A 288,358-nucleotide genomic window follows, 5' to 3' on the forward strand; every position below is an offset into this window, starting at 1 on the left:
TCAACAGTCATAAGTGACTTAGGTTGCTTTACCACTTCGCGACGGAATTATTCGAATGGAAAAATGTAATGAAAATTTTGAGATGACTCACACATCGATATTATTTTTTCTGTAACATTCATTTTATCTATTTGACAAACAAAACCACTAATAAATAATTTTTTTTATGATTAATCTGTCATCAGATGTTGAGGTGCGGTAAAAAGCTTGTGAACAGAGCGAATCGAATGTACAATCATGACTCACCTGCCGACAATGCTGACGCTTCACCATCACCGCTGTTTGGCTTGATATAAATGTCTCTCCCAGATTCTGCATTTTGGATGATTAATCGGGACATTTGTAAAGAGAGTAAAAAATGCGTAGTACTGCGATTTCAAGGTAATTCCGGAAAAAGGTTTTTCAGGCGTAACATTTACACACCTGTTAATGCGCTCACACGAATATTATCATTTTATATTTCATGATAGAATGAGATATTTATGTCTGCAATTTTAATGATCACGTGAATATCATAAAACACAAATTTTAGTTATGGGAATATCCAAATTACAAACAGAAGATACTGTGGACACTTCCAACAATTAAAAATATTGTTCCTAAAAAAGTATAAAAAATTCGAGAAAAAGCTCGCAATCTTTCAGAAATTTCTGAAAATTTTCTTGATTCTTGTCTCCCCCCGCCCCACAAAATCTCTCAGATATTCGAGAAAATGTAGAAAATATGAAAAAAAATTTCGAAAATAAACCAGAATATTATTTTAAATTTTAAAAAATCACGAGAATGTTCTTAAATTTGGGAAAACCTGTTTCTCGGAATCGTGCGATATTTTTATTATGAAGAACAATATAATAACAACAATACACTATAACAATACAAGTATAATTTGAAAAAACCACATAAATATAATTTTAAAAAATAAATAAAAAAATACTACAAAGAAATACTTTAATGTCCTCTTCAACATTTGCAACAAAAGAAAACTGAAAATGAGTTAAAAACCTATTTCTGCTACCGTTCCACTTCGCCCCGATCTCCCCTATATATATTTTTCAACACAAACTCGGAAAATTTTGAAAACAATGAAACCGTTGCAAATTCAAATCGACAAGAAGAAGTTTTGAGGAGCAATAACTCCTCAGCTCTCAGTTATTCATGAGAAAAAAAAATGTAGATTTCGAATTGGACGAATAAAGTGGTTCCATTCAACGGCAAAATTAAAATATCCGGATATCGCTGTTGAAGCCCGTGAAATTGATTTTCCGACTCTTTCCAGGAAGCAGGATAAATTTTACGATGCTGGGAGTTTGCCGACCAAATTCCCATTCGATCGTTGGACTGGGAGTAGCGGTGTTGGCTAGTGACTCAAAAGTGTCCTCTTAGCGGGACCAGGAAACTTGAATAAACAGCATCCAGATATCTGGAGGTGGTTGAGAGCCCAGTGCCATCAGTTCTTGAATGATGTTGGAGCACCAGTCGGCGACTCTACTGCCCCCGGCTCTGAACAACAGTAGCTGTTGGCCGGATGGTGCATCAAAAATAATGTGGCCGACGCCGGGACCGGGGGAGCTCATTCGTGCTGCTCTGATACTGGTGCTAAGTCTGGGAATACTATTTGCTAATCTTCTCGTCATTTGTGTCATCAACAGCCGTCGTTATAGTAAATACATTCATGCTCAGGTGAGAATGGGAAAAACATCACAATAATATTAATATTAATCTAATTAAATATTAATTAATTAGATGAGGGATTAATTAATTGCGGGGATGGTTAAGTGGAGATGTTCGGTAGTGGATGGGCCAAGAAAACGTTTTGGGTCTGAAGGCCCATCGGTAACCGACGACGGCCGAGAGTTACCGAGAAAATTTATTAATTCGCACGCGATCATAAAGATCCGATAACAATAATGGAATGTTTCATTAACAATATGGTCCGTTCTGTAAATAATCCCCAGTGAACTAGATAATTTTTACGGAGCGTTCCGTAGTTTCCAGTCATCCCTCTGTAATATTTATTGGGCCTTCGTTGATACTAGGAAATTCCGAAATTTTATCAAATCTGACTCTTTCAGATTATTCTACCTCCCCCCACGACAATTTAGTTGTAACACCTGTTCTTTAATCGAAAAATATAAAAACTGTGGAACGAGTGAATTTTGTCTTCGGGGAAAAAAATTCAACATAGTCTGAAGAACATTAGCCGAAGTAACAGATGAATATTTATGGAGATCATCGTGTGATTAGCTGTAATATCATACTGATGTATCTTAAAACGCGACGAAGTTGTAATACTTTTTATTGAAGTGGTTGGTAGTGGGTCTGCAGTCAAACTAGTCGCCAATCGGAGGCGAGACACTCATGGAACGCTCTAGAAACGAATTTGATTTTCTCCTCTCCCTCTCCAGGTGGCTCTCGATTCTCGAGAGCGTTGTTCCTCGGGATAGTCTGGCGTAGAACGACGTGGTATAGAGTCAAGCTAAGTTTTTTCGATTTTTGCAATACCCGTTAACCCACCAAATATACGAGTCGCACTCTATTAATAATAAAGTGACATTAGAAGTATTAATTACGTGTTCACTGATTATTGACTTTCGTCTCACAGAGTTTTCCTTCTCCTCACTGGTCAAACTGGATCGAAAATCCACGAGATCAATTGAATATATTAACACTTTTATTATATATAATATTATATAAAATATATTGTGCAATATATTTTTAATATTATATATTTTTAATATATTATGTAATATATTGGAATCCAACACTTCTCTGCTTCTATTCATTAAAACTATTCTAAACATTTTCTTACTCAGAAAATCTCTAAAATACTAACATGAACTAAAAACAGTTATCAACACCTGATTAATTTTTATCCACACATACCAAGCGCCCTCATTCCCTCTGACCTACAGTAATAATTTTTTTTTTCAGCCAAAATATCTGTTGACAAGTCTCGCGAGTAATGATCTCGCCATTGGAATATTGGTAACGCCTTTCGGATTCCTCCCAGCTATCTACGGCTGCTGGCCGTACGGTGAAGTCGTCTGTCAAATTCAGGTAACGTAAATTTCCACTAATAACACTCACAATGATCCTCTTGATAATGATGATGGAGACGAATTAATTAATATGGTGCATGCGAAACCCTTCCTTGAATATTTTCGCCGCCTGGGGTGGGATATTGCATATACATTATACATATCCTCTGCTGCTATGAAATTACCGACGTCTTGTCGTTTCTATGCTTCATTCATGCAATGTACATATCTCAATGTTTCTTATTAAGGGAATTTTCACGGGCGACGTTATTAATAATGAATTTAGATTTCGTCTATCCTCGTTATTATTATTATTATTATTATTATTATTATTATTATTATTATTATTATTATTATTATTATTATTATTATTATTATTATTATTATTATTATTATTATTATTATTATTATTATTATTATTATTATTATTATTATTATTATTATTATTATTATTATTATTATTATTATTATTATTATTATTATTATTATTATTATTATTATTATTATTATTATTATTATTATTATTATTATTATTATTATTATTATTATTAATGTTGTGCACTGTGAGGCCAGCGCACGGCCATGATGGACCGACTCAGCTACAGAGAGAGAGAGAGAGAGAGAGAGAGAAAGAGAGAAATGTTCAGTAAAAATTACGTATCTTTTCCATTATAGCGAAGTGCAATTATAGGAAATTTTACTGAGCTATCAGAGAATTATTTCCGTCATTTTTCTCGGAATTATCTGTAAAAAATCACGATACGGTAAGGTAAAATGTCCAAGTTGATTATGTACTTGGTAAACGAACTGCGGATTTCGTATTTTTCGCTGAATATTTCTCTCCGTCCAGGGAAGGAAATTTTGGATAAATATGAAAACTCTGGAGGAGAAACTGTGGGACGAAATGGCAATCAACCAGTTTGTAGGCCAAGTTTTCGTGGAAAAATTAGACTTGGGATGATTTTTGTGATAAAACTAACCTTCGTCCCTGGTTTGGACTCCGGAATGGGGGGAAATATTTTGTAAAAATTACCGAACTCACAGTTCGCTCATCGATTAGGGAATCCATTGGGGAATTTTACACGACAGAAAACCCTATGAGGCCTATGAAGTTATTATGAGATCTGGGCATCGAAGAGATAGAGTTTTTGAGTCTTGAAAAGACCTGGAAATAGTTTAGTCAATTTTATGAAGCCCCATTTCATTAATTACCACATTCATTCCAAAATTTATGATATTAATAGAAATTTTTAAATTATTTTTATGAATTTTCCATTCAACCTCAAATAAAAAATGAGAGACCTTCAAATTTTATAGTACTGTTTAGTCAATTTTACTAAACCCCATATAATTAATTACCATATTCATTCCCAAATTTACGGTATCAACAGGAATTTTTATGTGTCTGTAAAACCCATTCCAGTATTCTAGCATTTGCCCCTCTAATTCTAATACCCGACACACAAATTTTTCACAGACTTTTCTCCCCGGCTATATATTTACTAAATACGTATCTGATCAGGTGCATCAGTAATTTTTGATAAGGCATTTAAGCCTTATATTACTGTGAAATCAGTTTAATAATTATTATATACCAGCGTATGGCTTCATTCTGAGTTCTACTGATTATACCTTCGGCACTTCCATAATACATGTTCCGAATACTGAGCTTCTGCTCCACAAGAACAACTCGAATCGTTAGTTATTCCAACTCTCGCGGGGGAGGCTGCAAGCTGGTAATGATTGGCTCTAATCCGGTTCACTGTTACTGTTGCTTCTCTCTAGAGCTTACATTCTTTATAACATGGCTTTGCAGTACCACTGAAATATGAGTTGAAATTCCCCGCTCCTTGTTTTTTTAGAAGTCTACGATGCTACTCACAGTGCTGTTATGTATTTCTATTTTAGTAGGAGTCCAACTGTGGTTTACGATTTTTATCATTTCCATATTTTGTTTCACTAACTGAAGCTCCATTTTTTGCTATTTTTAGCCGTCAGTAATAAGAAATTTTGAGAAAAAAACAAAAACACTTACATTTTGCTAATTATTAGACCATTGATTTTAATAAATAAATAAGTTTTATTCAACATGTTATTGATCTTGAATTATCATAATTTTTTTCTCTCTGAAATTGTGCCAATAGAATTGTCGTATGTGGTAATTTTCTAGTGCATCTGCGGAGCTTTGAAGTCGTCATTTTTCGGAAATTTTATATTCTGAGCTCCGACGAGAGATTCTCTTAATCTCCCACTTCCACTTGAGTTTAAAAATTATATGTGCATTTCCTTCAAAATTCTCTACATAGAACTGGAGAAGTTGAGCTTCTCAAGTAGAAGCTGTTCCCTGATGAAATTGACATTTTTTCATTATTTTTTCATTACTGGCCAACAAATAAATAAAATTGATCATCTTACTCAATGGTATTCCATCAGGATTCTGAGAATCAAGAGGTTCGATATAAATTTAAAAAGTAATTTAACGGCAGTAAATTGTTAGCTGATGATTCACTTGAAATTGAAATCAAGTTCGAGATTTTAACTTTGACATTATAAACTAAGAAAGATAACTAGCCAAGAAAATTATATGGAAAAATTATTCTGGAAAGTCCCATAGAATAAGATAAACAGAAAAATCAAGTTCATAACACTTTTAAAAGTGTCATGAATCGTAATTACGATGAACTCTATATTATAAATTTCAGTAAAATCTGCCAAAAAGTTTTATAAAATTCAATAAAAATGTAAAGGAATTTTTCGATCTATTCGCAAAGTATTTCATCCATAAAATCATTAGTCTGATCGGCTTTCCCGACATTATATTGACTTTATGATTTCCCCTTTCTGACATCCAACGTACAAAATCACTTTGTTTAGACACTTCTAAACATAGGCATATGACACGATACCTTCACACATTCGTTGACATCGTCGATACATATACTGCGCACGCGACATTAGACGGATTCACCTTGAAATAATAAAGGGAACGTTGCACTTGTGAGATATAAAGTTTATTGTACCAAGTTCGTATTATGAACAGTAGATTAGAAGAGACTACTTCTTCCTTCGAATGTTCGAATGTAACTAACTCAAAACTCATTTTACAAACCTATTCACGGTCTCGCCTACTTCTTCTGGCAGGAGAGCCCCATATTAAATTTAAATTTTCTTATTATTTGGTTGTATAAATCGATCCAAACTAAAGTAGTGTAGTATCGGAGATTTTTGGACCTAGTTTTATTATTTTATTAAAGTAGAACCCGCGCACTCTCACTAATAGCGCCTAGGCCATTAGCAGCTGGCCCACTCCGCCACGTTTGGGGAATTTCCCAGAGACGGAAAATGGCGAACAGGGCTCTATAACGGTGGTGGGGGAAGAGGCCCAGTTGGAGGAATCGGTGGTGCCAAGGGTAATTTCTTAAGATGAGTAGTCAGTGAGTAGTAAGTAGTTGCTAGAGAGAGTTGTTAGAGTAGAACCTAGAGCAGAGTATAGAGTTTATACATAGAGTAGTTAGAGTAGAGTTAAAGAGTTGAGTGTGACCTTCGAGAGAACGGGGTCATAGTTTGATTGAGAGATCCTCTAGAGTTGAGGATCGGTCAAACGCGAGTTGTAAAGTCTACAGTTTTCTATATATTATTAAATACATCTAGTTAGAAAGTGTTTCGTCAGTTTTTCACTACCAATCCTTTTCCCCTTAAAATAAATCCTACAGTAGTGAATAATTAGGTTATGGTATTACCTGATCCTTGGTTTTAAATGGGACTTTATACCATGGCCTGAGTGAAGGACATATGCAGCCAACATTTCTTTTAAAATATGTCCTAGGAGATGAGCTTTGGAGTTTTATACAATTTAATAACTATTGCTTCAAGTGCCACGATACTGAATATATAAAATAATCGCATACACACATACAGGGTCCCAACACACCTCTTCACACTCACTTCAACATAAATGTTGGACTAATGATGTGTTCTTTAGCCAGCCACGAGCGACTTATCTCCATAAAATATTCATTTGCTAAAAAAATCACGTATTAAGAAGACTTGAGAGAGAACAAAAGCTATGGAAATACAGAGAAACCGTTGCGAAAAATTTCATAAGGAAATTATTTATTTAACATAACCCGGATAGAATGAATTTTATAAATTCATTTGTTAACGAATTTATAAATTAATTAAACTTTTGCAAACTTCACAGCTCACATGTAGTTTTTTTCCATATCTAGTTCCCTGCCCTACGTTAAATTTTGCCGACCTACGCTGGTACTACCAACTAGACTCAATTAGCCTATTACTCGTTAATTGATCGAGTCACATACATCTATAGCCGCGCTTGTATATAAAGTGAAGTCTCCCGATAAGTGACTTCGGTACACGAAATCTGGCCAAATGTGTTCAGGACCAACCCATTAATTTCCGTGAATCTCCATAGCAAAAAAATGTGCAAATTTTTCAATATCGTTTGGTACGTGGAAAAAAATTAAATTGACCCTTTTGATTTTTGTAGGTTGACGAGAGGAAAAAGGTCGTATGAACCTAATCTGGAGGAAATAAAAACTGAACGAATTGGACTCTCGAGAATCGATTGAACCCAACTTTTATCGATATTTTCCGTCGATATCTTCTTATTTTTCGAGCTTTTTACAGATTTGTAGAACGACAGTTGACAAAATCGACGTGAAAAAATATATTATTCGATTATAGGGACCGAAATAATCAAACACTTTTGCGTATCTCAAATATTGATCATAATTAAAAATGATTTGGCTCTGGAAAGTCAAGAGGAACTGTTCTGAACGAAGACTTATGACGAACTAACTTAACATTACTTCTGATGTCCAGGTTAAACTCCTCGTCAGAGGGCAATATAATTTCTCCTCATACCCTTAACGCTTGATCTTTCCTTTCTTGACCCTTCCTAGTGACCTCATATATTTTGGGGAAAATCTGCAACGAGAAAGTCCCATCGGGACTTTTCCCCTCTCTTTAACATAACTTATAACAGAATGAAAATGACCCACAGTAATGAAGAAATAAAAATTTCCTAAATTAGAAAACATAAAAACATTGGAGGAGTGAATATTGAATTAGGGGAAACTGTTTTTAATATTATTTATTTATATATTTTTTCACAGCGAAATGATATCGCTGTAATGCACAAAATGAAGCGGACTCGATGAGGTCAGATGGGAGGTTTTCGGGTCTGCATGCACAGATATACATGTCGACAGGGGCGGTGTCAAGGGACTCTACAATTAGTGAAATAAATCGTACGGTTTGAATGCATTAAATAAATTTAAAAAAAAGGACTCTACAAATTTGCGCGTAGGGCACAGATACTCGAGACCATCGATTAGACGGCAGCCTAAAACAGAGTGTAAAATGACCGAAAGGCTGATTACACTTCTGGACTAATCAGGACCGTCTAACGTCAATAAAAGTCGATAAAAGTCAAGGCATCGCTGTGAAAAACGTCAACAAATTCAAAAAACTTTACCATAAATTAAATAATGACAAAACCTAAAAACGATGTGTTTTGTCATATTTGTCTGATTCATAGTTTCCCAGAAATCAACAAAAGCTATAAAGAATAAGAAGAAATCGGCAATAACTTCTTAATAGGGAGCCCACCGACGTCGGTGGCCGAAGCGATTAGGCGCCAGCCTAGTGTCCGAAAGGTTGTGAGTTCAAATCCCGGCGGATGCGAATTTTTCAGGACCTAACGCTCCGACGAGCGGAACACTGTCGATAAGGCCGTCGCCTGTGCCGGTATGTGTTTTTCCTGTGGTTTCCGATACCAACACCTATCACCATACATAAAAACACGGGTCACTAATCGAACATGCCGGATTTCATGGAGATAATCGATTATGTCATAGTCATAACCGATCATTTGACAATCGATAATCGATTAGTGAAGAAGCAAAACCGGTAGCAACGCCGCGACCGCAAGCGAGTGTTCTATAGGCGTGTGAATGCAGTACAGTGTAGAATTCACAGTAGTACACATAGGATTTGATGGGGTCAATTTTCCGAAAGAGGGCAGAAAGGGCCGGAGTTATAAACAAAAAGAAAACGGGGAGCGCAGAATTTAGAAAATTGAGGTTGTGAGACATGTTATATCGTGGGCACGAAAGTAATGTACCGTCAAAGTTAAATTTAAATGTTGGAAATTACATTAAAAAAAAATTAATAAAAATTAAATTAATGTTCTGTTGGTTTGAATAAGTCTGAACGATCCTGTATTCGTATATCTACTTTCGATCGATATTTTTATGGATGAAAATTCTGAAAAGTTTACGGTATGACGTGTATTCTGTTTGATTGGGTCGAAACAAAGTCCCATAAGTGAGTTAACCAATCACAATGAGTTACCAAAAAATTGCTATACGTTACAGTAAAAAATTAAGGAGGGACAATAAAATAAACTGATCTAGATAATAATTTTTAAGAGATTTCTATCCATTTTTCATTTAAACAAATAAAAAATGATAGACCTTGAAATTTTATAATGCGATTTAGTAAATTTTACGAAGCTACATATCACCAATTACAAAACATATTACAAAATTTATGGTATCAATGGGAATTTTTATGTGTCAATAAACCGTAGCATTTTGCACCTCGATTCTAGTGCCGGACACCGTAATTTTTCTAGGACTTTTCTCTACACCCACACGAGCTCTTTATCACAAACGGAAGACAGATTACATCAGAGTATCTAAATGTGAAAATAGTACGATCAGGGAAACCATATTTCAAATGTATTTCAAGGCCGTGTTCCATTTACCGTTTTCCAGCGGATATCGGTTTAAAGGTCTCTTCCACTGTCCTCTCCAAACACGGATACGTTGGTGTGTGTCTGTGGAGAATTTATCCTGTGGATTATCAGAGATTTTTATTGGACAATCGCCAGAGTCTCCAGGGCCATGGTCGTTCCTCGGGCGCGGTTTATCGCATGTATATGAGAATTAATTTCAGGGATGGATGGGAAAAATAATGTGTTTCAGCGGTGCTGATGGAAGGGGTTGGATTAAACTCCTGTGAGGAAATTGATTTTTTTTTCACGTCGACAAACTGAGACTTTTGTCATTTACGATGTTAAAAAGAAATTTAAATTTTGCGAGGTGGAGACTAGCATTAGTCATTTTCAGGATAACGATGGCGATCGCAGGTAGAAACGAGTCGGAAATTGCTTTCGTCATGACATAGTCAATATCTTGTCACTAATAAATTGGCAATGTGCTTGTCAGTGGACTTTGTATGGTAATGTATTTTTAATCCAATTCAATTATTTCTAGTTCCAACATCGCCTCAACGGTAGCAGCCACCAACAGTAGAATGTTGCAAGCCAACATCTCTGAGGGGGAATTTTTCTTAATTTTTTCATGACATTTTGATTTTTTTTTAGGATATTATCAATTTTAATTAACGAAATACTTCGAGGAATCGTCCATTTGTAAAATCATTGCGTTAATTAGAACTGAAATCGTATGTAATTGCTGAAAATCTAAGGAAATCGGTTAAATCACGAGATTTCATTGATTTCAATTGCAATCATTTGCATCGATTTTGATTGCAATCGATGACGTCACATGGAATCGTAAAATCGAAAACTTACAAACTTAATTTAAATATTATTTTAAGAAGTTATTTTTTCGAATTATTCGTGGTATGTTATGAAATGATAATTACAACATCGTTCTTAATCAATTCCCCTCTTTTCCATGGAATAAGTATTGGATTTTTTATGAAATAAATAGAGAACAAAAATGAATCTTATTCTTTTCTGAGTGTTTACATTTAAATTGAAAAACATTTTTATGGGTTGGAATTCTGAGAAGTGTGAGGTATGATGTTTAGGTTTGATTTTAAGTATGTAGACAAAGTGGAATGAATAAGACTCTGTGAGAGCACGTGACTAGAAGGTCCAGGGTGAGTGGACGTGTCTTCCGAGCATAATCATTTGAGTCCAATAATAAAGAAAGACAATAGTTTAAATTACTTACAGAATTATTATTTCTAATAACCCAATACCAATAATGGCTCTAATCACAAATTGGAAGTCAGTTGAAATCAGTTGCTTTATACTGGTGGCCCTATGTTGGGCCTCACCCTTGGATCAAGCTGAACTTCCCAACTCGGTCCAATGTTTCACTCCCAGCATATCCCACGCTAGGCCCAAGCTATAACGTCAGAAACCAATGGTTTTCACCTGCGATTGTCTTTTAACTCGAATAAATAATGTTGAATGACTTCACTCTCACCTCTACAATTAATCATTAAAATCCTCCTGTGGACCAATACCTCAACCTAAAATGAAACATAAATAAAAAATTATTCTGAAACTTTTAACCCATTTCTTCTCCAAAATTTAACAACAATATTGCACCCAAAAAATGGAAAAAATATTTTAACGGACCATTTTGCCTCCTCCACAGGTTAACATTAATTCACCTCGTGACAGGTTAAAAATTGATGGTCTTTTCGGCCACTTTCATGCTGCTATATTTTTTCTACTGACTTTTATGTTGCAGGCGCTATTGCGTGGTGCTCTCACTCAACAAAGTGCCGTCATCCTCGTCTGCATGGCGATCGATCGTTACGTGTGTATGCTCCATCCACACCGTTACTACCGTCACTCTTCGAAAAAGGTCAGTTGTAGTAACACTACCCTGTGCATCCCAGTGACTGCCACTCCCCAGTAGGAGATGAGGAATGGGCGAGGGTTGGCCCAGTGCTGCCAATGTTGCCCCGACACTCAGCCAGTCGTCAGCCAACACTTGCCCGTTTCTCATATCCAGGGAATCCTACCCGGGTCTGTTGCCCTTTTTCAGATCCTCGTTTTTCGATGCCATTTTTCGACTCTGAAAATTCAAAATTTATTAAGGAGCAGTGGACCAATCACTTAGTGCAAAGGGAATTATTAATTTGCAGAGAGAGCATTATTTTAATCGCACAGTGGCAAACGCCGAAAATTATGCGAAGGCATATTTTTTAGGAAGATTGTTCTACCGTTCCATTAAAGGGTATCATGGGTCATCGTTACTTCGTTCGTACTCGAAACCTTTGTAAAAATTAATGTATGATGTGCAAATTTTATTTTAGTTGAAGACACTTTATTTTGTATAATAAACGACACGGGTCACTAATCGAACACTGTGATATAATCGATTCATAGTCATAATCGATGGTTTGACAATCGATAATCGACTAGTGAAATCCTATATAAAACACTAATCGAACATAGTGCATTTCATGCGGATAAGCGATTCTGACTATGACATAATCGATTCACACCATAATCGATTCCTAGTCATAATCGATCATTTGACAATCGATAATCGATTAGTGAAATCCTATAACAAACACTAATCGAACATAGTGCATTTCATGCGGGTAAGCCATTCTGATGATGGCATAATCGATTCATAACATGATCGATTCCTAGTCATAATCGATTATTCGATAATCGAGGATTGACTAGTAAATTCCAATATAAAACACTAATCGAACATGGTGGATTTCACGGGGTAAGCGATTCTGATTATGACATAATCGATTCATAACATGATCGATCATTTGATAATCGATAATCGATTAGTAGAATCCTAAATAAAACACTAATCAAACATGGTGGATTTCATGCGGGTAAGCGATTCTAACTATGACATAATCGATTCACAACATAATCAATTCACAACATAATCGATTCCTAGTCATAATCGATCACTTCACAATCGATAATCGATTAGTAGAATCCCATATAAAACACCAATCGAACATGTCGGCATGCAAATAATTGATTATAACTATGACATAATCGATTTCTAGTCATAATCGATCATCTGACAATCGATAACCCATCAACCGAATCCTATGTAAAAATCGACACAAGTCGCCAGTCGAACATCGTAGATTTCATGAGAATAATCGCACGTCGTAATCAATCGATCATTTGACAATCGATAATCGATTAGTAGAAAAGCACCGACAAAACCGACATCAACGCCGCGGCCGCGGTAGCACTAGCCCCGATAGAAATAAAAATTGCTGTTTCGATCCCTAAAAACTCTGATAAATTAGAAATTATTTTATCAAAATCGATAACAACAGCAGATCATTGACAGTTGATCAGATGATATTCGATCACTATTACTGATACTATCACTCATCCACACAACTTTTGCTGGTACTCAGTGGAACACTGAGAGTCCCATTCATTTCATGCATATGATCTCGCGATTGATTACAATATGAATATTCCGACTGTTTATTTATCTCCATTTACATTTAGTTATTGTTATTTTCCGGGGATCGTTAAATGAAGAGGCTGCGATCTTTCATTTCCACAGCAGTGATCCTGCCCCACCTTCCCCACCCCCATCCAGGATCTATGCATTTGCCTACCTATAATACGCTGTGTGTTTTGGGAAAGAGGAGGCAGCCGACTGGCAACGACGTTAAAATATGTTTCGGAGGTTCCGCAGCTGAAATTCACCCGGCTCCCTGTGTTTTATAGGTATAACGCTCGTGGTGTCTATGTGGTGATGATGGTTGAGGGTATGGAAGCAGCGGGATGCTGCAGTCATATATGATATTACTACATGTCAAAAGTTTGCTTGATTTTTACGATTAAATCGTGAACGTGCTCTGCTCAGTGCATAATGAAAATGGGTTAACAAACTAAACTTTAAATGCAATGAATCAATTTTTCTTTTCTCAGGTAGAAATATGAATCAGAATAGCAAATGACAGCTTGTTGCAAATTATTAGATTTAATAAAATACACATACACTTGAATGTAGGGGTACAGATGCCCCTTTCTGTTGACTTTGAGTGTGTGGGTGACCCTGGATATGGTTCGGCTAATGAGTCGCGGTGTGAAGTGGTAGGACAACGGGTCTTACGTATGAAGGAGCGTGAGATTTAAGGCAGTCGGTGTGTTGTATTCCACGATTTAAATAATTCACTTTCTAAAACTTCTTTTATTTTAATGAAAATATTACAATTTTTCAAACAATTGCGGGTGGCACCCTGCCTCTTTTGGGGTGAGGCACTACGATGCCGCTGGGGTCACTCAAACCCCCAGAACTGAGCCTCTACTTCAGTCAATCCTCTCTCCCTCCCTAATAACGAAATTAAATCACTAAAATTCAAATCAATTGAAATATGATTATTATTATTAATCATTATTATTGTTATTATTAATGTTAATTAAAATATTCTTACTATCGGTTTTAGAATTACGCTAACTCAGGAAATATGTTGGAAAACTTGAGGAAGCCGGAAGTCGCTGATAAAACTCCAAATGCTAGCGTAGCTTCGACCAGCCGAAACTAACAGCCCTATCGTATTAGTTTTTCTGATGTTTTTCAGTGCAATCGGAACTCAACTGTAAACCGTTCAAATCATAAAGCCGTTTCCCGGAGATAGTTTATTTTTTTCCGAGGTGTAATCCAAGTAGTTTCCTCGCTTAGTCAGTACCACATGTTGGACCTATTGTTCGAATCACGTGAGCCCAGAAGCTTCAGAGCTGCGACAGGACGATCTACTGTGGGGGTGCAAGACCGACTCCGTTGATCAAGTGAGAATTAGGATTGGTCCTCCACCTGCTGTTAGTCGGATGAGATTAGAATTCAGCGAGACTTGGAATAATTTTAAGGATATTTATAAGGGCAGAACGACCCTCTAGGTAGACAGGATCGATTGTAACGTAACAATCACAACAATGACAATTGAAAAGTTATAGTAAGAATTTTTTTAAGTTGTTACTGGAAAATAATTAATTTAAACAAGGTACATTGAATATTACGTGTCTGTGTAAAGTCAGTCTTTCGTGTTAATTATTTAAATATTCTCGCACTTGTGGAGCACAGCGGTTTAGGACTCCACGAGTACGGACCTGCCATCCGATAGAGCCAACCACCAGGTCAGGACGTAACAATGTAATTCTATCCTTGCTACCTCGTGCCTAGTTTGACTCGCAAAAGTTGATCTCGCCTCAAGCTTTATTCAAGTTTTCCACCTGTGTCGTACACTGAGGGAAACATTCCAGATAAATTACGTACCTTTACCGTAATTCTCGAGCAAAATGCGACTATCGGAAATTTTACGCAACTGTCACCGGATTTTTCCTGATACTTCCGTCATTTTTGCCTGAATAGACAGTGAAAAATTACGATACTGTCACGTCAAATTTCCCAGTCGATTCCGCAATCGACGACCGAACTGCGAGTTCCGTAATTTTTGCGAAATATTTCTCGTCGTGTAGTTATTGAAGTGGTTCGTCGCGGGTCTGCAGTCAATCTAGCCGCCAATCGGAGGCGAGACACTCATGGAACGCTCTAGAAACGAATTTGATTTTCTCCTCTCCCTCTCCAGGTGGCGCTCGATTCTCGAGAGCGTTGTTCCTCGGGATAGTCTGGCGTAGAACGACGTGGTATAGAGTCAAGCTAAGTTTTTTCGATTTTTGCAATAGCCGTTAACCCACCAAATATGCGAGTCGCACTCTATTAATAATAAAGTGACATTAGAAGCATTAATAACGTGTCCACTGATTATTGACTTTCGTCTCACAGAGTTTTCCTTCTCCTCACTGGTCCAACTGAATCGAAAATCCACGAGATCAATTAAATACATCAACAGTATTAATGACTTTTATCGCGTTAGATATCTTTTATCTGCCAATAGTGGCCTAATGGCCGCTGTAATATCATAGTGATGTTTCTTGACACGCGACGAAGTTGTAAAATTTATTTTTTAGATTAAAAAAATGGTTAATTGCGTCTGTTGGAGTTTTTTTTGCAAGTTATTACGGATAAAAATATCTCCGCGGTTTGGTAACCGCAATATCATGTCTGTCTCCTGTATAAAATATTCTGAAACTGTGAATGATTGATGGCAAAGATCTCCGACACATGTGACACATGCGAAAATGTATCTGCACGCGTTGTACCCGTCAATTCGACTGGCTCGGGGTTATCGGATGTCCCTCCGGTGGTGAACCAGCCAGTTGTGACGCCTGTATTCGGTGGACCTCACAGCCCCTTTTGTGGCCATCAATATCAAGTGCATATAATTCTTGAACAATGAACCTTAACGAGAACGTGTTGATTACGAGGAAAGAATTTTTTATTGGAATAACGGAACTTGATGCGAAGGGCATTGTTCGATTTTTCATGGAATAAATAAAGAACAAAAGTCAATCTTATTCTCTTCTGAAAAATGGCCGAGAGGCTGATTGCACCTCTGGTTAGGACCGTCTAACAATAATAAAGTCAAAGTCAAAGTCATTATCTTCTGAGTGTTTATATTTAAATTAAAAAACATTTTTATGGGTTGGAATTCTGAGAAGTGTGAGCTATGATGTTTAGGTTTGATTTGAAGTATGTAGACAAAGTGGAATGAATAGGACTCTTTGAGAGCATGTGACTGGAAGGTCCAGGGTGTTGTTTCCCGTAGAGCGGATGTGTCTTCCGAGAACAATTATTTGAGTTCCATAATACAGAAAGAAAATAGTTTAAATTACTTGAAGAATTGTTATTTCTTATAACCCATTTCCAAAGGCATTAAGGCAAAACAAGTAACACTTTAAAGTAATTCAACTTCTTTAGTAAATTCAGAGATTATCGAAAACTACACAAAATTTTGACGAAAGTTGATCACATTGAGAATTGAAATTATTTCCGCAATTTAATTATCGTTCCTGTTTTTCAAAATCTGTTTTTCGAAAAATAATTCACTGCAGTGTCTTATGGGAAAATCAATATTTTTGTTGTAATCAGAGATCGAATATTGAACTTTTGAATATTAGACGGGAAAAACTCAAAGAATTTTTTGACCCCTCGTCAAAAATAATCCACTGTTTGGGAAACCAGTTCTGTTATTTGTTTATAAGGAAAAAATGTTTACAAAAATCTCAATACTTTCCGAAATATAATTTGGATAATAGTGACAATATGCGATTTTTTTCTAATTTTACTCTATTATATATTACATTAGAAATACGATTGAATTTTTTTATTTATGAAAATTGAGTTTCCCTTCTCTTTTGAATTTTCTCGTACGCTAGTAAATATGAAAAAATTACTGGTCGCCTTCCTGTTGCTATACTTTAAACGTCTATTACTTTTTGTTGATTGATTGACAATTCTAAGTGCTGTTGATAAAGTATTCCATTAACTAAATTCCGCAAAGAATTTTTTTTTATTTAATCTTGCTGAAACCTGTAGCTTTATAAAGCTACAAACATGTATTTACACAAGTAATTTGGAGTCAGCGAATTTAGTTTTTCGTTATCATATGTTCAGGAGTCGAGCAGTTCTACATTTATATTACATTTTCTTAGAAAATTGTCGATAGTTAATAAACATTCCTTATTCAGATCTTTCAAAAATGATTGAGTTTAGTATGGTAGTAAATGTCCGACCAATAGAAGACCATAGACAAATTCCGTGAAAAGATTGATAAACTCTAGTGACCCTCATCCGTTAACTTTTCATTTAATACTTTGAGTTTCGCTAAGTAACAGTGACATATCCTATACTTCATCCCTTTACTTTCCATTACGAAAATGTACTACTGAGATTCTGAAGATTCGGTGAAGCTCCTCGGTGGTCTAACCATTGGCCCGACGGGTGTTGAGGATTTTGGGAAATGGGGGAGGTGATTGACCGCTGACTGCAGTCAGAGAAATGTACCAAAGACACTCATGACTTTGTAGGTTTTTTCTAAAGTGGCATCGTCTGTTCAAAGGCTTCACTTTAACTCAAGGGTTTCGTCTTGAAATCGACGGACCGAAACAATCTACGATATAGATGAGTGCGTTAAAAGGCAACAATCATTGAGACAGAGTCACCTACATCAGCTGATTTAAGGATTTTTTTTGTTTTTTCTTGTTTTTTTTTTTTTTATATTAAACAGTTTTAAACCTGGTGGGTTTAATTTGCATACAAATGGTAGGATACAAGAAGGTTATATTGCTTAAATTCTTATCGAACATTTTTCTAGAAATTCACTAATGATCACAATAGATTTTTTCTCTAGTCTGGTCAAAAATTCTCCAGAATAGTACGGTGGAAGGAACTTTTGGTCGCATAATTTTTTAATCATTATTTGTCTAGCACTATTATACAATGAACACTCCCTCAGGACGTGCTCAATATTCTCCTCCTCGTGTCCACATTTACAGCTTGGCGAGATGATGATCCCAACCCGCGCTAGTGATTCTGCTAGACTATGATGGCTGGCCCTGGCTCTATGTACCCCCGATATGGTCTTACGACTCAACTTTTTACCCTTAAACCAAGGGACTTAAAGAGTTATTTTATTATTGTTTTACGTGTCTAATTTTATTTATCAATTCGCTGTGCTTTCTTAAATAGGACTTTAAATATATTTTCTATCCAACTGAAGTATATTTTTAGTTGATCTTGATATAGTCGATTTTCGATGACAATATTGAAGGAAAATTTATTTCTTCACTCGTTTATTATCTACTGTAAACAGATTAAATAGTTCAAAAACGTTTATCTTCGATTATTTACCTCCAATGGTTTAAAAACAACTGTAAAACTGCTGTACTACGGTTGTATTTGCGTTTGATATGATCAGGGGGACCCTAACCCTTCGTCACATCGTACGCCCCTGACGTTGTTTTGAATGTCTTCATTCCACAATAACATCGTTCCTCTTTACTTTCGCAGCAGTATTTTAGATATGCAAAAGGTAAAGTGAGTTGAAGTGACAATAAGTGAACAAATCAAAAGACTACAAATCTAACGAATTTTTAAAATATGATTGATGGAGCCACTTTCGAAAATCGTACACAGCAAACCCTTTTAATCATATTTTCTTCGAAAAATTTGCGCCATTTATCAAAAAGTGACTGCACATTTTCCTGATAACCGTTTTTGTGTCATCTGATCTATTGACAGTAGATGATATAGTCGTAAAAATAGAAATTTCGTATCAGTTTTCTCATCGATAATCGAATACAGTTCATCTGAAAAGGATTAAGTCATAAATGAGTCGAGATTTTACTTTCTTTCAAAATAGTGATCGCAATCCTGAGGAAAACAAATATTCGAGTATGAAATTGTGAAATGAATGAGGACCTTCCATAACAGTCAGGGTAATTTTATCCCTTTCCTTCGAGACAATTACAAAATATCGCTGGTGGTGTCTCAATAATTGGAAACTTGGTCTGCGACTGTTGAATCGCTAATGACTCGAAATAATTGAGAAACCCCCAAATTTAACGCTAATTAATTCAACAGGAATTTGACACAGATAATTTACAGGTACAATATTTTATTATAGAAAAATAATAATAATTCGAAAGAGTCATTCAGTTGACTAAAATTCGCTGAAATTTCATTCAATATTTTTCGAAAAATTTTGTGAGCATGAGAAAGTAAATAATTATGCAGATATTTTGGTTATTATTCCCGTAAAAAACTTGAGTCCGACTCGTCATCGAAAACGAAAAAAATCACGACGAATTGCAATCTAAAAATTGCATTGTTCCCGTAATTTTGATCGAGAATAAAAATGCACAATTTGTGGCATGAGCACGATAGGAATGAGCTGAGAAAATCGTATTTTGTGGTTTGGCATCGATCAGCCTGTGATAATGGAACAATTTACCATCGAGTCTGTGATTGTGTTGTGAATTACAGGTATTAATGATGGAAGCACCACAGATATCTGTCAAATTCTCGCACTCAAATGCATTATTAAGGTCGATGTACGTCTATTGTTACGCTGTCTATTGATTAATGTTACAATTCCCCGGAAGCTAGTTTTAACAGTTGATTTCAAATTAACGAAACTAAATTCTAATTAAATAGTGAATCGATTAGCACTACAAAGAGTTCCATTATTCCGCTAATAGAAAAATTTAACGATAAATAAATAGAAAAACAATTCCAATACGACAGTTGAAACCGGAATGAACCAATTGAGGTGAGATAGGAAACATTACTTAAAGCATCCAATTAACAGAAAATTTTTAATTAACAGAATATTCCGATTGGTGGTTTATAATTCACTCCGAACTTAGTTTATTAATTACAATAACAACTTGAGATTACTTGAGATACTTGTCTACCTTACCTCAAATCCATCACCAAATTTTCCCCATGCTATATTCTTAATCTCCACAATTTGGGCATACTTATAGGGATTTCCTCCTCTTGACATCCCACTAATCCGTCATCATTTTACTATCCGTTCTTCCCGTTTATTGCTTGCTATTTTCCGTCTCTTCCTAAAGTTACCGATATAAAATCACTTTACTCTACCGACCTTGCAAATTTACTTCTTTTTACCACCCGCTGAGACAGGCCCAAACCTTCCCTCAGTTATTTTACCTCCTCCTTCTTTCTTTTACCCAATTACATTCTTTTTTTTCATCTCCCATCCTCGAAATCTCCTCCCTCTCCCCTTTCTCTTAGATATGTTGCATTTATCAGAATTTTAGTCTCTAAGTTCGTTAAGGGGTTATTCTCATGTGAGCACTTCAAAAAATCGAATTTTTTTTTTGAAATTTTGACAGTAAAACCTATTGAAAACATGCTGTGAAAAATTCAGACCGAAATTCATAGTATTTGATAAGTTACAGCTCATAGTCGCCGACGTGTCGTAAGCGATTGTCTACCAGGCTTTCAACTTTAAACGCGTTTTTCTCGAATCACCATTTTCTGAAACGGTCAAGGTCCTACAAGAAAAAGTATTCAACCGATTGCTTTAAAATTTACATATGTTGTTCTACTCATTTATAGTTATCGTCCCTACCACAATTGTTTATTTTCGACAATATTTTCATATTTTTTTTAAACGATTTGTAACGAAAAAGAAGGAGATTTTCGTGATTTTTTTTTTTGAAGTTCGATATTTTTTTTTGTTTTTAATGAAATTGATCATATTTGGTAGGGACGATAGCCACAGATCTACTGAATAATAATCCATTCGATTTTTTTATCTCAGACAACATGAACAGCCGCTATCACCTTGACCAGTGAACTACCTTTTTTTGTTGGGGACTACTTTGACTTTAAAAAAATATATGTTAAAAATGTAAAAAACGGAAAAAAAAATTTTTTTCGTATATTTCAAAATACAAATAAGAATATATTGAAAAATCAACATGATTGAAGTTTGTTGTCGCATAAAAAAAAAATTCCGAAAAAGTGGTAAAATATAGGCGTTCACATGAGAATAACCCCTTAAGACTCAACCCCCGAAATATCGTCACTTTTTGCCACTATTTAAGTGTATCTTTGTCGAAATAAATAGTCACATTTAATTCTTCTTCTCGATCAATATTACGTTTTATTATTCTTCGTGTCCCCCTTACTATTAATTCACATGTGATACAAAGATTGATTCGGCGTATCACGTTTCCCACGAATAATTATGTGTAGACAAATACTCGAATTTACAACTCGATTAAAATCATTTAGATTATTACTCGTGGCGAAACAGGAACACTCACTTTCTTTCGAAAATCTCTAAGTGTCACGGTATTTATAAGTTCAATACGATTTTATTGAGAGTCCAACAACTTACTACCTTCATGGAAGAAAATGAATGAAATATCCCGGTGGAAAGTTGATTGAGACGCAGGAAGGAAATGATGAAAATTACGAAGTTGATCGATGGACAGGAAGAAAATATTGAAAACTACCCGGAATACGAATTCATCATTCTCCTTTCATATTCTCATGTCCCAGAACGTGAGACACAGACCCAGGCCATCAATCTTAGAGTTTCATGGCCTATCGAACCTATTGAACCCTGAAAGATGAGGTTTTCACAGGAAGAAAAAGTATTTTCACCGTTTATTGAAATATGATATTTTCTTTCAGTACTACATGCGTCAGGGTTGCATGGCTGTGATGTCTACTACTTGGATAGCCAGCGTTGCGATATTTGGAAGTCTTGTCTTACCCAGCGGCGGTTATTACTTCAATAGCTCGGGTCTTCTCGCTTGCGATCCTTTCTTCGCAAAAGCATCTTTCAGGTTTGATATATTGATTTTATTTATAAAAGCCGGGAAGTTCCTGAGGATTTATTAAATTCCGAATTATCTCGGACGAGTGGGGCTGACAGAGAGAAATATCCGGTGAAGGTTACGGAATGATTCACGTCATTCGCGATTGTGAATCGGTTTCCGGAAATTTTTACAGGAATTTAAGTGGGGAAACATGGAACGTTCGGGGAATTTGAAGGTGTATCACTATATGAAGTGCGGGGTGGAATTTTTTTTATGAAGAATTGAAATCAGGCAGGAACTTCGTGACTTGAGGGGAGAGAAATATTCAGTAAAAATTACGGAAGTTGATTTGGTTTACGAATTACGAAAGTGAATAGGGAAATTTATGTGTTGAGATCGCAATTTTTACAGAAGATTTGGATGACAATTACGGAACGGTCTGAAGAGATTTTGGAACAGTTCCGGAAAATTTTACTACATTAGATGTCGCGTCATAATTACGGAAAAGTTACGTCATTTTTATTTAATATTTCTCTCTGTGTAGATCGTAAAAATCGATCTACGGGAAATGACATTTTAGGTAAAATTTAGACCTTCAGGGGGTGAAATGAGGGACGAAAGTTGGTTTTATCACAAAAATTAGCTTCTCAAGTCTAATTTTTCTAACAGAAGTTGATCTAAAAAGTGGTTTATTATCATTTCGTCTAATCTAATCTAATTACAAAATCAACTCAACTGATCCCCCATCAAATTTCCAAAATTATTCCTTATAAAATTACCAAAAAAGATCGGAACATTTTTTTATAAAAATCGAATCGATAATCTATAGACAAACCTCTGACTCTCTTGGTACCCCACCATGCAAAAATAATTTGTAAACAATATTCAAATAATTTCAGAGATAAAATCAGACCAAATGATATAAAAATTATTTGTAAAAATTCATCTCTCTTACGGGAAAGAAATTGGAACGCAAAAATTATTATTATTATTGTGAATGATATTTTGTAACGTCATTAATATATTTTTTATCGCAATTTTTATCGAATTTTCATGGAGAACGAGAGTGTGAGAATTGAATCATTAAAGGTTCATTAACGATTTCACGTTGCTCATGCAAAAATTTACTAAAACCTTGCACCACCTGAAATAATGCTGGCGAAATAAATTGAATTACGTTAACCCGATTATTCTATGGATTTACAGGATATTGGCCTGTTGTTGCTTTTATTTCCCAACAACTATGGTACTGATGTACTGCTATGGGTCCGCGTTCCATGTTAACAAATTGAGGATTAAACGAGTCGTGTGTGTTAATGCACCGGAGATTGTCAGCGGTGGAAATATCGAGAGGGTAAGTTTTTTAATCCATTAATATATTTCGACTTTACATTATGAAAAATAGAATTAGCGATTGCGTCCATAATTATTGCCCTTCATGGATCAAATGATCTAGTGGACAGATACGTGACTTCGGTTTGTTTGAAATAAAAACATTTGAGCCGGCGAAAAAATGAGGGAAAATGTTTTTTCTCTGATTATAATTTTCTTCGAGTTATTTGATGCCTAAAGAAGGTTAGGCGGTGTTTCTTGTTAATTTGAGAGTGATTTTTGGTGGTATCCGGTAGCTCAGTTGGTAAGAGTAGCCATTTTTGGGCTCACTCTCACAGACAATATAAATAGTTTTGAAACTAGCGTTTCCATAATTTTCATTACTAATTAACAAAGCAAGGTTTGTGAATTAGAAGATGATCTAATCATCAGTATGGCGACTCCAAATGTCATAGTACGAGGAATCCTTCCAAATGATAAAGAAATAAGTTTTTGAGTGCGTGATCTTATTCAATGTATTTTCCATATGTATTTTTGTCGGTCAATAAACGTACTTTTATAAAAAAAAAAAAAAAAAAAAAAAAAGTTGGTAAGAGTAGCCGGCGCGATACTGGGAGACTCGGGTTCGATTCCCGACTCGGTTAAAACGGAAATTGTTTCTCTCTGATTATAATTGTCTTCGAATTTTTGTTTTTTTTAACCCGGGTAAAAAAATTAGCGTCTGCCGAAGGTCACCAGGGAATTTCCGGATTCGTCTCAAGAATCTCCGGAAGATTTCCCTGGTGACTCAAAAAGAATCTCTGAAAGATTTTCCGAAGACATTTTTGTCTGAAGATATTCTGAATCTGAGTTTAGATAACATTGTTAATGAACTCTCACTTTTCTAATCACAAATTTAAATCAGTTAAAATCGTCTGAAATTGAAAAATCACTAAAAAACGTTCATGAAAGCGCATAAAATCATCCAAATCATCTAGTTGCAATTAAAATTAGTAAAAATAAAAAAAAATAGCAATTGCATAGAAAATAACGGCAATATGGCTTTGATCAATTAGGATTTGGCGCCGATTACTCCCCCCTAAATCCCATTCAGGGTCACTAGTCTCCGAATTCAAAAATATACCTACCAGAATTTCCGAATTTTCTGTTCACTTTCAGGAAAAAATTGAATCAAAATTAATAATTCTGTTTGATTTTCCCATGAAGTTGTAAATATTCATTACCAGGATATTCTGAAATTTCAGTGCAACTGTGATACGATAAAATTTCCAGAATGATAACGAAATGTGTTAACAGTGAAATCACCGAAATCCCTTGGAAATCCCATAAAATTGGCAATCATGATGTCACCCGTTTTCAGTTTTCCACCCGAAAGGCCCCTCGGTTTAGAAACCAAAATTAAGTAACACTTAAGGCGGCACTCTTTCCACACTTCGTCCACACTCTAAACCTTCCGTCTAAACTCTATCGCTCTCGTCTGAACTCTGACTACCGTTCCCTCCCTGGAGTAGGCCCTAGCGGCGTCACGTGATCCCAGCGTCTCTGGACCTCGCTCGCTGGAAACGATTTTCCCCTGACATCTCTGGGCCTCTCATAAACCCCCAAAATATGACCCTCCAGCTACTTCTACTGTACAGTCTTGCATCCCCGTACCATCCATGTCCATTTGCGTGGTCAACCCATCAATAGCACTTATTGCTACGCCTACAATATAACCTGATAGCTACACTTGTGAGAACTTTATCCCTCGCTTCTTACTCCTACTCTAAAATAAAACCATTAAGTTCCAAGAATCTATTTCCCCAAAACTAATCTTTCTTCTAATATATAAAATTCTCGTGTCACAGTTTTTGTTCCCATACTCAGCCGAAACGGCTTGACCGATTTTGATGAAATTTTTTGTGCTTACCCGGTATCTATGAAAATCGGCCAACATCTATTTTTCATCCCCCTAAATGTTAGGGGTAGTCCACCCCTAAAGTTTTATTTTTTATTTTTTATTTTTTAGACAAAATTTTTAATTTCTATTTTTTTATGATACAACATACAAAAATACATACAATCGTCAATTTTCACCCTTCTACGATCAACCCTTATTTTTTAATAGCCATTTTAGTAATTTAATCACTACAGGTGTCACTTCTGACCCAGTAAACAGCACGGAGTAGGGATTTTTTGTCTACACTAGAAATTACTAGGAAATTATTTATTTGGCAAAACAACGTTTGCCGGGTCAGCTAGTACCTACACAAAAATTCCCAATACTACATTTAATCGACATTAATCCTAGAACGTTGCACTGGGGTACAAATATACCCCACGCCATATTTAGGGCTGTGTGGAAACGAGAATCCTGCATTTATCGACCGGATATCAAGTTAAATTCTGTATGATTTTTTAAATAAATTCCGCAATTCCACTTACACAGTCGTATTCGTTATTAAAAAACGAAGAAAATCATGTATAACAACATTTTCCAATTTTAATTTTTACCTGCGAAAATTGCGGTCTAACACGTGGGGTACGTTTGTACCCCAGTGCAACGTTCTAGGGTTAAGTCACAGTTTCTCTCTAAGACCCCACCGACGACCTCTCCTGGATCTCCCCTCATATTGTTTTTGCTCATTTCAATTCCTCCACTTCAGTACCACCGAGCACTGGAATCCAGACACTCTGTTACTGTAAACCCTAAAGTTTTTTCCTGTGAACCACCTCCCCCGTACTCATTCCCTCAATTTCCATGAAGAAGCATTGCCGAGAAGTTACCCATTCAAAATTATTCGATGATAAATCGAGGCCAAACTACGACTGTCTCATCAAACAAAGGTGCTACCTCTCCCCCGCCCCTCCCCCACCAAACTTAGACTTTCTCAAACAAAACTTGATAGACGAGACTGAGACACGAGATCGTCGAAAGCATCCACTCCATCGAACTCACCCCGAAGTCTTTATCATTTCCGGTAAATTTATGGGTACAAGTACCAAAAAGAGGGCAGAATGAAGAAAAATGGCGGAGCAAGAGTGGCTTTCAGCAAAGGTCACGTTTATATCCAATGGAACGAGAGGGTGTGAAATGAGAACGCTAACGGGTGGGGAGGGAGGGGGGAGGTTAAGAGGGGGGCGAACTTTTCGGCGCTAGGCCAGGAATCCTTGCCAAATTCACTTTGAATGCCTCGATCGAAACTTCACCAGGATCCGACGTCTCTGGATCCCCTGAAGTTGGTGACGGTGGTGATACTTGTCGCTGGAATTTTTTCGTCCCTTCACGCGCATACTGATACGTTTAATTAGGGAAACGGTTAATTGAGGTAAGATTGATTAGATTGACGATGAAGTGGGAAGAGGAGGGGAGGGGAGGTAATGCGACACAGATTGTGAGGAAAGTTCAGAGACACGTGGGAGGCGAGGGATTTGGAAACATTGGAGGTAACGTGTGACAGGCTTCAACGGAGCGGGTGGAAAGGGAGTGTGTGACAAGATGGATCAAAGTTGTGACGTGTAAAAAGTGGATTTACTGATGATGTATGTGAACTGAGAGAATAATATAAATTTGCCAATTAAATATTCTTCTGAGAAGAATTTAAAGCGGATTTTCTAATGGAAATTTTGGACATTTGTTTGGGTAAAAAAAATTAATTGGCAAATTTTGTTTTGCCATCGGTGTGGGAAATGGACGATGGGGGAAGTTTAAAGAATTATATGGGTGGATAATTAAATTGTAAATATTCAGATTATTGTAAAATTTTGAAAAGTTAATGGGCGATTTTTTTTATAAATGAAATTGGTAGGGTTTGTAGATAGGAAGAAGTGGAGATGGAGAGAAAAATCTGACAATTTTTATGGTGTGATTCGGATAAAAATTACTGTGCTGTTTTACAATCTCGATGCAAACTGCAATTAATTAATTATTTTAGTGGGAATAAAATTCATCTGTTACTTGTTCATTATAATCGGGTATTTCTCAGGTTCTGATCATTCGAAAAATTTTGTCGTAGACAAATTTTTATGGTTCTTAATCCTTCGAATGATTTTATTGTAGACAAATTTTTATGGTTCCTAATCCTTCGAGTGATATATTCCATACAGTCTACGATATTTGTCTATCATTCCAATATTATAAGCGAAAATTCATCGATAATTTAAATCACAAACTAATATTATAAAAATCAATAATCAAAGAAACGAAATGAAGCGCTTGGCGTATTTAATTCGTCAATAAAAATGGAAAATTAAATCACATAAAACTCAGCAACAGCGAGGTGGGTAGATTTGCCGTTAACCGAGGAAGAGGAAAATGATGAGGAACCCAATCGTAAATCAAATAATCGATCGTCACTGCAAGTTAGTATATACTGAGCGACACTACCGTTGGAGGACGAAGCCTTGGACTCATCGTTCTACCTCTTGGGTTGAGGTAATTACCGCCCAAGCATTTAGCCCCCTTTCCAGAAGGATTGCCACCAACCCCCTTTCCTACTCCTCCTCCCTCCCCACCTCCCTGACCCCTTCGCCGCATTTTCTCACTCCCCTTCGTGGAACTCTCGGTGCTCTTCCGGCACGACTTTTACAGAATGATGACTGCCCTATCTCCAGGGAGATTCTTCTTTTCTTCTAACATCGGTCTTTTAACACTTCAACAATCTTATTACAAGTCACCAATATAGTTGGAACATTCATCACGTGGTGATGATAAATCGTAGGAGAAAGGAACGTATCAAAAACGAGATCGTGATTTTGTTTTAGATGGAGAGATATCTGGAGGGGAGTTTTCTTGGAAACAAATTGGTTTTCTTTTATTCCAAATCAAATTGTGTCAACATCCCAACACTGAGAAAATAGTCAATGTCATAAGACTGAAATGTGAGGACTGTGGACTTCGCCCCCCCCCCCGCATCCTACATTAAACAAAAAGTCAACAATATTTTTGGAGTAAATACTTTTACTAAAAAGCGTAATATTCGAATAAGTTTGTGGAACACTTGTCTTGGATGAATATCATTGTTCTTGGAATGTAGTGTGGGAAATATTTTGACATTAGCTCGAACAAGCGACCCATTGTAGACGTCACCGAGAAATATGGCAAACACTTCGATCGTTTATGACCTAAAAAACTCAACACGTGAACAGCCCAATAGACAAAAAGGCCTTGTCTTTGGGTCAGACCTCTCATCCTGGATGAAGCGAGGGGTAAGGACACTCTCGAACGGTCTCTCGAGTGAACCACATCGGATTATCAGTTCAGCTATAATTATATGGAGTCTTTCACTAAAACGCATATGTTAAAAACTGAATGAAGATCGTGTCGTGTAATTAAATAGTGGGAGATATTTATTTCCTACAGTAGTGAGGTGTTTTGATAATAATTATAGTAAATCTTGAACAGGTATTGTACGACGTTGACCGTAGTGCACTCGAGCTATCACTTTAATATCAGTCGAGATGTTGATCTGTCACTGTCTAGATTTTGACAAATATTCGATGTCAGTGTTTGAATTTGAGAAGGCACTTAAATATTTAAAAGGGGTGAACTGATTGGTGGAATGTAAAATGACTGAATTATTTGATAAATGCCAAGAACACATCACACTTAAATTTGATCAGAGTCAATTAATTTTGATTTATTGTACACCAATCACTGATAAGTAAACAAAGTCTGTTTAATCTATTTTGTTTATACCAACTGACAAGTAGGCAAAAATCTCCACTAACACTTTGTAATTTCAAAGAATGGAGATATTTGTATCATCTTTTAACTCAGATGAGGATCACGAAAAAATAATAATAATAAAATTAAAAATTTATATATCAACAATGTGGTGCGAACGCAATAGATTAATTTCTGCATATTATTTCCGTAACGTCTCGAATATTCCAAACACAAGAATTTGAGACAAGTACTATCTATCCTTATCCCCCACCAAATTCTAGGGCAATTCTCGAACCTTCGATCAGCGAAGGTATTTAAACTGGTGCGCTACACGAGACTACAAAGAGTCTAATACATTCGTGTTATGTAAACACATCTCACCCATTAATCTATATCTCTATTTCAATAATATGACACCGGATTATAATTCATTACCCTCACCGAAATCGCCAAAAAAATTGTTTTGTAATTTAAAGAGGAAATAATTTTTAGTGGAGTCAAAAGAAACAAAATTTTAAGTGTAATGAGTGGTATATTTTTAGCTTATGGTTCATTATAAATTTAAATTAAATTTGAGGTTTTAACTTTCAAATCGTAAACTAAGACAACTGAAGAATCACATAGCAATTAGCGATTTTTTAAATTATTGATATGTTAAAATAGATTGAACTATTCGTATTTCTATTTTTTTTTTTTCAAACTTCACTAAATTACATTTTTTAATATTTTCATTTTCAATTTACGATGAATCACATAAAATATTCAAACTAGTCTTTTATGACTTGACTCACTTCACGTTGTCCTGTAAACAGCTGATCGCCATCGAAACCCAAAAAACGTTATTTTACCTCCCAAAAAAGTCTCAAAATGTGCATCAGCGAGGAAAATCTTGTTTCCACGATTACTTGAAAAATAATGTAGATAACGACCCGAAATATCTGGCAACAACTATAACAATTATTCCACTTCTTCTAGATACACCCAATTGTTTATATAAATTAACATCTCCAAATATCTCATTGCAATTTCTTCTCAAAATACTCATCTCAGTCGCCACTATATGAGACAATCAAAGTATATCATCTCCCTCTGTCCCTCCAAAAATCTTCACCGCATTTCCGTTATTCAGTTTGTTCCCCTTTTGATTCCGATTAATGTTAACAATTATGATTTTCAATAGACACTATCCATCGAGTACTTTTCGAGACAGCGTAATTGCAACATTTCTACCCGCGCAATGCACAGAAATTAAAATGATCGGATTTTATTGAAACCAACTGCTGCTACTTGACGGTGGCCCAAAATAGTGAGGTTGTTAAATCTCCATATTCAGAAGTGTAAGACCAAGTCCTCGGGTGCACTCATGAAAATTCACATAACATCTACCTTTCATGGCTTGATTGTATTATTATCACTGTTGTAAAGTAGATATGTTGGTTTCCGCCACAAAGCTTCTCCCTTTATATCTATGTGTAATCACTTCTCGATTTTCACTGGAGTCCTCCCTCTGCTTTTCACTCCACCATCACCCCAGTTTTCACGACTTCTCCATGAAGTGTACTTACCAGTTTCTTCGATCCCGGACGGCATCCGGGAGAGTTGGATTCATGTATTAAACATAGTGAAAACGACAAAGGAATTCCCGACATTTTACAGCCCCGAGAGCTACATTATCTCGGATTATCCGTCTTATTCGATAAGTGCTGTGTTCCTCTTATATTTCCCCGATCTATTGATATATCGGTGAATTTTCAATGGAGTCGAATACCTGTGGCATTCCATGAACGTCCAATTCAGTGTATTGTGTGGATGCAATGAACGTATTACGTTAACCCTGATGGATATTTTGGGATTTTCTGTCATGAAATTCAGGAGTTTTATTTCCCTTATTCAGCAGTTCTATTCGATATGTTTGAAATAACAATTCCACTGAATTATTTGAGGAGTAAAATAATTTTTTCAGTGCGCCTGGGAAGGAAAGTTTGTAGGGAGGAAAGTAGTACTTTCCGCCCTAGGGCGGAAGTCACGAATTCCTAGTGACTTTCCTGAGGAGAACGAGAAGTGCTACTTTTCTCCCGCTTATCAGAAAGCAAAGTACGAATTTTTTTTGGAGATGTCGGGAAATACACATTTTTTTATAGAGCAGGATTTTTTGGCGCGCAGGCTTTTTGGCGCCCATATATATTTTGGCGATTCCAAATTTATTTTTTTTAACACCATTAACAATTTGACATCACGAAATCAGTTATTAACGACAGAAAACATTCACAAAAAAAAAAATGCACACACACATTGCACACGCACATTGCATTTGGCGCATCTTCATGACTTTTATTTTTCAGCGCCGAAATTTCAATGGGCGCCCAAAAAATCAGCGCCAAAAAAACCGGCGCCAAAAAGTCGCGTACCGATTTTTTAAATATGTATTGGATTATGGGATTCAAATAAGCAACACTTTTGTTCTATTTTATACACTTTATATTTAATCATCATACTTGGCTCTACTTATGTCAGGAGGTACGTTCCTCTAGCGATTCTCACGATAGACTAAACTCAAAGATAGTATTTTGGGCCTCATGGACCAGAACACTTCCATCCCCGAAAAGGTTTTTATTTTATAGTCCCATGGCCACTTCTGGTCAAGTTCAGCCCGCAAAGGACATTCCTTCGTTAATTTTGACCAATCAAAGGTGTTGGGCCTTTCCCCTTCCAGTTCCACCGACCCTCCGACTTACTGACTGAGTACTTTGCAAAATGCAGTTCTCGAGATAGAAGACACAACAGTTGTAACCCTCGAATGGAAGTGGTCAGCTACAGCTGAAGTTTGTAGTTAGACTCGAGGTTTGGTGAGGTTTGTAGCTAGAGTTGTAGTTAGACTCGAAATAAAGATTTTGCAAAGAGAAATTACCTTTACATTTTGGAATCCAACAGTAAATTAAAGTGGATTCTGTTTGGAAAAAATTTAGTTACCTCTTTGAAATAAATAAATCCTATGATTTTATGATCTTGATCCTACACTCAAGTATCAAATATACTTGTGTGGGATCAATGTGGTGGGCAAGAAATAAATGTAAAAAAGTCTATTTCAAAAAGAACTATAATAATCATAAAATATTAACTTGGTACAAAGATGTTGATTAAAAGTAAAAATATGCCGCGATTAAAGTAAGTGTTCTCTCCGAAAACCCAAAACGAACTAAGTGTCCACTCTTCCAAATTTCACTCATTCTCATCCATAGTTCCCCTCTCTTCACTGCACTAGAACAAATCATCCATTGTTTAGCGGTCCGCACACTGTCTCCACTGGACCTCACACAAATGCCCCAAAAAAGGAATGCATGCCGAGGGGCCATTCATTCGTGAAATCACTGTGTCACTTCGGGCTGAAATCATATTTGAAATCACATGAAATCTCATGAAATCGGTCGAAGTTAATTGCAATCAGAGAAATTCTGGAATTTCATCGATTTCAGGTGACTGCAAATGAAATTACATGAAATCAGTGAAATGCCATGCAATCAGTGAAATCGCATGAACTATAACACCAAAAAATAAATAGAAAATCGTCCGCAGATAAGACAAAAAAAATTCGAATGTATTAAATAGGTGAAATATACACGGAATATTTTCGATGAATTCAACGTGTTTTGCATCGAGGTGTTAACCTCCTTTTGTTTTCAACTTCGGACGCTTTTTTTACGGGAAAAAAAACAAATACACAACGCGAGAGGATCGACTCATAAAGTTCTCAGAGAAAATCGATCGACGTATTTTCTCAGAATCCCCCAAATCGACGTTGGACGCGTTTGAACTGGCAATTTCGACCACACGCGAAGTAATACAGTTATTAACGAAACGTCGTCAAATCATTTGAAATCGTGAAATCGTGAAATCACCGGAAAAAAATCCCTGGCAATCACATGAAATCAACGATTTCAAGAAATCATTGAAATCATCTCGAAATCAGATGAAATCAGCAATCACTGTGTCATCGAATTTTTGAATGAATGGCCCCTCGATGCATGCCATAAAACTATCACTCAGTTAAACTAAACACTCCACGCTAAATTATTATCGCTAGGAAAAACTATAAAAGATACAAAATAAACATATAGGCTAAACTCTACGTTTCACAATGAACTTATTCAAGCAACAGAAAATCTTTGTCTTCATTTCTAAGAGTCTTTTGTTAATATTAAAAGTTATTGTCCTACTTGTCAAAAAATCTTAAAACCCACACTTGATTCAAATATATCTTTTTTCGTGATCCCTCCGAGTTGAGCAGATGATGCAGCTTTCATGCCACCTCAATTTAATGTTTTTATTCGCTCAAGGACACGTGATCAGAAAATATACCCAGATATGATATTCCACTAGACAGCAATATTAATAAGATGGTTATTATTTATTCATCGCGCATTCCTCTACAGATAGAGAGCTCAGTTTCTTTCGGATTATGAAATAAAAAACCTAATTATACAAGAGTGATGCCACACACGTTTTCGCTGTTAAGCCACTGGTTTAACGTCTAAAACGCAGCGTCGGAGCTCTGTGTGGCGTCAAAGGATTACCGAAAACTCCCTTCAACATGTTACATCTACTGTAATGCTCTCCAAGCCGCCCGAAAAGTTACTGTCGAACAGGACCGATCGGCTCTCTAATCTCCTGTAAAACTTTTTTCGTATATTTTTTCCGGCTGTTCTTCACACACTCTAATGGACGTCCTCAACTGTAATGATCGCCTGAGGTGTGCCAAACTTCGATCGTTGCATGAAAAAAGGGGTAACCTGGTAGGTTTCGTATCTCCTGGCACTCAATGCAATTTTAAATCTGATGAAAAATTGTTAGAAAATTACTCTTGAAATTTAGAAAATGTTACAAAGTTACTCTTTAAATTTTCTAACAATTTGGAAAAATTGGGGACTTTCGACTGAAGAAATTTGAGAAAAGGAAATAATTTTCGTACAAAGTAATTTCTACATGACGTCCCAAACGAGATAAATTATGATCTCTTATGACTCCTACGTGCAAAAATTGAACCCAAAGGAATTTTAATTATTTACAGTATATCAGGGAAAACCTGAGAAACATAAAAGGTCATCATTTTTTTTTTATATATAATGTTCACGACTGAACAGATACTTTTTGGGTTTGGTTCAGATGAATTACTTTTTAAAAATATTTCTTCAAGCTTGCTGACGCCTATAAGTTTATAAAAAAAATTTGTGTATAATATTTTCAGGAGTTAATCAGTTATACATTTATACTACATTTAAACAAAAAATTATCGATTGAGGATGAATTAGTTCACGGAAAGAAGAGTCAGTGGAAAATTACTGTGCCGGTCACTAGAAGCAAGGTGAATGCTAGAATACTGGAATGTCTTTTAATTCAATTCTTTGTAATTCATTATATTAATCTTTGTAATTAATTATATATAACTTCGTAAAATTGACTAAACAGCACTATAAAATTTCAAGGTCGATAATTTTTAATGAACGATTCATAGAAATCTTTGGAAAATTCCTATCTAGGTCAGTTTAGTTAATTAGACCTTCCTTCATTATTTACTATGCCACAAAGCAGTTTCTCAGTAACTCGTTGTGATTGGTCAACGATGAGCGCCGAACGTGGCCGATTATTGCCGACGTTGGACTTCGTCCCAGGAAATGTTGCATCGGACTTTGAATTTTTACGAGGCCCATACAGAAATTTTCTTAAAGAAAAATTCACAAAGAAATTTTACTATGCAGCATAGTAATTATTCTCAGCACTGCAGTGTGCGCCGAGATTGTAAGACAGCATAATAATTTATACCGGAATCACACTATAAAAATTCTCATATTTTTCTCTCCGTGTGGTCATATTTTCCACTTCTTCCCCCGATCCGCCTCCCCGAGTGTTAATTTTTAATTAAATTTTCTCATACTATCAAAATAACTATCACAAACTAAACCTGACATCAACAAATGTATTTTCTTTTCGTTGATGTCTATCATTAGAACAAAAAATGCGAAATGAATTTTACGATAAACCACGACATTTTTTTTTTTGTCAAATTGTTTTATTAAGAATCTAAACACAATTTATTTTCAGTTCGTTGCCCACGAGAGACGATTATCAACATCGGTATCCCGGACAATGGCAGCTATGAGCCTGGGATTTATCGTTATGGTAACACCATGGACAATTCAAGAAGTCGTTGTTGCCTGCACCGGAAGTAAACCACCGCCTTTCCTTGATTTTCTCGCAACGTGGCTCGCACTGTCGAACAGCTTCTGGAATCCATTTCTCTACTGGCTGCTCAACAACCACTTCCGGCGAATTTCACGAGACATATTTTATACGAAGGTACACTTGTTCCTCCAACTCTTCATTTGAATTATTCAATTTCACGGATTTCAGTATAATTTTATCATTAATTATTGAGGATGAACAAAAGAACAATCTGTCAGTGGGTGGCAACGTCGGGGACACCATTGAAAATTCTTTTTCGTTTTCGAGTTTCAATTCGTGACCGCCAACAGTTTCTCTGACTCTCTACAGCGGTTTTCCCTGATTTACGAGGTAGTGGGAAAAAGAAGAAGTTGACTTGCGGTGTTCCTCGAGACACGAATACGTTAGATATATCTTAGTCGGTGGATCTGTCCACCGACGAAGTTCCTCGGTCTTCAGGCGATTTTTCAGCCGCCGGATGGAATTATTGGGAAAGTTCAATTTTTCAAATTTAAAATTTTGATGGGGAATTACTCACAACGTCATGAAAAATGAAGATGAAAAATATAAATTTGGGTAAATAAGGCGCCAAGAAGAGGTTTTGGGTAGTGCTTTCCGCGGAATATTTTTGAAAAATAAATAGAAATAGAAAAGAGCGCCAAAACGAGAAACAAACTTGTCTCGTTTGCAAACGAGACAAGTGACTTTTGACTATTGAGTCATTTTTTATGAATATCTCGAAATCTAGGGAAGATGGCAAAATTTTTATTCCTAGCTTTTTTGTGAAGTTAATTGAGCCCTACGATAATTGTTTGTTTGGGGATTGTCTGAATTTAGGGTGGAAGTGGGGTGGAAAATTCGAGGAAGGGTAGATTAGGTCTAGCCGGTGGAAATAGTTATTAACATTGGTTGAGTATCTTTTTATAAAACTTTATTGGGGCGACGTACTACCAAAGTCTAGGATTAACAGCGGGTTTACTGGCACTATTTCCCGATGAGTGTCAATTTAACATCGCTAACTGTCCGGTGATGTACTGATTGACAGTAAATTGTTATAGAATATAAGGAGAACTCGTCTTTATACTCGACGGAGATGTACTTGGTGATGCACTTGGTGATGTACTCGGTGAGGTTCTACTCATAGAGAATTTCTGACAATTAAATAGACGTTACTACGTCCTCTGACTGACAAAGACTGACTGACCTGAGATTTGAGCTTCCGGAGTCAGCTCGTTGATCTACTGACCCGAGGTATCGCTCGGAAATTTTGGGCATTGGTCGCCTGTCATCCTTTACCGACTGTAGTTATTTCTCTGCGTTTCAAACATTATTATAACAAAATTCCGCTATCTCCCTTCGATTCGGAGTTATTGTTCAAAAACTAGGCTCACAGATCAGTCAACTTATCTCGTTTTACCACTTCGCTACGAACCCGGTTGTAGGGCTTGGACTGACGCCTTCCTAATCTCCTTAATTTTAAATGAAGCATCCTCATATCTTCCTTTCTGCTCATCCTAGTGTTATCTAATTTCAATGGAAAAAAACCTTTCGCTGACGCAGAGGACCACACCTCGATTTTTAACTGGTCCCTCTGACGGGGGGACTGCTACTGGGAATTGTTGAGTCGGCTGACGGGCAGACACCCCAGCACTGCGTGTGGCGCCCTTCCTCTTATGGGGTGAGGTACTACGCTGCCATTGGCGTCGCTCAAACCCTCAGAACTGAGCCTCTACTTTAGTCAATCCTCTTTGAACGTGCCATTGCAAAGAGCACAGACGTTTTATATAGTGTAACTAAGGGCAATATTCTAATTCATTATCCCCTGCTTAAGATAATTATTAAAAATCTTTTAGGGGTGGTGGAGGGGGTAGTTGTGTCGTGTATAGATATTCGGTAGCACTCGGCTAGAGTTGGTAAGGGGTCGACATTCAGACTCGAAACGTTTTCTTGGCCGACGCTCTACCGCTTTTTTTTATCTCACTACTAATTATTTCCTGAGAAATCATCAGTCAATAAATCATTAATTAATTAATAATAAATTATTCAATATTATAAACTGCATATCTCGATAACCGACAATGATTCTAAACTATAAAAACCCCCACAAAACAGGAAAATCAACACTGAGAAAAAAATATAATTTTGTTAATTAAATATTCTTCTAACAACAATTTGAAGCGAATTTTGCAATAGAAATTTCGGATGTTTGTTGATCCAAAACAAATATGATATGGTTGTTCATCTTCTCTGCAATAAATGAATCAATAAAATTAAACAGTTTCTTGTTCTCAAATTCTAAATAATAACCTTGAATTGCAGATTTTGTGCAGAAAAAAATTCATGGAAACGAAGCAACATTGTTGTGCCACCAGCACCGGTGGCCTGGACATAAACAGCATCGGGGGCTTTGATTTATCAGGTAAATTTGTTGAATCAGTATTTAAATCCCTCCACCTGGTATTTCACCCTAACGACACTTTCTCCTCAAGGTATGGATCGTTGCTCCTTGGACCAGTGCTCAATAGCCCGATGCTCAACACCATCATTGATTCACACACCACCGCCACTTCCCTGGGAATCGAATAACAGTTTATGCAATAGTGAATTGTCAAATACGTGAGGTAGAGACGTCGCCACGCAGACGGAGGACGTTTTGTCACCCGATGAAACTAGTTAGTATTGCGTGGCGACGGTATTATTAGTGTCTTATGAACAACTTTATCAGCGTGTGGATGTTAGTACTGAAGTTGATAGCTATTCCCGAGTTATTGAAATTTCGAGAGTCCGGGGTGTGGAATACACCTGGCATCACGAGCCTGATGCTCGTGGAGATAGATTGACTAACGGTAGTGAGAGTTATTAGAGTGATTATGAGCCCAGAGTATTCAACGAAAGCCATTTTATAAGTGAATAGTAATCGAGGGGCTGCACATTCTTAAATCGCGGACGGAGAGAAAAGTCGGTAAAAATTACTGTGCCGCACAGAGAGAAAATTTCCGTTCAGTAAAAATTACGTAGCTTTTTCGTTATTCGGGAATGAAGTAGTGCGGATATAGGAAATTTTACCGAATGATCCTGGAAATATTTCCGAAATTTCCGTCATTTTTCTCTGAATTATCTGGTAAAATCACGATACGGTCAGGAAAAATTTCCAAGTTCATTACCTAAGCAGTTAGTGAACTGCGAGTTTCGTATTTTTTTCCGAATATTTCTGTCCACATAAAGTGTCCTATCAATACCGTAAATTAGATAATTAATGATATGTGACTTCGTAAAATTTACTAAACAGCACTATAAAATTTGAAAATTATTTTTCATTTGAAGTTGAATGAAAAATCGATAGAAATCTCGTAAAATTCTTATCTGAATCAGTTTATTTTATTGTGCCTTCTTTAATTTTTTACTGAACGCCGAATGTAGCCGAGTATTGCCGACGTTGGACTTCGTCACAGGAAATATTATTATTGCACGAGACTTTGAATTTTCACGAGGCCCATATAGAGGTTATCCCAAGTCGATAAAGAAATTTTACAGATCGTCCTAGTAATTTTTCTCACTCCTGCAATTTATACCGAAATTATAACGCAGCAAAAAAAATTCGAAGATAATTATAATCAGAGAGAAAAAAACCCGGTGCAGCACAGTAATTTTTATCGGAATCACATGATAAAAAGTCTCAGATATTTCTCTCCGTGCACCGCACAGCAATTGTTCGATAACTCATTGTGATTGGTTAACGATGAGCCCCGAATATATCCGATTATTGCCGACGTTGGGCACCGTCATGGGACCTATTGCATCAGCCGTTTAACGTCGCCCACTAGACTTTGAATTTTTACGAGGCCGATATAGAAGTTTTCCCTAGTCGATAAAGAAATTTTACTGGGCCGCATAGTAATTATTCTCAGGCTTGCAGTTCGCGTCGAGATTGTAAGACAGCCCAGTAATTTATATCGGAATCACATTGTCGAAGGTCACACGTAATCTAGGATATGCGAAATTAAATTTCATGATAAGTGCGAGTTTAAAGTGAAAGTGTACATAACTTGTAATATTTTTTTGGTAAAAATTACCCCCTCGCATTAACACTCATTATTGGGGACAGGTTGTTTTATCATTTGCCCCCAACCGTTGACAATTTGTACGTCGTATTTTGTCGTTTCCTCGCGAAGGTCACATCGTCGAGTCACGGAAAGAGACGAATCGAGGGTTAATGCGACCCGACAGCTCAGCTATTTTGTTATCGATTGTGTTATCGATTATCGATAAATTTTCTTTCTCATTGTTATTTTACATCGCTTCGATCGGTTTAGCATATGCTGCGATGGACTTCGACTTTGAATTGTTAGATCGCACCACTTTACCCGGCCGGGTCTTCGACCCGAAACCTTTCGCACGTCAGGTCACGTACTTACCGACCGAGCGAAGCCTCAGGGCTAACCCATGGGTTTGTACAGTATAAATGAACATTACCAATGTGTTGATAACTAGAATTCTCATTTTGACAATGTGAATACACTGCCTTTTGATAATATTGAACCAACATTATTGGTGTTGATGAATTATGGAAGTAATTGTCTAGTTGTCTGAGAATATTTATCTGTATTCTCTGTATCGAATAGAGAAATTGTGCAGCTCCACTGGAATCCGTGAGCTCCTCTGGATTCATCGAAAGTATTCGAAGGAAAAATTCGGAATTTAAGTAGTCGCGGGCACGAGTCTGATCACCTTTAGGGGGCGTGCGACTTACCATCAGAGTAAAAGTTTCAGTCTCATTATTTTTTAGGGTGAATTTTTTTTTTGGAAAAATGAATTCTCATGCCATCGAGAACGATGTTACACAGAACCTAACACTTTGTGTTTTCCAAAATAAATATTTTATCCCATAAAATAATCGGATTGGAATTTTTACTCTGATGGTAAGTTAGATGACGACTTGAGAATTTCTGCGTAATTTGGGTACGTTATTAATTTGTTTGGAAGCAAAATTCCGGTTCATCCAGAATTTTGCTATTTTCATATTTTTAAGGATTTTTCATGACTAAAAAAAATTATTTCAGTAAATGCTATGAAAAATATCTTACTTCATATGGTTTATATGGTATATGGTATATGGTATTTGTATGGTTTGAAATGTTTGTTTACAAAAAAATGGATAAAAGGACCTAACGAATTCGCTCGATAGTTCATCTCAATTTTTGTGAACCTTTCCATGAACCTTTGGCGGCGTCTAGTGATATGTTCACTAGAAAATAGTATTCAGAAGTCAATGAAGTGGGGACTTAATATATTGACTGTATGTTTTCGTTTGAATTTTTTCGATTCGATCCTCCGAGTTTTTTCATTTCATTTTTGGGTCATTTTTCATCGGTAAAATAAACCAAAAATCTTCCAAAATTAGCGCAGAGAAAATCAAATGAAGGAAAAAATAATTTTGTTATGGAAAATTGTTCAAACAAACAAAATTGATTGCAGTTATTTAAATATTGGGTAAATATATTCTATTTGAGTAATTTGAAGATAATTACTAGTCAATTACAGATCATCCGATAATTACGACTTGATCTCATATTTAGCTGTCAATTCAACACGAGATCGTGACACGAAATAATCGATATCTCGAAAGTTTAACGTACTTATTCCTGGTTGGTTCAGCCATTGGTTCTGAGGCGGCTAATTTGAATTTAGAATTCATTTAATTTTGAAGTTTTTAATCAAAATTTTTATCATCACAACCCGTTTTCAGTATCGTCCTATTCTAAAAAGGGCAAACATTGAAATTATCGATATCTCGAAAGTCTCTCACGGTTTTTTCTCATTGGTTTAGTCTGAATAGACTAATGTGAATTCAGAACTTAATTAAATTTCGTAATTATCGATCATGATTGTTACAATTACAGCGCACGTTCTCTCTCGTCCCATTACAAAGAGGACATTATAAAGAGGATATCGAAACTATCGATATTTCAATAATCTGTCTCGCTGATTCCTTATTGGTTCAGTCGTCTGAAGCGGGTAATTTGAATTCAGAATAAATTTAATTTCGAAATTTTTAATCAAAATTTTTATTATCATAATGCGTGTTCAGTCTCGTCCTATTCTAAAAAGGGCAAATATCGAGACTATCGATATCTCGAAGGTCGTCTGTGCAATACGGTATTTTCAATAGACGAGACATAGCCGCGCGCCACCGCGCGCGATTTGGTTAATCTTAATTGTTGTGATATTTTTTATTTAAGTCACATTTGCGGTGAGCGCACCTTATTTTAACTACTGTATGAGTAGAGCAGTTGAATTATAGGGATATAAAAAGTCAATGTAATATTTAAATTCAAAATAATTATACCAAAATGATCCTGAAGTAATGGCGTATGACGTTGAACACGTCATCATTTGGTAAACATGGATCTTTAAAAATTGCTGATATATTCACAGCTGATCTATTTCCCACTTGTAGGCAACATGCAAAATTTTAAATGTCTTGAAGCTGTAAGACGACTTGGAAAATACAGGAGTTTCGATAACATATAGATATTTACATTTGATGAGTAACTTGTTTCATTTCCATTTTCTAACAAAGTTTTTATTTTCTACTAATTAACTCATCCTTTGACTTGATTTACTTGATACTTGTGTACTTGTGAAATTCAAATTTTGCCACTGTGAATGTATCTACCAATCACGAATAAGTGTTACGGAATTTCGATATGTTCGATTCGATTCGAGATTTGAGGTGTATGTCCTTTTTACAAAAGGAATAACGTCTCATATTCAACGAAATACACAGATTAGATTCCCCGTTCACGGAAATAAATTTTAGGTAAAAATTAGCTCTGAAGGGTGAAACAAGGGACGAGGGATGAAGATTAGTTTTATCGCAAAAATCACCCTCCCAAGTCCATTTTTCCCCACAAAACTTAACCTAAAAACCGGTTGATCGTCATTCCCTCCCACGTTTCGCCCTCTAGAGGTCTAATTTTTATCCAAAATTTCTTCTCGTGTACAGAACTCATTTTTACCATCAACAGCGAATTCGTCAGGTTCCACCAAATATTCACTAATTTTCCGAAATTGATGAAATATGAAACTTGAAGAAACCACCAAAACTCTACAAAAACATCTGGAAAATTTTGTTGTGAAGTCTTCTTTGACATTCCAAAATGTCAAATGCAAGTTCTTCAGAGCGATGATACCCCGCCCCTGAAAACAGAAATTTCATGATAAAATAACTTGTGCCAGAACGAACAATTATGAAATTTATAGACTGAACAGTGATGGTGCTAAGGCGACACTGTAATAACGACCCACCACAATTGTGGAGAATGTTCTTATCCGCTGAGTTCCATTTAGAAATGGATCATTATCAGCGACACCAGCTGTATCTACGCACACTGAGGAAAATGAACCTCCTGTTCCTCTCCTCCTCCCCGCCCCTCTAGTAGAATAAGTGCCGATAGTGTCAGCCGCTGATGAGGGAGAATTATTGCTATTCAGTAAAGAGTTTTATCACTTTATCACACGACATATAAAATATTATGAAGTGAGAGAACACACGGAGAGAAAAGTCCCATAAAAATTACTGTTTCGGGCCCTGAATGGAGATGTAAAATGTTAGAAAATTGTAATATGTTTTATTCACAAATAAAAATTCTTATTAATAATATAATTTTTGTAGTACATGATGTGATTAATGGTATGTGGTTTCGTAAAAGTGAAGGAATAGCACTAAGGGAACGATATTTTGGAGGGAAATTGGGCCCGTAGAGGGTCAACCGTGGAGTGAAATGATGATTAACCAGTTTTTAAGTGAAGTTTTGTTGGAAAAATTGGACTTCAGACCCGAATTTTTGGGATAAAACTAATCTTCGTCCCCCGTTTTGCCCCCTGGAAGTCCAATTTTTACCTAAAATTTGTTTTCGTGTATAAAATTTGAAAGGCTATCACGAGGGGCGCTCATTTGAAAATCTGATGACACAGATATTGACGATTTCATATGATTTCACGGAAGTTTTTCAAGAATTTCACGACTTCAATTGATTTTAAATTTTCGATTGCACGAATTCCATAAAAGGGAGGGAATTAATTTAGAGATCTCTTGCCATTTTTACTTCGTGACATACCACAGATGAGTTAAAAATAGTATATCGTGGTTCTGGGGAAAAAGTAATTGTGACACGTGAATGATAATCATATTAATTAGTAAATATTTAACTCTCATGTGGCTCATTATATTTTACTATTTTAGGGACTGAAAAGTGCGATTCGAACTTCGCTTCGCTCGACTAGATCGCACTTTTCAGTCCTTAAAGGATCAAAATGACTTCCTTATTAGTATAATATTCAAATAAAATTCGTTAGTTGCCCATTACACAATTTCCTTGATAACAATCTCAATCATCCGAAATCGACGAAATCCCTTCACTAGATAGTTTCACTAGATTTCTAGGTATTTCATTTTTAAGTGACGCAGTGATTTCAGAAATGACTGGCCCCTCAGTCTACCATTTTTTATTTGATTAAAAAAGAAAAGTTGACAAAAATGTTTTAAATATTGTTGTCCAGATCAGTTCATTTTATTATACTTTCCTTCATTTTTTACTTTAATAACTCATTGTGATTGGTTAACGCTGTGCGCCGAATATACCCGATTATTGCCGATGTTGGGCCCAAGGACGATTGACTGAAGTAGAGGTTCAGTTCTGGGGATTTGAGTGACTTCTTGAGCTCGACTTCTCCACAGCCGTCAGCGCCATAAAAAAAAAAATAATAATAATAATAGTAATAACAGCTTCGCATCCTGGTCTCTATTCTTCATGGAGGCCGAAATAAAAATTATCCCAAGTCGATAAAGAAATTTTACTGTAGAATAGTAATTTTTCTCAGGTCTGCATTTTACGTCGATATTACAAGGCGACACAGTAATTTTTATCAGAATCACACAATAAAAAATCACAAATTTTTCTCTCCGTGCACTCACTAAGAGATGTTATTGCGCTGTGGTGAATGATTTAAAAAAATGTACATGAATGTGGATGTGGCATGTCATAAGAATTATCGAGATTAATTTTTGAATAGAAAAAATTGTGTTATGGTAAATCGCATGGATCAGCTTCGGAGAGGTCATAGTTGTAATTGGAGAATTTATGGATTTGAAAGATTGATGATTACGATAATATTAGTGTATATTTAGATAGAAAATAAAGTCCATTCGTTTTATGAAAACTGTATTGAATGTAATCCTTGAAAATCCCAATTGAAACTCAAAATATTTTTCTTATTTTGTTTTTTTTTTAAACTTGACGTAAATGCAGCGAATATTATTAATCATAATCTGAAGTTTAATTTAAGTACAAGAAGGGAAATAGTTTAATAAGAATTGAACGAAAGTTCTGTAATTTTTGAGTGAGAAAAAAGGTCCGATGAACAATACGAAGGGTTCAATAAAAAATAACGATCCGTCAAAATGACGTAACGCGCTGCGTACTATTTACGGTGTGTTCTCCACTTTCTACTGGATCTTCCGTAATTATAATCGAATATTCATTCTCGCTTACGAATTACTGAACTTATTACGTAATTTTTACTGAATATTTTTTTTTCAAGCCCGACATGTAAAGCGACAGGGTTCACTAATCGAAACTGCCGAATTTCATGGAGATAATCGATCATTGGACAATCGATAATCGGATTAGGACAAAACGACACGGAAAGAGAAGTCTGAAAAATTACTGTACCGGACACTAGAACCGAAGTGCAAATTACTAGAATATTTTAATGTGTTTTCGTAAGTAATTGGGGATGAAAAATTTCAAAGAAATTAAAAATTACTGTGGGTTAGACGCCGCTGGCATAATGTCATTGGATGCGATGTTACCATCGACCGGAAAAGGCAGCTGCAAAAAAAAATAGTTTTAAGACGGTAAAGAAAAATTATTGGTATATTACCGACGAAATCTACCGGTAAAAATGATTTCTAAGGTAGAGCTATGGTCCCTGTAATCGATAAGACAGATCTAGTCAAGAGGGTTTTTTCGACTCCTTTAATTTGTTCCACTTGTTCTTACATTTGGTTTCATTAATTGTGTCTCTTAAACCCTTTACTAAACGTTCATAGTGGCCCCTATGCGCCAGAGGTAGAGACCTGCACAACTTTCAAAGCCGATTGCCGTCAGTTGATGAATTACCTACGAAGAGGGTAAGTGACCATCACCGCATGTCGATAACTGATATTGAAATCTTCTTTATCTGCCCTCTAAAAACCAGCTCAGTCAGCGGATCCGGTCGGTATCCTACCGATCGGAGGGTAGAGCTATTTTACTATCAATATTTTCGATTAATTTCGGATTTGAGCACAGAGGATTGACTGAAGTAGAGGCTCAGTTCCAGGGGCTTGAGTGACGCCAGCGGCACCGTAGTATCTCACCCCAGAAGAGGGAGGGCACCAGCTACAATGCTGGCGTGTCTGCCCTTCAGTCGACTCAATAATTCCTCAGTGGCAGTCCCGCTGTCAGAGGGACTAATTAAAAATGGAGGTGTAGTCCTCTGCCTCACCGAAATACTTTTTTTCCATTGAAATTAGATAACATTAGGATGAGCAGGAAGGAGGATATGAAGATGCTTCATTGGAAATTAAGGAGATTGGGAAGGCGTCATTCCAAACCTAACTACCATTTTTTTTTCAACTTTTTGGCAGAACAATTCAATGGTTTCTTGATTCGGGGTTTCAAAGAAACTCTGAAAATTAGAATTTCGTGTAGTAAGATAGGGATCAAGAATTATTTGCAATTAAAAAAGGAGAGACACTCCAGCATTGCGTGTGGCGCCCTGCCTCCCTTGGGGTGAGGTACTACGATGCCGCTGGCGTTACTCAATCTCCCAAAACTAAGCCTCTACTTCAGTCAATCCTCTTTGGACCTTTGGATGTGAAGATGCAAATGAAATTGTTTAGATAATTACTTCAGGTTCAAATTTTTAGGAAAATCTCCACAGAACATTGTGACCTGCCTAGGGACCCTAATTGTTACTAGACCTCTATACAACAGTAAATACAGAAAACTTCGCCGGCCGTAGTTTTACGCACTTCCTACCGAGCACTCTATTCCCCCAGTGTTTTCAGTGTTATTTTCCGAATTGCGCATCAACTAAATCTTGAACATATTCGTCCAATAACAAAGTGTTAATAATCAGAACCTCCTACAAATACTGATGGGCTTCCATGGCCATGTGAGTTGTCACACTTGACAAACGAAAAATCGGCATTTCGTTCACCCCCTTTGGAGTTCATAAACAAAATTACTAAATTTTTTATCGATTATGGAATTAATGCGCATATTTTTAAATCGTAAATTAAAACGTAGTCTACTAGATGTTACGAATAAAGTGTTGAGTATTCAGAGTGCGAAATACATAAGGTAAATGACATTACGTAAAATCACCGAATATAACCTACAAAATTATGTTTTTCTTACTAGAGAATTAAATTATTAGTTGTGATGACTGTCCAGGACTGGACCATTGGTGTTAATTCTTGTTTGTTGAAGGGAAAGGGGAGTTGATTGAGAGGAATGATTTTATTCCAGATTGGCAGAAGTTGGAAAATTAGAGACTCCGAAATTGCAAGGGAAATATGAGACCGGACAGCTAATACTCCATCGTGTGTTTGGGTATCGTGGGGTTATTCTGTTTCCATGGCTTGCAAGGGTCTACGACAGGGATCTACCCAACAGGAAAGATGGGTGAGATTTTGACGTTAATTCTTTCGCGTCTTTCCATCTTGAAAAAACCTGATTTTTGTCAAGGACCAGGTAACTGCTGCAGTTTGTGATCAGTCGAACCCAGGGGTAGGAGTGAATAAGAATAAGAAGAGTGGACAATGCACCCCTAGTTTTAATTTTAATTTCAATCTGCTTGTTATTTAATTATATTCTAATCAAATCCTACAAACTTAATCTTAACGATAATTTATCTCAATCGAACTGTTTTCATTAGTCCATTTCACGACAGTTTCAGTTGTCTTTTTTCAATGTTTTTTAGTCTTTAAGGGAATTTATTGACTGCGGTATCTTTCAGAGACGATGAGAATAATTACAACAGTGTTGGAAAGGAGGTAAAGGGGCGAACACACACATTTTATCAGGTTTTGATTGATCAGAGGGATTGTCCATTTATTGTGAGTATTCATCATCATTATATCACTATTACGTGACATTATTGTTTCATAATAATAATGCGATAAAACTTTTAGTCTCCAATTTTCAATTTTTTCTATTTTCACTTCTGAGGGGGAGCATTGCTATAGCCCAATCCGCACCTAAATAAAAATCCATCTTTGCTTTTATAAATTTAAAAATACAAAAATTTTTCAAAATATCTATGCGTACCCCCCCTGACTGGGGGGGGGGTCACGCATAGATATTTAGTTAAGAAAAAATATAGGTGGGTTACAAATTTTAAAAGATTTGAAATTTTGTCAAATAGTTGGTAAGAGTTGAAGCTAAATCTGAACTCAGATTAAGCTCGATCGGTGCGGCTGTTTTTGAAAACTTGCGATTTGTTTATAAATCGTTTTTCCGAAATATCTTCAAACCTAATCAAGGTATTCAACTTTTTCTTCTTCCGTTTTTTTCATCGTCATTAGGTCTATCGGAGTCAATCAAAAATTGGGAAGTGAACCCTGGAAGAAATCACAGTTATCGTCATTTTTCTGTTTTTGAAAAAAAATTGTTCGCCTTCTCAACGGCGAAAAAATCGAACTATTAACTTGAAATGCGTACGAGATCTTACTGTTAACACTACAACGAATGGTATTAACAATCAACTCCGTTGACGTAGTAGTTCCGGAGATACTCAATTTTTAGTGTAAAATGATTATGGGAAATATCTCAAAATTGACTGGATTGAATTCGTTTTTTACATAAAAACTTTGTCTTGTGTTATTCATCATCTCTCCTCCTCAGTAGTTCCGTTAAAGATCAATCGAATGCAAAAAATAATAGAATAATAAAACAGGCGGATAAAATTAACATAAAATATTTATAAAAAAATATTAAATATTCTAATAGTGATTGTGTTTACTACAGTATAATGTCGAAAATGCCAAGAAAAGACAATTAAATAAAACAGTATTTCTTAATACAGTAATTAAATTGGCACCATTGACAGGCATTCCCACATAATAATCTCATTAACGCAAAAGTCTCCCTAATTTATCATTTCAGAGAGCTCAGACCGAGGCAGTGACTTTTCTAGGGAACAATGAAAGCAGCAGAAGCCTATATGCAATACCAGGTCTAGATTACGTAGCCCATGAAGATATATTGCCCTATTCAACAAATGATAAGACCGCTCTTCAGCATGAATTATTCGATAAATTTTTGACCTTTCATCCCGGGAGAGAACCACCTTTTGTGGCGCAGGAAACGCTCAGAGCATGGCAGGAGAAGAATCATCCCTGGTTGGAGCTGTCAGACGTTCACAAGGAGACGACAGATAGCATTAGGGTCACTGTCATCCCCTTCTACATGGGGTGCAGGGAGACACAAACTACATCAGTTTACTGGGTTCGTAAAAAAAAACCTGCAATATTTGTTTCTGTTAATTTTTCATTTTGTTAGAAAAGATCACGCGCGTCTGACTCGCTCTTATCCCTCACGTGGAAGCTATAAATAAAAGTCGAAAATCAAAAAAATATAGTAATCCAATAATCGATTATTCACTGTCATAATCGATTTTCTCTTTCTGAAAAAAATTATAATACAGAAACATATTGCAAAATGTTTTCGTCTGAAAATAAAACATTAGATATGTGAATCCTTTTGTTAATAAACAGAAACAAAAATATTTACTTTTCATTTTTATGTAGTTTAAATAATTATGTAAAATATGTTACTATTATTTTATACATATGTATATCTGTATATAGGTAGATAGATAATATAATCAGATCAAAACGAATATAAAGATCTAACAGCCACCACAGGAACCGCCACATAAATCTCGACTACATATATTTATTTATTTTTTTTATTAAACGTTGAAAGAAATGTTTTGTTTAATCTTTTAGAGAAATGGAAATAAGATGCTTTTGTTAGGTACAAGTAATAGATTAAATGAAAAATTCCACAGAGACCTCCAAATGTGGCAAATGTTCAGGAAGATTACGTACCGAGAAAATTTTGGGCAAAAGTTCCTTTTATGAATCGGATTAAAACTCCTTTAACAATTATTTACTTATTTATCTATTTATCTATTTATTTATTTATTTATTTATTACATTATACTAGTGGCGCTACTGCATTCGCCTTGAAAATCTCGGCCCCCTCAGTGTACAACTTCGAGAAAGACATTGGCGGATATTCAGTCTGTCTGGTACCTTGGAGACAGTCCGGGGTAGAGGTGTCGTGGGTCAGGAACCAGTTCTTTCAAAAACCCTCCCAGCCTTTCAATACAGCAGTCACGTCAGTCTTCAAGCCCCCAGTGGTCACATGTGGTATGTTAATCTCTCCAAACTCATAATTTGTAAGATTACAAGTATGATACGCAGGAAAAAATCACACAACTCTGCTAAATTCTCTCTAATTGTTACAAAAAACGAGGAGAATTACCTATAAACAATTTTATTATGAACCCTGGAAAAACCTTAAATATTTATTTTGCATATAATATACAATAAAAAAGTTCTATGGCCCAGTTTTCAAATACTTTTATCTTGTATTGAATATTTACGGTCATTGAACGAAAAGTGACACTTTTATAAAAATCATCATTTTGAGAATTAAAAATTGAAGAAAAAACCATTTCCAGGGGAACTTTCAGGATGGAAAGGGAAGATGGCTACACATTCGACTGCAGAATCCCTCCGTTTTCCCTTGAATCCAAAGTGGAAGAACCCACGACGCCTAATGCTGAGTCTTAACTACCCGACCCGAAGTCAAAGAAATCGATGAACGGAAAAACAATTTATGTTAAATCTCATGTGACGCAATCCCTGTGCCTGTAAATAAAAATATTTATCATTAAAATAATATTGTTACTGTGTAGCCATTTAGTACTGAATGAATAAACTAGTGATATTGATTACGTTTGAGTTGTTAATACTGGCAAATGTTGATTAATAAATACAATTAAATGTTAAGGTATTTACGGAGTGGTGAGCGAAAATTGGAAGAAACTGTACCACGAAGTTATTCGACAAGAGCCTTCATCATTTCGTTAGACGTTGGTGTTGTCTTTACCTTTAAATAGAAAGCAACGACTTTTGACAAGAGAATCAACTATAGCCAAATTAAATAGTCCTGTCCTCCCCCCCCCCCCTCGCCATTCGCCTTCATGTCTCCCACCTCTTAAATCAAGGACATGGACTCATCAGTTCCCTTTTAGATCGGAATTGTAGAAGTTTACGAAGGTGAGTACTGCGAAAATTTCCACAGTATCGTAAAAGTGCTGATAACTCACGTTCTGTTAAATATAAATTCTCACAGTTCCATATTTTCGTTACCCTTCAGAGTCACTGACTGGCTTCTAAATGACTCAGGAAGAAAAAAATACATGACTATTAAAAGTGAGTACGTTGAAAATTTAGAGTGGTATCCACTAGTCCTGAGACCAAACAGATTTCATTAAAAAATTCGGATGGGCTGTCAAAAAATTCGAAAATGAGATACTCTAATTTTTGAAGAATTTACGAGACTTTATTATGGAATTCTCTTAAAGATTAAAACGCCCCATCCGAATTTTTAAGGCCCACAATTTGGTCACATGTTGGGGGCACATTATTTTGGGTAAAATTCGCTGTCCGTATTCTGATGAGAGAAAATTTGTATTTTGATTTATTAGAAATAGAAAAGCCCTGATGTATTTTAATGTGTGTATCGACGAGCTGAGGAGTTTACCTGTGGGAATTTCTAAGGAATTGAGTAATGGCAGTTCAGACAATAATCAGTATAATCAAGACTTTTGGAATTTCTGTTTTGTGTCTGAGTATCGGCGTGATATCTGCATCAATACCCTCAGCCGGATTACAGGATAACAAAACCGGTAAGACTCTCATTTCCATATACATCTACCTATATGCAGTACATACGCTTTGCACATAATATTTAAGATTCATCTAAAATTTCATATTCTCCTATTTTCATTTGCATTCAAATAAATTTTGTAAATGTTCAAATTTGAGGTTTTACAGATTAATCACTTCTTAATGAATATTCTGAGATCTACCAAAAGTAGTGAAATTATATAATTTTAAATTATATTATATATATATAGCCTATTAAATTATATATCTAGCGAAGTAGTAAAACGAGATAATTAAGTGACTTTTGACGATTCCTTCGTTTTTAATGAATATCTCGAAATGTAGGAAAGATACAAAAATTTTTATTATAACATTTTTTGTGGAGTGAATCAACCGCTACAATAAATGTTATTACAAAAATTCCGCTATCTCCCTCAGATTCAGAGTTAATTCAGTTTTACCACTTCGCTACTGATGTTATTTTAACAAAACTCATCACCAAGCGAATACCAGAATTGGCACCTAAAAATTGAAAAAAAAATTCTGTGGAACATGTTCGTCCTTGAATCGTCACAGAACTAATCACTATTTCCTTTCTCAGAGTTCGCAGCCCTTTTTGGTGGCCGATATGCTAGACTCGGGCAATTCCCATGGATGGCTGTGATACATCAGTTGATAACGAAACGCGATATTGCGATGTGCAGTGGAAGTGTTATATCAGAGAGATGGATTCTCACTGCTGGTCATTGTATAGCTAACAATCCACAAAGGTTCCTGGTCGTCCTTGGAGACGTTGACAAGAGGAATATCGTTGGTACCAGGTACGAAGGCCCAGGGGTTGCGATGATAACGAAGAAATCAGTGCTTCATCCACAGTATGAAGAATTTGTATGTGACATTGGATTGCTTTACATGCCACGAGATATTAAATTTGGGGGTAGGTTTCATATATATTAAATATCGGAGATTATTTACACTTTCAATATAATTTTCTGCGGCGTTATTTGTAGATTACAGGGGAGGGGAGGTAATAATGAGTTGAGAAGGGGCAAAAAGGGACCGGTAATTTTTTTTATTTTCATATAACTCGACACCAAAATCATGGAGATGTTCATATTTCATTTGTTATTAAACTATGGAGTTATTTTATCCGTGAGTTATTGTATATGAGAACAAAAAGGTGACTGTTCTCCTGATTTTATTTTGATTTATTTATTTAAACTTGTTAAAACCTATAGTTTATAACGTCACAAACATGCATGTGCAGGTATGTTTAGAGTAAATTTTATAAACAATTGCAAAAACATTTTCTGGTGGGCTTTTTACTGTATATTACATTGGCACCCTCGGGAGGGGTTGACCAGCACGGAAAGGAATATTCAATAAAAGTTATGTATTTTTCCGGTAATTTTGGAGTCAAGTGCAGGTGTAGGAATTTTTACGGTACTTTTGCAGAATTTTTCAAAGTTGTTTTCAAATTATTTAATTTTTGAGGTGTATTCTATTGAGGCGAAGGAGGTGTTCATGAATTAGGTGTAAATGTTGTTGACATGAAGTCCTCTCAGAAAAAATATTTTTGTTTAATATTCACCCACTTGAAACTATTTATTTTTTCAAAGTCGAACGCCCCCGATTGAGGCGTAAACGTAAGAAAAATATATATATTTTTTTATTTATTTAAGCTTGATGGAACCTATAGGTTCATAAGGCTACAAACATGTATGTACATATATATTTAGAGTTGAAGAATTTAGTTTTTCTTTATAATATGTTGAGGGATTAATGAGTTATACATTTGTCTGACATTTTTAAAGAAATTTATCGATGATTACCATACATTCTTTATTCAGGTCTTTTAACAGTGATTGATTATGGCATGATGGGGAGGTCCGAGCGATAGATCATGAAATCTCTGTACTATTCGTGAAGAGGACTGTCCCAGAGAACATGATCAAGGTCCTCGCTCGAATGGTCACATCTACAAATGGCAGAATGAATAAGTCCTTTGCGTTTCAGGGAAGAGGCCCGAGGGGCCATTCATTCGTGAAATCACTGTGTCACTTCGGGCTGAAATCATGTTTGAAATCACATGAAATCTCATGAAATCGGTCGAAGTTAATTGCAATCAGAGAAATTCTGGAATTTCATCGATTTCAGGTGACTGCAAATGAAATCACATGAAATCAGTGAAATGCCATGCAATCAGTGAAATCGCATGAACTATAACACCAAAAAATAAATAGAAAATCGTCCGCAGATAAGACAAAAAAAATTCGAATGTATTAAATAGGTGAAATATACACGGAATATTTTCGATGAATTCAACGTGTTTTGCATCGAGGTGTTAACCACCTTTTGTTTTCAACTTCGGACGCTTTTTTTACGGAAAAAAAAACAAATACACAACGCGAGAGGATCGACTCATAAAGTTCTCAGAGAAAATCGATCGACGTATTTTCTCAGAATCCCCCAAATCGACGTTGGACGCGTTTGAACTGGCAATTTCGACCACACGCGAAGTACTACAGTTATTAACGAAACGTCGTCAAATCATTTGAAATCGTGAAATCGTGAAATCACCGGAAAAAAATCCCTGGCAATCACATGAAATCAACGATTTCAAGAAACCATTGAAGTCATCTCGAAATCAGATGAAATCAGCAATCACTGTGTCATCGAATTTTTGAATGAATGGCCCCTCGAAGAGGCCAGATGATAGTGGAATTGTTGAACCAGGATTTCCGTTTGTTGGTGTAATACTCGATTAAATAAATTCGACCTCTGCTACGAGCATCTCCAGTACAAGTTTCAAGCAACTGACTGACCTCCTGTGCACTAAAAGAAAAATATACTTTCCCCAATCATTTTTTTTGACAAACAAATGCCCAAAATTTCTATTCGAAAATCCGCTTAAAATCCTTCTCAGAAGAATATTTAATTGCATTTGTCAAAATTATATTTGTCTCTCAGTGCATGTCCTTTGTGACTGATCTACGTATCACTCATTTGGCTACTGAACTTTTAATTAGTTCCTCAACTGTTCTCCAAGAAGAAAGACCTCAAACAAATAATCTGATGGCTCTGAAACAGATTTATTGCTTCCTAATTCCATATCCCATATTCCAGCATGTGGGTCCCCATGTAACCACCAGAGAACTCTGTAATTGCAAATTTTATTGTAAAACAAATTATCAAAGTTCCTAATAATTTTCTAAACTTATTATTTCAGGTAATATCCAACAAATCGCATTAGCAGGGAGCAGTTATCTGTATAAATCAGTTGTGGGAAGGAAAGCATTAATCGCTGGCTGGGGCCAAACTGGATCACACAAGTCATTACCAAAATTGAAATGGGGTGAATTACAAATAATGAGCAATGAGGATTGCTCCGCCTTCTGGGATGTGGATGACGAACATTTTTGCACAGAGGCGATGATGAAGACTGATACCTGCAGTGGAGACAGTGGAAGTCCTCTGATGCTGGGAACTAATGACGATCCAATTGTCATTGGCGTTGTCAGTTATGGAGATAGATTTTGTCCGAGTTCAGCTCCCGGTGTTTTCACGCGAGTGTCGTCATATATAGGATGGATAAGAAAGGTTACAAGGAAAAGACTTTAAGCACCTGGACCACCTTTTATTCCTTATATTCCTCAGAAATTGACTCATTAAGAGATTGACTGACATTTACTGTACGAAGTACAAAAAAAAATAGACAAATCTAGTACATTCGCTAGATCATTTTATTGAATTGTTGTCAGTTTTTGAATGAGATTATTCTATTGAAATATTTTATGGAAAAAGTAAATGAAATTTGACGGTGTCATACCAATTATGCTTTTTCTGTAAATTCTGTAGAATTTTCACAGCTCAAATTGGATTAGTTGTTTGACAGATTTTTTTGATGACAAAATAAAAATACCACAGTGAGTGAAAAAATTAGTAAATCAAAATAATATGTTTTTGGAACAGTGGCAAAATATATTTTTTAGAAAAAAGTGAATTATCTTTCATTTTAATGGCAATTGGGGTATTGTAAGGCAATAAATTTTGCACAACTTCTCATTGAAAGTTTTAACATGAATATTTAACAATATTCACATAAAAAAGAAGATGAAAATCCGGGGATTTTTGGAATGACCTCTTTCCTCTTAAACCGCTTATGCAAATAGTCGATAAAGCTTGCGATTCTCAGAAGGCCACATCGAATTTTCCTCCTCACACATTTCTGCATTCTGTCTTTGTCTCCTCCTACGATAATACGATACAGTCGTATAGTCCGGTGTTTAGTCCCTCTCGTATCAGTTGTACCGGCGACTGCTACCAAACACGTTCCCCACAACGATCTTCGTAAACAAGACGACAATTGTATTATCTGCATTGATTAGTCACTCTTCATCACCATGAAGTGCCTGTTAATGTGCCTCTGTTTCATCTTCACTGTGTACATTGCCAATGGTGATGATGAATTGCTGGAGATAGTATTACCACTGGGTAAGATCAAGGGATCATTGATGAAATCACGATTGGAGAAGACCATTCATTCGTTTCGTGGCGTCAGATATGCGGAACCACCGGTTGGTCAGCAGCGTTTTAAGGTAATGCAGATGAAAAAAGAACTTACGAAAAATGTAACGAAGTTAGAGGAAAATTCGCGGGTAGAAGATAAATTATTATTGTCCAATATTGGATTATGGACAGGGATTATCTAAATAATATCAGAACAATTTGACTATGAACTTTAATTATTTATTTATCGCACGCAGAAGGTAAATCGTTCTCCTACGATGTCTTCAGAACAACCGACTGTTAGTGACCAAAGTTTTCCACTCTGGACCCATTTCACAAAAGGCCCTTGCTTATCCATTCCTTTGTGTTCCTTCTCTGATTCAGTTTATTGAAACTATTCTAGACATTTTGGTACTGGTGTGAGTCTTCAGAAGAATCATTGAAAGATCTTCAGAAGATTTCCCTGGTGACTCCCAAAAGATTTTTTGGAAGATCTTTAAAAGATAATTCTTCTTTGAAGATATCCCCCGAAGAAATGTTTTTCTCCCTCGAAGATCTTCCATGTATCTTCAGATAAATCATCGAAAGATCTCCCTGAAGCCCCCAAAATATTCTTTGGAAGATTTACTTGGGTAGGAAATACATATCTGCCACTATTTAATTATACGACACGATCTTCATTCAGTTTTTAACATATGCATTTTAGCGAAAGACTCGATGTAATTATAGCTGGGTTGATAATCCGATGTGGTTTACTCGAGAGACGGTTCGAGAGTGTCCCTAGCCCTCGATGCGTCCAGGGTGAGAGGTCTGGCCCAAAGGCCCTTTTGTCTATTGGGTTGTCCACGTGTTGAAGTTTTTAAGTCATAAACAGCCGAAGTGTTTGGGTCGCTTGTTCGAGCTAATGTCAAAATATTCCCCACACAGTTCTGAGAAAAACCATAAAATACTGACATGAACTGAAGACAGCTATGGGCATACGATTAATTTTCGTTCATACATACCAAGCGCTCTAAATACATACATTCCACATATATTTCGCCAGTGCCCTTTGGCCGTTTTATATAGCATATGATCCAGATATATGCAAAATATATTTCCACATGTATTTTTCTTCTGTGTGAGACACCCTGAGCCGGACTCAGGTCCCCGTCTCACGGGTCGTGTCGTTCGGCCGAATGATTGAAAAAATTCGGCTATTGTCGCCAATTAATTATTCAATTGTCGAATACTATAGTATGAGGAGGAAAATTTTTTCCTGGTCGTCATGAGAGGCCTTTTCGTAGAAGGCTTTTGTTAGAAACAAAGACAGGTCTCTATGCCCGGACCACCCGAGTTATTCCATAAACAAGCGAAAGGTGTCGGATACCTTCGGCATCGCAGCGTCCGATTTTCGTATAAAGAAATGACGAATGCAGCGTTGACGATCTTCATGAGGGGTTAGAGATCGAGTCAGGTCGCCTCATGAGAGCGAGTGCACATCGGAACACATCCATATATTATTCAAATTATACCTGTTCTTAATTTATCATAATTATTGTTAAAGCACCTCAAGACGTGACAAGAAGTGTTCAACGAATTTATTTCGAATATTAACTTTTTTAGTGAAAATTTTTACTAAAAGTATCGTAATATTTCGTCGTCCCATTTCGTTTTGTCGTCGAAACGGTTCAATTAATTCGTGATTTAGAAAATGTAATGAGCAAAAAAATGATGATGCAGTGAGACCCATTGACAACTAATAGGGACGATGTGAAGTAGTCGAGTAATTGAGCTAATCTTCTCAGAAATAAAACAAGAAACACCCAATACACCGGTTGTTTGCATAAATTATCCAATAGCACTGCCGTTGGCCGGAAGCAATTTCGTAACAGATCATTATTTGCACACATTGTCGTATTGCACCACCACCGAGGTCGCGTTCTAGTACGTTGGCTTTGTTGAAGTGAATCATCGGAAATTGTCGCAAATTACCGTCTGATTCGTCTTAGCGCAATTGAGTCCTCACGAGGCTTATAAAAAAAAACAAAGGAGTGAATCGTAAGGAGATCCGACAGTTCACACGGTACATCACGAGCATTGTTTATTGTACATTAATCTGTGGAAGAGTGGGGTAAAACGGATCTTCGGCGGAAACTTTTGTTATTTTAGTTGGAGGTGTGTAATGAATTTTCATCGATGGAACGGTCCGTTGATTTGACTGAATAAATTAGGACTCAACTGGATGGCTCATTAGAAAAATTTTAGTTTGATGAGAATCTTCGAGAGATCTTCAGAAGAATCGTTTAAAGATCCTTGATAATTTTTTTAGTGACCCGAAAATATTCGGGGTGGAGTTTAGGAAGACAATTTTTATTTGCAAATATTTTCCAAAGTAAAATTCAAAAAAATATTGAAAAAAAATATTTTTGTCTTGAAATTTTTGTAAGAGACTGTTGGATTCCCAGAAACATCTTGGGATTTTTCTGAAGATTTTTGGAAAATTTAGGCCACAAAAATTTTGTTACGCGGGTAAACTATAAGTAAACGAAATCGTTCAGGTTTTCTAAATAAGAAATTTTATTTATAAACTCTTTCAAATTATAAAATTTTGTTGAAGTTATTGAATGAATTAATTAGGTGACAAATATATAAATGAAATTGATAAGATTTTTTTTATCTTAGTGTGCGTTTGAATTAGGAATACAAGAAATAACAAATGATCATGACTCAACCCAGTCGTAGTGGGAGTTCATAAATTCGTGAATCATCTTACTTAGCGTCACATCGTGTAAAAAAATTTTTGTCTGCTGAAGATCTTTCCGGAATGTTCAGAAGAAGTAATGAAAAATCTTTGGAAGATCCCATTGATGAACCTGCCATTATTTTTTGGAAGATCATTAGGAGACGATCTTACATTTTATTTACATTATTTCAGTTTACAATATTTCACATTTTTAGTTTTTTAAAAACAAGGTTTTAGATGTTTTCATATCTTCGAGACCAATACGTGGACAACCCAATAGACAAAAGGGCCTTTGGGTCAGATCTCTCACCCTGGACGAACCGAGGGCTAGGGACCACCTCGAACGGTCTCTTGAGTAAGCCACATCGGATTATCAACCCAGCTATAATTACATCGAGTCTTTCGCTAAAACGCATATGTTAAAAACTGAATAAAGATCGTGTCGTATAATTAAATAGTGGGAGATATTTATTTCCTACAATAATTAATCATTAATTTTGAACGTTCGCCCTGGTGGACCGGTCCCTGGCTAATCGATTGGGCATCAACTTCAGCACTTGGTCAATGGCTGGTTGATCGTTAATCGATGATTAGGTGGTGAGCAATCGATCTATGGTCGAGTGCTGGTCGATAGGCAGTCGACTGCCACTCGATTCGTCGATCACTAGTCAATGGTCGATAGCTATTCGATTACTAGTGGTTCCATAGATAGGATCTACAAACTAAAAAAATTGAAAAAAATTATATTCTTAGGAAAAATTATATTCTTAAGATGCAAATAATTGGAGTTTACATTTCTATGCGAGAAAATAAAACATTAGGAGTGTGAATAAGTCTTTCCCGTTTTTTTTCAAATTTTGAGCCTTTATTGTGAAAAAATGGTTACAAATGAATTATTGAAAGTATTGGCCATCGTCTTCTTGCGTTTGACACGAATCTTCATCAAACAAAGTCGCCAATTCTTGATCTTCAAAGATTTGCGGCCGCCCGGAACGCTCCTTGTCTTCCACGTCGAAATCACCACTTTTGAAGCGTCGAAACCATCCGCGAACACTTGAATCATCGACACAACCTTCTCCATAAGGTTCCTGAAGCAATCGATGCGCCTCGGCAGCAGATTTCTTCAAATTGAACCAATAAAGTGAAACTTCCCGCAAATGACGTCGACTCGGCTCAAATTTCGATATTTTCACGATATCAAAAATTTATGATGCGAAAAACTTTCAACTAATGTGTTAGTGTGGAATTGTTGACAGATGAATAAGCTTTGATTATGACATATGTAACCATTGAATACTCGCACAGTATTGGTGGCGGCATCTCTTACAAAAAACGGGAAAGACTTATTCACACACCTAATAATAAAACGACGTTCACACGCCTAATCATTTACAATTATCCCATTTCCAATACAAACTGCAATAAAATGACACGCGGAATCTACCCGGTAGCCAGAAAGAATATAATTCATGACCGCAAAAGCCTCAAAAATAAAATTTTTTAAAAATTCTATGAATTCTAGCAAGCCATCCCCGTGAAGCCTTGGAATGACACTTTAGACGCCAGTCAAGAGGGTCCCGCCTGTCCCCAACCCTTCGACGAACATCAGTCTGAGGATTGTTTACGTCTGAACGTTTATACAACGCAGGTGACTAAATACCAGTGGAATTTTTACTCGATAATGACCTTGTAAAATGACCCGTCTATAAAAACATTTCAGTTGCCGACCACAGATGCTGCAGTTAAACGGCCGGTAATCGTGTATTTCCATCCCGGTGGATATTACGGATCATCAGCGCAAAGTTTGATCGACGGTCCTGCGTACTTTATGGATCAGGATATTGTACTCGTGACGGCTAATTATCGTCTCGCATCATTGGGTACGCTCATCTAAATTTTTTCTAGAAAATATTCGAAAATAATTAAATCACTTGATTTAGAAATACCGACCTCTTCAACATGGAATCGATTTCTCCTTTTGTAAAAAGGACATACACCTCAAATCTCGAATCGAATCGAACATATCGAAATTCCGTAACACTTATTTGTGATTGGTAGATACATTCACAGCGGCAAACTTTGAATTTCACAAGTACACAAGTATCAAGTAAATCAAGTCAAAGGATGAGTTAATTAGTAGAAAATAAAAACTTTGTTAGAAAATGGAAATGAAACAAGTTACTCATCAAATGTAAATATCTATATCTTATCGAAACTCCTGTATTTTCCAAGTCGTCTTACAGCTTCAAGACATTTAAAATTTTGCATGTTGCCTACAAGTGGGAAATAGATCAGCTGTGAATATATCAGCAATTTTTGAAGATCCATGTTTACGAAATGATGACGTGTTCAACGTCATACGCGATTACTTCAGGATCATTTTGGTATAATTATTTTGAATTTAAATATTACATTGACTTTTTATATCCCTATAATTCAACTGCTCTACCCATACAGTAGTTAAAATAAGGTGCACTCACCGCAAATGTGACTTAAATAAAAAATATCACAACAATTAAGATTAACCAAATCGCGCGCGGTGGCGCGCGACTATGTCTCGTTTCATATTATTCGTAAGGGAAGGAAATATAACAAATTAAATTAAACTTCAATTTAATTAATTCATCAAATTTTCTAATGATTTTTTTACACATGTTTGCGATTGCAAATATTGAATTAGGATTATCAATGAAATTATTACAGGTTTCTTCAGCACAGGAGATTCACTAGCACCTGGCAACCTTGGCCTGAAAGATCAAGTGGAAGCGCTCCGCTGGGTTCAGAAGAATATCGCAAGTTTCGGGGGTGATCCCGACTCCGTGACAATAATGGGCTACAGTGCTGGGGGATGGAGTGTCACTCTCCACATGGTTTCACCGATGAGCAGGGGATTGTTTCATCGAGCCATCGCCATGAGTGGCTCCGCAACTTATCAGAATCTGCTGCCGACGGATCAGAAACATCTGGCGATTAAGCAGGCGGAAATCCTTGGATGTCCCACAGACACTACCGGAAATATGCTCATTTGTCTCAATACTAAAACGGCCGAGGAAATTGGAAATTCTTCTCAACAATTTTTTGTAAATTCTTGACTACTTTTAGACATTAGAATTCGTTATGAATTCGTGACTCAAAGAATTCGGAATCCTGTGAATTCATGACTTGAGGAATTCAGAATTCTATGAGTTCATGGCTCGGGGAATTTGGAATTCTATGAATTCGTGGCCTAAGGAATTCTATGAATTCGTGACTTGAGGAGATCTATGGATTCGTGACTTGAGGAATTCAGAATACTACGGATTTGTGACCTGAGGAATTCTATGAATTCGAGACCTGAGGAATTCTATGAATTCGTGACTTGAGGAATTCAGAATTCTATGAATCCGTGATTTCAAGAAGTCAGAACTCTATGAATCTGTGACTTGAGAAATTCAAAATTCTATGAATTCGTGACTTAAAGAATTTAGAATACTATGAATTCGTGAATCAGTGATTCGTAATTGTATGATTCTTGACTTGTTCACGAGCTCCTAATACATCAATTTCTGCATTCACGAATTCTGAATAGCAGAAATTCGTGATGATGTCACTCATTCATAATACTAAATTCCAGAATTTTCCTGAAAATTCCTAGTCGTGGAAATTCTTGAATTATTCGTGAATTCGTACATCATTCAATTGTCGTGTTCCTTGGATTCGTGGCAGAACCATTTCCAATATTAGGAATTCCTAATCTGTTCACGAATTCGTCATTTCTCGAATCCCTCACGTGTTCAAAGATTTATGACTTCATGAATCACTGAATTGTTCGTCATCTCACCCTCTAACATCGTAATTATTTCGTAACGATAGAAATTTTTAAGTCACGATTTCATCACTTATTAATCTAATCAGTCTCCGGATTTTTTATCTACTCACAAATTCGTGAATCCGTGAATTTCCAACATATTCACGATTTCTTCGCCCGATAAATTCGTGATACAGTGCTGAGATGTTTATCTTATAAATTCGTAACTGATTTAAAAACACGTAATTTCATGGATTCTTGGTATAAATATTTGTAATACAATTCACTTTTTACTGATTCACGAATTCGTGATTTCATAAATTATCATATCATGATTTTATAAATTCCTCAGCCATTCAGAACGTGGTGATTCCGTAGATTAAAATTTTGAAACTACTCTCTTCGTGACACTGTGACACATTAATTACTTCACGCAATATCGTTTTCCAGGAATGGCATCACGATCCAATATTGGTTTGGCTTCCCGTTGTGGAACCGGAAGTTCCGGGCGTCGAGAGATTTCTCCCTGATCAACCGATAAATCTCATTAGACAGGGAAAGTTTAATGAAGTACCGTTGATAACTGGAGTCACTAAAGACGAATTCGGTGGAAGAGTTATCCGTAAGTAATAATAATTTAAATTCTCTCCATTTTTTAATCCATAAAAAAATGTAACAACACTATCTAACGAATTCATTAGTAAGTTTTCTTGAACGACTATTTACTTTGATCTTTCTATTATTTTTTGGCTGATCCTATAGAAATTTCCCATAGATAATATTTATTTTAAAAAGTTCGATTTTCAATCCATAAAACGAGATTTTTCTATCTAAAAATTACTTCACCTCAATTTTTTTCAGGAGTTTTCATTCTATTTTTTCTTTGCATTAGAAAAGGAATAAAAATGAAAATAATTAGGAAATTTGAGGGAACGAAAGTTTAGACAAAATATCTGGAAAGATAAGTTAAATTGAAAAATCGAATGATTGTTACTTTCGGCGATATGAAATCGACTAAACACTAAATTCAACTAAAATAAGAATAAATTCTAAATTTTTTTATTTAAATTGCTTATCCGTGTGCAGCCGCTGTGGAGGCGGCAAGAGCTGGGAACAACTCCATCTTCGATGACATCAACGTGAACTGGACGAAAATTGCTCCGATTGTTGCTCTCTACGAACGCGATACAGCTAAGTCTGCATCTGTGAGTGAGGAGCTGAGGCAATTTTACTTGAAGGGAAAACCTGCAGGTTTGGACAACTACCAGGGCCTCGCTGAGGTGCGAAATGATTATTAATAAATATTACGTATGAACACATTTTCCAGAAAACTGTAACGAGTTTCCAACACTATAGACTTTCCATCAAAATTATTATCAGTTGATCAATTCTGTTTAAATAATGAACACAAAATATTCTGCACAAAAAGTCAAGGGAACTCAATTGTTCTGTTTAACTTATTAATTGAATCACTATCTTTTAACCTATTCAGATATTTTTTATTTACAAAATTTGTTGGAATGTCATATGCTCACAGCACATTGTCACATTATCTAGATCTGGGCTGACGGTGTCATCGGTTTCTCTGTCCACCGTCTCGCCAAATTGATGGCCGAATTCTCCAGTCAACCGGTGTATTACTACAAATTTTCTTATCAGGGACGATACAGTCACGCAATATGGACTGATAACACCACTTACGGTAAGTCCAGAAATCAAAAGCTAAATTTTCCCTTTAACTTACAATGGCCATCAACTAGACGACGTTCCAACGGAAATCTTCAAGTGCGACATTTCAGCAACTAAACTGTTCCGTCGCGGAATTATTTTTGCAATGTTAAATAATTTTTTCCCAGTATTTTCCTAATCTAGCATTTTTAAATTATCCCGAATGTACATTCATTATCGACAATTCCAAATGTCTCTCATTTACAATTCCACAATTGCACCTTTATTTAGTTCCCCAATGACTAAACTTATTGTCTTTCCAGTCGTATACCTAGTTCCCTATCGTGTTAAATGAAATTGAAATACATCACAACCATTGTTTTTATATTAGTTTTTACGGTTTTGCAAATATTGTAAATATTTACTGTTTTTTCTTCTTCTGATCATAAAAGTTAATTTAAAAAAAAAATACTGGCAGACCCACCTTCGATTCTCGGCTGAATTAAACCAGAAATTGGTTTTCTCTCTAATTCTAATTCTCTTCTAATTTTATTATTATTATTATTATTATTATTATTATTATTATAGAATTTATTTGTATTGTAAAGCAAGATGCACCTAATGGAGGGACTGTATATCCATGAAATTATATATTTTTTCTAACATTATAAATCTTCTTTGTTCCATGTGTCCTGCAGGTGTTGTTCATCACGATGATTTATTGTACTTCTTCAACGTCAGTTTCTTTCCGCACTTAGAGGAAAATGCACCGGAAATTCCCACTGTCGAGCGAGAAACCGCTATGTGGGCACACTTTGCAAAAACCGGTCAACCGATACCCAAGGACAACAAACTGTTTGGAAATACAACGTGGACTGAATTTACGTTGAACAATAATGCGTATCTGGATATTGGTGATGAACTCATAATGAAGACTGGCTTATACAGTGAGAGAATGAATTTATGGGAGAAGTTATTTCCCTTGAACGCACTGCCCTGAAAAAATTATTTTTCTGGTTATTAATATTGTTACCGCTGAGCTTTTATTTTCTTTTTACAATGCTGCAGTACGCTGTTATGAACTATATATTTATTTTTAAAATAACTTCTTGTAATGACGAGCTTGTAATGTTGTGAGGCCAGTCATTAGGGGAAGTAGTTTATTAGAATTATTATTACACTTTCTGGTTGAATTTGTTAATGAAATTGTGTGGGAAAAATTTGCGAAAAGAAATCATGAATATACAACGTTGTTAAAATTTAATTTTGTCCAGAATTGTTATTGTTTAAGCATTCTTTATTTATATATAATTAAATAAAGTTCTTTAGCCTTTTGAAAATATTTTTTGGGTATTACAATTTAACTGAATCTTCCTTAAGGCCCAGGTTGAAGGTGGAATGAAGATGACCGTGTTGATATCTATAATTTTTATTTGGCTTTTGACCGTATGGTATCGAGAAGATGAAAAAGTCGAAGAAGGTGAGAACGAAGATTCGATGATGAAATAAAACGGACAAAAAGAGACTCGCTCATAAACATCTGGAGGCGATACATTTTTTGTTGTCGTATTTCTGTGTTGCTATCTGCAGATTGAATTTTGTTCAAAAATTTTTTTGACACTGAATTGCGTTTCAACACTTTCTCTTTTCAATAAACAATTTTTTCTGTGCAAAACCGGGGATTATATCACTGAAATGAAAAATTCAATAGTATTCGCCATGAAATTTTAATTTTGGAATATTATTGTTTTCATGGATTAGAACTTCATTAATGTAAAGACATTTCTGAGAAGTCACATCATTATGGAACATTATTATTGCTTATTTTCCTAACGAATCCCTCAACTCGGTGCATCAGTCTGACCAGAAAAAACGAAATGACATGATTTACGTCTTAAATCATGACGTTGATACATTATTAATCCTCAATGTCACTCCGCAATTTACGATAATGTTTCTGTTCAGACGCAATGCAAATTCGAAAGATCAATTATTACGCTGTTCCTCATCAAAAAGAGATTATCTAGCAACCGCAAATTATGTTCTGGAAATAAACTTGAATTGCACAACTTTTTGCGTTTTTATCTTTTTGCATTTCTGCGTTTTTATCGAAACTGTATTTGCAATTGTTTATTAAATTTTAATGTAAGAAAATGTGCCGGTCAAATCGGTGCGAGGAAAACACTCGCTTTTAGGGAAAAATAATTTGAAAACTCCATTTTTCGAAAATTCTAATAAATGTATTTTTTCCGTACATTATCGATTTTTTTTCCAACTTTTTATAAAAATTTACTCACATTAATTGACGCTCATAATTTACTTTTAAAAATATAAACACTCATCGATTTCTTGATTGCGCGTTTGAAAATGTAAGCAATCACCGTATGAATCTCTTCTAAAACCAAAAAGAACGAAAAATAGTTTTAAAAAATTTAGTTTTACATAAAATATCAAATGAAAGAATTGAAAAATCCATAAAATATCACATTTTGCTCGCAATGATCTCAAAAACCATCACTACGCAGCCGATAAACTCAAAAATCACTCATAACAGCTACAAGGAACAAGTATTTTTTCAAAAACAAGAACAATCCCAAATTCTTCATATTTTGGGGTCTGACGGTTGCAATTTGACGATATTTTCGCTGAGTTCCCAGAATTTTTTTCCCTTCGCCGGGTCCTTGACGGCATCAATCAACTGGGCTTCACAACAGTCTGAGAAGTACTTGCCAGTGACTCCATTGACGTCATCGGAAGCAGCAAGATGTATAGAAGTTTGGGCCCCCTGCTCTGGGGACTTGAAGAACCCCTTGATGATCAGCTGCATTCCCCAGGAGAATGGCGCTGGCACATTCTTCCAGATCCCACTGTCGATGAGACCAGGATGGAGGCAGTTGACGGTGACCCCTGTACCTTCTAATCTCTTGGCGAGCTCGAGACTCCAGACGATGTTTGCGTACTTCGATACGTAGTAGAGGTACGCGGGGAACGAGCCCGTTGGATTGAGATTTTCAAGATTCAGTGAAGCCAAGCGGTACAGAGATGAGGCAACGATGACGATTCTGCTGGGAGCTGAACGCTTCATTAAATCTGAAACACAGAGATATTTCCTGATTTTAAGGGTTTGTTGACAAATTTTCAATAAAAATAAATGTATTGACTATGGAGATGCCCGGGAGGGCATTGGGTCAATGATCACCGGTCAATGATCACAGCCTTTTGATATCAATCAAAATAATCTCGACAAAAATATCATAAACCAAAATATAATGAACCAAAAATATCAGAAACAAAAAGATCACATCCACATGATGATGACAATTTGTGGCGCGGATTGGAAAATTGAAAATTAAATTGATGCTATGGAGGGTGACAGAGGCATCTGTGAGGTTCAAAAATCCGCAACATAAAACATTTTGTTGGTGTCTTTATTACAAAAATTTATTTTTATTTTTTTTCTGTAGATTTTACTGAGAAAAATACTCTTCCCAACTTTAAACAAAATCGAAAGTGCTAGAATGACACTATTTACTTCCCTTATCCAACTTTACCCAAAAACAAACCGCTCCAATATAAAAAATCGTCCTGATATTTTATGGCACATGTGCCACAAATTTTTTTTCACATCTCTGTACTTCAAAATTAAATTACCTTTTCGTAGTATACAATGAGCAGAATCAGTCCCACAGTAACAAACAAGAATTAAATTAAACCGATTAAAATTGAATGATTTAATAAAAATCAGAAAACGATTAAATGAACAAATGATGAAATTAAATGAAATTAAATTAAATTTTGAATGCAGAAGTCACTGACATTCAGACTAAGGACTTTCAGGGATAATCAACCTGGAGATTCCTCGATCTCCTGAAAATCCCATCGCGTACTTTCAAAATAATTACCTATAAGCAGATGGGTCAGCAGAAATGGTCCGTACTGATTAGTAGCCATCGTCGCTTCCAATCCATCCTCCGTTAATTTCTTTCTGAATACCTCAGCGGTACCAGCATTATGAATTAACACGTCCAATCGTCTCTCCTCACGATTAATAACTCCAGCAAATTCCCGTACTGACTTCAAGGATGACAGATCCAGTTTCCGTACGATAATATTGTTGTTACCAGTCTCACTGGCGAATTCATCTGCATTAATTAAAAATGTGACTGATGAATTTACCGTTTGTGCATTACCAGTTATGAAGTGCATCGCACTCTACGTGATATCCAGGGAACGCTACATGTTCTCACAACTGAATATTATTAACACATTTTAATGAGTCGATGTTACTCTCATTCATCGATTATTTTAATTAATGATTGCATCGATGACATAACGATGCATCGAGCATCATCTAACTTGAGTCTTCACTAAACCTAATCATACTTATAATAATTTAATTATGAAGTTAAATTTAATTAATTATGAATATTTAATTTATTTTCTAAATATATCAATTTTATTGAATGATAAATTTAATGGGTAATATATTTTTTATATATTTTTTTTTAAAGAAGTGTTTTTATCAGCATTTTTGAGCCGATAGATAAACTACTCATATCAAAGTATATATTACATATATTATATATATGTATTATGTACTATTTTTGAAATAATGAAAACACATTGACTCAATGATATATTTCCATCTCATTATACCCAAAAATAATTTGTAATTAAGATCGTTGTAGATTATGAAAATAAGAAAATTAACATCACCGATTGAGCTATAAACTTTAATTATTTATGATCGCACGCAGAAGGTATACATATAAGGTGTATATTTCTCGTATGATGTCTAAAGATCAACTGACTCTTTTAGTGACCAAGATTTGACACTCTAGACCCATTTGACAAAAGGCCCTTTTTTTACTCATTTCTTTCTTTTCCTTCTCTGTCTCTGATTTTTAAAACTATTCTAAACATTTCGGTACTGTTTGAATAAAAAATATAAAATACTGACATGGACTAAACAGAGCTATAGACAGACAATTAATTTTAGTCCACGTGCACTCTCCATACCATGCACTCTCAATAGTTATTTATCAAGTGTTGGAATATAGCCTCAGTCTTCTGAGAATTGATTTTATGAGTCTATGGTTTCAAAAATCTATCAACATAGAGAGACATCTTGGGACTAGACATAAACATAAGCCATGACGTCATGTGGCAAAGGAACTGGGGATCCTTTGTCACATTATGACGATTTTTCCTTTGTTCTCGTTGACCACTTCTAGTCTGCTGTGGCAGGTCGTAGTGAACAGACATTTCTTCCTCGTGTAATTGTCAATAAACTTAAATTAAAATATTAAATCCACTGCGTACAAAGTTATTTCTCTGTCCCCCATATTCCATTATCAAGAGAACTATTAGGCGTGTGAATAAGTCTTTCCCGTTTTTTGTAAGAGATGCCGCCACCAATACTGTGCGAGTATTCAATGGTTACATATGTCATAATCAAAGCTTATTCATCTGTCAACAATTCCACACTAACACATTAGTTGAAATTTTTTCGCATCATAAATTTTTGATATCGTGAAAATGTCGAAATTTGAGCCGAGTCGACGTCATTTGCGGGAAGTTTCACTTTATTGGTTCAATTTAAAGAAATCTGCTGCCGAGGCGCATCGATTGCTTCAGGAAGCTTATGGAGAAGGTTGTGTCGATGATTCAAGTGTTCGCGGATGGTTTCGACGCTTCAAAAGTGGTGATTTCGACGTGGAAGACAAGGAGCGTTCCGGGCGGCCGCAAATCTTTGAAGATCAAGAATTGGCGACTTTGCTTGATGAAGATTCGTGTCAAACGCAAGAAGACGATGGCCAATACTTTCAATAATTCATTTGTAACCATTTTTTCACAATAAAGGCTCAAAATTTGAAAAAAACGGGAAAGACTTATTCACACTCCTAATATAATCCATCAGTAAAATGAAAGTGAAAATTACCCTTCAATTTTGATGCCGCTTCGACGTTTCTGCATGCCATAATAACTCTAGCTCCTCTCTTCACCAGGTCCTTAGCTGTTTCTAGGCCGATACCCGAGGTGCATCCGGTTACGATTACAGTTTTACCGTTCATTTTTTTCGTGCTCCTACAGACACCTGTTGTCAGGTAGATATAGAGTTGGAGAACAATGAGAAGAACAAACGCTCCAGTGATAGTGGCACCTACTGCCAGGTAGCACAGCGTCGATGTTATTTCAATTCCAAAAATCATGCTTTGTACCATGAAGAATTAGGAATGATTGGGAAATGAAAATTATTTACATTTCACGCGTGAAAAAATTGCATTGGAACACGGGATATATCGAAAAAGAGCTCCATAGAATGAGTTATAGAAAAATTTGGTTCTATAGAGGTAATTTCATATTGTGAAAATTTACAAAATCGCCATCACGTTGACTAGAATGGATAGATTCTATAGCTAGGTAGATTCTATAGAATCTATATCTGTAGAACCTGCAGAAGGTAGAATGTATACATTCTATAGAAGCGAAGGCGATGGTGATTTTTTAAATCTATATATTCTTTTTATAGATTCTATAGAATCTATAGGTGCTATTGAGATAATTTTAAATTATGAAAATTTACAAAATCGCCACCACATTCACTAGAATCGACAGATTCTATAGATATATAGATTCTATAGAATTACACATCACACATTCTATAGATATATAGAATCTATAGAATGTGTAGAATCTAGCTATAACATTTATGGATTATGGCAAAGATGGTGGTGATTTTTTAATTACACAGATTCTGTTTATAGATTCTATAGAATCTATAGGTTCCATTGAGATAATTTCACATTATGAAAATTTAGAAAATCGCCATCACCTTCAGTACAATCTAGAGATATATCTTATGCACAGATTACGCAGATCTGTAGAATCTATAGATTCTATAGACCTATAGAATTTACATTTAATTCATGAAAAAAAATACATAGAAACACGGGAGAAAATGTAGAATATTGAAAAATAGCTTCATGGAATGAATTACATAGAAAAAACTGATTCCACATAATCTATCAGAAAATCTCTGTCGCCAGCCGAAGGCGAGGACCCACTTGCCACGCGAGTCAAAATCTCTAGGGGACTCGTCCTTAAATAAAAGAAACTTTTCAGTCGTAGAAACGCTTCGTTCGCACCACGTGACTGAAAATTACTTTTCCGACACGTGAAAAATTTTTTTTCGCAACTCGTAAAAATAATATACTTCGATGGAAGGGCGGCGGGGTGGCAACGAGTGCGAAGTCGGCGGCCCGAGGCGAAGCCGAGGCACTGCCGCGACGTTAAGCCCGTGCGGAAAAGTGTCTTTTCGTTTACTTCTAACTAACTACAATTTACCACTTCACTAAAAATATGATTAATTTAATTTTTTTATTTTATTCACTTTTAAATAATCTCTACATTTCCCATTTTCAAAACTATATTTTATTTAACATTTTAATTTTTTATTGTAATTTCCGAGCTGTTCAGCCATAGAAACGTTTCAACAATTTCGAAACTCCTTATTTCCGCTCCTGTGCACTTATAATAAATAAAAAAAACTTTTTAAATATTTCGAATGTCGTTCCTGTCCCATCGTGCCCCAGGTACAGTGTCCTGGCCGGGCCTCCTCTATCTGAATTCGCCAGTCAACTTCCTAGATTTAACTAGCAAACTTTTTCATCCACTGACGCTCTTGATCATCATTGTTTATGATATGACAATATCCCACTTCTCACTGTCGCGCGCTAATTTCCCAACAATTAAAATTTCTTTTGTATTCATGCAAACCCCCACGTCAATAAAACTTTGCTAATTATCTATTTCCAATGTCTTAACTCTGTTCCACGACGCAAATTGATCATAACAAAAAAGATCATTGAAACTCGTGCCTTCGAAGAAGTCATTTCTATTTAATTTTCCGGGGAATAACGCACTTCCTTTGCGTACGCAGCATAAAATATAAATTTCCATAGAATAGTGATCCCTTTTTTTTGAATCCCCATCAGCATAAAATAAAAATTAATCATCATGCAAATCAACATCAAGGCAAACAGGAATTATATATCTTCAGGCCCGAACATGATCGTGACAATTCGATTAAATAAAAATAAAAAAAATTGTGTATAAAAATGATGTCAAGAGACAAGTTACATATTTCCATAATTATCCACTAAAAACTAAATTATGCGGATAAATCAATAACACGGATTTTGTGATTATTGGATAAGGGCATTGAGGGTGAGAAAAAACGTACCTTGAATTCGAAGGAAAATTGATATTCTACATGTGTTGAAACCACCACATACACTGATAACCACGATGTGACTCTAGGTAGCTTTCCTCACTGGGCATTGCGGGACTCATTCGGTACATGAAATCCCCACCCCTTTCCTGATTCTTCATGGGCTCCTTCTCCTTCTCCTTCTCTCGTACCAGAGAAATTCCTGGTGTGTAACATTGACCCTGACTGCCTGGCAACGAAACGGTTCTTCCTGGTTGGATATCTCGAACTGTCGGACAATTTCATCTCCAGAAAAAACTTTCACGTTTGGGAAGTTGAAGAGGTCCAGAGGCTCATGGAGTACCCAGTTGGAAAATATTCGAAATTTTAAAAAATCAATTTTCTGTCATAAGAGAGCAGTATCTGAAATGTGGAAAGTAAAGAAACGAGAAAATGAAAAATGAAAAAATTGTGGATAATGCAATTTAACAAATGGGAAAGTCCGATTTGTTTAAACATTCACATGGTCATATGGTGATGGTGATAATTATGTGATGGATCATGTACTCATTTCGCAGTCAGAGATGACGTTTTTATTTTATGAATTAGGTTTCGCTGTTTGGATTGACTTTGAAGAAGGTTTTAATTGCTGATGGGAATTAAATTCTAATTTATATGAAAACATTCGTTTTTACTTCCAGAATTACTTCCATTTACTTGATTGGGGGCTTTATTTTAATTACGAAGGAATGAAAATCTTCGTATGAATTTATCTTCACCTGAATTAGAATTAAATTCTGAAAAACAATTAGAAGCTACGGAGAACAACAGCTCTGATTTAAAAAAGATGAGGACTTTATACAATTCAACATTAAATTCTAATAATGATTTGAAATGACGAGAAAGTGCGGTGATAAACAATCCTTTAAAACAGCTTCTTAATCATTCAAAGAGAAATGTTTGACGACTCTTACATTTACTGTCTTCCGGCAAATCAACTGAATATCCTAATGAGAATTTAAAGTCTTCAGTTGATAGAAGACCACCGAGTGAGTTAAATTTACTCAAAATCAGTGGTGCACCACCAGGTGCAACTCAAGTGCATTCTTCTTCCTCACATTACAAATTACGATCGCATAACAAGAATAATACCATACCTCCGTGTTTCTATGATATTTTTATTCCATAACAAGATTGATTTTTAGCGCAGAGCTGATTGTTCGTAAACGCGAGTATTATTGTAGCTTTATTTATATTAAAAGGAAAATCATGGAATGGAAAATCGAAATAAATGCAAAACCTTTTGTTCTTTTAATCACATGAAGAATTGATTAGTACGAATTTTTATCTAAATGAAAATTGAATAAAATGGCGAACCTCGTGCTCTTTTAACAATAAATTGATCTCTCCATCGAACCAGGTTGCATTGTGGATTATAATTTTTAAGTCAGTCAGAGGTTTATGGGTTCATTATGTGCTATTTTAGATCACTTTAATTTTTTCATGGTCCCACCTTTATGTTAATTATTGCCGATGTGTATTATATTCTCCGGAAGAAATAAAATCGCAATATTACAGTAAAAAAAAATTTTTAAATGAATTAATAAACAGTATTTCTATGATATTACAAATAATTATTATTTCCACAATTATTATTATGTAATATATTATTGTTATGATTCATCGTCTTATCGCCGGTATTATTGTCTCCGGAAAGTCTTCGTCCGGTCGAATATAACTTATAAACATATCGTAAATCGACGACCAAACCATTGCAAAAATCCAGTTTTTTTTTCAATTCGTAATTATGGATTTACCAGGGCACCAGGTGCCCTATCGCACGCGCTAAAGTTGTGATAAGCGTACCCAGAGCCACTCCACAGGAATATCTTGTGTATTAGACTAATTTTTTTTGCATCACTTAATTAAAGTAATCGAAGAACTGGAATTAAAAATTTTTCACGTCATCATTTTTCAGTATTAATGACTTCACTGTCAATTATGTTTTCACGTTTAATTTGTCGGTAGGATTGAAAATCCTCAAACACAGAATTTTGAGTGAAAGAATAATTGTTACTAATCATAACTGAATTAATTATCACTCAATCGATTTCTAGGCTGATGTCCAAATCGACTCGAATCGAAGAAAATCTTAATTAATACAAACAAATGATTTCCATGTCGTCGTGGTCCTGAAAATTGTGTTAAAAATCTTCGATCAATACGAAGACAAATAAAACAACCAAAATAACAATCAAAATAATCATAAATAGAATTTTGAGTGACAATAAAATTAACAATCAAAATAATCATTAATAGAATTTTGAGTGACAATAAAATTAGCAATCAAAATAATCATTAATTGTCGATCAAGTAATTTTGTGCGTCGATCTTCTGATTAGCACTCGATGATTTTGAATTAAAAATATAAATTAGTTAAAGGCTTATCAGGCTAAAATACCGATAAACTCGTGGATGTTGGTAACGTTATAAAATCAGCATTCAACGTTCTCATTAGTAGGCAGGGTTTTACCTAATTATAACTAATTAAGGTAATGCGCATGAATTACAACAATTGCGCTCGTGAATTATTCGTAAGTTCAAAATTGAAAAAATATCAAGCTTTTATATGTTAATTAAATAATTATATTTCTTTTTTCTCTTTAAGAGGTACAATGATGATGACATCGAGATTAATATAGATTTTTTATGATACATACAACCCTTGGGAGTGTTGTACATACAATTTCCCCATCTCCACTCCTTCAATCCTCGCGGAACTTGGAAGTCACAAAACAAAGAGCGATTACCCTGTTTTGACGGAATTGTTCGATTCCAGCAAATTAACAACTTCTCATATTTTATAAAAAAAAGACTTTTTCTATATCTGTCTCGGTAGTGGATGAATGGAACGAGAGTTCTCTTGATAATAAATAAGTTTTTGTTGGGCATTTTTGAACTGAAGCAAAATAGAAAAATATTGACACTTACAATTTTGGAATCTTGAACTTTCCATTACAAAAAAGGTGAAAAAACGCTGTCTTCATTATATTCAGAGACATTTCTATTTATATGACTTTCACATGGACAAATGGGACAAACGTAAAAGAGAATGAAACAGAAAAATTATTGGATTTTTAATGAATTTTAGTAGTTTTTCACCAATTTTATGGAAATGTTCAATAACAAATATTTTTCTATAAACAGAGTCAATAGAAGAGAATTTATTTACGTCTGCAATTGAGATATTGTTTATAGATTCACTCAATCAAAATTTTTTTTTAATTAATTTCATGAAATAAGTAATGCAGAAATTTCCCTAGGGTTGCAATTGTTACGAATGTAATGTGTAACAATGGGCTACTTATTATGTTAAATCATTTCGTAGAAGAATAGTTTATTTAGTGAATTATTTTGGTTTATTTTTAGTATTATATTTAAATTCTCTGGTTCGACTGTTATATTCACATTCAATTAATTTATTTAATTTATTTGGAACTATATAATTACTTAAAAAAAAATATTGTAATTACTTTTTGACGGTAAAAAACGACGTTTTGTTTTGCTTTTTCAGAAAAAAATTCTGCCATGTTATTTGATTTTTGAGAAGCACCAGATTTTCTGCGAAGGAAATTTCTCGAATATAAATTAAAGGAGAATATAACAAAAATACTATTTTTCACAAATTTATGTGACACATGTTGCATTCTCTGAGTTCTCCCGTTCCTCCTTCACTACCAAATTTCACTCCCAGTCATCAACTAAATTGGTTGTTGAACGTGGAAATTAATCCAAGAAACGTAAATTAAGGAAGAATCACCTGGAAAACTCTGACTCTGATTAAATTAACAAAATCGATAAAAAACCTAGAGAATTTTTTAGAATATTCTGCTGAATTTCTATTCAAGTTTCCATTGGTTCACCAATTCTCATTAAATCATTAACCGACAATATTCAGTAACATTCAGATTTCCAAAATTTTCGTATTCTCCTTTTCTTATTTTTGGAGTAAAAAATACCGAAAGGTCAAACATTTGAGGCCAAGAAATTCGATGGACAGTAGGTCAATAGAATAATTCATGTACAAAAAGCGAATTCTATTGACTTCTTTATCGAATATTGTTTATCAAAAATTTTGAGAGGATCAGCCACAGATATATGAAATTCTAATAGAACACCAACAGAATTTTCTAACGGACTCACTAGATTTTTCTATCAATTTTTTTATCAGTAATGCGCCGGCAAATGTATGAAAGTCATTTTTTTAATGTTATTTAATCTACATGGGAAGTGATGTGAAACTGCTCTTAAGGTTTTTTTCTATAAAAGCTCCTCAGCTCGAATTTTTTCGAGTAAAAAAAACATTGAAAATTGATAGAGAGGAATTTGTACAGAAAAAGTCTTACAAAAATGTTAGCATACAACAATGAAATTCTACGGGTAGTTGTTCTCCAATAATGTCTACGATCTTAACTATTAAAAAATTTCACAATAAATTGTTGACTGAAAATTTCTGCAGAATTACTCAATAGAACATAACAAACAAATTACAGAATTTCCAATAGATGGAAATTTGACAGGATCCACCAAAATGATCAATCGAATTCAACGCAATTTGTTCGTTAATTTCTCTCATTGTGCAAAATTATTCGGGAGACAATGTTACAAATCCTTTTGCTGTCCTTTAACAAAATTGCCAAGTGACAACGGCAATTTTTAAAAATCATAGTTCCATAGAAACACCGAGTGTATTCATTGGACAGTTCTATCGAATTTTTTAACAGAAAATATTCCACAGAAAAAATTAATATACATCGAGTTTTTTAACAAATTCTTTTCATTCCAGTTTCGTATTTTATCAACAAAGAAATAACAAAAAAATATAACCGATGAAATTCCATAGCCAATGCTTTAATAGAATAAGTGGTTCAGAAAAATCAAATTCTTTTAACTTTCGTATAGAATATTGTTCATTGACTATATCCATAGAATCGACGGAAGATTAATAGAAATTTGAGATCCGGATAAACTACTTTCCGATCGTTCATTGGACTGTTTTTCATTTGATTTTTTATCCCGACAGCTGTAGCTTTTTGACCTGATTTTTTGTCACTACGAAATTCCCGAAGATTATAAATATACATTTGGAAAAACTCGAAGAAATCGAATATTGTAATTAGAAATAGATATAGTTATTACTCTATCATGTTATAAACTTCGCCTATATGTCATTAATAAAAGAAGATTTTGAAAAAACTTTAGGTATTTTTTAAGCCAATGTTATGATTAATTCATGAAAACTGGAGACGAAAAACTTGATTGATAATTATACAGAATTGCCAGATGAGCGTTTTTCTGAAAACATCATATTGATTTATTCAGTCTTGATCAATCGAATGAAGTCACTCAATTAATGTCAATTAATATCCCATCAAGACTTCGCCATGATATACCTTATTTAAAAAAAATCAAAGAGATATTTTGGAAAAAACACCCATCAGCTCACTCTGTAATCGACCATCAATCAATTATCAACCGACAAACTGAATTAACCGATGTCACAATCGATGAGACCATCAAGACATTCATTTATTTTCCAACTTTCATTAAAAAGGCTCTTTAAAAATGCTCCCTATTTTTCCTAGTTCGTAAGAAATTTTCTAGTTTGTATTTATAATTTTTTGGAATTCCATCACCTCAAAAAATTCTTTTAAAATAACTGGGCCCTGTAAACGAAAAATCAAATGAAAATGAATATTGATACCGTTCCGAAAGGACTCTATCCAGACCTTGAATACCATCTCCACAGAATTATCAACTACATTTGCCAGATTTTCCAACAAAATTTATCCATCCATCCCTTTCCCCGATAAAAAACTGAAAATTGACTTAATAATTATCACAATGTGCTCCCCAACAAGAGTCAGACAGTAGAAATCCTGGATTCGGGTGATCGAGCCGCCTGTGTATCCTCCCCCCCGTCATCCTCCCTCGCCTCATTCCCCTCCTGACCAAGATCATCAGGCTGATGAGCGAGCCCTTCCTCATTCTGTGGAACGACAGGCTGACTCTTCCCTTCCTGCGAGCTCTCGACCTTATAAAGAATATCATGACACAATGGGCAGCGATCCTGCACATACAGCCACTTTCTCAAGCAAACCCCATGGAAGTAGTGATTGCACCTCGTGACCTTGGCACTCTTCATTTCCTGATAGCAAATAGCGCAGACATCATCAAGCATCCTGAGCTGCTCAATCTTGGCTTCGGGAAGTGAATTAATTTTGTTGACAGCTGTTCTGCGTTTCATGAAGACACTCCAGCCAGCCTTGGCTTCATTCCAAATATTGAAGTAGGCATGAATGCCCATCATGATGGCGCGTACAGCTCCACCAGATTCAAAAATGAGGATCCAAAATCCATTGAAGAAGAGGACAATTCCAAAAGCAAATTCAATCGTGTTTCCAACAGCTTTAATTATGTAAACACAGTCGTCGAGCTGCTCCCAGAAGGTGCTTCGATAAGCATCAATGAGGAAAAGAGAGTATATGGAGAGCGACACCAGCACTTTGACGATTACCTCGATGCTGAAGACGGTGACAGCTAGCAGCCAAGTGCTGATGGAGAAGTGCGACCAAAGGAAGACGAGAAGTGAGACTGGAAATATTATGAGGAAGGCGCAGACAGCTAGAGCCCGAAGGTGTCTGTGAAGAGCTGGATTGTGAGAGGCACTCAAGGACATCAGGAGTGGATTGACAATATTGTGAACGAAATGGAGAACAGCTGTGAAGAGGAGGCAGAAATTTCGGCAGAGCTTGACGAGACGTTTGTCACGATCGAGACTGGTGAGACCAGTCTGAAGGGCCAGTATGTAGAACAATATGGCGGATACTGTGCCAATGCTCTTCTCGTCGTTGTGCTCGGTGAGGAGAACCCACTGGAAGAAGCCACCGATGTGGTGGCAGATGTAGGAAATGATACTGGTCATGCCCAGGACAGCTGTCAATGTTTCGCAGCCATTCACCAGGAGGGTCTTGATCATTGTGCAGAGGGTGAGGGTCTCGTCACCGTAGTTGTTACCCAGTATCTGGATTATTTGCTCGCTGACCCTCAGCATCCAAAAGGTGCGAAGAACGTTTGGAACGTTCAGACGGATCCACTCGATCTCGGCTAGGGCGGAGAGACCGTAATTGCTGATGAAGGTGCGGGCGTGCTTGTAGCCAGCGTGAATTATCTTCAGCATTGCTAGGCTATTGTACCAGAGGATGAATTTGGTGACCGCCAGGGGAAGGAGCGTACTGAATACTGGCGCATGGTGGAGAACATTTGTTGGTAACGGAGTGATCGCCAGTACAGAAGGTGTCAAAAAACTGGCGGCCAGTAATTTTTGGAGTATCGGATGACGTGGGGCCAGATGAATGTAGCAGAATATACACGCAAATAGACTCTGCAGCAGATAATTCTGGATGACCATTATTCCAGGGCCATAACTCATAAGTTGACTGATGTTCAAACACAGTATATCGTCCAATATGCTCGTCGATGTGTCAAATGAATTTACATAGGCAATAACGGCTTTCATCGTACTAACGTTGGACCAGTAGGATAAAAATATCGTGCCAACTGATATCAGGTACAGGTAGACAACAATCAGATGCTTTGTCCACAGCATGAATATATACAATGACGCGAGGATACCCGAGCAACACGCGAAGAATTTCATGGGTGTGATTACATTTGTCTGATAGAGGTAGTCGTCAATATTAAATTGTTTCATAAAAAATGGTTCTGCTGAGACCAAGGAACCGACAATTGTATTTTGCACACTGCTGACCTTCAGATTATCTACAACTGTTTCGTTAGATAGTACGATTACATTCTCCTCAGGTACCCCCAGGCTGATCCTTAATAGTTCATCGATGATGAACAGAGGGGGGACTCTCATGACCACATTGGCGAACCCCATTATCCTGTCCCGCATTATCGTCTCCATGACTGTTCACGTTGTCCTTCTAAAGTCTTCGAGATCAAATGCTCATGAAGAGTTTCTGGAGAAATGTGGCTTCTGGAATTGCTCGGTAATGATAATACATTACAATTCGCTGGATGGTGGCACCAGGAAGAGGTCAACCTGTTGAGGATGAAAAATCATTAGATGTAAGTAGACAAAAAATCCAGCAAAAAGATCTAGCGATTTCACTACTAAATATTTCAATTGCGAACTGGTGAGGACAGCAGATCGTTTTTAATGAATATCTTGGAATCTAAGGGAGATAACAAAATTTTAATTATAAACTTTTTTGTAGGGTGAATTCAGTTCTACAATAAATGTTATTATAAAATTTTGATTATCTCCCTTAGGTTCCAAGATATCACTAAAAAACTCACCTGAGAGAGTCAACTTATCTCATTTTCCCACTTCCGTACTGATTTGAATAGAAATAATATTTATATTTTTCATCGACGATTTCTAGAAAAAAAACACAAGTTTTGTATAACCTAAATTGATCGTTTTTTCTTTATGAAAATATTTATTGAAACATGAACTGCAAAGTTAAATATTTTTAATGTAACTAGTGGAATAAAGCAGCAGAATTTTTCAATAGAATTCTAGTGGAATTCCCGTAGAATCTTCCAGAAAAACCACCAGGTTTTTCAATCAACTTTTTTACACTCGAATGCACATATACGTGATCATGATGTTTTGCTTAGTGACATTCAGGTACAGCATTCCCCCTGAGACCCAGATTAAATTTAAATTTCCTCTATTTATCATTATTATAAAATTAATCCTCCTGGCTGCGAATGCACTTTGCAAGATATACTTAGTGAACAAAAAAAAACGAAAGAACAGTATAAATATTAATGGTGAAACCTCCGTGAGATATCAAAAATGACAGATGATGGAATTGAACCTTCTGCAGCTGATGGTGCCAAAATAAACTCTCTACGAGGTAATTTTGTACGTCAAAATAAATTGTGACTCACCCAAATCATAAAAAAATATTACTTAATCACAAGTTAATTGTGTCCAATGGCCAATGGTGAATCAAATCAATTTTTTGCCTCATCACATCCTCGTTAACATGTTACGTTTACAATGGCACAAAGTCGCACAAGCTGTACCTAACCTCAAAATTATTTTGCAGTTCCGTATCATCAGACAATGCACCAGGGGAGTTTTATTGTTTTGTGATAAGATATTGGTTCGATTTTATGTGACGCAGATAGTCGTGATATATTTTTATCATGTTCTCACCTCACACCATTAGTCACACTGTCCTCGGTGCTGTTTATACTCAAGATTTTTTTTTTTCGTATTGTGACAGCTCATAGCAGTGACCCAGTGACGCGATGAAGCGGCACTGGAGTTTCCATAAGAAATAGATAACCTCAAATGTGTTGTTATCCAAGGGTAAACATTGTTCGTGGTGGACAACATGACATATGCATTTGGAATACCCGGAATTTAGCTTTAAAACTGATGAAAATCCCTTAAACGTGCCATATCTTGGCGAAAAATGATCTGATTGAAGGTGTCAGGATGTTCTCTGAAGCTGATGATCATTTAGTGAGCAAAAGATTGAATATAGTGTTCTTGCGGAGCCTGCAACACACTTTTCAAGCTCTTCATCATTGAATGTCGACCAAACTATTGGAGTTCCTGAAAAAGGGACCTTTTTGTACGAAAAAAAAATAAATGAGAGTTATGAGCTTCTTTCTGGTGTCTCACTTTAATTGTAATAATTAAAAAAACAGTGAAAAATTTCTGTCGACGTCTGCACACTTTTTTTGTTTAATCATGTGTTTATTCAGTTAATTACAAGAAGTATTTAATATAGATGCGATGGTTTAGGGTCAGCTAAGCCCAGCTCAGCTGAATGATAGACCAGAAAAAATGGAAAAGTCAATGAAATCTAATTAGATTTTTTTTATGTTGAACGATGGATATTTTTCTATAATTATCGATAAAAGTTATCAAGTTAAACAGTAAATAATTGATTAAAATCAGAGTTTTTAAAACTTTAGTCTTGGAGCCAGTTTCTGAGCACGAAGTTGAGGCCATTTAACATTCACTGACTTGTTTATAGATTCTTCTAAGAATCTATTTGTATCCAGGTGAGAAATCTCCATCCTCATGATAGAAACCAGGTCCAGAATTGGAGATCGAGCCTGGGAGTCAGCGTGGACACAATCTCAACTCAATCTTGAAAGAGTCTTGCCCTTCCAACCCGGAGGGCCCAGGATACAATGAGGCTTGATGTCATCGTGGAACCCAAGACTGATTCAAACTCAGACTTCAATGTTCCATTCAGCCCATTTAATTATTAGGTTCATCAATGACGTACCTCGAGGTACCTAATTATATTCCATCAAAATACTTCAAGGAGTTATCAATGATCATTAGTTATTGGGGAATTATCGAGTGATGTGAAGAGTTGATCGAGAATTGTCGGTGAAGCTTCGGTTGACCCTGGAAATTCCAGCCTGGACACTTAACGACTTTTGGAACTTCATCGACGCTCGGTTCAACCTGGAGAATCTGGCCTCGATCCATCTTGGTCATCTCTAAATAGCTAAAAGCTTCATCCAGTCTTCGTTCCATCGTCCATTCGCACCTGGGTATCTGGGCAGTGCTCCCCTTCCACAAGAGGTGACCTTCTTGGTGAATCCACCTCCACAGCATTCAACACGTAACCAGGTAATGCCTGGTAACAATGGACCACTTGATAATGTCCACATATTTTTGGGAAAACCTCGTGTTTCCATGATCACTTATCTACGTCAAGAAATCAAATCATTTAAAATGGTACCTCACTGACTCCTGAATCCCATTAGATGTTTTTGATAATAATAATTCTTTTTTGTGGATTTGGAAAATCGCCTATTGGATCGGGGAATATCGGTTATCCAACATTCGCATGATTTTTTGCAGAAATCAGTGACAAAACGCAGTTTCTCACCAGCTTTTTAGTTCGTGTATTTGTAATAATATAATCGATTTCTTTAAAAGCCTGGTCAGCAAAAAATGATGCGTCTCCTTGTATTGAGTTTTTTGATACATAATATTTAATACAAAAACAACGAAGATGGCAGTGGTTTTTGCTAGCTCTTGATGCAGGAATATGTGATCAAGGTGATTAGATGGATCAAGGTAATGATTCTAGTCATTCTTTGGGGATCTCGAAATGATATCAGTCCCTAGTCGGTGCTGATGGCGTGTTGAGTTGGAGACGCTAGCCAGTTCCATTCATGTTGTTGTATTTTCTGGAAATTTCCAAACGAGAATGAAAGGAAGAGGTCGCGAGGTACTGATAGTACCAACAGTGATTGTACTTTTGGAGTTGATTTTGTTATCCTCTGGGTTTGAGTATAATCGAGTGCCGGATCTAGTTAAAGTTCGAAGACGAGCTGATGCTGGAGATGCTGAATTCATTGCTCTGGACTTTGTAAGAATAGTTGATGACTTCTTACACGTGATAAATTTTCATGAAAAATTTTGAGTTCTCGGTTGAAAATTCGAGAGGATTTCCACTGAATTTTTTATTTGTTCACATTTTTAAAAATATTCTATAGACCCTGTCTAATGAACGAAGTCAGTCAAGTTTAGATCGTTAATAAAACGTTTTCTATTAGGAAATTTTGTCTAATTAGCGTATCAAAAAATAAAGAAAAAAAATTTGGTGAGTTAGCGGGGGTCGAAAATTTTATTGGATTTTTATTATATATTTCCACTAGTTTTTGACTGAAGCTCTTGAAATGTCTGATAGAAAATATTTGATCAAAAAAGGTTCATCACAGCGAATAAATTTTCCTGTTTCCTCGTAAAGTTTTTGAAAAACTCCCAAAATTTTGACAAAAAATAAATAGAAATTCAAAGTTATAACAAAACCCACAAAAAGGTAGTTTATTTTTCATGTCCATCTGATTCATGTTTTCCAAGAAATTTACGAAAACATAAAAAATGAGAAAATAACAACAATAACTCCTTAATAAAATACAAATAGTTTTTTTTTTCATTTATAATACTGTGAAAATGAACAAGAAACCTAGAAAAAAATTAATTCTGAATCAGATAGGACTGGTTGAGGAGCAAGGACGTGTAGCTGAGCGTCACAACGTCACTACCGAAGACGGCTACATCCTGGGGTTGTACCGACTGCCCCCGAACCCCAAATCTCCGAAAAATGTCGGTAGAAATCGAGCCATCTTCTTGCACCATGGACTGGCAGCCTCGGCCGACTGCTTCGTGATATTCGGAAAGGAAAGGAGTCTCGGTAACTCTGAATATCAAAAATTATAAACTGATCTATGATCTAATTTTCATTTTGATCATGCAGCACACATACTCTCCAACGCTGGATATGACGTGTGGCTGGGGAACGTCAGAGGAGGTACTTACAGCCGAAATCATACGACCCTCAAACCCACCGACGCTGATTTTTGGGACTTTAGGTAAGACTTTAGGAAAGATTTTAATATCATTATAAAATATCATACCCAGTGGTGTTCTCAGCTGATGATGCGAAGATAAATAAACATTTCACCCACAATAATAGCAGTTACGTGGAAAAGTAATTTAGTCAAGAAGAGCAAGTCGATGAATGAGACAAAAAAATGCTGGTATGCAATTGCGAGGCACAGCATAATCTACGGCACCATATGAATGATGGTCAGAAGACAACTCTTTTTTTTCATAGAATATTATAAAATAGAAAACAAATCGAAAATCTAAATAATTCGATTTTTGCAAGAGTGACGATACAGGACATTTTTTCACTGTAGCTGCGTTCAGCTCGTATCGACAATTATTTTCTTGTTTACCTGTAGACGACGAAGAGCTGAAGCTGGTGAACGACAAGACTATCCTCAGCTTCGGCTCGGGCCGCTAGTTTCATACTCGTTATCACCCCATCATATTTGTATCGAGATATACCAAGCGATTATTAAGGGATGAAATCACTGGATCACTCTAGATTGAAATCCTTTAAAATTGTTTTGAAATCCCATGAAATCGTTTGGAATTACCTTTGAGATTAATTTACTCAAGAAATCAATAAACTTTGATGTTTATTAATTTCTTGAAGAATGAATCTCATACCATTTGATGCGAGATTCTAATACAAGATCTAATTCTATCATCTGGTATAATTTTGCTCAGTTGTCCTTCAGTAATTGAGCTGATCAGTGAAATAAAAAAATTAAAGTTCATTAAAATCAATTGAAATCAATTAAAATCATCTGAAATCCTATGAAAATCGTATGAAATCCTTTGAAATTCATTCTAAATTTCTGAAATCAATTGAAATTAGAAATCATAGTGTCGTGCTCGTTTACAAATCACCCTCCCCCCCTATTTTCTAATTATCTGCCATAAATTCTTCCTTTTTATCGACAGCCTTGATGACTATGGTCTCCGGGACGTCCCCGCGATGATTGATTACGTCTTGGAAACCACTGGAGAGTCGACTCTGTCCTACATTGGCCATTCCCTTGGAACCACAAGTATCCTGATGCTGTTGTCGATGAAGCCAGAGTACAACAAGAAGATCGATTTGATATTTCACTTTGCACCAATGGGTTACTGGGTTGCCCAGTCTCCAATGAGGCTCATCCTCACTACCGCTGGCCAATTTATGCAGAATCTTCTTGATCCAAGGGGAGCGACTGAATTAACTCCTCAGAGTTCTATGCTCACTGCACTCTTCAAACGAATTTGTTTGCCTAATAATATTTTAGATTTGTGTTATCTGCCTTTGGACATCTTGCTGGGCGCCAGCAATCCAGCACAAGTCAATAAAGTAAGTCTGGAAATCTTCACTTTATCTCACTGTAGAATAAAATAAGAGGTTTAAGGGTGCGGTAATAATTTTCAAGCGTCAGAAGTTTTCTGGTTGGGGGGATCAGGTCTCTAATTAGGAAGAATTAAGAGGATCATACGTTTAGATGAAGAAGAGGGAGTGGTCGATATTGAGGGTAGCCTAGGCAATATGGGACAGACTTGGTTAAGAAAATCCCTCATTGGGGCATAGGGTACCATAAAAAGTAAGAAAAATGATCGGACTAGGGGCAGAACGGGATAGACAAAGGTTGAAGTTACGATTTTGCGTTTTTTTTCATTTAAAAATGTGTCTGGACCACGGTTTTTATTGGATTTTGGTGGATGAGGTCTCCAAATGTTTGGAATGTTCTAAAAAAACAGACAATTGAGTACGAAGTTAAGAATCCGTTTGAGATTGCGATCCATGAATCCTAAGGAACATCTTTTTGTCAATCTAATTTATTATTTTTTACTTTTTATGATGATTTTTCTATAAGTTTCGATTTTTTGTTTGTAATTGGTCGGTAAAGATTTGGTATTCATCATTGGAAATATTCTTTCATCAATCTACAATTTTTTCAATAAATAATTTCGTCAGAAATGAGAAAAGTACTGGAAATAGTGCATGAGAAGTACCGTAAAATTTAGATTTTGAAATTGCAAACGTGGGGGAAAAGCGAAATCAGGAGGACTACGAGAGTTGAAAATTTTACGAGAAATTGAGTAATCGAAATGTTCTATAACATATTTTTTACTTAAAACTCTGTACGTCGTATGAGTTTGGAAAAAAATTCTTTACAGTACCGTAAATTGTCCGAAGCAGATGATAAAATTTCCTATCCGTCTGTTTTTTTCCTGTGACTTTGGAAAAAAACGACTAGACTGATTCTTTAGTCTATGATTACGTGACTAGTCCGTATGTTAAAGTCATCACAAAAACAAATCTATGAATCCTGTATACAAAGTATTCCGCTGAATATTTCCGTTGATTTTTAGCAGACGCTGTTGTACGATTTGCGAATTCGTCGCTCTTTTTAAAATATTCTCTATTACTTTTTCTATAATTTTTTCTTCGTATGGACAACGTGCAATACTTATTCATCACATGAATTATTGCAGGTGTCTCTCATTGATTATTTAAATTACTATCCTGCTGGAGCATCTGCCAAGACGTTTTATCAGTACCGTCAACACGGGCAGAGTGGTGAGTCAACAAAAATTAATCGATATCTCGAATATTTATACGCTACATGTTTATCGCGAATGCGAATATTTCCTGCAATGACACTAACACAGAATATCAAAAGACATTCTTCCAAAGATTTTCATCACTTCAATCAAAAACAATTAATAATTTTTTCGATAGTAATTTTTTTCAAGTAATTGAACTTTAAAAAATTGACGTCGAATAAATTTTATGAAAAATATCTCAAGAAAATCAGTTATATAATAAAATCGAATTCTACTGAGTTTTCCCAAAAGCTTTTTAAATTGACAATTTCAATAGAAAATTCTATAAAATTGTCTAGAGTTGTTTGATTAATATTTTTATATGAAAACTTGGGTATTTTCGTTAGTAAATCAAATTTTAACGATGCGATTCCGAAAATTCAAAGTTCGATTACATTTGATGATTGTTACAGTCAAAGCAAAGCACTTGTCTCCCAAATTACGAAAATCATCGTTCCATTAGTGAAATTTCGTTCCTCAAATCATCCACTTGGTACAGTAGCTCATATGGAAGCTCTCGATGTCAATTACTGCACAAAAAAAATTTTAATATATTTTGTCATTTCATTTTTCTTTGTTTACCAAAAAGTTCTATAAGAAGATAATTACTGCAAATTGTTATTGAAAATATAAGTTTGAAACTTGCACCGAATTTCTCAGAATAAGCTAAAGTATTCACTATTTTTTTCGAGATTTTTAAGTTTACCCTGACGTTCCGTCGATTATAAAATCGAGTGATTCAGTATTTCGATTAGCATTCGAGTGCACTCGAATGCCACTCGATCGATTCCATAAGAATTTCGATTATCACTCGAATGTAGTTCGGTTTATTATCAGATCTCCGCAGATCCGAATCGAACTCCACTCGAATAATAATCGAGATACTGAATTACTCGATTTTATAATCGACAAATTCGCTAGAGATATTAAACTATAATTTTACAAACTTTTCAAAGGAATATTTTCTACTAAAAATGACAATAAAATAAAAAAATTCCATTACATAATAAATTGTCAACCACATTTGTTATGTTTTTTCCAATTTTTTTTTCATCCGTTAATTTTTGCGTTGTAATTGTTCAGGAAAATTTCAACAATACGATTACGAAAATCCAGAATTGAATCTCAAGCATTACGGTCAAACAACACCGCCTCTCTACAACACTCGGAACATTATGGTACCGTCAGTGATATTTCGCGCTCCAAATGATCCGCTCTCGACAGTAGCTGACATCAGAGGACTGATATCTCACCTACCCCGTAACATTTCACTTCTCTACGAGGTGGTTCCCTACAGAGACTTCAATCACCTGGACTTTGTGACCGCCAAAGACGTCAAGACTCTAGTCTACGACAGATTGATGCAGATTCTCACTGGATTCCACAAAAATAAATACAATTTTGATGATAGAAATGAGATCAATTGATGAGGCAACCAAAATTACTCAACAATTCCGAGTATACGGAGTAAGTAATATATAAATAAATAAAAGAAAACCACTGTATTCTCGCCAATAAAACGACAAATCATGCGACAAAAAATTAAAACATTGTAAATTGATTATTAGATTCCCAAAAAAACGAGTCTTCTTAAACGTCTGCCATTATGAATCAAACAAGAATAAAACGTAAAACAAGCCCACTTAAAAAAAAAACAGTCTATTATTATTAAAAAAGGAAGAGGTTCTGCATTTATTTCGATGTGTATTCCGAGGATTTTCCCTTCAAACATAAATAAAGCTACAATAACAATCGGATCTACGAACAATTAGCGTTTCCAGAGCTAAAAATCAATTTTGTTATGGAATAAAAATGTCATAGAAAAGCGGAGTTAGGGTTTTATCCTCGTTATGTGATCGCAATTTGTAATGTAGGGAAGAAGAACTCACTTAAATTGCATCTGGTGGTGCACCACCAGACCTGATTTTGACTTTAAATTCACATCAGTATATTCAGTTGATTTATCTGAAGACACTAAATGCAAGAGCAGTCAAACATTTCTCTTTAAATGATTAAGAGAATATTTTAAACGATTGTTTCTCACGCCCCCCTCCCTCTCATCATCGCAAATGCATTAATAGAATATAATGCAGACCTTTATAAAGGCCTAATCTTGTTGAAAACAGAGCTGTTGTTCTCCGTAGCTTTTAATGGCTTTTTCGAATTTATTTCTAATTTAGGTAAAGATTTATGCGAAGATTTACATTCCTTCGTAATTAAAACGAAGCCCCCAATCAAGTAAATGGAAGTAATTCTGGAAGTAAAAACGAATGTCTTCATATAAATTAGAATTGAATTCCCATAAGCAATTAAAATGTTCTTCTAAGTCAATCTAAACAGTGAAACTTAAGTCATATAATAAAAACATCATCTCTGACTCTGAAAAGAGGAGTACATGAACCATTATATAATAATCATGTGATCATCTTGAACGAATCGGAATTTCTTGCCCACTAAAATGCTCTTTTTGGAGAAATTTTTGGTTCCATTATTTTAGATACGTCAATATTTTATAACAAACAAGGATCATATCATAACTTCGCTTTTCTGTGATACTTTCTAACAACAATAAAAATAATTTTTCTGTGACAAATTTATTCAATAACAAGACTAATTCGCGGTGCTAATTAATCCTAAACCCGTTATAGTTTTAATGAAAATTAACAACTCAGGAACCGGAGTGTATCATTCCAGCAGTTGCATTCCTCTCGTACAATTAGAATTCTTATGAAAAAATAAACTCATAAAGGAAATCTTGAATCAGACAGGAAACAGGGCACCACAACAAAGACATCAACATCCAGGAGTGAATCACTAGTGAAATCCTGATATGAATAACGATAAATTGAATAACAACATAATGCCTAATGATAAATTCTGTATTAATATGTATAATTTTTTAATAATAATGATTCGAAGGAACTTCGTATTACTACATTTTTTACATTAATTAGTGCGAAATCGAGTGTTCCGACTTAATGATCGAGGTGGAACTCGGTGGGTGCGTTCGGGTACTGCTTCTTATAGAATTCGATGTACTCCAATTTACGTTTTTCTCGTAATGCAAAGTACTTTGGATACATAGCTTTCTCGGTTGGATGCCAATGATCCAGAACCCAATCTGGGGATACTCCGCCTCGGTCGTAAGCACAGCCACCTGGTGATCCAGCAAAGTACATCGGGGCAGGATGCATGCAACTCCATAGTTCTTCTTCACCTGCATTTAACAGTTCCTTTCCCTTTCGAAGATCTTTTATGTCTTTATTTGCATCGAAACGAGCTCGTAGTAGGACTGCCTCGTACCTGGATAGAAGACATATTTTCCTTGTGACATGGTGAAGGTGAATTTGTTGGCATTTTAAAATGATAAAATCAGTAGCGAAGGGATAAATCGAGATAAGTCACTATTGACTATTGATCGGTTTTTGATAAATATCTCTGAGTCTAGGGAAGGGAAAAATGTTTGTTATGAATTTTTTTTTTGAGCGTGTTGAGGATTATAATAAATGTTATTACCAAAAATTTGCTGTTTCGAGTAATTTTGGAGATATCGCTCAAAAAACCGACTCTGAGATGAGTGGAGGTATCTCGGTTACCACTTCGTTACTGAATTATTTTTTTGTGCAATTAAAGTAGCTGTACTGTCCGGTCGGTATTTACCGATCGAATAAATGGCTTTTTATTACTTTTAGTTGCCAAATTTTCCAAATTAAATTTTGGAAAGTATTGACATTTTTCAAAATCTTTCCTTCTTATAAACAAATAGTAGAACTGGTTTCTTAAGCAGTCGATTAGCTTTTCTGAAGTGGAAAAAAATCGTTTGGTTGTGTTTACGTCCAATGATCAAGAACAGAAATTTCATTTGATGACTAAAACGAAAATGTTGATTGTCTTATAAGACACTGCTAACATCTGAACTTTTAATTTTTTTCTTTTTAAACAAACGATAATTAAATTGAGGAAAAAATGAGAATTCAAATGTGAGCGAAGTTTCTATAAATTTTATGTTGTTTTCGATAATCTTTGACTTCACTAAAAGTAAATTAACTGAAAGTAAATTAAAATTCACTAAAAATAAAGGAAAAAGTTAAAAAAATTTCACTAAAAAAGGAGATGCTCTAGGAGTGAGAAAACAGTTCGAACAGAAATTTCGAAGCAGTCTGCATTAAAGTTCTATCAGATTATTAACTATTTTTTATCAATTCTTTCATGGAAATGATTTATATAGATAACTATAACTCCTGACATATTCAGGAAATGAAATGCATTATCTAGCAAAAGTTATCAATTTTAAAGAGAATGAAGACTGTGGAATACCTAAAATCCTCTAACATTGAATACCAGGACTCGAGGTTACGATATGCACGTTTGTAAAGACTGCACACCCTTCTCGCGTGTGATACGATACCAGTTGGGAGTGGTCCCGCCATCCTCCGAGCCTTTCTACCTGAAGAAATCATCGATGAGTGACAACATCCAGGAAACAATTCAATGAAAAAGTCTGGCCAAACAGTTAGAAAATTCTATTGCATTTCTATTAAATTTTCTATTAGTGTTTGGTCGATCCTATTGACATTTCTGATAGTCAATATTCAATAAAAAAACGTTAGAATTTGAATATTCCATATAAAATAATATCATAGTCGCTAGAAAAGTGATTCCTAAAAAAGGGAAAAGGGAAGTGAGAAAAGTGAGTTTTTCCGGCCTAGCCATGAAACATTAATTTCCTCACTGAAGTCCACTTTGAGGCTTTTTTCAACCTATTTTTAGCAGGTAAAATTGCATTTCTTCATCTTGACGGTGATTAGCTGTTAACAGTAAGTTAAAACCGCTTTAATTGCACTAGCACTGGTGCGTAGTGACCCTGCGCACTGAATCAAACCCTTTTTTCAGACTGAACACAACGTGAAGTGAGTCGAGTCATAAAAGACTTGTTCAAAGATTTTATGTGATTTATCATAAATTTAAGATGGAAAAATTAAAAACTGTAATTTAATGAAGATTTAAACAAACCAAAAAAATAGAAATATGAATAGTTCAGTCTGCTTTGTTACTAATAACAAAAAACTGCAAATTTCTATGTGATTCTCTAGTTTTGTTACTTTACAATCTCGAAGTTAAAACCTCAAATTTAATTTAAATTAAAAATTAATTATAATTTAAAAATATAGCCCTCAGGGCATTTCAACTTCTATTTGTTTGTACTGCATTGAAAATTTTGTTTTTAATGCAGTACAAACATGCAGTCAATAATTGTTGTTACATAAATTTTTAAAATATTGATTATGTTGGTTTTAATGGGGCGCCACCCCTCCCCTGAGCCCCTTTCCCCATTCACCCCATAATTTCGGACCTTCAGGTGATAATGTGAGGGATGGTTGGACCCAGGAACCATGCCGAGGGTTACTACCTGAAAACAGCCTAGAAAAACCTCGGATTTATGGCAGAAGGTATGATTTGGGAGGTCTTCGAGGCAGACATTGTCAGGTATTCTAACAGTAATTGTATAAGTTCCGTTCTAAACATTACAATTGTGCTGAATAATTGTATTGCTCATTACTGTATTGTATGCTCTTGACAAAAGAACCTTGATTATTATCCAAATTCACCGAATTGGAGATCTCCTCACCTGAAATAATCAAGCAATAATTCCAAAAACCACTTCCAAAAAACTGACGTCTGGCAAAATGTTCATTAACTTGAAAGAAATATTTATTTTTCCAAAATTATATTTCCTAGATTGAGTCATTCCCTCAGCAGCTCAATTAGGTTTCAATTATAACAGCTTTACTGCTCTTGAGGATGAATTTGGGGAGTCCTCAGTACAAATCATTTGTTGATTAAGATTCTTGGAAGTAATTCTCATACCTGAAACTGTCTTTCACCCCCTGAGAATGTCTGGACCCCAAGACACCTTCGAAAACCTCTTTCCCTTCTCCTAATCCTCAGAAAAAAAATACCAAGTCATATATCCTCGACAAAAATAATTTTTTCTCTCAGTGTACCACACAATCGCCAACTTCGATGTGACAATGTACATACCCACACACATACACACTTAGCCCTTCAGTCTGATTATTTTTCTCTGATTTTATGGATCATAACTGATCACTGTAACCCAGAGAACCCAAAATCTACGTTTCAACGATAAATAGTTTTCCATTTAGAAGGAAAAATACTCACAATCACTCAGATGTTCACCTCTTCTAACAATGTTTGGTTATGTCAGCCCTCGCCCTCGATTCCCCAAATCGCCTCCAGATGTCTCACCCCCTCACGTATTCCCCCAAAACCGTAGTATTGGTAAGAGAACTGACTGTGTTGGAGTCTCTCGTCTATTTGGGCGAGCCCAGCTGACCTTTCGTCGCCAGTAGTCGTTGTAAGTGGAAAATTTTCATGGCGTCGCTCATCGTGCATCGTACCATCGGCCGTTTGCGTTTCTAAAGTGTCTGGTCGCCGGCACGGTGAGTTTGTCGTTTACCATTGTCGTTTCATTGACGGTCCCTTAACATTTTATAATCCAATGCAACATCATCGTCGACTATGAAAGCTACTTCGAAACGTATCGGTTTCTATAACAGCAGCAAAAACTGCAGAAAGCCTTCACGAAGCGATTTTCCGATGCATGAGAGTAATGTCGTATTTACAATATTGCATTTCATATTTTATTTTTGAATTTTTTTAAATAATTAAACTCCCAGTGAATGAAATTCGATTTTTTGTCTTGATTATTAGTCATTCAGTTGTTAAGTCGTGGAATGTTGAATTAATTATCTGTTTGGGACATATTGAAATTATTTAATTGTTGGAAATAATCACGATTGTATTTGAAAATTTAGCGGGTGAATTCAGCTATAGAAATGGTCTATAAAATTCAGTCTGGACAACTGTGGACAATTTGTTTTCAAGGATTTTTTTTTTCTCATAAAAATTGGTGTCTTTTCGGTGAAATATGCGTTTAGAGACTTGTTTCAATTATCTATAGAATTAGTCTATAAACGGACTCTATAGACACATGAGTGTAATTCTTAATTTTTTATAATATTTTTTTCCGGTAAAAATTTCTGCAAATTATAGTCAACTTTGTCTATAGAATATTTTTAATAAAATTGATGGAACATGTTCCATAAATGGCTATTGACATATTCTCTGTTTTATATATATTTTTTGATGAATGAAATATCTGTTGAACTATTTACAAACAATATTCCTTGGCTATAGAAACCTTCCTGTTTTCTATAAACTCGGTCCAGGGAATTCCTGGTCTAAGAGATTTTGTCGTGGAGAGAATTTCATCTCAAGTCGTGACCTTCAAATTGAATATAGACTTTTATAGAATTGTTCTATAGAGATATATAGAGTAATTCTATAGGGACACTGAATATTGTCACTACAAAATGTTCGAAATTTTCATTAGAAAATCTGTAAAAGAGTTCTATAATTTTCCATGCACAATTCTATAGCAACTTTAAACACAATTGAACATTTGTCTGTTAAAAAAATCGATATCACAGCAGAATTGATGAGTCGACTTATTTCACGAATAATGAAATTGAATAGAAAAACCTATCGAATTTATCAGACGACTCTATTGAACTTTTTATCAGTTTTTAGAATATCCTATTGAACTATTAAATAAAAAATGTTCTATAGAACTGTCCCTGGTAGCTAATTTTTCTGTGCAACTTATTTCATTGATATATTTCCTATAGACTTTCTTTGTCTGTATTTTTTCACGTTTTTGTCTGATTAATTCGACAAAAAAAATGAGAAAAAAGAAAAAAGTGAATGAAAAAGAAGACAAATATCACAAAAGAACGAGTCGAAATTTCCTATTCAATATTTTCAGTTTACCATTTCTATAGAATCCACCAAAAGCTCATCAATAGGACAATGCACTCCTGTAGTTTCACAACTGAATTTTTTATTGAATGTTTTATAGACAATAAAATTTCATACAAATTTTACAGCCGCTCGAAACTTTACATAAATAATTATCAATGACTTTATTTCAGGTGCTTACGCTTCCTATCTTGATCTGATGTGGAACCATGGTGCCGACAATGCCCCCCGATGCTCACAAAATATCCCTCAAAATTATAGAAGCTATCAGACAACATCCAGTATTGTACATATCTGATGTTAAAGGAACTGCGATCAAACTCCAGGAATTTCGACAAAAAGTCTGGAAGAGAATTTCTGACGAATTGGGATTGGATCGTAAGATTTGTCATCAATTAATTGGACATAATTCACCTTCAATCGTTCAGATATTTCAGCAAAAATTGGGGCAAAATGCGCCTATCAAAGGACAACTGAGCTTAAGCAATTAAATTTTTTCATTTTGAGTTTTCAAATATTTTTAATTAATATCCCTTAATTTCTCGTCAGTTATTTCAAAATACGTATGAGAGTTCACCAGTGCGGAAATAGCACTAAAAATGGGCTTTTTCCTGGCCCAGAAAATGCGCTTCATAATAATAAAATGAAAATTTTCCTCAGCCCTCTCAATCAAAGAAAGTTAATTACACGAAATTAATTCCAAAAATAGTTGCAAAATTTGTATTACTTGACCTGCGTTAGTCATTTTTCGAGTGTTTCATTTTGCCCCGCTCTCCCCTATTTATATCCATATTTTTTCAGCTGCATGGGTCAGACTCAGGTGGAAGAACCTCAGGGACACGTACTGTCGAATACTAAAATATAAAAATCGAACGAACAAGGGAACAAGAAGAAAGAAGTGGGTGTTCGAGGATCACCTTAGTTTTCTCAAATTTCCGTTAGTACATTCCCAAAAAATCTTAAATACTCCATTGAACAATTGAACGACTGAATTGACTAACTAAATTTTAATTATCCAGATACGAACCTGATTACCAGCCCCAGTGTGTCGAGCTCTCGGACCAGTACATAGAGGCAATAAACGCAAGTGGAATGAGCACTGAAAACCTGCTGGAGCAGTTAGAAGACCGTAACGACGAGGACTACAGTGAATACCTGGAGGTCCTCGAGGAAACAACGGCAGACCCGATTCTCCAGGACGACAGCCAAGTCGTGGAGATCCTAGACGTTAACGAGGAAGATTTGAATGCAGAAATGTTAGAAAAAGACAGTGCAACTCTTCAAGTAGAAACTTACGCACGAGAGATTGAGAACAATTACATCAGGATACGTCCGAAGAAGATGAAATACGATCACGATGTGTATTCAGGTCCTTCCAACGTATCCCCCACTGATGGAACAAAAATAGATTCAAATATCAGTACAATTGTCATCACGACAGGTGAATTGCGACCCCCAGATGATGTAGAAACGACTGAAAATGATCATAATGATGAGGCCAATGATCACGACATCAGTTTGGACCATTCGAGCATTCAAAGTAAAGAATGTTACGCCGAGGAAGTACCAAAGACCAGCATAGAATTATTCTTTGACAGCATGGCGCAGACAGTGAGACTACTTCCTCCAATAGCTCAAGCAGAAATCAAGATGTCGGTGTGCAGAATAGTGACAGAAGCTGAAGTGAAATATTCAAACAAAAAAAATGCTCACAAAGTTCAAAAATTCATAGCCCCCCCTGGAATGATTCCCAAATTAGTCCTGATACCTTGCAGTATGATCGACAATCCTGGCAACAGCAATTGAATGGTCTCAGATATTTATTTGTCAATGTACAATTTTTTTTTTGACAATACAAAAATAATCGCCCCTTCAATCATGGGTATTTTTTATGATACATTGCACTGGGGATACTTATATCAACAGTTGATAATGATCGTTAATCGTAAATAAAGGACATGTACTAATTTATTAATTCGCTGGCGGTTTTGCAGCTCATTCGAGGCCCGGGTTCGGCCCTTATGTTTAGAATGTGATCATGATCGATTATTTTGGTTAATTTTTAAGTAAAAATTTAACTCGATTAGCCGTCACGCAGAAACACTTCACAATTATGAATTTGTTTAGAAAAAAAATACGTTGAATGGGTGTTTTTGTAAATATGAATGAATCCATTATTATTATTATATGAAGAAGGGATTTTACATTTGTTTCGATTGTTGTTTCGATGATTTTTCCTCAAGTATAACTGGAAGACATGATTACAGCGCTGAAAATCGATCTCGTTATCAAATAAAAATATGGAAAGAAGGAGTAATGATACTATTTAAAGGATTGTTTATCATGGCACCTTCTCGTAATTTCAAATCTATTATTACAAGTTAATGCTGACTTGTATAAAGGACTAATCTTGTTGAAATTAGAGCTGTTGCATTTCTTGTATGAATCGGTTTCCACTTTTTCCATTAAATTAGGAGTAACTTTCAATTGCTGATTAGAATTTAATTCTAATTTAGGTGACGTCACATTTATGTGAAGATTTTCATTCCTTCGTAATGAAAATGAAGCCCCCAATCAAGTAAATGGAAGTAATTCTGGAAGTAAAAACGGATGTCGTCATTTAAATTAGAATTGAATGCCCATAAACAATTGAAAGGTTCTTCTACGTCAATCGAAACAGTCATGTGATAAAAACAATTAACATGATAAAATAATTCATATGATAAAAACATCATTTCTGACTGCGAAAAGAGGAGACATGATCCATCATATAATAATCACCAACATGACATGACGATTATGTGACGATCTTCAACGAATTGAAATTTCTTATCCATTAAAATGTTGATTTTTCATACAATATGTCAATATTTTATAACAAACAAGGATAATATCATAATTTCGTTTTCCTGTGATTCTTTGAGACAGCAATAAAAGAATTTTTCTGGAATATTTTTATTCCATAAAAAGTTATTCTTCCAGTTTTCGATGAAAATGGAACCCAATAATCGATTTGGATCACGTTCTAACGATAGTGCATCCGTCCGAATTCGTGAATTATTTCGGAACTTTGTGATAGTGATTGTGATCTACAAGTGGAAGAACTGTTAACTGTCCGATTATTATTAAATATGGAAGACAATAGACTAATTGTAAATCAAAGTGTTAACAGTCTGAATGAACTTATTGACAGAATGAGATATTTCAGATGTTACGATAGTTTCGATTCTTGTTATTACTGCAAAACAGATCTCGTATTCGTGATAAAGATCTTAATTACAACAATGATAAAATGACAGTTAAAAATAACATTAAAAATGTTAAAGCAATATAATGTACCATTTAGTCACTAATGTACTTTGCATTCGTAATCTCATATTTTTCACATCCTCATTTATTCACAGCCTAAAATTACTTAATGTTATTTTTATACATGAACATTATCGTCTCAGATCTTCATCTTCAATATATTAAATTGCACTATTGTACAGTTTGAGAGCTTTTCATTATAATTCGAGATTAATTCTATGAACGGCTGATGGGAGTTGCGATGACCCATTTTGTTTATTCCAGACTAGAAAATGGAAGTTATGAAGACAGGGAGAGACCGAGTCGAGCGAGCACCATCTCCTTTCGTAATCGTGCTATTTCCCAGTAGACGTCTTGCACTGGAATGAGACAATGGATTATTAGGGGTAGAGATCGGTGCAAATATTACTTTCACCACCTTTTCCCCGACAAATACAGTTTCCTTCTGATCATCCTTAGCGTCCAGATATTTTTTGTAATATTGTTATTTCAAAGGAACCGAGGACACTGATTCTGAAGAAAATACATCGATTCCTGTCAACAGAGATTGATCTGTTGGCAGGAATCGACTCGATCATACAGGTCAAACGATATTACCATCAGGGATGGGTTTTCGGACGAGTGGTGGTATCCGGACACTCCGATTTTTCGATAAATATTCTAAATTTATTTGACAATGGTCGTAACAAAGATTATTGTTATTTTCTTATTCAGAAGATTGATGTTATTCTTTTCTATTTATTTCGTAGAATTGTTCAATTGTACGATTGGAGAATTATTCAATTTTTAATTTGTTCATTTGTAAATTTGGATGCGCAACGCTACAAAGAATCCGTTTCTTTTGATATTCTTTTCCGCGCAGATTTTTTTTTGTTTTCAAATCGTAAAAATCGTGACGTGATATCAAAAATTCATATGTTACATTTTCATTTTTTTCATTTATTGTGTTTTTCAATAATTATTCATTTACGATGTGAAAATGTCGGTTTCGCCTGGTGCAGTAAAATGTTTTCGTTCTCAAATAAATCGATTTTTAATATGAAAAATATTTAGGAGAAATAATGTAACAGTTCAAAAAAACAAATTGTTAAGTTATTTACAAGAAAGCTTCATAAGATAAATTAGTGAATTTATTGGAAAATAAAATTCGATGAAATAAAAATATTATTAAAAAATTAAGCGATAGGTTTATCCATTGGATTTTTTCATGCATTAACTTTCATTTCGTGTGCAGTAGGCGATACTTACTTGAACTTTTGACGAGGCCACGTTCAACGTAGCGAAGATAATTGAGAAAATCACAAACTGCGGTTATCTGGGGGTGAAGTAGATCGATTGAATTATGTGGTATATTTGAAGTGATTGGGAGGTGGTAGAACATTCTCCGATAAGTACATTGAAAATTTGATTTGGTATTGAATTCAATATTGGAGGGCTAATACGTGACGAAAGCAGCCGTTTCTTCACTTAAAAAAACAATTCATTTATCCAGTTGATGTGTTATTTTCGAAAAAACTATCAGAATTTTTTTCTGGAGATTTTTATAAAATATCGAACAATTCTTGCGATTGGTTTTTCCGAAAACCACTTGTTTCAGTGAAAAAATGGAACAAAGAGAAATAGAAGTTAATGTTTATTGCCATTTGGTTCCACAATATCTATCAAAAAAAAATCTAAATTTATCCAAACTAATGGACCACTCCATTCATTTGAAAATCCGGTGATACAGTGATAGTTTATCTCACAGGATTTGAGGGAGGTATCAATAATTTGAGTTATAAATGAGTTATAACAATTTCAAAAGTTCTATCACGTATTTTTGGTGACGAATCAAAAATCGAGTGGGAGGAAATGAAAATGAAACGGTGAAAGATACAAAAGTGTAATATTAAGGATGTTGTCATGTAAAATATTTACTCAACAATTTTTGTTTAATTTTTCATCGTAGGTACCTTCCAAAATTAGCTGCAAAGTGATTACTTTCTGCTTAAAATTCTTCGTTTTGAATTAGAGATATAAATTTTTGAGATTTGCAGAATTTCCTCACACGTTTAAATGCAGTCTTACGATTGTAAATTTTAAAAAATCGAGGGTTGGATCATTTTTGCAAACAAAAATTGTTTGAAGTACACGTTTCATCACTGAATACACCAAAGGAATTTTAGTCGATCGACCGAGTTGCCCTCGAGGGATAATTACAGAAAGTTGATCAATTTGTATAATTAAGAGTAGTTGCAATGGAAAATATATAGTTATATGTTATTCATTCGTACATAATGCCCCAATCGACTGAAACTATATATTGTCAACATATTTTGCTCCGATTTGGGCCATTTTGCAGCGCATAAACTTTTTATAGAGCCTCACGGATCTACTTTAGTGCAAAGACACTCGAGCATTCGAGAAATTTATTGATTCACGGTAAATTCCACTTCTATTTCAATCCTCCTCCCCCTAAAAAAAGCTCAACTCACCCGATTCCTGCAGACTTGGGATATCGTGTACCACTGATTCTCATGATCCCCAAGTCTCATCCTATGCTGACACTGTCTTGTCACCTCCAGCAGTGCACAATCCTGTGGAAATCCCTGCTTGACCTTGTCACTGATTGCCTCGATGAAAATAACCCCCCCAAGAACAGCCTCTCGCACCCTCACACCGAGCTCTGAATTAGGAAAGTCCAGGCAGAGATCGATATCCTCCCTGAAGACCCTCCCGACAAATGCATCACTTTGGCTCAAGCAAGGATTGGCTTTCCAGGTGAGGAATTCGGATTGCAAACGTGGATCAATCTCCATTCCCAGATCGCTCTGGCCGTCCTTACTGGTAATACGATCCCCCTCACCCCCTCGTTCACAATCGTCTCTCTCCGAATCTCTAGTCTCTTTGACATCTCCTTTCTCCCGAAACTGTCTAGAACCTAGAGAATTGTCGTTGGAGTGCACTTCGTGATGTGCAGCTGTTGAAAAAATTGGCTTCTGCTCCTTAACCGGTGACTCCGGAGGGGAATTTTCCCTTCCGTACTTGAGGTTCATGTGGGAGGGGGATCTTCGGTGCTTCTTCGTGAAGATTCCACCACTGCCACCAACATCATCAGCGGAGCTAGTTGATTTGCACCTGACGGCACATCTGTCGATGAAAAAACGATAGATATTCAGTTTTTTTTTTAATTAAAAATTCAAATTGTGTATGTAATATATAATATGTACTATATATGTGATATATAAGGGATCATATTTAATATATCATATATGAAAAAATTAATTAACTGCAGGGGTTTGTGATTATAAGTAGTTTCTGATCGTTGAGTTGCATTTTGGTTAATTTTGTGAGTTTTATCGTAATTATCGACAATTTTGTTAAGGACCACCCGAAGACTGGTACTTTTACTTTAATTCTCAGTCGCAATTACATGACTAATATGCTCGAAAGATCGTCAAAATAAATCGTGAAATGTCATGGACTTGACAAGCTGTGGAGTGAAATAACAGCGCAGGTGAATTTCTACCAGTGGAATTTCATCATGTACGTGACGAATTAGTCTAATAATAGATGGTATCACATCTTCAATTAATAATCAATGTCTCGGAACATTAATAAACCCACGCTCATTAGTATTTCAATACATTAAATGTGGTAATCAAAAATTGATACAAAATTCAAAGCAGCTGCATCTGTTAATCAGTGTTATTCAATTTGGACATTCACATTGTTTTCTCTTGTCTTGATGATCATATTGATCTACAGTGACAATTATGATTGGTATAAATTAAATATCAACAGAGCAGTGATGACGAAGTTCCTGAATTTCTTAAAATAAACAGTATTTTAGACTCAGAAGACTGAACAAGAGTTTCTACGTGAATGTTACATCACATTATTTGCGTGAGTAGAAACTAATTCATTCCGTGATCGGAAACTTGAATTCAAAATTAAATATCAAATAATAAATATAAACTGGAATTTCAATTAATTATTTGATATTTAACTCAAACAAAGTTCTTGATAATAATTAAAAAATCTCTGCAGTTCAAGTTAAAAAAATTTTTTTCAGTCCCATTTATATCGATCAAATCTATTTCAGAGGAGATCCAACTAATGTCCATTATAAAATCACTTTCATTTGAAAATTTTTAACCGAATGATCGTTGACCCAAGCGAAATTCTCTCAATAAAATTAATTTTCTCCTATCGCTCTCCGATAAAATATTCAAGGACATCTATTCCTCCGAATTTTCTTGACGATTTTCCACTGTAAAATATCTCGTGACGTCCTACCAGCGATTTCTAACTTCAACAAATTATCTAAATCCATCAAAAGTCCCACAAATCCCAAAATCTGAATTAAATCATAACTTCCAACTCCTCTAACCGACGACTGAACTAACAAATAAATACTGACCTGTTATCGATTTGCGGATGAAGATGGGGATTCGGTTGAGCCGGAGTTGAAGTCAGAACTAAAGTTTTGAGAGCGACAACTTCGGCCGCAAGAACTTCGACTTTCATTCGACTCTCCTCGAGCAATCGTTCAGCTGTTGCCTGACGTGTATTGGCTTCCCTGACCATATTATGGGCCTCTTGGAAGAGACTAGCCGTCAGTTCCTCCAATTCACTTCCCACATCCTGTCTGAATCGTAGTAATCGCGTCACCTCTTCGTCCTTGAGTTTGAGTTCCTCATGAGCTTTCTTGAGTTCCTCTTCGAGTTTCGTTACCGCGTGCTCCTTCACCTCGGCAACAGTTTTCTCCCAATTACGTTCGGCAGATGTTAGAGTTGGCTCATTGCCGGCTAGAGGTTTTGCATTACCGAGGTTCGTGGAGATGGTCTCGTAGGTCGTCGCCATCGTTGCAACTGGTTCTGATAAGTTATGACCTGGCAGTGCCAGTGATAAGGGTCTGCTTACGCGGATCAAGTCACAGGCATTTGAATCGTTGTTGAGCACTTCGTTGTGTTTATCGGTGTCCTCATTTTTACGAAGATTAATGGGCCTTTGAGGGTCTTCCGAAGGTGAGTGAGAAGCCTTCGGACAAAATGGTTTGTCGTTGTACACGAAGTGGGATGATGAACCATTCTGTGAGCTGAAAATCAGGGGAAGGGGGTCAAATAAACGAGGATTTTTGAATTTTCATTGCCAAATTGGACGAAAAGTCGATATTTCCTTATAAATTCAGAATTTTCTTGTTGGAGATGTGAAAGTTTGTGGGCAAAATCTATTATTTCATTGAAGTTGACCTAATGTTGTTGTCCAACATTATTTCAGCATTGAATTGCTATCATTTATTTGAAAATTGACTTCAAAATGATTTTTTTTTCAAGGCGAAGTAACGCTATTATTGTCATGTCGAAGTTATTGATGATGCACTGAGAGAAATGACGAGTGAAAATCAAAGAAATATTTCTTCAAAACAATATTTTCCTGAATCAACATAAATTCGTTCTATTCGAGTTATTTGTTGCCTTAAAATACCACAAATATCATTATGAATAATTCATTTCATTCCAAAAAATATTTCTTTGTCATTAAAAAAATATTTTTTGATTCACTGACTTTATTGCTGAGTGTAGATTCTACGAAATATATTCTGTTAAATGCATATTCTTTCATATAAAACCAGAATTCCATTGTTTCCACATTTTAAATCGTCATTTTACCAGTGGATTCCCTGTAGAGCGTAGATAATTACACGTTCGTTAGAAAATGAGTCATTATTCCATTGAAAATATCCTGTTGCATGCGATTCCGTTGATGTCGCCTGTAATAAGTTTTCAGATCGACGGCATGCGATACATTAAAATAACAATTTAAATGTGACAAACTATTCAGGAAATCCAGAGGAATATGTGATAGATTTGAATCCCCATGTGATCGAGTCATGATTTTTCTGTTTGAAACCCTCAGAATCAACAATTGAAGCATAAACTTTAATCACGTGCTCAGATATTTTGTATCGTCAAGGACTTATTCCCTTGGCACTATTGAAAAACAGTAAGTGTTTGAATAAAAAAATAATCCATCTGTTTAACTACATTTTTCTCTCAGTGTGGCATTAGAAACTTGAATCGGTAAATCAAAAAATCAGATTACATTAATCATCAACTATAAATAAATTCTCATTAAATAATACGTGTAACAGAAAGATTAATAGTGTTCGAATCAGTACTATGAACATCTAGAAATCCCATTATCGAAGTAATATTCAATCGAGAAATTCAAATGACTGAATAGCTCGTTAATCGACATTACCCAACGAACATTAACAAAAAATGAAATAAATTCATATTAAAGAATCAAAGTATAAGCACAAATATTGATAGATCAATAATAGTAATTAGAAAAGGTGATAATATAGGGTAATTCTAAATCACTGATTGAGAAGAGGATTTTATATCGCAGTTGGAACCTTTAAAAAAATTCAAACTGATGAACTGGAATTCAATTGACTTATTTAAATCATTATTTTTACAATTAAAGGGATTATTTAATAATAACAATAATTTCTGTATTATTATTACTTATCATCAACCATTCTTGAGGTCAATTCATCGATCCTAAAGAACATTCAGTTCATTCATAATTTTTAATCATTTTAAAGTGATTTTTCCGAAGTCAATCATTCGATGGTGACCTAAAAATGTCGATTTTAACGTACTTCAGTTGAAAAATGAAGGCGATAGCAATGTGACGTCTTGGAAACAATCGATACATTGATTCGATCAATATTTCGTCATTGATGGTACAATGGAGGACGATAGGATCGAGGAATCTGATCTCTGCTCTGCTCAGTCAACTCATATAAACAGAAAAACCTGTTATGGCAATTTTTCAGCTAAAAAACCCCCTGACTCCTGGACAGCGCAATCAATCATCAGAAACACTGACACCAACACCTCACCTGTGTGGACGAACATTGTTCTCATCCTCATCAAACAAACTGGTAGGTTCCTCATCCTCTCCTTTGGCTGAGTATCCAAATAAATCCGTAGCAGCACGTGCAAGATCAGACTTTAAAATAGGGTTGGGCTGATGATGAGAAATTCCAGCGCAATCAGCCTCATCCGGATACATCTCATCTTCATCAGTGGTGTACTCTTCATCGCCTGTAGTACCGGTACTTCCGGCACGTCTGTGTTTCGTTGTAAGAGGACGATACGCATACTCACTGCCCCCATTAACTGAGTCACTGGAGTCCATGGAATTGGGTTGTTGTTGTTCCACAGCTTTCATTTTTTCACCTTTTCTATTTTCACGTTAATATATCATTCTTTCCTGTCCACCTGCAAGAACAAAGTGTTATTTCAGCATAAAATACACAAGAATTTTTTGTTTCTTCTCACGCACGTTCATCCAGTCCATCCGGTCTCTTCGCTTACTAATGAAAAAAAAAACTATAGAAAACTGTAATTCGGCTGACGAGGGAATTTCGCTTCCTCTTTTCCGTCGAGTCTGGATTTTTCGTTTCCCACTATTGTCTGAGGGACTTGTATGTACCTTGCATGATATTATCATGATAATAGTTTTCTCTCATTCGTTTTTTTCATTTGTATGAGGCCCTGGTGAAGGTGTTCATGACTAGTGTTTTTGTGAAGATGCACATGACTAATTATTTATTTTTTTATTAAGATGTACCTGACTATTTAATGAATAGTATTTATTTATTTTTTATTAAGATGTACATATTTTTTTTATTAACAACCGGTTGGAGAGGGCCACGTGATCACACATGTAGATTATAAATAAATGGTTGAAACAATGGTTTTATTATAATTATTTTGACTGAAATTTGTAATGGAAGTTTGAGGTTATGTATCGATTTTCAAATAATAGTGACGTTAGGGGTCAGATCATCCAGTTCGATGATCTAATCACCTCTGAATGGTGTTATATTCCGAAGACATGTACCTGGATCTGTATTTTCAATTTAGGGAACCTGAAGACTCGAAATACTCTTCACAAAATAGTCTTTTCTAGACAAAGAAGACTCAATTTTTATAGATGTTGAAAGGTAGAAGAGGGATCATGAACTGAAGTTAAGGAAGAGTTCCTCTAAGGAACCTGAGTTTTCAGAAAAATGGTGGAAATGAGGAAACTGAGGAGGGGGAGTTTTGAGGGCACCAAATATCTGGTCCATCAAAGTATTGGAAACTCAGGAGATTGTGGACCTGTTCGGTTAGGAAGGAGAAGAGGGTTCGAGGGTTCGAAGGATTTCTGAATATGGGAAATGAGGAGATCAGGAGGTCCCAGACAACAGTCCCAGACTATACACAAACATAAATGTTTTCTTCTTCTTGAGTCGTCCTACACCATCGGGTTAACTGAGGCGGAGAGCTGAAGGGTTCACTCTCCAAGGAGGGGGTCATGTGGTGGATGGGATGAATCGATGTAACAGAAACACTCGCATACTTTATATACAAATGATGGTACGTTATAGTTTGATGTTAAGGATTACAAGATACGCCAGTGGGTCAGTATAACGTGTTGTTGGAATTTTGATCGCGAATTTGGGTCTTAGACTCGCGTATGGGAGACTCTGGGGCCCTCCGGTGTCCTCCTGATCGTCCTCTGACTCTCTTGGAGTCTTCAAAACCCGTCCGAGCTTAAATTCGCTGAGCTAAGCAGTCTCACGGTTTTACCCACTAATATTCTTTTGTATCATCGTTGACACAAGACTTGCACAGTCAAACAGGTCATTGTCTTCACCTGGACGGTTGACAAAAAACCATGAAACCGCTTAATAGGACATTTCAACGACGCCATAAGAGTGCTGACAATGGTCTAAACATTCGTTTGATTGTTTGACGTCATTGTCCAGGTGACCAATGCCGAAACCTTGAGGACTGCTTATCACGAGGCCTACAAGACATCGTGGGACTGCTGATCAATGTCTGGATGATAGGAAAGAGGGATTGAAGTGCTCTATTCCATAATATATTCGTCAATCCCTGAAGATTCATCAAAATTGAGGTATCGGTACCTCCCAACACGTCACATGTGTACGACAAGTTTTTTTTATATTAATTTGTTGGTGACTATTTTTTTTTTTCAATGCAGATGTGAATGACTATTTTGATCTGGAAGTTAGATAACAATGAGACTATAAAGGCCTGTGTGTGTGGGCTTCAATCAAACTGGATGATGACCTTGGCAGCGAGTTAGTTTGATTACGGATGGACTTGTTCCTGGTACCTCGGTAGGAATTGCTGAGTATTGACAAGAGGACTAAGTTTGGAGCTTCCCGAATATGAGTTCGACCACTGGTGATGCCAATCGAGGGCCAACGTTAGTTCGATAGGTCACCCCGGAGCCCGGTAGTGAGCCTAGTTCATAGCTTGGTTCAGGTAATACATAGAATCGCTATTCACAAGCATATTTGCTAATTCATTACCCGAAAAAAAAACAATTCAATTTATAAACAATAGGAACAGTTTAGTGGTTTCCTCAGTAATTTTAAAAATTACGGTATCCTGAAGCCATTAAAGTTATCTAGATATTTTAATGGAAAGAAAAATCGAAACCAAAATTTTTCTGATCTGGTGATTAATCTAGGATTAATTAATTTCAGTCAATTTAACTTTAGTGAATGTAAATGTATTCATTTAAGTAAATTAATTAAGTAAAGAGAATATTCAGTTTATCCGTTTAGTTAATGATGTCTGAAATTTTACTGATATTGATGTCAATTAATTTTACTGAAATTAATGTCAACTAATTTCAGTGAAATTTGTGAAAATTGGTAATTTTTTTAATGACAAAACGTACTATTTTATGAATTAAAAAATATTGTTTCCTTGTATGACGTGTATTACACAAATGTAAGTGAATAGTCCGTGAATTTTGGCTGATCGCCAGGACTTGAGGCTATCCCCAACCACCCAAAAAAAAAAAAACCCCCTAAAGACTATTTTCCTCACTACTGTCTCCTCCGGAATTTCCCGTTCCCCAGTTCCGATTTATCTCTCTGTTTTTCCCGTTTTTCCCCGAGGAAAAACAAAATCCCGTTGACCACAGAGACTTTCAAAATTGTTTTTCCCCACACTTAATAATTATTATTCACGCAATTACTTTATCGACTATATTATTCCATTGTTGTGGCAATAAACTAATGTCGTAAATACAAAATAACAATGACAGGCGAAAAAACAACTCATAAAATTCATATAAACTCCGGAATTCCGTTAGCGTTGTCTATTTCTTAATATTTCTTCGCGAAAACTTTATTTTCTGAAGTTACAGCGAGAAAATCACGAGATGGCGAAATCCTGGGGAGACCTTTCAAATCCTAAGGGGCAACAGAGGCTCGCAGGTTACGAGGGTCAACAGGCCCATAAAAGTCAACATTTTTCAAGCGTCACAAAATTGTGTATTTATCACAACTCATTATCATTAATTAATTCAATCGCAGACTCAAAGAATTTCGTTAATTTACAACAACTAGTGTATGGTTCACGCATATAATATATTATATGATATATAGCATATGACATATCATATAATATAATTAGAATATTAGTAGCAAAACTTTGAAAGTTATTTATAGTTTATAATTTGCAGTCTCATAAACAAACAGAAGGAGAAATTCTACAACACAAGATGTAACACCAAAGAAAATAAATAATTATTATTATATTATATACACATATAATATAATATATAATATATACTTTGATATGCATAGTTTAACTATACGTCCAAAACGTTGCATTAAAAAAAATAACAGAATAAAGAAATATCTTTGTCTATTGAATTACACATCTCGTACGTTATTTCATTCTTAACATTTTGTTTCAGTTGGGGATTCGATATAATTACTAGTTACATTGTTAATTAAATGTGGTTTGTTCGAGTGATCGGTCAAGAGAGTGAGTAGTCTTCAGTTCGTCCAGGGTGAGAGGTCTGCCCCGAAGACGAGGCCCTTTTGTCTATTGGGACAAAACGTGTTGGATTGTTTAGGTCATAAACAGCTGAAGTGTTTTCGTTGTTCCCTGAGACTTTGACAGCGCATCGCGGGTTCGAGTTAATGTCAAAAATATTTCCAGGGTTAAAACACCTCGTTTAAGGCTAAATGAGTCCCTCAAAACTTCTCGCATTACATCGGTGAATAAGGAATAATTGTAGAGGCGTCGTAACGCTCCTCTGACCTCACACGAGGGCAAATTCGTTTGACCGAATCAATGAATTCAACCCGTGGGTTGGAAAAAAATTCCATTGCCATTATTCGTTGGAATTTAATCTCGTGGTATTTGAAAGAATCATCGTCCTGGTCTACTCGTGCCACGAGTGGATTCTCCCGGAGTGAATGGTACACCCTGGCACGGCATTACTATTATGTGTAGTTGTATGTACACGAGAGAGAACCTACAATCAACGGCGAACCAGCATCAGTCAATGCCCGTTCTCTCTTTCTTGTTGTAGTTGGCAGTTTCTGCAGTAGGAAAGAAATAACTTGATGGCAGTGGAAAGGTGAATGCGATTCAAGCGCAAGTAGAACGGCCTCGGGTAACGGTACACTCAGGCCTCGAGACCATGTTTCAATTTATTTGATATTATAATTTTTTTTTGTTGTTATCCCGACAACCGAAGGAATTTGAAATTTGTCTGATTGTAAATTAGTGGAGAAGGGGATTTTGAAGAATTAAAAGTCGGAAATATTCTGCAACTAAGTTGTTTTTAATTGGAGACTGATAGAAAAAAATATTTTATTAAGAAGAGTTGATTTAGGTCAATTATTATTATTGGGTTGTAAATTATTAAATAAAAGTCATTGGATAGTGAACGCTAGTTGGATCTTCGTGACATGAATTTGATTGTAATCAATGAAATTTCTCTGGAATTGAAGTTTCTTTCATTTATCAGAATGATGAGAGTAGTTATTCTGTTCTAATTAGGAGAACAGATGGGATTTATCTGATGATAAATTAGTGGAAATGGGGATTTTGAATAATTAAAACTGGGAAATAAGTTGAAACTAAATTTTTTTTATTTGTAGACTGATAGGAAAAAAAATTTCATTAAGAGGAGTTGATTTAGGTCAATTATTATTATTAGATTGAAAATTTTCAAATAAAAGTGATTCCATAGTGAACACTAATTGGGTCTCCTCTGAAATCGATTTGATTGGAATAAATAGAACTTCTCTGGAATTGAAGTTCGTTTCATTTATCGAAATAACAAGAGTATTTAGTTTATTTCCAAAAAAAACTTCTTCCCAGAAATTCTTTGTGCAATTGAGGAGCAAAATTATCATTATGATTAAATACGTGGTAATAGTAATCAACACGTTTCTACTTTTTTTTAAATAAATTATAATTAAACGGGGAAATTCATTTGGTGAATCAGAGAGGACGTTGTTACGTAGAAAAAAAACTTTGCGACTGTAATGACATATCGTCAAGTTAAGAAAAGTTTATATTTCTTATTCAGAACAACGACACATTCATTTGCAATTATCGCAGCACAGATTACGGTAATCACACAAATTTGAATATTACAAACTACAAATTAATTTACTCCTCGAGGTATTTGTTTCATGAGGACAACCTTTTGATCAATTAACAAAAGTGAAAAATTTTGTAGCTAAAGATCATATTATGTTAATGTCATATTGACTTGACAAACATTTTCATTGGGGTGACTTGACTCAAAGAATTATTTTATTGTATCCAAATAAATAAAACTACAAATGACTGAAATAGTTCATAAGGTCACGACTAATAACAGGAAAAATGTTTCTACCTAAAAATTTCTTCTTAATTCCTCATCTCCCTTCCCTAATTTCCGAATCTAATTAACGAAAATAATTGACACCAACACCCGAGCGGCCAAACTCCGGGTCTGCGTATCCGATACGATTCATAATCCCTACGTCACGGTGATTTCTCTCAAGACTTATCAACGCAAGAGAAACGAAGAGGGAATCGAAATAAAAAACATACGCGAGTTGGAAGTGAAAGCGCGTTGCGGTGATGGTTTTTTTTCTATTCCGTCGAATCACGAATCACATGTGGCCGATGAAAATTCTTCCAAAGCCATCGCGATCGTTAGAAAAATGACAACTAAAAATAAAAAAAAAATTTCTTCCAATACCACAAAACCAATATTCCCCTAAATCAATGCAAATCCCTCTACTTCGATTCGTTGTTAGCAATTTCAAAAGGTTCACTCCCTTAAAATACCCCAAACACCATCAAAATAAAAAACAATTAACTTCTTTCTAAAAAATTAATAAAGTTTCCATTTCTAATTTTTTATCAAAAATTAATTTTCTGTTGCATTAACTAGGTCTTTCCACAATTTGCATAATTTTATTTTCGTGTTTCACTTAAAATGAGACAAAACATTTTTACGAGCGGAAATTTTCTGTATTTTTGGGTCTAAACAGATTACCATCAATGGAACGATTGTTAAAATGAGTCCTCAGGCCCAGGATGTTGTATCCCCTTAACAATTTTAATTAGTTCCTCTGACGAAACGATCCAAAGTGCCATATAAACAATATTTAAAAAACTCATTCCCAATGTTGAATCATTTAAAATTACGTCGTTTCCAATAAAACATTCCTTTCCCACTAACAATTAAAATATTTCCTCTCTAAGAGTTCACCACGTCCACCGGATAAATGACCCCCGTTCCATCATCGAATAATCTCCCCCAAATAAAAAAAAGTCGACTTACTTATCTGTTGAAAAAATCCGTCACCAATAATTTGTTTTTCCGTCAGATGCAATTTCTCGTGCCAGACATGATCCCCTATATCTACTCGCCAACTCCGGACCAGAATATGAAATTAAAGACACTTATGAACACTCTTCCCCTCTCCCTAATGTTCCCCTTTTTCTATTATAAGTTGACGGTCGTCCGATTGTACTTGACGTTCACCAACAATTAAATCCGTCGAAATTTGCACAACCGTTGCGATTTTAAATCGCTCCGTTTCCCCAGGAGAAATCCAAGTGCTGTCCACCCCCTGCCCGATCGCGATTTCTCTTCGCTCTAAATAATTAAATAAAATAAAAATTTATTATAAAATTTTTCAGTTGTTGTAGCACCGAGTTGTCCGAGGCCAATCGAGTCACCGACTGAGACCTGAGAGACCGCCCGACTCTGGGACAACGTTCTACGGCTACACAGAATGTTACGATTGATATATACTACGCATAGCTTCGTGTGCCATGTACGTATGTATATACAATACATAGGCACCCACATACACATAAACCTTTCACAACTGTGTACACATTCCACGGAATGTTTTATGGGAATCGAGGGGTTTGCGATGGGAACAGACACTTCCGCTGATTAATTTTTGGGATAAAATGATAATTATAATGATTTTTTTGCCGGTATTGTGACGTCACGGGGTTTTAATTGATGGAATGGGTCAATGACAATTGGTTTCCTGGGTCGGTAGAATTTCCGATGCTGGGGGAGATTCACTCTTCGGTGGATGCGGACCTGGGTACAGTTTCCTCGTTGCTATTGGTTACGAGGGATTTTGATGCGCAAGACTGGAGATGACGCTCGAGGATGTGATGAAATTTTCGTGGGGTTTCATGCTGCAGGTGGGGGGGGGGAGGAGGGGGTTGAGGTTGGGGGGTTTCAGGTCGAGGTTCTTTGGGCGATTGTATTGGAGATATTTGATAATTTTGTTTTATTCGAGAAGAATTATCGGCGCTGAATAAGTCAGGATTCTCCTTTATCGGCGGGGAGGAACAGGATGTGATGATTTTGGGGGGGAGGGCGTCAATTTGGAGGGAAGGGGGGAAGGTAATTGGTGAAGGGTGAATGATAAATTTCAGGAAAATATAGCATGAAACTTTAAGATGAATAATTATTTTAGTGAGGCAAAAATTTAGAGTTCAAATTTTGATTTTTGCGCGGGAAATGGGGACAACAATGATTTGAAGTGAAAAATAAAAAAATGTCGATGTCTCGAAAGCTTTGTATGGGTGAGTATGTATGTATTTGAGTTGATTGTGATAGAGGATATCAGACGAAAATTTTTTGACAAAAAAAATTAATTATATGCGCTTTATTTTGAGACACTCCAAAGAATCATTTTGCACTAAAAGTTGAATATCAACGGACGTAATCGTTCATTTAAACTTATTTTCAAGATCGTCGGCTGCACTTTTTTTTCCATAAAATCGAACAAATTGGAAATAATTATAATAATTGTTAAGACTGAGATGAGTTTCCACATGAATGTATTTGCACTCTTCGCAGGAAGCCGTCGAGTTGTCTCCATTAACACTAGATGATGACTAAATAATGTTGGAACGTAAACATTTAATGACACCGAGGTCAGTAAACAATCAAACTAAACAACGACATCACTTACAATGATAGCATCATCATGCTGATCTCATCATTCCATCATTATTCATTAATATGGTTATTCCAAAATTTACTCGTCTTATCCCGTCAATCCGTATTTTCTGGAAAAAGTCTCTACTGGATGTGGGGTTTGAACCCACGCTCCCATCCCAGACCCAGAATTAAAGTCTGGAGCCTTAGACCACTCGGCCAACCTAGTTCTATCTCCCTAAAAAAATTTCATAACCTTCATCCTCATCCACTGCGATGCGCATCGCATTTAAACCTTTAAAATTAGACTGCCTTGTTCATCAATTACTCTCCCATGGTCACAGCTACCATAATCCAATTACGTAATTTCCGAGAAATCGTTCTGGACCTCAATCGATAACGGAAACTCTTCTTTACCGACAGTCGATCATAAACCCACCCCAACCACCAGCCGGTCACTCATTACCGGCGGACGGCAACACTTTATCATCTCCTGGCAATGCAGAGGCCTTTTCTGTCGGTAACATGGGGTTCTTTTTTACCGACAGATGGTACGGTCAAGTGATTCTCGCACAGAATTTGAAAACTCGTCATTATTTTCAGTTCTTCCGGGAGGATCCTGTACTTCAAAAAGATCATTCAGTGGGATATACAGTGGACACATCAACAGTTGCATTTTATCTCCCCATCGTCCTTGAAACCCAATACCTTTTGAATAATAAAGATCACTGGTAATAAGCAGATGGTAATGCGCTTCATCCCCCGAGGTAATACAATAACCCTGTGGGGTCCACACACGCATTTATAAAATGTATTTCGAATGGAGTACAGTTGATGGCACAACTAGATCTTATCACAGAGCTGTCAGAGGGTGAGTATGTTCTTCCCTTCAAATTACTCCTATCAACCCGATGCCCGAGCTCGGACGATCTGTCCAGAGGGGAAATTCGTACAACTCGAAATTCCCGTTCACCTATTGATCTTCAAAAAAAAATTTCATGCTGGTGATGAGGGAAAAAAATGGAAATTGCTCGTCGATTTGAATGGGCGACGGAGGTGATGTTAGGAGACAATTTGATTTTAATATTTTTGACTGAAAAATTAGGGAAGTATTTGAAATTTTTTATTTTCCTCGGCATTAAAGGAGTTTTATAGTTTTAATAGATTCAAAGATTATTGGGTGGGCATGGGGGAGGGGCGGGGGGTGGGGGTGGAGAAACATTAACCCTCTGTCTATAGATCTGTTTAGTCCATGTCAGTATTTTATAGTTTTTCGTCGAATAGTTTTAATAAATAGAAATGGAGAATAAAAGAAAGAAATGAGTAAAAAAAAGGGCCTTTTGTTGAATGGGCCCAGAGTGGGAAAATTCTGGTCACTAAGGGGTAGTTCCACTGGGGATATCATAGGGGAAAGAGATACGTTCTGCGTGCGATAATAAAGAATTAAAGTTTATAGTTAAATCGTTTGATATTATTTAGTAAATCTTTGTGTATAATCTAATAAAGATTATCGAAAACGGGAAAAATTTTTGAAAAACTCAATCACATTTAAATTTAAATTGTTTTTTTTCCATTTTATTTGTCGTTTCAGTTTTTAAAAAATTGAAAAATCAGAATTTAACACAATGATTTACGGAAAAATTAAACTTTCGGTTTTAGTCAAAGATCAGAATCTGAACTTTTGATCATTAGACGTGAAAAAATCAAGAATGATCGCAAACTTCGTAAAAGATACTCCACCATTTGAGAAACAAGTTCTGTCATTTGTTTATAAGGAGGAAATGCCAAAAAACTATTAATACTTTCCGAAATTTGAATGTTAAGTGAAACAAATATTTAATCTTAAAAATAACATAAGAACATGAAAAAGAATTGTCAAAGGAGAACGATAAGTCCAATTACATTACCTCTCAGAATGACCAACTATTTTCGTCACAATAATCACAACAGTAACACTGATTATATTGTTAGTTTAGTATTTTTTAGTGTACCCCCTATCAAATTAAATCACAATCAAAAACTGAAACAAAAAATTTATTAAAATAATATTCTTTTTTCCAACCTCACTTACGACTAAATTCGTGATTGTGTGGACTTTTCATAATTATTCCCCCCCCCTCCCCGTCCCATTTTCCCCCACCCACCCCTACTCACGTTAAATAAGTGCCTAAAAACAATAAAAAAAAAGTGTAAACGGACCCAAAAAAAAACCGAACTCCTGACGACGAGATTTCGATTCTCCTCAAAATCATCCCCATCAAATCATCAAATTTTCCTAAAAATTGATCTCGTCAAGACGTCGTTTATCGTACACCCCCAAAATGCCTATTCACCCCCCGAAGAAATCGCCTACACTATTTTTTCCCTCGTCCCCTAAATTGTTTTTGTATGACAAGACTCAGAATTGAAGCCACGAGTGGTGGCCGTCGGCTAAACGCAAATTTACATGACGCAATGAGCCAACAATCTTCAAAATAATACAAGCCCCGATTATTTTGTATCGTTCCCCCCACTCCTCCCCTTCGATTGTTGTTGTACTGAGTTGGCACGTGGCAACACTGTGGAGGCCTTTGCGCGCGCCCAAATGCCACGTGCCATCCAATCTAAATCTAATAACGCAAACAGCATCACAATGACGTGTATCGTGGTGGAATATCGTTCGTTTGGGTGTGAGGTAATAGTACACCATGTGAACTATAATCGTTCCGAAGTGGTACTACAGTGGCCATATCCTGTTTCAATATTCGTATCGGGCCCCTCGCGCTCATTTTTTGGGTTTTTTTTTTATCGGGGAGGTTGGCATGAGTTATATTCTTGATAATTGGACAGATATTTTTGCGTCTGGGGGGGGGGGGGGGGTGGGACCAAACAGGAGAAGAAATATTGCTGATTATTTTTTTCATCCCAATTTCAACCAATTAAATGGTGGCATTTCCCGTCACGTGGTACAAGTAAGAGAGTTTTACTTCGGATATTTTTCGAATATTTCCCTGTTTGTTGCTGAGCAATGAAAATATCCGATAAACAATTTGTACGCGTTTCAAACCCCAAAACTGTCATTAGAAAAAATCAAGTTCAAAGACTTTACCTCGACATGAGCAGATTTGGAGGAGAATCCTTGGAGATTATTGATCAAAAAATTTAAAAAAATGTTTCTAATAATACGGTGAAGACAAAAGCCACAATTTGTAAACAATTCTCTGCATTTTGTGCAGACAGAATATATACGCTGGAAGCCACAACTACGAGTGAAAAACCATACTATGTGACGTGAAATGCCACACATTAAATTGTTTGAAATTGGAATGAAAAAAATAATCCAGCCAAATACCCCTCGACCTTCAAAATTAATCGGATGTTCCCTTCAGTTTCCCTGCGTACCACCGATCGGGATAAGTTTCGCAGAAAAACCCTCGCTCTTCGCGCTTCGGATTTTTAACTTGCAAAATTTATCCCTCTCGTTGCTACGCAACGAAACTCTCCGGAAATATCCGATAATTTTGAAGGTCTTGGGGTATTATTACTGATAATCATTACTATTATTGCTTGCTATTATTATTGATTATATATTATCATCATTATTATTATTATTACTGTTTTTTAAATTAATGATGTTGGTTATCGATTGCGAATTTTGTGTTTATCGCAAGGGATGAATTTCGGGGGTGTTTGAGGTGAAAGGTATTCATTCATCGGATGTCAAGTTGTGTTTCAATTTTTTTTTCTTCCAAATGATCGCCGTGGAATGTAATATTATTAGGGCAGGGGGGAAATGGTAAAGGGAGATAAGGGACTTTTGAGTATTGACTATTTTTTAATAATTATCTCGATTTTTAAGGAAGATTTTTTTGGAAAAATTTTTTTGGAGATGGAATGCACGATGTGATGATGGAATTCTCGACTGGAAATGCCAAAAATGCTCGAATGCCAAAAATCCCCATATCACCCGCCTCAAAATCTACGATTATATCCTCCTGACTCATAAATCCAGTTTCTCATGTGCAAAAGACAAAGGAAAATATTCAATAACAACAACTTATTGATTCTCAAAAATTGTAAGTTTAATTTATATCAATATACATCGACGAGTGTGTATTGTAATTCATACAAGACCAAGAAAAATTCACGTGAAATGAACTGACTGATGATTCGAATTCGACGGGATACAGCTAATACAATGAAATTACAATGATTTTTCTATTGTGAAAATTCACTCGCCCTCAATGATATGCAAAAACGAACAATTAGCCATGAATTTTCAATGATAATAATTTATTACTGAGACAATGTCATCAACTGTTGCGTCTGGTGCTTCAAGATTCATTAATTCTGCGTCGTATACTTTCGTGATTCGGTGAAGGAATTCGATTGGGTCCGGTTTTATTAAACAATTTCAACTATATTTCCCCTCATAAACCGATACTTTGATTCATCTCTTGAACTTCCAATAAAAAATTAATTATTGTTCTCGTGGATCGTACACAAGCCAACGGCAATGCTGTTTACTGGAAGTTCAAGGGCGGAATTGATACAGCAATTTTTCGATGGCCTACGGCCGTTCTAATTTATTTACAATTTTTATTTAATCATTTTCTCTTCACTTCAATAACCGTTAATCTACAATCGCTCTAAACGAATAGTTCCAACTTTCCTTTCGCTGGATCCCTATATCAGGAATACTTTTATCAATAGTAGTATTTATTATTTGTTTTTGTACATTGCAACAATATTTACAAATAATATACAAATTACACTGGTAATTCAAGTTAATGACAGTATCGCTGATGAAAAAATTTGGTTGGTGTCGTGGAGATTCGGTGACTGTTGTTGTATAACATAATTTAATTTTTTATTTTATTTTTTATTTTTATTTAACTGAACTTTTGTCGATAGTTATCGAACCATTCAGTTGAACAATGACGTGTTCATTCAAAATAAACCATTCGATAATCATTACTAAATCGATAATTGGAGTGAAAAATCACTTCATGTTTTATGATTAATGTGGAATAAATGAATTTTGAGGTAAGAAAAAGGTTTCAACTTTTAGTGAACAATAAATTACCAGAGAACGAAGGAAAATACGATAATTATGCGTAAAAAGTTCATTCGATTTAATTAAAATTCAATTATATTTTTAGAGGTTAGAGACGGTCACTCTAATCGACTGGAGTTTTTCAAATTTTTTTCTAGTTAATCAGAGCACGATTGATTAAGATAAAAATTATGAATAAACTCAGTGTAGGTGATAGTGAGTATAGTTATTTTTTTGACATTTTTATGGCTTCTCATTTAAGCAAAAAAAATTGAGAATAAACTCCCAGATGTTCGTTAACCCCTCAAGGTCAGCGCTGGGCTGGGTTTAACCTCAAATCGTCTGAAGTATCGACACGATTTACTGTACCTTCAAGTGCACCTGAGGTGATAAAAAGTACAAATAATCAAAGACAATTGATTAATCTGCATACTAGACCGTGGAAATTCAGGTCGAATTTATATAACGTCGGACATCTTGTGACGTCACCGAAAATTATTGAATAGGATTTTTTTAATTGAGTAGAAAGGGAACCAGAATTAATTCTCCATAGAATTTTACAAGGGAATTTGACTAAAAATTTCCCGTTTATCAAGACAGTAAAAAATATCGAAAGAAAATTATCGCGGGGAAAATTTAAGAAGGAAAACGTCGAGGATGAAAATTCGGGAAAATAAGACCTGAAAGTGTGGACAAGATCTAGATGGCGTGTTGCATCACGTCAAACTAACTAATTATTACCAAAAATTAAGTAATTACTACCGGATATTCACCTCCCAAAACAAGTTCTATTTTACCAACCCCTTTACATTTTGAATAACAGACATTAAATCACAAGATCCTCCTGATTATTTATACCTTAAAAACCTCCCTTCATCCCCCAAAGCTCCTAATTAATTCAACCGCATATCAAATGCATTCCCCCAAAGTAAAAAAATCAATTCACCTCAATTCATCCCACAACATCAACCAAATTCCTCAATCAGTCTATTCGACAATTAGAAAGGGGGATGAAATAGAATATCATCTCCATTTCTCTCTTCCCACCTGAAAAATTATGGAGTTGTCTTATTGATACGCGATATGTCTGTCTAGTGGATCTGACATTCTCTTTTTGCCTCTAATACTCCATGAAAAACTCCTGTTACACCCTCCTCCCCCCACCGCTGAACCCAGCGATCCCGAAGGGGGTGGATGGCATATAAAATATTGAAGTTTCGCCTTCGGTCCCTTCAACGGCCACTCAAGTTCGTCCAAGTAGACTTTTGGAGAAACGGTATACAGACGTACACCGTAACGCTTTTACGAAAATGTCTGTTATTTTCATAAAGCCGAAGCGAGTGGACGCCGGGGACTAGTCGCATAAATTGATCAGACGTCACAAAGACAAAAGGTCCACAAGAAAAAAAAAAAAAACCTGACTTCTACGTCGACTTTTCCTGTTACATGTTCCCGTTTTTCGATATGTCTTGAAATTCTTCAATTCAATGATTTTATACACACGAAGTTTCATCAATATTTCACTAAAAAAAAAAATCACTAGAGTCTTATTTATATCGTACACATGTGCCCACCATTGGTTGATGGTCTTGATGATGGTCTTGGAGACAACGAGAGGTAAAAACATATTGAAATAAAAAAATAGTCCACAGCCGATTGATCGGTTCTCACGGTGATGTGATGGTAGATGACATTTCATTAGCGGATGACGATATTCCATCAAAACTGGTTGACAACTGGGTGGTCAGTTGGTGATGTCAACAGGATCAGGTCCATTGACAAGTACTGATTAATGTTGAATTATTTCAGTGGCTACCATCAGTCTCGTGGCTGGATGAGTCCTCGTACTATTTGATATTAGCTGCCAGTAGTGGACTCGATACACCGGGGTAACCCTGACTGGATGTTGGCAACATAAATGGATTCATGTTGAATGTTGAACCAACTACGTCTCCTAGCCCTGTAACATGGCAACTGTAACGATTATACGTTAGTCGGTTGGGATTTTATCCATACGTGGAAATTTGTCTTTGGTCGAGTTAATCGAGCCAACTTTAACGATATATATAGTACAAACTAGACATTACATCGGTAATGGGATATTCCACATGTGGTACCAGATGAGAGTTAAATTCCCATAACTGGTACCGTATGATCGGCCAAATCAATCGTCAATCGTTGGAGGGATACAGACACGTGCCGGCGTAACAACTAACTGCCCCGACGACAGGCCAGTGTACAGCCAAGATTTATTGTGGTGAAGCTGAGCGATACCACCAACGACTGGTTCCACCGATCAACTAAAACCTTAACGAGCACTAGTGCGTATATATCAAAGTATCGGGGACATTTCATGATCTTTGCTGGTGTTATGGATTTTTTTTTCTTATTATTTAATGGCGGTTTTGGACTGGGGACATCGTTATCGAGAATTTCGGCATCTGGATCGCTTCAAATTAACTCTCAATTGCTCGCTCGATACTGTTCACACGTATCGCCGGTTTTTCTGATGGTGGGGGGGGTTTTTTAACGGTGGAATTACCGGTGGAATGAGAGTTATCGGGTTTATTGGGAGTGTGCAACATTATGGACCACCGATGGATGTTTAGCCTGGGGGGAGGGCAACCGGAAGTGAGAGATTCAAAATCGGTTTTAATTATTTTTCATTTTTGAAGGATTGTTTTTTTTTCTGGTGATATGCCATTAGATTTGTTTGAATATTTTGTAAGATATTTGATTGTTGATATTGTGTGGGTTCGTTGGAGGTGTGAGGCATTGGATGGAGATAATTGTTATTGTTTTTTGTTGCTTGAGGTGAAAGATTTTTCGGAAGTGCGATAATTCGGTTAAATTTTTTTTTAAAGTTCGGTTGTAGATGAAGTAATAGATTTTTGATAGATAAAAATATTGTGGCGAATATATCAAGATGATGGAATATCGATCGGCGTAGGGGACATCGAAAAAAGTTAAAAACAATCAATTTTTGTGGGATTTTATAATAAAAATATCCGAATCTTCAGCCCAAGTCGATGGAATAAATGAGGAAAAAACACATTATAAATAATAATAGTCCACACAAAACTGATATAGGAAACAATATTGTTGAATCTGTCATTTTTTTGTATAAAAAATTCCGAAATTCGTTTAAGTTCAATTTCGCAGCGATCGTCGCGCCGCTTTGAAGTGAGTGCGCGCGCAGGTAGAGGCGGGGCGTCGGGTAAATTCTGAAATCTACAATGAAAATTCAACATATATTAATTTTTACTAAGTTTCGGGATAGAAATTAAGTAACGATGACTAATGATACTTCAATTAATGACATTAAACTAATATTTCACGACATGAGGGAATTTACCTATCAATAAAATTTCAATTCTTCACAATTGATTGAAACACAAGATTTATTCCAATCATTTCCCCAGGACACAATTGAATCCAAATTCGAATAAAATTGCGATTTCCCAAAAAAAATTTTGAGAGTGCTTGATATGTGTTGACAAAAATGAATCATCTGTCTGTATCTGTTTTCAGTCCATCTCAGGATGTTATAATTTTTATAGTTTTTCTCCAAACAGTAACGAAATGTTTAGAATGGTTTTAATAAATAAAACCAGAGAATAAACAGAAAGGAATGAATGAATAAGGGCCTTGTCAAATGGGTCTAGAGTGTGAAATCTTTGGTCACTAAGGGTCAGTTGATCTGGAGACATCATAGGACAAAGATATACCTTCAGCTTACGATAATAAATAATTAAAGTTGATAGTTAAATCGTTTTTAAATTATTGAGACAATCCCTATCCACAATCCAATAGGCCCATTAAGTTGAACCAATTTTTTTTGATATCTCTACGCTGATCTCTTCTTCATCATTTTGATATTTGATACGCGACCACATTTTACCACTGGAGACAATGGAATTTTATTTTCATATGAACGAACTTGCCTCCAACAAAATATATTCCGTGGAATCTACGATATTTTTCTCCCAGTGCAGATGAAAAAAAAAGTTTTTTCACTGCTGCTACGTTCAGCCCGCCTCGTTACTTGTAAACAAAAAATCAAAACTCGTAAACAAAAAGACTTTTCGTCAACTACTAAACGAAAAATGGTGCAGTTTACCACTCCCTGAACGTAACATCACTAACAAAAAATATAGTTCGGATACACTTGCGACGGGGCCTTTTAACTCGTGCGGTTGGTGGCCCTCGGCTTGACCTTGGGCCGCCAACTTCACACTCGTTACCGCCCCTTCGCACTGGTATCGAAATATACCATATCATGCAACTGGCTTCCGTTAATCATGGAAATAAAAATCGATTATACGTACATCGTGGTAATGTGGATTGTGCTAATTTGTTGTCATAATATCGTGGAATAGTGTGAGGAACGATGTTTAGGCGATAATTATTTACTGGGCAGCTGTGGCCAGGTGATGCTGTGTGGACCAGTGCGATGGGACTGAGGTGTTCGTTGGCCGGACAACGGGGGCGAATGCACTCCCGTCACCGGATGAATAGAAAATGCCATACTGTTCGTGCGCTAAAATAAAAATTTGCAAATAAAAATTTCATAATTACATGCTGTCAATAATGATAAATCAATACCAATAACGACCCGGTAAAATGGTTCAATGGTTTTCGTCTGCTATTTCTTTAATTTCAAAAGACCCATCAAATTGAAAGCCTTGAATCTGAGTGATTTATTAATTTGCGAACGTTTTTTGAAAATTTAAAAATAATTTGGGGAAATTTATTGATAAAATCCTGAATGGCCTATGGTGTAGTATTAGGGTTTGTGATAGCTCTCATTAAACTCTACTTTAGTGAACATTTTGATTACGATTGGTCTAAAGATATTTTAGAAATGTTTAGAAAAATCACCGAAACATTTTGAAATTCCCGCCTTGAATTTCCACTACCACAATAACGCTGTGAAAACCCGCGAAATTTGGATTCGCTTTAAAATTTTTTTAAAAACATGTGTTTCTGCTTTCTACAATAGAATATTATGTGTTGAATAATGAAATATTGTCCTAACACTCATTATCAATAAAATCTATACAAACAAACGAAAGACATCTGACGAGAAAAAATAATAGTCGCTTGCAAATGGCGCCCAATTTTTCCTCATTTGTATCGTAAATATTATTATTATTATTTATTTCCTTGATGTTACAAAAGTTTTCTTCTTTGTTTCACATCCTCCCTAGTCTCTGCATCGTAAATAAATTTACGGGAAAAATTCTCTCCCTCTTTCTGGGATTTTGAGATATTCATTAAAAATGATCAATATTTGAAACCCCATTTGAACCGTTTCATCGCATCGCCACTGACAGACCTGAAATGTGGTTCGAAGAAGCGTCGAAAGCTCAATAACAAGGACATTGATGATGTATGAAGAGGAAAAAAGTGACACGGTAATGACACTTACGTGATGTATAGAGGGTTGGACTCCCGGTGTATGGATTGGCGACTGAGTAACTGCCACTCGTACTGTGACTGTGGGGCGTACTTGCTGAACTACCACAGTAACCACCACTGACAACACCACGTGGGCTAGCGCTACTGCTCTGTCTGTATGTATCGGCACTTCCGCCCACACTGCTACCACCACCGCCACCGCCTCCCGCACTCACTGAGCCACCGTCTAGAAATAGAAACCTGCCCGGTCAGAGGTGAGAATCCTGGTGAGTATCCCATCGTCCAATAATTTTTGCCTCGCATCATTAATCATGCAGTTTGTCATGCCAGAGAACACAAAAGATAAGTGATAAATAGTGTTAATAATCGTTGGGAGTCGGTGATTGCATGCGATCGCATAGAAATGTTTTGAAACGATCGCAAGATGACGAGGGGCTAATGTCACGGAGGCGACGCGCCTTTACGGCGTGAGATTAGATGATCGGCGAGTTGATGGAAATAAACATTACTGATTGATTAAGTATTGTTGATAGTGAGCATTGATTGATTTTCAGAGTTTTATGGACTCCCATTTCAATCGAAAAATGATAATTCGATAATCGACGGTGCGCTGAGCCCGTGAAGCACTTCGAAAGGGATAGAACACCTTTAACTGTCATAACTAGTCTCATTAAAAGTTGTATTATACAAAAATTAAACTGAATATCATGAAATTCTCTTCAATTATTTTCCGAGAGCCCTAATAGCAAAGACCAATTACAGGATTAAACCAAAACGGGTTCAAAGTTTATCAAAAAAATCCAAATGCATAAAACTGAACGGAGAATCGCAAATTAAATATCAGAAATATATCGTAAATAAAGTCTATGGAATCTATTAATTAAAAAAATTGATGTGATACATGGTATTTCCTATCTATTACAACTAATTACTATTCCCACAACCATTATCAATCAATCTATTATCATTGTGAGTATTATCTCATTGAATGTCTATTCTCACGCCCAAGAAGCGCGAAAACCGGCCGTCAGCCTAGATCATTGGCTCCGTCCACTTTTCGTATTCTCATAATTCCTTAATGATCTACTCATTAGACTTCATGCATTCACAATTAAATCTTCAATTTAACGACTGAAAAGGAGATTAGCTAAAGCGACTGATGCGGATTGAATTAGGATGAAGTGAGATTTCCTGAAGACCAACAACATTCAACAAAATTTACGTACCATCTGTCCACTTGGCTGCACTGCCATTTTCCTGGACCGTGACCGCCAGCTGACCGGTATAAGAATTAAAGGCTGCGCTGGATGTCGATGTTGGTGGTGCTGTTGGATGACTCGATGCACCAGGACTTCTAGGTGCACCCGATATCGCTGTGTTACCAGCCCTCGGCATACTGTACAACGCTTCCGCCAAATCGGCTGCCCTCTTCAGGATTATCTCCTTGGGCAGCTTCTCCGGATCACCCGGATGCCGTGGGATCAGCTTCTGCAACCTCGAGAAGCCCCACTCGATCGTCGGCTCGTTCATAGCTGAATAATGAAAAATCAATCATTCATTGGGAACGCAAATAATCTCTCGTGATTAGTCGGAGATTTGTTAATTATTCAGCACTTACAGACGTAGACGAATCTTCCTGGTGAGCCTTTGCAAAATTGTTTACTCTTGTAGGACAACGTCACTTCAACAACTCCGGGTATTTGTCGTGGGGGTGTCTGAACTCTTATTGCATGATCTGTTATTAGTTCACTCCAGACCAACATTGTACCGAAGACCACTTGAAGGCCATCGAAAAAGTGTTCACCGATTATTATCACAGTGGAACCACCCGTCGTCCAGCCTTCACTGGGTGATATCGCTTTAATACAGGGGGTTTGTAAGGGCAACGCTGGATATAAACCTGCAAGACAAAGACGAATCAGTTAATGATCATTTATGTTGTACGATATTTTATGAATTTTGATTTGTTTTTAAAAGATGTGAATACTTTTCTTGGAGTGTCAATCCCAGAAAAGGATTCATCATTCAGGTGAAGGTGGATTTGCTCAGTACTGTTGCTACATTAATTAATTAATTATTAATTAATTATTTTTCAGGTTTGGCGAGGGTCCTAAATGAGCAAAAGTGGAACTGAAGTGGTCGGTTACTCGATTCAATTGAAACCAATGGATTTGTGAACGTGAAAAAGTCGTTCTGGTGGATATCGACTTGCATCAAGTCCCAGTACCACTTGAATTAAGTCTTCTCCTACTGGATTCACGCCAATAACTGAGTTTATTCAAGTCATTGTGGTACTTCTCGTGTACAGAAATCATTGTCTGCTAAAGATTTTTCAGAATTCTTCGGAAGAATCATCGAATGATCTTAGGAAGATCTCCCTGGTCACCCAAAAAGATTCTTTGGAAGATTTTCGCAAGACAAAGTTCACTTTCACGAAGATTAATTGACAAAACAATTGTGCATGACAAAAACTTTTATAAATTAATTTCTTTAATTTGATGTGGTGTATTCAGAGAAAAAATTGAGAGATACCAGATCTCATTTTCGTCGAATTTTTCGAGTGAAAACGTCGGATCTGACATGAATGCTGTACCTCAAAACAACTCATCAAGACGATCGAGATACGCGGTAGCGTATCGGCCAAGTATATATTTCGAAACCTCCAACAAAACAGGCCGAGTGCCCCCAAGTATCTATACACGACCCAACTACCCCTTCCACTACCTCCAAGACTAATTTCCGTAATTGAGTGAAAACGCGGCAATTTAAAGCAAAAATAAACTTAGTTACATTACCTAAATCGCGTATGCTATTTTCATTGATTTCAATCCTCTCTCAATGAAACGCACAATTAAAAAGATTCGCGCATAGCAATCGTTTTTTCACATATTTACCGCGGTGCGATTATCTCAGAAACTGAAGCTGTCAGATTTTTGTTTTTAACTTTTATGGGGACGAAACATGTTATTGGGATATGGGTAAAAGTATATAAATAAATGTAGCAATACCACCAATTACTTTAACTAGAACTCTTTATTACTGGCACGAGGAAGGCACGACTGACCTAGAGGACTGGTGTGCACACACTGAATTCTTACTATTTGAAAAACCTTTACTAAGGGAAAAAATAAGAGAACGTTTATGACTCCAGAGGACGAGTTTCCTTTGAATACCCCATCTGATAAGGATTACACTGCTCTCAAGTTCGTCCCACAACAGATCCTAAATTCGTCCTTTTCTGGAGATTCGTTCAACCACATCCTAAACCTTGTCAAGTGATTTTTGAAGATAAACAGAAGATCTGTGTTCTAATTTTCCAACACATGCGACCGCCATTAAAAAACCTCCCTAACCTCGCACCTTCCAATCATGACCTTGAAAATTAAAAAAAATTTACTACATCAAATGTCTCTCCTCGAAACCTCACAACAAATCCCTCAAAAAATTTCCTGTCACTTCCCCCCTGCTGGACCTATTTACGTGGATTCTTTCACATCCCACCCCCTCTACTAACAGGAGGTGCGGTAGTGTCTCGCCCCCATACAATCGTCGAACAATCGCCGATCACCACCAGCGCCATCTACCGAAATGTCTCCTCCCAGAAGTAACTACTTATTAAATTTTGCACCAGAAAATTGTGAGCACTAAGAATAATGTGAATTTTCTGTTTATTCGGTCATGTGGCAGATATATATTTTACCATGTTGGCGTGTTCAGAGGTAAAATCGTGGAAAATCGTGGAAATAGCGGATGAAAGAGGATAAAAGAACGAGGAAGGAGAGTTCACTGCATCGGGGATAGAGTCGGAAAGCAAGCGAAAAGAGAAGGGCAGGGGGGGGTGGGTGGGGAGGGTTGGATGAAGGGGTAGAGAGGGGTTTATAACAAGAAGGAAGGAGGAAAAGCTCAGAATGGGGAGGAAGAGGGAGGAGAGCGGCGATCGGGCCAGGCAGTGTCTCTGGGCTTGGAATTTATAACCCAATGATATCATTTTGTACCCCAGCGCAAACCCATCCTACCAACTACCACTCGAATACCCTCGTACCCGAAGCCACCCAGCAGTCGTTGGAGGGTAGGAGGGCCACGGCCAGAGTGGCTGACATCATGGTATATTGCCTTCAGTGACGCTCAAACACTTTCCTCCCCTTGTGCTTCTCTTCTGGATGTATAAACCACGGGAAATAAATCACAGTCGCTTAACGAAACTACGAGTGTGGTCGTTTGTCTTTTAACCCACGTGCGGGAAAATGTAAATTGTTGGTTTTATTTTTATTGTGTCACTGCTCACGATGATTTTTAGGGGTAATTGAATGGGTTTTATTATAATTTGTGTATTTTCAAAAGTAGATATTATCAAAGCGGTGGAGATTGTGATGATTTTGCATGTGAAATTTTTTTTATTTTTATCGTTTTTTTACTTCTGGGTGGAAGCATTGTAATCGATCAGTTTTTACATCCCTTAATTTTCATTGGAAATTATGTAGAATAGTCTGAACTATGAAATTATGGAGTTTTCAGGGTTGCGTCTGTATGCTTCTGCTATTTTTTCATAATGAACTTTTATGAGCCGAAAGTAACGATGGGGTGGGATTAGGCGAACGGATTAAATTAACACAATTGACGCTAATTAAATATTACAAACGATGAAAACGATGTTTCAATTGTTTTAAACTTAGAGGACCACAATAAGTTCACATGAGGAAATCTAAAATTGGAAATTTGGGAAAAACTTGAGGTCAGGACTTGAGGATATCCTGAGGTGTTCTCTTAGACTTCAAACTCAGAGTTGAACTTATATAGAACTAGTGTTTTCCGTTCTTCATTTACCACTTTAAAGGACGAGGAAGAAAATGTGTTCGTGAAACTATTGTGGGGAGTACGAAATATGTGTAGCGAACTTCGAATCCCGAGGTCCTGGTGAAGATATAAAAAAAACCAAAAGTAGAAAGCAAATGTTGAAGTGGTTTCTTTATTCGTAAATTCTGATTTATAAAGGACTGCGACTAATTTTTCGTTTTCTGACGTAAGGACTTCCTCGACATATGTCTGTTTCTGCTTTTACGACTCGACGCGACAAAAGTATTATTGGGATATGGGTAAAAGTAGATAAATAAATGTAGCAACACAATCAATTACTTTAACTTGAACTCGTTATTACGACACGAGGAAGGCACGACTGACCTAGAGGACCGGTGTCCAGAGACTGAATTCTTACTATTTGAAAAACCTTTACTAAGGGAAAAAACAAGAGGACGTTTATGACTCCAAAGCACAGACTTTCCTTTGAATATCACATGTGGTAAGGATTGCAACGCTCTCAAGGTCGCAGGACAACAGATCATAAATTAGTCCTTTTCTGGAGACTCTTTCAAACACATCATAAACCTTGTCGAGTGATTTTTGAAGATAAACAGAAGACCTGTGTTCAAATTTTCCAACAAACATTAACATTGGACTTTGGGAATCTGTCTTTTCCTCGAATGTCCACGAAGTTATGGCTTTTAACGTTTGGTTTCAGAGACAATCCTTTGTCTAAGACCGAACGAATAACAATGCGCAGTAGCACACGTTCAGTTTCCTCTCATCTCTTGACAGATCACCCAGAATTATGCGAATGCAGATGATCAGCAGTGGAAAGACGGTTTAACGAGTTTCCCTAGATTCGGATTTCCCCAGTAATTTGGTAACTCCACCGGGAGCATTGGTATTTATTGTGCTGTACACCACCTGGGGAAGAAAGTCGCTAAATACCGTAAACAGTACACGTTGGTGGAGCACTCCAACCGAAGAGAATTACCGGTATGAGGACAAGGCGGGTCGACAAATTTCAGTTTCCCTCGGAGCGACTCGGGGGATGGGAAGGGGAACTGGAAAAAAGAGGAGGCAGTTCCCTGTTTGTGCGGGCAGAAGGGAATGCCGGGAGTACTGCTGTGGAATAAATAAAATCCTCGATGTTAATGTTACGAGTGAATCTGCATTTTACTGTTCGTGAGAGAAAGTCCGCGGACGAGGAGCGGATTCGTTGAAGGGGCGCTGCAAGAGTTGTCCGGTACCCAGAAGTTATTGCGCGTCAAAACCGCGAAAAATTTGAACTGCGAAGATGTTACACTTGTCACGTGATAACTAGATCATAACACAACTACTCCTGTGGTGGAATAAACTGAATACTTCATCACGTCTTCTGGCATTCTCCAAAATATCTGGACCAAAGATATGAGTTAATTGACAATTTAAATGAATCGAACTGCAAGCGACTTTTTAAGACTAAAAACTTCGCAGATGCAACTGATATAAAATATACCACATTTATTTGCAAATATTTTAAAGACTAATTGACAAATCGCAATCGAATTAGGCCATTAGGAAGAAAATCTAATTTTTCTACACGAGTTATTATTATTTATTCGTCAGTAAAATCGTCGAGACGTGGATTCAAAGTAAATCCGTCTGTAGCGACTTGTTTTAGAAGGCACCGGGATAAAGATCGAGGAGAATTAGAATTAGAGAGTCAAAATTTACGCTGTAACTCACCCGGGAATCGAACCCGGGTTTTCCAGTATCGCGCTGGGGAGTCCTACCGACTAAGCTACCGGACACCACCGAAAATCACTCTCAAATTCACCAGGAACCCCCCTCTAACCTCGTCACTCCAATCAGCTAACGTCTACACCCGGATCGGGTTCTCCTTATCGCCGGTCGGTCTTTCTCGGTTCGGTCCGACTCGGAGGTTCCTAATAGAGAGACCTACAATACCGACACAACCGGTCTGGGGTTCCCCCATCTCCTCAGTCGCAGTTCGTCCGGAATATCGCACAGGTCAGCCACAACCACAACAAAATGTGCGACGTTCACTTAAGGACCTCCGATGGTATCAGTCCTTCCTCCATTGATACCACCACGTCATCTCCAGAGTACGCGCCCTCCGTCAGTCACCCCCTGAGCACCACTGCTTCCGACTCAGCCCAAAAGACCGATCTGATCAACCATCGACACCGTCCATTCCTGATTAACATTCACCAAGTACAAATAGACAGACGTTAAAGAAGCTTTTTCTTTAATCACTAATAACTGTTCCTGGCTTCTCCCTTTCTCTTCACTCCTCAGCATCTCCAAGACTTTGAATTACTGTATCCCAGGTATGACTGTCTCATTGGTATTCTCGTTTTGGCGTTTCGAGGGCTTCCCAAGTAAGCGTGATGGCGGGATATACCGTACACTACGCCCTTGGTTTTTACCAAACTACATGACTCTCTCACTCCCGTCATCTTCCCATCAACTTCCTCACCCCTCGTTACCCTTTTCGACTACCCTCAAGATAGCGTAAACTTAGCATTCACGAACCAACGCGCGCGCACACTCTCCGTGTGGAAACGACGGGTAGATGGAAAAAGGGTCGTGAAAGGGTGGGCTAGAAAGAGGGGGGGGGGTCTTGCCAGAAAAGAAAAGCGGACGGGAAAGAGGTGGGGGAGGAGAAAGAGAGAGAGAGAGGGTGGAAAAGGGGCGGGGGGGGGGAGGGTGCAATTCCGCGGGCTGTGTCTTTGCGCTCGTCGGGGCCCTGGCGAAACCAGACAAAAGGGCGAGCCAAAGAGGGAAAAGAAAGAGTACTATAAGAGGATGGAGGTACGGTAAAAAAGAGGGAAAACTCGAGGGCTGGGGGAGGGGGGAGGGTTAGTGAGGAAGCTTCGGAAACCTCGCGAATGGAGAATGGTTGGGGGGATCCTTCGGTCTCTCCGCGCGTCTCTTCCGCCCCCATTGATTTACATCTTGTCTTGCATGAGGGAGAGAGAGAGAGAGGGATGGAAAATGGTATGCGGTGTGTATGGGTGGATAGGGGGTGGGTGGGGGAGGAAGTTTTGAGAGGAGCGATATCAGCCGTTTGTATGCGCGGCCGACGCCAAACTTTGCTGAATTGCCCTATGACTTCTTATATCCCATTCTCTCTCTGTCTTTCACTTTCGTATTCAGTTTTGTCGAGGGGTGGGATGTGGAGGGGAAGGGGAGGGGGATGAGGATCGTGGAGTCTTTTTCGAATTGTGTTTTCTCTTTACTTCAATGCTCTGCTGACTGTGGGATGAAATGTGGCGGGTGGGTGAGGCTGATTTGGGGAGGAGATTCAATGGGAGAATGAAGTTTTTTGGGGTAGTTAGGGGGGGGGGGGAGGGTGCGGAGGTGTTGCGGAATAAGGGAGGGGAAAAGTCGGGGATATTGGTGGGTCTATTGCAGTTTTTGGTTTTTGGTGTTATTGGATTATTACGTTTAATTCTTTATATTAAATGACGGTTACAAAAACGAATCGACGTGGACGGCGACAGAGCGTCGCCCGAGAGTCTGTATAAACATAAACAATATTTTCTGAGTAAGAAAGAACAGGGGGTTCTTTCATTAGGTGACGAATTTGCTTTTGGCCTTAGTGACTAGTTTTTTAGTCTGTTGGAGAGATCCATAGTGTACAGACGTATCTTCCTCGTGCCATTTTAAAGAATAAAAGATTTCAAGTTTAATCCATTGCGTTGAGTACTTATTTATATATCCCACAACCAATAGGTGTTTTGTTGAGACTATTTGATTTTTTAAAAGTCTTTGGATTCAGAGGCAGAAAAGTACTGGACCCAGTGGGGGGGGGGGGGACTTATGATTATTTTGATTGTAGGCCCGGAGGGGTGAATGGCACCGGTGGTTTATTTTGGTTATTAGTTGGGTTGATAGTTGTGTTGTTTGACTGATTACGAAGAGGTTACGACTTTTGTAAACGTCGGAGTCTGGTTTGGGCCTGATAAATGCAGACTTATTGTCTATTAAATAATACATTGATTGTTTATATTTCGTCACTTGGTCAGGATGATGTAGTTATGGTGGCAAGGGTTAGGGTGATGATCCTGTACGTCCACATATTCAACAATAACGCAATTACACAAATCGGGGGCATGGTGTAAGCTGAACGTTTAAAACGTAATCAGTAAATTACGACCTCATGAATAGAGGAGAATACTCAGTTTAAAGTACTTTTTTTTCGTACTTTCGGAGCGAAATGCAGGTGTGAGATTGTACTTTAATCTGGCCGTTTTACAGCGCATAAACTTTGTACAGAGACTGTCACGCGATGACAACCTTAATTTCACATATAATCTTACTGTAAATTACATTTAACACAACATTGTTTACGTTCAAGTTTTTCTCTGGAGGAGTTGAATGAAATAATTCGTTTCATGAATTTTTTGTGGAGGGAATTGAGGAACGGAAAAGATTTTATGACAAAAATTTTGGTTTTTACCGACCGGACGAGCTGCTTAGAATATTTTCAGTTGTGAATTATCCAACTTATTGCATAAGTAAAATTCTAAAAAATTTATGTATAATCAGTATTAGAAAATTTATATTTCGAAAAGTATTGGAATTTTTAAAAATATTTCTTTCGTGTAAACAAATGATAAAATTCGTTTGCCAAACGGTGGATTATCTTTTGTAAAATATCAAAAATCCTTCGACCTTTTACGTCTAATCATTAAAAATTTAGATTTTAATTTTTGCCTAAAAGAAAAATATTAATTTTCCCCTAAACTTCTGTTTTAATTTTTGATTTGTTAACTTTTTTCATAAATAGAAACGTTAATTACATTCAGGGACAAATGACAACTGCAAATGTCCTCGAGTTTTCCAAAAATTTAATGTAGTTTTCAATAACTTTCAATTTACTAAAAAGTTAGAACTCCTTGACATCGACTTGTACTAATTATCACTTCATTAATGAATCGTGAATGCAAAATCGAATCCCTGAAATCATTCGAAACCGTTAAATCTCTAAACACTTGAATTGAGGGAATAGGACTTGATGTAATTGGTAGATCCGCTTGAACTTGTCTATCATCACTAATTATAATCACCTCGGTAATGCATCATTCCATCCGCAGTGCAGTATATCAATTCTGCGAACACAATGAGATTAATTGGAATGATAAAGAAGTTTGAGCGGATCTCTTTTTCAATGTTTTATGGTGAGTTAGAGGGAAATTTAAGGGGTACTTACTGTTGTATTCGCCGTGATCACTGGGATCCAGTCGTTTGGCCCTTCGTCCATGTTTGCTGTTGTTGTGGACAAACATGTTGTCGGAAATGGCCAGTAGCGGTCCTTCGACGCCCACTTGCGTCGATATCACGACCTGTTGAATGTTCAAAAATATTCAGTATATGATATATTCAAATCAGTAATATTGATTTTTTTATTTATTTCTGTACTGCGTCGATAACACGATATAATATATAATATATAATATATAATATATAATATATAATATATAATATTAGCGATGCAGGAAAATGAGATAAGTTGACATATTTCTGGGCCTAGTTTTTGAGCAATAACTCCGAATCTAAGAGAGATAGCAAAATTTTTATAATAACTTTTATTATAGGACACAATTTGCTCCACAAAAAAGCTTCTCATGGAAATTTTGGTATCTCCCCTAGATTTCGAGATATTCCTCAAAAACTATTCAATAGTCAAAAACCACTCATCTGATTCTACCCCTTCTTTACTGATACATTAAAATAATTTAAATTATAATTTCCATTAAAATTTTTACTAGATTCTCATGAAATTTTAAGTCTACGGCAGGCGAAATCGATCGGCTACCAACTTTCAACGATCTTTCCACGATTTTTCGAATGATTTCTGAAGGATCTTCAACAGAAAAAAAAAGTTTTACCCGAAATATTCATAAAATCACTCATACTTCAAATTATTCATCCCCTTAATCCATCTCATTCACCACTCCTTTCCAGATTTCCTCCCTCCCTTTTTTTCAATGCCATAAAACATTGACTCACGGCCAACGAATACCGGCGACTCCTTTGAAAAATGAATGAATCGTAGACGAAGTGGAAAACCCACTGAAACTTTTTCGACTCTTCGTCCTTTTTTCCCCTTTCTCGCAAAAAAAAAAATAACGTTTCCTTTTCTCTCTTTCACATTGCTATGGGGCTGAATAACCTCCTCTTGGAACTTGACGACTACATGTATGTGTGTACGAGAGTGTGGGACAGCAGGGTGGGATGGTGGGGCAGGGAGGGAGGGGGGGGGGGTAAAACGAGCGAGGGTAAAATTTTAATTCTCAACTTTCGGCAATAAGCAATTCCGGAAGAGATTCGGAAGTACGATAAATATTTTAATTTTCGGCCCGTGGTTTAACCGACCCGTGGAATAAAGAGGAACAAAAATTACCACGACGTACTTTACGCATGCATGAATAAGGGTGGAAGGGGTGAGGAGGGGGGAGGGGAGGGTGGTTTCGACCTTCAGTCGAAGCCTCCAGTTGTTTCCAGTGTATTAGAATATATTTTTGTTATTTTCTTTGCAATTCATTTTTTAATTTTGTCGTTTATTTTTACACTGGTGAGGGGTGTGGATGGGACTACGAGATATCATGGAATAGAGGAGAGGTAGTTACAGAGGGATGAGAAAGGGGGTGCGGGTGATACCCGTGCTCCGGCTAATTGCCAACCTCGAGGATTACAAGTCCTGCATTGGGGGCTCTCAACTCGAGACAATTCTCTTCGCGGTTGGAAAGTATTTTTTTTTTTTTTTTTTCATTTTACCCCTAGTCTCTTCATCTTATGAAGCATAGCGTGAGTATTCGAGGCGGCGAATGGAAAAATGGAAATTGTGTTTTTTTATCGGGTGAGGTGAGTCGTGAGAAAAATTGGAAAAATTATGTTTTTAAAGGTTTTTTGAGTTGAGGGTTTGTCTAAGAATTTTAATGTTTAAACGTTTATTTTGATAATATTTTGATAATATTTAATATTTCCGGGGAAGTAGTTGTTAAACTGTCTTGATTGGACAGAAGTTCAATGATTTCCGAGGCTATGAGCTGATTTAGATGCGTTTCAAATCGACTTAAAAGGTAAAAAAATTATTTTATAGTTTTATTAAAGTTTATCATGCATTATCGCTACCTCACTTTTATCCCGACACTTCCTAAAAATTAATACGTGATGGTCAATTTTTATTTTAGGTTAGAGAAATTTTATCTTGATAAATAAGAGAATTACTGTACCGACCGAGTGAAAATTACTGTATCGATCGGATAAAGTTTACTGATTATCCTACAATTATCGTTATCTACATAAGAATCACTGACGTGACCGGTACAATTTCCTGTCGCAATGAAATATTTATTAATTCATTTTTATTGAATTTTTGGATCGGTAGGATAATTTCTACCGAAAATTTCTCTCCACCTGCTACTGTTGAATGATCAAAGATTGAATAAACAAATCCCTTACTTATTCTATCCCATCACGCATGGAAAAACCTAGTGACACGTGGAACACATTCTCCTGGGACCAAAGAATTTCCGTCAGAACTTCGATTCTCCCTACGGTAACTTGTCAGGGCGCTCGAGTCACATCTTGCATATCACTAGCATCCCATACAATACGATCAAGACATCATAAATCCACAGATTATAATTTCCCATAAAAACACCTTAAAATTAAAATTAAATCACTCCCCAAAACTGATTGTCTCTTGATAAAAAAACTGATAAAAAATTATTAATTGTATAATCCCATCGATATCCAAAAATAAATCTCTTATCCAAAGAAATCTGATCCTCCTATCAACACATTTTCCGATCTATCTTGAATGATAATTTTTATCCTTCGCCAATAAATAAATAATACTAACCTGAAACCGTCGCATATCCCTGGGATTGCCTGCATTCTTCAGGCAATTTTGATTGCACTTGAGGAAGAATTTGAGGAAAAATCTGAAACAAAAATAATAAACATCAATTTATTATTCTCGAATCGTTTAAACCAGTTGATAGAACACTTAGCGCTCTTTACCTCCAAACAAAAACTTAATTAGTACAACAACCCTCCCCCTCCCTCCTCCCCCCTCCCGCACTGTCGGAAAGCCCTGTTTGAATACTGCATAAGCCAATCGGAAAGCCCCCCCACCCCCCCACCCCCTCGTTGCCTACACCCGTTTTGTATTATTCAGCATTTCTCTAGATTAAAGCCCAGGCCACGTGGTAACGTCGACCTTTAGGACGGTAGGAAGGTTCAAATATCCAGTCCGCTATCTGCTGCATACATTTAGATTTGCCAATTTCAATTGTGCCTGTATTTTTATTTTTCGTTAAATAAAAAATTCACTGGGTGTTGGGGGGGATGAGAAGCACAAGGGGAGAGGATTATTGAAAATCCCCTGGATAGTGGCAAAGGTTGATATGCAAATGAAGTTGGAGAAATGGACCGAAAATTTATTGGATATTTTAAGAGTCGATATCGGCATTTATAGCGAATGTTGAAGAGTTGACATTCGACGTTTTATGACGGGGTTGAATTTTAAACGGTCAATACCAGCATGCGATGCTCAACATTTGATAGGACATTAACCGTTTGGCATCGGACAGTGAATATGAATATTCAACATGAGAGGAAAATGTGAAATGAAGTTGATATTCACTGGGGAGATCCGACATTGAATGTTGATACCCAACATTGGATGGGAATGTTGGAATTTTCGGGGGTTGAAACGGATACTTCATGCTGATAGTTGATATTTATGGGTGAAGTTGGATATTTCGGGGGAACATTCGCTGTTTCGAGGGTATATTTAGGTTTGGAGGGTCAAGGTGGATATTCAACCTGCAATATTATAGCTGACAATGACGGTTGATAGCCAGCATTCGATGTGGGCATGCACGATTTAGAGTTGATATCGGACATTCTGATTCAACATCCAACATTCAGTATTGATATCCGATAACCGATTTTCACATACGACATTTAATGTGATTTCAATGTTGACACATCAATGTTGAAGGTTTAATGTTGACATCCGACATTCAATTCGAACAGTCAACTTTCAACTGACATCGGATGTACGATTCTAACATTCAACTTACAATGTTGATATTTGAGTCTATTCTAACATTCAACATTCAACGTTGACATCCGACATTCGATTTCAACATTCAACATTTAATGTTGATATCCACCAGTTGATTCTAACATCCAACATTAATGTTGCTATTCGACGGTTTATTCTAGCATTCAGCATTCAACGTTGACATCCGACATTCGATTTCAACATTCAACATTTAATGTCGCCATTCGACAATCCATTCCAACGTCCAACATTCAACGTTGACATCCGCCATTCGATTTCAACATTCAACATTTAATGTCGCCATTCGACAGTCCATTCCAACATCCAGCATTCAATGTCGATATCCGACATTCTCCTCTACCATTTACCATTCAATGCTGACATCCGACATTCGCTTTCAACATCCAGCATTCAATATCGATATCCGACATTCTCTTCTACCATTCACCATTCAATGTTGACATCGATCCGACATTCAATTCCAACATTCATTGTCAACATCCAGCATTCACCCTTCAACATTAATATTCAACCCTCCATTTCAACATCCAACATCCACCATTCAATCTCCGAATTTCATAATCTAAATTCCTCAAAAAATTCACTACTCCCAATGCCCTTCTCAAGATCGCTGACAAATTGTCAACGTGATTTTACCGGAGTATTGAACATCTGGCACTGGCAAACGTTTTCCAAGCGAGCTTTTCACTCCAATGTATTTCAACGACACGAAATAGCTTACACCCCGTATGTACTAGGAGAATCACCGGGGGTAGAGAGTACGGGAGGTGTTAGAAGAGGAGAAAAATCTAATAGACTGACGGAATCGAGTTTGCTAGCCCCCCTCCCCTCCCCCTCCCCCCATCCCCAATAAGAAACTAACGCGATACTGGGTAGTTGCCTTTCGCGCGATAGAAGTCTATCGCCTAGTGGATGCCATCCCCATCGTCACCCTCTGGAATAAAATCCAGTTCGCATTTGAATCAGCCCTGGGTAACGCAATCCATTAGATCCCCTAACAGCCAATACCTTCGTTGCGACGCGAATATACAGAAGGAAACGAGACGAAACTGAAACGCTCCCGAGAAAATGATGCGAGCCCAGGGGTGTCACTGATCATTAGTGTAACCTACTACTTGACGTCGTTATTCCGGGGGAAAGAAAAAGAGGATGGGCAGGTATTTCTATGATATCCATTCCCTTAGTCCATCAGTAAATCCCTTTCATCTCACATCTCAATGTGCCTTGCAGTGGTAATCGGTGCTGACAGTTACGGCTTAAGACAGTAATTTTCGAAGGTGATCTTTACTCTTCGACATCACCTCGCATTATTTTTAGGGAGAGGTAAATGAGATTGATGGAGGGATTGTGGTGCATTGAGTCATGGAATATTTATGGATTAACGTTTTATGGAGGTGAAAATTGGTTTCAATGATTCGAGGGAGGTGAAATATGTTTATCGATATAATTAACTGAATATTATGATTTTGGCATGATTTGTTATCATTTGATTCGTGATTGGATGTGATAATTTTATAGGTGAAGTTGAGAGGATGGAATAGAGGGAGGGTAGCAGGGAGAGGGTAACTTTGGATCCAGATTCAACTCGATTGGTTCAGTCGTTTTTGAGAAATCGTAATTTGTTTATAAGTCGTTTGAGAAATATCTCTAAATTAAGAAAGATAGTGTTTCTTTGACTTTGATTTTTTTCGTCGTTATTGAATCCATTGGAATCAAGAAAAAATTGGAAAGTGAACCTTCAAAGAAATCATAGTTTTTGTCAACTTTCTGTTTTTGAAAAAAAAAAATATTATTTGCGCTTTTATCCTCGCAAAAATCGAGTTGTTAACGTGAAAATTGCACGAAATCTGTTCTTTGTTTGGTGTAAAATGATTCTGTGAAATATTTCAGAATTGATTACAACAAATTCATTTTTTTAATTTGAAAATTTGTGTCTTGATGTCCTCTATCAGAATTAATTATATAACGCAGGGAATAATGATGATAACAACTAAATGATAATTTTTTACATAAACAATTAGATGTTTTTGTGTTTTCCTGTTCAGGTCTATATACATTCTCACAAATATAAATTAACAGGACAAAAACATATTGCAAAAACCTTTGGGAACCTCATTAAGAGGAAAAAGTATTTTTTTCTCATTTTTTCGTTCTGTTTTTTCGAAAATCGAGTAATTCCCTGACTATTTTGCACATTTGAATTGCGTCACTTATATTTATCTAAAACATGATCATGTTAATTATAATCTTGAATGAACTCCCGAAATAATCTCCAGCATTAAATAATATAATAATAATTCCTCAAAATTCGTCCCTCAAAAAAATCAGAAATCTCGGAAAACTGATCAATTATTAATGCGAATTCTTAATTGTTAATCATTCAAGGTCACCTACAAAATACTCATCCCCTAGAATAATATAATTATCATAATTCGAACCCAACCCGGTTCCCCTCGGGAGTAATTACCCCGAAGAATTATAATTTTGAAAAAAACAAACACCTCTCGAAAGTAAATGGATCTCAGTCAAAATAATTTTTCCCACCCCCTCCATTAATCAACTGTATTTCGACTACTCATTACTCCGGTCAATCATCACAAAGAAACCAGTAACTGCCGGAATATACAAGAAAACCATTAATTAATTTCAATAACTCATTTACAGTCGCACCCCACCTGTCATCTCCCCTTTTCCCCCCACATTATCCCCAAAAACCAGACGACAAAACAACCCCTGAAATAAACTCTCAAATACCTTCAAATCCATCCGGACCTAACAAAAGAACTAAAATGAACCGAGCCATCCCCCCCCCCTCCCCCCCTCGATTTCTTATCGCAAAATTGTCGTACATCCGTAAACACCTGCTTTCGAGAAATCCAAACAATTCGAAAAAAAAAAAAAAAATCGTGAGTCGATGTTGCATTACCCCGGCATGTCCTTTATCTCCTGTTGATACGGCTCCTTCGGGGGATGATGAGGAGGGTCGGGGGGTGGTAATGCTACTTCCGGTCGTGTGGAATAGCGGAAAATGGTGGGGATAGAATTGAAGGAGCCAGCAAACGGAAGCTCCGGCACACTCACCCCCACCCTCAACCCCTCCGATCATCCCCACCGATAAGGGTATGTTACAATGGTCTTTGAATACTCATCCAGGCTCTTGGATAGTGATCTTAACTCGCTCTTCTTCAAGCGGAATGAGTAGATTAAATTCACCCGTTAAATAGAGAAGTCGTAAATAAGGATTTATGTCGTATGTCTTATCCCGAATTTTAGTGAGAAATGGAAAAATTGGGTGGCGGTGGGGGGGTGGAGGGGAGGGGGGTAGAAGAGACGAGGTGGGAGGTGTGAGGGTTTGATTCTGGAGCACATGGAACTCCCTCGGCGAAGGGATGACAATACTCTCCCGAGGGAGGTGAAGCTTACACCCTATGCACGTGGGGGTGAAAAAATCCTCCCTCATATGTACACCATGCGAATGCTGGTTTACTGATTGTTTCCAGTGGCTGTCTACGTCTCTACCTTCACATGTATTCTATGGATTCATTTCGATACAATTTTCAGGTTCGTCATTTTATTATTTCAGTTGCTGGGGGATGAAAAGTTTTGGAATCGTTGAGATTTGAGGTGTGCTTTGCCTGCGACCAGCACTTGAGGTGCGTAGAGTACGTTAAGGGGTGGAAAAAAATACTGAGGGGAAGTGAAAGAGAGAAGAGAATGGGGTTTTCATTTTTATTATTTAATGGTTCAATTTAATGGGTAATATATGGTATTGTGGGGAAATAAATTGGGGTGAAATTTTGGGTGGGATGAGTTGGAGGGAGAAGACCGCCGGAAGTCAAAGGAATGATAGTCGTATGTCAATGATAATTAGTTAGTCAAGTTGAATCAGACTGGTTGACAGGGAATATAATGTTATTATTATCTATCGATCCATTGTCTGATTGGGTAATTCGATTCTCTGAGATAATCGATGAGACGACGAATTACGAATCGCTGTCATTTGTTTATCATTGATGCACCAGATAAGACGTCACCATAATTTTCTTTTTTCTTATAAGATTTACTCAGGCCACGTGCAATTAAAATCACTTAATTTGATTTGGAATAAATTAAAAAGCTGTTAAGAAATATTTAATGTTATAAACTTCTTCTTTGGATTGTTCCCAGGGGAACTTAATTAGGTTTCAATAATGATGATGTTATTACTCTTAACAACAAATACGTTATATAAAACCTTAAATGCATTCCGTTAATGATTTTTCATTTTTTATAAATATTTTATACTCTAGAGAATTTCAAAGTCCAAAAATTGAAATACTTAATTATAATTACGAGATGGATGACTTATTATAATTATCATTAGAATTTACTACTAGTTTTACGAATTATAGTTATGAAATCAGTGAACTATTACAATCACCATCGCATTTTAAATAAATTTTTATGAATAATCCCGACAATTTTTTGTGCATTGATAATTTTTAGTCGTTGAATTGATGGGTGGGAGGTTAAAAAAATTAGAGGGCCCTGTGAAATTGGCAATTGCTAATTGGTACAACGTAGGTACAAATAAACGGACGTGCGAGAGGGTGGATGATTTATTGCAAGGTTTGATTGAATTGGATTCGAGTATTTGCCGCTCGTACTCCTGACCGAAACTCTCGTCGATATTTAACGCTGAAAACCTGTCCGCTCCTGCGTACACAATTTTATTCCCCCCCCCCCCCTCACCGTCGACTTTTTTTTCGTTTGGAGTTTTCATCTGCGTCGCTTCATATTTTGCATTTTTGTTTTGTTGTGGGGTGAAAATTGAATGTGCGCGGGTTGAATTTTTTTATTGCTTCCGAATGAAATTGTTCTTGTTTATGATGGTCTAATTTTTCGAGGAAACGAGGCAGAATTATCTGAAATGTAAATTATGAATGTGTAGATTGGCGTGTTCCAACCCTTAATTTGGGCATAAAAATTACCCATTCGATAGAAAAACCACAACTGCAAAACGAAATGTGAAAAATCAACATTTTACTGGGTTCGAAATTCCGATTCCTTGAAGATGGTCACATGATCATTAGATGATGATGACTATGTAATCATATGGTGAATCGATTAGTACGAACCTCGATATTATTTCAGAATCCGTTAGTCTGAAGTTCGATATAACTGAAAATCGATACAAATGTCAAACTCCTTGCTGTTTTATATAATGAACTAGTGTGATAACGTTTTCATTTTGAAGCTTCAATCGAATATAACGTTCCCAAACATCGATTATTCGCATAAGTCGATTAAAAACAATCGACTCTGGCACCTCGAAGCTCCATAATTCGAGAATACTGCATCTGCTCCTTTAGTAATATGGGTATCGATCATTTTCATAAATCGATTAAAAAATAGTCGATTCTTGAATCTCGAAATTTGACAATTCGAGAAATCCACATCTGCTCTTTTTGTAATATGCGTATCGATTATTTTCATAAATCGATTAACAAACAATCGATTCTTGACTCTCGAAATTTGACAACTCGAGAAAGCCACATCTGCTATTTTAATAATATGAGTATCGATTATTTTCATAAATCGATTAAAAAACAATCGATTCTTGAATCTCGAAATGTGACAATTCAAGAAAGCTACATCATCTTTCTCAATACCGTGGACATCGATTATTTCCATAAATCGATTAAAAACAATCGATCCTCAAAATTCGCTAATTCGCGACCCTCTTATCATCCCCTTCACTAATACAGCGCCCAATTTCCCCGCTAAATTTCCTTCGCCAGCAAAAATGCATATTCCCCCTCGCCCCCGACATCAGCAGAAACCCAACGATAGGCGTGTCCGCCGAATCCACCTAATCACCTATTAATCCACTCCCCCCCAAAGGTCCCTAACGTCTCAATTCACCGTTGAACCATCCCAAATCTGCCATATCCAATCTTCCACTCTCCCACCCCACCCCCCCAAAACCGCCCTTATCACCAGTTTGGTGAATCCCCGAGTAAACACTATCGTCGTCCTCATTTCTAAACTACCCCCAAAATTCAAAGGACTATCGATACCCACCAGCTTCCAAGTAAAGATATTGATACAGTCACAGTGTACCCACTACTTCGACATCTGATTACAGCCAACTAGTGCGGCCCTTCGGCTAACCACCAAAATGCATAATGAAGGATGCCCAAGACGTCAATTAATAAGAATGTGTACGAAGGTCCGTAAACGCTGAAAGTGAGTCTACGATAGTGTGTGTATTGCCTCATGCCTTACACGTCTCGTTGCCCTCCCAAAGTCATGGATAGACTTATGACGACGGAGAGGGGGATGGAGAGACCGAGGGAGGGTTTGCTAAGGGGTTAGTAAGGTATCAGGGGATGTTTAATGTTTAACAAGCCTCCATTACAGCCCCTTTCCCTCCTTGCAGTGAACAACCCCTTAGCATCCTGCTATTCGTCGCTCTCAGGATCTTTCCGGAAAGTGCTACGGATATGGGGAACAAAAAGAAAAGTCTTTCTTGAGGAGATTGCTGGAGGGGTGGAGGGAAGGGTGTGAATTATGATGCGTTCGGATGGTTTTTGCGGTGATACTGGCGTTTTGGGAATCAACCGATGAATTGTGATTTGGAAAATTTTGTTGGTTCCTGCTAGACTGACAGGAGAGTGCGCTGATATTACGGTAGTATATAATAACATTGTTCATTTCTTTGATGTTACAAACGTTTCGCTTTGTTTTACATCTTCTCCCGCCTCTCTTAGCCTTTCCTCCTCTCTTCTTCCTTTACATTTCTGTTCCCTTCCCCTGCGGTGCCATGAGACTGACTTTTTTTCTCCAACTCCACACCCGTGCCTTCCGCGCAGTAATTTTTGAGCGAGCGAACGGTGTTCCTAAGCGGTCACCCATCCAAGTAGTATCCCAGCGAAACGCTGCTTAGCATCGATGATCGCCGGAGCAACACCGCACTCGCCCAACCATTACAGTCGGTTTTTTTATTACGGTAGTATTTATTCATTTTATTTATTCCATGTTCCCTGCTCGGGTTTTTGTATTTGTTTTGAGGTATCGCGAGCGGACATCCTCTTCAGCTGTGTCGCATCAACAGGAGGTAACGTCCTTGGACGAGGCGTCCAGACTGTCCTGGCGACCAAGGAAAATCCTGGAAAACCTTGGCCGGGAGGGTGTCCATCCCCCATGTGCCCGAAGAAAGATATTGTTACGTGCCCCCCTTCGAATACTCATTCATTTGTCTATGATCTGAACTTGGTCAGAAGAACGACTGTCTTTTGGATAACACGAGACCGAATACGCGCTTTACGCGCCCTATTTTGATTTCCCGCATCAAACACATTGACCAATTAGGAGAAAGTCTTACACATGAAGTTAGTCGATGACGTCTGTGGTTAATTTAATTTAATTTATGTGCTTGTGCTTTCATAGACTGATGAAGAGCGATCACACCGTAAAAGAACGAATGTGAAAGTCGTTGGTATAAATATGATGAGAGAGGTAACTTGATTCACAATGGATGCTCTTAGGAACACGAACGTTTTCGCATTTTCGACTAACGCGAAACTTCATTCATTTAATCGGCTAATGGGAAAGACCTTACGCGATTTCGACTCGGACGAACTTCATTTATGTGCTTCTGCTTTCATGAATAGGACGAGACCGCCAGCGCGCTTCGCGCGCCGAATTTGAATTTATTCCGAAGTAGAACATGTAATATTTTCGATGGTGACTTATCATAACGATGAAACGAAACTACCTCATTTTCGTGCAACATGAACAATTCCATAAATTCTACTAATTGATTGTTTAAGTCAACATCGAAAATATTACATGTTCTACTTCGGAATAAATTCAAATTCGGCGCCCTGGCGATCTCGTCCACTATGAACCCGAACGACCAATAAGGAAAAAGTCTTACGCATGAAGTTAGCCAATGTCTTACGTAGCTAACTTAATTTATGTGCTTCTCCTTTAATAAATAGGATTAGTCTTGGTGTGTCTCTCTTCGGAGCTCTTACATGACACATCGTAATACTTCTTGTAATTAATAAACCGCCCCAAACATTTACCAACCTGTGTCGTCTTTATTCTTCGCTGGATATAACATTGGTGTCAGCAGTAGTTTTCCCCAGTTATTCTCACTTTTTCGAGTTCGAAAAAAGACTGAACCTTCCGGACGAATCCGCCGATGACGTCTTTCGACATCACCGCTTACCTAGACCTCCCCGAACGCAATCAACGCGTGAAATAATCCGCCGCAGGATTTCCTAACATCCGGAAATACGAAGAGAAAAGACTGGCGTTATTGCAGGCGCACCATCGGCTGTGCACCACTCCACTCCATAATTCATAGCCGAGTAATACGTCTTACCGAGGGTGTATGCCCGCCTGGTTGGGTTCTACTGTGGCTAGAGCCCATGGTCCATGGACGTGTTGTCCACTCTGTCGCACTCCCACAACACCACCACCTCGATATCCACCCTTAATGGCAGTCTATCACATTAGCCGAGAAGACGGGCTACTGACTACACTAGTTGGAGTAACTAGATTTGGTTCTACTCGTGTATATCCACCCAGTACTCAGCGATTTACCACGGTATATTGCCCACCACTTAGCGTCGAACATTATTAACCATTTGCAGGGAGAAGGCTATGAGACACTTTAAACTAGAAATCAACAGCAGTTAATTCTATTGTTCGGATTTCGATGGATTTAGGGTTCATAAACAGTCAATTGGACTCACAAATTTAATTGAAATACTGCACCTGATCGGTCTCTTTGTATATAGTTTACTTGTATCATGTACGAGACTGAATGCGCGTACCGCGTGCTACATTTGAATTTCCCGCCGCGAATACATTAGCCAATGAGGAAAAGGGCTTACGCATGAAGTCAGCCGATGCCTTTGTGGCTGAATTAGTTTACGTACTTCTGCTTTCTCGGAATAATCAATAGTCAATTTTTTAATAAATAAATCATCTTATGATTTGGCCCTGTTTAACGTAAATTAACGTTTTTGTATAAATTGCGGAAGAGTTATTTAGTTAATAATTATTTCCCTCAAAAATGTTGTTGAAAAATCGATAAATGGAGGGACAAACGTGGAGTTGGAAAAAGGGAGGAAGGAAAAGACAAACAATACATCCAAAACCAACAAATTTGGCTCGATTTCTTCGAATTATTATAAATGTTTTATAATAATCAGATGGCTTCATCTCAATGTCTCGCAGAATTCGTCTCTTTTCCTATTTATTAAAGGAGAAGCACATAAATTAAGTTAGCTACGTAAGATATTCGCTAACTTCATGCGTAAGACTTTTTCCTTATTGGTCGTTCGGGTTCATAGTGGACGAGATCGCCAGCGCGCCGAATTTGAATTTATTCCGAAGTAGAACATGTAATATTTTCGATGATGACTTAAACAATCAATTAGTAGAATTAATGGAATTGTTCATGTTGCCCGAAAATGAGGTAGTTTCGTTTCATCGTTATGATAAGTCACCATCGAAAATATTACATGTTCTACTTCGGAATAAATTCAAATTCTGCGCGCGAAGCGCGCTGGCGGTCTCGTCTCATATGAAATGACGTCTTTTCTTGTTTCTACGTACGACATTTGCTAACTTCATGTGTAAGACTTTTTCCTCATTGGTCAATGTTGACATTCGAGGCGGGAAATTTAAATTCGACTCCCACAGTACGGCATCAGTCACGTAATCTATTAATAGAGACATTGGATCCCTTTTTTATTTAAATAATTTCTCCAAGAAATCAGTATTTTTTATTTATTTACGGGTTCAGTTATTTCAAATTATTTCATTTCCAATAAAAAAAAAATAAAAAGGCCAGAGTGGGGGTGGGGGGTGAGTGAGGATAAAAATAAAAATGTTTTACGCGCGTCACCTGCTGCAGATAAAATAAAACTTAAAATCAATTTTTAGAGATTGGGAATAATTTTCCGTACTAGACCACTGTAAACACGAAACAGGAAATATTCCGTAAAATAAATTATCGAATACTGAAACACGAGTGCATCACCGGAATTGCTTCATCCCTATACCCTCAATCGTATTAATGAGCACCAATTTGTATTCAAACATCACGAGCACCGAATGAATTTTACATTCTGATTTGTTGCTTCCGCGGTGACAGCACCCACTCATCCCTTCTTTTATCCATCCGCAAGAGGGTAAAGGGGAGGTGGTTACTAACGTGTCAGGACACAGTGCCATTAAAAAGACCATCCCCGTACCAGGGGGCGGGGGGGGGGGGTGAGTGAGTAAGAGAGCGATCGTAGAAATTCACGCGACCGGCACCATTAATACTCCAGCAATAAAGCTGCCTGTCCAACAGAAAAGCACAAGGAAAAGAGAAAGTACGACGATCCCCTGGAACACTGAGGGGGTGTGGATATAGAGGGTGAGGATGGGTGAGGATTAAATTCAGTGGTGCTTTTACCCCGGATATATCCGAGACTACGTGACGCGAACCAGTGGAAAATTGTGAAATTGCCCGGTGAATTATCTCGAGTTTGCCCTGGGGCGTATCACTCCCTCCACATCCCACCACTCGGACGAAGAGACATTTTGAGATTCCTGGGGAATTTACATAAACGCATCGGCGACGGTGTAAATTAACTTAACTGCATAGTGTTCGTTAGAGAGAGCGAGAGAGAAAGAGTGGGGGGAGTGCCGAGGGGAGTGGGAGTGGGTGTGTGTGTGTGGGGGGGGGGCGACAGGGGGCATGGGAAGGGGGTGGAGAGTCCTGGAGGGATGGACAGGATGGATTGATGCCGATGATATTCCCGGTAAATCCCGGATATGTAACTACGTATCGCTGACGATTTATTAATGTCTTCATTTAGATGTGGGGTCTCTTGGGAATGAGGGGGTGATTTTGAAGGGACGTTTGGGTCTCAAGTGGTGGGAAAGAATGGGCGGGGGTCTCAGGGAAGGGCCACGAGGGTCGCGAAGGTCCGATGAAATGAGGGAGGTCATGGAATTTTGGTAGGTCATTGCGGTGAATTTTGGAGTTCAAAAAGTGATTTGATTTGGCAGTGGAATTTTCCACTGTAAAAATAATGTCATAATTTGCGAGAGAGCTCGTGAAGTAAATATTAAAAATCGAAAATAATAATTCACCGGAAATATGATATATTTTTTTTTTAATTTAGATATGATAAATAACACAATCAAAGCTTACGGTGGAATAACGAGCCTTCGTCAGCGAACTGTTTGAACTGGTGACTTTGGGAAGAATTATTTTTATGTCCGGGATGATTATGTCGGGGAATTGTTTACCAAGTGATTATAATTCTAGGGATTTTTGTGGGGGAGATTTTGTGCGGAAGGATAAATCTGGGGATTCCATAATTTCAATAATTCAGTAGACTCGTAGTCTTTTTTGGTTTTTCATTCTGTTGGAAAATTAGAACACAGTTCTTTTGTTTATCTTCAAAAATCACTCGACAATGTTTATGACGTGCTTGAAAGAGTCTCCAGAAAAGGACTAATTTATGATCTGTTGTGCTTCGGACTTGAGAGAGTTGCGATCCCTACCACATGTGATATTCAGAGGAAACTCTGTCCTCTGGAGTCATAAACGGTCTCTTGTTTTTTCTTTCAGTAAAGGTTTTTCAAATAGTTAGAATTCAGTCTCTGGACATCGGTCCTCTAGGTCAGTGGTGCCTTCCTCGTGTCAGTAATGAAGAGTTTTAGTTAAAGTAATTGATTGTATTGCTACATTTATTTATCTACTTTTACCCATATCCCAATACATTCCTTGTCGATCTCTCTTTACATTTAGTATTTTCAAAATAACTCTACCCCGTCAATTTCTAACTATTCTATTACAAAACAGTACTAACTATTTCACCAAATTCACTGATCCACCAAACAAACTTAAAAGAAACCGTTTTATTGTGGAAAACAATATTTTTTGTGAAAATCTTCTGAGTTTGACTTTGTAAATTATTCCCGAAAAATCTGTTCAAAACATCTGTCCCCCCAAAAAGTGTGTTCCAAAGATCTTCCGAAGATCTTTTGATGATTCTCCTGAATATTTCTGGAAGATCTTCGACAGACGGAATTTTTTTTTACGTCGGATGTTCATTTGCTAAAATTTATTATTTCAAGTATTTCACTATTATTTAGTTCCAAGTTTATCAACAAATACTAGTCAAACTGGACACGTGTGAACTTCATTTACCTGTGGTTAGGGACTAAAGTATCAAAATTAATGTCTCAATTTTCTGAAATCACAGAGGAAATAGCGCCTCAACCCCGTGAAAATCGCATTGACCTATTAAATCAATCCGTCAAGCGAAAGTTTATGAAAAGTGATGAGGAGGGTGGCGGTGGTTTAGGGTAATAAGTTATAAGTTGGTTGACGCAAGCTCCACTTAATCCGAACTAACGTCGTTTGGGCCGCGAGACGGTGGAGTTTGTTGGGCTGGAGGTTGTAAAATGTGATTTTAATATTTCGCAGCTCCTTTGAGGAGGTAACTTCTGGGAGTAGATAACTGGCTTACGAGGAGAGGAACTCGCGTAACATTGCTTTGAGGGGGCGGTTGTATCTAGTTTAGAAACTCTATGGAATAAAGGAATACACGTCTGTGTACGAGTCATTTGATGCGAGGAACAGGAATTCATCCTTTTTATCACAAGAGAAGAAATTCTCGGTGCGCAATGATCCTAATATTCTATAAAACTATCTCATAACTTGTTATTACCTCATATTCATTCTGCCAAAATTTATTAATTGGGGTAAATTTATTAATTAAGTAGAATTGAGCGCGCGTTCGGTACTCGAATTGACAGCCTTTGGGTGTCCCTTGTTTTTTATTTAATAATAAATAATTTGTTTGAAATTTAAATTATTAACTAAATGATTAATCAACTAAATGATTAATGTTATATCTATTTACTTGTTAAGCACACAAAAATTATGGATTGATTATATTATATATTATATATTATATACTATATATTGCTTTTTTAATTAAGAAAAAATTAAGTTTCCATTCTCCATTTTGGATTTTCTGACGATATTTTCTTCACAAGTGTTAAATAAATTCTATTGGATTATGGATAGAAATTGTCTCAATAATATAAAAACGATTTAACTATTAATTTTAATTATTTATTATCGCACACAGAAAATATATCTTTGTGGTATGATCTTTCCAGATCAACTGACTCTTAGTGACCGGAGATTTCACACTCTAGACTCATTTGACAAAAGTCCCTTGTTCATTCATTTCTTTCTGTTTCTTCTCTGGTTCTATTTATTAAAACCATTCTAAACATTTCGCTACCATTCAAAGAAAAACTATAAAAACTATAACATACTGAGATGGACTGAAAGCAGCTATAGACAGACGATTCATTTTTGTCCACACATATCAAGCACTCTCAATAAATTCAATCTTTTTCGCTTTAAATATCAACAATAATTTCCTCGCAGAGCCAACCGATTACGAAATTAAATTAAAACTCACATTTCACTTCAATGTAACACACCATAATTTTTATGAAATCTTGTTCTCCGCGTGGAGCCAGTAAATTGAGACCTATAAAAATCTCGAAATAACATTTCTCTCCACCGAAGTTGAGGGAAAATAAAGTGCTAAACCATCTGACTCCATCAAATTCACCGAAAAAGCTCAATATCAGCTATTTAATATTGATAAATCCTCGACGATCCATCTATCATATCGTGAAAAGTACAAGTATACGGATTACGATCGTAGCCCGAGGAGTTTTTGGTAGGTTAGCAGTCGCCATTCCAACAGGACACGGTAGCACGTTGTGGGACCTCGTGCAAGGGGTTGCCATGGTGATTGTTGCTTGGGGAGGGCATTCTCCCTCAACCCTCAACTGTCGAGATGATAATGCCACCACTGACTTTCCAACCGAATGTTGCCCCAAACTGTGTACTATACACCATTCGCTCAGAGGCTTTTGGGACGGCGCGCGCTTCGCGATATCAGAAACCCCGGCAATAAAGCACCAACCGTAGCAAAGCTTATATTTTCTCATGGAAAGCCCCAACTCTGTGCCCAAGTTGTACAGAAAGGCACTTTGTCGAGGTGATTACGACGTCAACAGTACATACACCGAGTAAAGTACATTTATGATTGTATATAGTGGGTGTAATACCGTTATTCGTCATGTCAAATAATTTTAATCATAAAATTTTATCGCTCAGGAGAACGCACTGTCGGGAGATAAAGACAATGTTTTGGTTTTTTTTTTCGTAGAATTATTTCCGGATGTTTTTGGTTGTGTATTTTTGGAGTGTTTGGCTGAGGAATGCGGTGAGGATGGGGATGACAGTGGGGTCGAGGGGTCTCCAGGAGTCCCAAAGGTGTCGTTACGATTAGACAGCGCTGCCAACTGCTGCTACCTCAAACACTAGATAACTTACCGGTGTTGACAAGCCGACCACACGACTCGGTGGAACGATTCGAGGGAAATGGGGAATGTTGGTTGCGTTTGGGAGAAGGATTTTTATGGTTTCGGGCATTGGTTGGTTAATTTTTTATAATTTTTTTTGGTAATGTTGGATGGGAATGTGTTGGCCGCAATGCGACACCTTGTGGTGGCGTCATTGTACTAGAATTTTGATAATTTAAGATTTTAGTTGGTTTAATTTTTAATATTTTTTTGGTTATATTTGATGGGAATGGGCCCTTCGTACTACGACACCTTGCGGTGGCGTCATTGTACTAGAATTTTGATAATTTAAGATATCAGTTGGTTTAATTTTTAATATTTTGTTGGTAATATTTGATAGGAATGGGCCTTGCGCACTGTGACACCTTGCGGTGGTGTCGTTGTGTTCAAATCGACATACCCTCGCTAATTAACTAATAATCAACTGATGATCAAATCTTAATTAATATTTTTTACACATTCGGAAACCCGTTTCATCAGATTTGATAATGGCTTAGTGCAATATGATTTTGGACGTGATTTTAGCTGGAGGAAGCTTCGTAGAACGAACCGGAGGTGGCCGGTCACTTAATGGCTACTCGATGGTCAGCCGATTGGACATCGACTTGAGCACCTGGTGGATGGCTGGTTGATCGTCAATCGAGGACTAGGTGATGATTAATCAATTGATGGGGGACAGATAGTCGACCGTCATTCGGTCCCCAGTCAATGGTTGATCGTTAATCGATTGCTAGTCGATTAATTGAGAAGAGATCGACTAGCTCTGTAAGAGTACTTGACTGGATTCACAACTTCCTTCCACTATCGAGTGGTCCGTGAAGACGAGTGACACTCTCACGAAATAAAAAAAAAGATTTTTCCCATCAGTATCGGAACATCTTTTTCATCAAAATGAATAAAACATCAACTTATGCGCAAGCGCATTAAGCGTATAATTGCATACCCAGTGTTACAGAAAATATATGAAATTATGTGTTAAAGTTAATGTTAAAATACGTTTATCGAAACATAAATTCTACCCAACCAAATATATTTGCCTATGTTCACGGAAAAATATTCACTAAAAATAACGAAACTTACCCTACGCTCACCGGCTACAGAATTGACTGAGAAAGTTTGCGTGACTCTACCATAAATTTTCAGAGACGATCAAACTGAAACTACCGAGAACCCTGGAAAACCTCCATGACAATTCCCCAAAATTGTTTACAACTACATTCCCTTCCCTCCGATTACCAAAAATCTTCATTTCCTCAAATTAACGATTTACAATTTCCCTCCACGTCCAACCCTCTCCCCCTCATCACCCCTCCCTCAAAACCGCCCTAAACAACTCGATTCCTCTCTCCCCGACCGCGCAATCAACCGATTCTCAAAACCTCCGTGAAATAACCAAAACCGCTAAACTCCCGTCAAGAAATATCCCCCACCCCCCAACACCTGTATTAATAAACCCTCAACCCCCCCACATCTTGTAAATTCCTCCAAGTGCTATACACGCATTAAAGTCAGCCGTATCACCTTTACACCCTCTCACCCCCCCCGCCCCGCTTAAAAGAAATACAATCAATTTTGTGAATGAGATTGAATCCCTTCGCGACTCGGCGAATAAAAATACAAATCCTTCAGCATTCAGATTACTCTTTGCCATTGCCTTTCACGGTTCACACACAAAAGATAAAGAAAACATGGACCATACACACGGAGTGGTGGCGCGTGCGCAACCCACCACCAGTCGGGCCGGTGAGCGGTGGGGGTGATGGAGAAAGAGGTGGGGGGACTGCGAGGGCTGGTGCCACGGTGTGAAGGCGCAACGGAGAAAATCATATCGCGATCTCGCTTCCAAGGTTTGTAGGAGGTATAGTGTCCCTGGAGTATCGACTTGCCCCACGGGACCACGCAGTCGATAGTCCCGTGGGATTCTTCCTCTCTTTTCAACTCGTTTCACTCCTCCTCATCCCCACCAAACTATTTCATCTCTCTTTGTCTCTGGGTTATACTTCCCTTCGACGCTTCACCCTAACTCGTGGGTACCTCGTACCCCTCCGCAATTCCTCTGAACCTTTTGCTCTATTGTAGCGTCACGTATCATGTTTGGACGTGGAAGCAGAGGGGCGCAAAGTGCGTTGCAAAATTGACTGGGGAAGGGGGTGAGAAAAATATGAAATTGGAGTTTCCGCAGAATTTTTTCTTTTTTTTTTCTATGAAATTATGCGCCCTGTATCGCGCCCTCGTATACTCCATTCAAGCGAGTGGGGGTGGTTAAGGAAAATGAAAGTGAATCTTGGAACACGGTACACGCGCACTTGTGGGGTAGCTTGGGCTGGTGGGCGACGTTTTAAATAATTGAGGAGTTGGATACAATAAAAAAATGAGGGAAGTTGGACACGTGGCGATAGACCGTCTAGGACGTGACCAGTGAAACTTGTTTTTTGGGATGGGAGGAGTGTTAGGGGAGTTTTAATAGTTTTTGGGGAGTTGAAGGGGGGGTGGTGTTGACGGGGTTGATGAGTGAGAAGGTTTTGATAACTGTGGAGGAATTTTTTTAGGTGATAGTTGGGGAAGTTTTGGATGGAATTTTGAGGAATTTTGTGGGGGAAAAATGATGATTTTTGGAGAAAAATCGAGGAAATTTGTATGTTTGTTGGGAATGAATAGACGATTGATTGAGAATGTTGTTAAATAGTAGACAAATGTTCTGTATTATATATAAAAATAATGATATTCGTGAAACTTTTAATAGAATTGGAAATTTTTTATTTTCATTGAATTTTGATGTAATTTCTATCAAAAATTTTCTCTGCGGGTGTTGTTCGAGCAAATCGTTTTGAATAAAGCGTGAAAAGCTTCAACTTAGTTGAACTAATGTTTTATTTGAGAGGACTCATTTGAAATGCAATTAATTAGACAAAACCACTCAGTTGAAATAAATTTAATTAGAAAACAACAAAACAATGTCTCTTTAAAATGTATTACCTCACAGTATTGACGTTCAAGGTCGCGGGAGTTATAAATTTTAAAGTTTGCACAGGCAAGTAAGGAAACGGTTTTAACCCCTAGGGGCGCGAAAGTCCAAGTCACCACGTTATTCTTTATGAAGATTACTATTGAACATAACGAAATTCCATAACAGAATTAAACGAGTAAGTCATAATAGATTAAATAAATTAAATTTCGACTGACGGGACTTTGTATTGGACTTTCGAATTATATTTCGAAGTAGAAGAGCAATAGCGCCATTTTTGTGAAGACATTTTCTCGAAATATATTTTTTTCTTATAAATAAAGTTGTTCAACACAAAATTACGATAGCGCTCTTAACACGTCGTTTTTCGCGAATTTTTTTATGGCGGAAAATGACGTGGAACGTTTCGAGAAAAATTCTCGTAAAATGTCGTGTGAAAGCGAGAATGTTTCTCGAAAACATTTTTCAAGAATTTTTCTCGAAAAATGACGTGTGAAGGGCGATATCGAGAATTTTTTTTCGAAAAATGACGTGTAAAGGGTAAATTTTTTTCAAAAGAAACGTAACTGTTCCGTAATCTGCTAATGAAACCAATATTCGATAAAAATTACCAAACAATTATGCGCTTTTGCATTGAACTTTCAGGAAAAAGTCCAAAACGTTCCAGAAAACATTGCGAACGTTAAGAGAAAAATTCCCTGACTATTTCGTAATTTTGACTGAATACTCTTTTCACTGTTAGATTACAGAATAGACCCGTAATTTTTCAAGAACTTTTCTCTCCGTGCGGTTGAGGAATATATTCCGAAAATTGAATAAAAGATTGAGTCAACTTAATATTATTGACCGCTCCGCAAGGATATATATTTTTCTGATTTCTGATTTTCCGATTTCAAACTATTCAAGGTGAGGAAGACCATAATTTCATCTACCTCACAAATATGTCGCCCGCCACTTGCGACGTACGGATAGAATCACAATGGAGAATCGTTTTCTCCGTTCCTTTTTCCCCGAAAATGGATCTCGAGGGTTGTAGAAATAGAAAGGCATCAGTCCCCTTTCCGCTCACGCACCTTCGAGGATTGATAGCGGGCGAGAATATAAGAAAAATCGAGGACACGTTCAATTTATGATAACGGAAGTGATAATGCCGGAAAATCCCCTTAGCAACATATTCTTCCGCTATTTACGTGATGTTCTTTAATGAAATGGTATTCGCCAATTAATATTGAACCCGAAAGTTGCATAGAACTTTGAAATCATTTTGGAATTACCGCACATTATCCGTCCTGTTCGATTAGCTACGACGCCACCTGGCGATGGCGTCAGTGTACTTGCTTTTCACGAATTGAAGGAAATTATTAAGCGGTCAATCAATATTGTAGAAATATATAAGTAAAAAAGAGTGAACTACAATTAAAATCAAATGTCTTATAACACCGGACAGCAACACTTGCCGATAGATTGAACCCATGTGCCAGAATAGATTGAAAAGAAAACAAATTTTAAGGTAATTTACGAACGAAAACTCAACTGTAAACTCCAGTAATTTCACAATTGTGTTCTTTTGTGATTTAGATAATATTTTATCATGCGACTGCATTGTGTTCCCCATTTACCGATCAATCTAAATGTTCTGAAAATTTAAATAGTATTTAAAAATCAACGAATCGCGATGTGCCAGGGCGCCACCTGGCGTTGGCGTCCCTGTACCGATCTTCCCATAACCCAAGACGGAAGGACTAACAAATAAACCGATTATTGGGATATGGGTAAAAGTAGATAAACAAATGTAGCAACACAATCAATTACTTTAACTGGAACTCTTCATTACTGGCACGAGGATGGCACGACTGACCTAGAGGACCAATGTCCAGAGACTGAATTTTTACTATATGAAAAACCTTTACTAAGGGAAAAAATAAGAGAACGTTTATGACTCCAGAGGACGAGTTTCCTTTGAATACCACATCTGGTAATGATTACAACGCTCTCAAGTTCAGAGCACAACAGATCATAAATTAATCCTTTTCTGGAGACTCTTTCCAACCCATCATAAACCTTGTCGAGTGATTTTTGAAGATAAACAGAAGACCTGTGTTCTAATTTTCCAACACCGATTAACAAATATTTTCGAGCTACACAACTCAAAACGAAGAACCACAATGTCATCCAATTGTATCACAATATCGAAAGCCAATTTTCCCCGTTCCTTTCACACACGTGCGAGACCTACAAGACAAAGGAAAAAACCTCTTCTAAGAATTTAGGATTGCTAGAGGCCGTCAACTTACAAAAACCGCCGAGGATTCCGGGAAACCCAGTGAAGTATTCTCCCGCTATTTCGGTAATACTTTATTAAGTGTATTCTCGGTAGACCGGAATGGTGCGAATGTATTGCGTTCACCTTTTCAAGGCCAACTTGGCTCTCCGTAAAAACATGGACAACACTTTGGCTACATTTTCTTATTCACATCCTTGGTCAAAGACGTCGGAGGGGGGGTGGGGATGGGGGGGGACTGACTATAGTCGAGAGGTGGGGGGGGGTCTCTTTCTCTCTTGAGACTTCCATTTTGACTCTGGGGATTAGGCGGTGACTCCGCCCACTCACGGAAAAAGTTTTGTCGTTATATATATAGATCCCCTTACCCACACGCATACACACATAGATGGCCAGAAGCAAAAGCCGTACGAGATATTGATGACTTCTTTCTTCGTCGAATGTGCGGAAGGTTGGGCCGTGGGTGACGTTGGTGGAGTGGGACGAGGGGGGCGGAGCGGGGGGGGGGTGAACGAGCGATTGTATGAGGGACCGAATTGGTAACAGGAAAAGATCCTCCGTAGAGAAGGCATTTGGATTGTCTGCCTTCTAGAGAAAGAGAAAAAAAAAAATTGTGGGAATTTTTTTTTTTTTCATCCCAAGCTCTGTAAGAATTATTTCCCCCACCCCCTTACGAGTTTCATCGATTTTTTTCCCTCGTACTTTTTTGTCTTCTCCTCACCATTAGAGTGTAAACAATGTACGGAATTTTCGTACGGTCAGACAACAGCCATGAGTTGAGTTTTGAGGTCTTGGTTTTGGTGGGGTGCGAGAGAGGAGGAGAGGGGAGGGGGGTGGGGGGGTTGAAGCTCCCTGGAGGCGGCAGGCTAAATATATCCACCCTCCATTCACCTCCCCATCTCCCCATTGCCTCCTCACCGACAACCCTCGAGGGGGAATGTCAAGACAACATGGCCGACGCCCGTCATCCTGTACTCATACCACGGGGGTTGTATACACTGGCTGTGTTCACTACCCCTTTTTTTGTGGTTGAGATTTTAGAAAAAAAGGAGAAATTGTCAGGTTTTTTGGGGGGGGAGGAGGCTTCGTATGTGGGATGAAAGGTGGGAGGGGTGATTAGAGGAGTGGGTTGTGGATATTGAAGGGGTGCCGTAGTTAGAGGGTGGGATGGTTTGTGATTTTACGGACCAATCAGCGAATTACATTGGAAGGGTGATGTATGGGGGTAAAAATTATAGTGGAGGTGCGAGAAAAAATCAGAAGCTCTTAATTGTGACGAAGTGGGGGAGGGGAGGGGATTTCGGGGCTTCGGAGATTGCAAAATTCATTCTGCTGTCTGGTATATTTTTGAATGACGAAATTCAAAAATACCGGCACAAAGACTACCGGAGGAGTGAATTTTTGCATTTGGAAAAAATTCCAAAAATCAACACATATCGAGATGATAACGATTTGCGAATCTCGAGTTATGCGATCAATCGCATAACTATGAACTCAGACTATGAACAGTTTAAAGTTGTGATTTAATCTGGAATATTTTACGAGTCATAAACTTTTTGCAGAGACTGTCGCACGACAACAAACTTTAAAAAAAATGAAATACACATAGACTGAGAAAAGGAGTTGAGATAAGTGGAAATTAGCCGACCCTCAGGATTATCCTGAATTAACAAATTGAAAAAAGTCTCAACCCCCCAAGGGACTGGAGAACTTCTTAGAGTCATCTTTTCGAGTATCTAAAAGGTCGACGCTCGTTGAGGATATCGGTGTTGGGGGAGAAAGGGAAAACGAATTCATGCAAATAACCTCGAGTCCTTTTCAACGGGTGGGTGGGGGGGGGGGGGGTAGTTTGAACCTCCGCAAATTTTTCTCGCCGCATTCGGCGGGGGTAAATTTATTTTTATGGATAAAAAGACTTCTAGTCTGGGCAAATTTTTTTTCGTACCACTCGCCCTCGTCTAAATAGATTCTTCTCTTTTTTTTTGGGTGGAAGACGAGGGTAACGATGGCGCATGCCGTTGTGACCGACAATCGTGGAGATGTCCGGGGCGGGAGGGAATTACGTGCTAAGACTTGAAAAATCTCTTTCGACATGAAAACGCGAGGAGAAGTAACTGCAACGGAGAATTGTCTAGGTGAAATATTAATACGACTTTTGGATATGCGTGCGAGGAGTTTTTTGCTAGGTCGGTCGTATATCTGGGGGGCCAACAGTCGTTATCTTGAGGAAAAAAAGAACAACCTTGTGCGTTATTCCTTGGGAGAATTTTTCAGAGTTAAAGGTCGTGCAAAGGGTGAGTGCGGAGCTGTGTGTTTGTGTGAATTTGTGTGTGTGTGTGTGTGTGTGTGTGCGAGTGTGTGTGTGTAGATGGAGAGAACAATTCCAGAATATTGTTGAGAAAATTCAGGCAAAAATTACTCTGTCGTGTGGTGAAGAAAATTCTATTGTTTAGAGTAAGAAAAAATTGTCGTGCGACACATGAAAAACTAATATTAAAGAAAGTCGAGTTCGATTTGCGCATTAATCGATTTTTAGTTTCATTGAAATCGAGTGATTGTGTTGGATTATGAGGTAGGAAAGAATAAACACTGTTCGTGGGTCAATTATATCAGATTAGTATTCAAATATCACTTCTGACACTATCCACTCAAGAGGCAGTACACACTATGAATGTTCACTATGAGCTGAACTAACTAACTATGTCTCGTGAGGCCCAGAGTTCACACTCAACCTCAGAAGGCAATAGAGCTCCCTTCCGTTGCACCCATCCTGGTCCTCTCCGGCCACCAGATGTAATGTGGGAAAACTACAGCGGATAATCCTCATGGAGACTCCCCTTTAATTCTTCTACGGAGGAGGGCTTCATGAAAATAAACTAATAAATATTTTCTACATTTGAAATTATTTGATAGCAGGGTGAATTTTGTAGTTGGAAAAGCCCCAAAATCCAACAGATTGTAACTCGTCGGATAGAAAAATTTCGGTCCGTCAAAGATCTTCCAGAAATCTTCAGAAGAATCTTCGAACGATCTCCGGAGGATCTTTCTGGGGATCCAAAAGATTCCTCCGAAGAGAGAGATTTTTAAAAATATTTTTCAAAGTCAAAATCAGAATATTAAAAAAAAAAAATGTTGAGTCACCAGGCGATCTTCCGAAGATCTTTCGGTGATTATTTGATGATGATTTTTCTACGCGGAATGTTGATCACAGTTTTTTCATTTGTTACATGAAAAATAATGTTGTAAACACGGCGGGCAACACTTTTAAAAAATATTTCAAAGTCATTCGCTTGATTCATCAGACGGATCGATAATATTTCTGTAACAAATCGCAGAATTTATGTCGTCATCAGATAAATTTAAGTTGGGACTCACATTTTTTGTGAAGTGTTTACATCGAATGAATGTATTAGACTCTCCTAGGGTGTCGTCCAGCGCATCAGTTTATATATCTTCGATTAGCGAAGGTTCGAGAATCGACCTAGAATTGGTGAGGTCCAAGAACAGACAATATTTATCTCGAATTCCGGCGTTTGAAATACTCGAGAAGCTACGAAAATCAAATTAGCGAGATGAAACTCGGTGATTTATCATCTACAAACGATTCCCTATCCATTGGCAAAAACTATTCGAGTCTACAAATAAATATTAATGAAGTGGAGGGATAACCTCCACTCATTAAATTGTTCAATTAATTAATAAGTAATGAAGACCTACAAACGTTTTTAATTGCATTACAATATTATACAAAGGTGCTACAATCAATCTCAATGGAGAAATTACTTAATTTTTAAATATGCAGTGCTAGCTAATTAGCAGCGATTAAATAGCTGTATGGATCACGTCATATTTTACTGAAGTTTGATTTCACCCCCGGATCCAGGAACGCGTCACAAAGCGATTTAAACTCTTCGTCCCGTCATTCAAATATTTTTGAATTTTCAGTTCTTTTCCCTCCCCACGTGACCTCCCCGGTCCCAAATAATAAATCACCTCCGTAGAATCAAATGCAATCTAAATCTTCGATCACCTGATTTTACCCGCCAAATTCAAATTCACTTACCCTAAAAAAACTATCGATGCACAAGGGCAATTTCTGTGAATGCAAATGGCCCTACGATTGTAGTATAGACAGTGATCCAGCATTACACGAAGGGAAAAAAACCCCAGAATCGCATAAAACGAGTATACGACGGGCGAGGATACGAAGAAGATGAAGTTGAACCAGAGATATGAATACATAGTACACATCCGAGGAAATAGAAAAGGGAAAAAGGGGGAGGGATGAAACGGGTGAGTGGCCATAAACTTCAGTGTCGTTTGCGTTTTCTATTTAGCCATTTCAGTTTGTCCGTTTGGTGTTGGTATATGTTTCAACGAGACAGAGGATTCTCGATTCGAATTGAATTCACTCGACGATTTGAAATCGAAGGGAAATTTGCATTTCTTGAGAGCGATTGGAATTCAGATGGATAAAATACGAGAGGGGGAAGAATTTTCGATAACTGGCGATGAGGATTTTGAGGATTTTGAGGACTGTTTGAACTCGATTTGATGACCAGTGCTGAAGCATAACTAGCCTCGATAGTTTCTAATGTTTTTTTAATTGTTTATCGTATGACGTTATGAAAGATTGAATCCTGATATTAATTGGAACGTGACTGTGAATGGGAGAGGTTAGCGCATGGTACAGGGACGCCACCGCTTGGCGGCGCTGTGGTCTATGGGAACGAGAGATGGGAGTGCACCACGTGACGTATCATTAACGGTCGCATGATAAGGCGTGAGTTAATTCTCACATAAGATGGTTTTATATTTTGTTTGATATATCGTTATGACATTGGGAAAAAATAAAAGAAATGGATAATCAAAACTCGATGGACAATTAGCGATTATCGATAACTAATCGATAATTAATTTGTGTGGAAAGATTGAGCGACAGTGTATTGGTAATGATTCATCATAACGAGAATTGTATATTAGTGTAACAGAATGTTTCTTTTATGTTGACGCTGAATGAGCGTCATAAATTGAACAATTTAAGTGACCGACATTTTACAACTATCGTGATGGCTTTTCTCTGGAGGCAAATGATGGGCATTTTGGATGGCCACAAAAATTTGTTGCATCAGACATTTCAAAATCAAGTATTTTTTGGGTCATATAATCGTCATTTTTTTATTATATGATGCGATCGAAAAAATTACGGTCATTTTGCAGCTCTCATCGCAATCACGGATGGGTGATTAGTAATCATGAAAGTTAGGAAAGACTATTTTATTTGAATGAATTGAATCAGTCGTTTGATTCCATAAAATAAATAAATTATCCTATCAACGAAATTACCACATTTTCTTTGTCATGAAAAATGACTTCCTCCATTTTCCAAATGAAAAAAATATCAAAAATAATGAGAAAATTCTAATTAAAGGTTCTTCCGCGTATTATTACAATCGTACTGATCCCTAAAAAAATTAAATTTGTTATTTATCAGTTGATTCAAGTAAGTCCCACCTCATAGTACAGTGACGCTACCGCCAGGTGGCACCCTAGCTCCTCCTCTATCCGCCTGTAACTTACAACTTTTGTTTTCCCCGGTGAACAGAGGTATCACACCCTCTTTTCAACCCCCTCCGACTTTCCTTAAACCAGTCATTACTGCAAAAAAAAATCCAATAAAAATTGTCAATAAACCCTCTCCCAAGAAAGCGTCAGGATACCCTCTCACTAGGTCTCTCCTCGTCATAAATTCGTCGAAATGGATATCGCCACTCATACACCGAAATTGTCAAAAGCAGTGAGCGTATTTCAACTGAAATGTTCTACCGCATATCATGAAAATTGTATTCATCCCTTGAAAAAATAAAATTTGTTACTCATCACCTGAATCAAATAGGTCCCCACCTCCTAGTACAGTGACGCTACCGCCAGATGGCACCCTATCTCCTCCTCTATCCGCCTGTAACTTACAACTTTTGTTTTCCCCGGTGAACAGAGGCATCACACCCTCTTTTCAACCCCCTCCCATTTTCTTTCAACCAATAATTACTGTAAAAAAATCCAATAAAAATTGTCAATAAACCCTCTCTCAGGTAAGCGTCAGGATAACCTCTCAATAGGTTTCTCTCCTCGTCGAAAATTCGTGGAAATGGATATCGCCACCCATATATACCCCCTCCCCCCCCCAACCCCTCAAAATGTATTTTCCCTCATCGCTTCATCTCACTCAGACTCAACATGCCTATGAAGCCAAAGTGTACATATACGTATAAAGGATATCTATCGGGACGAACGCGCCGTTTGCCGTACATTTATTGCTACTGTGCGAGAGAGGATCTCCACCCCCACCCTCACTAGGGGTTATACGACGTTATATTTGATATTGGATAGACTCCGTATACGTATCATTGCCATCGTAAAAAAATGCTATAAATAATAATAAATAAATGTAATAACTAATCGTAAAAAATCGTTTACCAAGAGATGATTTTACCTGCACAAAATTTTAGCGATATTTTTTTTCTTTTTTTCATCAATTTAACTTTTTTCACTGCACAAGGGGTTTGTGTCTGCTTACTCGGGAAAACTGTAATTTGTGAGTTCTGGTTTCACCGGTGAACAGAGGCAGGACACGACACTTTCAAAGTCACCCACACGAAACCGCTCGTGGTCGAGGCGGCAAGAGATGTGAGGGAGTGGGTGGGGGTGGTTCCAGTAGTCCGAAGTATCTCGGGTTTGAAAGCCAACTCGCAACACACATCGGGACGTATTTACAGCCACCGTAAAACCCGCACGGTTAATTGAATGTTGGAGCGAGTGGTATACGGCATCGATCACTGAAAAGGAGAGTTTCTTGTTTTTTGGGGATGTTGGGGGGTTTTTTTGGATTGTTAAAAAAAAATTGAGTTTACCGAGGGGAAGGGGATTGTTTCGGGGAGATCAAATTGTTTATGGCGGTTGATTAATTTTTTTATTGGTTTCGGTTATCAATTTTTGGGGTGATGATATGAATATGGAAAATTAGGGAGAAGAGAAGGGTTTTTTGGCGAAAATTAAAATTTTGGTACTGACATTTAATGAGTTTATCGTTGCTATTTTTTTGGAATTTGGAAAATTGAATGAGATAGGGGAGTCAATTGTTTTTGTTCTTTTATTTAATTTTTTGAAAGGTGAAAATTTAGAAATAGAAATGTCCGTTGAAGTGATTGATCTCGTTCTTTGCAGGCAAATTATAAATATAACGAGTGAATAATGAATCAAGCTTTTTGGAATTAAAATTATAAATATGGGAGTATAATAAAAGAGGTTTAGCATAAGTCATGATTTAATTAATATCAATAAGTGATAACGAAACGGAATAAAATCAAAATTTAATACTGAGGTTCAATTATGTCCTCGTTGAATCCAAATTTTTTTTTAAATTAGAAAATCCAATGAAACATGAAAGTAAATTGTTTTCATTCTTTCATCCAGTGTTTTGAAAGCTGAAGATTTAGAAATAAATATGTCTATTGAAGTGATTGATCTCGGTTTTACAATCAATTTATAAACACATAATAAAAATGGTATCGTATAAATCTTCATTTGTGTAACATAAACAATTCATAGCGAGACGGAAAAAAATCATAAATCGTAATTAAACTTGCTGTGAACCTCCCTGAGAATGCCTCAATTAAAAAAAATCTAATTTTGGAAAAGTAAATAAATCCCTCAAGTCGCCATCTGAGTTATCATCAAAGTAAAATTTTCAATCTCATCATTATCTCGCATGAATTATTTATTTTTTGATAAAAGAATTCTTATGCCCTTAATAATGACCTTCCACAGAGCCTAACAATTTCTATTTTCTAAAATAATAATTATGTCCTATTAAATAATCGAATTAAAATTTTTTCTCTTATGATAAGTTAAATGGCCACTTAAATAAATAAATATTCGATAAATCATTTTTTTCCTCAAAAAAACAATAAAAATAATGTTCCATAGTTTCGCCGGCTGCAGAGGAAGTCTCGCATCCCCACCAGGAAATGTTTCCCAAAAATCTAGATGTTAACGACTCCCATGAAACCGACTAGAGGCGCCTGGCGTTCTGACCATATCTGCAGTCCCTCCACCGCCCCATTAGTCACCACCGCGTCAAAATAATTTGTAATCCCCACACCCGGCTGATCACTGTCTCTCCTCATCCCAGAAATTATCTCCTGCGACCGAGGCATCATCGACAGCCGCCCGGAAAACTACTCCGTCAAGTGTTTTATGTATCCGGTCGTCGGTCTCATGAATGATACCTTCTCTCCAACGTTTTTTTTTTCAATTCCCAATTTCATTGAACCAGATACTCCACCAGATGCCTAGTCCTATGGAGATGTCCAGTCGTTGAATCCAGATCAGTTTAAAGTTGATCTGCTCTTTCAATAAATTCAAAGATAATTTGAAAACTGCGCAAAATTTTTAGAAACTTCGGTCACATTTTGAATCACTATTTTTTATCTACTTTAATTATTTGTTTAAAAATTAAAGAAGTTAAAAAATCACAGCTTAGCAAACTGCCTGATGGGAAAGTTAATATTTGTGTTGTTGTTGAAGATTAAAATTTGAATTTTTGATATTTTATTCCTTTGAAAAAAAAGTTGACGGTTTTTGTCACCTTTTTTGGGACATAACAAAGTATATATAATATATCTAAGATATTATACAGTGTGGATAATATATAATATATGGTATACAATATAAAATATACCGAAGTGGTAAAATGAGATAAGTTAGCTGATCTCTCCGTCAAGTTCTTGTCCGATATCTCCGAATCTAAGAGAGATAACAAAATTTTTGTAATAACATTTATTGTAGCTTTCGCTTCGCTCCACAAAAAAGGTTCCAATAAAAATTTTGCTATCTCCTCTAGATCTCGAGATATTCATCAAAAACTGGTGAAACGTCAGGAGTGATATCTCGTCTTGCCACTTCACTCCTGAACTAATATACATATATTACAACATAATATTGTTAATATATTTCTTCACATTCCAAACTAAAGCACCCATCATGTCTCATACCCTACGAAACCTAAACGATAAAAATTTTTTGGAAAACTTCGTTAAAAATAATCCATCATTTCATAACCAAATTCTCCTATTTATTTATAAACAAAGTTGGCAACTGAAAATATTCAACGCAGCTGTTCCAGTCGGTTAAATATCGACCCGAGGATAGACCCACTTCGAATGTCCCTCATAACTAAAATCAATCACCGAAGCCGTACCACTAATTAAATATCTATCGTTTAATTAAGAATGATTTATACTCCTCGTCGTATACTATTCCACTCCCTATTATTCCATCGCTTGGCAATCAATGCAGGAATTATCCTCATTAGGTCGAATCCACTGGTCTCTTGTCTTCGTGTACTGTCTGTACGAGCAATTGTGTGAGACTGAGTGAGACAGACTCGTTCAAGTATTGGGAACAGGAGTGAGACGAGAGGTCACATCGTGAATTGAAGATGAAGAAGAGAGTAAAGAAGAGTCTCGCGCTATTAGATCGAGCAGTCGGGTGGTTGCGTGTGTTTGAAACGACTAGGGAGATGAAAAACTGGAAATCCGCACGGTCTTGACGAGCTACCAAGCATTCCAGGGGTGTGGGGGGAAGGGGAGAGATACCTGGAGTCTTTTATTTTGGAATGAGAATTTTTTTTTTATTCTCCAGCGATAGCTCCGCGTGGATATAAGAAAAAGGAGTTGCTGACTCCGAGTGACAACTTAGCGAGCCACAGCTCACCTCGACTCTCCGATGGGGCCACACACTGAGAGGGGGGTCCAGGGGGGTCGCGATGGATTGGGGGATTTTTGGGGAGATGTAATGACCGGTTTTCGAATGCTGCAGCAATTATTGGTGACTATTGGGATGTGGGTAAAAGTATATGAATAAATGTAGCAGCACAATCAATTACTTCGACTAGAACTCTTTATTACTGGCACGAGGAAGGCACGAGTGACCTAGAGGACCCGGTGTCCAGAGACTGAATTCTTGCTGTATGAAAAATTTTTTCTGAGGGAAAAAACAAGAGAACGTTTATGAGTCAAGAGGACAGAGTTTCCTTTGAATACCACATCTGGTAAGGGTTACAATGCCCTTGAGTTCCCCAGGTAGGAAATCACCAATGGCCCAGGCTTCACCCAAGCTATTCCCAAGACTAGGTAAGCTTGGCTCAGGCTTGGCATGCAAGCCTGGATCAATAGTGGATGAGCAGTGGAATGTAACGTGGGGCCAGGCCTGGTAACGAGGGCTGGCCCAAGCTAACTTAGTAAGGCTGGTCCAGGCCTTCGAACCAGCGCCGTTCCAGGATCATATATTAAAAAATGTCTAGGCTTTATTCAAACAGTTTATAGTACTGAACATATCCAGATAAATTACAAATGAACCAGATACCCTGTGGCATTCGAAAACTTACTTTACACTTATGTAACAATATGGGGTTGACAATCAGGCATAATACCATAGGACATTGCCACCCTTTGGTGTCACGTGTGAGTAAAATCAGCATGTCGCCTAGTTAAAAAGAAATAAATTTCAGGCAGTTCGTCAGTCTGGGCCCAGGACTGGTCGAGACGCTATGAATCAAGGCTGAATGAACCAGACTTTTCCCAGGCTTGGCACAAGCTTGGTACCCACGTTTGATATCAGGGAAGGATCCAAGCCTGGGCTTTCTCTGGTGTGACTAAGATACCAACCCTGGTGGGGTCTAGGATTACCAAAGCTTGGTCAGCCGGGCCTAACCCACGGTTGGCCCGGGCGTGAATTTGATGTTGACTTGTATAAAGGCTTTATCTTTTTAAAATCAGAGCTCTTCTTCTGCGTAACTTTTATGGCGGTTTAGAATTTAATTCTAATTTAAGTCGATAGATTGATGCGACGATTTTCATTCCTTCATAATTAAAATGAAACCCATAATCAAGTAAATGATTCTGGAAAAATCGTTTATCCTTTAATATAGGGAAACAACGAATGTCTTCCTATAAATAAGAATCGAACTCCCATAATCACATCGGCAAAGGTCTTTTCGAAAAAGATGCAGAGGTTGGTACACCGACGCCACCGCTAGATGGCGCAGTCCTCAATCTCAGAATAAACACAATTATATTACGCGTCGACGCGCTTTCCTCATCTCCATCAAATAAAGGAAATTATGGGACTTAAGGACTCTCGACGAATTGGGACTCTTATAGACCAACAATTTATTCAAACAAGTTTTTTTCTCATTTGAAAAAATAGAAGAATTATCGAGATGACAATGGCCGTTATCTGGTGGCACTTTCAGGCGAATCGAGACATAATGAACAAACGATGTAACTCCATTTTTTGGAAATAGTCATATGTTCATGAAGGAAAAAAGGTTATAGGAGCTAACACTGCCATATGTCGTAGTCGTAGAGTACATTCGCCCCGAGGCGACAGGGGAGCAACGACGGAGAGAGACCGGTCGAATTCTACCTTCACCCGCGGCTGGATTTCTCCCTCCCCCAGTTACCCCTTGGCGTTTTTCCTTCCACTGCTCCTTTTTTTTTCGTTTTCTCTTTTTACCTCGACAGTACAACTGCAAGAGCAACGGATAATGTCATTTCGATTTACATAGCCTAGCCATGTGAGAACGATTTTCACCTCGATTTTTGTCGCCGTAAAAGAGAAATGAAATCTCATGAACGTAAATCCATTATCATTATGAGGGAGTGGTATATCCTTATGCAATAATTTTTTAATTTTCATTCGTGGCATCCTGGACATTATTCCTTTATCGTCAACGATTTTATTTATTTTTTTTATAAACGGTAGAAGAAAAATTTTGCGCAGAAATGAGAGTTGAATGCAAATAATGGAGAGCAATGTAATGACTGATCGTCAAATTTTTTATTTGGAAAAAAATCAATAGATGAAATGTGCCAAAGTTTATTATCATTTGATAATATAGAGATATTGCTTGACAACTATTTTTCTATTTTGTGATAAAAATCTATCATTTTTTGGTTAACGGCCGTGAATTGGAGAGGTTATGACATTTCGGCGCCGGGACGCCACCAGAAGATGGCGCAACAGTCAATTGTACTAGCGTCACTGTCGGTTCTGGCTACATCAATTTATTGTTATCCGCGATCAATCAATTTTCAAGGAAATAATTTATTCATTTCATTTTTATAAGTTATTGTATGATAATGAATCAGAAAACTTTATTTACTTTTGAAAAAGTGCAGAGAATGGGAAAAATCTGTAGAAGAGTTTAAGACTGAAATGTGTCTTATATCAATAATCATCTCCAAAAAAAATGCCAAAAATGATTGAAAATTTCATATTATTGAACCACAATGAACTTCAATTCAACTCATTTTAATATTTTTTAATTAATGTGCGCTAATATCGTTTGGTGGTGGCGGGCATTACGAAGGTTATAAGAACCTTAGTTCAGTAACGCCACCACCAGGTGGCGTAATCCGCAGTTGCACTCTCCGTTGCCCAAGAAAAATGACATCTCATCATTGCAAATTTATTATTATTATCAATCATACGTTCTTCTTAACTTCTTCATCATTCTAACATCTTAAAAATTATTGTTACAAATAAAGTTTGTTTCGGTCACCTGAAGAACGAAAAAAGAACGTGAAAACCGAAAGACGCTAACCCAGCGTCTTTCTCATCCCATCCTCAGATCCATCATTTCCCAAAAACCCATAAACACGAAAAAATACTCAACTCATAATTCGCATCATCAGATGTTAATGATGATCGACCACAAAACAGGACAGATGGAATTTCAAGCATTCACCCAAACTCCAGCGAACGAAAAATAAACGGACGATGAGGGGGAGTCAGAGGACCGTAAACAACTGGGAAAAATAAAATGTCCGGTAATTGATAGTGGCACAGTGGATTCGATGAGCCATAGAAAAATAATAAGCAGGCCTGTTCTGTGTGTGGATATTATTGGCTCTTGAAGGGTGTTAGCGGAAGGCGTAGTGGACGACACATAGGGTTTGTACAATGTATGCACCCTCTCTCGTGCATTACACTAGCGGATATATCTCGATTCATGCATGAGGGGTGTGTTATGGGGAGACGTCTGTATTCCGAATGTTCGCATGGCTCGATAACCTCAAATGACTAACGAGATTCGGAAATTATCACGGTTTACTCAGTTTCCGGAATGCCGACTTTGAGGTTAGGAATCGGTTCGGCTGAGGACAGAGGGAAAATGAGGGAATTTAGTGATTTAGGGGAATGAAGAAGTGGGTGAGAGCCGGATAGTTCAGTTAAGAGAGCACCCGAGCCCTTTTCTCCCCCGTTTTTGGCGCCAAATTTAATGAACTGGGGAAAGATAGAAAAGTTAATAATTAGAAGATTAATAACCTGAATTAAATGTGGAGTTTATCAGCAAATAAGATCATAAGTTTAATGAACACAAAAACCAGAAAATGTCATTTGACAAATAAACGTATATTCTATGAGTAAATATTAATGTGTATAAAAAGAAATGAATAATAAGATTAATATTATTAATAACTAATGGCATTAATATTTAGTTGATGAATAAACGTGTGATGAATGCCCTATAGATTGTACCACGTGACGTCGAATGGTGTAATTTTATTTGTCGATATTTGGGTCGGTAAAATCATCACCAAAATTTTATTATAAAATTACAGCGAAATTAATCCGGTTTCTCTTTCTACCGAATCCAAAATCGCATCCGATGATTTGCTGTGACGTCACAAAATGTGAAACGTTTTCCTGTTTCCCATTTTCTTCGGGGAGACGAGAGTTGTGAGGTTAGGCCCCTAGGTTCACGCCCGATTGTCTAGAGTCACGTCGGTCTCGGACACCTCGTTGGAGGGGGGAGGGGGCGTCGCGGCGTGTGTCATCCATAAACGAAACAACTTGGAGGACGATGTTTCCATCTGTGGATTGATAACAACAGCTTTGTCCAGTGGATTCTCATGATTTGTGGTCTAGTTTCTAGGGCATGGTCAGCGAAATAATTATTTTGCGGACGTGATTAGAAATATGGAAGAGGATACAGTGAGAGGAAAATAAGTCGGTTCAGGCTAGACTGCAAAACTGCGTACAGTGATTTAGAAAACAAAACTTTTGTCTAAAAAAATTTGTAAGTCCTAAATACGAGTGGCAATCGGGTCACATGGGAGCGACGGCTAAACCCAATGGGGTAGGATTTTTCGGACATGAGAAATGGGCCAGTCTTGGGTGATGGGTGGCCGAGTGTTGGCTCATGACTGGTCGAGTTTTGGCTCATGGCTGGCCGAGTGTTGGCTCATGGCTGGCCGAGTGTTGGCTCATGGTTGGCCGAGTGTCGGCTCATGCGCGGGCGAGTGTTGGGTCAAGACTGGCCAAGTGTTGGGCCAAGGCTATCAGCATTAGGCGGATAAAACATGAAAAATAAGAAATTTTAATTTGATAGGTTACAATATTCCCATTGGAAACTCAACATCAACGAAAAATACGAGCGGAAAAATAACAAAGACGTGTGGATCCGAGTAACGAAAATTATGAATTCGGTAATCAGAAGAGACAAATATAATCAAAATTTTTGAACTAGGTAATTATCATCGACAATCATCGAAATGGTATTTAAATAATCATGTAGTCAATATGTATATTAGCATTACCATAATATTTTCGTCCACAAATTAATGAATTTAAGATACATCCCACACTCGATGGATAATCGAATCGGAACGAGAGTGACGAAACTCCTCATGCGCCTGCAGTGACTCGATTAGATTAGCTCGGATTAGCCAATCAAAAAGTACAATACTCCCCTCGCGCCCACTTTCGATTCCACCCGGAGCATTTGCCGGACCCAGTGACACTCGATGCTATTCTATATTGGATTTACACCGTCCAGCTAACGCGATGTGGAATCGAATGATCCGCAGTCGACGAAACGATACCACTCGTTCTGACTTCCGTTTATTTGAGACCGTAATCGGACGAGTAGATTTTTTATTCAAGAGGCTTTCAATTTTTTTATTTCGAATTGTCCTTTCCGTTTGTTTTTATGGCTTCAAATAATTTATAACATTTCATTTTTCATGCGAAGTAATTGATATTTAGTCGATATTTGTTATGACAAAGAGCCTTCATTCACAGTTAATTAAAAATGCTGTCTCGACTTTCAATTAAAATCATTTCAAATATGAAAATTATAGTTTTTTTTTATTTTTGAATAAATAATTTTTTAGTATAAATTATCCACGTATTGAGATCTTGTTTATAGATCGGGAAAACCGATAGTCCATTGACATTTTGGAGAGAATTTGAATATTCAGTGCTGAATTGCCCTAAAGTTTCACACGTTACATCACAAAAGCCCCAAAATTATCGCATATTTCCAAAAAAAAAAAACTGCAAATAAATGAAAAAATCGAATTTCTCCGGTTAAAAAATAAATTTTCGAAAAAAATTGAAGTTTTCGCTTGTTTGTTCATAACTCGTGACCCAAAAAGATCTGCAGAAGCGAAATTCTTCGAAAAAGAATTTATTTTCGATTTTCAAAAACCATTTTTTTAAGATCAATGAGAAAAATCGGTTTTTCAACGTAATGGAATGAACTGAAATTAGTAATTAAGAATAACTAATTTGTTCTGTCAGTACACATATACTCCATAAAATTAATATTATATTCCAATTCCAGAACTCCACTGATTTTATTCAGCTCCATTCCCCTCAAAGAATTTTCCCTCGTGGACATGCGCACTCTTCTCTCACAATTCAATGATAAAAGATTGATAAAGTCCAGCACATCTGGCCCCTCCACCATGTGAAACCCAATCTCCATCGATCTCCGCTCCGTCTCCACCCCCTTGATGATATCCCGCACAAAAGAGCAGTGCAACTCGACCTCATGAGGAACAATTAACCAAATTTGCATTGTATCTCTATCAGGTTACCATAGATTCGTACTATCGATAAAATCTCGTCGACGGGGGCTAGGGAAGGGTCGGTCATGGGGTCCACAATGTTCACCGACTGTTAATAATAGTGAAAAATCGCCAGCACAATAACTTCCGTAACACGAATCATCACTAAAATTAATAATTAATTATTATTTTGTGATGTTATGTCAAAAGATTCCCTGTCAACGCGACCAACTGGTGACCTCGACCTCTCTAATTTGGTCCCGGATTTTTTCTAAGATCAATCGACCTTCAAAACGACCTTCCAGATTTTTTTTAGATTTTTTTTATTAAGAGATTATTTTTAAATCGACTCGAAAAGTCGAAAAAATTCCACTTCCTAAAATATATTATATATTAGATGTTATATACTTATGGTATATACTGTTATATACTGTTATATATTAGTATATATTAATTTGACTCGAGTCAACATATTTTCTACTAATTTTTTTGTCAGTGACGAGACGGGAGAAATAAATGATTTATCAGGATTGAGATTATTTTTATCGGCTTGAAATTAGATCGAATGAGTGACTTCACTACTTGGTACGTTCCTGGTGGAACGTGAGACGTGAGTGAAGAGGGTGACAGGACGATTGTAGTGTCACCGAGTTGTGTCGTTGCAACTTGACACCAATGGTATACGCCCCTCGCACACGCTCCCGCACTATCGGCGAGCAGAATGAGCCTGAAACTGTTCCACAGACGAACTACTTCGCATACAACATAAGTGGGGGAGCAGTGAATTAGGCATGTTAAGAGTGACATGTCAACGAGATAAATGAGACGATGAAAAAAGAAACAGAAATTAGGTGGGATGATTACGTATTATATGACATTGTGTATTTTGACGGTCTTTTGTGGTAATATTTTGGGGTAGGGTTGAATCGTTCTGAGTGGGACTTGAATCAAGTTGCGAAATAACTTTGAATGGTGGGTATAACAAGACTTGAATCAAGTAGATTTTTTTGAGTGTAATAAAACAAACTATTTAGAGGTGTAATAAGATGAAAACTTTTGATTCAAGTGAGGAAATTGCTTGACTCAAGTGAAAAAAGTTTGAATCGCTCCGAGTGGGACTTGAATCAAGTTGCGAAATAATTTTGAATGATGAGTATAACAAGACTTGAATCAAGTAGATTTTTTGGGTGTAATAAAAAAAACTATTTAGGTTTGTAATAACATGAAAACTTTGGATACAACTCAGGAAATTGCTTGACTCAAGTGAAAAAAGTTCGAGTCATTCCGAGTTCGACTTGAATCACGATTCGAAATCTTTTTGAATGACGAACGCAACAAGATTTGTATCAATTAGATCAAGACTTGGATGAAGTTTCCCAAATCTACTTGAATCATGTCATATTGGACTTGAATCAAGTCGTTACGTCGGTTCACACTCTTTCGAGTGCGACTGTATCCGAACCTTGAACTGCGGGGTAAAATGAATCAATCCCGTACTTCATCCACTCATACTCTTATCACGTCGTGATCGTCAACTTGAATCGTGATTTCTTTTCTTTGGGTGCAATAAAACAAACTATTTAGATTCGTACTAAGACGTAAACTTTGGATTCAAGTCAGGAAATTGCTTGACTCAAGTGAAAAAAGTTTGAGTCAATCCGAGTTCGACTTGAATCAAGACCCGAAGTCGTTTTAAATGACGAACACAACAACATTTGTATCAAGTAGATCAAGACTTGGATCAAGTTTCCCGAATCTACTTGAATCATGTCACACTGGACTTGAATCAAGTCGTTACGTCGGTTCACACTCTTCCGAGTGCAACTACATCCGAACTGTCAATCGCGGGGTCAAATGAGTCAATCCCGTACTTCATCCACTCCGACTCTTATCCAGCCGAAATGTCAACTTGACTCATGATTTTCTTTTTCATTGGCTCTAATAAAAGAAACTATCGAAGTTTGTAATAAGATAAAGAGTCGTTTTCAAGATATTTTTTCAATTAGAATAAATGCATAATTATCGATAAATAACGAGCATAATAAAAATTATCATCGCTATTTAGTTATCTGATCATGAGATCTACTGACCTCAACTCGCATCGTCCGATGCCTCCGTGTGCTGACTCCCCATCAGATCGATATCTCGAGGCGAGGCCGATTAATTAGTCGAGTATATGGTGACGGTCGAGTGATGTTACAAAAAAAGGAAAAATGAATAAATAAAGAAAGAAAGGATCACAATGTTTTCTCCTGTAACGAGTGCAAATGGACGTAGACCGTAATTGGCATTGGCAGTAACTAGTACCGCAATAGGCATCGAATGCAGCGTTTTGTGAACGGAGAAAAAAATATGAGAATTTTTATAGTTTAATTTCGATAAAAATTACTGCACTGTCTTACAATCTCGGCGCAATTGCTGACTTCAGAATAATTACTAGACCGCCTAGTAAAATTTCTTTATCGGCGGAGGAAAACTTCTATATCGACTGCGTAAAAATTCAGTCTCGTGCACCATTTCCCATGACGAAGTCCAACCTCGGCAATAATCGGCTGCGTTCGGCCCTCATCGTTAACCAATCACGATGAGTTACCGATAAATTGTTGTTTGACACAGTAAAAAATGAACAAAGACCCAAAAGAAACTGAATTAGATAGGAATTTTTAAAACATTTCTATCAATTTTTCATTCACAATTTTATAGTTTTTATAACAAATATTTAATTCAATTTATTCATCTTTGATGTTACCAATGTTTTTTCTTTTACATCATCACCGGCCTTTTTCACCCCTCATAACCCCTTCCGAGTCAATAAATACATTTTAATGTTTTTATAACAAATAATAAACCTTCAAAAAAAATAAAAATTCGATGAGAATTAGAATTAAAGAGAAAAAATTTCGCTTTCACCCAGCGAGGAATCGAACCCGGGTTTCCCAGTATCGCACCGGACTTTCTTACCGACTGAGCTACCAGATACCGAAATTCACTCTCAAATTAATCGGAAACACCGTCTAACCTTTTTTAGGCTTTAAATAATTCGAAAAGAATTATAATGAGAGAGAAAAAAAATTTTTTACAAAATTTACGGTATTGACATGAATTTTTATGTGTAATGCAGATTTTATTGCACCTCAATTCTAGTACCCAGCACAGTAATTTTTCACAGACTTTTCTCTCCGTGTGAGAATATTTTTTTCATTTTATATATATAATAAGATCGAATAAAATAAAATAAAAAAATAGGATCGATGTAATGATTTGGGGAATATGATAGAATTCATCGGTCATTGTCCCTAATAATTTATTCTCACTGGCAACAACAAATGCCGTGTAAACGTTAATGCAATCCACGTGGCACGAGCGTACAAGGGCACCAGATGGTCGCCCCGGGGCACTTACCAGTTAGCCACCCTGATCTCCCTTTTGGTCAAAGGGATCTGCGGGTTTTCGCGGGACCATACACTACTAGACATATTTATTCACCGGCTATCCCTGAATTTCCGAGGCTAATGGGGATAAGATGCCCCGCTGGCGATGGTAGAGGTTTCCGGATGCGGTAAGATCGCAAGAGAAATTTATATGTTGATTTAGGTCTGATGAGACTTCAGCCTCAATCGAATTTTTCATTTTTATGACGCGTCGTAACTCATGATTGACGGAATTGGAAATTTTTTGGCGTGAATTTTTGGGTTTATTGGGGGAGGGGCCAAAGGGGGATGCGAGAAAATTTTAGAATCTGGTGTTAAAAATTGGGGGAACAGTTTTTATGTCGAAGGTTATTCATCAAACTTCGGAATATTTTATGGCCCTTTTAGAATAAGTCATAATAAGTTATAAAATATTTTTCAAGTTTATCCGCTTTTCAATAGAATGAGAAATTGCTCTTAATTATTAACTAATCTTAATATATTTCTTTTGTTGTGGGACTGAATTTTTTCACAATAAATATGATGCGTTTATTGTCCTCCCACTAGACATGACCTAAAGACGCATCAGTCAATATTATTAACAATAGATTGCCTCAGCAAATCATGTCAACTGTTTTTGAATTTCAATGAAAAAAAAAATTATGTAAATAATAAACCAGCTTCTTATAATTTTATAAATTTTTCTACAACATATAAAGGGGTAATTAATCACTGTTGTTGCCCCCCCCCCTCCTTCGCTTCCGGTATATATATGTGTGTAATACCTATATTGCCGAAAGCAGTAATTTTGACTGAGTACCAACTGCAATATTTTGAAATCCAACAGATTCTACCAAACGAAAAATTTGTCAAATACGATTTTTTCACAATAACAAAACAAATAATATTTATCAAAAATGTAAAAAGTATGTTTGCGTAAGATGTACATCTAAAAAAATTTGGACTTTCATATCCTTAAAATGTCCAGATAATGTATAAATAATTAGTTTTTTCCAACTGAGATTGATTTTTTTATTGTTAATATTTTTTAATAACTTGTTATATGACTTCAAGTGTTATAAAAGATATTAAAAATGACTGTTAAACAAATTTCTTTGTGCATTACTTATTTTTTCACAATGCAGTCCTTTTGACTGCTTTCAGGCAATTTAATAATAATATTAAAAACACTCAAATAGAATCACAACAATTACCAATGCAAAATATAAATAATTGAGTCCACCAATAGTCAATAATATGGTGCCTATCGTCCTCAGCATATCCACCGAATTTTCTGCATTTGAAATTGTTGGCAAAAATTTTGTGAAGAAATTTTTCTTTTGGGAATTTTGTCACACAGGAATTTTTCAAAGAAAAAATCATTGAAATAATGGAGACAGCAAATTAATTCAACCGTTAACAAAATATCCGAGCACTAGCATCACTGACGATATCTCATTGCCCGGTTCAATCTCCCACACAAACACATACGAGATCAGCGGGGAAGTACTCGACAGTCAAAGCAACAGATAAAATTTGATTTATTAACGTTTCTCAGGTTAAAATTTTTCCACCACTGAGTCATACACCGGCGCATTATTCTCGAGTATTCCATGATAAATCGTGTCCCAACTTGCCCTCAAACTCCTCGTAATATCCTCCCCGTCATAATTAATCCTCCAACATAATTTTTCAATTTCAGTTATTGGCGATGCACAGCGGTGCGATTAGATAAATTAGTCATGGGCAATGAAAGTTTCGCCTTAATTGCGATGGACTAATCCATTTGGTAGTCGTGCGGAGAGGGAGTTTAATTCGATACGACGCGTGTCCCATAGAAAACCTGTTACAAGTTTTGTAATTCGCCTTTTGTCGTGGAGTCTCGTCGTGGTGGACAATGGCGTTGGGTGAAATAGGTGCGGGAAGTTGAGTGAATTGAGATAAAGACCGTAAATCGATGAGTTGAAAATCTCGTGCGATGATCTAACTATTGAAGGATGATTGACGATTGTGATAAACTCGAATTTTGTTTATTGAAGAAAAGAAATATTTTCGGAAAAAGTCTATTGAGTCGGGGGAACTCAATTTGATGATTGAAGTCCCAAGGTGAGACTTTTCTCGTGCGGAAAATTTGAGACTTGACTCAAGACTTTGAAGTCTTAAGTTAAGTCTTGAAGACTTTAAAGTCTTGAGTTAAGACTTCAAAGTCTTGAGTTAAGACTTCAAAGTCTTGAGTTAAGTCTCAAAGACTTTAAAGTCTTGAGTTAAGTCTCAAAGACTTTGAAGTCTTGAGTTAAGTCTCACGAATTTCATGGTAATGTTCCAAATGGAGACTTTAAATATTTTGAAATTGAGGGATTCTAAAGTTTCAAGTGCGAACTACATAAAATTGGAAATTACGAGCGAGATTTTGTTGAAGGTCGAGCGTTGTAGATTTTTAAGTTAAAGGTTTTTAAAGTCTTGAGCTGTAACTGTTGAAAAAACTTGAGGAATTCCAGATTTACAGATCCCAACTTAGAACATTGGAGACTTTGAAATTAGCAGCACGCGAAGGTGTCGCGTCAACTTGTAGAAGATTGCAGGCCGAATAATTACTTGAAATTTCTTAAAGCCTCAGTTGGAGAATTCTCAAAGTTTCAAGTTAGGACTTTGTGAACTTCAAAGGTGTTATTTTCTATTCGTTCAACTTGAACTATTTTTAGGTTGAACCTGGGAATTCTAAGTTCTTTAGAAACTTTTGAACAGCAAGACATTTCAGATTGTGAACTGTCAGACTAGGACTTTAAAGACTTGGAAAATCTGCTCTACCGCAGTTTTGACATGAGATTTCGGAAAAATGGTCAGTTGAAGCTTCGGAAAGTCCCACTTTATTACAATCTTCCAACATTTCAGATTGAAGTCTCAAGTTCAGGGATTCAGATCGTCAAGTTTCAAGTTCAGACTTGAAAACTTTAAAAATAAGTCTCTCAAAAATCTAAAATCCCAAAAACCTCACATTAAAACACATTACAACTCCCAACATTTCAGATTCAAGTCTCAAATTCAGGCGTTTAGATCGTCAAGTCTCAAGTTCAGACTTGAAAACTTGAAAAATGCGTCTCCCAAAAATCTCAAATACCAAAACCCTCACATTAAAACCCCAAAACAAAAAAATCGAACGATCCAATTCAGAACCATCACCAATAAATTCAACATTTCCAAAAATCACAATTCATCTTTTTCCAAAAATTCCTCCTTCACCCGCCAGTCGTTCCAAATTATTTTCAACGCGCAACTGATCACCCCCATAACCTCCAGCAACCCCTCCTCCCTTAACCTCTAAACCGATCACTCCAGAATACGCAAGCATCTTCATCCCCATTGCATCCCCCCCCCCCCCCGCCTCACTCAAAGTAACCGTCGAATTAATTAGTACTTAATTACGTTGGAGTACTTGTTGCGGCATCTCAGTGATGCGCGAGAAGGGAACCAGCACGCGGTAATAAGATTTCCTTTAATGGCATTACACGCCTCATTGGTAGTTGGCCAAGTTTCCACCAAAGTTAGATTTCCCCCTTCTTCGACTTTACCATCTTATTCGACGTACCCCCTCCTCTCGCCCGCCCCCCCTTTCACCCCATCCACCCCCTCATCCCGGAAGTTATCATCCTCTTTTCTTTGGACCTCCGGGCACCAGTGAGATGACCCATAACACTCACCAAGGACCAAAAAATTTCCCCTCAACTAAATTGCATCCTTAATCACTTCATTTTAAAATCCTCGAAATCGAAACGAGAGAAGGATCCTAGGGATAAAAAAAAAAATTTAAGTAAATCGATTCGACAATGTCTGAAGCTTTATATGGATTGTCCCCTGGGTGGTCCTCTCGTTCAGACGTCATTCAGTGGCACAAAGTACCACAAGTTGAGAAACCCTGTAACTCGTCCCTCTTCCTCAACATTGTGGCCCTTTATTTTTATTCCCTTTTTTGCTTTATTTTCTGGAAAGCCAGAGAGAAAGGCAACAACGCTAAGAGTGAGATCCAGCAGCTTGGTGACTACGCGCCCTGAATCACTCATTTTTCTATCGTTTGGTCTTCCTTCCACACCGTAGCAAGATATTTCAGACCTATTAACTCACACCGGGGGGAATTCTACGCTTGTCTATTCTCACAATGTTACATTATGTACAAGTATATCCTTGAGAAATATTAAATGCACTTCACACAAGTTGATGAAGTAGATTTTAAATTGGCGGAATCGTAAGGTGTCGAGACGAATCAGCTGGTGACGTTTGAGATGAAGAATTATATTTTTATGGAACGAGAAATTTCTGAAAGAAATTTTACTGCTGTTCAGGTTAAATTCCTCGGAATTTCTTGTCACACTTCCGCTGATTTCCCATAAATCTTTCTTCTAAGAAGTGACGCTTGTTAGGCGACTTCGGAGAAGGTTGCGTTAAACGTTTAACGCAGCGGTGACGGGAAATGGCGTTGAACGTTGGAAAAAAAGATTAGAAGAGAATTAGAATTAGAGAGAAAGAAAATCCGATTTAATCCAGTTGGGAGTCGAACCCGAGTTACACGTTTAACGCTTCAGTGGAGGGGGAATGTTGAACGTTTAACGCCACTCGAAAGGAGAAGAGCCAGAGAGAACAATAGACTTTGCGATATTCGTGAGAAATATAAACAAAATAGTCGTTAGACATTTAACTGTAAATATTCTAGAGATTAATTCGTCAGACCCCAGCGATGCTAATTAATTTGTATTTTGCATAATAATAAATTGATAAGATGTTAGTTAAAAAGTGTTGATCACATGAAATGATAAGAATTCCTTGGAATATCATCAAGAAATTGCTCATCTTCTTCGCGTAGGAAATCCACGCACCCAATTTTTTAAATTATTCTGTCCTCATCCGGTGCGAATCAATCAACGAACGTGCAATGGCTCATTACCGTAATTATCACATCATCCGAAAGATAACTACCGTAAAATCATCTAAATACTATGCAATTCAAACAATTCCAATCGTTTATCTCATGTCCTTTCAATTCTCCATATTTGTCCTTTTGGTTACGGTACCTCATAAATCTCCAACAGTGGCTATTCTCCGTAAAATCCAGCGATTCTTTCGGGCGTCTTCGGAGATGATATTTGCTCGGATCAATCCATATGGTCGTCATGGCAACCGGTCAGCCCGGCATGTCCACCCTCACCGATCCCCTCTCTACGCGAGTTATGGAGTGAGGGCCACAAAGTCTATGGGTTGAAGACCGATGCTACACCACCGCGAGAGCCAGGATCCCTCAACGACCCAATGAACGGCATCTCCTCTCTCTTTTCCGCGGTAGAGGGTGTGCGTTGTTACGCTCCCGGACTGGGCTACAGGGGATCGCCGAAAAAAAAAAAAAAAAAAAAAAAAAAAAAACTACTGGACGAGGGAAAAAAAAAGGGAGGGAAACTTGTGACCCTACGTTCGCTAACCGATTCATTCTCATCTACATTCTCCAATCTCGTTTGCCTCACAAATTTTACATTTCTTCATTCTTCCTCACCGGGTTATTGATAGGGTGTAAACAATTGTAGCCTAGCCCACCGCTGGCCAATTGACTTCTTCCTTTTGTTTTTATTTTCCCGTTCCGGCGAATGGTTGTACAGTAGCTGAAGACCGATCGCCCAGTGTTGGCGTGAGTATATAAATTATGCACCACCAGTACAAACACACACAGACTCTTCGCTCACTGAAGATTCCTGTCGGCGGAAGGGAAAGATCGAACGAGGAAGAAATTGCCAGGAGTTTTCGTCGAATTGACCAGGAAAAAAAAAAAACCGAAAAGGTCGGCCCTGTTTGCTGTTCCTTCACGTTTTTTCCTCATTGGGAAGTCGAAATTACCGCAGGCGTCCCAATCTGGCGACTCTCATCATGGAAATCAGACCGGCGTCCAGTCCTGAGCGACAGATGTTCAGCATAATTTCAAAGAGTGGATTGTGAAAATATAGGAAGGAAGGAAGACATTGCTTTCCTATCACTCTGAGCCCTGTCTTCTATCCGACTTATCTCCCACGCGTATTCTACATGCAAATTTATAGAGATCCTTCGGACACATAGGCGTGCGCCAGCAGATAGTAGATGGAAATGGAAGGGGAAGAGACTTTTGTCCCCTGGGAAGACGAGGAAATCCGCCAGGACTAAAAGCGCTTCCTTGTACTGTCACATCGTTCCACTCGAATCAATCGCATAAATTTCGACCGGCAGTCGATCGCGTAGACGCTCCGCTCACACGTATCAAGCCGCAGGAATATTTTCACCGAAACATTTATACCATTCACGTCGTCATCTGTCGATCCGCGGATTTCCCTACCGAATTACTCGGCTGACAAAAATCACGGAAGTCATCATATGGAAAATCCCGCCAAGTGGGAACTGATGTCGGTGATGGGTGCGATGTCGCGAGGTGAAGATAGAGCAGTGGATCATCATTAACTGGATAGCAGCAAAACCAGGGACATCTGATTGACAGGCTCCCGGTGAAGCCGAAGTTTTTCCTAAACCTGCTTTTAATTCCTGGTAGAATAGTACCATTGGCTGGATGGATGAAAGGAGGACACGGCTGATGGACAGTCCTGGGGCGCCAAGCTATGCCAACTATTCGGCCCCTCATTTCATGCTCACCTCCTCCACCTCGGGGATATGGTCAGCTTGAGCACACAGTTCTTGCGTTCCAGATATCAAATAAGAAGGCAGTGGCTCAGCACTGGTTCACCTGGAGGACATTCCAACTTGTCAATCATGCGCGTCCATCAGCCAGACATCGGTAGATTGACAACACCTGGCTTTAGCGAGAATCCAACCAGTCTTTACCATTAATTCCATTTGTAATCGTACGAATTCAATGGCACGAGTGGAGTATCCAGTCGACGAAATTGATTGGATGATGAACAATGGGATGACACACGCTTTTCATGATATAATACCACGAGTGAGGGCACTTCAGTGACACGAGTTTGAGGATCTAGAAGGTAATTGAGTTGGCCACGCGACTCTTCAAGTGGCCCCCTGCCGTCATCCTGACACACTGCCTCAACTCTGGCCCCTGCTAACCACCTGTTTTAGGGCTCGTTCTCAAGTGCACTGCATGGACGTAGCCGTGAATACACACAGACATATGTGGGATGAGAGGGAAATAAAAAAATTGAGAAAGGTTCAATTGACATAAGGCCAATGGCCCACAGCCAAATCCATCCCAAATGCGCGTGTCTATTTGCTCCGCACCCTTGCGAAAATAAACATGGCCGATCACTTTATTTAATTCAAGTATATAAAACAATATAATAATAATATGCTTCATGTCCTTCGACGAGCTTCTGAGGGCGTCCGTCCCCTTCACGTGAGACAATAATTTTTTGCTATTTTATCGTTTAATTTCGGGGAGAGGGTGGATATTGATTTTGCTGGGTGGGCGGCGGGGAGGGGGGGGGGAGAGGAGGAGGTGAAATGCCATTTAGAGTCATCCACCGTGTCTCAATCTGGAGAGGGTACCCTTCCAGCCATCGTCGAGCCGTGACGCTTGGCATCTGTTCCAATGTGAAAGACCCCAACTAGTTTATCCCGATGTTACAATGCGCTTGCCCAGATGGAAGTGGAGTGTCGAGGTGATACTTCTAGAATTGTATTCCACCAACCACTGACTATTTAGGAAAATACCAAAGGGTCACCGCATCTTCTGTACTTTGGATGATAGCGCGAGAATGCCGAGTTGGTGGTGATGGGAGGGGGGTGGATGCTTTCCGAGCGATTTGATGGGTTAATCAGTTGGAAATGCGTAGGTTTTTGGATCGGGTGCGGAGTGATTTTGGAATTGATTATTCGGTAGATGTTTTTCAATGAGAAGGCGGCTTTATTCTAGTGCTAGCTGGGTTTAATTTTATCTTGAATAGATTTTTTCCGAAAGGAAAAAATAACGCGTGATTATGTATTGTATATTATGTATTGTGTATAAATATATTATAAAGTTTCTAAAAGTCTAATATATTATATATTATATAATATATTGTAAAATGGCCGAAAGGCTGATTACACTTCTGGACTAATTAGGACCGTCCAGCGACAATAAAAAAGTATATATTATATATTATATATTTGTATATTTGTATATATACAATACAAAAATCCTACATTTTAATTCAGTAACAAATGAATGGAAAATCGTAATAAATTTATTCTTTAACCCTTTGAAATTGAGATTGACCTCAATGAATTTCCCCATAAAAAATGCAAATATTTATTTTATCCTCTTGATCATGGGGATAATCACGTCATAATTCGAAATACTTTATGCTCCCTATTAGAGTGTCACGAAAAATCAGGAAAAAATCCATTATCTTTTCATGCACTCTACGAATGATTTCGCAAAATCCAGTTTCTAAAATTTCGAAATTTTTACCATATCAGACCGGCTTGTACACATATCTAGCTGTCAACAAACGTTACCCTCTTTCTTTTAGTGGAGAAAAATTAAAAATACTGCGCCCCTACGAGAACAATTTATTCGGACGTAACACTAACACAAGAGATTGAAATAAAATAATTTTTAATATCAAAATTACCCTCGGAATTTTCTTCACGGAACCGTTATGAGTAAAATTGCTAAATCGACGTCTGCGTATATGGTATCCTTGCGTTTGAGGAAGAAAGGGGAAGGATCGGTGGCGATTTTTCACTCACTTAACTCCAGTGCGCATCAATATGCATTAAGTTGATCGGCTCTCCCTGTCGGCTTTCTCCTCTTTCTCGGGCGAGCCCGCACTCCAGAGTAAAAAAGAAATGTGAGCCAAAGAGTGAGGACTCCCTCTAGCCGTCGTTGAGGAATAAGAGGGTTTTTTTTACCCCACTTTTTAGGTTTTTAGAGCGTCGATGGTATGAAAGCTCGGGCTGTTAAGATATTCTTTGGAAATAACGATTGGCGTATCGGAGGTAATTCTCGGCTGGAAATCGCCGGAAGAGAATGGCCCAAAGAGTACTTACTCGAACCCAGTGGCTGGGTGAGATTCTTTGTCTCTATCGTCCTCTCGGGTGTCCTTGAGAATCTCCTAGTCTCGGGGATAGATACAGGTAACGCATTTGCGTTTTATCTGAATTTCCTGATTTTCGTTGAAGCTCTTGAGTCGTTTTTCATTCCACTCCACTTGTAATTTCAATGGCGGAGGAAAACAAAGAAGGAAAATTTCTTTCAGTGAAAAGGAAATTTTATAGTTTTTTTTGGTGATATTTGTTTGAGGGAGGGAGTGAACTGTTTAGTGGACAAGAAGAAAATCAGGGAGATAATTGACAAGATGAGGCACAGAGTCAGGTATGAGATGCAGGAACACGTGGAGTTGAAGCGGGGGTGGATTGGAAGGGAGGATTATTCTAGGAAATAGATTTTTGATTATTGTAGTGATAGACGATTTTGAATGACAATTTTAGGGGGTTTGTTTTGGTCAAATGTTTAATTTTGCAAAGGATCATTGTGTCCTGCCTATCAAGGGGGGGCATTGAATAGTTTTAATGGAAAATTCAATTAATAAATATCCCTAATGTATTTTTACAATTGGTTATTAAGTATAAACTGACGTTTTCTTCTCTTCAGTAAGAAAACTGCAAGGGAAACGCATTCTTTGCTTTTTTATTTATCAAATTTCTTATTAAAATCTAAAAACAAAATTTTTGCTCAAATATAATGTATTATTTGTTCTGCCAATCAAAAGTGGAAAATTTAATATTTTTAAATGGCAAAATTAAATTAATAAATAACCTCAATATATTTTTAAAATTATTTTTAACTCTTTAATTAGGAAAATTGTGACCGAATATTAGAGGCGATAGCTGTTCCATAAATTTGCTCAATCGTTCGCAAAAAAATACGGAATGACTCGTCGTCCCCAGAGGCAGCTCATTAGACAAATCACAACTCATTGGACGAATTGTTAATTAGTAGAAAAAAACGTACAATTAATCTAACGATCCGCACATTTAATATTTCAAAACTTAATTTTCACTATTCGGTAATTTTAATAAATAATTTTTCTCCGTTTGACCAAGATGTCGGATGCAAATTTGGAAAATGGCTGAATGTCAGTTCCTGACTGTTCGAAAGTGATATAAAAAGAATCTATGAAATAGTAGACTAGGAAATCCAAGAGCGATCGCTGATACATAATGGATCGTTCTTGGGGGCTCCTCTTGGTTAGCATAAGTTTTCCATTAGCGAGCGAGGGATAGATTCGAGATATCGATAATATCCAATATACATTCAGAGACGTATATTTTCGTACGACTACTTGAAGAAATGTATGTTTTCTGGGTGAGGGGAATGAAAAAAAAACGACACTCGGTAATGTAATATCGATGAGCGAAGGAGAGGAATTACGTTTTTTCGGTATTTCACCTAATTGGAAGAATTTACGAGTTGAGGGATGAGGGGCCTATCGGGGGGAATATATGAGGGGAATATTTGGATGGATGAGTGATTCGAATCACCGGAACTACTCAGAATTTCTAAATTTTCAACGAAAAAGGAGAGGATGAGGTGATTGTGAGGTGCAGCGAACGAAAAGGGAGAGGAAGGACGATATAATGCAATAAATTATGCGATTCATTCGGAAAGAATAAAAATTCGGTAGACGGACAAGAAGTCAATGAATTCTCGAACCGATGGGCCTTGAAAAAAACTTAAATATCACTTATTCGCGTCTCAATAATTCTCCTCAGGTTTTTTTTTTTGGGGTTGATTATTGATCCGAATTTTGAAGAGAATCAAGAACTTGGAAAATGGTACTATAAATTATTTCATTAATGACTAATGAATTTTTCAATAATATACAACACATATACTGTATAATATATAATACATAATATAATGTATAATATATAATATATATAATATATAATCTATATAATATTTATCATATATTAGGTGTGTGAATAAGTCTTTCCCGTTTTTTGTAAGAGATGCCGCCACCAATACTGTGCGAGTATTCAATGGTTACATATGTCATAATCAAAGCTTATTCATCTGTCAACAATTCCACACTAACACATTAGTTGAAATTTTTTTCGCATCATAAATTTTTGATATCGTGAAAATGTCGAAATTTGAGCCGAGTCGACGTCATTTGCGGGAAGTTTCACTTTATTGGTTCAATTTGAAGAAATCTGCTGCCGAGGCGTATCGATTGCTTCAGGAAGCTTATGGAGAAGGTTGTGTCGATGATTCAAGTGTTCGCGGATGGTTTCGACGCTTCAAAAGTGGTGATTTCGACGTGGAAGACAAGGAGCGTTCCGGGCGGCCGCAACTCTTTGAAGATCAAGAATTGGCGACTTTGCTTGATGAAGATTCGTTTCAAACGCAAGAAGACGATGGCCAATACTTTCAATAATTCATTTGTAACCATTTTTTCACAATAAAGGCTCAAAATTTGAAAAAAACGGGAAAGACTTATTCCCACTCCTAATATTACAATTTTTTTTAACTGGAGTGAAATAGAACTTCCGATATATATCAAATATGTTCATTAATACCTTCATATATTATAGTATATATATATAATAATAACAATAATATATTCTATATGTTTATATAACATATATTTCAAAATAAGTAGAAAAATATTTTTGTTTTTTTTTTATTAAAAAACCACTGGCATATTTTCCCTTCGCTCCACATTTTCTAATGTGAAAAAAAATATAATTTCACCCCGGCTCAATATTTCACTCCGTATACTACGGGGTGAATTATTGACCCAGTTTTTAAGGAGACTCGAGGACTCGAGAAATAATTAGTACCACAAATAGCTGGTAGTTGTTTATCCAACGATTTCCCGGTCTACCGATCAGCCGATCTGTGCACCATAAACCAGCCGATATTCCCCCTCGTAAATACAAATACCAGCGAAGAGAATAACTCGAGTGGTGAGGGGGAGCTTGTGTGTACGGGGGCACCAGCATGTGAATTTATTCCTGAGGGTACGAAATACGAAGGGTGTGACACCCCGCTGAGGGAGCCCCATATGCTACAGGAGCACTAGTAGACCGCTTTTTTTTTTTGGGATCACTGGTGGAACGAGGGGTCGAAGTATGTTTTGATTTCACTAATAGATGCGTCAGGAAATAGTGTGTTCTCGATATAGTTCGTTTAACTTGTCAAAGGAAGTGGTTCGGACAAATTTTTCATGTTTGAAATTTGGGAATCTGTGGATTTGTGGGAGTGCCTTGGAAAGCTGATGATTGATGCTACGAAAATGTGTTGGAGTTTTCGTTTTTAATGGAAAAATTGTAATCGTTTAAATTTGAATTTTGATTTTTTTGGGGAGACTTTGCAGGGACTGAAAAATATTTTTACATTGAGTATAACATATAATAGGAATAATAATAAAATGTCTTTAAAATAAGTAGGAAATATAAATGATTTAAGAATATTTTTTTCCATTTTTTTGTGTTTGAATACAAATTTTGAAAGTGCAATTTTTTTTAATTTTGCATTTTTAGTTTGAATATGATGAGCTATATGATTCGTACCTTCGAAATATTATATTTGTAGATCATACGCTAAAAAAAAATACTTGAATCAAGTAGGGTAGGGCGGGGTAAAATGGACCGGGTTTAAAACGAGGGAAAAATAAAAAATAATTACAAAAATACCACAGAATCGCAAATTATGTCATAAGTGAAGTTAGAATGCACTATCTGATTTTAATCAACTTTCCATTTCACTTTTTAATTGTGCCCTAGTTTGCCAGAGGGAGCACAATAAAAAATCACTACATTAACAAATTAATTAGTGTAACTATTGTGATTATGGTGATAAAAAATAATTAATTATTCCAAAATTTGTTGTAATAGGCATCACTGATCCTTCCACTTATTCAGTTCCTTTCTAACTCCCATCTACTCCTCTTAATTTCATGTTTTTACTTCATTTTTAACATTAAATATTCATTTGACTTGACAAATTATTTTATGTATTCGAACTTTCCATATAAATAATCCCCAATCATATTTTTCTCCTATTCACTCCCCTTTCTGCCCTGAATAACTGAATAATAGTTTGAGTAGAAGAATAAATAATAAAATAAGGTTTTTCAGGAGGTTCTATTTTGCCCCTTCGGTCCATCTTGCCCCGCCCTTCCCCATACATAATACAAAAAGAATTTTCTGCTCGTCCAAACACGAACTCACTCGTAAATAAATAAGATAGTCAATGAGTCAACAATATCAATCATCACGTCCATCAACGAGTCCATCAAAAAAAAAAAACCGATCAAATATTGCTGGACGCGAATGATTTTGTTATCATGATTAATCGAAAAGTGTGATGCCCTTCTACGAGGTGTCCATGCTCAATTGAGCCCTTATGTTTTACGCTCATCGATCTGTGTCATCCGACAATTGGGCGTCGCGGTGTCCATCATTATCACGCCATATCTCGCATCCGATCGAAAACGATTTCCACAGGCACGAGCTTTTTTCACGTCGCCCCCTCCCCCCGAATGTGGAATATTGAAACTGCGATGAGACAGACGCATGTCATGCGAGTTGACTATTTAGTTTGATTATCCTGGCGTGACTGATGCATTGTCCTATTCTTTCGTCTTATCAACACTTTTTTATTTTGGAATGAGATAAGCTATATTGTAATTAGCCTCCAACTTGACATGTTTATTCAATCATATTCAATTAACGTACTTCAATTTTCAAAGTTTCAAAATGAAGATTGATTTTGTTGATGTAATAAATTATAGGGAACGAAATAATTAAACACTTTTGGGTATGTTAAGCACTGATTGTTATTTAAAGTGATTTGGCTCTAGACAGACGAGAGGAACTTTTCTGAACGAAGACTTATGAAGATGTAACTTAATATTACTTGTGATGCCAGGTTAAACTCCTCTTCCTCAGGTAGGAAATCACCAATGGCCCAGGCTTCACCCAAGTTATTCGCAAGACTAGGTAAGCTTGGATCAGGCTTGGCATGCAAGCCTGGATCAATAGTGGATGAGCATTGGAATGTAACGTGGGGCCAGGCCTGGTAACGAGGGCTGGCCCAAGCTAACTTATTAAGGCTGGTCCAGGCCTTCGAACCAGCGCCGTTCCAGGATCATATATTAAAAAATGTCTAGGCTTTATTCAAACAGTTTATAGTACTGAACATATCCAGATAAATTACAAATGAACCAGATACCCTGTGGCATTCGAAAACTTACTTTACACTTATGTAACAATATGGGGTTGACAATTAGGCATAATACCATAGGACATTGCCACCCTTTGGTGTCACGTGTAAGTAAAATCAGCATGTCGCCTAGTTAAAAAGAAATAAATTTCAGGCAGTTCGTCAGTCTGGGCCCAGGACTGGTCGAGACGCTATGAACCAAGGCTGAATGAACCAGACTCTTCCCAGGCTTGGCACAAGCTTGGTACCCACGTTTGATATCAGGGAAGGATCCAAGCCTGGGCTTTCTCTGCTGTGACTAAGATACCAACCCTGGTGGGGTCTAGGATTACCAAAGCTTGGTCAGCCGGGCCTAACCCACGGTTCGCCCACGGACCCTATAAGGACAATTTTTATCTAGAATGACGTCCACAATTATCCGAAAGAACAAAATACTGACCCTTCATTATTGCACCCATCCCACAGTGATGTCTATATCTATTAAAATATGAAAATTTTCTATTTATCACCGTCTTTTCTCCGCGTTTACAAGGTCAGGCAGTTCAATCGATATTTGAACGCGGTCGAGAGTGACTCCTGGTGACACCGGCAGTCAACAATTGTCCCTGCAAATTTGCATTCATCAACGGATACAAGCGACGACTGATTGACAATCCGTTTGTCATTGTGACGTTACTCATATCGTAACGATTCTCTTGGTTGTTGCAATCAATTCAATGGAACGTTACATTGTTTTGAATGGGTTTATACACATCAATGGAAAATTAGTTTAAGTTGGTGTAATTATCATCATCATTAGTTCGTATTTATTGCGGACTTGAGGCACTTCTTTTTAGGATCCCATCAGTCACAACAAACGACGAATTTCTTTTTCATTAAATTCGCAAAAAGGCCGTTTTGACCGATTTACCCCGCCCTATTATTCCAGTGCTCTCACGTCAGGGAAAACGATCGCCAAATTTGGAATCAAAAGATCGAAATCTTTCTAGCGAGGACCGACAAAACGCTCATCTAGACCTGAACGAATATAAATTTAGTGGTTCTACCTTTCGGTTGTCAGCATTTGAGGGCAGAAATGAATTTTGACATTTGCAGTTGAGGAAATTTATGGAAAATTGGCACATGAAAGCGAAAAGTAGTTCTGCGGCGGAAAACCCAACGAGGCGAGTGGTTCCAGTTCGTGACAATGTTCCCCTCCCCCACCCAACGGCGAATGAAAAGAGGGTAACATGGATGGTGGAGGACCTATGATCGATGCCGAAATTAAGGGGTTGCTCGTGCACTGGACGAAACAAAGTTAACCAATCACGGTGGTGGATTCGTACTCGACTATTGTACGGTTATATTGGCCGTCATTCCGGAGCGCTCGTCACCGATTTTTTTTTTTTTCCTACCGAATGGTTTCTGTTTTTCCGAATCACGAGCACTCGGCCTGTGTATGGGAGTGTATTCGATGGAGTGTGAGGTAGTGAAACGAAATAGAGACAGAATTTTCGTAATTATGGAGCACTGGTAGTCCCGGGGGATGTTACGGGCCAGCGAGGACTGGGGGATATCTGCACTGGTCGAGTACGGTAAAATGACATTTTATAATTATACATGCTAATTGTTTTGCCGAGTCAATCGTCCGAAAAAAAAAATCTATCGTCAAGTACCTGAAGTTGTGGCGAGGGGGGGGGGGAGGAGGAGGAGGGAATATTCGTGATGGGGAGTGGTTGAGGATAGGAGTAAAATTAAAGGAAGAAGAAAAAAATTACGAGGAAAGAATTACTTAATTGTTAAATTGTTTAAGTCATTTTAGTTATTGATCGATGGACAATTGACGTTTGAAAACAAGAATTTTTCCCGCGAAATGTTACTAATCGAGTTATCGGTGGGGAGATCGGTTAATTTTTGGATATATTAGAAATTCTATTGGGAGTTGAAGAACTTTTTCCCGTTAAAAACCAGAATTTTAGACATTTTTTCAATCCTCGGATGTTTCCGTCTGATATCGGATACGTTCGGCTCGGTTCGGTTCGCGTCGGGCATGTGTTTTGTAGTTATGCGATCATCAGACGATTTTCACAAAAAGTTTGAATCAGATCGGTCGCAGACTTTGTTAGAAACGAGCGACGGGAATTCCGCGATTGAGTCGGAAAATTACTTGACTCAAATGAAAAAAAAGTTTAAATCGTACCGAGTGTGACTTGACTCAGACCGCGAAATCATCTTGAATGACGGATATAACATGATTTGTATAAAGTCGCTTGAGACTTGAATCAAGTTACGAAATCTGTTTGACTCACATCCCACTCGACGCGAATCAAGTCGCTAAGTCAGTCTCATAAGTCACTCGTCTCATGAGACATTTGAATCTTTGACTGATCCAAAATAACTCGACTCCGTTCTTCATCCAATCCGACCCATATCAAGTCATGATCATCGACTTGACTCATGAATCTATTTGCTCATTGGACGTCCCTTCAGACCTGTCAGGCGCGATGACGTCGTGGCCTGAGTCAAGTCGCACTCACTACGACTTAAACATTTTTCTCTTTGAGTCAAGCACTTTTCGGACAATAACAATTTAATGAATCATTATATCTAAAGCTCTTCAATTAAATCTTCCTCAACACGTCATCAAAACACTTATCAAGTCACCATTTGCGTGACAACGCGGATCATCAAAACAACAAAAATTGTCCTTGAATCGAGAAAAAAAAATGGCCCCAAAGGGTGGACCACTCCATTGTTTCCCCTCTGTTTTCATTTTTACCTCAGGTGCACACTCGAACTACTTTCAGTACAGTTGAGCGAACATGTCACAATCGACGAGAGCCATCTCAATCAAAGAGCCATTGATACCAACCGAGTCACATTGGTCTCCACCAATTCTCCCCCACCGTTTTCAGTTCCATTGTGTGGTTTTCATGCCAGACCAAAAATCTATTAGCCTTCACCGAGACATTTGCGGGCAAAATAGAGAAAAGTGTGATCTGTATTGGTACAATAGAATGAAATAGTCGATTGAAATAGAAAAAAAACAGTCAGAAGATGACAGAATGACTGACGTCGTTTTGGCAGCATTGGATGTATATGATAAGCAAAGGGCTGAATGCTGGCTCACTATTCCCAACAACATGAAATTACAGAGGGGGTGGGGGGTGGGGGACTTGTTGGACACGCGACCAGGGTTGCAGTTGCATCACAGTTATGTATACCGGGGGTGCGTGTTCATCATTTCGCTGATTAATTTTCTTTCCCTCGTTTGCTATCAAGCGAGTATCGACTTACCATTAGAAAAACATCAGGGTAAATTTGAAGAATAAAATTAGATTTTTCGGAATTGGATTGAGTAACAGTGTGGGAGGATGTGTACTTGAGGAAATAAATTATAGCATTTGGTAAATGTAACACATATAATACCACGAGAGCTCCGAAATTATCGGATATTACCCGATAGGTTCGTTGCAAACAAATGAACGTGCCAAGTTTTTTCAGTTTAAAAATCACGAGCGCGACGTGCTTACCCTAACAGGAGATGAGGAATGGCCGACATTTGGCCAATGCTGGCCGACAGTCGGCCGACTGTCGGCCATTCCTCATCTCCTGCCAGGGTATTTGTTTGTAGGGAACCTTGAGGGAAATATCAGATAATTTCGAAGTTCGAGTGGTATTCGGGGGAATATTTTTTCCATCCAAATGTTGGCCGATAGAATTGCACCATGAGACATAATTTTCAACGAATTGACATTTAATCTGTCAGATACAATTGAGGGTTAGTTCATCATTTGTTTTTTTTTATATAGGCAACATGAAAAAGTTCCAGTGAAATTTCCAAGAATTTCCGCTGAAATACCAGGTTGGCTATACAAAATAACGTCGAATGGTGCAATCCTATTGGCCAAGATTTGGATGGGAAAAATAATCGTTACAATTCTGTGCTTTTTCAAAAAAATTGAATACCGATTTTCGTAGGAAACGATTACTGATTGGAAGACGGTAACGATCGGATAATCAATCGATCCGGTATCAAGGCTGAGTCAAGTTCCAGAACATTGAGCTCATAATACTTTAACTCACACCGAAAGGCGACCAATTACTCCATAATTTCAGGTACTGACCTCTCCAGCATCCGTCAGAAAAGTGTTCAGTCAATATCAGAGAAACATAAACCTGACTTTGAAGGAATCAGAAATTTGTTTTCTAAAAGAAAAATTGGATAACTCATTATAACTCTGTACTTATTAAAGAAATTGACGACGGTTTTTCGTAGGAAACGATTACTGATTGGAAGAAGGTAACGATCGGATAATCAATCGATCCGCCATCAAGACTGAGTCAAGTTCCAGAACATCGATCTCACAATACTTTAACTCACACCAAAAGGCGACCAATTCCCCCATAATTTCAGGTACTGACTTCTCCAGTATCCGTTTGAAAAGTGTTCACTCATCACCATCAGAGGAACATCAACGGACTTCGAAGGAATGAAATATTGTTTTCTAAAGGCAAAATTGGATATCTCAAATACACTGATCGCATACACGTGTACAGTATTGGGTTGAGGATCACTGTGTACAAGATGTCCTCCTGAAGACTATCTCGGTCTTGACTCCCCAAGGGGATACCCTCCACCTCTTCGTTGCTACCATTTTCTCCTATCTCAGTATATTCTATATAGCCTATTCAGATATCAGGCTCACCCTATACTGGCGCAGTGTTGGCTTGTGTTTCCCAAGACGGGCCGAGGGATGAACGCGAGTCCCGGATACTCTTCCGCCCTTTCAAGAATCCAGATCCACCCTCTCCCTCCCACCCTCCTCATCCACTTCAACCCCCTAGTCTGTCCCATCCATTCCACCCCTTTTGTCGTAGACAACGTAATTCACATACTCGAGTATATCTTCGAATGGTGCGCTATACTGTTGTTCTGAATCTAGGTTAGCTTCCTATCAGATACTTTATTTTAATTTACTTACCGGTCGATGATTACGGGATCACTGGGCGTCTCGTTTCTATTTCCACAGCTTTTCTTATCGCAGCACCGACTGGAACAAAAGAAGGGTGAGTTTAAGTCACTGGGGGTGTATGAGCACAAATAAATTCTGAAAGCAGAGATTGATTAACAAACGTTCATGATCAATCGAATCAAAAGGCCCTTGATCAACATCACGATCAATCAATTTTGCGTCGATCATCGAATCTAACACTCGGGCCCTAATGGACGGGCCCAAATCTTCATCAACAATTTCTCGAATAAATGATACACTCGCAGTGATCAATGACACTATCGATAGGTCTTCACATCGAACTTAGTCGTGATTACATTTTGGAAGGGTTCGGTCCAGTAGTTGTCCTATTTTTTTGGGCCTTAAGCAGCCCTGATTTGATTCTAGACCTCAAGCTGAAATGAACCTGATTCACAAGGTTATTTACGAGAGCTCATGCACGACAGTTCGATCAATAAAGACGATCAGAAGTGAATTCAATAGCATTAACATCTGATCATGACTTGTTGTCATTGATACAAATCATTATCAAACTATTTCAAAGATGATGTTGAGTAGTGCATGGAAAGTAAATGGATTTAACCTGCTAACTATGTTTACCACAGAAGAAGAGATTGAAATTTGAAAGAAAATCCAGGGTGTTTGGTGTTGTGTGTGTTGGGGGGGGGGGCAGGGGGAAGGGTGGATTGGCCCAGTTTGAGAGGGGTATGAGAAGAGTGAAAGAACGTCAAAAGTTTTTGAAGCGGCGACTGAAAACCACGTAGCCCCTGTGGAATTGCCCAAGGGATTCTGCAACTAGGGGCTAAGCAGAAATCCCATAGGGCCAAAGTGAGTCAGCTACGGTGTATGTACCCATACATTGATGCATACAAGGCTCGTTATGTTTATGGTTTACTACCCGTTGGGGTGGACTCGAGAATGAATCTATACTGGCACGCGACGAATCGACGGGGGGAGAAGAATTTTTGACGAAAATCACCTGTTCGAGGTAGGAAAGAATTATTTTTTAAATCAGGGTAAAGTTCTGTGGAATCAATACTAATAGATCTGTTGGACAATGATCCACTAATTTAAGTGGATTGAATCTTCTTTTTGAAGTGGAGTTCCAAAGTGAAGGGAAATAACGAGATTCTGAGGTCATTCATCGGGAAGAACTTGATTTGAGTCGCACCAAAAAATTGGTCCGAGTCAAGTCCAACTGAATCATGTGGTAAATAGATTTGTTTTTAGTTGAATTGAGGAGATGAATTAAGTTGGAATTGGGCGGATACAAATTGAAATATCGATGTGAGTCAAGTCGATTATTTGAGTCTTGATTGATCGGTGCGAATCAATTCGAATAATCGACTTGACTCGGGCCGATTTTTCTCGTAATAATTCAAGTCGATTCAAGTTTCTCGCTGTAATTCAAGTCGATTTGTTTGTAAATTCTTGGGGCACATGCGGAATGAAAAAAGTACTTGAGTCAAGTATATTTGATGCTTGATCCAAGTATAATATTATACTTAAACTAAGTATAACATTATACTAAGACTCGAGCCGATTTTTCTCGTTGTAATTCATGTCAATTTGTTTCTAAATTCTTGGGACACATGCGGAATGAAAAAAAGTACTTGAGTCAAGTATATTTGATACTTGATCCAACTATAATGTTATACTTAAACTAAGTACATATTATTATACATATTTCAGGTATATAATTATATTTATTTCTTTTATACTTGAATCAAGTATCTTTTGTACTTGACTCATGTATCACGTATTCAAGTATCAAGTACAAAAGATACTTGATTCAAGCACATTTTTTCCGTTTTCAACTTTCAATTCACGAAGAGAAATTCCCAAAAAAAATACCGTGCCAACACATGAAAAGAGACGAACTCTCTGTAAAAATTCCCCAGAAATCCCCAGAAATTTTCCCTTTCCAATATTAAAGTTATTCACACTCGAGGAATTGCAATATTTTTCAGTACCCGAACTACAATTTCTATTGACAATTTCTCTCTGTTTTCTCACTAATTTTGTAGATATATTACTACATCACTAGACTCACCTGCACATGACTTCGTGGGTCAGCAATACCCGGCACATCTCCGGATTTTTGTCCTGTCCCTCGTACATTATCGCCTGAAATCGCAGAAAGTGGAAAATTAATCACTGTCTATTGAACATGACAAACTGCCACAACTAAACAAGCAATTTGGTTGCATCCCAGTGCATGCTTGGACAGTGGCAAAAGTGCGTAGACAGAGGGAAGCAACCCTCCCCCCAGCGTGGGCTTAAGCCCTGGGCGTTGCAACCAAATCCGTTAAGCCTCCTTCACAATCTCCTGATTGATTTTTATTTAATGACAACACATTGTGCAGGACTTGTATTCATGTATTTATACTGGGAGAGTTGTGGAGGGAAGCCATTGGATTATCGGGGAACAGTCGGCAAAAGACTGAGACTGGTTCCTTTGATCTGACTCGGGTGCGACCCTAGAACTCGGAATTTTGCAAAACTCGTGCTTCTGTTGTTCGCACTCAGCTCGATAAATCGCGAACTCGTAAAAGTGTAATTGAAACGTTTAAAATTGTTTGCTCGATTTATCCGAGAAATATTCGAATATTTGCAGTTGTTTGAGCCCTTTTGAATTCATCAGCTCAACTCAATCCGCAAAAATTGGATTTGTGGTACGCTGGCACGCGAATTAAATAGGAATGCATGAAATATTTATGAAAAATGAAATCACTGAATTGAGGAGTTAATGAAGGAGGAGGTTCACCTCAGTCTGGCGATAAGTAAATAAGAGGTAACACGAGGGGCGGTAAAAGAGGGTAAAGGAACCCTCTGAACAGCGATGCGCGTTGGACGAAGTTCAGGAAGATGAGGACTCATGTGGCTGAAGGTCACGGTTGTATCGAGCGCTTTCGTGTGATTAAGTCATTTCATGGGAGGTTATGAGAAAAAGTCAGGCAATACGACATTATGTACTCCAGATAATTAACATGAACGGTAAATTGTTTTTGTGAGATATTTCCGGTGAATGGATAATTAAGTTTTGGGGGTTGAAAAAAATATCTTCAAGGGCTGAGCGAATTTATTAATCAAAGTAATACTAAAGTCGATAAATTATTCAAATCTGTATAAAAAAAATGAACGTAAATTTATAGATAACAAAACTTCACTATTGGGAATCACCATTATTGACTTTTGTTTTCTTTCATTCTACTTTTACCATGACTTGTCATGTTGCACATGGCTGGATAAACCTGTAGGTTTAGGTAATTTTGAATAAATAAAAAAATTGACGATTTTGGAAAATTGGGGCATTAATCTGAAATTTTTAAGAAGATGTGGAGACTATTGAGATTGTGACACTTGAGAGGTGAGGCGCCATTTTGAATTCGTTGGTCACCGTAAGACCCCGAGATACACTGACGTAATGTAGTCCCCGAAGCATCACTATATTATCAAGTGCATTTCGCGAAAACCAGGAGGCGCCCGTGTGTCGGAGGTGGGAATCCCCCAAAGTCCCCGCCATTTTCCGTTCTTTTGGTGTCTCCACTTCTATTATAGCGCACAAATAAAGGCGCCATGTCCACTAGTTCGAGTCTGAGTAGAATTGTCATTAATAATATGAAGTTTTTTAAAACCTTCCATGTTGCCCCACCCTCCGTTTTACCCCACCGGACCATTCTGCCCCGCCCTACGTCTTACCCCCCGGTCCATTTTGCCCCACCCTCCCCTATAAATACTCAGCGCAGCTAATTTTATCTTTTGTCCTAATCCGAAATTCCAAGAATCTTCAAAAACGTTTCCCTAAAATATTATTTAAAGTCCTTAACTCTAATTTAATTTATTTACACTGTCGTTTGTTGCATTTCTGCACGTAACAAAATTTTAGATAAAAATTACATCTCTAGAGGGTGAAACGTGGGACGAAATGACAATGAACCACTTTTTAGTTCAAGTCTTGTTGGAAAAATTAGACTTGAAGCTAATTTCCGTTATAAAACTACCCTTCATCCCTCCTTCCACCCTCTAGAGGTCTAATTTTTACCTAAAATTTCTTTCCATGTGTTAAACGTACAACAGTTATTTATTTTTACATATCAATAAATATATTTTTCCATACACCATCAATCTTGTCATTTTAAACTAAATTAAAAAATTCAACAACAAAAATCAAATTAAATTAAATAATTGAATACCACAAATCATTTACCCCCTCTCCCCAATCTTATCATTTTAAACTAAATAAAATAATTGAACAACACCGATCGTTTACCCCCCTCCCCAAATCTTATCATTTTTAACTAAATTAAATAATTCAACAACACAAATCGTTTGCCCCCCCCCCCTCTCCCTCCCTCTCTTCAGGGAATTTCCCCGAACCCATTTGTTTTACAGCCCAATACTTTGAGGTACAGTCCCTTTATAAAAACATTTTTCCATTATTTACGGAGCAGTTTGCAACAATCGTACGAATGTAATACGCGCAAATTGTGGAGATACAAATTGTAAAAAAAAATTTGCACAGTAATGACTAGTCAAATAGGTAGGTGGTAAGGGAGTACAAGACCCTGTGAACCTGACAGTCCTACATATCGCACTTTATACCCATGAACATGCGATTCTGTTTGTCCAAGCGTCTATTACGACGACAGCCCGTCTGTTTTGTTTATCCACCATCCCTCCGCGCCACCGCACGAACAATTTCAGGTAATTACTTCTGCTCTTACGCGCTTTCCCGGAACCATTCGACTTTCCTTATTTTTCCTTTTTTACATCCCATTAAGAGCGATAATGAAGCTCTTCGTTGGGGGAGAAGGGGGAAAATGTTGTCGTAAAACATCTTCGTGGGAATGACCGTAATGAAGGAAAAATGTTTATGATGCGAATAAAAGATGTTCACTGGAAGTTTTGAATTTCGCTGAAATGACTTGCCGATGGATTATCCTTAATTGAGGCGGTCAATTAAGGTCCTGATGCCGCGTGTAGTTTGCACCTGGGGAAAGCCGGCCTTTGGAAATGATATTCGAGAATGGGACTTCTGGTTGGAGTTACCGTCGCCGAATCAAAGACTTCCCCAAGAGAAGTCGTCGGAGTGATGGCTTCACCCGGAGAACGAGGTCAGTATAAATTAGAGGAATTACTAAGGTTGTTAATTAGAGAATTAACGAAGTGGACGTGATTTTATTCACGATGGGGGAGGAAAATAAACGAGGCCCTGTCAACATTCACTAACTTTTGCATAATTCTTTCTAATTTTATATTAAAATTCATCTTCATTTAGTAATTTTCCTCTGAATGACAGTTCGCTCTAGAAATACTCAACTTTTCGAGTGATTTTTCTTGAACTCTTTCAATTTTATTTAAATATGATAAAATATTTTTGGTGAAAAATAATTTATTAAAGGGTTCAATTTATGTTCAATAAATTTAGACGAGCGCATTCTGAGAATGATATTGATTTAGTGTGTAAATTATAGAAATTGAGAGTGATTTAATTTTTAAGAATTATTGTTCCCAATTTATTCTTCATTGTAGCACAATAAAATTATATTATTTTGTTTATATTAATATTTTTTATTGGAAACGTTGAACTATCAGTTTATTTTAAAGAATTCCCTAATAAGTTGACTCATCCAGACAGAAATCGACGTAGAGAATTCCGGCAAATTAATATAAACATAAACAACGACTCCAAGGTCAGAAGGGACAAAGGGTTCTTGGTCCTCACCTTACGATATTCATATTTTCTTCCTTGTGCCACTCCTTCTATCCGCAAGACCCGGTACCCGAATAATTATCAACACAACCAAAAGATCCACCCAGAGAAAAATGACCCAGCTGATCCCCCCAGACAACCCTCTCCCCAACCCCTCAAACACACCCCTACATAAACACACTAAAATCAAACCAATCGCGGACAGACTCACTGCACCAACAACAAAATTCTCCGTAAACAAATTAAACCATATTCTCCAGCAATGTCATGTACGGAATCCTAACATCAGGACGCAGCATAAACATCTCCAACATACTCTCTTCGAAGAGTTGAAACAAATCAAACAGAACTGCGAAAACTCAAACTCCTGGGGAGAATCAGCACACAGTCGAGAGTAACCAAATCACCTCTGTACCTCTAATCCAACGAGTGACCATCACTCTTGTCCCATTTCCATCGCACCAAATAATATGTAAAATCCCAGCGATTAAAACCAAAGTAAAAACACGCTATCCCATGTACATATAACAAGCACTAAATGTATATTATAAACAATTGTATGTAACTCATTGGCTGATGGCCTTCGGGCAATGGCCAGTGACATCTTCTAACGAATTACATTAAATATAAATATAACAAAGACTTGAAGAAAAGTTAATCTACTGCATGTTAAGATTCATTTTATTGAATTATGAATAGGGATTTGCTAAACAATATTAAATACACGATTTGGCCATAAACTTTAATTCTTTATTATCGCACGCAGAAGGTATATGTTCCCCCTATGATAACTCCAGAGGAACTAACCCTTAGTTGAACACTCTGGACCCATTCAACAAAAGGCCCTTGTTCACTCCCTTCTCTTCCTCCTCTATCTCTGTTTATTAAAACTATTCTAAACATTCCGGCCCACTTCCGATAAAAACTATAAATAAAATACTCACACATGCTGAACTCAACTATGGACAGAGGGTTAATCATCGTCCACCCACACCATGCACCCTCACTAAATTTCACCAACTCCCCCCCAAATTTGGTCCGCGGAAGGTCTTTACAGACTCAACAATCTCATTACACTTCTTCTCTTCACGTCATCCCCTCAAGCTACCCTTACGATCTTTACACACTTCTAGAACACCCTCCTTCATCCCCATTCTCACTACCGGGGGACTTTTTTATGCGAATCCGCGGCAAAAGGGCTCATCTTCTGACGGTGAATCGACACCCGAGGTAAAGAATTACTGGACTTTGTTGACATTGATTTCATGTTCATTGTTTTCCCAGAACGAAACATGTGGCGAGATGCCATCCCCCTGTTTTTCCTCGTACACAGCAATTCCCGATTGATGTCCCCTCCCCCCCCCCCGCCCTTCCCCCGATGGATATCGTCATGTGGGTTATGTTGGCTGGTGAGTCTCCCAGGAGTACCACCAGGGGCTCACTAGAGGGTTCTCTTATCCCATCCATGAGGGAGAGGGTAAATGTGGCGCGAGGTCAGGCGACGACGGCGAAGACGACGTCGAGACGCGTCCTGAGGGTGCGACCAGTCAGCAACGGCCCCACGGGGGCCCTCCTCCGATGCTACTTCCCATCTTACATATCTCAAGTCCCAGAAGGTACACTTGAGTCCCCACTGCCACCCAATTCCCACGGGAATTACTTACTGTGGACTAATAACGAAGTGACTCGAACCGGCTGGTCGAGTCTCATTAGAGAATCGACGTACGCGATTGGACATCGTGTACGTCGGGTATTAAAACTGTAAGAAATAAGGGAAAAGATATATTACTCGTGATAAAGTTTTAGTTCGCGAGTTGAATGACAACATGTTGACTTATGACGGTGGGTGATAGCTAGACGGAATTCATTGACAACCGGTTTTCGTATATTGGTAAGTCATTATTACGAATATTGTCGAGATGTTTGTAGCGAAATTACGGAGTCAAATAAGTTATTTCACTGGCGAAATGATAAAACGATTCAAGTTGAGATGAATTTTACAGGAGAACTGACAGCTGACAGCTGATTGTGAATTTATTCAAAGTCAGTGACGACTTTGACTGCTTGTGGAAGGATTTTACTCGACGATCAGTTTCACCTTCTGCTGAGGACCATTGACTTGATTTGATTGACTTGACTCGGAGGTATATTCGATTTTCCCCGAAACTGTTGACAAAAAAATTTCGGTGTCACGAGGGTATTGTCTTCTGTTCGTAGATTAAATCGTTCAGACACGTGATGACTCCCCAGGATTTTATTTCCTGATCACCAGAGTCATCGTAATCGCTCATTACGTTCTCTCCCCTCCTCATGACTTGAGTGTCGCTTCCGCAATAATATAGTTACTCTTAAGTTTGTACTTGAGTTTGTTGGATGGATCAGTGAATTTGGTGAAATAGTTCGTACTGGTTAGTAATAGAATAGTTAGAAATAGAGGAAGCAGATTTACTTTTTAGATGTTAAATGTAAAGTGAGTCGACAAAGAGTGAAGAAAAAAGACTACAAGTCTAGTGAATTGTTGAAATTATGGCAGCTGAAGGCACATATTAATAATAAACGTTTCTATGTTAATTGATTTGTTCATAGTAGATAATGAAATTTTGTAAGAATTAATTGGTTATCGATTTTACCATTGAAACGCCAATATACTTGAAATAAGTATAATAGTATATTTATTTTAAGTATATTTTACACTTAATTTAAGTATACTTAATTAAATACCCAATTAATTATATTTTATACTTGACTTAAGTCATCAAGTATATAAATATAATTAATTTTAGACTTGATCAAGTATATTTTATACTTGATTCAAGTCATCAAGTACATTTTATACTTAAATCAAATATTAATTAAAGATTGAATACTTGAATCAAGTTTATTCAATTTTTTCATTGTCTCCATGAATGTGTATACAATCAAAAGGTCAACTTGACTTAGTTCTCATGCCCTTCAACTTCAATACTCCCTTCAAAAAAAAAAAAAAAGTGTTGCCTCCTAAGCATCACTAGGTGAAGCTTTCGACTATGCTGTACCTCGCAATTGCATACCAGCATTTATTTTGTCTCATTCATCGACTTGCTCTTTTTTGCTCTTTTAGCTTTCTCCACATGGATACAATTAATTTGGCTGTAGTGTTTATTTATCCTCGCATCCTCATGTGAGAACACCAGTGGACCTACATTTTTTGAGTGGGCTCCGAACCACTGACCCCCTTCAAATAATGAGTGACTCAAAAGAATATTTATTTTCGTAAGAACTTCCAGTGGAAGTGTAGATCAATACCCACGATTGTCATCCAAATGGCACCAGTAATGATTTCCATCGCGAATCGATTCTCAAAGTCCCCTGGGAATGTTATGATGATCGTAGGGGGTGAGTAAAGGGAAAGAAAAGTTCTCCCAGTTTGATACATGCCGCCAAACAAAACACAACAGTAGCTCCCCTTCCCATCAGCACTGGGACATTCCCCTCTACAGGATCGAGTCTTTTTTATTTCTCCTTATCTGTCAGGGATTAGCTTATCTCTTCGGCTTATTATTTCCCTGATCCACGTTCAAACACCCATATTTCAGACTTATTGTGGGGGGGTGAATATGAGGTCTGATTTTCAGATAGCGCGATTCGATGTACTCCGGAAGTTTTTGTAAACATGTTGGAGAAAAGTTGGTGGGACATTAGGGGAGGGCTGGGCAAAATGGACCGGTGGACCAAAATGGAAAGAAAAAAATCGAGTTTATAAATAGTATTTTCTATGTATTACAAATAATTATTATCTCCACAATTGTTATCATGCAGTATATTACTATTTTGATTTTTATTATTATCGTTGGTATGTTTATGCTCGAACTAAATAACTAATATCGTATATTCAGCTGTTTTCTTCAGGAATGGAACAGAGAGAAATCTGAATGAGGATTATTTGAATGGAACGTTCAAGTTAACAAATAATTAATCTTCAAAATGAAGTAACAATATGAGGATAATACAATTACAACAAATTGGTACTTTTTGTTGGGCCCTTTGTAATGTTTATCGGACCTTTGTGCTAACGTTAGAATTATGAAACTTTCACGTACTTTTTATTGAAATATTTTTGTCAGTTAGTCGCGTTCCCAGCTGAGGGTGCGAGGATAAATAAACACTTTAGTAACAATAATAGCAGTTAGGGTGGAAAAGTAATTTAGTCAAGAAGAGCAAGTCGATGAATGAGACAAAACAAATGCAGGTATGCAATTGCGAGGTAGAGCATTGTCTAAGGTATCATATTAATGATGCTTAGAAGGCAACTCTTTTTTTTATTTCTGTCAGTGTAGACTTATGAGGTAGATTCGGCATAAATTGAGAGGGAAAAATGATGATTGCAGGAGCGGCTGGAGAAAATGGTGCGAAATATTTCCATTCAGACGTGAAACTAACCATGAAACTGGCCAATTATCGCGGATTTATAACCAAGAGTTCAAGTACCAAGTTCGGGTGATAATTTAACTCATAAAATTTCGATCGATATGACATGATTTTTTTTCGTAAAATGTCAGTGCTATTGTCGAATCGTCGTGTATAATTGTATAGGTAAATCTAACTGCAGCTAGACGACGTCATTATTCCAAATTTTGAAGTGAAAAATTTATTGAATCAAAAAAATAATTTTCCTTAAATACCAAAAATAAAAAATTTCCATTCACATGAAAATTTTTCAGTTATGTCAAGTTCTATTCAAGTTCAGTCGATAATTTTTTGGTATTAATAAAACTTTATTTGAATGATCATTAACCTTGAAATCTTGAAGAAACCTTGAAAGATTCTTCAGAACTAATAACTACAAATTTTTTTTTGTTTTAAGAAAAATATTCAATAGATACAAAATTAATTTTTCTTTGAACTTGAAGGAAAGAACTGTAAAAGTTGTAATTTGGGAGTTAAGTCTTTTTAAATGTAAAATTGATCCTCACGTCTATTTAACAGACAAATTTCTGATTAACAACATTTGGTCGATGGTTATGCAAAACGAGAGTCCACAATTTAGACAGATTCATCCTTTGCGCACTGAAGGGTTCACTGTCCTCCTCATTCCCAGCAGTGGATCAATGACAACATCGACTTGATGAAGAAAATTCAAATGGTATTGGGAATCGTCTCTGCCTATGCAAGGGACCATCGGTTTAGTAATTTAATCAGCTAAAACTAACATTCATTTCCCCTCCCCCTGCCGCAGTGTCTCGCTCTTCAGGAAGCGACCGAGCGACTCGCCAAGATGATTTAATCTGCTAAAACGTTACAGTAGACTATTCGATGCAAAATAATGTAAGAAAGTGAGGGACTGAGACAAGCGAATTTTTTTTGTTCGTAGGCAGACGGACTGATTCACGTTAAAAACTCATCCTAGTTGAGTCAGTACGTCGACTTGAATCAAGTCGCAATGCAACTTGAATCAAGTTTTTTTCCTACTCGATTCAAGTCAATAACTGACTCCATTCGTGTAGCTTTGGTGCTTGAACTCGACGCAAAGTCTGCAGTCAAGTGCAAGAATTACTTGACTCAAGTGAAAGAAAAGTTTGAATCACACCGAGTGTGACTCGAGTCAAGTTGTGAGATAATCTGGCATGATGAATATAACAAGATATGTGTCAAGTAGATTGTGACTTGAATCAAGTCACCAAATTTACTTGAACCTTGCCGGACTCAACTTGACTCAAGTCGCAATACAACTTAAATCAAGTGGTTTTCCTACTCGATTCACGTCAATAACTGACTCCATTCATGTAGCTTTGATTCTTGAGCTCGCCGCAAAGTCTGCAGTCAAGTGCAAAAATTACTTGACTCAAGTGAAAGAAAAGTTTGAATCACACCGAGTGTGACTCGAGTCAAGTCGCGAAATCATCTGGAATGATGAATATAACAAGATATGTATCAACTAGATTGTCACTTGAATCAAGTCACCAAATGTACTTGAACCTTGCAGACTCGACTTGAATCAAGTCGTCAAGTCCATTTGCCCTTGTTCGACTCGCCCTAAATTCGAACTTCCGACCGTAAAATAACTCAATTCAACTTGACTCAAGAATCTTTTTCACGTTTATTCCTCTGTAAAAATGTAACAGTAACAAGGACATCAAAATACTACTGCGTCTTGGTTTTCCGTGAGGTGTGAAAGGGTAGAAGAAGGACATTGGCTGAATAGTCACCCTCGAAAGGACACAAAAGGAAGCCATTTCGATATCTCGATGGCAATATTTACGTTTGCCAAGGTTATGATCCCCTTCTTCGTTATCATCGGTCTCGATCGCCGTCTGACCGAGAGGGTAACACGTGGTTCTCGTCGGCTCACCACGAGGTTGCGCGGCAGGGGTACGGTGTGTGTTTGTGTGTGTGTGTGGGGGGGGGGAGGGGGCGATTAAAGAGAGGACGAAATCGGCCACGTGGCGGTGATAACGCTGGATGGGTTGAGTGGAGAGACCGCGTCGCCGCGCGCACTGCCGCTTCCTGGGATGATTCGAGGGGTAGAAATCAACCCCCCGGAAAATTAAGTGCTTGTTCTGTTGACGATAACGCTTGCAAGGCACCAAGGCGATGATGTGGGAGAGTTTGAGGACAATATTTTTGGTAAAGGTTGGAAATGACGAGATTGATGGAAGGAAATGATATGAGAGACTGAGAACTTTTGTTATTTAGGGACACTATGAGTTTAAATGATTTTGGAGATGTGTAAATAATGTCATAAAAAGTAGAAAAGTCCTCCCGTGAAACGTCGAGTGAGACATGAAAACAAATCCGTAATAATTAGCAGAAATTAATAATCAATAGAGACGAGGCAGAGGGCGCCCTCTGCAATCAGTATTTGAATTTCCCGCCTTGGATTTGAACATATGGCGATTCCATTGGCGAATGAGGAACATGTCTCACGCATTTCGAAGGATTTCCATTGGGGCGAACTTTATCTAGGCGATTTCGAAAGGATTTTTTTACGTTAACGTCACGATTTTGAAGGACGTGCGTAATTTTTAAATATTTTTCTACAAAGTTTGAGTTTTTACAGTACCAAGGAATTGAAAATCATAATCTCAGTTGACTGTCGGTCAAAAAAATAGGTTAGATGCACGTCAATAAAGAGTCAATACAGACTAGACCGGTTGCGCCCTCTGTCAGCCGCATTTGAATTTCCCGCGTCAAATTTAAGAATACCCTACTCTCAAAATTGTGATTAATAATTTCTTCTTACCTGTTTGGTCGATGAATCGATGAGCCTCACATAAATATCCTGCTCCTGTCGGTGTCCTGCAAAAAAAAATAACGAAATGTTATAATTAATCAGCAATGGAGAATAATTAAATAGGAATTATAATTTATTATCCCGATGAAAGTATTAATGAGTGTCGCGCAGCAGAGCGACAACTCGACGATAAGAAAAGATGAAGTGTCCATCCAATCCCCATAAGAGGCCTGTCTCAAGAGGATAGCTATTTTGCCGCCTGGCCAACCAATCTTTTTATCTTAGGTATAACTAACTCCGCCACCGTTGTCAATTCTTTGGTCTTTATATTCTTTCTCGCGTATTTCAATCGGTTACGATCGCTTTTAAAATCGCGTCAAGTGCCACTTCCCGCGGGACGAATTGAATATTTCACGGCAAATGAGTGGGGAGGGGGAGAGTGGGGACATCAGTTGGGTGACAAAGTTGATGACAAAAAGTTGAATATTGGGGAACCATTGGGTGAAAACGAGTTCCAGGTGGGCTCTCACATGATGCGTTCATGCACGGAATCATTACTATATTATATATTATATATTATATATTATATATTTGGTTTTGTTTGTGGAATTTATTTCTCCAAAAATGTTTAGTAAATTCAGGAATTGTAGAGGATTTATGTAAAAAGATTTTATTGAATTTTGATAAAATTTCTAGGAGATGATAAAGATTAGGATTTGAAACAAAGTTATTTTATTATTTTTTTTAAATGCAAATCCAGTAGTTGTTCATTTTGCGATAAAAATCCAGAAATTTTAACTGATTCTGGAATATGAAAAATTAGGATTTTGCAGTTATAAATAAAATCAATAAAATTTTGTGATTTCTAAATATTTACAAATTCCATAATGAAAAAATCGATTTTATTTCTAATTCCAAAAATTCGCAAATCTGATAGTTTTTGCAATAAAAACTCCTGTCCAAAACTTTGTGTGGGGGTTTTCTTGTAGGAGAAAATCTTGTAAAAAAAATCAGTGACTGCAAGGATTTTTTTAATAATTTTCTCGCTACCTAGAAAAACTATCAGGGCTTGTAAAAAAATTTTGCGAAAGCCGATGAACGTCGGTTTCTTGAGAACAACCGTAGATTACACTTGGCCGTAGGGTGGATTCAAAGTGGGGTAATCCCACACGTGTACAGTATTTTCGGAACGGTGGAGATACCTCGTGGCTTTCGGTCCGTACACCTAAGCCACGTAATCCCGATATAAGACTCCAAGGGTCCTGGGGATAGTACAGAGAACTGTTGGTCCAACGCGTAGATACGTATACACCAGTGGTTCCTACACTCCATAACGTTAGCGTGGATTACCTTGGCCAGACTGGAACTCGCTCACAAATTACCTCGAGAAACCGTTGTGGCTTACCGAAAGTTACCTAGCAGACGGCGGTGACCGGTTGGTACATCTTCCCGATATATTGCCAATCATCAATTGCAATATCATTGACATTTGCAATTGAAATTTGGCAAGATCGAGGCCTCTGAGGAAAGTGTCACCAAAAAACATCAGTTCATGGCATCATAAACGAGGCACAAACTCTTAAATTCACATGTTTTAATTGAAATCGAAATAAAAATTCTAGATTCGCCAGGAATTTTCCCCCCGAGTTCATCAATTTTTGTAAAAAAACAGAAAATAAATATTGAAAAATTATTCATCCAATAAAATTTTTTTATTTACCATTTTAAAAAATTCATCAATTAAACTGAGATTTGTAAATTTATTAAATTCGAATAAATGACTTTCCACTGCGCAACTAAATATTTCCTCCATCTCCAAAATCAAAACAAGTATTTCACAGCCCTCACGAACCCCCTCCTCCCCACCCTCGCCCCCTATACCCCCCCTAACTCCACCCGTCACAATTTGTCTCTCCTCCTCAGGTAGTCGTGCAAAATATTTCCTGCATGAAACTTTCATAAAGGCACCGAAAACACGAATGCATCACCGTTCACTGTATAAATCATCACACACATAGCCACGTCCCCCCCCCCCACACACACATACCCGCGCGACTGAAAGGCCCCGAAGTTGATGCCGATAAACTCTAAAAGGGAATAAGCAACTTCCACTTGTTATGGAAGAACGATTGAATTGTTTTTTTTCTTTCATGAATTCATTAAATAGTCTATCGCATTATCGACCTAAACAAACTCTTTCAGTATTAAAAAAACCAAAAGTTATTTGTCATTAATATCGATAAACGAATGATTATCACAGGACAGCTGTTCTATTGCTTGTTGGTTTGTACTATTCATTAGTTAATTTTTTTTTTCTGATCAAATGTTAACCACCATAGATGGCAGTTTGGATCTCTCAGGCTGGTCTCCTCTCCCTCCTCCTCCTCCTCCCCCCTCCCCCCGCCGACATAAAAATCTCGAATTGATTGATCGGCCTCGGGTGGCTGTGGAAAAGAGAGAAGTCAGGAGCAAGAAAACTGTTGAGATGAAGGGGCCGAGGAGGGTTAGGGCCAGAAGTAGAAGAGAATGGAAGGTACTGGGTATATTGTGGAGTGAGAATGCGAAGAGACGTAGAAATAGAGAATGAAAAAGGAAAGGTAAAGTACAAAAAGAAATGAGAGAAAAGAAAAGCAGTGAAGGCTGAAGGAAAGGATCGAGGGGATCATGGAGGTTGGCACCGGCTCACAGCGTATATGGAGTGAAAAATTGCTGGCACCGACTACCATCGTAGGAAGACTCAAAGCTTCTTAAAATGTCCGTATAATGCCGATACTATACTATTGAATCCCTATCGAAATCTTCATTGATATCTGGGTTTATTTCAGGGACAAGTCATGTCAATTAATTGAGAATTATGCGGGATTGTAATTTTTTTTATCGGGTTTTTGACGTACCTTCATTGCGATTATTGAGTGAAAATTGAGTGGAGGCGATGCTAAAACCCAGGTAGGAAATCACCAATGGCCCAGGCTTCACTCAAGTTATTCCCAAGACTAGGTAAGCTTGGATCAGGCTTGGCATGCAAGCCTGGATCAATAGTGGATGAGCATTGGAATGTAACGTGGGGCCAGGCCTGGTAACGAGGGCTGGCCCAAGCTAACTTATTAAGGCTGGGACAGGCCTTCGAACCAGCGCCGTTCCAGGATCATATATTAAAAAATGACTAGGGTTTATTCAAACAGTTTATAGTACTGAACATATCCAGATAAATTACAAATGAACCAGATACCCTGTGGCATTCGAAAACTTACTTTACACTTATGTAACAATATGGGGTTGACAATTAGGCATAATACCATAGGACATTGCCACCCTTTGGTGTCACGTGTGAGTAAAATCAGCATGTCGTCTAGTTAAAAAGAAATAAATTTCAGGCAGTTCGTCAGTCTGGGCCCAGGACTGGTCGAGACGCTATGAACCAAGGCTGAATGAACCAGACTCTTCCCAGGCTTGGCACAAGCTTGGTACCCAGGTTTGATATCAGGGATACCCCGCATACACGAATTTTCAAAGACCTGCCAGAAACCTTCAGAAGAATCATCGGAAGATCGGAAGATCTCCCTGGTGAGTTAAAAAGATCCTTTGGACGATTTTGGAATGACTATTATTTTCTGAAGATGTCCTGAGTTGGACTTTGGAAACTAGTCCTTAGAAACTCGATTCTGAAAATATTTTTAAACAAAAATTGTCTCTCAAAGATCTGCCAAAAAATCCTTTGGGGTCATCAGAGGGATCTTCCGGAGATCATTCGATGATTTTTGAAAGCTCTTCGACGAAGCGAAATTTATCGACGTCGGGAGACTCTAAATCTGAATTTGATCAGGCACATCATGTTTCTGATGTCAGACTGGATCAGGTTTATGAGTCTGGATTCAATCAAGTTTATGATTCAGGTCCAGGTCCAATTGACATCCTCGACTAAATCAGTTCTATTAGGTCAGTCCAAATCAACTTTCCTAAATACAAACTTGATAATATTCCCTAGATTTCATTCGAACCTTCTAATCCCTTCTAATATTTTCCGCAATTAAAATGTTGCGCCAGATAACAAATTCCACCAGCTCCACGAAAACTTCATCATTCCATCATCAGGCACGACCTGATCAAGTAACCCCGACCACTTCCAGAACAATTACTCATTCGACTTAGCATCAGCCTCAGTCAGCTGCCACCAGAGCGACTCTTCACCCCACCGTGAATTTCGATCGGATCCAGATCGGGCCCAACGGGCCCCAGCCAAAACCCTTCGTTATAATCAAAACTTAATATAATTCAAACAAATCCTATCAGTGGTCTCTTTGATAAATATTTCTCCCTTCATTAATGCGATTCCATCTCCCCCTCCAATCCCTCCACTAAACCCACATACGATCGGCCAGGGCGCCACCTGTCCGTAGCGTCCCTGTACTATTTTTATAACCTACTTGATTTACAGCTCATAATCATCGACGATTGATTATTTCAAAAACCCACCTGAATACGAAAAATCCCCTAAAATTCTTGGAATATTCTCTTCACTCTGGAATAAACTCCATCTCCCCATTTTTTACTCGACGTAAAATAAATCGTTTTTGTCACAAGCGGCAAACATCCATCGATGTAAAATATGTCTCTGTTTGGGACTGATCGGCACCGCCACGCGAGTCATTTTAACTTTTTAGCCATCACCTGCCGGACGATTGGGTGTCCGTGCGGAATGTTGATGGCACTTCATCGTCGCTTTGCCGCACCATTCCCCTCCATTATACACCCTCTCCCCCTCCCCCACCCATTTCACCCCAACCCCTCACCGTTCATTCTGATATATAGATGGGTTTGGTGTGTTTTGTCCCCAAAGTTTGAGAATTTGTGACGACAAAAAAGTAGATTCACTACTCACCATTGGCATAGAGTAGTTGCAGCCTGTACTGGATTCCATTATTTGTTTTTTGTCCCTCTGATTCCTGGAGAAGAAGATTCATGGATAAGTGAGTGATAATTAATTCAATGGTCATTAAACATATGCAGTGTTTTTGTATTAATTAAATGGAATGTTACGTAATGACAACAGCACGCGCCATCTCATTTCTAATTATTAATATCTTGATGTGCCGGTAAGAGCAGCGTCATTATTGTATCGTGGCGTGCAATGCATAATTATCTTGGGAGGACCTCGGGTTGACGAGTTGTGCGTGCAGTGGGTGCCATATGCCAATGGCTGGCAGTAATGCATTTTCAACAATTCCGCGCCCATGTACAGTTGTTCGAGTATGCGAGGCCTGTCAGCGATCATCAATTTCAAAATTGTTGAGATAATTTTGGTTACGTATGGAAGCTTTGTAATCATCAAAATTTATCATTTCATCAGTGGCTGTCTTGGATTGTTCCCCGATGAGTGAATGGGGGAATCGTTTTTTATTAGTGTTAATAATGTGGGATTTTACTCATTAGTGGTAATTAAAATTTTATTGGTTTTATTAATGAACTTTTTTTATTGGATTATGGATAGGGAGTGTCTCAATAATATGAAAACGGTTTAACTATCAACTTTAATTGTTTATTATCGCAGGCAGAAGGTATATCTTTCTGGTATGATGTCTCCAGATCAACTGACTCTCAGTGACCAAAGATTTCACACTCTAGACCCATTTGACAAAAGGCCCTTGTTCATTCATTCCTTTCTGTTTCTTCTCTGGTTCTGTTTATTAAACCCATTCTAAACATTTCGGTACTGTTTAGAGAAAAATTATAAGAACTTTAACATACTGAGATGGACTGAAAACAGATACAGACAGATGATTCATTTTTGTCAACACATATCAAGCACTCTCAATATTTTTTTTGGGAAATCGCAATTTTATTCGAATTTGGATTCAATTGTGTCCTGGGGAAATGATTGGAATAAATCTTGTGTTTAAATCAATTGTGAAGGATTGAAATTTTATTGATCAGTAAATTCCCTCATATTGTGAATTATTAGTTCAATGTGATTAGTCAAAGTATCATTAGTCATCGTTACTTAATTTCTATCCCGAAACTTAGTAAAAATTAATATATGTTGAATTTTCATTGTAGATTTCAGAATTTGTTTTCTATCGTCCAGTAAATTTCACCTGTTCAGTCTAGGAATTGCAAACTACAATGAAAATCCTAGACCGTCTGGCAAATTTTACCCGACCGGTACAGTAATTTCCATTCTTATCATAATAAAATTACTGTACCCTAGAATAATGTCGTCCCATAATCATTTGCGTCTTCAAAGTTAAAAATAGTAAACCCTTCAAATACCGTAGCTTAATATGACGTTCACGAGAGGGTGTTAAGGGAGGCTACGGTGGTGTCTGTGCTCGCTGGGGGTTGATGTATGTCCGCGGTGCATGACCCTAATTAATAGGGAGGCCACGCGATGCAACTGTCCGGCCCACGTGAATTATACACTCTCGCATGTACGAAACATAGGTGACGCTGAGGGTGGTTATATGCATCGTACCTCCCACCACCACTCGCTCATACGAGCTTACGAGCCTACCCCTAGGGCCGATTCACCGACACAAACCAGGTATCAAAACCACGATGTAAACACTTGCACGTGGTGGGTCCTGTGTAATTAGTTAAGTAGGCTCACCTGTGAGGTAAATTGTATGAAATTAAGGGCTAAGGGTAGGAGGGGGAGGACACGTGGAGAAATTTTTGTTGAAGATTAGCCGTCGGTTTGGTAAACGCATATTTCCAGAATTTTTGTTTTGCAAACAGCTGATTTTATTTCATTCAATTAATTTAGCTTTGCATTTTTCGTAGGAGAAATATTGCTACATGACAATAAATAATATCTGTAAAAATTAATATGTGATGAATTTTCATTGTAGATATTGAGAATGCTTGATATGTTTGGAGAACAATGAATTATTTGTCTTTAGTTATTTTTCAGTCCATCTCAGTATGTTATAATTTTTATAATTTTTCTCCGAATGGTAGTGAAATATTTAGAATGGTTTTAATAAATAGAATCAGAGAAGAAAGAGAAAGTAATGAATGAACAAGGGCCTTTTGTCAAATGGGTCTAGAGTGTCAAATCTTTGGTCACTAAGAGTCAGTTGATCTGGAGACATCATACCAGAAGGACATACCTTCTGCCTGCGATAATAAACAATTAAAGTTGATAGTTAAATCGTTTTTATATTATTGAGAGGATCCCTATCCATAATCCAATAGTTGACTTATTGAATTATTATTTTTTTCGACGGTCCTAACCAGAGGTGCAATCAGCCTTTCGGCCAAATCCAATAGTAGATTTCAGAATTTGTATTCTGTCGTACCGTAAATTTCACATTTTCAGTCTAGGAATTACAGACAACAATGAAACTCCTAGACCGATTGGTAAATTTCACCCGGCGGTTGCAATAATTTCCATTCCTATTCTGAATCGTGTGATCAGATGGTCATGTCAAGGACAAGTTTTTCTAAGAATTTTTCTTTTGTCCTTCATTTTAACCTCTGGTCAGTACATTGCGATGCGGGTGAAAATCGCGTCAAAAAAATGAGAACCAAAAAAAAGTAAACAAACAAATGTATCAATGCGATGTACGAGTTATTGTGCCCTTGACCTTGGAATCCCTTCATTCCCTTTTAAAAGTAGACGCCCGTTTTCCGAGAAAGACTTGACAATTATCAATTTAAAATCATAAAAAATTATTATGATGAATAATAATAATAATAAATAATGAAAGTAGATGCACGTCTTCCGAGAAAGACTTGACAATTATGAATTCAAAATAATAAATAATAATTCGTGATTTTTTTTTCTTTTCTGTTGGATCAAGACATGAAACATTTTCATAAAAATCGAGCTCATAAAAATCCACATCAGATTACCATTTCCCATTCGGTTCGAACATGCTGCCCAAATAATGACGGGTAATATTCCTGAGGCCATAATCTTTGATCGGTCAAGTTACAACAGGAGTGTGAGGGGCGATCAGCACTTTTTTGACAACGCGATTGCGTGACTTCGTCACGCAGTTGGAGGATACGTCCACTAACGTAAGCTCCAATGAAATATTAAAGCATTTCATATTGTTGTGGGATCAGCCATATGGGAGCCGCGAAAGAGTTTAATATCGGGCGCCGGGTATCAGATCGAAACGGTAATTATCACGATGAAATACAGCCATTCAGTAGTTGGACTAGTGAAATTAGTCATCAAGTGATTATTCGGCCAGACCCTTCTCGTGATTGCTAATTTTTTAAGTGTTCCCCAATGTCTTTCTCTGCCTCCTACTAGAACCAAATCAAAGGGATTCAGATTGCAAGAGACCAATTGCGCGCTGAATTTGAATTTCCCGCGCTAAATTTTGAATTTCCCGCGCTGAATGTGAACATATGGTGACTGGAATATTAAATCAAATATATAATAGACTCGAAAGCAAGTAGAACATGAGTAATTTGATTCTACACTTCACATCGGAGTCGAGCGAATATCGACTTGAAACCAAGTCGAGTGGGACTCGATTATGACTATCGAACATGGCATATCGACTTCCAAAAAAGTCCATTTACTATCATTTCTCCCACCAGTTCGACATCACAATTAATTGTCAAACGATAAACGATAAATTGATCGATTTCACAATCGATCCTATCGATTGTCCTATAGACTACACTAGCGCTATTGCCTTTGCTTCTTCACCAATGGATTATCGATTGTCCAATAATCGATTATGGCTATTACATAATCGATTATCTCCATGAAATCCCGTATGTGTTATAGGAAAAAAATAATTATCTCTTAAAGAGGGCATTCTCACCTGATCTTTTTCGACGAATCCAATGAACGCTGTCCTCTCGATTTCAATCGGCTGGCCACCTCTGTCGTACAGAGCTATGACGAAGTGGAAGAAATTACTTTTTCTCAAATTGCTAGGTGGTTGCTTCTCAAAATGCGCTCTTCCGACACCGACCCTGTAACATATTATATTAGTATTAGTACCAGCGAGAGGAGTGGGTGGAATGGGCGATGAGGTGGAGGGGGAGGGGGAGGGGGGGGTAAAAAAAGGGGCAAGCGTAGGATAAGTGAGTGGTCTAGTAGGAGGAAAGGCAAGAACGGAGGAAAGACAAACGAGGTCGAGGCGTCGGGACGGCGCTCAGGTGGCCTCGACGCCTTAAAATCCCATTAAGGCCTCATGTGCTGAGATTAGGGACACTGGACTCCACTAGTATCTTTGAGTAATGGCGCGGTGTCCCTCCTCGGAACCCTATATGTTTGGGGGTGAAAAAAATGGACTCCTTTGTGATTTGGTGGAGGGAATGATGGTACAAAATGGGGAGCAAGGCTCGAGGAATAATGTATTTTGTTTGGTTGTTGTTGGTCGTCAGATGGCGTAGAGGGGAAGTGTGGTATAGGGACGCCGTCGCTAGGTGGCGCACTAAGCAGCCGCGACCGCGGCTATTGTACACTTATTCCGACGCCATTTACCATTTGCTAAAAAAGTGGAAAAGGAAGTGGGTGAAATCTATTAATTAAGTGTCCGACACTAAATTACGAGCGATTTCGAACTTCGTGAATTTTACTTCCGCAGCGATTACTAGAAATTTTAAACGCTTGAATATAATTGTCTTTAATTTCTGGAGAAGAATATTTTCGATTTTTGGCTACTGTTTTATGTAACAAAAACGTCACTTCACTTTTACGGCATCCTAGATATTTCGTTACTTCTCTGCCAAATATTGGTTGCTCCTAAAAAAGTTAGGGATCTATTCGCAAGGTCTTCGTTTCATGTATTTCATTTAAAAAAAAATTCGAAATAATTTTTGGAAAAAACAAATATCTGACAATCCTGCATAATCACCCGATTGATCAGTGGAAAAAAATAAAAAAGAAAGGGCCAACGGCACGTGGTGTTCCCAAGCGGTCACCCATCCAAGTACTAACCACGCTCAATCCTGCTTAGCTTCAGTGATCGGACGAGAACTGGCGGTTTCAGAGTGATATGGCCGTTGACTATGAATTCCACAGAAAAAAATTTTGAATTTAACTTGACTGATCAAGACCATAATGATCATCTCTGAGTATATTGACCCATGAGCCTATTTCCCTCCCCAATTTTCCACCCTCAAACCAACAGAAGAATATTTAATTGGCAAAATTATATTTTTCTCTCAGTGCGTAACCGCTTCGTGCAGTCGAGTCTTTCCGAGTCTTTTCCATGACAAACAGGTTTTTCGGGGGATATCCACGGAAATTGTGTCCGGTAAAGAAGGTTCCTAGAATCCACCAACTTTCGACGACTCTAGAATCCCTTGGGAAAATGTCATAGTTGGATTCCCAAGAAATATCCTCCGCGTCAGGAACGAACAGCGGGTGTTCTCCTGGACATGCACGAAACAATGACAAAAACACCGAGGGCTAATAGACGAACGGAAAGGCAAGTTTTCTGGCATCACAACCGGGAAAACAATTTGGCGACAATTTTTCAAGCTGTCAAAATACTCACATCTGAAGCGAAGTCTCTAGGGAGCACTTGGTCAGTGGTTTCGACGTCTTACTTTCCTCCATTCGTTCCCTCACTTCGGAAAATATTTTTATCACTTACGTATTTATTTTTTCAAGCCATACATGTCTGGGAGTACTATATTCACAATATTTACAACTGCCAGGAAAAATCTGAGACAATGGTACCGAGAAAAGTGTGAAGGGTGTATAAAAATTAAATGATCTCACTCGTGCAAACTCTTCTCAGCAATTTGGTTTCAATTCCCTGAGTTAACCAAAAGTGTCTGGTTACGAGGTGATAAAGAACAACGACCCTTTTTCCGCTTTCGCTCCTGTTTCGCGGAGCCGAGTAGATCCGTCGCAATTTTCGTCGTGCTTTTTTCCACAATTAAGCTCAAGATCGCTTGAATATTTAACGTCCCACCGACACCCCTGTGCCAACCCCCATCGTTTCGGCGTTACCAAACTTCTGAAACTTCGGGAGTGAGAATTCTCGGTGAAAAAAAACTGGGAGAAGTTGGTGTCACGGCGAGGAAAAATATTACTGAAGAATATTTATCACCTGAAATTTTTGTTGCTTGGTTTGTTTAAATGAAGGGCTAATCGCGCCTGTGATCGGTGTTTAAGTTTGTGTGCTAATTGAGTCGTTCATTGCTAAAGTGGACCGCGATTACAAGTCATTTTAGCCGGAAAATATTCGCTCCCGTCACATTGATTCCAATCAACTAACTCATGCGGACTAAATTCATCCGCAAATAATTAGAATCTGAATCTAACTCATCACTAAACAACTTCGTCCCACAGACATGCGTTCTAAAATTACGAGAAAATGAAACAAAAAAATGTCGTAGCAAAAAAAAGTTAATTAATTACAAAGAGAAGAATTAATAGCGAATGTTGGCAGCTATCCGTTAAAAAAAAAGAGAATGCTCTTTCGAGTGTAATAATTAATGAACTATATAATACGACCATCGATTCGCGCGACAGATTTTGAAACGCCAGATCCACAATAATCCAAAATAATCCAATAGCCCAAAATATGAACTACAGAAATAAGACGCAAAAACTGGGTGAGATTATTTACGGGAAAAAGGTATCTGGTGAGCCTGTGTAATCCCCCGGGTCATCAGTGACGTTGTATCGTATATCAGGTGTTTTATGGAGGAAAAAAATAAAAAGAAAGGGCCAACGGCACGTGGTGTTCCCAAGCGGTCACCCATCCAAGTACTAACCACGCTCAATGCTGCTTAGCTTCAGTGATCGGACGAGAACTGGCGTGTTCAGCATGAAATGGCCGTTGACTGGAAATTCGGTAGAAAAAACATTGAATTTAACTTGAGTATTTAGGGTTTGATCGAAGGAATAATATTTCAAAATTTATGGATTATTTTTTGGTCATGATTGGAGGTATGTCACATTACTATAAAATTTCATCCCTGTTCGTTACAGAATTTAAACTTTTGAACATAATTGTCTTTAATTTCTGCAAAAGAATATTTTTGGATTTTGTCTACTTTTTTATGCAACAAAAGTATCGCATCACCCCTCCGGAATCGAAAAGATTTCGTTATTTTTCTATCAAATGAAGCTCAGTTTCAAAAAAGCTACTCGAAAAGAAATTATGGATGAAAATTAGACGTCTAGAGGACAAAACGTGGGAGGAAATGACAATTAACCACATTGTGGGTCAACTTTTGTTGGAAAAATTAGATTTGAGAGGCTAATTTTTGTGATAAAACTAACCTTCGTCCCTCATTTCGTCAATGGAGGTCTAAACTTTACCTAAAATTTCTCTCCACGAAGGGCGATCTGTTCGTCAGGTCTTCGTTTGTGGCATCCTACTCCAAAAAATGCAAAATAATTTATGGAAAAAAAACTATTTGGTAATCCTGTATGATCACTCGTTTCATCAGTGACATCGTATCGGTTGTCAGGTGATTTACAGAGGAAAAAAATACAAAAGAAAGGGCCAACGGCACGTGGTGTTCCCAAGCGGTCACCCATCCAAGTACTAACCACGCTCAATCCTGCTTAGCTTCAGTGATCGGACGAGAACTGGCGGTTTCAGAGTGATATGGCCGTTGGCTATGAATTCCAAAGAAACAAACTGTGAATATAAGTTATGAGTTTACGAGGTGTTATTCACCGAAAACGACCTTGAAATCTCTTTGATTTCTAAGAGGTAACGCGATATTTTTGTTTAAAAAGAAGTAGACAAAAGCCTAAAAAATCCCTTTTTCTAAATTCAATACATTTATGTTTAAACCTTTGAATTCTGGGGTGAGGCGAAACTTCGCGGTAATGTGACATAATTATAACTGTTACCAAAAAATAATCCATCAATCTCTAAAAATCTTTTCTTTGATTAAATCATAAACTTGAAACTTATATTCACATTTTAACATTTGACTACAACAGAAATGTTCATTTTCTCCCAACCCACTATCACATTCCGACCCTCCAATTCTACCTTCGAAACCCAAAAACAATAACTCAATCACCGAAACCATTGCATCACCAAATCTGATCCAATTTCCCAAAAAATGATTCTAATTCCCCACAACCTTCGCATCCACAAAAGTCCACCCCCACCTCGATCCCCAAAACTGCAAACCATCCGAACAAAATCTTACTTCAAGTCCCGCCCCTAACAACCAAAAATCAATAAAAAATCCCTCAACTTTGCTCCTCAAAAATGTCAACCGGAACCTCCCATTTTCTATATTGCATTCAATTTCAACTTCATAACACCAGAGCATAGGAATTACATTATGGTAGATACGAGTGGATGCCCACAGGGTCAGGGGGGCTGGGGGGGAGGGTGAGGAGGGGTAGGTATGTGGCGACGATAAACCAAAGCCACAGCAGCCAGAGTATAACAGCGACTGTACAAACGCGTGCGGGGTGAGGAGAAGGGGCGGAGGGGGGGGGGTGGAAAGGGAGTTGGTATGGGGGAGGGTGGAGGGGGTGGTTCGCGACCTATCCAGACCTCCCGAGCGGAAAACTGAATCGACTGCCTCGAAAATGAATAGCGGCAGTTTTGCAGCACATTTGCGAAATAAATGATGGTATCGGCGGTGCGTTTGTCACGCCAGAATGGTGGGATAGCCTGGGCCATGTACCTAAAACGGGGTGGGTCAGAGGGGGGGGTGGGTTTATACCTCGGGCTTGAACGTGTGCGGACAACGCACCAGTGAGGGACTGGTTGGGGGCTGGATGAGGGTTTGTGAGGGTTCCCAAACGATGAGGGAGAGGGGTTGGGTGGTGGGGTGAGGTAGGGGAGGAGGGTAGCCAGTTGGCAGAGGACGGGGGTGATGTACTGCCCGTGTCGATAATTATCGGTGGCTGATTAACCGGCCGCCGGTTCGCGCCCCATAACTCTCGACGTCCGATTATTTTCCACCCCGTGTCCCGTTAAATTTTGGGGGAGGGGTGCGGGGAATATTGATCGATGTATCGTTTTTGGATGAAATATTTCGAGTAATTTATACTGAGTATGCATTATGATTGGGTGTAATTAGATTGTGGCGAAAGATTGGCGAAGTGGGGTGAGAGTGGGGGAGGTTTTAAGGGAGGTAATTTTTTTTTTGGAAGTGGTGGTGGAGGATTGGGAGGGTTGGAATGGGGGTGTTGGATTTTTTGAGTCAGTTTGTGATCGATGTGTTGTGAATCGAAAAGTGCAATTTTTCTGAATTCGGGGGAGAAAAATGGGAGTTTTTGGGGTAGTTTAGAGGTAAAAAATCGATGGTCTGGGGTTCTGTCATGAAAAATCATCCCTCGTCTAGAAACGACTGTCTTGGTGGTCCATGATAGCTATGATTCGACCGAAATCAATGTTTATCCTTTCATTCAAAGCATTTCTAGTGAAATAACGATGAAAATATTAGAACTTTTGGTAAATGTTATCATCTACCGGTACAGTAACTTTCTTCTTTATCAACGTAAAAAAAATTCTCTAACCTAAAATAAAATTTGCCCATCATATATTAATTCTCACAACCCCTCGGAATAGAAGTGAGATACCAATGAGTCATAATCTACTTTTATAGCCCCCTAGAACAATGTCTAGGGAAAATTTTTTATTCTGTCCATTTCCCGGTACGAAAAAGCTCCAAAGAAATCCCAAAAACCAAATTTTCCTCATTCCAACCCCATCATTCCCCTTGTACACTTCCTCTTCCCCTCCGCCCCGCCCAAAATTAATTCCCCGAAACCACCCCTACGAATTTTTACAACACATATCGCTGTTCTCCCATTAACTTTCTTCTTTTTTTCGTAAACGTTACCCTCTACCGGTACAGTAACTTTCTTCTTTATCAACGTAAAAAAATTCTCTAACCTAAAATAAAATTTGCCCATCATATATTAATTTTCACTACCCTTCGGAATAGAAGTGAGACACCAATGAGTCATAATCTACTTTTATAGCCCCCTAGAACAATTTCTAGGGAAAATTTCTCAATCTGTCTATTTCCCGGTACGAAAAATCTCCGAAGAAATTCCAAAAACCGACTGGTCCTCATTTCAACCCCCTCAATCCCCCTATAGACTTCCTGTTCTCTTCCACCCCACCCAAAATTAATCCCCCGAAACCACCCCTATGAATTTTTACAACACCTATCACTTTTCTACCATAAAATTTTTTCTTTTTTTTTTTTTCTTTTCGGCAACACCAGTTAACCATTAGCATTTTGGAAACGAGTGGAACGGGGACACACGTAGTGCGGTTACAAGGCCAGAAATATCGCACTACAAGGATGATATTCCAACGAGCCCGGAGGGTTTGCAATGGACTATACAGAACTAGAAATGTCGGACAGAGGCAATTTAGCAGCCGGCAATAATTATAATCACGCGAAACTGGGAGAGAACATTCTCACCGATATTCCCCAATTAAACGGCTATTTTTCGTGGTCATTTACGTTTTCCTCTTGTTACCCTCTTCCATCGTATATCCGTGAATTTGTATGGGGTATACGCTGGGTCATACGCAGTCAGATCTCTTCGTACGGTCCCCTAAAATTCAACGCGACTATTTTCCCACATGTGAATGGTGGAGTTCTCTCGTTGGATTCTCATATGTGCATTCACTGGCTTGTGAATGTGAGACATCACAACTAGAGTGAGACAATACATCCTATGAACTCTGTCGAGGTGATAATTACATGCTCGATTCACGTTTATCGTGTAATTTGCCGTAGTTGGGGTGGGGGGGGGGGGGTGGGGGGGTTTGTGTATGAACCGATAACGATATTCCACATCCAGGTGAAATTTTAGAATGTATTTGTCCTTGTGGGTCCATTCGTGGGGCTTATCGATTTCATGGGTTTTACAGGCGATATAAATGAAGTGCGTCGGCTATTTTCGGATTAAAAAAAAAATTTTTACCCGTGATTTTCGGGACAGAAATGAGATAACGGACTTTCGGGGGATGCAATTTTCTATCGGCGATAACGCGAGTTACGGGGATGATTCTCGGGGGCGTGGGGCAATCGTGATTTCGGGAAGGAATTAATTGATTGATTTTTTATGGGGAGGGGGTGGATGGTGAGTGAGAGAGGTTTTGGGGGGGGGGGGGTGGAAAGGAGAATTTGGAGGGTTGAGTTCATTTTTTGAGACGTTTTTAACTTCGTAGGATGTTATTGTAATCAGCACGAGAATCGAATCTCGATTTTTGATCGTATCTTCACGTTTCATGGTCTCTACAATCTTTATGGAGTTTTTCGATCATAAACGATGCGGTCGCAGCGATCAATAACGCGATCGATAGGAGTTCATGTAATTTAGTGGCGATTAGATTTTAGAACAGATCGGTCGAGCGGTTGTTCCGTTTTTTTGAAAAATCTCCAAATTTTGTTTATTTATCAGGTTTTTTGTTGGAATCATAACGATTTTGGTGGATTCTAATCTTGTCTATTCATTTATTTATAACGATTTAAGTGTTTAAACTCCAATTTTTTTGGCGTAATCAATTTCTGTTTTCATAGAGTGTAATATTATTATGTTGATACCACTTTTTTTGAAAACTGAATTTATGAAATTATGGAAATTATTTCCACTCAGTAACGAAGGGGGTACATCGATGTAATTTGTGACTTATTTCTTAGTCCAGTTTTTTAACGATAATTCCAAATCCAAGGGGAATAGCTGAATTATTGTAATTACATTGTTTAACGAATGATTAATTTTAGGGTGGATGTGGGGTGGAAAAATCATGGAAGAATGGATTAGGACTAACCGGTGGGAAATATTTAATGACATTTTACACTCGTTGAGCTTCTTTTACTTTAAACTGTTATTGGCGGCCACGTCCCACCAAAGTCCGATAATTATAATTGAAATTAGTTCACTGGGGTTCAGCTTTTAACCAATGGAAAGTTGCTGGGTTTTAAGTTGAGTAACTCTAAATTATTAATGATTGGATATCAGGATAAAGTATTCGGATATCCGGTACGATGATGTACTTAAAGTTCGGTGATGTATTTGGAGTACATCTGTACTTGGAGATGTACTTGGTGATGTACTTGGTGATGTACTTGGTGATGGAGTTGGTGATGCATTTGGGGATGTACCTAAAGTTTGGTGATGCACTTGGAGATGTACTTGGTGATGTACTTGGAGATGTACTTGGTGATGTACTTCGATCAACAATAGAGATTTTCTATTGATTAACTCGACACCACCGCATCCTCAGACCGACAAAGACCAACTGACTCATTTGAGCTTCCGGGTCAGCTCGTTGATCTACTGATCCGAGGTGTCCCTCCGGAATTTTGGGCATACCCCCCCCCCATCCTTTACCAACTACCGTTACTAATTCACGTTTCAAACATACATTTGTTCTACCACTCGACGCACTCCACAATGAACTTCATAAAAATTTTGCTATTCGTCTTCGACTCCCAGATATTCACGAAAAACCAGTCAATCACCAAAAGTGACTCATCTTTTACCATTTCCCTACTAAAATAATACCGACCATCAAATCGAAGATTTTATCGATACCTCTCAGTCGACCCGACACTCATTGCGTTATACATTATTTCCCCTGAATCACCCCCGAAATATTCAAAATATCTTCCAAAATAATTTATCATAAAACTCACTCAATATTCATTCCAAATGAACGTGCGCTCAATTTCCCATTTTAATCGTCAAGTTATGGTTTTTCAGTTTAAAAACATTTATTTAAGCCGACCCTGCGTATTTACTGACACTAATACACCAATCGGTGGGCAAAAGCAATCGCGGTAGGAGAATTACAATAAATCGACGGAGGCTCGCACACGCCAGTACACAATACCAACATATACATCTTTTCACATGTTGTTATAGTTATTACGCGTTAACCGGAAAACCTACCGCTATTTACGTACCACATAACCCTCCTCCTCCCTCCCCCTTGCCCCTCTCACCCCCCCCCCCCTAAACCCCACCCCCAGCGCGATTTATAATGCATTCGAAGATAATGAGCAATGTGTAATGTATCCGAATATAATCCCTGTGAATATGAAATTGAGAATTTATTTTACTTCCGTATGAGTCTGCACTCAGGTAACGTGAGAGCAATTTTCATTCATCATTATATTTTTTTAATGCATTATTAGGGTAATCGTTAATTTATTATATTTTCTTCGGAGAATTTAATTTATTGACTTGTCAATATTTTATTCGGATTTTTTTTCTTTTACTTTGAGTCACTTTGAGGACTTTAGTGACTTTGATTTTCATTTTTTTCCTGAACTTGAGGTTTATCGAAATTTCAGTCATCGAGTTACAGTCGTTAATTGTTAATTGGCAGCAATTGGGAGGATATTATTGTTTTTCAATTTAATTTTTTTCGATATTTGTGATTATATTGGGAATTCATTTGACCTCGTGATACTCTTTTTTAACGGATGGAGCTGATTTTGTCATCGTAAGTTTCTGCTTCGGATTTTTTTTTTGTTTATAAGGAATTGTAATTGATTATTATAGTCAATCCCGTTTATTCACTCAAAAGAATATGTATTCACGTACTATCACAGAGAGAAAAATATTAATTAAAAATTACGGAACTCGCATTTCTCTCACCGATTACCGAATCTAATTTAATAATTTTTCCAGACAATTACAACTCCTTAAAAATTACGGAAAATTACGAAACTTTCAGGAAAAATTCCCCAAAAAAACATTTTTCATTCCCAAATCTTAATCCATAAAAACCACCACCTTTCAACCCCCAAAATTCAGTACAACTTTTATTACATTTTCTCAAAAATTTATTCTCCTTGAAAACCACCCCTCACCCCTCTCCCCAATTTTTCTCCGACATTTCCATACCAACCCCCTCCCCCCCCCCGACATTTTCTTCACCCGAATTCGCCACCAAATTTTCCCACATCTTTTCACCCCCAAAATTTCATTAAAGGGCCCACTATTGGATTACAGAAAATACCCCTGCCACCTCTGACTCACGCCCTCTTTCTCCCTCTCGGTTTACCTTCGGGTTTTCCCGTGGTATTTGCACGCTTCGCGTCGTTTGCACGTCGTACAAATCCGTTAAGCGAAGCGGTGCAATAAACCGCGGTTTATTGTTCACCCACAGTATATGTGACTCGTGTTTGTTATACAGTACCCGTGTACACTCGTCATGAACACAGTGAAACATTCGTGAAAAACCATCCCCTCCCCCCCCCCCTCCTCGTCAACCCCCGAGTGAGAGAAGATAGAAAACCGTAACATTTATTTTCATTTTATACTTGACAATGAACGACGGGGGCGTTTAAAACCGTCGCATAAAAATCTATAACAATATCTCTCGCCGCGGGGACCGACGTTCGCTTTAGCACTCACCCACCTCTACGTTCTTCTCTATCTTTACTATCTTCTTTTCATGGCTCTTTATAACTCCGTAACAACGTATTTATGCTTCATGAAAATTCAATCTCGCCTGCATTTATTTTCGCTGTTTGACTCGGATCATTTCTTTTTTTCGAATGACGGAGCCAGTTAACAATCGAGGGAATGAGAATATCTTTATTTCATCCCTTGTCGGAGTGAAAATCAATAGATTTTTTAATTGGGTTAGGGGTGGGGATGAACGTGTTGGTTGAGTTAATTGTTGATGGGTGGGAATTTATTTTTTTCATCCCTTGGTGGGGTGAAAATCTAGATTTTTTAATGGGGACTAGTGGTAGAGACCAATGCGCTGTCCGACGGCGCGAGTTCGTGTGGTATAATTGAGCGAGAATTATGATATTCGGGAGATTTATGAATTTAGGATATTTTAGAACGGAAGTAATTGTTTGGTTGATCTGCAGAAATTAATTTTTAATTTTTAATGTGTAATTTGATGATATTTTGATTGAAAACAGTCAGTTGGGGATTTATTTAAATGAAAATCGGCCCGTTGGAGAGATGAATGAGTTTGAAGTTTTGGCCACATGAAATATTTGTTGTAATTGCAACAAAATAAAATGTAGCTAATAAAATAATAATATTCATTGTAAATAATAGAATGGAATTAAACTTTAGATAGAATAATGGATTGGTTAGTCTGACATTCACCCGATTGAAGAATTTTCGTGGAATTATTTATTATAAATTAATTGAATAAACATATGTAGAAAATATTTAACATAACAATTGACTGTCTTTAGAATTTCTGTAATTTCAAAGCAGATCATTATTTATACAATTCATTATTATGATTTTTGTAATTTTCCTCTTGAGGATTTCCTGAACTGATGATTCGATGTGGATCAATCATGTCTCATTAGAAAGATGAAAAAATTATTGTGAAAACGTAAACAATCGGGACTGTCAATTATTTTTATCCTCTTTTTTATTTAATATTATTTCAATTCCATTGCCAAAGTGCCATTGAATATAAAAATTATTTATTACTTGTTACGTGAAAATATCTTCTAAATTCGGTTATTTATTCAACATAACAATTTTTTCTAAGAATGTGAAATTAATAAAAAATCATTCGCAACTGTTTCGATCAATTATATCTGATCATCAGCATTTAATGACTGCAAATTATAAAAAACACTCAAAATTACCTCGAAAACCAGGAAAAACCCTCGATTCCCCCAAATCCTCCCCAAAATTCCAACTCTCCCACGTGCCCCATTGCACCCCCTTCCAGAATCTCCTCTTAAACACCAAATAATTTATCTACCGGCTCTATTTAACCCAAAGCTACCCTCAACCCACAAACAATTCGTAGCTTCAATCCACCACGAAAACACCCCCGTCATCAACATTTACCCCCCAAATCCTCCGGTGCAATTTCCCTCATCAATATTCATGAAAAAAACTTACGAAGCTGTGTCAGCAAGTGCTGGTTGTGGCCAAGCACGTGGCACCGGTTCCTCCTTCAGTATTTGCCGCATGTCCTGGGGTGCAAAAACAAGTGGTGCACGGGGATGATGATGTGGTGGTGGTGGTGGTGGTGCAACACTTGCACCGTACAATTTTCTTCCCCAGTGTCCTTCGAGCTCTACAGGACTTCCACCGCCAGTTGTTGCTCCGGCGCCACCACCAGCACCCAATCCCAACCATGGTGACCCCCCAGCACCCACGATAGTGGAGCTGGGCAGGAGACCGCTCCACTCGTCGGAGCGCGTGGTGAAGCCGTTGAGCCAACAATTGGCTTATCCCCGTGCCCCAATGTCCTCACTGTACTGTTCAACAACAGTTAATCACCATTCGATTGTTTACGAGTGTCAAACACTTTATCAATTAATACCTGAAGGTCAAGTAATGCCCGAAACGTTCGGCGGTTCACACGAATTCACTTTTACTGTATCACGACACTGTCAACACGCGACGCATCAATTGTGTTTACACGCGTTCCTGTGTTTACACGAGTTCCTCTGTTTACACCCGATTTGTTTTCACTTGCACTATTATCTCCTCCCGTCAATGTTGACGGAAAGGTCACCTTGGGAATCACAAACTGACAGTCCTGACGAGTCTTTCGTCCGTTTACTTTTTTTTACCGAGAATTTTTTTTTTCGAAATCACTTGCGAGTCATCACTCTCGACGGACACCCGGCAACACCGACGCGCTTTCAATGTCCGGAGTGATATTTTGTGGTGAGGGAGGAGTGATATCTCCTGCGGAGAGTTGATGCTCTCAGTTTCAATGTCCCTAGTCGCGCGTTCCTTCCCGTTACGGCGCCGCTTGTCGAATGTGTCACGGCTACTGGCAACGGCATGCACGGGGGTCCCACGGGGTCAGGATTACCGAGGTGGATGGGCGGAGCCGGACCGCGAGGAGTGCGCAGCATCGCTCCAACGGAAACGGTCACGTCCACCTGATGCCGAGCCAATGGGGTGGACGGGTATCGGCCAATTGGGAGAGCTCGATGAGGGGGGAAAGACACGCCTATTTTCCGCGGACGAAGACGGTGGCGCTGCGACGGGGGAACAGTGAGACTCGCATTCCGGGTCCTGCCGGGTTAGCGAGTGGATGCTGTGGAATCTTGCTCTCGTGATTTTAAGGAAATTTGCGGGATTTCGGGGAGAATGAGAGGGTGATGATGGTCGGAAGGGATGATATGGGTTATGGATGGGGATTTACTGAATAATAACAAACGATTTGACTATTAATTTTAATTCTTTATTGGCGCACGCAGACGGTGTCTTTCTCCGATGATGTCTCCAGAGGAACTAACAATTAGTGACTGTTGGATTAGGGATAGGGATTGTCTTAATAATATAAAAAGCGATTTAATTATTAACTTTAATTATTTATTATGGCACGCAGAAGGTATATGTTTCTGGTATGATGTCTCCAGATCAACTGACTCTTAGTGACCAAAGGTTTCGCACTCTAGACTCATTTGACAAAAGGCCCTTTTTTTACTCATTTATTTCTTTTCCTTCTCTGGTTCTATTTATTTAAATAATTCTAAACATTTTGGTACTGTTTGGAGAAAAATTATAAAAACTATAGCATACTGAGGTGAGCTGAAAACAGCTATAGACAGACGATTCATTTTTGTCGACACATATGAAGCGTTCTCAATAGTGACGAAAGATTTGACACGCTAGACCCATTTGACAAAAGGCCCTTTTTTACTCATTTATTTCTTTGCCTTCTCTGGTTCTGTTTATTAAAATTATTCTAAACATTCCGGGATTGTTCTGAGAAAAATTATAAAATACTGACATGAACTGAAGAGAGCTATAGGCAAAGGGTTAATTAGCACTCTCAATAGATGATTCTGGGGGTCGGATTTGGGAAGAGAATTTTTTGGGGAGGGTAACGGGCTTTTTGGGGTTGGAGAAGTGTTGACGGAAGTTTTGGAGATTCTTGACATATGTTGGAAGCTTTTGGTGGATGAAGATTATCGTGATAAGAGTTGGGAATATTTAGGGGATTCAAACGCTTTCGTTTATTGAATTTCTCGATTGAATTGAGAGGGAAAATTAAAAAAAAATTATGAATATTCAACGTAAGTCAGAGAATGTTTGCAAGGAATTAGCATTTTATTATTAGTATTAGTAATTTAAAAATGAATGATGAGGATTTTGTATACCTTCGAAAGCTGATGACGTCGCGATTCGGAATAAATTGAGTGTAACTTGAAATGAATGGTTTTAGTATGAACAATTAATTGATTGTTGATAAATCAATTATCATTTTTTAGTTCTGCTATCAATCTCATATAAATCAATTTTACATTTTTTGCAGTTTTTATCTGTTTTATAGCTTCTCAGTGGTGAAAAACGTGAGATCTTTTATGAAGGAAAAATGACCGGAACAAAATTATAATTTTTTGTTACTGATTTTGTATTCAATCTGTCAGCTGTGAAAAAACTAATGTCTGAAATGAAAATAATTCCTCCGTCGCCTCTTACAATCTCCTGTGTAACCTATATCTCCCCATCGAAACTGCAACTTAATGTTTAATGTTTTTAATTCCATCGACATTAATTAATGGCGTGATGAACATTTCACCAGACAACAGGGTAACTTTTACCGGCATTTTTTCGAAAAAGTCTGGTAGTTTTTCTCTCTATTTAACGGATTCAGATAGTTCTCTCTGCCATTAGTATTTCGTCTGTGTAGTTCCTTAATTTTTTAAATAGTCAACTAGATCGAAGGTCACACTGAAAGAAATATATAATTTTGCCAATAATATTTGTTTCGACAAACAAAATTTCCCGAAATTTCCATTTAAAAATTCGCTTTAAATTTTTAGGAGAATATTTAATTGGAAAAATTATATTTTTCTCTCAGTGCATGGAAAAATGATTAATTCGTGCTGAATATTCTATGTGAACCTGCAGAGGGAGGTTTTTTTTATTCAGGACAGACACAGCATAAGGTAACTGCTGCAGTTTCTGATCAGTTAATCCCAGAGGTGGGAATCGAAGGCCGATAAAAAACAGATCAATCAAATGCGATTGAAACTTCTCTCAACTTGACCTGTGGATATTTATGAACAACTATCACTAAATGTGGTTCACGTAAACGTTAAATAATTAATTAAACTCGCAGTTTCAAAGAATTCGATTTTGAGGCAATTTCTGATCAACGTTTTACGCGTGAGGGAGTTTCTGATCTGGGGGTGATCCAGTTTCTAATTACATCAAGAACAAAGCGGGTTAATATTTATATAGAGACTCTTGATTGATTTTCTCAGCCGATAGCTGATAACTGATATGTAAAATATTGATCACTAAAAAATATTCAACAGCTTAATCATCACTGATTTGTTGATAAATAATTTATATCAATCATTATTGTCACTTCAGGAAGAGAAATATTCAAGAAAAAATTACGTATTTTTTCTGTAATTCTGGAGCAAAATGCGAAGGTCGGAAAGTTTACAGAGCTGTCAGGGAATTGTTCCTATTATTTCCGGAATTTTTCCTGTTATGTCAGGAATTTTTCCTGTTATTTCAGGAATTTTTCCTGTTATTTCCGGAATTTTTGGCTGAATCGACAGTGAAAAATTACGATACTGTCCTGGAAAATTTCCCAGTCGATGGCGTAATCTATGAGCAAACTTAACGGCGAGAAATATTCCGTAAAAATTACGTAAAATTTCCAACAATCGCATTTCGCTCCAGAATTTCGGAAAAAATACGTAATTTTTCTTGAATATTTCTCGGAATTTTTACGGAATATTTCTCGTTGGGTGTAGATCAATATGATCATCAAAACCAGAGAAAACTACATGAACATCAAAGTTGAATACCACTGATTAACAACTGCAACAGATTAGAATTTCGTATCAATTTCTGATTACCCAATTTAATCTATTTAAATACTAATTAGTATGGGTTTATTATTAGTCCGAGACATTTATGATTAATTACAAATATGATACCAACTATTATTCCACTAATTCGTCACTCACATGAACAAATACCACAGCTAGTAATGCACCTGCGCTGCTGCTTCACCCCCCAACAAATCATTGAAAATGGCAGCTCGTTAGGTCCCTGTCATTTCACAACTTATTTTGGCGGTTTCTCAGGCAAATTAGTCCTATAACTCCGCCCGAATCAAACTAAAAACACCTTCCTCTCGCGATCGATAACAAAACTGTCGATTATTTCCCCAAAATGGGCTAAAATACCCCTCAGTGACCAGAAACTACTCATCATCACAACAACTCCCAGTTCCCTCAACTGGAATTTCCTCCAGATTGCAATCTTTATAACATTTTAATTAACATCTCAAAATACAGTCCACAAAATTACTGAATATCGAGCTGACTCTATTGGATTATGGATAGGGATTGTCTCAATAATATAAAAACGATTTAACTATCAACTTTAATTATTTATTATCGCACGCAGAAGGTTTATCTTCTCGTATGATGTCTCCAGATCAACTGACTCTTAGTGACCAAAGTGTTAACACTCTAGACCCATTTGACAAAAGGTCCTTTTTTTACTTATTTATTTCTTTTTCTTCACTGGTTCTATTTATTAAAATCATTCTAAACATTTCGGTAATGTTTGGAGAAAAATTATAAAAATAATAACATACTGAGACGGACTGAAAAACAACTATAGCCAGTTGATTCATTTTTGTCCACACATACCAAGCATTCTCAATAGACTCCGCTGATTAATCAACTCGTTGGGTATTTTTCCATTAATTTTCCTCGTCGCGCAGTTGAATTTTCCATCCACAACTTGAAGAATTCATAAATGGTAAAGGGTCATGTAATCACCGAATACGGAACCAGTTCCAATAAATGTTCTGTTTTTCCACCATCCAACGAGCAATCATGTTTCACCTCCTGGACACAACATGAAACCTATCCATTTAAGTAATTGTTACGTTTTTTATCTACATCGGGCGCTCTCCCCTGCCGGGTTTCTCACCTTAAACGTTTCTGGATAATAGTGTCCCGATCATGACAGATGCATCGGATGTTGCCCAGAGAACACCAATCTAACTTTTTGTACCAATCATTGCCTTTACGATGAAATCCCAGATCATCCGGTTATTTGTTGCTTATCATCGGGACAATGATTGCTTGATAAATTGGTTCACGTCTCCCTGGAATTTTCTACTGCGAATAGCTACCCAAGTGACCTCGATGCTACGTCAAACGGACTCCAGCTTTTTCCACATGACTTGGATTTTACTCTCGTCTAGAGAAATAAGAAAAAAAAAATATTACATTAGAAAAAGTTCAGGGAGAAAATATCCGAAAAATTCAAATTCGCATTTGAGGTAAGAAAATGTCGAGTATCAGCACGTGATTTTTTTTTTGCCATATTGGATATGAGGTATATAAATAAATATAAAGTGCGGTGGATTTAACTTTAAATTTTTCTTTAATCGAAATGAGACGAGGAAGAAACGTCTGTTCCCTACGGAGCTCTAGACGAGACTAAAAACTGATTACAAAAGCCTAAAAAAATATTCGTCACCTAAATGAAAGAACTCTTTGCTCTTTCTGCCTATGAAATTATTGTTTATGTTTATATAAACACTCGGGCGGGATTTCGGTGCCGTCCACATTGATTCGTTTTTGTAATCGCCATTCCTCTTTTAATTAATTCTATGAACTTAACTTAATAATCCAATAGACCACCACTTTACGTTTTTTTTACATGAAGAGAAATATTTAATGAAAGTTGCGTATGGGTCCATTAGCATCCGTATCAAGGGCAGAAAGAGGGCCGCAATAAGAAAAAAAAATCAAAAAATTCGTATTTCTCCTTTTTTAAAGAACTGTCACGAAGTTTTTCCGAAAATTTCCGGTGATTTCATCTGAATTGTCTCTGACAAATTACGATACCGTCACGTAAAAATTCCCTATCATTTCCGTAATCCGTCAGTCACCGCCGAAATTCCCAAATGTCCTCCGAAATTTCCCTTCGTAAAGAAAAAATGACGGTCTTCACCCGAATCAATGAATTTTCGAACGAGTCCTCCAATTCATTTCTTCGATAATCAAGAAATTTTCTCTCCAGACGATAAAAAAAAACGAGGAAAGAACCCCGATAAATCTCCACGAGCGACGGCGTACAACGAAAAAGTAATTATAGAATTTGTTTGAATAAATTTATGGCAGGGAGAGACGGCACTGGTGAAGTCAAGAGAGAAAGAAAGAAGCCCCTCCCAGTGTTTCTCATTCAACGCTTGCAGTTTAAATTACCCCATTTTTGCTGGACTCCGTGGTACGGCACTCGCATCCTGGTGATTTGGATTTGGAGAGGGACAGAGTCTATCAAGTGGGGATAATGTGTTCTGTGCCGGGTAATTTGATCCTCCCTCCCGCCCCCCTCCAATTCCCCGGCATGCTAGATCACTGGCAAGATCACTTTGCATTCGAGAATGATCACGTCTTTCACAATGAAAACACCTCTTCCTGACTGATGTTCGAAGCGATCTAACACTTACTCGCTTTCCCAATCTATTTTCCGTATCCAAATTCCTATGAAAATGTGGGAGAAGCTTTTCCGAGGCTAATGAGAGGCTTTAGGGGTGTGGAATAAAGACGGTCTTATGCGGGGAACCACTGGAATTAGTAAATAAAAACACGAGAGGTATTGGATCGTGGCGACGCAGGTCCGACCTTGATGGTCTAAACAAATGACGAATACAGCGTCAAAGATCTTCACTAGAAAAAAGATCGAGTCAGTTCCCCCAGCAACGCGGGCGAGAGCACTTCGCACATAAGCTTTCGATTATTCATTGAGATTATTAATTAATGTTAGCTTAAACGTAACAATTATTTGTGTAGCAATTTACCAATATATCCAGGATTATTTTGAAATGAAAGAGTTATTTAGTGAAGTTATTACAATTACTTTCCCACACAATTAAAATATTTACTACAAAAAATTAAACCGCGACAAATTTCCCAGGGCAGGAGCAACATCGGTTAACATAAACTGCACAAAAAAATGCGAACGAGAAAAATAACTTGCAGACGATATCAGTTAAATAGACTCGGAACGGTATTTACAAATCATCTTTATTAGATTTTAATTGGAAGCCAGGTTAATGAAAAATAGAGGATTTAAGTAAGAGCAGTTTTATTTCTATGATTATGTGTTCACACTTGGAGAGCAGTCGACGACCTGACAAACGATCTTGAAATGTCAAAAATATAAATTATGGAAGGAAATTATTGCAGGAAAATTGTGCATAATTTCCCTGCAACAATGTCCTTCCACTAATTCTTCAACTTATTTTACAACATGTCGCGGAAAATAAGTTGGATCACCGACATAATGTAGACACCACAATTAATCAATCAATTAAGTTAATTAATTTAACCATTCAATGACATCCAATAATTGAAATTATATCAAATGATCTTCATTTAAAATTCTTAACAAACATTTTATACGTGAAGAGGAATTTTCGACACGAGAATTTCCTCCCACAGCAATTTTTCAAGGAAAAAATTACTGAAAGGACATTATTCCATGGAAACAATACCACGGTAAATATGTCGAGTCAGCCATCTTAATTTCAGGCGCCCTATTAATTTTTTCCACTCACGCATCACCCGGAGATCACGACTCATTAACGCCCATTCCAACTGAGCGCGTGCCAAACCAGTTTTCATAGACCGCTGTTTTATCCTTTTCATTTTGTATCTCATTTTCAACCCCCCCCAACTCCCCTATCCAGAAGTGATTCATAGCTGTCTCTTTCTGCTGCCCAACGGCCTGTAACATTGTTGCCTTATGGCGACGTCGCTGGTTGAGACAGCGACAATCCATTTACGTTGCCTCATATTAGAGGTGTTTTCCGTTGATTTTATTCTCCAGAATAGAAAAGAAATGGAATCACCCCTTGAAGATGAATAACCAGCTGTCCGAGTGTTTCATGGGGCAAATCCAACATCTCAAGTTGACATTTAACTCTCCTTAAATATCGGGCTTAATCCAATAATCGCGGGGTTGTCCATGGCGCGAGGGTTCGCTTGGTAAATGCCCCAATGATGTCAAATGAACATCACTGGGCAACCGAAATCCAATTACCTATTGGTATGAGGGTTTGGTATGGGCTCAATGGTGTTACTACGGTTGGACCCCGTTGCGCGGGACTCAAATAGACTCGATAAGCCTATTACCAACTGCCATGATAATATTTCGTATTCGGGGCTTCTGTTTGTACTGTCAGTGATGTCTTGGGTTGACTGCTCGACCGGGATTAAATATGGATTAAGTGTACAGTAAAGTTTATGAACTTTTCAAAGTGATTTTTGCCCTGAAGTTTTGTAAAAACTATCGACGGACGTGCGGAGAGAAAAATTTGTGAATTTTTATGGTGTGATTCAGATAAAAATTACTGTGGTGTCTTATAATTTCCAACTTGTGAGGCAAATTACTGTGTTACCTGGGAAAATTTCATTATCGGCTGAGGAAAACTTCTTTATCGACGTCGTAAAAATTTAGAGTGTAATGGGCGACGTTAAACAGCTGATGCAATAGGTCCCGCGACGAAGTTCACCCTCGGTAGTGATCGGATATATTCGGGGCTCATCGTTAAGACTCGGTTGGAGAGGGTCACGTGATCACCAATGGCCATCAGAAATAAATGGTTGACGTAAGGGTTTAATTAGAATCAAACCTAATTATCAGGCTACGGGAGCGATAAACGAAGCGCGGTAATTGGTTCGGTAATAATTAAATAATTAGTTTGACTGAAATCTGTAATGGCAGTTCGAGGTTATGTATCGATTTTCAAAGAATTGCAACAGGACTTTAACCAATCGCAATGAGTTCACAATGATCATCGTTGATTCGATCATACACATACAAATTTATTAAATTTGGGGAATAGTAGTTAGTTGTTCCGCAAATTTAATAAATTTCCCAAAATTCATTAAATTTGAGGAATAATATTTTTCAAAATTCAAAATGATGTGACACTAGTCATCATTCATCTCTTTTATCCCAGGAAAAACCGGTGAAAGACTCACCCACTCAACTTTTTTCCTAACAAAGTCTCGGAAAAATAACCCAATCTTTCCAGTGGTTCTCAACTACGATCACTCTTGTCCGAAGTTTAAATTGAACAGGCGTGTTCTGACAATGGACGGCACTTGCGCGTGTAACATTATCTGTTAGGTGGTTCATATATACCCACTCTAAAACGAAAAGCCGTTTACAGGAGCACTCGCCCTGCGGGGTATCACGACATATGTGATATTCAGGGGCTATATCATCCCCCACCGTACGAGGATTCGAAACATGTGCGTCGGATAGAATTGCCCGAAATTCGGGGATCAAGTTAGCACTCATAATTTTTTTCTCAAGTATTGTAACGGATTCGAGTGGTCAATCAATCATTGTTTATAATTGTCTGATTTTTTTCTCTCCTCCTAGGATGTGTGATATTACGTGGGGGTTGTGATTCCGAGGACTAATTGATCTTGTGTCGTTCTCTAACTAGTATTGAATTTTAATTACCAGTTTGTGCGAAATAAACGCGGAAAAAATATACTTGAGTCAAGTGCATCTCATAGTTGATTGAACGATTCAAGTGATGACTCAGGGAAAAGATTTCAAACCGACCTAGCGACTTGACTCACGTCGAGTGTGACATGAGTCAAATAGATTTTGTGACTTGAGTCAAGTCTCATTCTACTTGATTCAAGTCTTGGTTTCTCCGCAGTGTGAGATAATTTTGCGACTTAATTCAAATCACTCTCGGTATGATTCAACCTTTCCTTTCACTTGAGTCAAGTGCATCGACTGTCAAAGCGACTTGAATCGAGTCAGTTATTGACGTAAATCAAGTGAAAGAAAACTTGATTCAAGTCGTGTTGCGGTTTGACTCAAGTCGATTGACTGACTGAACCCGGACGAGTTGACGATGTGAATTTACCTGTTCGCTTCGACTTGACTTGAGTGTAGATAACATTCCGGGATCTTTTCTCCCAAAACGATCTCATTTTTGACTCATCGAGCTGATGATTTGACTTAATGAAGCCCCAGTTGCGTCACCTTAAACGATTAAAAAGTGGACCAGATTATACTGATTTTAAAAATATATTTTTTAGTCAATTCAAGTACAAATCTTCTACTTGAATCAAATCCAAAAAACACTTGATTCAAGTTTTTCTTTTTCAAATTCCCTCATTTTAACTGAACATTTCTCTTCATGTAGCATCCACATAATTGAACCCGTTGACCCCATCAACATGACAATCTCATTACCAAAGGAACCTCCCCCATCTCCACAACTAACTTTCCCCCACTTCACCCCTCCAGGTACACAAGATCCACCGAGCGTTCGAGCACACACGCCAGTTAGACCATTGTCACTCGCCTTCTCCAGCTCACCACCAACCATTTGGCAGTACAATGCAGCTGATCAGCGCATCGGTGCACAATTATCATGATAATGTGGGTATCGCCCCCAGTGAAAAGGGCGCGTGCGGACGCCACCATTCCCCGAGGGGTGCGCACTATTTTTTTACATCCCGGAATCTTCCGGGCCACGCAGATGCGTATTGGACAAGAGCTATTTATCAGGTTCCCTGTACCTCGATATAGGGTATAAAAAAATATTCTGAACAACAGGTTGCTCTGCTTCAATATCATTCATTAGATGTTGGTGAGGGGTTGAATATATTTTTTCTTTCGCCGTCTGAACACTTCAATTCATATTTTATTCTGCATGTCTTCGGTCGCGTCTGTTTCCATAAACCAAATTATTTTTATATCCTTGGGATCTGCGTTCCTCTGAATTAATGATAACCCGGTAGCCGGTCAACTTGTGGGGTAGTGGCCCGAATGACCCTCAAAATAGGACGGTCCCTTATGACATATGTAAGCGAATTGGACAGCCTTGCGATTTCGTTGATTTATTTTACTTCTTTTTTCATGTTTTTATATCCAATAAGCCCAACCAGAAGCCTGTAATTTTTGCCAAAATTGTATTTTTCTCGTAAACTATTTGTCCCCTACGTTGGTAGTTATGTGGAAAAAACGGCGGTAAAAATTACCGAAATTATTGAAAAGAGCAAGGCATGGCAAGGTCATCAGCGACGGGTTCGTGATGGTTTTTTTTCGTTCCGAGTGACGACTGTTTCCTGTATAACTTGTGCAGGTGACGAGGGTATTGATAGTATTTCGATGGTGAGAATTAATTGTAGTCACAGAGAAGTTGTTGAAGCACGTGGAACTGTGAGGCCTGTATTTTGTATATGATTTGATCATTGGGTTTCTTTCGTTGTTGTTGTGTTATTTGAGTGAATCAGATAATTCAGGAATAATTTGCTGTTGATGTGTCGCGTTCTTGAAGGGTGCAAAAAAATTCTGGACAAAAATTGATAGCTGGTAATTCTGTATAATAGCTCGATTCATCAGTGACATTGTATTGTTTATCAGGTGTTTTATGGAGGAAAAAAATAAAATGAAAGGGCCAACGGCACGTGGTGTTCCCAAGCGGTCACCCATCCAAGTACTAACCACGCTCAATGCTGCTTAGCTTCAGTGATCGGACGAGAACTGGCGTGTTCAGCGTGAAATGGCCGTTGACTATGAAATCGGTAGAAAAAAAATTGGAATTTAAGCGGGGGAAAGCAAGCCCTTTCGGCTCTGGGTGGAGGCCGACTGAAATGTTTAAAAGATTTTTATCAATTTTTTATTGAATCTCGAATAAGAAATCATAGACCTTGAAATTTTATAGTGATGTTTAGTCAATTTTACGAAGGCAAATATCATTTTTTTAAAGAATTTTTAAACCTATTGATTTCCTCTGCTATAAAATTTCACATTACAATTTGTTATCTCAAATTACAATTTGTTATATACACTTATCTGCTTTATACCTAACTAATATGGGTGAGCATGTGATACATTAATCTTGAATTTTTTAAAGAATAAATCAATATCCGGCCTTAATCATTTCAATATTGAGTGTACTGAGTAATGGAATATGGGGGACAGAGAAATAACTTTTTAACGCAGTGGATTTAATACTTTTAATTTACGTTTATTGAAAATGACACGAGGGAGAAATGTCTGTGCTCTACGACATGCCACAGCAGACTGAAAGTGGTCAACGAGACCAAAAGAAAAATCGTCATAATGTGACAAAGGATCCCCAGTTCCTTTGCCACATGACCCCATGGCTTATGTTTACGTCTAGTCCCAAGATCTCTCTCTATGTTGATACATTTTTGAAACCATAGACTCATAAAATCAAGTGTCAGAAAACTGAGGCTATATTCCAACACTGAGGAACACCCTAATATCATATGGTTTGAACAACTTCTCCAAGTTCCAATTTTCTAGCCACATATTATTAATTACAAAATTTACGGTATTGACAGGAATTTTGATGTATCACTAAACCACATTCCCTTCCACCTCGATTGGCATTGCACCTTCAATCAGGACCTGATCAATCCCCATCAACCCCTACCCCGATCAACAATTCCATTCACATTGCAGAATTACTCTAAATATTTATGACACTCCGAACTACAATATTACTTATATTCCTCAAAACGCCCTCCTGGTCATCCAAAAAAGTTTCAAAAACTCCCTGGGCCACCAAAAATCCCACAAACTCCCAAATCACAACCACTTTGAATTATCCCTCCCTCCATCTTCATTTCTTCCCAGAAATAAAATTTTCGTCCTGAAGTCACTTCCACTCTCGTCAACCACTCCAGAAGGGATGAAACCGGTTATGTGACCCCTCGTCTGACAGCATAATTACGCACTTCTGACACGATTTATAGCATTTAAATGTCTCTTCAAAATGTTTTTACTATTGTCGAGTGATCACTGGTGCGTGTACACGCGGGATACGCTCGTTGATCTGGTGAAAACTGCTGTTCAATTTTAAAGCTCTAAAAAAAAATAAACCGAGGGGTTGTATAATCCATTTTGTACATGTAATGGGACAGTTACTCATATGAAACGAATCTCATTTATATCATGACCGTGAGGATGTGCTTTAGTGAATCAAATTTTGGACAGAGTCAAATTGTTATTCAGCATATGGGCTGATGGTATTTACATCGAGAAAATCGGGGGTGGGTTTGAATGCGTGCGTTCGCTCGTTAGTCTATCGTTATGAGGGGGAAAATGGTGGTGGTGGGGGTCGAAGTTCGGCAGCTAGTTAGGCCAAAGTGTAACGATGCATTCTAACGTCAGGAGGATCGCCCTTTTCGGAGGACGTAAAGGACGAGAGGGTGGCCTTAATATAAGAGGGTGAAGATGGAGAGGTGATATTTCCAGGCAAAAAGCTGGTCGGGCTTTTCGTGGTTGGAACAAGGATATTCGCTGTAGAGGACCCAGGAGGGCTGTAGATGGGGGACAACTTAGGCTGAGGCACGCACACACACGCACGATGACCAAAGAAAATGTTAGTTATTTTGGCGGTTGAGCTGTGCTTCGTAAGCTATTATTCGTCTTATCACTGAAATTTTTCAGAGGAAGACGAGGGTGATTATGGATGAAAGTGAGTTGTGACTATTTCTCAGTTCGGTAATATAAATTTAAATTGTAGGTCACTCGATTTTTGGAGCTCAACTCAGCGTTCAATATTTTTGAAACCATTTTTTTTCGTTCCAAAATAAAAACTAGGTATATTTAATCAGTGATAGAATAATGGCGCGAGCCTTGCGAGATTTTACAGTTATTAATTTTATTTATTAACTTTATTTATTTATTTGTTTTATTTAAGCATTTTTAAAGCAATTGGTTTACTCTGCTATAAAATTTTGAATTAGACTTTGTTGTATCAATTTAAAATTTGATTACAATCAATATATAATTTTTTATTTGAGAGTAAATGAAAAATTGACGGGAATTTTCTAAGAAATCCTATCTGGATCAGTTTATTTTATTGGCCCCTCCTTCATTTTTTACTGTACGACACACCAGTGTTTGGGTAACTCATTGTGATAGGTTACCGATGGGCGCCGAACGTAGCCGATCATCGCTGTGTTCTAATTTTCCAACAAACCCTTTCATTAATTATTACATAATTCTATCAGAAGCACTAGAACACTCGATTTTCCAAAATATCTTCCGCCATTTTCTCGCACTTGAAATCGATAAAAATTTCTACAATTTCGACACAAAAATATGTCAATAATTTTTAAAAAATTCCTTTTCTGGAGACTCTTTCAATCACATCATAAACATTGTCGAGTGATTTTTGTTGAACAACAGAGGAGCTGTGTGCTAATTTTCCAACATGAAAATTTTCATATTTTTCTCTCCCCCCAGCTGAGCAATTCCTTCACAATTACCAAAAAATCATTCTCCCCATCATCACAACCCCTTTTATTAAAATATAAATCTCACTTCCATACCCAGTATAATCGCATGTAACCCTATCCTCCATCAACCACCTCCAGAATCAACTTCTGCCCTTATCCACCGGGAAGATACGAGTTTGAGAATCCCCAAGGAAATGAAAATCGATATTCATGTGCAGAGTGCATCGTCGTCACAAGATACTAAAGTAGGTACAGATGGATAGCAGTACGAGGGTTGATACGATATCCTCCTTGATGTAGAGAATCCACGAGAATATACCACCTAACCCATCCGTACACAAAGCCATTGCACATCGGCAGCACGCGGGGAGACGCGCGCGTGCTCACTCTCTCCTCTCTCGTTTCCCATCGAACTCACCGGGGAATTATCGGAAGCCTGGATTATTTAATCCCGAGGCAAACGTGTGGTACACGGTACATGGGGTAGGGTTCAACTGGCTAATGAGTTAACTAGATTAGCGGCGAATGGCAGGCTAATACCTGCGGACAGGTGACTCTCGGCCCGATTGGTGATACCTCGAATATTACCGATTTTATATTTTTACCCCGTCTTACGGGGATGATTCTACCGGATCACCTGTTTGACGGAGTTGAGTATCGATGAATAGGAAAAAATACGAATGTCATAGATTTTGATCGTCCGGGATCTGCAGGAGTTTCATCGGAATTGGGGCAAACGTCTACTTCGGAGGGAAAAATCTAAGAATTTTTATAGTGTGATTCCGGTAAAAATTACTATGGGTAAGAAAAATTACTATAGCAATTACTATGGAAAACTACTATGGGTAAGAAAAATTACTATAGAAATTACTATGGGTAAGAAAAATTACTATAGAAATTACTATGGGTAAGAAAAATTACTATGGAAATTACTAGGGAAAATTACTATGGGTACGAAAAGTTACTATGGGACTTAGTAAAATTTCTTTATCGGCTGAAGAAAACGTCTAAATCGATTTCGTAAACATTCAAGGTCGAAGTCCAACGTCGACAATAATCGGCTATATTCGGCGCTCATCGTTAACCAATCACAATGAGTTACCGAAACATTACTGTCTGCCGCAGTAAAAAATGAAGGAAGGTCCAATAAAATAAACTGACCCAGACAGAAATTCTTCAAACATTTTTATCTAATTTTTATTTAACTTCAAATAAAAAATGGTAGACCTTGAAATTTTGTAGTGCTGTTTAGTCAATTTTACGGAGCCACGTATCATTAATTACAACATGTATTCCAAAGTTTATGGTATTATATCGATACCTCGATTCTAGTGCCCGGTATAGTAATTTTTCACAGACTCTTCTCTCCGTCGGAAAAAGTAGATTTTCTGGTTTAAAAGGAAATTAACAATTAGTCAGCCGGTGATTAATCTGGGGACGAACAATAATTAGTCACTCATTGTAGTTTAAAAATTAGACTACAATTAAAAATTAGACTACAATTAAAATTAGACTAAAATTAGACTCAGGGAGACTAATATTTATACAATTTTTGTATAAATTCTAATATTTATACAATACATAGAATTATACAATTCTACATATATCGTAATCTTAAGGTATATAGTAATATCAATGTATAAAAAGAATCAGATAATGTGTGTGTACAGCAGTGTAAGTCAATTGGCTTGAAAACCTCAAAAAAAAAAAAAAAAAAAAAAGTTGGGGGCACACGAGGGGCCAATGGGAAACATTGGCCCAAACCCGGCACCAAGAACGGACAGATCCTCATTCTATCAACTATACACTACATTGTCGTCTACCCATAGACAGCAACGACAACGAGGCGACGTGTATCCCCTGGATTGCGGCCTCGTTCGCGTCAATTCTCGCGGGAACGACGCCATCTTGTTCGCGTCTACGTTCAGTGTCCGCCAGCCACTTTGAATATACCTGGATCTGTCCTTTACCCCATCTGGTACGCCCCTTTGCATAAACTTACCGACAAAACTATGACGGCAGGGGTGGGTGGAGGAGACACTGGAAAATTGACGGGTTCAGTGGGGTATCGATTTTGGGAAATAACGGGGTGATAGATTCAGGGAATGGGGGCTACGAGCCATTTGTTGATGACAAATACGATTTTTATGGCTCTAGGTGGGTTAGTTCAGGTGTAAGTGACTTTAATGAGGGTTGTAATTTTATTTATAAATATGAAGAGATTTAATTGCAGGCGATGCATTATCGAGAGTGGTAATATCAGGGGTAGTTTGGGGGAGAGTTTATTGGGGAATATAATTGCATGATGGAGATTGAGGTAGCTAATATCGCTGATATCATCGATATATTATTTATTGAGATGAAATGGTGGATTTATTGGAGTGAATTCGTTACTGATTGACTAATTATTTCAAGTGATGTTTGATGATAATTACGAGGGACTCGTTGATCATCGAATTATGGCAGTGTTTATAGATTTATTGGTACGACATTTTCGAAATATTTTTAAAGATGATGATCGTCGTATCATTACGAGATTCATTTATTATTTTTGAGGAATCATTTTTGATAACTTGGTAACGAATAATGAGACATTAAATTACTTAGTGATACGTTAAATTGGAGTTGAAGTTGGACACTGAGAAGTCATTTTTAGATTTTCACTTAACGGGCTGTTATTGTTTTGATATTTAGAATAAATAAATAATCTTGGTGTTATCATTGGTCGATTGTCATTGGCACAGGAGCTGTTGTTGATATCTAGTTGTTAGAACTCACCGAATAATATTTTCAGGGCAGTCGCCGCGATGAAGTGTTGCGCCACCACGTGGTGGCGTCTCCACACTAAAATCTCCATAATCTCATCGGTTGACATCTGGACTGGGAAAAAAAATATTCGTGACAGAATAAAATGTCCTGAGAAAGTCAAGGGTCAGATCCAAATATTATAATTACGTTGAACTATCTAATTACTGCACTTTACATGACCTGCCTCAAAAAATTCCTGATTATTTCCCAAATTTCATAAAATTCGAATTTCTCTCAGAACAAATAATTCAAAATAATTATGAATATTAATAATCAGTATCAAATCGTCATGAAATATCATTTATTGAATCATAATCTTCAAGTCCAACGTAATTTTCATGTTTAGAATTATGTTTAGGTCACCTAGGGGTGACTCCCCTCAAGATCCGTCCCAAAAAAAAATTATTTCTTCCCCTGTTGCTGCCGAAAAAATATCAAAAATCATATTCTCTCGACAAAAATATATATATTTTTTAAATCGAAACCCAGTGATACAAAATTGACTTCATCTCGAATCTTATCTTCCACCCGAATAAATAAATTGCCGAGTTCTTCCGCGTTATCAAGTGGTTAAACTGCTCGGCCAATAAATACCAACCGAAAAGAAACCAACAATCGAGCAATAGCGGTGAAAAGAAAGAGCATAACGACACAATCTCGAGCGAGTAGCAATTATACGTGTAGTAGAAACAAGGGAAACGTCTGAAAAGAACTAGGGGTAGTATGAGCAAAGCGAGAGGTGTATGCGGTTTGCCGTGTGGTTGGACCCTGGATAGAGGTAATTCCGTCACGCCATAAAGGTTGCTTTTTATTGTCTCCCGTTCCCTCATCCCCCAACCCTCCGCCCACCCCCAGCCAACTCTATAACCGTACAAATGTGTATCTACACGTCTTACGTTTGTCGGTTGATTGTTCTGGTTTTATTATCACTTGGAATTTTTTCTCCTTATCCAATAGGTCTTTTTATCATTTTCCACCCTCCATCCCCTTCCCTTTCGCCGCAAATATTGCATGAGAATTCCCGGAAAATTCATTCGTCGATAAAACATTTTCGCTGCAGCGATAACCGAGTGGAAAATGAAATTAATAATAGGGGATGGGGGTGGGTGGATGTGGTTTTTTTTTTTTCAAGGCATTTAATATCCACCGGAAACTGCCTATGATCGGAGTTGTAATGCAACCCCCGGGGCTTGTGTGATATGATACATTTGTTTTGCATACGGTAGGGTACCATGAGTTTAGCAATGTAACGGTGAATATATATGTATTTACGGACTGGTTATGTGTATTGGTGGATATTGTTGGACTTTGAATGTTATGATTGTTATTGTAGATGGGATAATGCGACTCTTTGCCTCTGAGGATTGGCCGTGTTGGAAGTAGGGGATTCATCGACCTTTTCCTCATTTGACATCAGTTGAAAATTTGATGAACTGGAAAATCCGACGTGTTCAGTTCAATTTTCAACACAATTTAAAAAATAATAAGAAGAATCATTGCTTTTAAGACGGGACGTTTATATACAACCACATCTTGTGACGTCAGAGGAAAATTTTGGATAGAATTTGGGATTTTGTTGGGGCTTAGGATTATTGTCGATATAATTTTACGAGAAAATTTACTGATATTGGAAATGGGTTATTTGAAACAATAATTCTGGAAATAATTGTTACTATGTCTTAACTTTATTATTTAACTCAAATAATTGTGCTTGGAAGACACATCCGCGCGGTATCGATCCCTCAGAGGAACTAATTTGTCTACGTACTTAAAATCAAACCTAAATATCATACCTCAAACTTCTCAGAATTCCAGTCCATAAAAATGTTTTTTCAATTGAAAGTATAAACACTCAGAAGAGAATGAGAGTAATTTTTTTTCTATTTATTTATTTCATGAAAAATCCAACAACTGATAATAGTAATTTATGATAAGTGACCCGTAAAAATTACTGGAAGATAATTTCCGATTGCAGATTATGCAATAGTCAGTAAAAATAACGAAACTCAAGTTCTTTTACCGATTGCAAAAAAATTACGCCTCGATATAGCATTTTTTCTCTGAAAATTGAGATAAAACTAGTTTTACAGTTCAGTAAAATTTCCCTCCACTAGATGTCGCCCCGTAATTACGGAAAATATCCGCAATTCCCATTTAATATCCTCTCCATATGAAAAATGATTTCGATAATCTGCGTAGAGCCCGGGGAATCCCAATTATTCCCAATTTTTCCAGAAATTTTGTGCATCGGTTGTCGAGACGAAATAAAATATTTTTTCCCATCACCTTAATTATGACTTCTACCGATTGCCCACCACAATCCTAAACTCCCACCCCTAATACAGATGTCCCCGCAAACGCATGTTGACAGTGACAAAAGTTTTTGTGTATAATGGATTTGTAGTGACTTAAGCGAAGAATTAAGCGAGCCATGAAACAAACAAAGGATATTGCACGCAATGTGTCGCGCTCGGACTGGCCGCGTTTGGTCCTGTGCAAACAGGACTAATGTGAGAAATACACACATCTGTAGAGAACGTAGCTAATATTGGACGATCGTCAGCTAACACAAACTCTAGTCTCCCTCACCCAGTTGTTTCTACTGTTTGATAATGAATGATATCGCTACAGTTATATTGTCGGGTACACATTAGTATTATTATCTATTATCATCAGTCGGTCACGTGATCACGGATGGGGGGAGGATGGATGCGATTGTTTGGGGGGGAAAACAATGTTAGTTCTATTTTTTCAAATAGATCGAATGATTCTCACTTCGATTGCTGGGAGAGCATAACTAGCTATTAATCGATTTGTACTTTTTTTTGTTGTGGGATTATTATTTATGGTGCACTGAGAAAAGAATTTTTTTTTGTGGAAAGGATATGTAGTAACTACAAATGAATTTAATTGGCATCAATAAGTTTTATGGAAAAATTTGTGTGGATTTACTACGATTTCAGATAAAAAAATGAAGAATTTGAAAGGAATCAGATTCCAAAAAAAATTGAAAGGGCCCAGGCGGAAGTCGAACCCACGTCCTGGGGGGACCTGGTCGGTTATTCGTTCTTGCTTGCAAATGCTTGAATTTATATATGATATATTAAACATTATATACGTGATAGTACATATAAATAAATAATTAGAAAATCGATAAATTGGAGAATTAATTTTATTTTAATTTCTTTTGTTGTATTCTAATGTGAATCTAAGAATCTAAGTCCTTCCAAATGAAATAATGCTTCTTTTAATAAACTAACAAAGTGTTAAAATCACATAACAATATTTATATTAAATATATATGTTGAACTAGCGGAGAAAAGTTCGGGTACAATTTTTTTTATAAATTTGGCAGATTTCATAGAATAATTGAGAGACAGATTTTACTGAAGATTCCAAACGCCGGAATTCTAGACAAACATTATCTAACTTTATGCCTCACGAAATTCAAGGACAAGTCTCGAACCTTTGTTATACGACACCGGATGAGTCTAATATATTCATTCGATGTAAACACATCTCGCTAACGAAACAACATTTTTATTTCAATAATACGAAACCGAGTTATAATTTAACACTCGCGCCCAGATCACCACAATTATCTTTTTCAATAATATATATGTATATATATTCAACAATTCAAAGAGAATTAGAATTAGAGGGGAAAAATTCCGCTTTAATCCAGCCGGGAATCGAACCCAGGTCTCCCAGCATCGCGCCGGGCTCTCTTACCGACTGAGCTACCGAATACCACTGAAATTCACTTTCAAATTCACCAGAAACACCATAAATGTATATATATATATATACTCGAGTGATCAGCTGTAATTATCATATTGGATGAATCTTGAAATGCGACAAGTTGAACTTACATTTTAATATTAGTCTAAAGAAGGTTAGACGAGGTAACACATGGACATTTACTAAAATCATCGAGTGATCAGCTGTAATTATCATACTGTAATTACTGTAATTATCATATATGTGTATGAATTTAAATAATAAGTTTTGCATATACATTCCATTTTAATTACATTTTTTAATAGAAGAATTCCTAATTTTTAGTAATTTTGAATGTTTAATAATATTTTGATTTCTTCAGGGAAATTCTATCACAATAAAAAATTCCGGGATTTCCCACGGAAAATTCAGAAAATTTCTGTCACTTCTTCCTCGATGCGGGAAATGACATTTCGCCCCCTCGTGTCAATTACGTCGTCTAGTCGTTCCTAACATGTGCTCCTGTTTATTCATCTCCATATTCCTTCCATTACTGAATGTACAGTGGACTGGAGTGACTCTTCACGTCGAGTCGAGTCTAATCGGTTGACAAAAATGTTGTGAAAACAAATGTAAAAGCCAACTGGTTGCCACCGGCACATCGATTCCAATTGCTCAGTGAATATATCCTTTTCTGTTCGTCACCAGGTGCCTCGACTGTCCCCCTCGATTCACAAACGACGAGGATCAATGCTCCTGAACAATGGTACTTGTTACGAAGGCAACGAGATGTCACCGAGCTTGAATTAGCAAAGCGGTCGAGTACAACTTGGCCCAGGAGAGGTTCAGAATGATTAAGAGGATGGGGGCTCTCGGGAAAGGGGTGCGGAAAAAATGAATCGCTAGGTTTCGGCGAATGTACAGATGCGGCCACATGCACATTGTTGTAAAAACTTTTACTAAAAAGGGTAATATTCGAAATACATTCGTTGAACATTTGTTTTCGATGAATATTGTTGGTAAATTGGAACACAGCTCTTCTGTTTATCTTCAAAAATCACTCGACGAGGTTTATGACGTGTTTGGAAAAGTCTCCAGAAAAGAACTAATTGATGATCTGTTGTGTTTCGAACTTGAGAGTTGCAATCCTTACCACATGTGGAATTCAAAGGAGACTCTGTCCTCTGGAGTTATAAACTTTCTCTTGTTATTTCCCTTAGTAAGGTTTTTTCAAATAGTAAGAATTCAGTCTCTGGACAACGTTCCTCTAGGTCAGTCGTGCCTTCCTCGTTCCAATAATAAAGAGTTAAAGTAATTGATTGTGTTGCTACGTTTACCCATATCCCAATAAATATAATTGTCCTTGGAATATAGTGAGGTGTTTCAACAATAATTATGGTAATTTAAGAGGGGGAATATTTTGACATTAGCTCGAACAAACGACCCATTGTAAAACTGAATACTTCGACCCTTTGGACCGGTCCCCTTGAGCTTCTGAATCACTCTTTCTTCTCGGGTGGGAATGAGGTATCAAGAAATATATCGAAATCAGGATTTATGTCCTGTCGATTTTCGTCGGAATCATAATTCGTCAGTGGAGTTGAGCAACGTGAATCATCACGGTGCCGGTAATATGAGACGATTTACGGGGGATTTACGTCGGAGTATGACGAGTGCTTTGGACATCTGTGGTTGAAAGAAGATATCGGGTAATTGTTGGTGAGATTAGGCGGTGAAAAATGGAGGTCGTGTGATTTGCTATTTTTTTTTCAAGGGTTCATAGATTTTATCTTTTAAGGATTTTATATTGCAAGGAAATTATTTATGGAATGCATTGCAATTAATAATGTGGGCGCTGAGAGTATTGGGAGGAGTGGGGGTGAATGAGTCACTTGGGAAATAAATAAAATAGATTTTGTAATGGATTTTTTTTTTAATACAATTTTTTTATAATTTATAATAAGTGATATACACTATATAATATGGATGAAAAAATCAGATTAATTAAACATTGCAAATTTATTGTTATAATAAATGTTTTTTTATTTTTTTTCCACTTTTCAGAAGCAAAGTCGATGTATTACATAATGTGGGATACAGTACATGTACGACAGAAGATAGAAGATTACATCACAAGACAGATGACGATAAAAATATTTTTTATTTAGTCTAAAAAATAGGTGAATTATAAAAATAACTTGTAACATAATTTCTGAGCTTGAAAATGATAAAATTGAAGATCGATTTCAACTTCTCCGGTATTGTCTAGTGGCTAGGATATCTGGCTCTCACCCAGAAGGCCCGGGTTCGATTCCCGGTACCGGAAATTTTTGCATTTTTTTAATTACACAAATATTATGAAAAAGCTTATTTTTTTATTTCAATTTTATTTTTACGTAAAAACATTGGGTTTCGGGTGGTTTAAAGATTTTTTTCTCAATCAATAAGACACTTTTACACAGGTCAGAGTGAGTTTATCTCGCGGGGTGAGCTTTTAGTCTTATACAACATATATTTCACTGTATAAAAAACTAAAAATTTTGAAGACTCTTCGGAAACTATAATTCCTGTGTTAACAAAAATAATTGAATAATATGAATCTTTAATGAATATATTTTTAGCGTTTCCGAAGAAATTCTCGATCCTTTATTTTATTTCCATCTTAAACCCATAAAATTTCTAAGTTTTCAGCATTTTTTACCAAATGAGTGCGTTGTAGTTTGTAATATTCAATTCTCATGAAAAAAATGTCAATAAAAGATTCATTTACACGTCTAAATGTCAACTGAACGGAGCATATATATTTTTTTAGAAAAACTAGTGGTAAAATTTATTATTTGTAACTAATTTGCAGAATATGTTTTTTGATAGATTCATTTCCGATAAATAAATAGTGAAAAATGTTTAAAGATTCGATTGAATTTGGTTTCTGCCACCATATTTTGTTGGGTCTTTCATAAGAATATACTCCACCTTTTTGAACTTGACCCAATTACAGTAAGTACTTGCTAACACGGTTTTTCGGTGTTGATTAACTCTGTATTGACATGGTACCAATATTAACAGAATACAAGTGCCATATTAAATAAAGAAATTTGTGTGAAGATAAACAATTGGCAAATTTAACCGAATTTCCAGAAAATTGTAAGGAAACTCTGAAAATCTACGTTGATAAAATAATTTAATAAATTTTAATGAATTCAGTTGATGAGTGAATTACTTTTTTGCTTTTTTTTCTGATCTACACGAAGAGAAGAGTCGCAGAAAAATTACTGTGCCGGGCACTAGAATCGAGGTGCAATGGAATGTATTTTACTCACACATAAAAATTTCTATCAATACCGTAAATTTTGTAATACATTGTACAATTAATGATATGTAGCTTCGTAAAATTTACAAGACAGCACTATCAAATTTCAGGAATTATCATTTTTTATTTTAGAGTAAATGAAAAATTGATAAAATTCTTTTAAAAATTCCTGTCTAGGTCAGTTTATTTTTGGGCCTTTCTTCATTTTTTACTGTGCCGCATAGTAATTTTTCGGTGACTCACTGTGATTGGTTAACGATGAGCGCCGAACGTAGCCGATTATTGCCGACGTTGGGCCCCGTCATGAGACCTATCGCGTCACCCGTTTAGCGTCTCATTAGATCCGCCAAAATGATAAAACAACAATAATTTTTATCGGAATCACACCATAAAAATTCACAGATTTTTCCCTCCGTCTCTGACCTCAAATTGCAATTTTTTTTCTGTGTATCAATCAATTCTTATCAAACGTTTTCAGACGTGAGAGGAGATCCTCTCGGCTATCAGCTGTCAAAATTCATTGCTGTCTTAACGACAAACAAAACCGTAAAATATTTCAGGTAATGATAACGCGACCTTGAAAATTATAATAAGGTAAAACCGGACGGCAGTGGGAGTTGAATACTCCATAAAAAGACTGACTCTTGACTGAGGAAGTACCCAGTGATAAGACAGTGCTAAACCACTCCAGAACGGTCTTCAGATTAAATCGGACACTCGTGTCAAATTCGACCGCGAGGTGGTCCATAATCACACGCGCGAGACGCGCACAATTGTTGTTGTTTACTCCCAACAAAAATTTGAAACTCCAATTTTTAATTACCATTTGTGAAAGACTGGAAGCCCTTTGAGAACTTTCCAATGAAATTTCTCAGTTGAATAATTCTGGAACAGAAATCGTGAGTGAACATAACGAGTGAAAATTGCAATTTTAATGGCTCCATAAATGAAATTTGTATTCATTACTCGATCCACCGAAATTGTTTATTTTATTTTTTTCAATGCAATTTTTTAAATGAAATCAGATAAATAAATAAATAAATTCCAATGCCATTTTTCATAAAAGTCGTCAACAAAATCAGAATCAAAATAATCAATAAATTCTACGAGTCTTAAATTGACATTTTCAGATTTCACATTATTACGTACAAATTTGATTTCAGGATCTTTCAAATATTGACATCCATTGTGGCGAAAACCTCATCAACAGTTAAATCATCACCCGAATCATCCGAACCATCTAAAGATCATCTGGATTTTAGGAATAATGATTTTAAATCAAAAGTACAGATTTATCTTTCTCCTGACAATCATCACGGGTAAGTTATTCGAAAAAATACATTTTGCAAAAAGAGACAAGTTAAAAGAAAATTGCTCAGAAAGTTCAGTCATTTTGAAGTTAAATTTTGTTGAGAAAAAAATCCCCAAACGAAGGGAAGAGTTTATATTTTTCCTCATTCAAAAAAAAATAGTGAAACGTTCAGTGTTGCCGATCTATTTCGTGGGGTATCGACTTGAACTTCCATTAGAATATAACAAAAAAATTAATTAAAATTGAAAACACCTGCAAAAATTACTTTTTAAATATATTATGTAAAGAAAATATTATTTACGGAGCTGGTTCATCCCTAACTATAAAAAATCTTGCTCATATATCGCTCATGCTGGCTTTCTGGAGATAATTGATTATCTCATGCTAGTAATCAATCGTTTAGTAATCGACAATCGATTAGTCGAAGCATGAGGCATTTCCACGAGCTGAACTCCTAAATAAAAAGCGACACAGGTCACTAATCGAACATTGTGGACTTCATGGAGATAATCGATTATCTAATATTCATGATCGATCATCGTGACGATCGATAATCGATTAGTGAAAAACTAAAGGCGAAACCGGCATCAGCGCCAGCCGCAGTGGCGTCAGCAAACACAAAACAACACCAGCGCCGCGACCTCGGCGGCGCCAGTATCGAGATATATCGATAATGATTCGCTCTAAATAAACATAAATTTTCCCGCAGTTATTGCTGTGGCATCAGGTCAGTCCGGGGATTACAATGAAGACCAGTACGAGCCCTCTGTCCCTGACAATTATCCCTGCACTGGAACTAACTTCATGTGGTACTGCCAGTACTGCCAATGTCGGGATGGCGTCGTTGGCGGATGTACGAGGAACATCTGTCCTACTGGAATATGGAGAAGTAATGGAACTCTGATCCATGAAAATAGTATTCTAAACGCATTCATCCTGGCTAAGATGTTATCGAAACCAATCCCATAATTTACTGAATCGATACCAAAGATATTCTAACAAACTAGTCTTAAAAAATTAATTTTATTATATTATATAAACTATTTACGCATTCATTCGAAGTTTTTAAATTGACCGATCAAATTATGAGAAAAAAATCATCTGAACTTTGTACATTTTTGTTTATCATGATTATATTCCTATTATGTGCCATACGATGTCCAAAAATATTGCTCACTCTAATTAAATAATATTTGATTGACTAAAATACTTGTGCTTATTCATAATAATTACATTTATATTAAATCAATCAGTTGATTTGTTTCATTATTCATGAAAAATGTCAAAAGCCTTAAAACCCTGACCCGAAAAAATCGACAAATTATTATTATTATTATTATCATTATTATTATTATTATCACTATTATTATTATCATTATTATTATTATTATTTGAGGATTTTTTACCTAATTGGTTTACTCTGCTATAAATCAACAAATTATAATACCATTTTTGTATCAAGAAGTGCATACATTTCTATTTGAGATTGAGCGGGAAATTCGAATTTACTAGAAACGAACGACGCGTGATAGCGCGTTGATCGTATTTAAGTAACGGTAAATTACTCATTAGTGATCGGGAGAAGGGTTTAATTCTGTCACAGCCTAGAAATAATATTTGGATGGAAAGTCAATAACAAATTAAACAGATTTAAAACTATTTTTCAAATCAGTAATCGGTCGCTTAATGACGATTACTATACTGTTGAAGAAATAAACGTTCAACATATGAAAACAAATATTGTAAAAAGTAATATTATTTGAAATAACTTCATTGCAAATTACTTCAGCAACAAATTTTGGTAGGTTTCACTAAATTCCAAAATAATGTTGAACTCACTTTAGGAGAGATGTCTTTATTTAGTTACTGGGTTATAATCACACACCCTGACCTATGTGAGGAAACTAGGTGAGTCTACACCTGACAATTGTTGACTTCTCTTATCGATAACATTAGGTGTAACAGTATTCGTGGCTGTCGGCCTCGAGGAAGACCTTCAAGTAGTCGACGAGTTGTCTAACTGCATTAATTACTTTGAACGTGATCATTCTGATTATTGGAAAGATCACAGAATTATTATTCATAGTATTAATATAATATAATACTAATGTTATTACAATAGTAAACAGTGGATATGACAATTTTTCAAAACTACTAACAATTTTTTTTTTAATAGAAGAATTGGAATATCTTATGCACTACTGATTCGATTCAAACATTTTATTGCCAAGAAGAAAGTTTATGTCAAGTTTCAAATTAAGGAATTATTTTTTTGCAATGCTACTGTGGCAAGAAACTTTTTTTGCGCAAAAAAAAAATTTGAAATATCTCAACAACTCAACGAAAATGAGTATAAATGTTTTGATTGATATTTAAGGGGAGGATCGTTGATTTTCCGCGGTCGGACGTTGAAAAACTGGAAGGGGATGTCAAAAACTTCCCCTTCTAACTTATCAAAAATGTAGAAATAGGAGGAGATTTTACGTTAAAATTTGTTGACACATTGTTATAAATCAATCGCGATTAATAACAACAAAAACGTTAAGTAAATGAATTTGTTGGGGAACGAATGCACTTTTGAATTCACTAAATAAACAAAGCCAGGTAAAATGCCGGTTTAAAAAAAAAATCCAAAAATCGGACGATTACAAAACTTTCACTCGCTAGCAAAAACCTCCCCAATCATCTTCCTCCAATTTTCAGTTTTACCTATAACCCTGACACATGGTCACCAGTTCCACTGAGTGGTTATGCACCCTCTGTTTGGATTATGTACCGGGATGGCCCTGGTGTCTATAAACACTGTTGTGTACATGTGGGGAGGAATAACAGAGAGAGCCATCACGCTCCTGCGACCGCTATGACAGATTGAGAGGCAGGAATACAAGGACATTGTCCTTTGGTGACCAACGAGGCGTCTCAACGCCACTCCCGCCCCGGTTTATTGTACCAGAGTCGAGCACCAACTCTATTATTATTATTTTTTCTTTAGATTATTTTCGATAATTTTTATCCCTTTTCTGCGAAAAAGTTTTTTGTCTCGGATGGGGAACGGAGGTGGCTATCTCCTGGGAGTCGTCATGGAGATGAGAAAAGCGGACAAATATTAAGGAATCGAGCGAGGCAGAGCATAGGGTCGTTCAGATACGCGAATGGCAATGGAATTGTCATCCCAAAATGCACGTTAGAGTTGAGCAAACAGTTGTTGCTTATTGAAATGTTGTGGGTATTTATCCATAAAGTTAAATGTCTTTGGCTCCTGCCATTACGCCCTTTTGTTCTCGCTTGGAGTTGGAAATGTCGTCGTTTAGAGTTCTTATCAGGTGGATATTTCGAGCTGAAAGTAGGGCTCGAGATTCAGACACTTTCACATCTGTATTTTGGGCGAAAATGGTGGAATGAGAGAGAAAACTGAATTCGAATGAAGTGAATTTTCATGAAGATTTGATTCACAGGTGAGAACTTTTTTTATGACTCTGTTATTGTAGCGAAGTGTCCTGTAGTTTGCTGGCAGATCTGGATTTTTCCTCGCCTGAAAAAGCCCTGTAGGGCTTTGCCGAAACCCAACCTTAGAAGGTTCACGTTAGATTCATGTCATGAATGTTCATTTTAATTTTACTTTTTCATTTATTTAGGAATGATTTAGATCTGACGAACAAGTGGGATACGATGAACTGATTAGTCAACTGTGAGGATGTTTCGACTTCCAGGCATATTACCCCGCCATTTTTCCTGTCTTCGTACGCGTTCGTGCGACGTCGGCAGTGTACGGCGCGCCGAAGTGAGCCGAACAACTGCACTCGGGAATCTGGAGTTTCGACTTAGAAATAACATTTCTAAACATTATATGCGACGCAATATAAGGTTTTTGCACTATTTTTTGTGGAAATGTCATTACGTAAAACATATGTGATACGGAAATGTTGTAGATATTGTTGGTCATGAAGGTAATTATTTCGTAATTACGTTTTTCGGTGGTGATAATGGGAGACCTTGCAGTTGCATAATGAAGGTTAAAAAAAATAAATAAATAAATCGTTTGCTTTTGAAGTTTTTAATCAGCAGTTGAGGAAAAAAGTTGCAAATTTTTAGAATAAAAGTGTAATTTGTTTATGTCCAATGGGAAGAGGTTTTACTTCGACAAATTGTGAGAACAATATCCTCAATTTTATCATACGAGTAAAATCATTTCCGAATTTTTCGCCCCAAAAATTCTCTGAACTTTCTCTTCCATAAAACTGTAGAAAAATTTTTTGGAAAAAGATATTCCGCTATATTTGGTGGTATTTTATCCAAAATATTAATTTGTTATTACTATTTGTTGTCCTAGTTTTTCAACTGCAGGTAAAAAAATATTTCATAATTAAATTTGCCTGAATTTGTAAAAAATGTTCATCTCTCAAAATAATTATTGACACGAAGAAAAAAAAATCCCTTTCAAAATTAAGGGCGCCCCGCACCAAAAGCCCATATGACGAGCTCTTCACGGCTCGTTGCCCAACCCAGACTCCATAATAGATAATGGAGAAGCTATGCACTTGTCTGATCTGTGGCCTAAAAATCTGATATCCCTCTCTCAAGCTCACCCCATTGGCCAGAATAAATACATCCACTGCCCGCAAAGTGGGTACTGTATCTCTCTGTCGAGTGAGTTTGAACGATGGGACCCGGACATCTGTTTGCAATTGCAATGAGTGAAGCATCGCTCCTCCATCATTCGCCATTCAACCAATCTGAGATTGTCAAAACTCTCAGTAGAACATAAAAACTCTCATTCGTTGGGAGTCTCTAGTGACTATTCGCGGGTTAAGATAAATTTTCTAGTCTAAGGAGATGTTGAAACGAGAAAAATTATCTTTATTGCAAAATAAAAATTGACTATGTGCACATGGATGGAGAGAAATATTTAATTAATGTTCAATCAATATTCAATTGTTTAAAAAAAAAGTATGTTACGTTTTTTGACGCATTATATATTATATATTATATATTATATATTATATATCGTAACCATTTTCAAACTGTCTTTGATGGAACAACCAGAGAGGTCCTTAGTTATAACAATTACGTTAATAATATACTGACATCAACATAAATTTTTCTTTTTAGAAAAAGAGTGGGGAACACGTATTTAAATGTAAAATTGATGTGGTGGGGATAAGTTGTCAAGGTAAGACTTATGTTGACGTCAGTATAACAAGAGATTTCCTGGAGCTAGAAAGAATAGATTTACTTCCTCGGGATAATTAATAAACCGTCCTGATCATTTATTTATCGTGTCCTGTCTCTATCCACCAGGAAAACGGAACTATATTGTAAATTATATTTTTTAATCAAACAAAATTGAGTCTCTACTCCTCTCCCTCTTGGATTTCCCATCAGTATTTTGTCTCGTACTCTAGACTAAGGAGCGAGGGATCATTAAGAAAAATTATTTGAAACTGTTAACAATTTTTTTCGGAGCTGAATGTCCTGCGAAAAATTACGATATTTGCGCTTAAATTCCGTAACGTACCGTAATTTTTGCCGAATGTTTCCCCCCGGAAAAATTTGTACATAATTTCTAAAAAAATGAGATAATTGGAGAAGTACAATCAGAAAGTTTCAGTTTGAAAGCAAAAAAAAAATGTTGACGTTAATAATATATTAAAAATAATTAAAATATGACATCATTTATGAGCACAAGGACATGACGAAATTTAGGAGAATTCGTGTAGAATAAATTTTTACTATAACGATCGTAGTAATGTCCACTAAAACGTCCCTTAAATTAATTGTCTCTCAACGACGTACATCGCCATTCACCCGGAGAATAGAATCCAGGACCTAATCCCCGTCTAAGTCTTTGTTTAACACTTTCGCGGATATAGAAGTCTCGGCAGTGTAGGTAAGACGTAGTCGAAATGAATACAAATGACGGCGGGGTCACCTGCCCCATAATTGGATGATCCTCTATTCCGAGGATTATCCTACGTTGAACGTCCTGGGAGCTCCGCCCGCGTCGTGGGAACACCCGCCCATTCTCTTGGTTTAGCTTTCGTTCCTTCTTCTGACCGGTGGAATCTTCACAATCGGTGAGACGAGGAGGTGCGATGTGGTGACGGCTGAGTGAGAGAAGTGAGAAGAGAAATCCTTTTCAAGGAGTCTCGCGGGGCCAGCCAGGATGGACTACCAAGACCGCTATACTCCTTCCAAACAGCCAAATAATGTCTCCTGTTGTCAGGGACAATGACGGAAAATCACGGATGCTAATTCCTTTATGACGGCATTTTTCGGGGAGATGCACCCGGTCGAGTGTTGTAAATGGACATTATTTACGGTCGTGATGGATTAGTACCTGCGGATAAACACGCGGAGAGAAAAGTCTGTGAAAAATTACTGTACCGGGTACTATAATCGAGGTGTCAATGGTAAAATACTGAAATGTCTTTGACATGCCGAGAAATATTCTGTAAAAATTACGAAACTTGCAGTTCGCTCATCGATTATTTACTGAAACGATTGGGAAATTTTCCGCAATAGTATCGTAATTAAATTACTGTGCGGGGTACTATCATTGAGATGTCAATGTTAGAATACTAGAATGTCTTTTACATGCCGAAAAATATTCTGTAAAAATTATGAAACTTGCAGTTCGCTCATCGATTACTTACTGAATCGAGTGGGACATTTTACTCGACAGTATCGTAATTTTTCACTGTCGATTCTGCCGAAAAATACGGAACTTTTGGGAAACATTTCGTGGCAGTTACGTAAAATTCCCGACAAAGATATTTTGCTCCAGAATTATGGAAAACTTAGGGCATTTTTCTGGAATATTTTTGCTCCTGTATTTGCACATATAAATTCTAATTAATACTGTAAATTTTGTAATTAATGATATGAGGGTTCGTAAGATTTACTGAACGGAGACTATAAAATTTCAAAGTCTATTATTTTTTATTTGAGGATAAATGAAAAATTGATAGAAATTGAAAAAGAAATTCCTCTTTAAATCAGTTTATTTGATTGAATCTTCCTTCATCTTTTATTGTATCACACAATAAATAAATACAGACAATAAATTAGTTTGGGAACATTGTAACATTCAAATAGTTAATTAATCTCGAGAGTCACTAAATGACTGAATGATTGATGTAAAAGCCCGCCAATCTACATTAATTTTTTTATATTTCTTATTTTTCAATCTAAATATCTGTAAAAAAACGTAAATAATTTTTGTATTATTTAATAAAAACATGTTTAAAAAAAGTTATGCTGACTCAAACCATCTCCCAACAAAAAACCAATTGTGAGTCACCAATTCACTCGTTTAATTAAAAATCCATAACTCCATAATCCATCAATTAATTCTAATCCATTTTTTTTTCATTTCATTTCATTTCATTGACATTTACATTCCACCTGAATTCTTAGTACCAAAAGCTTACTTTATTGCAAACAATTTTTTCTCCACTTCCAGTAACACAACTTGAAATTACATCTCAACTTTAAAGCGACAGATCGACTCATATCATTTTAAAAATAAAGACAATCCTTTTATCACTGAGTAACACACTTTTTATCACATAACGCTTTTTAATACCTTAAACTAATTAGTAGAATGATACTAAAAATATTTTACACCTTCTAAATAATCATTTCCCTCAATCCAAAAAGCCTCATTTAAATTCAGAACTCAAAAAAAATTTCTCCTATCGCCTATTTCAATAATTAGACAAATCGATTATGACACTTGTTTCCCACAATAAATCATCAGTAAAAGTTGTCCTCCCCCCTCCCCCCCCACGTTAAGAGGCACGTAATGTCACGTTGTTAGTACAATGAATTCTCATCATATCCCTTAATCCTTTTACGACCCATTGGCAAAATTCTACCTACAAAACTAAGTTCAACATTTCGTCTAGAAAAGAAAAGAGACAATAAATTTATGACTAGAACGAATCGAAAGTCGCGCCCACCGACTTCTACCGACCGCACGATTTCCTCCACCTTGGGAACAGTAGGTGTTCGACGAATTTTCAAGAGTTTTGTTACACCCACTGTTGGTGGAGGAAAGGAGAGGAGAGGGGGAGGGGGGGAGGAGAACAATTTTTCATGGAGAATTACTGGCATTCGGGTGCTCATTGACTCCAGGAGATTTGACTTCTTTTAAAACTGAAATAGTATCGAACAAAGGTATTTAAATTTCTTCTGAGAAATTTTTTTTGGTATGTGTTCGTTTAAATTTGTATTATATATTGATGTTGTGTTTTAAGAGACATTTGCTTCACGGAATTTTTGGGTGGGGTGAGGATTTCAATTTTTTCTCCTCAAGTGGTTCGTTAATTTGTAAAAAATGAAGAATTTCCGGTTTTAATTTTGAGGTTTTCGCAGTCACAAAAAGTAAAAAAAAGGAATTTCCTTTTTATCGTACCGTCACAATATTCAGAGAGAAAAAATCTTAATGAATTACGTGTTTATTCTGTAATCTGCCAGTCGAATTAATATTCGGTAAAAATTACGGAACAGTTACGCACTTTTTCCATAAAATTGGCGGAAAAAGTTCAAAACGTTCCAGAAAAAATTCAGAACGTTCAGTGAAAAAATGCGGAACTGTTCCGTAATTTTGACTGAATACTCTTTTTACTAATAGATTACGAAATAAACAGGTAATTTTTCAAGAATTTTTCTCTCCACATATCAGCAACATCTTGAAATTATCCCCCAACAAAGTTTAATCTCGCTACCTCGCAAATTATCAATCACCGCGCAGTGCGAGCCACAAAGGAAGATTATCACAGACTTTAAATCAATACATAGTACATAGGTAATGCACACAGAGAAGCACTTATAGTCAAAGTTTGCTGCTTTTCCTACCGAACGGGTAGTTTGCCCGGAAATACGGACGACTCCTGAAGGACTCGCAAACCGTGTGGACTGCCACCGTCATACCCCGGGGGAGATTTCCCAGGTACAGTTAGCACATTATACCTTCACTGGATGTACACTGGAAACCCAAGTAAAATCCACAAACTACTAGTGGGGGTTTTCCAAGGGATGATATTGCCCTGCCAAGTTTTTGGCTCACTTGTTTAGATGATAAGTTGACGGAAGTTGAGGTTTTGATTTTTGAGGCCATATGAATATTTCTTTATTAACAAAGCAGTTTTATGTTTTGTGTCACCAATATATAATATATAATACATAATACATAATATATAATATATAATATGTAATACATAATACATAATATATAATATATAATACATAATATATAATATATAATACATAATACATAATATATAATATATTACTGGAAATGGGTCAAGGAATAATTATATGAAACGCAGTGAATTGAACTGTACTTTATTTTATTATAAACTAGCGACCCGCCCCGGCTTCGCACGGGTGCAATCCTGATAGAAAAACTGTGAACGTTGAATGACAAAAAAAAGTTATTGTGGGTTATCCATAAGAGATAGACATATACCATCACGGACTTTTCTGTAGACCTTTTCAATGTGTACAATACTTAGTACATTATTTTGATAAAACTCGTTGGGTTCAGCCTGCGTTTGCAATGTAAGCGGAAAAAATGTAATTATTTACGACATCACATTAGAAACCTCAAAAATAACAGTACTTCTCCACTATTTAGTGGATGTTATTATACATATAAACCTTCCTCTTGAATCACTCTATCTATTAAAAAAAACCGCATCAAAATCCGTTGCGTAGTTTCAAAGATTAAAGCGTACAAAGGGACAAAGGGACAGAAAAAGCGACTTTGCTTTATACTATGTAGTGATATGGCACGAGGAAGTGACGTCTGTACTCTATGTGCTGCTGAAACAGAGTAAAAACCGCTCATTAAGATCGAAAGAATATCGTCATCTATCAACAAGGAACTCTCAGTTCTTTCTCCCTACGAAATCATTGTTTATGTTTATATTAACTCTCTGGCTCTCTCCACGTCGATTCGTTTTTGTACCAATAATGTTTATTAAATCTGTGCTCAATAATCAGCTATATAATCCAATATATATAATATATAATATATAATATTCAATATATTATGTACAATATATTATATATAATATATAATATAAGGAGACAAATTCAGGAGACACTAAAGGACGATTCAATATGGGCCGCCCGATAACGGCTGGACTCGCACCATCGCAGGGGGGGGTGAATGAACCGAGCGGGGGGGCCAGGCCCCCCGGGGTCGGCCAGCGCAGTGAGCAGGGGGCGAAGCCCCCTAGTACAATAGATATTATAACATTCCAAGTGTTGGTTATTCCAGCGCTGGCACCGGAACTTTCATTGGCTGATAAATGTAAATTCTCTCCGAACTTTTATCGCAAATTCCGAGACATTTTATCATAACATTACCTTCTTTCACAATCGAGGAATTCTAATCCTTTCCAACCTTCAAATACCCGATTCGTTCTCGTTTAACGCTAAACAATTATTACATATTTCGTTTTACTTCTCAGATTCACTCGAGAATAAACGACGTCAACTTGTTGACCACTTCGCTCTTACAGTTCCAGATTTAAAAATATTAAATTATCATAATTATACGGTTAAAGCGTTCCACTTATCATTTAAATTCATTCAGATTCTCGGAAAACTTCAGGGGAGGATAAACTTAAATAATTCTTCAATGCAAATATTGCGAATAGAAATACTGAAAAAGCACTGATGTTGGATGGGTGGGTAGGAGCTGGGGGGGGGGGTGAGAGCTAGTAGACAATTGGGAGACATCAAGAACGTTGTCACGAGCATTAATCGAGCGGTCGAAATGACTATTTCCGAGAAGAGGAAGATGGCGAAAGGTGCAAGAAGATCTGAAGACGCATTTGAGGTTGTGGGCTTCCGAGTGAAATCTAAGGGATGTCGTGGGAGAGGGGGGGGGGGAGGAAGGGTGGGAGGGTAGATAGGGGCGAAAGTCAGTGCACAGCCCCTTCGGGGGCCACTAGCTGCCTTCCTGCCGCCGCCACTTCGAGAACTCCTGTTGTCGAGTTTGCTGAAAGCTGTACAACTCCTCGCCCTCATCCCCATCTTCAAGAATACCGTGACATCCACCTTCGTTCCTTTATCATGGTGAAGTTGAAATGTTTTCTGTATTTCGATACTTTCCCAACTGTTATTGGACACGAGATTCCAATTTTAAGACGGGTGTCAAATTGTTTTTAAATTTTTTTTTTTTTTGGGAGAGTGGAATTTCGGAGGTAAAAACTATCTGTGTTGAAGGATCTCTCGGGTGGATTTTTACGAGGGTGGAAAGACAGGTTCAATCAAAATTATGGCGGGGGGTTGTAGAAGTTTTTAAGGGACTGTTACGAAATTTTTTGAAATCGTGATTTTATAATATTTGGGATATTTATAATGTTGAATAGAGTATTTTTTATACCGGAATGAGGTTCATCGTTGGAAATTGTTTAAGAATTTAGTGGCTGTTGTATTCGATTGTTTAATCTCGTGAATTTGAATCTCATTTATTATTAAAAGACTTACAAGGAGGCAAATTTTTTGTTGAAACTACCCTACCCTTTTGTAAAAGGGTATAAAGAGTCGCCTGTCCCTCCTCTGATCCCAAAAATTAATTGAAATCAATGTATTATAATTAACTTTTATTTTAGGTTAGAGAAATTTTCTGTCGGCAAGAAAGAAAACGACTATGTTGGTAGAGTGAAAATTACCCACTGCTGGTACTTAATTCTAATCGCACAATTAACGTTAGATTTAGTCTTCTGCTTTCTCGAATCAGTGTTGTTAGCAGTTCATTCAGTCGAATAATTAAAATTAAAATTATAATGAAAATGTCTGTCTCAAAATTAAACTTCACAACTTCAGATCAATAAATAGGAAATGCTCTCGCGTAAGCGGCGGAAAATTCCCTATTCGTCTCAAACTTTTTCCTCGCTGTATTAAACCATCTACCCCCACCCTAACCCGAGATTATTTAATAATGATTTATGCGGTTACTTTCAGTGGAAAATGAATTGCCTGTGCTTTCGTTTTCATACGGAAATTCGTGAAAAAATGGAACAGTTTCCTCGCGTATGAATTCAGAAAGGTTCCTGGGAGGTATGTGTAATTAGATAAAATCCGGTGAAAAGTTTTCAACCCCTTCAAACACACGATTTCGTTGGGAAATCCGGGTGGAGCCCTTTCGAACGCTTTCCCCGGTTTCTCTGTTTTTTTTCGGTCCCTAGGCACTTACCTTTTTGGTAGATATAATTCATAATTAGGCAGGCGGTAATTTAATGACCCAATGTAATGGGTTTTCGGGGGTTTATTGTGCCATGATTTTGGAGACGGGAAATCTACGGAGTTTATTTTAATTACACAATTGAAATTTTTGTATCATTCGAAAAATTTATTCATTTTATTTATGCAAATTTGCGTTTACTATAATTCTGCGCACCTACTGACACTCTTTTAGTGTTTGTTCATTTTTAGTTATAAATAATTTTTAAAAAATTTAAGTTTTTGAAATCTCCGACAAAACATTTAATACCCTACATATATTTACATGTTCATATATTATATATGATATATTATATATTATATATGATGTATTATATATTATATATTATATATTATATATTATATATTATATATTATATTATCACCCTTTACACTGTCTATAAATCATGGCAATGAATTAAAACAATAATTGAAACCATCAAATCCAATTAATCTTTAATTGACTGAATAATCTGGAATTATCAAAGTTTTTCCAGATAATCTTTATTAATTATTTCCCTCTCGGCAAATGCGTTGACGTTCGCAAATATTTTGGATGAAATAACTGGGATGAGGTCATAATGGTCCATTTCACAAAACGAGAGTTGGATAAATGTGCGCACCAGCTCATAGAAAAGGGGTGCAAGGGGGAGGAAAGAGGGGTGCGGGGTGGGTAGGGAGGAGGGGTGAGGTCAATGTGAAACCCGGGCATAGCAAAGTTTATGATGGTTTATGAATACCCTCGTAACGAATGCCACACTAGCCCCCCTGCGAAGTGAATGGATGACCCGTTACGGCATAATACGTATAACTATAACGCGTGATTTTCTATGCTGAAAATTGTTTTACGGGAATAAACACAACCTGCTGGGAGGATGGAGAACAGTTGGCACGGGGTGGTGTAATGATGTGTTTGAGAAAAGTTCATTTTTCAATATTTTTGGGTGAGGGGGGTGTTTTTGATCTTTTTTTTTTTTGAGTGATTTTTTTGTTTTGAGAGATGGACTTTTTCTCCTTCGTTGGGCGGGGGGGAGGGGTGATTTTCAATTCTGACTGGAAGTTATATAGTTAATATATTGTAATCAGAAAGACCACATCGGATTTTCTGACTGGATAATTGCTCAAATTTCTTCCAAAATTCTTCGAAATTCCGCTTTCAGGATTTACAAAAAAATCTGCAAATAATCAAAGACCATTTAACTTGTGTATGTGCGTGTGAATGTGTATTATGTCTTCCGCCAAAATTGACAATCGTAATTTCAAACACAATAAAAAATAATATACCTTCGGGGTAACACTAATACAATGATGATATGAACTATGTATACGACATAAAATAAAGCGAATGAAGCGTAACCGTTTATTTATAATACGATAACTATTGCATAGAATAAGATTTGGTCACGGATTTTCGAGGATCGGTCCTTACCAGTTCGGTCTCCTAATCTCTATTCTTCCTGGATTAGTGGGAACGCTACTGTAGAGCGATAAGAACTAGTTTGTATCACTTAACTTATTGAGCCGTCTTCAGGGTGAAGCTGGAACCCTCGAGGATAGGTCAGTGGTTTCATTATTATATAATAATAATAATAATAATAATAATAATAATAATAATAATAATAATAACATTGCCCAGTCCTTAAGTTTTTCTAACAGTCAATTCCTACTGTAATTTCAATAACTTGTTGTGTATTAATGATTCAAGGGTCGTATAAGTTTTATTAATCCTTTATTAGTGTACGGTAGTCAAATCTTTAATAAGTGGAGATTGGTATGAAGGTGAGAGATACTCTTCAGATGGGTAGATGTTATTTGTGTAATGAGTATTTTGGAAGTTGTTGGAAAATTAGAACACAGGTCTTCTGTTTATCTTCAAAAATCACTCGACAATGTTTATGATGTGATTGAAAGAGTCTCCAGAAAACGATTAATTTATGATCTGTTGTGCTCTGAACTTGAGAGCATTATAATCCTTATCAGATGTGGTATTCAAATGACATTCTGTCCTCTGGAGTCATAAACGTTCTCTTGTTTTTTTCCTTAGTAAAGGTTTTTTGTATAGTAAGAAGTTAGTCTCTGGACACTGGTCCTCTAGGTCAGTCGTGCCTTCCTCGTGCCAGTAATGAAGAGTTCTAGTTAAAGTAATTGATTGTGTTGCTACATTTATTTATATACTTTCACCCATATTTTAATAAAACTGAACTGGATAGGTAATGAAGGGATGTCTCAAGGATTTTTTGGAAAAGTGAGGAGTGGGAGTGTTGAAGGGATTGACCTTACGTACTACAGTAAACATATTTATCTATTTATTTATTTATTTAGCTGTGAAAATAAGAGAATATTCTCAAGGTTATTGATAAAGTGTTTGAGGATTTTCTAATTCTGATCGAGAATCAGGAATAAATTCCTTAAAGTGGAGGGGGTGTACGACCAACTACTCGATCACTTCGACTTAATAATTATATCCAAAATGTTATGGAGACTGACGTCTCCAACTGCTCAATCGCACATCCGTCTCATCCAATTTTCATAAGCATCTCCATATCTATTGTAGACTTTAGTCATGAAAAAAAGTGCAAGTGGGGTTGTGCCAGTTCCCCCTGTCCACAATCCCCTTCGTCCGAGTATCGACTAGGGGTAAGGGGGCGCGAGCTATCAATTATTAACACTTCCATCTGTTAGTGTACGTCTTGCCCTGGAGAGCCCTCTACACATACACACAACTCTCCAAACATAATGTACCAGTACATCATATTACACGGTGCAGTGAGCCTTATGGCGAGCAGTTTGTATTGCTGTTCTCTATGAAAATGACCCAATTGTCCTTGAGTTAACTCCCACTCGATAAAATATTAAAGTGTCACGTTAATTCGACTGAAGATGTCTGATCATCCCCTGTTGTTCGTTGTTTCAGTGGAGTCGTGGGATTTTTTTTGGGGGATGAATCCTTGCCGTACGGAGAGGGCCACTAGGTGTCCTGAACGTGGCATATTGCCTCCGCCACCCCGTGGGGTCCTCTTACAAATTACCACCCGTGGTGTCTCCAAACTGGTGTCAATGATATTTCGTACCGGTTTGGGTGGTGCCTCGTTGGCGTTTATGTTTTTTGACGGGATATCGAGGGAGGAAATTAGTGATATCGAAATGGGTTCTTTGAATTTATGAATTGTATTTAGGGGATGAACGGTTCGTCGACATATTGAATATTTTTGGTGTTTTAATGGTAAATCAATGGTGTGACAATGGACATTCGGAGAAATGACGGGGTCTCCTGTTTTAAAAAATTGTATGACGTTTTTCGTTAATCATTTATTTTTATTTATTTATTTTTACAAAAATTCGTTGCAAGTTCTTGGAAGAATTTGCAACCGGCCCCTCTTGCTAGAAGAAGTAGGCGAGACCTTGAGTGGGTTTTGTAAAATAAGTTTTGAGTTAGTTACATTCGAAGGAAGAAGTAGTCTCTTCTAATCTATTGTTCATAATCCGAACTTGGTACAATAAACTTTATATCTCACAAGTGCAACATTCCCTTTATTATTTCGAGGCGCGTCCGTTTAATTTCGCGTGCGCAGCATGTACACGATTTCAACGAATGTGTGAAGGTCTCGTGTCATATGCCTATATGCTTCTAAACAGAACACTTTAAACAATAAAAATAGAAAAAAAAAATTTAGTCGCAGTTTGGATTTTGGAACACTCTGAATGGTACCGCCACTCTAAGATGGCGTACCGCCACTCGAAGATGGCGTGCCGCCACTCCAAGATGGCGTGCCGCCACTCTAAGATGGCGTACCGCCACTCTAAGATGGCGTACCATTCAGCAGCAATCGCCACCTCACATATTTCTTCACCAATAAAATTACCCTAAAATTGTTCCAAAAATATTGATACATCCTCCACCTCTTGACGATGACAGAGCATATGTAAACCCGGACAACCCTTAACAGAACCTCACCCTGAAAACTTTTGATAGGTTTTTTATAGCCAAGAGAAGAGGCTCTCGTCGCGTAATCTCCGCAGTTTGAGGTTACGTGTTGGAGTCATCAGTATAGGGTCGACAGTCCGGTCCCGGCCAAGGGTAGAACATAATGGACACATTAGTGCTTGGCCTCCAGTTTAATTAGTTTACATTACGGTGGCATCGTCACCGCCCAACCTGAAATGAGGGGGAGAGGTACCTAACACGTGGTACTCCAGAATACAGGGGAGCGTGGGCTTGATTAATCGGAAAAGTTTGATAGGAGTTGATGAAGACGCTAATCACGTCTCGTAACCGAACGATCTGAAATTTCTCAATCTAATTCATAGATTCTATTGCAATATTCATGAGAACGAGCTGCTGTGACCCATTAATTGTTTAAATTCTCTTTAAAAAATGACTGAAATTTTTTTCTTCTTTTCTACTTTTTCAGTCATATGTTAGACTTGAGCATATTTCATGTTATTACCAATACCATTACCACTACCATATGTATAAAATAATAATTAACAATAATAATTGCATCGTACAGTTTGTGTATAACATATTTAATATTATATTTTTTAATTTCATAAATTATGTTTTTTTATCTCTGTAGAATTGAATTTAAAAAATTCAAGTTTAGGATATGTTTCACTTTCAAAATTCAGTCCAGACTTTTTGCCCTATATTTTCTGTCAAAGGGTCTTGTCATTGATTAGTAGGATAAGATTAACTTAATTATCAAAAAATAATAATCTAGTACTTGAAAAATACTAGTGGTCTTACTATCAGATGGACTCAATCATCCCAATCTCACACCATGAATTATTAATCGCAAAAATTATGAAAAATGATTTCTCATTTTTTTTGGGAATTTGAAAATAAGATCAGCAGACGCTATTTAATTCTCAATGCATCGATAAATACACAACAATAAAGAATAAAATATAAATCACCAGCTAATCATAGTACGGAAATCATCTTTTTCTAGTACAAGTACGAAAAAATTATTTTTTTTCATACTTTTGTCTCAATTCTAAAATAAGGGGGGGGGGGCAAAATGGGTGGTAAGAAAGAATATCTTATGTGTATTCAATAGAAAGATGAATGGGAGAATGCACAATGTGTTTGGGACATTGCTCATTTAATTACAAATTCCATTAAAATGAATATCAGTTGAGAAACAAAGTCCCACATATCTGAATTAAGCAACTGGGCAACATGTCCTAATCAGGTTAATATAAATATGAAATATGCACTGAGTATGTTTGCCTTGGGTTAACGTGTAGGTTGCTGCACGGCTGAGGGAGGACGTGGGGTGGAAGAGGGATGGTGGGGTGGGAATGTGTGAAGGGGTGTTGTGGACGTACGTTAGAGTCGAGGGTGGCATACGTGAGTCCGCCACCTTACGACTCCTCGGGGGAGGCCTTCATATTAACCCTTGCATATTAAGCGTGCGATAACCGGATTCTCAAATATTAACGTTAACACCAGTGACGTCGGATCTATTTTCGGCCAGTGTGTTGTGGGTCTCCTTATGAGCATATTTAAGGACAGCAGTTGCCGTGATTTATGGGAGGATGGTACGGTGCAAATTTTGACGGTGAATGTCATTGACTACTGCGCCACCTTGCGGTGGCGTCTGTGTACCAGATGTCATAACCTCTTTAATTCACATGTGACGACTAAGTTGTCGGGAATATTTTGAAAATATTAAATTACTACGGCGTCTGGACATCATTTTTTCGGGTTTTCAGTGAATATTTAGAGAAATTCTATTCTTCTGTTGCACTGAACAAAAAGTCCGGGATTTTTTCTCGTTATTTTTCAATGTCATTCAATCGAAATCGAAGATTGACTATCCAGCCCACGCGGTTGCTAATTGATCGTGAAAAATCAAAACGTTGTGTTACGCAATTTAGTGGGTCGCTTGATTCGATTAGTGAAATCTTAAATTTTATTCACCTTTCATCACTTTTTTCTGACTCTTCATATGGCGTGAAGGACGTTTCGTCAGTTGCTTCTAATTCAATTTTTTTTCCTGTTGAAAATACATCTGCAGATCATCATCTCAGGAAGACAACTCAGAAAATATTGCTGATTTTTTCTCTCTGATTCTAATTCTCTTCGAATATTTTTTCGTGTTTGAACGTGTTTCAACAAATTAGGATGCAACATCTGGCGACAAAAGAGACTTATTTACATGGAAAGCTCGTACACATAAACTAATCTCTTCACTGAAAAAAATAATATATTCAATGTTATATTCCAAAGCAGAACAATAAGTAAATCCAATCACATCAACTTCCCTAATAATCACAACAGTCCCACTAATTATCTTGCTAAAGTAATAATTTTTTGTACTCCAACAAATTACTTTATTAATATAACCCACTGAATTATAACGTCCCCTATCCCTCCATTCGCCTTTCTGTCGAATTTTAATAATTATTTTCAATAATTCTCGTCCATTTCCCCGCCCTTTCCACATAAAAAAAAGTCAATCAATCCACACGGAGAAAGAAATGGAAACACTTCTCATAATACCGAGTAATATCTCGAAAAACAAATAAGCAAATACCCCCAGCCTCCGTATTTTTCAATAAAACCCCAGCAATCGCCAGCGGAGCCCGGTCACCCTGGGAAATCTCAGGTCAGAAGTCCGCCCTCGACCGATATGATAAATATTCCATCAATTAAGAATTAAAAAGAACCACGTATCCCCCCTCCCACCCCCCATACCCCATATTCCCATCAAAATCCACCCACCGAGAATGACTCCCCCGCATCCTGAGGTTGAATCCACCCACTTGAAAAGCGAGAAAGCACCAGTAGAACGAAAAAAAGCCCTGGGATGCGACGAATAAAGAACACAAGAGGGTTCGATGGTGAAGCAACGCTAGGTAGAGTCCCTGAGTCCCCAAGCCGATCCTGCCAAGTTATTTAAATTCAAATTCGAAATATCGTCGAGGGCTGGCTAACATATTGTTTGTTTCGTTTGTCTGGTGTTGCGATAACCGGACCTGAGGGTTAGCACACCACCACAGGCCTCCGGATATATCAAATAGTTCTGACAAATAAAAAAAAAATTACCTCAGGCTGCACACCATAAAGATCCACCACAATCATTTGTCATCGGTATCAAGCCAACGGTGGACAAGGATTTACAGTTTTTAGACGATTTTGCAATCAGTCCTGAACGTGAGTGCCTTTAATTTTTCAGCAGGTACTTCCTGAAGGTATCATGGTCTCGGGAGACAAAGAGGTAGCTCCTGGCAAATGCTATCCTCGAAATGTTACGCTTGACCGGCCACCAACTTATTTGCATAGGCGAGTTCGTATCTGGTATAGAAGGACACATGCACATGTGGAGAGGGTAAATTCAACTCTAGCTTTCGTGTCGTGTATGTTGCGATATACGGAATTCCCTATCCCTTAACAATTTACTGCTAACATGCATAGGTGCTTGGAACGGGCAGCATTTCCAGGACCCTATTTTCAACTGTGTGTATGTAGCTTGTCGTTCTATCCAAGTTACCAATATCATTTCCATACTTTAGATTTGTCCGGGGGGAGAGGGGGGATGTAATAAGATGTGTGATATTCTGGGATAGTTTTACTTTCAAAAAGATTCCATTGGAGGGCCTAATGCAGTAGAAAGCTCTATTGAATTTGTATATATTATATAAAATATGTAATGTATAATATAATATGTTACAGGTGAAAGGGAGAAGACTTGAATGTCGATTCGAGGTCCAGAGTGTCGTGGTTTAAATGTGACTTTCAGAAGTTGGGCCCACGTCGCATCTGAAAATCCAAATTCTAATATATAATATATATTAAATATTATTTATTATATATTATGTAATGTATGATGTAATATTACAAAATATCACACGATAACATGTTATTAAGGGGAATATCACAGTTGAAAAAATATATATTTATTTTAAAATCCTAGGATAAGTTTTTTTTTCTAGTTTTCTTAATTGAATCTTCGGGAATTGATCGAGTAATAGAATATAATCAACAAAAGAATTAAAACATGTCATATTTTGACGAATAATAATTTTCGAAATAATATTTCTGACATGTAATATTTTCCAGTAATATTTTGTTGCTTTATCATACATAATATATGATATATGACTATGTTATATATCAATATATAAGATATAATATAAGATTGGGATTTTTAATTTCTGCAAATTGAATTTCCATTTCCTTCTCTGTTAAATTTTAGGTATTTTGATTATTTTGGTACAATATTCGATGTCACATATTCTGATAAAAATATTAACAAAATAATTTTCAATGCAATTAGTTCCATCGTCATCTCTATAGTAATATCTCACCAGAAATTATATAAATGTTTTGATTCACTTTTTTCTGAAAAGAAAAGAAAAGTAGAGTCGAGAAAAGGAGATGACCTCTTCCTTTTCTTCTCTTAACAACAAAAGTGATCAGCACAATGTAATCTCCCAATTGATCATCAAGTAGTCGTGATATCATTGGAGGCAGTCAAAGCCCCAAAACGAAGATGCAGTAATTTAGTTGGCAAATTCCAATGGTCCTGAAGAGGATTATCGCTTGGACCTCGATGATGTTAAGGTGAGTGTGTGTGGGGTAAGCGACAGTTTTTAAAGCTTCCGATACTTGCAAGGGGTCACCCAGCAAAAAGACTTAATTAATGACCAGTCTATCCCCGAGGGCAGGCCACCAAACCAGGCCGGTGAGGTGAAGGCAGTGGAGATGACGGAGTGCCCTCTGAGGAACAACCCTCGATGCAAACTCCTCGTATGAATATGTCTCTGCTAATTCAAACTTTGTCCCAGAGGTAGGTTGCTTGATGTTTACGACGAATATTAAAAACTTTGAACCGTAGATATACTCGGCTTATAAATTTCGATCATTCGATACTGGCCATCACGAGGTAAATTAAATTAGAAGTCGTGATGATGATTTTTAATGATTAAAGACTTGACTCCAGTCGCCTGTGATGCGCGACAATTTTTCTTTGGTGCGAGAAAAATTTAACGATACACTTTTCTATTTCGGCTGGTCGTTTACTACCAGTTGGTAATTTTACGACAGGATCCTGGGTGAAGTGAGATCCGGTGTATGAGGGTGCCGTGGAGACATGCACAATTCAGTTGAGAAAGACCGTAAGTTCGAGTTTATGTCATATTTTCACCCCTCGGCATCCCTCACCACCGGGTGAAGGTAAGTTATTTAAACGGATAATTGAAAATTCCGGGTAGTGCGAGATGGTGTGAATGGATTTATTGAAAAGGTTTTATGGTATTCGTGAGTGTCCATTTTGCAGATCCATATGTGATCAGCGTGAAAAGACAGACAATAAATCACATTCTTCAAGCATTTCACGGCTTCATCAGAAGAATAATTGTTTCGTAGGAAGATAAAAAATCGACGATGAGAGAACGTTGAAAAGGTTGGGTTCACTCTGGTGATAAGCTACTGCGCCACCTGGGGGTGGCGTCCCTGTACTATGAATTAGAAACGCAGTAGGATTTGCATTTGACACTCGAATGTTATAAACACATTTGAAGATGTTGATTTATTTGAATGATAATCCAGAACTTCATTTGATAAAATCTAGTGTGAATTGATTTACAGTTTCAAAAAGTTTGACTGTCGCACATGTGGCCACCGTAAATAGGCGGATGATGAACCACAATCGTCAGGCAGTTTACGACTTCGTCAGAAGAACAATTGTATCGTATGGAGATAAAAAAATGAAAAAAAACGTTCGTATGGTTGCGTGGACGGTTGGAATGAGTTACTGCGCCGCCTGGCGGTAGCGTCCCTGTACCAGTAATCGGAAACGCAGTTGGATTTGTGTCTGAATTCAAATGTTATAAATATATTTGAAGATTGTGATGTATTCAGGTGGTAGTTCAGAATTCCATTCGGTAAAATCTATACGAATTGATTTGTAATTTCGAAAGTTTCGATTGTCCCGAACCGTCCACTGGAGGCTTTCATGTGAACCTTCTGCGGAACAGACGAAGCGTATTCTCTCATTCTCCATAAAATTCATCAACAATCACTCAACTAAACGGAAAATTGATTCCGTTTGAAAACCAAAAAATGAACGACCGAAAGCTTCTCTTCGATGTGTTCATTGGTCCCAGAAATCGACTGTACCGACTGATAATAACGTCCCCGTACCAAGCACTGATGACCCCTCTACATCTCACCCCAAGACCCGACATGAATACTCCCACCTACAATTGACACTTGCAATTCATTCATTCGTATAATTGACAAAGTTCTCTCCCACAAGATAAACCGAATAGATTTGTCACTTCAAAAGGTTTTACGGCCTCCATAACTGTCTCCTTTCCCGTCTCACATGTGACCCCTCTAAAAAATGTACGAAAAATTCTCGCATTCCGTATGCCTAAACATCCAATCACCCATTCAACCCCACCTACCCCATCGAAAAACGAAAAAACTATTCTCCATAAAAACGCTAAAAACTCACCGACAGAAAGGGTTCTCCCATCAGAAAGACGTGCAGAATGATCTCCATTGCGTGGACATACGTCGGAGCTTTCCCGCTATGGTACGTGTGCGACTCGATGTGAGGACGGTGTGAGGGTGGTGGATTGAGGGTACCCTGTGGAGTCGTGAAATCCATCAGGACCAGGAGCCTCTCGCTACTTACCGCTGTGTGCGCCAACACCGTCAACATCACCAAGAAGATCGCACTCCCTACGATGGGTGTGAGAGAGTGTGAGCTGGGGGGGTAAAAAAGGCCGGGCCAAGAATAAAATATCATCCACGGTCTATGTCCCCTCGGAGAACCCTATCCCTCTGAAAATAAAAAAAAAAGAAATATCCAGGTGAAGTAAATAAAAGTGTAACGTACCCGTATATCGCATGTCCTCATTGAAATCTTTCGTCCATAGGGTAACTGGTGCGACGCGAATGCCTCCTTAAATCTGAAAAATTAAATTATATCGCCATAAAACGAACGATACAGCCGGGGAGAAAGAGAAGTTTTAGGGCTGTGAAGGGTGGATAGGGGTTGGCAGCGTTGAATAAAAATAACATTAGCCGGTACATAATGCATATTACTTGGCAAAGTTGACGGCGAGCCTCCTCTTCTCCTCTAGAAGAACGAAAAAAAAAAAACAAGGGTTGTTTTTGAGAGGCGAAGAGAAGTCCTGCTCACAAACTAGATATATACGGGAATGGGGAGTCGTAAAGTTCACTGTATACACGGATGTCTTACCTTATAATAATTTAGCTCATGAAAATTCCTTTTCCATATTTTGTCGTCCGATGGGAGTTGAAGAATAAACGCTGACTCACTCCCCCTTGGAAATATAATCTGTGAATTTATTTGATGGGTGTGCTTTGCCGGCATTTCGACAGCTTGTCTAGAGTCACGGAGTGTGGGATATGGCATCAAAGATTTCCCTCTCCGAGTGAATAAATTGGTTAAGAGGGTTGGTGGTATATAACGCAAGACAACAATCGATTTAACGTGAAAAATAATCCAGTGAGAAAGAATTTGTTGAATTGAGGGTTTTTTCTCGTTTGGTGGCATAGGTGGGGGGATGGGGAGGAGGGGTGGACTGAGATTTGAAAGATGTGAAATAATGTATTATTATTTTTCATGCAGACAAGCCATTGGAAATAAAAATTTGATTTATCAAGAATAAAATCCTATCATCTTGGTTGAGCTTCGTGCTACAAGACTTTTCACTCCCATTCTTTGATTAAAATGCGAAGCTTAATCATCGCTCTGCCGTCACCTGGGGACTCCGACACTACTGGCTTTCCTCCCTCCTTCAACCCCCCCCCCCCTTCCACCAACCCCTATTTTGTTTATCCAGTGAGGACTCGACGAACGAATAAGCAACGAAAAGCCCACGAGATAATACATGACGCAGTCTTTTGTTGCGGTCGAGAAGGAGAAAATGACAGAAGCTGAGGGCTCTGTTTTTAAGATATTAAAATGTGTCATCATCTGATGCCTTCGTTATTGCATTCGTGATGGATCCCTCTTGTCCTCTTTCAGGGGACAACTCCATCGTCTCACGGTGCTACATCATATCAGCTCTTAATTGCGAGAATGACAGGTTATTGGCGGAATAGGGATGACAACGACTCTTCGGTTATTTAATTTAATTTTTTTCAAGATGTGATTGGGAGGGAGCAAAGGAGGTGAGGGTTGAACTGCAGAAGGTCAGGAATGTCATGACGATGGTGATCATTGATGGGATGGTGTTTGGTGTGGGGGAAGGTCTTTCTGATTGTGATGATGATAATTTGATGTCGCATTCGTTGATAAGATTATTTATGGAAATTTAGCAATTTTATGCAATTTTATTCGTTATCAAGGTCTACATCATCAGCAAAATGTCTTCAAGAATGATTTCGGTTATCAGAATCATCGTTTGGTATTTCATGTCAGGGATATTTGGGATGGTAATCCAGATTGATGGAGTTGATTGAAGTTTACTCGTCTATTTGATCCTCATATCACATAAATATTGTAAGGAATTCTCAAGAAATTCCTTCGCTCACTGATTTTGTTGGTGCGCAAGAAGTGATCCAGTGGCGCAAAAAATAATTCCGGTGAGATTCATTTAACATTTTTTGGAAAATCAGATTCCAGAAGTTTTTAAGTGTCTGGCATGTCCTTTAAACACCTCATTTACGTTTCGAGTTGTGGATGATCCGAGGGTTGATGATATCGGGGTTGATACGACTCAATTTACCCCACTGGAGTCACTAAACTTATCGTGTCTTAAACCAAAATATTAACGAACCCTGCGACTATTTTTCTGATCCCCCACCTTCTTATCTTCACAGAAATGTGTATCTGCGGGTGAGAAGGGTTGGTTTAAGGTTTTGGGTTGACCCAAGGTCATACGATCAATCACGGTCGCATTATTTATGACAAATTGGGTACAGCTACGATCCGTATAATCCCTAATAATTTATAAAAATGTTCTCCCCAGACGTTTCCCAGGAAACTCTTCATCCCTCCGGAACATTCCGATAAATCACGCGTCATCACCGAGTGCGTTATCCAATGAGATCTTCGACGATACAAGAATCCAAAATCCCCATCAGGCTTTCACCACGTAGCAGTCAGGAAGGTGGTACAAGGCATTGAGAAGACGGTAGTTGGCAGTGGCTCGGTGCCATGTAAGGGGAGTGAATGGGGTGGGGGTTGTATGATAGGAAGGTTGTGAGAAGCGAGGGTGGTGGTGGGGGAAAAAGGTGGCGGACGGAAACGTAGGACGCAGGGGGTGAGGATGGACGGGGCTGCAATTTCCGCGGCTCGTGATTGGGGCAGCCTCCTCAGGGAGCAAAAACTCCATCTACAAATGAACAGCCGTGACAAGAGCCATAATTTCTCGTGGCTGAAAGCCACTGTGCGCCCGACGCTTTTCTACTGCATCCAGCATTCTTCGTTCTACGGTAAAAATTGACGAACGAATATTTCCCTTTTTTTTTTTTTTTATTTCCTCTCCAATGAATTATTCAAATTGAAGGGAATTGTCAGGGTGAATTTTCGTGCACTCGATTCGTTTGTCTTCCGGTGAACCTTCTTATTGGAACACTCACCCTTCGCCAAGTGGTCTTGCCTGGATCACGCTTCCACCGGATGATGTATGATGCCAGCGGAGAAAAAAAAAATTAAACGTAGAGTTGATAAATAGAGCTGGTGGCAGTGACTGTGACTCCCAATACGGTGAGGTAAATATTTCTTCTTTTCATTTCCAGGACGAAGAAGTTGGAAAATCGATTGAAGATGCCCGATGGGGGGAAGGGTGTACGGTTTAAGTCCTGATGGAATTCCCCGGTTGTGAAATCAAAACGACAATCGGCAACTGAGAGGAAATAGTGTATATAGACAATTCACGAAGTAAAGCTGCGAGTGGGGATTCGTCTGAAGCCTTCTGGGATGACTCTTGTGGCTCTGTTTCCTTCTAAGAGTCCAGAAGTCCCCGAAGGAGCTGACCTCCATTACGCGAGGTTAACCGCTTCTACCTTCGCACTTCCGGTGGACTTTGATTGGCCTGGAAATCCTATTAATTTCCACCACCAAACCACTTCCAAATATAACGTTTTCTGTTCAGCCAGTGAGTTGGCTTCCTATCATCTCACTCCAGTCACTTGGCAAACTGATAAAATACTTATGACGAGGGGTAAAAATTCTTTTGACTTTATCGACGGCTCGATTGCCCGGTAGAGTGCCTTTTGCACAGTTGGCATAGTGCAGGCACCTCTCGGTTATACTTTGAAAACGTATGCAGATAGATAGATGGAAAAGTCTGTGACGTCGAGAGGCCGTGTCTCCGGAGACGCTTGTGCGCGACGCTATCCTACACCAATATGTGCCACACAGCACCTCTAAATAATGTAGGGGGTGTATTTTTCTATCGGGGATGCGGAATGACATCGGGGTATACACGTAAAGGTGCCTGAGCGATTGTCACTTGACTTTCTTGACGATCTCGTCATCCTGAATATCACGTTGATGGTGGGGAAATATCGTTCATCCTTCTCATACCCTGGACTGAAAAGTTTGTTATTCTGGGAGATTGTGACTGCAATACTGTGATTCTGAAAGCTAGACGTAAGGAAGACAAGTTTGCCGAGAAGCTAATAAAGTGGGAAGACGAACACCAACCGAAGTTACGAATAATGAAGACAACTTCTGAATTATGACCCAATTCCTTCACAATAATTTGATTAAAACTTCGAGAATAGGGCCAGGTCTGCTCCCATTCGTTCGCAGTCTTCAGGATCAGTTTAGAAGGTTCGAGGGTTGATCAAGGGCCTGGAGTGCTTCAGCATTCTCGTAGCAGGATCATCGATGATGGACCTAATCATGATGAAGAGCCGGATTTTTGTGGTTCAGCTGGAGAATTGGATCAGTCGATGAATGCGGAGTTCGTCAGGCTTCGACCCTTGTCAGGTATCTTCAGCGGAGGATAATTGGTGATCGATGACATTATGATTGAGATGAGATATTGAGATGTTTTCGTATTCCAGATGCGGAATTACATCAGAGTCTGAGCAAAAAGGCCGAATGCCTAATCCAACAATTGAAGAATTCCAGCAAAACGTTTTCAGAGTTTTGAAGTGCTGAGAAGACCCGAAGACTGATGTCCTTGAACCTTATGAATAACGACGACAACTCGTGAATTATCTCCACCCACTGGATCCTAAATAATGAAGTCGAGACTTGGAGAATAGATCCAGTTCCAAAGCCATAATTTCTTAATCGTGCAAGTGATTTTAGACGATCTCAGGATTTTTCCAGGCTCTCGTCATTCTCCAGCACGTTTATCCCAGGATCATTGATGGCGGACCAAGTTATAGACCACTTGGTACCCACGACGTAGCTACTGATTGCGCAGGTGCAGCAAGCGGTATCTTCAATTAACCGGCCAGGGTCTCCAACAAATTAAGAGTTAAGGTGCATAGGTGGACCCCTGGATGTACCTCGGGGTGGTGGAATACGTCGATGGGTTGGTGGTTGCTTCTGGTGTCTGGGGGTTGCTTTCCTCGCGAAGGCGGCACCGGACACGCCCCTGGTGACCGTCCGCGCAACCACTGCGCGCCTTTCCTTTCGCGATAATCCTAGATCTATTTGTAGACGTAAAGTCTTCTGTCTTCCAATGACTATCTCACTTTATCACTTCATTCGTGTTCATGGTTGATATGACACTAGCCACTGGATAGGTATTTTTGAATGAGTGAAATGGTTAATCGTGTCATTATTTACCTTGAAATCGATACGAGGGTTTATGAAGACATTCCCTAGGTTTTATTGAACCGTGGCACCCGTAGAAAGATAATTACACCGGAGTCGGAAAGTTGTCGGTCCCGGTCATAACTTGGTGATTCCCTGGGGAATAACCATTGCAATTTGTTGGGCGTAGAAATGGGGGAAGGGGGGAGGGGGATCTGGGAGGGATGGGAGAAAAGGCCAGTCGCAATTATTTGGGGGGGTGCAGGATGCACGGTGCAGGGACGAAGGGCATTTACCATTCGTTTCGAGGGAATGACGTATGTCGACGGATGAAACCCGAGCGTCATTTTTGTACTGTCGATTTTGGAAATGTTGAAGCTGGAGGTGAGGAGCTTTTAATGGAATGAGACTGGAATTGAGTAGTGCAAATCTTGATGGGAATTTATGGGAATCATTCGGGTGGGTTTAGTTTTGTCGGTTTTGGGGGGTACGAAGGGAAATAGTTGGTAACAAGTACTGGAGGGGAGGGGGGATGTTACGGGTTCAGAGGGAATGTGGAAGTGAAGTGAAATTTAATAAAAATTATGAATTAGAGAGGGAGTTTTAGGGTTCGGTAGAGGAAGTTTTAGGAGTTTTGTAAATGTGAGTCGTTTGTATTGACGAGTCGGGGGAGGGAGGTTTTATGTATTTGTTTAGTGAGAGGGAAGGATATAGAGGTAATTAATGGGAATATATTTTTTTTAATTGGCGTTTATTGACGAGAGGTAAAAACTCATCTTGATTATATTTATTGACGTGCGACTCATAGATTTTTGTTCATCCCGTGGAGATTAATGTTATCCTCGACGTGGTTGCACGAACCAAAAAAACTTCAAGAGAAAAAAGGAAATCGATAGACGATTGCAATAAAAATATCGCAGGTTTTGGAGATAAGTCAAACGCAAAACACACGATAGACTTTTTTTTGCAATACAGGAGAATGTCATGTTAGAGTTGAGGAAGGGGAGGGTTAATAAAGCCAGTAATAGAGTCGCGTCTCGCCTTAAAATGTAATTATTGCTGTAGAAAAGTGTTTTAATTGTAGTTGCAATTTTGCACTCGATCCGTCATTAAAACTTCAGTTTTTAGTTTATTTCGCCAGTTACCGTCACTTCGCACAATTCGATTCCCTTCGTAAGCCGTTTTCGTACGCATTTTTACTGCGGTAGGGCTCCGAATATATAAAAAGAAGGAAAAGTTTTATTACCCGCTTTTTTAATAAACAAAAACCTTTTTGGGGATGGAAATGTTCTGGTTCAAAAGGCCCAAAATGAGGCTCTACTATCTTCAAGTTCAGTCTCTCTTGAGAATCTGTAGAGTAACGTACCTCCTGACGAAAGTACAGTCACGAATAGAAAATAAATTACAAAGTGAATAAAATACAAACTGAAGTGTTGTTTATTTCAATCCCACAATCCAATAATTAATACTATTCTAAACATTCCGGCACTGTTCTGAGAAAAACTACTGACATGCGCTAAACGGAGCGATGAACACACGGTTAATTGTTCCCCCCCACACACCATGAACTCTCAATACAACAGAATTATTATAACTCCTGGTCAGACGTGATTAATAATTCCTCTAGCATGAGTAATGCTCCCTATCTCGTCTCGCTGATAAAAAATTAAGGCAAATGAAAATTTCTTCGAGAGTTTTTCCACTGGCTACGGTGTACATAACAAAGTACAAGCGGAAAGAAAAATCGCGCTGTCCTACATCGACGCTTTTTCCCTGCCACACACGAGAATAACCACCGTATGCCGACAAGTAACACAGACCAAGCGTTACGCACTCATCAATAATTCAGGGAGCAATCTCATTTACTATGATAATTCGCGACCCGAAGAAATATTCATCACCGTCTCCTCGTCTTGCTTCATTTTTTCAAATAAAAAATAAGGTGAGCTTAGAATTCTGCGGTTTTCTTGTGCAGTTGGTCCACTGGGGCCGTTGCTTCTCAGCCCCTCGATGCACACCAAGAGGGTGAGAAGAGGGTACACTGTGGAGAATGAGAGGGCTCTGTGGGTGGAGGGTGGGGTAAAAAAAAAAAATCGAAGGAAAAAGAATTCGTGTTTCTGCCAAAAGTTTTGTTGGAGGTTTGGAGATAGCGCCCCATCACCACCGGGATTACTGTGGGGAAATGATACTTCCTAGTCGGACATGGGTAAATGATGGATGGTTGTTCCAACCAACTATCCAAACTCGCGAAATGTTGCCCGAGGAATGTTAAAATTCACCGTAAATCTCAACTTGCCGCGATTTCTGTTAAAGGACATGCGAAATAGACGAGAAGAAGTTGGACTTTAGAGGGTTGTGGAGGAGGGAGTTGAGGGGGAGGTGAATTTGTTGAGGACGAATGTGCGAAATTGAGACGTTTTGTCGGTCTAGAAATGGCTGTCGATGACCTCTGTGATTTTGTTTAGATTTTATGCACCGGAATTACCAGATTTTCCGGGTCTTTTTGGGGGAAAATGGAAAGGGAATTTATGGGGTTGTGGGGGGGGACTCGTGAGGGGTTGACTTCGTCAGGTTTTTCGAGACCTGTCGGTTCACAGATATTGTCCTGTTTCGGTCAGAAATGAGTTGATGAAATGGTTTTGTATTATGACATGATGAAGTGACAAATAACACGAGAAAATATTATCAATTAAAAATATCACAGGATAATAAATTATTTAAAAATCGTAGTGTAAGTTTCCTCTGATTTCATCAATAGGATCTTAGGGAATTAATTGACTAATAAAATATAAACAGCAAAATAATTAAAACACATATTTATAATTAAATTACGGAACAGAGACGACTGTGTCGGTGAACTTTTAGGAAAAAGTCCAGAACATTCAAAAAAAAAATCCGTAACTGTACCGTCATTTTTACTGAATACTATTTCCACTGGTAGATTACCAAACAGACACGTAATATTTAAACAATTTTTCTCTCCACGTAGCATTTCACCCCTCCATTCTAGTGCTCAACTCGGTAATTTTTCCCAGACATTTCTCTTCCTATAAAAATCCTTAAAAAAATTCTATCTACATCAGTTCATTTTACTGCGCCTTCCGGCATTTTGTACTCTACCGCACAGCAATTATTCGATAATCCATTCTGATTGGTTAACGACCAGCGCCGAAGATATCCGATTGTTCCCGACGTTCGACGCCATCATGAGGTCTGTTGCATCAGCCTTCTGGCGTCCATTTCCTCGTCGCTCATTAGCATTTTTACGAGGCTGATAACAAAATTTTGATATGCGGTGTAGTAATCGTGGTCTGGCCCATAGTTAGCGTCAAGATTCTAACAATAGTAATTTTTGTGGGAATAGCACTATAAAAATTCAGAGATTTTTTTCTTCGCGCAGCTGTATTTCGCATGGGCTCACGTACCTTTAAAATATAAAAAAACGTGTTCCTCAGCTTCAAATCTTTTGACATGCACCGAGTACCTGTGGCCCGCAGATACGTGAATACATGAATCACTCTGGGGAATGCAACCGGAGAAAATATTTAGACATATCATGCTTCGTCATTGTGGCCACACGCAAAACTCAAAAATGCATTAAAATAAATCATCGATTCAGGGAAAGAGGAAATACGACAGTTTCAACTCTACAGAAGGTGGAGTTGGAAAGAAAACGAGGGGTGGAAAACATTGTGCACGAACTGCCCCTGGGACGAGTTTCCTACGTCTTGCCAACAGCTGATTAATCGTTGTGGCCCTTCCTCCCCGAGGGAAAAGGGCACGGACGCATTCGAGCGGTTTCTTTGTCATCTTGGAACGACTAGTTTCACTACAACTATCGAAGAAGATTTTCGACTACTGCGTAAAAACGCCTACTTGGAGGTGAAAAAAAAAATGGCTGATGAAGAATGGGGTTGAGATAATATTGGGGGCTGAATGGGTGATTAATGGATTGTGTAAATATTTGTGGATTAAGGTGAGTTTTTTGAACAAACGTCAAATATTCGTGGGATATGAAATTTTGGTTTGTAATTATAGAAATAAAAACTACTTGAGTTGAATATATTTTGTAGTTGATTAAAATATAGTTTATGTACTTAGATTGAGGATAAAATTTACTCACAATGATTGTAATTAGATTACAATCATGATCATGATGATTGTGTTTATTTTAGGTATGTTTTATTGTTCCATAAACAATTGATCTTTCCTAGGTGATATTATTTAATATTAATAAATTAAATTATTTAGAAATGTTTGTCTTGAATATTTGCAAAATGCTTGCGGATACAATCGTTTCAATTTTGTTAGTTTTAACGAAAATATTGACTAAATTGATGACATATTTTCAATTTTAATTTAATATAATTGGGTTAAATAACACAATTTATATTAATTTTCTGAATGAAATTTCTCATTTTTTTTCTGGATCGAGTATATACTTAAGGTTTAATGTACCATATAAGTTTAAAATAAATGTATAAAAAAGAGTCAAGTGGGTGGTTTAAATGATATTGAGTGCAAATGATGTGTAACTGAATATTAATATTTTATACAAATTTCAGGGATTTGAGAAATGTAAAATATAATTTGTTGATAATGAATCTGATTGAAGATGATTCTTTGAAAAATATTATTTCAGTTGATCAACTCAAAAGTGATTAATTGGCTTTATTGATTACTAAAAGAACAGAATTCTATTCTTAGGCGATAAATCTAATCAATATAAAATATTAAATATAATATAAATAATCAGTGAAGCTTCTTCAAAATTTTCATTCATCAGGGTTCGATTTTTTTCGAATGATAGTCAACGTAAATAACAATAAAATTATTAACGATGAAATTTTAGTAAATACTGACCATAATACGAAACATAATGAAACAAAAATTCACAATTAAGTAAACAAAATTTTATTAAAATAATTTGAGACGAA

The 288,358-nt window shown here is 37.4% G+C and overlaps 12 protein-coding genes, 1 long non-coding RNA gene and 5 other non-coding genes across 32 annotated transcripts; 9 read left to right on the forward strand and 9 right to left on the reverse strand.

The window, feature by feature from the left end:
* The first annotated feature begins 200 nt into the window (after nucleotides 1–200).
* On the forward strand, nucleotides 201–43,565 carry LOC135170393 (trace amine-associated receptor 9). Its single transcript, XM_064136168.1, has 9 exons — nucleotides 201–381; nucleotides 1,277–1,680; nucleotides 2,932–3,057; nucleotides 11,579–11,695; nucleotides 21,914–22,068; nucleotides 23,248–23,395; nucleotides 35,117–35,371; nucleotides 37,556–37,655; nucleotides 37,726–43,565. Exons 2-9 carry the CDS (start codon nucleotides 1,459–1,461, stop codon nucleotides 37,854–37,856), a joined length of 1,254 nt encoding a protein of 417 aa, XP_063992238.1. The 5' UTR covers nucleotides 201–381; nucleotides 1,277–1,458; the 3' UTR covers nucleotides 37,857–43,565.
* A 2,612-nt stretch (nucleotides 43,566–46,177) lies between these two features.
* On the forward strand, nucleotides 46,178–50,795 carry LOC135170550 (polymerase delta-interacting protein 2). 2 transcript variants are annotated; one of them, XM_064136483.1, is made up of 7 exons: nucleotides 46,178–46,647; nucleotides 46,816–46,971; nucleotides 47,306–47,405; nucleotides 48,454–48,795; nucleotides 49,519–49,724; nucleotides 50,039–50,639; nucleotides 50,716–50,795. In XM_064136483.1, exons 1-6 carry the CDS (start codon nucleotides 46,550–46,552, stop codon nucleotides 50,148–50,150), a joined length of 1,014 nt encoding a protein of 337 aa, XP_063992553.1. In that variant the 5' UTR covers nucleotides 46,178–46,549; the 3' UTR covers nucleotides 50,151–50,639; nucleotides 50,716–50,795. The 2 variants fall into 2 exon arrangements, with proteins under 2 accessions (XP_063992553.1, XP_063992554.1); XM_064136484.1 differs by having other exon boundaries at nucleotides 50,740–50,795.
* A 334-nt stretch (nucleotides 50,796–51,129) lies between these two features.
* Nucleotides 51,130–55,207, forward strand: LOC135170552 (CLIP domain-containing serine protease B4-like). The gene is made up of 3 exons (XM_064136490.1): nucleotides 51,130–51,271; nucleotides 51,853–52,188; nucleotides 54,481–55,207. Exons 1-3 carry the CDS (start codon nucleotides 51,154–51,156, stop codon nucleotides 54,870–54,872), a joined length of 846 nt encoding a protein of 281 aa, XP_063992560.1. The 5' UTR covers nucleotides 51,130–51,153; the 3' UTR covers nucleotides 54,873–55,207.
* A 334-nt stretch (nucleotides 55,208–55,541) lies between these two features.
* On the forward strand, nucleotides 55,542–65,282 carry LOC135170547 (esterase FE4-like). Its single transcript, XM_064136478.1, has 8 exons — nucleotides 55,542–55,849; nucleotides 60,008–60,133; nucleotides 60,206–60,365; nucleotides 61,189–61,565; nucleotides 62,723–62,894; nucleotides 63,359–63,552; nucleotides 63,830–63,974; nucleotides 64,639–65,282. Exons 1-8 carry the CDS (start codon nucleotides 55,655–55,657, stop codon nucleotides 64,938–64,940), a joined length of 1,671 nt encoding a protein of 556 aa, XP_063992548.1. The 5' UTR covers nucleotides 55,542–55,654; the 3' UTR covers nucleotides 64,941–65,282.
* An 876-nt stretch (nucleotides 65,283–66,158) lies between these two features.
* Nucleotides 66,159–72,337, reverse strand: LOC135170551 (retinol dehydrogenase 14). Of its 5 annotated transcripts, none has more exons than XM_064136486.1 (4): nucleotides 72,186–72,337; nucleotides 69,882–70,106; nucleotides 67,843–68,082; nucleotides 66,159–67,030 (listed from the first exon to the last, which is right to left on the reverse strand). In XM_064136486.1, exons 2-4 carry the CDS (start codon nucleotides 70,012–70,014, stop codon nucleotides 66,543–66,545), a joined length of 861 nt encoding a protein of 286 aa, XP_063992556.1. In that variant the 5' UTR covers nucleotides 70,015–70,106; nucleotides 72,186–72,337; the 3' UTR covers nucleotides 66,159–66,542. The 5 variants fall into 5 exon arrangements, with proteins under 5 accessions (XP_063992556.1, XP_063992555.1, XP_063992558.1 ...); XM_064136485.1 differs by having other exon boundaries at nucleotides 69,882–70,153; nucleotides 72,186–72,330; XM_064136488.1 differs by having other exon boundaries at nucleotides 69,882–70,037; nucleotides 72,186–72,282.
* A 2,438-nt stretch (nucleotides 72,338–74,775) lies between these two features.
* LOC135170545 (protein TRC8 homolog) lies at nucleotides 74,776–81,794 on the reverse strand. Of its 3 annotated transcripts, XM_064136473.1 has the most exons (3): nucleotides 81,138–81,393; nucleotides 80,538–80,619; nucleotides 74,776–80,280 (listed from the first exon to the last, which is right to left on the reverse strand). In XM_064136473.1, exon 3 carries the CDS (start codon nucleotides 80,140–80,142, stop codon nucleotides 78,076–78,078), a length of 2,067 nt encoding a protein of 688 aa, XP_063992543.1. In that variant the 5' UTR covers nucleotides 80,143–80,280; nucleotides 80,538–80,619; nucleotides 81,138–81,393; the 3' UTR covers nucleotides 74,776–78,075. The 3 variants fall into 3 exon arrangements, with proteins under 3 accessions (XP_063992543.1, XP_063992545.1, XP_063992542.1); XM_064136475.1 differs by lacking the exons at nucleotides 80,538–80,619; nucleotides 81,138–81,393 and adding an exon at nucleotides 81,409–81,794; XM_064136472.1 differs by lacking the exon at nucleotides 80,538–80,619.
* A 1,519-nt stretch (nucleotides 81,795–83,313) lies between these two features.
* Nucleotides 83,314–88,749, forward strand: LOC135170548 (lipase member K-like). The gene is made up of 6 exons (XM_064136479.1): nucleotides 83,314–83,599; nucleotides 84,226–84,427; nucleotides 84,491–84,605; nucleotides 85,549–85,951; nucleotides 87,091–87,175; nucleotides 88,285–88,749. The coding sequence occupies exons 1-6, from the start codon at nucleotides 83,438–83,440 to the stop codon at nucleotides 88,626–88,628; spliced, it is 1,311 nt and encodes a 436-aa protein (XP_063992549.1). The 5' UTR covers nucleotides 83,314–83,437; the 3' UTR covers nucleotides 88,629–88,749.
* Nucleotides 88,750–90,076: 1,327 nt separating this feature from the next.
* Nucleotides 90,077–93,526, reverse strand: LOC135170553 (NADH dehydrogenase [ubiquinone] 1 beta subcomplex subunit 9). 5 transcript variants are annotated; one of them, XM_064136491.1, is made up of 4 exons: nucleotides 93,244–93,268; nucleotides 93,070–93,139; nucleotides 91,519–91,644; nucleotides 90,077–90,504 (listed from the first exon to the last, which is right to left on the reverse strand). In XM_064136491.1, exons 1-4 carry the CDS (start codon nucleotides 93,251–93,253, stop codon nucleotides 90,177–90,179), a joined length of 534 nt encoding a protein of 177 aa, XP_063992561.1. In that variant the 5' UTR covers nucleotides 93,254–93,268; the 3' UTR covers nucleotides 90,077–90,176. The 5 variants fall into 5 exon arrangements, with proteins under 5 accessions (XP_063992561.1, XP_063992564.1, XP_063992563.1 ...); XM_064136494.1 differs by lacking the exons at nucleotides 93,070–93,139; nucleotides 93,244–93,268 and adding an exon at nucleotides 93,385–93,526; XM_064136493.1 differs by lacking the exons at nucleotides 93,070–93,139; nucleotides 93,244–93,268 and adding an exon at nucleotides 93,385–93,525 and having other exon boundaries at nucleotides 91,519–91,648.
* A 3-nt stretch (nucleotides 93,527–93,529) lies between these two features.
* LOC135170549 (uncharacterized) lies at nucleotides 93,530–98,377 on the forward strand. 2 transcript variants are annotated; one of them, XM_064136480.1, is made up of 4 exons: nucleotides 93,530–93,665; nucleotides 95,217–95,421; nucleotides 95,845–95,980; nucleotides 96,063–98,377. In XM_064136480.1, exons 2-4 carry the CDS (start codon nucleotides 95,253–95,255, stop codon nucleotides 96,847–96,849), a joined length of 1,092 nt encoding a protein of 363 aa, XP_063992550.1. In that variant the 5' UTR covers nucleotides 93,530–93,665; nucleotides 95,217–95,252; the 3' UTR covers nucleotides 96,850–98,377. The 2 variants fall into 2 exon arrangements, with proteins under 2 accessions (XP_063992550.1, XP_063992551.1); XM_064136481.1 differs by lacking the exon at nucleotides 93,530–93,665 and adding an exon at nucleotides 93,672–93,832.
* On the reverse strand, nucleotides 96,846–112,477 carry LOC135170546 (uncharacterized). Of its 2 annotated transcripts, none has more exons than XM_064136476.1 (6): nucleotides 112,024–112,477; nucleotides 105,248–105,629; nucleotides 102,755–103,432; nucleotides 100,827–101,481; nucleotides 99,601–99,667; nucleotides 96,846–98,711 (listed from the first exon to the last, which is right to left on the reverse strand). In XM_064136476.1, exons 2-6 carry the CDS (start codon nucleotides 105,577–105,579, stop codon nucleotides 98,632–98,634), a joined length of 1,812 nt encoding a protein of 603 aa, XP_063992546.1. In that variant the 5' UTR covers nucleotides 105,580–105,629; nucleotides 112,024–112,477; the 3' UTR covers nucleotides 96,846–98,631. The 2 variants fall into 2 exon arrangements, with proteins under 2 accessions (XP_063992546.1, XP_063992547.1); XM_064136477.1 differs by lacking the exon at nucleotides 112,024–112,477 and adding an exon at nucleotides 106,255–106,390.
* On the forward strand, nucleotides 106,546–108,943 carry LOC135170555 (uncharacterized). The gene is made up of 3 exons (XR_010300397.1): nucleotides 106,546–107,316; nucleotides 107,404–107,690; nucleotides 108,580–108,943. It is a non-coding gene; the product is annotated as an uncharacterized LOC135170555 (long non-coding RNA).
* Nucleotides 112,478–117,706: 5,229 nt separating the features above from the next.
* On the reverse strand, nucleotides 117,707–230,796 carry LOC135170394 (transcription factor collier). 2 transcript variants are annotated; one of them, XR_010300379.1, is made up of 13 exons: nucleotides 229,950–230,796; nucleotides 217,954–218,107; nucleotides 214,050–214,113; nucleotides 209,180–209,235; nucleotides 198,298–198,371; nucleotides 196,215–196,283; nucleotides 136,791–136,872; nucleotides 134,133–134,265; nucleotides 125,730–126,011; nucleotides 125,338–125,643; nucleotides 124,122–124,337; nucleotides 123,019–123,230; nucleotides 120,517–120,650 (listed from the first exon to the last, which is right to left on the reverse strand). XR_010300379.1 is itself a non-coding variant. In XM_064136169.1 (12 exons), the coding sequence occupies exons 1-12, from the start codon at nucleotides 230,018–230,020 to the stop codon at nucleotides 120,538–120,540; spliced, it is 1,620 nt and encodes a 539-aa protein (XP_063992239.1). In that variant the 5' UTR covers nucleotides 230,021–230,796; the 3' UTR covers nucleotides 117,707–120,537. The 2 variants fall into 2 exon arrangements, 1 of the variants encoding a protein (XP_063992239.1); XM_064136169.1 differs by lacking the exon at nucleotides 123,019–123,230 and having other exon boundaries at nucleotides 117,707–120,650.
* Nucleotides 219,029–219,147, reverse strand: LOC135170701 (5S ribosomal RNA). Its single transcript, XR_010300421.1, has one exon. It is a non-coding gene; the product is annotated as a 5S ribosomal RNA (ribosomal RNA).
* On the reverse strand, nucleotides 220,822–220,940 carry LOC135170694 (5S ribosomal RNA). Its single transcript, XR_010300417.1, has one exon. It is a non-coding gene; the product is annotated as a 5S ribosomal RNA (ribosomal RNA).
* On the reverse strand, nucleotides 221,606–221,724 carry LOC135170700 (5S ribosomal RNA). The gene has a single exon (XR_010300420.1). It is a non-coding gene; the product is annotated as a 5S ribosomal RNA (ribosomal RNA).
* A 10,705-nt stretch (nucleotides 230,797–241,501) lies between the features above and the next one.
* On the reverse strand, nucleotides 241,502–241,620 carry LOC135170702 (5S ribosomal RNA). Its single transcript, XR_010300422.1, has one exon. It is a non-coding gene; the product is annotated as a 5S ribosomal RNA (ribosomal RNA).
* An 11,483-nt stretch (nucleotides 241,621–253,103) lies between these two features.
* Nucleotides 253,104–253,175, forward strand: Trnae-cuc (transfer RNA glutamic acid (anticodon CUC)). The gene has a single exon. It is a non-coding gene; the product is annotated as a tRNA-Glu (tRNA).
* Nucleotides 253,176–254,620: 1,445 nt separating this feature from the next.
* Nucleotides 254,621–256,723, forward strand: LOC135170494 (pacifastin-like protease inhibitor cvp4). The gene is made up of 3 exons (XM_064136348.1): nucleotides 254,621–255,058; nucleotides 255,323–255,478; nucleotides 256,181–256,723. Exons 2-3 carry the CDS (start codon nucleotides 255,427–255,429, stop codon nucleotides 256,438–256,440), a joined length of 312 nt encoding a protein of 103 aa, XP_063992418.1. The 5' UTR covers nucleotides 254,621–255,058; nucleotides 255,323–255,426; the 3' UTR covers nucleotides 256,441–256,723.
* The last annotated feature ends 31,635 nt before the right edge of the window (nucleotides 256,724–288,358 follow it).

Source organism: Diachasmimorpha longicaudata, chromosome 17, assembly GCF_034640455.1.
Source record: "Diachasmimorpha longicaudata isolate KC_UGA_2023 chromosome 17, iyDiaLong2, whole genome shotgun sequence".
NCBI lineage: Eukaryota > Metazoa > Arthropoda > Insecta > Hymenoptera > Braconidae > Diachasmimorpha > Diachasmimorpha longicaudata.

What these genes read in the sequence shown, in the direction of transcription:
- LOC135170393 (XM_064136168.1), top strand. Translation starts at nt 1,459, where the DNA reads ATGATGTTGGAGCACCAGTCGGCGACTCTACTGCCCCCGGCTCTGAAC. An exon ending in TTCGCAAAAGCATCTTTCAG is followed by an intron (nt 22,069 to 23,247) that starts GTTTGATATATT and finishes ATGGATTTACAG; the next exon opens with GATATTGGCCTGTTGTTGCT. An exon ending in GAGACATATTTTATACGAAG is followed by an intron (nt 35,372 to 37,555) that starts GTACACTTGTTC and finishes CTTGAATTGCAG; the next exon opens with ATTTTGTGCAGAAAAAAATT.
- LOC135170550 (XM_064136483.1), top strand. Translation starts at nt 46,550, where the DNA reads ATGGAATTAATGCGCATATTTTTAAATCGTAAATTAAAACGTAGTCTA. An exon ending in AGAGGGATTGTCCATTTATT is followed by an intron (nt 47,406 to 48,453) that starts GTGAGTATTCAT and finishes TTATCATTTCAG; the next exon opens with AGAGCTCAGACCGAGGCAGT. An exon ending in GCCCCCAGTGGTCACATGTG is followed by an intron (nt 49,725 to 50,038) that starts GTATGTTAATCT and finishes AACCATTTCCAG; the next exon opens with GGGAACTTTCAGGATGGAAA.
- LOC135170552 (XM_064136490.1), top strand. Translation starts at nt 51,154, where the DNA reads ATGGCAGTTCAGACAATAATCAGTATAATCAAGACTTTTGGAATTTCT. An exon ending in ATTACAGGATAACAAAACCG is followed by an intron (nt 51,272 to 51,852) that starts GTAAGACTCTCA and finishes TTCCTTTCTCAG; the next exon opens with AGTTCGCAGCCCTTTTTGGT. An exon ending in ACGAGATATTAAATTTGGGG is followed by an intron (nt 52,189 to 54,480) that starts GTAGGTTTCATA and finishes TTATTATTTCAG; the next exon opens with GTAATATCCAACAAATCGCA.
- LOC135170547 (XM_064136478.1), top strand. Translation starts at nt 55,655, where the DNA reads ATGAAGTGCCTGTTAATGTGCCTCTGTTTCATCTTCACTGTGTACATT. An exon ending in TTATCGTCTCGCATCATTGG is followed by an intron (nt 60,366 to 61,188) that starts GTACGCTCATCT and finishes AAATTATTACAG; the next exon opens with GTTTCTTCAGCACAGGAGAT. An exon ending in ACTACCAGGGCCTCGCTGAG is followed by an intron (nt 63,553 to 63,829) that starts GTGCGAAATGAT and finishes CACATTATCTAG; the next exon opens with ATCTGGGCTGACGGTGTCAT.
- LOC135170551 (XM_064136485.1), bottom strand. Translation starts at nt 70,152, where the DNA reads ATGATTTTTGGAATTGAAATAACATCGACGCTGTGCTACCTGGCAGTA. An exon ending in AGCGGCATCAAAATTGAAGG is followed by an intron (nt 68,083 to 69,881) that starts GTAATTTTCACT and finishes TAATTAATGCAG; the next exon opens with ATGAATTCGCCAGTGAGACT. An exon ending in GCTGACCCATCTGCTTATAG is followed by an intron (nt 67,031 to 67,842) that starts GTAATTATTTTG and finishes TCTGTGTTTCAG; the next exon opens with ATTTAATGAAGCGTTCAGCT.
- LOC135170545 (XM_064136475.1), bottom strand. Translation starts at nt 80,142, where the DNA reads ATGGAGACGATAATGCGGGACAGGATAATGGGGTTCGCCAATGTGGTC.
- LOC135170548 (XM_064136479.1), top strand. Translation starts at nt 83,438, where the DNA reads ATGAAAGGAAGAGGTCGCGAGGTACTGATAGTACCAACAGTGATTGTA. An exon ending in AATTCATTGCTCTGGACTTT is followed by an intron (nt 83,600 to 84,225) that starts GTAAGAATAGTT and finishes ATTCTGAATCAG; the next exon opens with ATAGGACTGGTTGAGGAGCA. An exon ending in GCTGATTTTTGGGACTTTAG is followed by an intron (nt 84,606 to 85,548) that starts GTAAGACTTTAG and finishes TTTTATCGACAG; the next exon opens with CCTTGATGACTATGGTCTCC.
- LOC135170553 (XM_064136491.1), bottom strand. An exon ending in GGGGTGAAAGACAGTTTCAG is followed by an intron (nt 91,645 to 93,069) that starts GTATGAGAATTA and finishes TTCTTCAGGTAG; the next exon opens with AAAGGCTCGGAGGATGGCGG. An exon ending in TCAATGTTAGAGGATTTTAG is followed by an intron (nt 90,505 to 91,518) that starts GTATTCCACAGT and finishes TCTTCTATCCAG; the next exon opens with GTACGAGGCAGTCCTACTAC.
- LOC135170549 (XM_064136480.1), top strand. Translation starts at nt 95,253, where the DNA reads ATGGTGCCGACAATGCCCCCCGATGCTCACAAAATATCCCTCAAAATT. An exon ending in TGACGAATTGGGATTGGATC is followed by an intron (nt 95,422 to 95,844) that starts GTAAGATTTGTC and finishes ATATTTTTTCAG; the next exon opens with CTGCATGGGTCAGACTCAGG. An exon ending in CTTAGTTTTCTCAAATTTCC is followed by an intron (nt 95,981 to 96,062) that starts GTTAGTACATTC and finishes TTAATTATCCAG; the next exon opens with ATACGAACCTGATTACCAGC.
- LOC135170546 (XM_064136476.1), bottom strand. Translation starts at nt 105,579, where the DNA reads ATGAAAGCTGTGGAACAACAACAACCCAATTCCATGGACTCCAGTGAC. An exon ending in AACAATGTTCGTCCACACAG is followed by an intron (nt 103,433 to 105,247) that starts GTGAGGTGTTGG and finishes CCTGATTTTCAG; the next exon opens with CTCACAGAATGGTTCATCAT. An exon ending in TGGCCTCGTCAAAAGTTCAA is followed by an intron (nt 98,712 to 99,600) that starts GTAAGTATCGCC and finishes GTCTCATTCCAG; the next exon opens with TGCAAGACGTCTACTGGGAA.
- LOC135170394 (XM_064136169.1), bottom strand. Translation starts at nt 230,020, where the DNA reads ATGCGGCAAATACTGAAGGAGGAACCGGTGCCACGTGCTTGGCCACAA. An exon ending in TCGATTCATCGACCAAACAG is followed by an intron (nt 198,372 to 209,179) that starts GTAAGAAGAAAT and finishes CTGCGATTTCAG; the next exon opens with GCGATAATGTACGAGGGACA. An exon ending in TCCAACCCTCTATACATCAC is followed by an intron (nt 120,651 to 124,121) that starts GTAAGTGTCATT and finishes GCCATGTTACAG; the next exon opens with GGCTAGGAGACGTAGTTGGT.
- LOC135170494 (XM_064136348.1), top strand. Translation starts at nt 255,427, where the DNA reads ATGATTTTAAATCAAAAGTACAGATTTATCTTTCTCCTGACAATCATC. An exon ending in TCTCCTGACAATCATCACGG is followed by an intron (nt 255,479 to 256,180) that starts GTAAGTTATTCG and finishes ATTTTCCCGCAG; the next exon opens with TTATTGCTGTGGCATCAGGT.